The sequence below is a fragment of the Choloepus didactylus genome, chromosome 20, assembly GCF_015220235.1.
Source record: "Choloepus didactylus isolate mChoDid1 chromosome 20, mChoDid1.pri, whole genome shotgun sequence".
Taxonomy (NCBI): domain Eukaryota; kingdom Metazoa; phylum Chordata; class Mammalia; order Pilosa; family Megalonychidae; genus Choloepus; species Choloepus didactylus.
The window spans coordinates 31,260,587-31,501,886 of record NC_051326.1 but is presented as its reverse complement, the minus strand read 5'-3'; the positions used below and the strand labels follow the sequence as shown (position 1 = coordinate 31,501,886).

General features: G+C 43.0%; 2 protein-coding genes and 2 pseudogenes across 5 annotated transcripts; 1 reads left to right on the top strand and 3 right to left on the bottom strand.

Moving 5' to 3' along the window:
* Nucleotides 1-12,616: 12,616 nt before the first annotated feature.
* DPYSL2 (dihydropyrimidinase like 2) lies at nucleotides 12,617-126,058 on the bottom strand. Of its 2 annotated transcripts, none has more exons than XM_037812679.1 (14): nucleotides 125,659-126,058; nucleotides 81,173-81,261; nucleotides 79,299-79,483; nucleotides 42,274-42,438; nucleotides 40,420-40,481; nucleotides 39,841-39,921; nucleotides 39,224-39,292; nucleotides 32,695-32,815; nucleotides 24,962-25,118; nucleotides 24,343-24,484; nucleotides 22,072-22,242; nucleotides 17,310-17,489; nucleotides 16,379-16,544; nucleotides 12,617-15,122 (listed from the first exon to the last, which is right to left on the bottom strand). In XM_037812679.1, exons 1-14 carry the CDS (start codon nucleotides 126,010-126,012, stop codon nucleotides 15,031-15,033), a joined length of 2,034 nt encoding a protein of 677 aa, XP_037668607.1. In that variant the 5' UTR covers nucleotides 126,013-126,058; the 3' UTR covers nucleotides 12,617-15,030. The 2 variants fall into 2 exon arrangements, with proteins under 2 accessions (XP_037668607.1, XP_037668608.1); XM_037812680.1 differs by lacking the exon at nucleotides 125,659-126,058 and adding an exon at nucleotides 84,674-84,970.
* Nucleotides 126,059-126,394: 336 nt separating this feature from the next.
* PNMA2 (PNMA family member 2) lies at nucleotides 126,395-133,959 on the top strand. 3 transcript variants are annotated; one of them, XM_037813155.1, is made up of 3 exons: nucleotides 126,395-126,500; nucleotides 129,200-129,321; nucleotides 132,167-133,959. In XM_037813155.1, exon 3 carries the CDS (start codon nucleotides 132,659-132,661, stop codon nucleotides 133,751-133,753), a length of 1,095 nt encoding a protein of 364 aa, XP_037669083.1. In that variant the 5' UTR covers nucleotides 126,395-126,500; nucleotides 129,200-129,321; nucleotides 132,167-132,658; the 3' UTR covers nucleotides 133,754-133,959. The 3 variants fall into 3 exon arrangements, with proteins under 3 accessions (XP_037669083.1, XP_037669081.1, XP_037669082.1); XM_037813153.1 differs by having other exon boundaries at nucleotides 132,126-133,959; XM_037813154.1 differs by lacking the exon at nucleotides 126,395-126,500 and adding an exon at nucleotides 126,744-126,880 and having other exon boundaries at nucleotides 132,126-133,959.
* Nucleotides 133,960-142,467: 8,508 nt separating this feature from the next.
* LOC119516449 lies at nucleotides 142,468-162,553 on the bottom strand (annotated as a pseudogene).
* A 41,065-nt stretch (nucleotides 162,554-203,618) lies between these two features.
* On the bottom strand, nucleotides 203,619-212,103 carry LOC119516877 (annotated as a pseudogene).
* Nucleotides 212,104-241,300: the final 29,197 nt, after the last annotated feature.

Sequence of the window (241,300 nt, the reverse complement as noted above, 5' to 3'; positions counted from 1 at the left end):
GGACAAAGGTAAATCAGACTAGAAGGTAAAGGACAATATTGACAGTGTTTTAAAACTTCAACTTCTGTGTGAGACCAATGAAGGAGATGTTTTTTTGGTGCAAAATCTATTTTCTGTAGCACACTACATAATTTAACTTGTACGGGCAGTTTATTCAAACACCATAATTACAAGGAACTTTGAATAGGGAGTGAGATCTGGCTGGTTTGTACAAGTTAGTGTGAAGCCCCAATACATCCCAGAGTAATTTGGGCAGAGAATAAAAATGTATTTGCAAAGCCCCTTTGAGGGACTGAGGAAAAATGTAGAAATATTAAACTTCCCCACCTGGAGAATTACTGATACTCTCACAAGCATTGGGAAGTACCAATTTAGAAGGCCAAGCCCTTAATCTTGGTGCTTGCCCTCATGAAGCTTGTTACTGCAAAGGCTAAGGCTACTTATAATTGTGACTAAGAGTCACCCCCAGAGAACCTCTTTTGTTGCTTAGATGTGGCCTTTCTCTCCAAGCCAACTCTGCAGATAAACTCACTGCCTTCCCCACTATGTGGAACATAACTCCCAGGGGTGTAAATCTCCCTGGCTACGAGGGATGTAGCTCCCAGGTATGAGCTTGGCCCTGGCGTCATGGAATTGAGAAAGCCTTTTTGACCAAAACGGGGAAGAGAAATGAAACAAAATAGTTTCAGTGGTTGAGAGATTTGAAATGGAGTCAAGAGGTCATTCTGGAGTTTGTTCTTATGCATTATATAGACACCCTTTGTAGTTTTTACTGTATTGGCATATGTTCTAGTTTGCTAATGCTGCCGGAATGCAAAACACCAAAAATGGGTTGGCTTTTATAAAAGGGAGTTTATTTGTTACACAGTTACAGTCTTAAGGCCATAATGTGTCCAAGGTAAGTCATCAACAATTGGATACCTTCACTGGAGGACAGCCATGGTGTCCGGAAATCCTCTGTTAGCTGGGAAGGCATGGGGCTGGCATCTGCTCCAGAGTTCTGGTTTCAAAATGGCTTACTCCCAGGATGTTCTTCTCTAGGCTTCAGCTTCTCTCCAAAATGTCACTCTCATTTGCTCTTGTAGCGTTTGTCCTCTCTTAGCTTCTCTGGAGCAAAAGTCTGCTTTCAAAGGCCATCTCCAAAATTTCTCTGTAAACTACAGTTCCTTTCTCAGCTCCTGTGCATTCTTCAAAGTGTCCCTCTTGGCTGTAGCAAGCTCACTCCTTCTGTCTGAGCTTATATAGTGCTTCAGTAAACTAATCAAGGCCCATGCTGAATGGGTGGGGCCACACCTCCATGGAAATTATCCAATTAGAGTCATCAGCCACAGTTGGGTGGGGCACATCTCCATGGAAACACTCAAAGGATTACAATCTAATCAAAACTGATACGTCTGCCCACAGAAGATTAATGATGTTTTGGGGGACATAATACATTCAAACCGGCACAGCATGCTAGAAGGAAATACCTAAAACTGTTGAACTGCAACCCAGTAGCCTTGATTCTTGAAGATGATTGTATAACTATATAGCTTACACTGTGTGATTGTGTGATTGTGAAAACCCTGTGGCTCACACTTCCTTTATCCAGTGTATGGAGACATGAGTAGAAAAATGGGGACAAAAATTAAATGAATAATAGGGGGGTATGGGGGAGATGGGATGTTTTGGGTGTTCTTTAATTTTTATTCTTTGTTTTTATTTTGGAGTAATGAAAATATTCAAAAATTAATTGTGTTGAATGCACAGCTATATGATGGTACTGTGAACAACTGATTGTACACTTTGGATGACTGTACGGTATGTGAATATACCATAAATTAATATATTGTAAAATTGAATTTTTAAAAAATCTCTAGCATTTGCTTACAAGTCTGCTTTCCCCTCTAGAATTAGGCCTCATTTTATCCATATTTTTGTTGTATTGTAAGTGCTTCTGGCACTTGGGTTTGGTCACTTAGCAAGAGATTCACGGAGATGTGAGTATATACAGCTTACTGGCCTTTTTCTCCCTGCCAGGTAAGTCCCCAGTAAAGGAAATTTATGGATGTAACACTGGGGCAGTTGTGTCAAGAGCTGAGACCATAACTAAGAGCTCTGTGATACAGCTAGAATCCATGGGTTTGACATAAATAACAAGAACACTTTAAGAATCAATTTCCCACTTTTCTTAAGGTGGAAGTGATGAGATTATCATCTGGACAGGGACACTTTGGTCTTGCATATAATCTTGTTTAGTCTGAGGATAGTGGCATCAACAGTGCTTTCCTGCCCAGCACCCACCCCTCTTCTGGTTCCATCACCCCAGTTTTCCTTTGGGGAACCATGCCTTCCCCACTTTGGCAGAGACAATGCTCTGTGTTAACCAAACCATTTCATTGTCCTCCTGGGCACAGGAAAACTATATTTCCCTAGCTACTTGCATGTAGGTGGGCCATGAGATTAGTTCTGGCCAACGGAATCCAGGCAAAAATTATGACTATAATTTCCAGGCCCAGTCTATGGAAAAGATTTCCTCTCTCTCTTTCTCTTCTGGCAACAATGGAAGCCACATGTTGAGGATGGTATTTGGGGAGAATGGAAGGAACCAGGATCACTGTGTTAACACTTAGAAGGAAGACACACAAGAGAGCTTCCTGACGGGGAACAGGGTGCTGGGAAAAATGAACTGTTACTGTGTTAGACACTGAGACTAGAAGGTGGTTTGTTCCACAAAGCTTATAATCAAGCTTAGGAAATAAGACATTTGCTTTAAAAAGTGAATAATAGCAAGCACATATATAGTGCTTATGCTGTGCCCAGCACAGGTCTTAGCGCTTCACATATAATAATTTATTTAATCTTCACAATAAACCTGTGAGGTAGAAAATGTTGATTATTCACAACTTTAGGATGAGCAGGCTAGAGAACAAAAGCCTTAAGTGACTTGTTCAAGAATACACAGCTATAAGTGTGCAGGTCTGGGATTTGAACCCAAGTAGGCTCTGGAGTCTACATTCTGAAATACTGTGTGATTTTATGATAAAACTCAACTGACATTTATTCAGCACCTACTTGTGCAAGAAACTGCACTAAATTGCTATGGAAGGGAGAATAAAACATGTCCTTAAAAATCTGATAAATCACATATAAGATAAAGTTGAAGCACATCTACTGGGTAATACTGCCTACTGATGCTGTTGACTATTGAACCAGTGGATGAATGATACATAACATTTATTGAGCACTTACTGGTCCAGGCACAGGTACAAGAATGCGTTAATATACTAACTCATTTAAGTCTCACAACAACTATATAGATTGTACTATTATTTACCCCATCCTACAAAAGAGGAAACTGAGGCACAGAGAGTTTCAATAACTTGTCCATACACCCAGCTAGGAGATGGCTAAGGTAGGATTCAGGCCCATGCAGCCAGATTATAGAGTCCATATTCCTGCCCAGTGCTCTAGACTGCTTCTCACTCCTCAGTAGTGGATTTCAAACTTTGCCCTTTACCAGGAATAGATGCTTGAGCTCACTATTTAACTCAGCCTCAGATTCCTCAGCCATAAGATGGAGCTAATAATTCCTATTTTGCTCACTAAATTATATTTACTAGTATTGTTGATATTATTGTTATTATTACTATTCCCATTAGATTTTGAGGCAAAAGGAAGACTGAAAAGGGATAGTGTTCTAAGCAGACAGGCTGAGGCAAAACTGCACAAAGATATATAACCCTGCCCCAAAACATCTTAGAAGATTTCCTCTATTATAACAAACAGGTTGGTCTTACTGAGTCAACTCATTGTAAACGTATCAGGAGCAAACATTATTTTTAATTATTCTCTCAGGTGGCTTTCAATTAGTACAGGGTTCTCCTGCATGCCCCCAGGAATCCCTCTCCCTGGGTCCCTCTACCATCCTCCTTCTCCACCTGCTAATCCAAAGTAGCAACTTCATCCTCTTGCTATTTCCTGTGCTTGCACTAGCAAGTACCATTGAGCATGAGTTTTTATAATCATTTGCTGTGTATCTTTTATTCTTCAGAGAAGAGCACCCAAAAGATGGGGGGGAGAGGTGGGTACTTAACAATCTCTCTTGCTTATATGAATCACCTCTTATAGCATTAACTCCAAAGTATTTTTTTTTTTCTTTTGCCAAAGATCCCCCTTCACACCAGGGCGAGGATAAGATAGAACAGAGGGTGAAGGGGCCAGGCATTTTGGAAGACAAGGAGGAGACCAGTCTGGCTAAATTAGAGATTTCATTGAGATAACTGAAAGAATTTAATAAATGAAAACTTAAGAAATATGACATACAAATTAGCATACATGATTCAGGGAGGAGAAAAGATTCTTTACAACCAAAGCAGCCAACTTCAGTAGCTGGATCCATGCCTGATGGGACTTATAGAGGCAATTGATTGTATGGTTCCCTGCAAACACTCTCCTATATGTTATGGTTTCCAAATTAAGCGGCTGTCCCTGGTAGGAGGAAATCAGTTGAAAATGTAAAGTAAATCAGGGGAGAGGAAAATAAGAAAAAGACAGGGATTAATGGATTATCACAAAGGAAATTTGAGAAGAATAGACTCAACTTCACTTTAGTTCACCTTCTTTATTTTTTCTCCAGCATCTAAGCCCAAGTCTTGCCAACTCCTTTAAAAGGTAGCCAAGGGAATATATATACTTTTTCATCCTTGAATGAGATTGAATTTAGTTCAATTAAGTCCAGAACAATTTTTGAGTACCTATCTTGAGCCAGACCCTGTGATAAGAATGAGGAATACAGAGAAGAACAAGACATAGTCTCAAGGAGCTCAGTGAAAAATGGGCAAAAGACTTGAACAAACACTTTACAAAAGAAGACATATGAATGACCAATAAATGGAGGAAAAGGTGCCTGCATTGTCTGAAGTTGAAATGTAGACAACCGGATCAAAAATCTTTGAGAGATTGGGATGTTAGAGTGGATTTATCATGTTAGACCCACTTGCCCACCTCCAAGAATGTCCAAAGGATACTCCTTTTACCAGGACTGTGAAGAATAAGTTTGTGGGACTAATTCCATCTTCCCCAAAGAGCTCTGTCATTGTTCTTCTCTGTAGGTCAGATATTACCATGGGATCTTCTGCCACTACAGCCTCACCAACACTTGAAGTTATCAGACTTTTACGTTTTAGCTATTATAGTGGTGATGTTGTGCACCTTTTCATACATTTATTGGCCATTCATCACTAGATAATTTGAATTCTTGGTGAAGATATGAAGGAAATGGAACTCCCATCCCTTGTCAGTGAGTATGAAGATGATTCAAACATTTTGGAAAATAGTTTGGAAATTTCCTATAAAGTTAAACATACATCTAAACTATGACTCAACAATTATACTCCTAAGTATTTGCCTAAAATAGAAGGAAAATACATCCCCAAAAGGCTGATATAAAAATGCACAACAGCTTTATTCACAATAGCCAAAAACTAGAAACCATCCAATGTCCATCCACTGGTTAACAGACAAATTGTTATTTTCATACAATGGAATACCACCCACCAACACAACAAAAAAGATTTATTGATGTACTCCACAACCTGGATGGATCTCATGATCCATGAGAAAAAGCTGGATATAAAAGGGTACATACTTTGATTCAATTTATACAATATTCTAGAACAGACAGAACTAAACTATAGTGCTAGAAATCAGAGGACTGCTTGCCCCAGACTGGGGATGAGGTTATTGTGACAGAGAATGACTAGAAAGAATACAAGGGAATTTTCTGGGTAATGGGAATGTTCTATATCTTAATAGGCTACAACATTGAATCCAGAATCTCTGCTTAGTGGGACCATTTAAATAAATTCAGCCTGATCAACTTTATATTCCTTCCACCATTATCCCACACCCTCAATATCCATTCCCACACATATTCCTCTGATTTCTGCCTATATAAATTGGAAAAATCATGCCATTCTTTTGGAATGTAGTGCACCCTGTCATGGGTCACTCTTTGTATCTCACCCTTTGGGGCCTGTTGGGACTTCAGTCTGATTATAGATCTGGAAGAAAAGAGGGGTGATGGGAGTGGGTCATGAGAAGATTTAGAAGTGTCTTGCAAGCCAACTACCTCAGGGCACTCCACTGCAGTTTCATCTGGTGAAACAGGATTAATTTCTGCAGACAAAGGTGTGAGAACTGTATCCTCATGGGAAATGGTTATAGGTTTAACAGGCACAGTAGGGTTAATCTCTTCAGGTGGAGGCTGGGTGGCCTGAAGATTACTCAGTGCTGACTGGAGGTTGAGTGGCTGATTCCTCAGGGCTAACTGGAGGTAGGGTGGCTGATTCCTCAGGGCAGACTATTACAGGTTTATCTGGCAAAGACTTAGCAGAATCTAGGATTTCAGTGCCCTCAGTGTCATCATTATCAGCCCATATGTCCCCATTCCAATTTTTAGGATCCCATTCTTTTCCAATCAGCACCCTTACTTTAACAGCAGACACACTGCAAGGTTGGGAATTCAATTCATATTGTAATTCAGCCACTCACACAATGAAACTCTGGGTTTGATTTTCAGAAATCTCAAGTCTATGGCTACAAGAAATAAGTTTCTTTCAGATCACACATAGAAACTTTCATGCCCTTCATGCATCAGTTCAGCTGAGAATTTGAAGCCTTGAGCTCATCCCTCTCTTTAGAAAGTGTATCCAGCATGTTTAGGACCATCCAGTCAACATCATTATACTCTAACTCCATGAAACTCTGTTAAGGTATCAAATATACTGTCACCCAAACCCTTGCTTCTTATAATAGTATTTGAGTAGCAATATCCAATGATGATATTTTGTATGTCTCTTACCAATTCATGCAATGTACCATCAATGCCATCTTGATCACAGGAAATAAAGTCATTAGGGCCTTTGAATCTAATCAGATTAGAGAACCAATTCCATAAACCCCTGAACCAACTCAGAAATATCTTCCTTAGGATTCTGTCTTAAGAACCACTCTTGGTACCAAATCTGTATTAGTCAGGGTTCTCCAGGGAAACAGAACCAGCAAGAGATATTTATATTACGAAATTTATTATACGAATTGGCTCACATGACTGTGGAGATTGGCAAGTCCAAATTCCATATGGCAGGCTGTGAGCTGGGAACCCTGATGGATGAAGGTTTTGATGAATTCCCCAGAAGGTGGCTGGCTGAAGTAGAGATAGAAATTCTTCTGACTACTGAAATCATCAGTTCTCCCTTTAAGGCCCTGAACTGATTGGATGAGACTTCTCTCATTGCTAAATGCCACCTCTTTTATTAACTATGGATGTAATCAGCCATAGATATAATCAACTGATTGATGATTTAAATCAATGAACTATTACCTCACAGTAATAACCAGGCCAGTGCTTGCTTGACCAAATGACTAGACTCAATAACCTAGCCAAGTTGACACATGAACTTAACCATCACAGTTGGATTCTTCTAGGGTTGCAATTTTACAAAGAAAATAGTGGAAAAGATAAAAAGCCAAGGTTTTAGGGCATTGGCAAGAGAATGAATGAAATGATGTCCCAAGGAATCTAAGTAGGATAGGAGGGAAGACAGGAGGAAGCTGATAAACAAGGAGAAGACAGAAAGGACAATGGACAAGAAGGCCTGTGCTGCCAAAGGATAGGAGTAAGGGAAGTATTTGAACAAGCCAAAAAGAAGGACAGGAAGATTGGTCAGAGAGTGGGATGTCTGCATTAGTGATTTCAGCAAATAGACCATTTGGGAAAATGAAATGTCCCAGAGTGTTGCTACCTGAGGTATATTTGAGGTTATTGTAGACAAATAGATAAAAAAAAGAATTGAAAATCTAGGATACTGGACGGGTCATCCACATGGATGTTGAAGTAACTTCTATTGATGACAAGAATTGTGTTGGAGAGGAAAGCTATGCCGTGAGTTGATGCCAAAGTTGTCAATGAATGAGAAGTTGGTGTTGGTAGATAAAAGTGGCATAGTCAAATGGCAGAAGACAGAGGATTAATAGTCTGTAAGAAGTATTGAAACTTGAGTTACACACCAAACCTTCTACCACCCTGAAGAAGGTGGAGAGTTTGATAAAGAGAAATTTCCACTTGAGAGAACTAAGGAGGAAATTTTGCCTTTAGAAAAGGGGTCCCAGTTTCATTTAAGGCACAGAAGTGGAAGAGAGTGTTTAGTGAATACTGGAGTACACTGAAAAACGAGTGAGCCTATTGATCATGAAGCACACATATAGAGCTTGGGAGTGAGAGGTTTGGTCAAGGGAAAAAAGCCCAAGTAGGATAGGTGACCAAGGACAACATTTGGGTGATAACTGAAGAAAAAAAAGGAAGATGAGGTATGATGACCTGAATTTCCATAGTCCCCAGGAGCACAGGATCACTGGGCCTTGCAGAATTCAACTATGGTCTCAAGGGAGGCCATGATATGATATATGATATGGTACACAGTGTGGAATATCAGGGAGCAATCACTCAGTCGTCAGAAGGGACTTCACAGTGGTGGGGGCTGCCCCTTTCCTTTGGATTTGGTGCACTGGGTTAAGACAGAGCAGGAGCGGGGCTGCTGGCTGGCAGCGCTGTGGTGGGGGAGGGGATCCAGAGCTGTGGTTTGTTCAACAGGTACAATTGGGGGGCATGGGTTCAAAAAAATTGAGGGAGCTGGTAAGAGAGTTAACTGCTAGTCCTGGGGTCCTGGTGGGATACAGAGGAGAGTCTGGGAAAATGCTAATAGCCTGAGGGCAATGGAGAGGTCATGAGACAGCGGTTATGAAGGCAAAGAGTGGGTGTGGTGGAAGTGAGTGGATGAGACAGCCTCCCTGACGGAGCAGTGTGGATAGGACGGGGAAGACAAAGCTGAAAGCCCATCTCCCCCCATCAAGGCAGGACCCCGCAATCCATCCTGGGTAGATAGCTGGCCATTCTCCTTGTTATCTTGAGAGAACCAAGCAGTCCCAGACGACTTCCTGCTCTTTCTCATTTAACTCTTAAATATGTAAATAAAAAAGAAAAGATGTATGTCCCCAGCAGAGGGAGCTCAACACTAGGAAGAAGTTGAACGCTGCACTGCTTCCCCTTGACTTCTGTGATAGGCATTACCTGTGTACCAAGAGAGCTCTTGAAGAGCTGAGGGATACACATAGCAAACCTTTGGAGTGATAGGAAAACCAAGGGCACCAACTGTCAGAAACAGAAAGCCTCAAAATAAAAATAATCACCATACATCAGGTCTTCCTTGCAAGGGGATCAACCCTAAAGGACTGGGAACAGCAAAGGCCTTAGAAGGGCAATACACGCTCCCCTTCTTCCCTGAGAAGTCCGCAGTTGGATCCCATCAAGGCTGCCTGGTCCCCAGAGGGTCACACAATTCAAAGCTGAAAACCGCTGGTCCCAGGCAACGTCATAGCTGGAGGAGCACAGGCCACTCCTCACCGGCCTCCAGGCCATTCCCTTGCACCCTACACTGGGTTGGTGGGATGGTTCTGTGTTGTGAGATTAAGTTTATCTGGGTAAGGACCATCCGTGGAACTATGGCATGGACGAGGCCTATCACACAAATAATACCAATGTAATATATAATAATGCAACAAAGAAGTTGAACTATAAACTTTATAAGCCGTAGGGTTTGGTCTTCCTTAGCCCTCTTGGTGCTCCTTCCAAGGGCCCCGGACCTGACTGGAGGCCACAGTCCTCATGGCTTTGGCAAGGCCCTCGCTGCCAAGAGTGTTCTGTGCCTGCCCCTTCCTGACCCCTCCAGCCCTCTCTTGGTATCAAATCTTAATAAAATGAAGGTACATTCACACGTCTAGATCCCTTTGCTCCTTTTCAATGTATTTTCATAGACTTTATTTTACTTAATCTTTCAAAAGCCTTATAAATATTAATTATTACATACATTTGTGTGTATACACACATTTTTCTTTCACTAAATTCACCTGATTTCCCCAAATCTTGTATATAAAACAATGTATTCCAATTATTGTTTTCCTTTACATTTTGTACCCTCCTCTTTTTATGCGTTCCAGACAACTTTCCCCTGGCTCTTTTTATATATTTTACAGGCCTTTACATTTTTTCTTACCTAAAGCCCATACATCCTGTAATTTGTGATGCTTTGCCAGTTTTCCTGCAAAGCTCTCATTTGCCCATGTCTACTCTCTGAGCTTGCCTAACTACCTGCACAGACTTATTTGGCACTTTATATCTCTCTTTACCCGCACCCTTCTGGAAAGAGCTTTCTCATAAGAGATGGCACAATAGTAACTAACAGCATGGCCTTTGGCACCAGACTGCACGGGCTCAGCCTGGTTCTGAGCATGTTACTCAATTCTATGCTTTTCTCCTCAGCTGTATGACAGCAGAAACAAAGGTATCTTCTTCATGGGTTATTGCAAAGATTAACTGAGTTAATGCCTGTAAAACCCTTAGAAAAGTACCTGGCACCTAATAATAAATATTAGTTCATCGTCCTGACTTCAACCAACAAACTGTTTTGTTAAACAATTGACAGGTGTGATTTTTCTGATGTCTTATACTACTACTATTCTCTGCAGTCAACTAAAGACCTTTTCAGTCATCTGTCTTCGTCTTCTAATTACAAGGAGAGACAGGGCAACAGCTTCTTGTTCCTTTGCCATCTACTCTGCACCATACCCATGTATGGCTAGTCCTTTCCAATATGGTCCTAACGGGGAGTTAGGTGGAGTTGATGACATCATCTCCATCTTGTGGAGAGGGTACTAAGATGCACAGAACTTAAATAACTTTCCGAAAGACGCATACCTATTAGTAGCACAGTCAGGACTTATCCCCATCTCAGCTGATAGTTAAAAGGAATGGATCTGCTTTTTCTTACAGAAATATGTGCTACAGATATGTGTCAGATACTTGTTTCAACTCACTGCAAAACAACAAAAAAAGCAAAACAAGACCAAAAAAAAAACACCTCCTGAAGGATATGCAATTCCACTTACTTTTCCTAGATGCTCTAAAATCTGCCTTTGAATTAGATCAGAACAGCAAAGATTTATATATCTGACCCCATTGTTTAGACACATGTCACCTATGGACCCCGGCACCCAGGTTCCTCACCCTGATCCATCTTTGGACCACCCACTCTAACCTTCCTCCATGACACCTTGCAGCCCGGGGTGAGGTGCTGTGCCCCTGCAGAGCCTGTGCTATCCTCTTTCAGCTTTAGGACCTGGGTCCTCACAATTCTCTGCTCAGATGGACTGAAGCCTACTTCTAGGGTCTGCGTCGGCCTCTTCCTTGGGTCTGTCCTTCTTCGAGCAGAACTCACAGCTGGCATGGGGCTCCTTGGAGCAGCTGTCTATTTGGGATTGGACAGAGGTTGGATGTACAGGCTGGGGTATCCACAGCACGTGCACGGGGCCCTTCCTCATGTGGGAGAAAGCCAGGGTGGGAACAGGAAGGGGATGGGCTGTGGGCCTGAAGTCTGCACTTCAACTCGTCCCAGGTCCCATAAACATTAGTATGAGTCTTTTTAATCCTCCTTTCCTGGACAGATGTGACTTTATTGGACCACAGTGCACTGCCGTTGGCATACAGCAAAGGGCAGGGTCAAAGCCAGTCCCGTGACACTCAGCAATGTACTGCTGGGGGGACCTATGGAGGAGCGTTCCCTTAGGAAATGTGCCGAGGTCCTGCAATCTCATTTCTTCTGAAGGATTTGTTTATCTTTTGGTCATTATACATTTTGCAGCTGTTCATGCTCCCTTTTCTTGTATTTGTTGCTAGAACACTCGGTGCTTCCTAATAAGTTTACAACCCATGGCAGGCATTTTGCACTAATCAGGCCTTATCTTATTTTTCTACTTTCATTTTCCCTTTGTCCCCAACAGTCTTTGTAAAATCTTGGTGTAGTGACTTTCATTTCCTGTTTGGACAGGGCTGGATAGAAAACAAAAAGGGAGAGAAAAAGAAAGGAAAATGAGGGCAAGACTTCATCATCCATTTGATGGGCATGGGGAACTCAAAGCACATACCCTCTTATTGTTTCCAGAACCAATAATGCTAGTGTGAGGTTACAGGCTAGCTCTGAACACCGAGCATCCACACCTGCTGGGGTTGGCTTGGCCTTCACCCCTGACATGCATTTGTGACACTGGTTAAAGGCACAGGACCATATGGCTTATGTCCTGGTTTCCTTCAAACTCCTCGACTGAACTATGGATATGAGTTCAACATACTTTTATCTCCAGTCTCTCATGTACCTAAGTAGCCTGAGGATTTTCCAGGATAAACAAGCTGTAAGGAAGCAGGAACCCACACTAGCCTATACAGCTCCACCCAATATCCAGGTTCAAACTGAAGGTCGCAGTTTGATTCTAAAAGCTCTTGTGGCTTCCCTATGATGATTTCTGACATCCATCTCTGCCATACACCCACTAGCTGCTGTTTGCTTGGAATTAGACTTCACTTTGTGGCCTGGATATGGACTAACCCTAAAAACTCTTGAATGGAGCAGTCACCAAAACAAGCCCAAAGGCTCAAGTGGATTCTTCAGGAGGGGAAGTTCTGTTGGAGACCCAGGCCAAGAAGCCACCTCCTTCTCTGAACATCTCAACACACACACACCCCTGAAACAACCACATTTTGCTTTATTAGGCGTTCCATGGTAATATAACACAGAGTTCTTCAGGAATAATAAACACAAGACTTGTTTTTTACCATAATTATTTTGCTATTAAGACAGTGGTTACAAAAAAAAGTACTCTTCTGCTACACACATTATCAGCTTTAGCACTGTAAGTTCCTCCACTCATGAGTCACAATCACAGTTCCAAGGATTAAAAACCATCTATTATTAAATCCTACACTGTTTAGAGCATCAAGTCACTGCAGTTAATCAGTTCTGAGACACTGTCAATTTATTTTAGCATTTACATATGACATTCATTTAACAGACACAAAGCAAGCCAACAGGTACACATGCTTACACAGCCGGCAGAAATCTTCGGGTTTCAAATTGTTTTAAGAAAACAATCAAAATAACCAAAATTACCATGACCTGGTACAGGATAAAAACAGGAAGACACAAGTGAATACTAAAGAGCTGCAAATGTTTCTTAGAATTGAAACAAAAATTTTTTCCAACTTGTTCAAATTTCCTCTAAGTACAGGTGAGAAAAAAAAAAGCAAATATATTAAGTCAACCAATTATTTTTAAAAGTGCAATTTACTTTTAAAATAACAAATAAACAACAACAAAAAAGAAAACAACTAAAACCCCAAAGGCAAAATGTGTGGACAGACAAGTGTAACGATGTAATGACTACTTTTTTATGTTATACTTTACAAAAGCAGATTTGGTTTTATAAAAGCCTGTAAATGTAACATTGCTTAAGAGAATCTGTAAACACATTTGGAAAGAAATGCAACACAAATCAGCCAAGACAGGGGTGGCGCACAAAGGACTCTGCTAGTGGAAAACAGTCACTGAGACAAGGGGAGGAGGAGATGGGGACAGGAGGTGGCCTGTGGCCCACAGGTGGCAACACAGCTTGCTAATTCTTTGCCCCACGAAAGCTCCGAGTTGACATATCATTCACAAAAGAGATTATGCTGCTTGCAAAGTTATAGGATTTTAAGTCAAATTTTCCAAGGATTTTCTAAAGCATTAAGGCCTCCCTATAGTGCATTATTTCTTTCAAAATAATTAGACAAGAAAAAAATATATATGTTTTCTTCCCCAAAGTGAGAAGGCCCAATGTGTTCTGAAATCTCAAAATAGGGAAAGGGGAGGCCCTCAGGGTCAGACTCCCCCTAACTCAACACTTCTGAGCTGATGGTTGGCTTGAGCTTGGTTGGCTCACTTTGGGTTATGAGGCTCAATTTACAGACTCGCTCGTCTCTTTAGCCAGTTAGCGTTGCACAGAGGAAATGCTCTCACGGTCTGCAGCCTCAGATTTCTTCAACATCTCAGCACTGTTTGAGGTTCTACTTTGGGTCCATGTGTGACAGTGTGGGCAAGTGAACTCAGCCTGCCCCTGCAGTGGGGAAGCGTCTCCAACTCAGATGCACGTCCTTGTGATGGCGGGTGGGTAGCACCGGTGTTGCATGGACTAAGACAGCATATTACTATGGTAGAAATGGCAAAGCTCAAATTCTTCAGGACAGGTTCTTGTGACAACAGTAAAATGACGGATCAGGTGATTAGAAAAGACAATGGGGAAGGAGAGAAAAACACTGTCTCAGCAACAAGGCTGGAAGAAACACAGAGAAAGAGACATACGTTTGGAAATATTCAGGAATGAAAAAGCTAGAGAGAGAGAACACAAAAGAGGAGAAGAGAATCCTCAAAAGATTGAATCTGCAGCAAAATCTAGGCCAAAAAGAAAACATGCCTTTTATCAACAGCTGACCCAGAAGACTAGGGAATGGAGATGTGGACATTTTGGAGCCACTCAGGAGGGACATTTTGAGGCTGCCAACTGCCCTGAATCAGCCGGATGATTATGTAATTGCATCATTAGGATGTCCAGTTCAAACCCCTTGTATTAATATTGAATTAGACTTCCCAATTTAGTATTAAAAAAAAAAATCTCCCCCCAACTCCCACTCCTGCTCAACCCCAAGAAGAAAAAAAAAATTTTAATTCCAAAAGAAAAAAAAAAGCAGCTCTGGGAAATTCACTTTATCTTCCTCCATTAAAAGGAAGATGCTAACAAGAACAACAAAGTCTTGAGATGAAAAACACCCTCTTTGTGATTTGCTTTGTTTCGCATGTCTGAGTTTTGGATGCAGTTCCATTTATGGGGTTGGTGGATATACTTGGATGTGATATTCATAGGTGTGTAGGGAACTGGGTGAGCAAAATCAGTGACTTCTGGGTGAGGGACTAAGTGAGGGGCCCACGAGGGAGCCCCAGGAACTGGCTGCCCCACAGTAACTATCACAGGCTCTTAAAAAAAAAAGAGAAAGGAAGAACGTCTCAGAATGTCCTCGGGTGTCCCATCCCCCGTCCCCAAGTGGAATGCAGAGGCCCAGGCCCTCTAGCCCAGGCTGGTGATGTTGGCACGGCCACCAGGGGGAGCCACGATGCGCTGGGTGGTGCGGCGCGGGATGTTGTCATCGATCTGCGCACCTGGAGAGAGGAGGCGGGGAGAGACAGCCAGCGTCACACACAGGGTTCTGCCAGTTCCTGCTCTAAACCCCAGGAGCACAGTGTGGGACAACAAGTGCCATGTCCTCCTCCCAAAAACTCACTAGAAGGTGAAACTGCAAAAAAGGGATCAAGCTAAGGTGCCCAAAGAATCCCATACTGTATAAAGCCATCCTCATAGAGCTAGCCAGATCTATTACTTGAAAATCAAAATATATATATAATATAATACATAAAAATGTAAAATGCATAAAATGTAATAACACTACACTTCAGGCTTTTGACTGATTCAGATTACATCCTGTTCCTGTGCCCATTAGTCAAACTGGCTAACGATTTTCTGAAGATACATTCTGTTCCCCACCCCTACACATCTACTGTGTAATACAAATGGCATGGGGAGATATGAAAGCGAAGATAATATTATGCCCATTTTACTTTACTAAAAAACGAAGGTTCACTATTTTAGTATTTTTCTGAAAATTGGTACTCCACATATGACACCTATGATAATCCTCTAAAACACAGTGAATCTGACAAGAAAAAAATATATATCTGATTAACTGTTTCTTTAGCATGCTGCATAAGTTTAGATACATGTTTGCGGCTCAGGGAGGTAGCAAGGTAGAAGATTCTTCTCATGGGAGAAATGAAGGACTGGAAGGAAATTGCAAGTAAGGGAGCTCTCAAATCAGGACCCTTTCTTCTCACCTCTTTCCTGAAATCACAGATTTTATCTAAGCAAATAATTAACAGGTATCAAATGGCTCTTTTCTAAAGCACTTTACATGTATATTAACTCATTTGCTCCTCATAACAGTGCTTGGGGTATTCCCATTCTACAGATGAGGAAAGTGAGGCCCAGCTACCATCTGGGCACAGACTTAAGTGTTGAACCCCAGACTCCACAACCTTAACTACTACATATGTAGAGGAAAGAGAAGTCCTGAAATACCACAACTTCGTTTTGAACAATGGACATCATAAATTGAAACAATGTCCTCCTAATACACTGGTATTGCCTATAGTATGTGTTGTAGCATTATATGCAATATAAACTGATACCAACATTCATTTGCTATGAAAATATGTTTCTGGCAGTGTCAGGCATTTCCTGCTTTGGGGAGAGTAGGAATATCATTCACTTCTGCTTCTGCTATTACAAAAGCAGTTCCGGAACCCACAGCTCCACTGAGCATGGCTCTGAAGATCAGGGACCAACCAAACCATAAACATACCAGACAAGCTGAATCCAGACTGGTGCAGGTTCCTGACAGGGGGTGCCTGCTGCTTGGCAGGAGACGTCTTAGCCGAGGAGGCTGGAGTGACTGTCTTGGGGGTCACCGACACCTCACACACGGGTCCATCGTACAGTCCACGAGGAACCCCTCTCAGCTCTGCCAGCTGGAAGACACAAGAGCCCCTCAACTCAGGCCATGTCCAGAGGACACCTTCCGGGCTGACTGATAGCAAATGGGTTCTCCTGATGCCAGGATCAGCCAGCAAAGCTTGGGGGCAGATGGCTCTGCATACAGACGGCACAGCTCCCACCTCAACTGCCCACAGCTCCGGGCTAAAGCTATCAACAAACACTTCTTATCATTTTTTCCCCAAAGGACTTCAACTTTAAACTCTCCAGCAATACACAAACATTTTGAAGAGCATCTAATCTCATATTCAAGATGGGGCCACAAACCTTCTTCCAATTTCACTCCCCCTTTAATCCTCCTTCCAAAACCAACCATTCCCTGCCCGACACTCCCAAGCACCAGTGCTCTGGCTGTTCACCATGTTCTGAATACACTGTGCAAACGTCCATGCCCACGACATTTCCAGGCCGTACCTTGAATTCCCTTGTCTCCCTTCTCTGACTTGTCCAACCCCTACCTATCCTTCAAGACCTCACTCAAACTGTCCCCCCCGTGACACTTGCCCCTGCAACTCCACGGCAGTGGCCCCTCCCCAGGCCCTCACTGCACACACACGGGTTGACTGTGGACACAGCTGCCTCCACCACTGGTATTTTGAGCTTCAGGAATAAAAAGACCACGTTTCCCTTATCTCTGTATCCCCAATACTCACCTCGATATCCTGACTCCAAGTGCTTAATAAAGATTGTGGGACTGAACTTAATCTCTGATCACAATTCCCCAGGACGCAGCCACTCACCCTGCTCCTTGCCTTGATACGCTTGTAAACAAAATCAGGGAAGGGCTTCCGGGGAATGTAGCGCCCAGAGCCTTCTGTGACATGGAGCGTGCCGTCCTCCAGGACAATCTTCCCCTGGCTGATGACCACCAGCGGGGAGCCACGGCACTCCATGCCTTCAAAGATGTTATACTCGAGAGCCTGGAGGAAGGAAGCACAGAAACTTTAGAACAGACCCTGCTCTTTGGGCTGCACCAAGTCAGCCTGGAGGCACCTACCACCCTTACACAATGTGGACAAAAATCCCGGAGACCTGCATTCCAGTCCTGACCAGTGACCCCAGCAGGCACTTACTCTCTCTGTGTCCTAATTCTCTTGCCTGTAAACCGGAATCATCTTTTCCAACCTCTCATCATTTGGGGGAAAAAACAATTGAACAGAATAACTGTTTGGAAATCACATGAAAAGCCACATGGGTTTAAGCTGTAAATGCTTCATAAAGATAAGGAAAATGATTCCTGCTATTAGCAGCAACTTTGTTCCCACCAACTCCAACTACAGTCAGGTTGAATTCCAAAGGCCTTCTCTGACCAAGTTCTAAATTTAATCTTGAAATGGGGCATCCACAAGTGGGTTTTCCTACTTCTGGGCTTGCCTGGTTTTCCAATTGTTAGCGATGTGGTCAGACTGAAATCCCTAAATGAAAGGCTTGTGGTAACTTAAGAGACATGCCTTAGATAAAAAGTTTGAGGTCAAGTTAATTTCCAAAACAATGCAGTCATCCTTTTGGTTGCAAGCTTTTCAGGGTGAAAAAGAGATATATCTGTGTGCTCTCTTGGAAAATATGTTGGGTCTCTACATACATGTAAGTCTGTTGTTAGGAGAAGAGGCAAAATTAAAATAGAGGGCATTGTACTCTGGCATTAAAAACTATACATGTCAGAGTCCCATCTTGTGGCTTCCGCTCACCATTGCTACCTCCCCCGATTTCGGAATGCCTGCTGCTCCTTCCCACCTGCTGTGTTCACAGGCACAAATGGCTGTGGCTCAGGCCGGGGGAGGATGGTTTACAGGCAGCTCCAAACATAAAAAGCAGCTTGGGCTTCTGGGAAAACTTAAAAAGTCAAAAGTCTCAGTCCAGGATATCAGCATTTACGGAATGAGACTGTGAACAGAGTTCTGTAGGAGCACACTGCTTTCAGGATACCATTTCTGAATGTAGGGAGGGGCTTTGGGATGCCTCATCAACAGGCGTTCCGTGCCCCATACCAAATCGGTACATGTCTTACACTGTTGGGTGGAAACAGCAAAGAAGGGGCCATCGGCACTTCTCTGGCTCTCAAAAGAGCAATGTGGAAGCTGCCCAAAGGAACTGAGGCCAAGTCACCTGCGGGAGGGAAGAGGGCTCTAAGGGTGGATTCTCAGAGACCTGGGTTTCAGTCCCCAAGTCCTACTACTCTATTTTATCAATTCAAAGACACTCACTTCTGAAATCACCATGTGTCTTACAACAGATGGGGCTGTGTAACTGCTGCCAGCCTAGAGTGAAGTCGAGTTCTTCCAGAGAGGATTTGGGTTTGCTTTTCCCACTGGCCTGGGGGACTATCAAGCCGAGGCCATTTTACACTGAATTCTCAACTTGAGATTTTTCTGGACCACGCCAGCTGCGTGAACTCAGAGTACAAACCTGCATGAGCATTCGCTTTCAGTTCAAATTCTCAAGAAAGACTTTTCCCCCTCCATATGCCCAGCACTAAAGTTAAGCTATACGAGATGCTTGCCACCCATTTCTGTGTGACAGATTCATTTCTCATTTATCCTTATATTAAGGAACAAGCTGACTTCTGGTGTCCCAGCTTTTTATTGGAGTCTTCTATTAGATTCCCCACCTTGGGTAATTTTTCCTTCTTACTGGTAGATAAAATAATGGGATATGTTAAAATTGATGGCATCTGAGATTAGTGAAATCTGGGAGTTGTCTGACTTTGGGCAGATCACGTTAGGCCTGTCTTGGAGCTTCAGTTTGTTCATCTGCTACCTCCCCAAGGCTTATAGGAAGACAACATATACAAAAAGCATCTTACGTGTGTAGAGCACTGTGAAAGCATCCTGTCATCTTTGGAATAAGCTTTGAAAAAGTATGAGTGATCCTTTAAGGTCTGGGTCAAGCCCCATCTCTTCCATGTTACCTCCACAGCTGATTGTCGCTACCATGACAAACTCCTCTAGTGCCCTACCAGATACAGTGATGGAGACAACCTTGGACATGGAGCCACCTCCCCTGGGTTCAAATCCCAGGTCTGACCTTGGATAAGCCAATTCAACTTCTCTGAGTCTGTTTCCTCCTCTAAAAGGGGATAAAGGCATATTCTGCAGGACGAGTGCCAGGAGGAGCAAATGAAATAAAATGAACCAAATGATCTGGCACTACTTGCACATAGTAGTCTGGTTTTCTACTCCACTTTCCCAATGAGATTGTAAGCCCTTTGGAGTCAAAGACATCATACAATGCATATATTGAGTTTAATTGTCTATAAATGACTGATCTCAACTATCTACAAGAGCATTGCAGCTATCTCCCATTTTTAAAAGATGGAGAAACCAGTGTCATGACTCTAAATTACGTAAAATTTACAAGTCTCTAGTCAGAGTGGAGTTCAGGGTATTCAGGGCCGACACTCTGTCAAACCACGCGGCAGTAAGGCCTCACTGCTCACCAGGTATCGGCACTTTTATCCTACATCCACACAGACTCACTAAAATTACCCATTTGGCTGGATGCCTGGAAAATCCAAGCAGAGGCTGAGCAGTAGGTCTGTCCATAATAGTTAGCTAGATGTTCCAAATTAAATCTAATTAGCCCTGTGGTAGGAAATACCACATTACATGGGGAAAGCCTTCTATGTGTATTTTGCCAGGTGATTAATGCCACATAGACAGGCATAGTATTGGCTCTTTAAAGCATGTGAGGTCTAAGAGAGGCACTTTCAGAAGTCAGCATTTCTCACACAGGGTCACCTGGGGGTAAAGATAGGTGGTGTATTGCTCGGGGAAGGCTTGAGTGGAAATCTGTCTGGAGAGCAGAATCCATCTTCCCAAATGTATACTCCTTCACACTCTCCCTTCTTCCAGGCTAAGAGCTCCAAATGCAAGCCCTCCAACTATGTCATCTGCATCTTAAACAAGAAGCTCCATCACCCTGGTGGAAGGGAGAGGGAAGCATTTTCTTCATCTAACCCTGACCAAGAGGCTGCATACACAGTCTGGCAGGGAAGAGCGTCGACAATTTTGGGTTCTAATTCTGGCTCCACCGCAAAATAGCTATGTAACATTAGACTGGTCGCTTAAGCTCTCTCAGCCGCCGTTTATTTATCTTCCACGCTGGGACAATTATGCCAGCCTCTTTATTGAGAAGGTAGAATGAAAGAGCAAATGGGAATGCGATTTTAAATGCATATTAACATGTAAGTTCACTAGGCAGGACTGCACAACCTCTGCTCATAAAGAAGCCATCATGGATCCCCAAGAGTGTATGATCTAAGTTAGAAGAGGATTGACCTTAAGGCTATGCTGTGAGGTTAATCCAGCCAGTGGAGAAGGAGAAACAAGCCAGCCATAAATACTGAGAGCCGAGCAGCCTTCCCAGAAGGAGCATACCATCCCAGCAGCCACACATGCCAGAAGGAGCTGGAAGTAAGCACTGTAGCTAAAGCATCTCCAACCAACGACAGAGGATTGAGATATGACGCAGGGCCCAGGCTTGCCCTGGAGAAATGCCAAAACCTGCCGCTGAGCTGTTGTGGCATTGGGGGAGGGTCAGTACTTGCTGACCCTGGCTATCTGGGGTGGGAGGTCTGGAATCATATTCCCCGCTGAGGCACCTTTCAATTTACAAGTTCATCCAGAATATTCTCTTCATTCACGAAGAGTTCACTTCACAATTCATAGGAGCTCCTGAAACAAAATACTTCTGACTATACCCATTTCTCCTCCAAAGTTCTCCCTTTGTCAATGTCCTTTCAATTTTGTACACAATGTTTTCTTTTAGGTGTCAGTGGGTCTAACACCTCTGCTTATGGCCCAGTGATCTTATAGCATCATCGGACACTCAGAGACCTTATCCAAACCCCTCCTTTGCAGCTGAGGGCCCTGAGATGCAGAGTCACCTGCCAAGGGCTCCACTAGCAAGAGGAGGTATTCACAAGCTCTGCAGCCTAGACCGAGAGGCAAAAGAGACCCCAAACCTGCACACCCCAAAACCATGAATGGAATGGCTTGGATTGGGATATTTAGTTTATCTGGGGAGAAGTCAAAGTCAGTCAGTAAGAGCAACTGTTCCTGAATGGCACCACTGTCATGAGAAAAAAGAGGCTTAAGAGAATCAGAGTGCCCAACGGGTACCTCAGGAGTGGGCATATGGATGTTTTATTTAGGTCCCTTGCACCAAACACCCTATCATGAGAGGGGCTGCACCAAACTGTTAAAATGGAATGGTGCGCGACCTCTAGAAGTTTCTGATGTCCTGGCATGACTTTGGAGGCTCTGAAGTTCTGTGGATAGAGCAGCTGTGGCCATGGTACTCAAAATGATGATGAGTAACAATCTTACTTACAGCACTGAAGAAAGTAAAATAGCTTGTTTTTCTTAGCAAATTAATATCCTGGGGAAAAAAGTTAATTCCTATCCAGCTAGTTCTTTTAATAAATTAGGTCTCCTCACTCCTTGGTCTCTTTCTGTGCCTTTGGTGTGTTTGGATTGAGTCTGCACTGTCAGCAAGCCTTACACTGTTGTGTGTCTTGGCAGAGATGGTCTTAACGCTGTCTGGATCCCAGATGACCAGGTCAGCATCGGATCCCACAGCAATGCGGCCTTTCCGGGGGTAAAGGTTGAAGATTTTGGCTGCATTGGTGCTGGTCACAGCCACAAACTGGTTCTCATCCATCTTCCCAGTGACCTGATGAGTAGACCAACACACACAAACACACACACCAAAAGCAGGTTAAAGAGTTGAATTGTGTTAATAGTTTGTTAATAACAAACTATTAACACATGCAAAAACTTAGATGGTTCTCAAGGGCATTATGATGAGTAAACACCAATCTCAAAAGTTCAAATATCGTATGAATCCATTTATAGAACCTTCTCAAAATGACAACAGTATAGGGAGGGAGAAGAGATTAGTGGCGCCAGTGGTTAGGGATGATGGAGAAGACAGGAGAGGAGCAGGTGTGAAAGTAAAGGGGTAGCAAGAGGGAGATCCTCACGGTGACAGAACAATCCTAAGTCTTAACTACAGTGCTGGTCATGACTCACGTGTGATAAAATGACATAGAAATATACACACACATTGTACCATGTCAGTTTCCTAATTTTGATATCACAGTATAATTATATAACATGTAACCATGAGGATGAAGGGCACACAGGACCTCTCTGTGATACCTTTGCAGCTTCCTCTGAATCTACATCTATTTCTAAATAAAAAATTAAAAACAAGGTTGAAGGGGTGGCTATGCCTCTTCATGGAGTTAGCATTTGCTTGACTGGCTGCACTGTGCAACAAAATATAGGCAGAGACCTAGCCTTCCGGTCCAGTAGACCTAGAAGTTGCAACCCCACTTTGAGCTTTACACAGCATACCTTAGGAGTCAATCCCATTTCCTTAAATCCTTTACTTCCATGCAATTTCTCATCTCTACCACCTGTGCTCCACTTCCCCTTTGGAATTCAAAGAAATGACTACCTAGCTCCAAATTACAAATCTTTCTCTACATCCAGTATAAAAATGGTCAAAGGAAAAGAGTAGGCCTTTGGAGAACAGGGGAAAAAAAATGGCCAATAAGCATATGAAAAAATATTCACTCTAATTAGTAAATGAAAAAAAAAAAAAAATGAAAACACAAAATTTGCCCGTCAAATCCACAAAGTTTCTCGTTTCGTTTTTAATGACGACATCATTCTGGATCAGATGGAGGAAACAGGAATGCCACACATTGCTGGTGGCATACAAATTGGTACAGTCTTTCTGGAAAGAACTTTGGCAAGATACATCAAAAGCCTTAAAAATATACACATCCTCTGACCCAGCAATTGCCATGTCTAGAAATTTCTCCTAAAGATATAATTAAGGATGTGTCCAAAGATGTTCTACAAAAATATTCATCCCAGTAAAAAATAAGAAACACCATAAATGTTCAACTAACAAATTGCAAATCATAATTAGAGTTCAGCAGTAAAATGAATGGTCTGGATAAAAAGCAAGTTTTCAAGTATATTTAAGGACATGGAGAAGTTTTCAAGATACATAAAGTTTTTAAAAAGCAGGCTACAAAGCAGCATGTGTGATGCCAATGTAACTGACACTCACACACATCATACACACACACATGCTCTCATACATGGCAAAAAAAATGGAAAGACATGCTCTACAATGTAAATTGTAGTTATAGCTGAAACCTGGCATTATGAGTGATTTTTATCAACTTCCTTATTCTTTTTGCAATAAGGATATATTGTTTACATAATCTAAAAAGTTAACTGAGAAACATAAACCCTATTCTATTATTATATTTTAAGACATTGAAAATGAAAAAGCACCCCAAAGACCCCTTAAAGGTCAGTGTTTGTTCAAAGCAGGCATATCAGAGGCCTGTAGTGGGTTGGAAATGCTAAGTATAGAGAGCTCTAAAAGACAATTTTAAGGAAACTGGGTCAATATCCAAGAGAAGAGGATTAACTGAGAAAGTCACCAGGTAACTTAGGAAGCTTTTTCCTGACCAACCCAGAGAGTCATATTATAGTTTAAAACTCCATGTTTTTCTCAATCTCTACTGCTCCATTGATGATTATGATAGGAAATATACATATAATATTTAGGAGGAAATGACCTAGAAGGAGTGGTCATGGATTTCCAAACTTGAGAAATATTGTCAAAGGTATCAGCTTGTAGAATTTTCTCAACTGCAACTTCAAGGCTCTCAAGAGACCCGGGGCCCACAGCTGAGGCAGAAGGGGAAAGCTGAGACCACACACGAGTGAGGCCATTGCTCCTTACCACAGCCTTATCCCAGATGACGGACATCCGCTCCTCGGTGCCATTGGTGCCCTCGGGAATCAGGGTGAAGTTATCCTTCCCTACAGCTTTCTGGGCAGTGTTGAAAGTACAATGGGCACTGCCAGTGACCTGGAGATCTCCACTGGAAGGAAAACATACAACTGGCTTTTAACTCATCTTTGACTTCAAATTGCTCTTGAGCACATTATTTTAATGGACCAGCTCACTAAAACGTTTTGAAATAGCCCCTCCTCCCCTCAGGAAATAGGCAATTTGGGCAAATATTTACATGGTGCTGAAGCTTCATTGCAATGCTATGTATCTAAATCCATACTGTGAGGTATTTTATGGGTGGTACTGCTTCATAATGGAATCCTTTTGATACCTCATGAATCCTCTTTGGTTGACTTTCAAGATGGTCCAAGTTTTTATTTGGAATTCTCTCCCACAATGATGTTAGAGTGGTAATTCCCTGTTCTTATTCAGTGATCTGAGTTTGGGGAACAGGGGTCTTATCTTTTTGAAAGCCTGCTTCCAGTCACCATGTATTAACTACCAGGTCAGTTAGGTCTGAAGAAAGACTGAGAACTGAAAGTGCTAACAAGTTGCCAGTACTCACCAGGACAGCAAGGAGTTCAGGAAGTCTGGAGTGGTTGGGTCGGGGCTCAGGGGCGGAGAGGTGACGAAGGCTGCAGCCTTGGCCCAGTTCTTGCTCCAGTAGTGGGAGCCATCAGTTCCCAAGCTGGCGGTGATGGGCTCGCCATACACCACAGTTCCTGATAAGCAAAACAAACCAGGCATCAGTATGATACAATAAGGAAAGACGGAAACCTGTCTTACTGAGAAGTCACTAGCTGCCAGGCAGCATACCTAGTACGCTCACCATCCCTTCAAAGAAGACGTTAACCTTGTCTCCCAGATGAAGAAATTGTTGCTTGAGGAGATCAAACAACTCAACCAAAGTCAGCAATAGAATGTGTGTTCCCTAAGATTTTACTTTTGGCTTCTGCTCCAAACACTCTCCCTAGGTGATTCCCAAACATTCTAAAGATTTCCGTCTCCTACACTGTTGAATCCCAAATCTGTAAGCTCTGGCTTGGACCATTTTCAAGCTCCCAGGCCCAAGTGCCTTCTAGACTCTTATTTTTTGGATGATCCATGGCACCTCCAACTCCACCTTATGGCCACCAAACACTGCCCCAGCTCTCCCACATTTCCCAGCCCCCTCACAGTGTCTAGTTCTGGCTAAGGGCTGTGAGTGGAAATTAGACATGCTGCTACCAGGCTGAAGCATTTGAGAGCAAGTGCACAGCCCTCCAGATCTGTCCAAGAGACAGGCTGAATCCGAGTCACCACTGGAAGGGAGCTGCCCTTGAGAGCCACCAAGTTTGCAGCAGACTTTGTAAAAGAAAGAAAACAAACTATTTTATTAGTTAAGTGACAGAGATTTCAGATTTCAGAGCCTAGGCTGACTTAATTAAGACAATGTCCAGGAATGAACTTGCCAATGCCCTGATGCCCAAACCACATTCTCTTCTCTATCCATTCAGGTGCTCAAGCCAGAAAGTTGTGTATCGTTTATATGCAGTTAAACCCAATTCTTTAAATACGTCCTTTACTTTCCACTTACACATACTCTGCCTTAAATCAGGTCCTCATCATTTCTTCCTAGCTCATTCCAACAGAGCCTCCCACTGGATTTTAGATTATTTTTTGTTTCCTAACCACCTTCCCCACCTCTCCATTCATGGTTCATGACACTTCCAGAGTGATCTTGCTGAACCACAACTTTCCATGCCACTCCCTTCCTTATGAGCCTCCAAAGGAGCCTTTCTGTCTTCAAGGATAAAAAAGAAATTCCTCATTGAAGCAGCTAATACTGGTCCCCTCTTTGACACTGTCCCAAACACAACTCAGTCTCATCCCACGCATCTGGAAATCCCATCCTCCATACCAGCGATCACCCATTTTTGTGCTTTTTTTATACCCTGAAGATAATGAATCTGCCAGCATTACAGTAGACATTCAATAAATGTGTCAAATTGAATACATGGTCTAATGATTGATCAATTAAGGATATCAGACTGGGGATTTAAGTTCAGGTCGTCCTTACAGCCACCAGAAATTCACCTCTCTCCTCACCTATTCCCATCACACAGCCAAACTCCCAGCCCTTTCTCCCATGGTCCAGTCTGACATTCCCTTTTCTCTAAACACAGAGCCCTCAAGGCCAAACACTTCTCGTCAGGAATGCGTTTCCCTTCCTCTCCACAGCCTTCTGGAAGGCCTTATCACTTGATAAATTTATCACAACACCCTCTTTGCTGCAGTCGGACGCTCCAAGGGCTGGCTCCACAGAGCGGCCCCCTCCTGCCTCAGGAATTTCACAAAGAAGTCGCTGTTCAGCCAGGGAGTGTTGGAGGGCAGGCAGTCCACTTCAGGAGATCAGTAACAAGCCCCAAGCAAGAGGGAGGCTCCAGAACCCAGGGGAAGCCTCGCCCAGAAGGAACCCCAAGGAAAAAGAAAGGGCCAGTGCTCAGAATTGCCTGCGAAGGTTCCTGACCTACTCAAAACCTCCCGGCCAGAATTTGGTCCAAGGAGCCAGCGGGGTGGCTGCACAAACCGCTGCAGCTCACCCCAGAGTGAAACAACAGCACATAATGAGAAGGCCTTGGCGGCTGCACAAGGACATTTATGAAATGCAAATGGCCGAGCAGACCCCAGCTCCAGCCCACGGTTCCCCCAGGTCCTCCGCTCCCTGCTTTTGGTTTGAGCATCATAGGGAACTGTTAAGTCAGGTTCTGGAGGCCCCGCTGACTGTTGTCTGTTGGAGCACAAAGGTGAAGGCTGTGCGAGTCATCAGGAAAACAAAGGGCACACACCGTCAACATTTCCTGGTTTTGTCTAAATGAAAACATTCAAGAGAGCAGAATCTCTGGGAGAAAAAGAAGAGCTTGACTGTCTTGGAAAATCCTTGGACAAAGGCACCAAAATATAAACATCCAAATGATTTTCCTCTAATTTGATACCGCGCACTCTCTCCCTCTCCTTGAGTCCGCCCCCGTCCTGCCTCGGGGAACCGGAGTACAAGGAGGACAGTGGTTCTTAGGAGCGTGTCACGAATGCCTCGGAGTCTGGGTGCTGTTTACTGTGGGCTTCATCTCTCTCTGAGAAATATGACTCCGACTGGGAGCTGGGGTGCCGGGACAGTCACCCCATGGGGACCCTCACCTCATCACAAGAGAATGAACTCAGCCTTCAGCTTCTGGAAATCCCAGAACTGGGTGAGAAACTTCAAGGCCTTAGCTGACCAGAACCTGCCTCCTTAGACCCTGGAGCCCCTGGGCCCGGGGCCAAACCGAGATGGGGCAGCAGGAGGAGGGAGGCAGAACAGGGGCTCACTGCCGCACACCCCCGCTTTCCTCTGTCCAATCCCCTGTGGGATCCGTGGTCCTTGCCTGGTTTAACGTTGTCTTTTGGTTGCTTTTCTTCCTCCCCAAAAGACAGGGCAGGAGTTAAACTGTCACATATCAGGCCCCCACTTCCAGGCAGAGGGTGGGTAGATACTTTAGGGGGGGCCTGGCCTCCCATCACCAATGACCTGGCCGCCACCACCCCACTCCTCAGGGCTCCTCTCTCCATTTCATGAACACTGTACCTGCGAGGCTGTGGATGAGCTTCCAGAAATCAGTCAAGCCACAAACATTATTTAACTGCAAGCCAGAAATAATTATTACTAATAATAACAAACCATGGAATAGGCTTAATTGGCCTTCCTGCACTTCTCTAAACATACTGCTGACGCTTTCTTGGCTGCCGTTAGACCTTCATGATTTTCTTCTCTGGGGAAAGTCTAAACTGAAGGATGTGACCCTAAGCCACCCTTTGGCAGGCTCTTTAGTAAGGTCAGGGAACTGCAGGGGACTTGGGGAACGGGGCTGATTCACAACGGGCCTGGGCCTGAGTGCATTCAGGAATGCACCTTCATAAAACAGATGGCTGCGTTTAGAGATGTTTGACAGCTCCTGGGCTCTGACAGTTACTAGTGAAGTCATTTCTCATGAACAAGAAGCAGGACAATTCAAAGCAGGAAGAGTGGAAAATAACTTAAATGTGTATCAAAGTGCAGCCACAAAAGCACAGTGAAAAACCAACTGAAGCACACACAGACACCACTTTCTCTCACCTCTCAGAGAACCCACGCCAGAGCCCAATGCCTGGGACCCATCCATGGAAGACCCTCTGGTGGAGAAGTGAGAGTTTATGACATTTACAACCCAAGCCCCTCGCCACTCTCAATCACGTCTCTGGGGACAAGACTACCATGCTGTGGATTTACTTTACGGTATGGATTCATCCCCAAATTGGGTCTGTCCTCATGGCCCACAGGACCACGTGCTTCTCATTCCATTTGTGTCACTCCTACTGACCCACAGAGTGTTGTCCTGAATTTGGGTTTCTGAGGGTTTAATGTCCCTCAGCAGCCACAATTGTTCTGAACATTTCTGCCTCTGAGTTAAGGAGATGAAGGGCGAGGAAGAGGATTGGGAATCATATCCACCCGATGAGTCATCAGGCACTGCTTGTGCTACCATTCACTAGGGAAGGCACCAGCATCTATGCTGGATTCTGTATGTGGACAAATGCAGTCTGCGGGAACCCCTTCTAGAGAAATCCCTGCACTGGACATTCCGTGGGAAGTGAGCTGGCCAAGATCATGGATGGTCATGGGTAAGACATTCAGTTTCTGCATATCAGTTCCTCTTCCACGAAATGAGCCTATCAGATCTACCAATGTCCAAGTGCTTTTTCAAGAGTAACAACTTCCCTGGCTGTGTCTTCATTTCCTTCTCTGAAAATGGGACTGACAATGTGCTATCCTACTGAATGGCACAGAGTGAGAGATGCCATGTGCAACGATGTCTCTTGGGGAAGGCAGCATGCAGCTGTGTTGGGTTGAGTCGGTTTGTGAAGATAGTCCTCATTTACGCTTTATCCATATTCTCATATCCTCACTTTTCTCTCATATCCTCACTTGCATAAACACTTCCTATGTTAAGGACCATATGTCTCTGGATGGGGAGGCACATGGGAACCACTATTACTACTCCCACCACTGATATGATGGTGATTCTCAACACCCACATCTGTAGAGAACTGTGAGCCCTCTATGCAACGTGACCCCTCTGAGACAGGCGGGATGGGTATCTGTGAGCAGAGGCTCCCTCCTCTGAGCACTCACTGTGTACTCTGCTTGTACCTCTTTTACAGTATTTACCATTTACCATTGTGACTTTCTGCTCATGTGTCCTTTCTCTACTAGCGAAGGAGCTAACAAAGGCTGGGACCATCTCTTCTTCCTGGCACGCAGGCCTGAAGTGACCAGTAAACATTTGTAGAATGAATGAAGAAACTCTCCATTTGACAGATGAAGAAACTGAACAGCAGAAAGCTGGCAGTGCCTCCCACTTTCCTATAGGGGCCAAAAGAACCCTCCAGAAGGAGAAAAACAATCCTCAGCAAAAATTCTTGCCTAGGTCAGAAGGTATCTCTGCTCTGCTTTTCTAACCAGCCCTTCATTCTTTAATCATTAACACTAATAGGTAATAGTTATTGTGTACTTCTTTACCCGCATCATCTCATTTAAACATCATGATAACCCTAGGAGATGAGTAACCATTACTAGACTCACCTAGCAGATGGCAAAGAGAGACCTAAAGATGGTACGGAACCTGCCCAACATCATATGGTTAGTACATAATGGAGCTAGAATTTGTTCTAAGGCAGTTTGAAACCAGAGAGCAAACTCTTAATACAACCTTCTATTGTTTTCCTTCTTGGTTGGTTGGGAATCCCTGCTTCCATATCACCCAGGACTGCGCCAGGGTCAGGCTTGTTGAGGAACTAAATCTCAACAGATGCCGAGAAGGAGATTATCCACCAGCATTTTCCATGTTGAAATACTCTCAACCCTTGACTGTGTCAGTCAGATATTAACACGGGTAGCCATGGCGTGGGCAGGGGCCTGGGAGTTAGATGCCTGAGGATCAAGCCCAGTTCCACCATTTACTAGCTTTGAACTTCACTTTACTCAGGAAAATAAAATACAAAAATTTCTGTCCAGACTACCTCACAACATTGTTATAAAGTTCATACAAGATGTGAAAGAGCCTGAAGAGCCTAGGATATAAGGTAGGATCTCTCCTTATTGCTAATCAGCACCCGAATGCACAGGAAATTTCTTCCTGGCAGCTCAGATTCATCTCAAGCTAAGGCTTTCAAGGACTAAAGGGCAATGGTTCGAATACAAGAGCCACCCTGTGAATCCACAGTGTGGGCAGAGCTGGACTCACGCCCCAAAGAACAGGCTGAAGTTGTGCCCTCCCTGGGTGTGCCATCACTGGGGCTTGAACCCCACCCACCACCACCACCAATACACACACAGGATCAAAGGTTATGCAGACAATAGATGGGCACCCGGCACTGAGTCAGAGTGCTGCGGCAGGACTGGACTTCGTAAACAACACACTCCAGCTCCCCATCCTCAATGAGGGGACGGGGCTACAGCGTGGCTGGCACGGCTCGCACAGAGCTCAGTCCAGGGTTAGCTCTGCAGCTCCCCCTGCTATGGTGAGAGGCTGAACTCCTCCAGCCCTCAGAAAACAAGGTCTCAATCTAAAATGATGTGGAAATGCTTGGTATCTGCGTACAGAATGGTTGGTAAACATAAAATAAAATAAGCTGCTGCCTTACTTCCCCTTTTTCAGGCACTATGCCAACTTTCCTATTGCAACGAGGAGGCACTGGCAATGCTAGCAGGGTTGAGGCTAAAGCTGATTCCCACACATGACAGGACATACTGCAGATGTGTGCCTCGGGTGGAAAAAGGAGGGTCACCCACTCACTAATCATCCACAATGTCTCTTAGAAAACAAACTCAAAGCTGATTCTGAGTAGATTATGTTATTTTAGGCAAATGCTTTTTTTTTTTATTTCAGAAAGGCAATTCCTCCCAGCTGCCAGGAGAGGAAAGGTTTCCAAGAAGACAGCAATGCAGTCACAGTCTGATGCACTGGTTGAGGACAGAGGCCCCAGCAGAGCTCCAAAGACCAGGGCCAGGAATTGCTGGGTCCATCTGGAAGCCATCATCTCCTGGGACAACCTGAGTCGGTGGTCACCAAGCAATTTGTTCTAGGTCTTGCTCCAAATCACCCATCTTACCCATGGAGATCAGATCCACAGAGAACAGGAAATGGAGTCATAGAGGCCAAACTGCTCACTAACTGGCAGAGAAAGAAAGACACAGAGAGAGACAGGGATGGAGAATGCAAGAGGACAGAGAGACCAAGAAAGACAAAGAGACGGAGACCAAGAAAACTAAACAGCAGCCAAGAGAAAGAAGAGAAATGGAGAATTAGAAATGGAGAGAGAAATCAAGCAAGAAATAAAGCAAGAGAGAAAGAGAGATGGAGAAATACAAAGAGAAAAAGAGAAGAGAAAAAAATGATGGAAGGAAGGAAGGCTGGCCGGCCTTTTATAAGGCTCATGTCACGTCAGGTTAAGATCCAGCACCAAGGTCAATTATATTCGATCAGGCTTTCTGTCTGTGAAGCTACACTTCCAAACATATAATATGTTGTGTGAAAATCCAAAGTCGTATAGCAGGTTACAATGGGACTCTGCTGCATTCATAATGTATAAGGTGCTCCACGGAACATCCTCAGGAAAAAGCACCGGAAAGTGCACTCAGTAAATTAGTTTCCAATAATCTCAATGGACTCCTTGGTAATAACAGAGAACCCAGCCTCAGCCCAGAATGTACCAGCATACAGTTTTTTATTTACAGGGAGTACCTGGAGCCTAGGAAAACTGGACACGATGGGGTCCAGGGCAAACCACCCTCCACCCCACCCCACACAGGGGGCTCTCTTAATTACACTGGCAGAAATCTCTACCAGCCACAGAGAGGAAAAGCATTTTGCAATATAAAGTTCCCCAGAAGGATTGTGTGGCAGATGGAAACTGACGTAATCTGTGTATGGGCCTAGTTTATTTAGACTGCATCAAATTAAATCCAACTTCTCTATAGAAGGGGGCCAGGGGGGAAGAGCTTCTGCCCACCCACTCTTCGCCACGCGCGGCTTTAAATAGACACTAACAAGGCCGCGGCAGTGGAACAAAGGGAGGAAACTGGAGCTCTCCGCCTTGCTTCACTGTAATTAGGTTAATGCTGGAACATGATGAAAGTGGCCCACTTGGCATGTGAGTTTGCAAAAGGAACTGTCGCTGGTGAGGAGCTCCTCCTTCCCTCCCTCTCCAAACCTGTCCGTGCTCACAGTAGGTGGCACCTACCCTTCTTCCGGGCCTGGGCAATGACTTCCGCGGCACTCTTGCTCATCACCTTAGTGACATACAGCGGGCAGTTGGTCTGATTGGCAATGGTGATCGAACGGTTCACAGCTTCAGCCTCAACCTGCAAAAGAGCACCTGAGCGTGAGAACTCACCCACACCACGAGCCCCTTTCTTTATCCTCCACCCTCGGAGAGAGGCTGAGATGAGTGAGAACTTGCAGTGCACTGCTGAGTGGCACTCTGAGAGATGTGACTTGCCCGGTGTCACTCCAATTTGGCAACTGAATGATGGGGAAACTCCATCCTGACCCACTCAAGGGTAAGCGGGTACCCGAAAGCAGAGGTTCTCTAAGTGTAGTCGGCAGACCTGCAACAGCTTGCAGTCTGTTAGAAAGGCAGGTTCTCAGGCCCTGCCTCAGGCCTGTGGAATCAGTAACTCTGGAGGTGGGACCCAGCAATCTGTATTTTACTAACGCTGGAGTATTTATATGCCTGCTGATGTGTGAGAATCACTGCACATAGAAACTAACTGCTCTCAATTCAATGCACTCAGTTCCACTTACACAGCCTTGAGGCAAGGCATGCAGTGATGCTATTTGGGGGCTGGGCTCCCGTCAGATGCACACAAATGAAGCCAGCGCCAGCCACAGAACAATGAGCCCTTACAGGGCTCCGGCGAACACAGCAGACAGCATTTGTGTAAACCAAAGGCCCTCTGTGTGCAAGACATGACGGCCAGCCAGCCTGCCACTGACTGGTACGACCTCTGGCAGGAGATGAGAGAGCTGCTCTAATAATCTGGGACTGTAAACTTAAGGTCCCAACTAACTACTGTTAAATACTTAACAGGTAAGATCTTACAGAGGAACGGGCAATGTGTGTCTTTCATGGCCAACTGAAATTGCAGGTTCAACTGTGGAAATGCAGGTCTCAAAAAGTCATTTGCTATTTGCAGAGACAAAGAAAAAAAATAGATTAGAGATTATCAGGGGAGAGGGATAGGGGGAGTTTTGCTTAATAGGTACAGAATTTTTGTCTGGGGTTGTGAAAAGTTCTTGGTAATGGATGAGAGTGATAGTAGCACAACACTGAGAGTGTAATTACCACCACTGAATCATACACTTAAAAATGGTCGGAATGGGAAACTTTGTATTATATATACATTTCTACAATAAGAGGTGGGGGAGAGAGAAGTCACTTGTTCCTTCTCTCAAATCCTGGCAGAAGGCCACGGCCTGAACTTTTTGAGGGGAGGGGCTTGGTCTTTCCTGTATCCTCCAAGCCCCACCTCTGTGGTTCCCAAACAGTGCCTGGTATGTTGCAGGTGCTCAAAAATATTTATTGAGCAAATAAATGACTTCATTTTATATCAATGGTGCACAAAGCTAGGCTGCTCCGTGAAGAGCTGTTATTTTTCCTAAGAAATAACTGAGCTCCTAATTGAATTAACTTAGTGAACCAAGCTTATAGGAGCTTGGCCTAGAGCTCAAGTTCTATAATTGCATTAACTGATAATCTAATTTAATAAAACTAAGACAACTTTATTCAAATTTGGCCTTTCAGGCATAAACTATATGAAAAGAGATGTCAAGAAATCCAAAAGCAAATCAAACGGCTCTTGAAAAAGCCCATTCAACATCTAAATGTTTTTAATTCCTTGAATAACTGGACGATAAGCCCATCTCCTTCTGGCTCCGGTGACAATGGCAGTGCCTCTGGCCTGGACAGCACAGAAGAGGGAGTTCCCGCATCTCTGCAAGGCCGGTCACTCCACAGTCACCTCGGCAGAGTGAAATGGGTAAAGGATTCCAAAGTGTCACTTCCCAGTTGCGCAGGGTGACCACACAAATTGTTGTCCCAACTGGGACACTTTTGAAAGTCAAAAGAGGCACAGTTAATAATTGCATGGGAGCAAGTGGCACAAATCAGGACTGTCCAGGGCAAAATGGGATGTGCAGTTGGACTAATCAGAGGGTAAATCAAGAGACGTCCCAGTTGCACTGAAGGATTGGCTTCTACTAAGAGCAGCTTCAGTGGGAAGAATCCAGGTATCAGCCAGGGTCTGTCGGGACTCGCTCATCCAATGCGAGGTCAGCAGGAATTCCGACCCCTCCCTGTCCAGCCCTTCAAGAGGCCTCAAGTAAAAGGCAGAAGCCAAAGTGAGATGTGAGGCTCATTGAAGAGGAGAACGTTAAAGCCACAGCTCTCTACATTCCACCCAGACCTGATAAGATACACATTTTTAACCTTACGTGTTTATACGTGTAGGCCTCTGATATGAAACATACACCGCTTTACACCTACAACTCATTTAAACAATATTGCTTAAAATATTATGAAAGTATTATAGGTTAAAACTAAAATCTCTCCACCTCATTCAGTAGGGATTTGGCCATCAGCTTGTCCCACCTCCCGATGTTAAAGATGAGTCACCCTGAGGTCCAGGGAGGAAAACGACTGGTCCGAGGACCCACAGTGGGGTCGGCACACAGCACTCCCTTTACAGCCGTCTCCCACCTCTCTGTGTGCCACGGCCATGCCAGGCTTCCGGGCCCAGTTCCAAAAAGCCCTCCTCTGTGAAGTCTTCTCAGTTCCCCTCATCATCAAGCCCCCTCTCCATTTTGGATCACGGTCTTGCAGCTGTCCCTCTCTTACACCTCTTACTGCACTCCACCCCACAGGTTGACTTCCTCTTCACACCCCCCCACAACCCACTGCCCTACAAATCCCTTTCAGGAAGGATCCCTCACTAACTTTTGTTGCTATCCCCCACTGGGCCCAGCACTGCCTCAGTCATAATTTGTGCTCAGCTGTTATTTATGGACAGATGTTTTCTACATTTCTACATTCTCTACCAACCCCCTTTCAGTTTTCTCAGCTGAAAACCAAAGAAAATCCTGCCAGGCCATATCCCATAGTGAGATGGGAAGAAAAGCCTACAGTGGAGGACCATGTTTCCGTAAGGTACAATGTGCGAGCAAACCATCACAATACCGGTGATACACAGATTGTGAAACCATCACGGAATTCAGAGGTCGTGTATTTGTAAATACTATTTCGTAGGTCTTGGCCTCATCCCCCTTACTGGACTGTGATGCTCAAGTTAGCTCTGAAAGGTTTCATATTTTATTCTCCTCATCACCCACCATAGGCAGAACTACACACAACAGATTCCTCCTGATAAACGTAAAAAGAATAACCAGAATCTGAGGGTGAAAAGCGCTGGCTGGAGCCTGCAGGCTTGGGTTCTAACCCTGTCCTGCCTCCTCACCTCCCAGGGCTGTCATGGGAGGAAATTAGTCAGGAGAAGCACCAGATATGGTGCCTGGCACACAGCAGGTGCACACTCCACAGCATTTCTAAATTAGGTGAAAAACAGAGGACTCTGGAAAGAAAGTCTTCTATGCCTAACCATGTAAAAATGGTTTTAATTTTTCTGGTCAAAATAACAACCAGAACAACTTTCCTCTGATAGCTTTTTTCTTTTCAGTAAACCCAAGTGGGCTTGCTTTGTGTTTTTGTGTTAACAGGGATTTGGGGACACAGAGCAAATGGCAGGAGGAAGAGGAAAGCAAGCCCCTAGGAAGACTCTAAAAATTAAATAAGAGTGTGGCTCTCAGAAGTTGCCTCATGTAACCAGAATAAGCAGCTTTCAGCTTTTCTCAGAGGGCAACACCTCCAGTGCAATTGGAACAGGGTGGCATTGGCTACCCAGACAACAAACTGAATGAAGCCAAGAGAAAACTTTTTTGAAGTCCAGCCCCAGGTGTTACTGTCTGGTTTGATGCGCCCAGTTGGCTTTGAGCTGAGCTTGGCATCCCCAAGACTGAGTGCACGTGTCTGCCCTGCAGGGCGGCTGGGGGAGCAGGCGAGACATTGCATTTCCTAGCTCTGGGATATGGGGTTGCCACTTAATTTCATGCCACCTTAGTTTCCTCCAGTGAGAAAGACGGAGATAACCAAGGGTCCCACCAAAGCACAACTGCAGGCGGCAGCAGGCACATGGAAGGGAATGTAAATGGCATTCCCTGGATAGAGCCTTGAAGTCTTTGTGAATGGTGGCCCCAGCATTGTGCAGAGAAGGCTCTGTTATATCCACCTCCTGGGACTGTTATAAAGCTTAAATATGAAATATGAAGCACAATGTCTGTCACATGATGAGTGCTCAATAAATGTTCACTTTGAATGGGGTCTACAAGGCAAAAAAAAAAAAAAAAAAATCATCCTAAGACCCATTTCATCCTCTGTCTTTCCAGGACTCCTTTCAGCTACATGGCCTGATCCTAAAGTGTTTCCAGACTGAACCCAGGACCAACTCCCAAAGAAGTTGGGGCACAAGGGCTGTCATGGCTCACACCACTCCCCTCACCCCAACATGACTGTCCTGGGGAAATCTGGTTCAGATGATCACCAAGGCCAGCCTGGAAGGGGAAACAAAGCCACAGGAAGGAACCTTAGGATGTCTCTGGAAGTGGAATGGAGCAGCCCCACTGAGTCTAGGGGTGAACAGGGTGACTGCATGTGTTTGTGTGCTCCTCTGTGCATGTGTGAGTGTGTGTGTGTGTGTGCGCACATGTTTAAAATCAGCCTCAGGTATTGTTTGGTGTCAGTTAGTAAGACTGTCTTCTATCCTACAAGCTGCCTCTCCAAATCACTGTCCATCAGCCAAAGTCACAGCACAGGGCCCCCATCAGCTAACACAAGGGCTTAAACGAGTCACTTTCCTTGCCCTGTGCTGACTGTGGCTCACCCTTTTACCTTCTTAGCATGGTAGGAAGGCTGGATGGTTAAAAAAGGACCTATATCCTCTGGCCCGGAGATGGGCCATCAAATACTGAAAATTTAATAGCTTCTGTCCTTTTGGGGGAGAGCATATTTGCAGGGACTCAGAAGGTACTGAAGGGGTGTGTATGTGTGTGTGTCTGTGAATGTCAGGGTAATAAGAAGGATTGACCAAGGAAGTGTAAATTCTCAATGTGTGTAACACATTCCGGAGTAGCTTCTGCCTTCTCTCTTCTTCTCTTTCCTTAGATTCTTTCTCATTTTCCATTCCTTCCCCCCAAATTCTGAAGCAAAAGCCTGAAGATAGTGAGGCACCTCACTCCCACCCAACCTATGGTTCACCCAGAGTTGGCACCTTGAATTTCAAACCCTCTCAAATCCGTTTTTTTATTGGGGGGCACAAACTTCTTCCAATCATTGGTCCTAACATTTACAATTATTGTATTCACAGAGGAGATCCGAGTCCTAGGATTTGGACTTAATCCATTCCTGTGGGTGTGAACCATTGTGAACAGGACCTTTTGAGGAGGTTACTTCAGTTTAGGTGTGGCCCACCTCAATCAGGATGGATCTTAATCCTGTTGCTGGAGTCCTTTACAAACTGAGTGAAATTCAGACAGACAAAGAGAAAAGGCCACAGGAAGCAAGAAGCTGAAGGTCAGTGGAACCCGGAAGAGAATGGAGACGCCAGGAGAGGCCAGGACAGGCCGCCATTTGCATTGCCATGTGACAGAGGAGCTCAGGACCAAGGACCACAGGCAGCCAGCCCCAGAACACCAGTCTTTGGAGAGACAGCATCACCTTGAAGATGCCTTGATTTTGGACTTCTCCTAGCCTCAAAACTGTGAGCCAATAAATTCCCATCACTTAAGCCAACCCATTGCATGGTATTTGCTTTGGCAGCCAGGAAACTAAAACACACTTCAACCTGTTTCCAGAAGGAAAACTCCTAATTTTTAAGCCTACATTCAATTAAAACCTCTTTCAGTTCCTTGATGATTTTCTCTGCCCTTCTCTGCACCTCCTTCAATCATTCTCTTAGCTCAGAACACCCATACTCTTTTTTTGTCAGGTCCTCTTAAGCCTCAGCTTGGGCCTTTCATTAAGGAGCAAACTTCTAAAAAAGTATTTAAAGTCCCAATATTCTAATTTAGCAAAACAGATTCTCCACCTTCAAGATGCAAGCGGCACCCCCACTCTAACTTAGCCTCCTCACCATTCAGGACAGTGGTTCTCAACCTCTGTGCCAGCCAGGACTCCTTGCTAGCAATAATTGCCCCTCTATGATTCTCAAAGCTTTTTAGCTCCAAACAATGTTTATTACATAATAGGCCTGTGTAGATTTATTGTGGAAAAACTCACCGTACCCATTAAGCTTTTCAGATATTTAGAAGAACTTTTAGATCCCCATTACTATGTTTCAGTGACTCATAAGATTTTGGAGGCCCCAAGCTGTGAACCACTAACCTAGACAGACTGCATGTGTCTACCCAAGCAAGGGCAATGGAGACGCTGAGCCAGAAACAGGAGTCTTCAGGCTAACTGACCCAGACTGCTTTACCCTACGAACTCAGCCTAACCCTTCATTTTGCCTGTGTAGACACATACATGTAGCCTATGACTTCTCAGAGGAACCAGACTCAGCATCTGAGAAGCCTCATTTGCAACAGGCAGAACGAGGGTTCTAGGTGGTTGTCAGGGCGGGTCAGCACCCAATAGACACATGTCCCACTCAGCAGACGTTCACCTCCTCAGGCCGGCTCAGCACATGTCCCTCGGGGCCCGTGATGCCCAAGTCCAGGATCCTCTGCTGTTCCTGAAATGTTTAAAGAAAGCCAGGCTGTTAGGGAGAGCTGGACGTCAGACCCCAGTTTCTAGAGACTTGGCTAAAAGCCACCCAGGCAAGACGTAAAAATGGCATGGATGACCACATGGCCCTTGTTGCAAAATCACCATGAGGGGAAGGTTCCCTGCCCTGAATGAGCTGTGATAAATCAACCACAGCCTCCCAAAACCGTTCAGCTGATTCACCAGGAGGCTGAAAGCTCATGCATTCCTAGCCCTCGGCTACAGTGTAAAATGTTTGGATTACTAGAAAGTTCACATGCTCTGCCCCAGAGAGAGCTGCATCGGAGCATCGAGAGAAACGACTTCCCCATGGAAAGACAGCAGGCTCCTATGTTCTGCAGTCCGTGGTGAGAGGCATGTGTGCTGCAGCATTAGTGTTCTCAGAGCACAGCACCGTAACACCAACTCACTCTGGTTTCCCACCCTGCTGTTAGGCTGCAGAAGTCAGCTCACATTCTCAAGCCTGCCTCCTGCCCTAAAGGCGATGCAGAAACCATCGAGAGGAAAGCACCATACCTCTGCAATGATGTCGCCATTTTCTGCGTGAACTTGAGCAACTGCACCAATATCCCGGATCACGCTCAGTACTTCATATATCTGAGAGAGAGGAGGGAGGGAATCAGAGGTAGTGACTTGCATCTTCCTGTTCACAAGAACAATCATCTCCCTGTCGGCAGCCTTGCTGCTTCTATTAAGTCTGGCTTTTTTGACATGCCCCAAGGGCAGTGTTTCTGGCCACATCTGGCAGAGCAGGTCCTCCCAGTAATTAACAAATACAGCAAAACCTTAAAAGATGTGGGTTAGGAGTGAGAAACTCAACACCCCTGGCTTGCCAAGGAGACTCTGAGTACACTTCTCAGCCAATGGTGATCTGAGGCTCAGATTCCAGGGTCTGGTGCAGCACTGGTACTGCAGCGCCAGGGCACCAGGTTTACACCCTCTAGAAAAGCTGTCACATCAGTGACTTTACCCAACAGTCTTTTCCCTTGAACAGAGGGGAGGTACCTAAAGTGGAGGCTGCTTTCCCAGACACCAGCAGTGGCCTGAATGTACCAAATGCCAGTGAGCCTATTTAGAAAAGGTGAATTTTCTTACCTGGGAATCTGTTAGCTGGAAGCGATCTTTGAAAGCCATGTACACGAGGAAGGAATTTACCCCTAGTGGACAGACAAAATGGAGAGCTTGAGAGGTGAGTTATGATGGATAAAGCAAAACTGAATCATCCAGAGGGGGATAAGAAAGTTATAATAATATGCATATGTGTGTGGAGAGATAGATAGACAGGCAAAGACAACAGAGAATGATGAAGCAAATGGGATAAAGCAAACAATTGAAGAATATGAGAATAGGATACACAAGAGTGCTCTGTACTATTCTTACAATTTTTCTGTAAACATTTAAAACTATATCAAAATCAACAGTTGCCACACACACAAAAAAAGTCTGCTGTGACTTTAACAAAAAAAAATGAATTAGAAGTTTCTGTCAATGAGGTCTGTAATAAATGGGTTTTCTTAGGTAAACAGACTGCCCTCCACACTGATTTTTAAGAAACTTTCTTTAATAAAAGGTCCATTAAGGCAACAAGCAGATGTTGCAATTGTCATCTTGGCATTTTAAGAGTTCTTGCATCCCGAGGCACAGGACCAAACATCCATGTCCCCAACATCCATGTCCCCAACATCCATCACAACCTCAAACAATGTACTGACAATCTCCTAGCCTTGGAGCATAATTCAAGCCACACGGGGTGTGCCAGAATCTGCCTGAGCTAAATGCCTCATGACATCCTGGCCCTTCACTCCTCTCCAAGCAACAGTTGCTATGGTAACCCTCCCACCTGATTTGGAGTTGATTAATTTTAAGTATTGAAAGTTAAATCCATTTGACTCTGAGTATTCTCAAAAGTGAGAAATGTCAAAGTTATCTATTTTCTTTTATGTGGAACCTTTGTACTGGAAAGACTCTTAGAGAATATCTACTCCAATACCCTAATGTCAGAGATTTTAAAAAACTGAGACCTATATGATTTAAGTGATTTCCCCAAGGTCACACAGCTAGTCTGTGGAAGAGCAGAGAAATAAACCCAAGTCTCTACTCATTTGGGGAGGCTTTTTCCCTCCATATTGCATGGCAGAGGTGTCTAAAGATTTCCCTCCTGTCATCCTTCTCACAGCATGCGGTGCTTCTGAGCCAAGAAGTCCCAGAACCCTAAAGCAATAGGGGTGTCCCTGAAGGTAAATACAGGACCCCAGGATCTAGTCTGTGGCCAGGCTTGAGGCGACCCAGGAAGATGCTATGGTTTGGCTCCACCACCTAAACTCCCAAGGTTCCTGTTGACAAAAGGGTCCCAGAAGCACCTTGAGATAGTCAAGTTTCCTCCAGCCTCCCTGTTAATCTTTCAGAGTCCAGCCCCTGGAATACTGCTCCCCAGAACAGTTACATGGGATCTGAAAAAAACCCTCAGGTTGTCTCAGGTTTGAGAAGCCTCATCACCCTCAAATCTATCCTGGGGTCTTCCAGGTCTGCAGGAAAAGGCTGCCCTGACACCCACCTCCTCCACTCAGGACTGTCCTAAAACCATCCTTAAACTACCCAGAACACCTCACTGGGATAAGCATTTGTCATCCTTTGAGGGGAAATCACTGTGGCAGCTTCAACTCCCCAACCTGGCTGCAGAACATGATTACCTCAAACCAACAACCTACGAGTAATTACGTAAGAATAGGTTCAGGAAATTAGGCTCATGCTCTTATACCACTTCAGTTACTCCTTTGGGTTAGGCCACCTCCACCAGCATCAGCTGCAGCCCCTGGGCCTCTCTCCTTGCTAGGAGCAGGCAGGGGATGAGGCGTGATGGGATCTACAAGCATTATCATGTGCAGAGCTGGGCCGGTTTATGGACTGAAATGGGAACATCCCAAAGGGGTTTGGGTCAGCACCACCCACCGTGGTCCTTCACCAGGGCTTCCATCTCCTCCTGGATGCCCTTGTGCCACTCGGTGATGTCCACGTGCAGAGAGTAGTCACAGCAGGACTTGCTGTCGGCCCATTCCCTCCACTGATCAAAGGCGGCCAGCAGGCTTGTTCCGGGCTCGGGAACAACATGGTCAACTAGAAAAGAACAAACATTTGCTATCACCAACAAGAGCCTCAAGAGCCGCAGGTCAGCAGGTATTTTCTCATTCCAACCCGCAGTAAAGCTTCGTGGGTTCAAACTTGAGATGTGATCTCTGCCACCAGCCTCTAAGAATCCTTATAAGCCACCTGACTGCCCAAGAGTGAGAAAGCAGAAAAGGAATTTGGCATTGGAAGACAGCGCCAGTGAAATCATGCATGAACAACCCAGATCTGATTTCTCAGTTCAAAATCCCTGAAAGCAAAAACCTTAGGGACATTTAGCGGACAATGAGTCCTTATGGACAATGGAAGTGTCAGGTGGCCAGCCAAAGAAGCCAAACTCTTCTTGGCGTTGATAGCTGTTTGTGAGACGCCCCTCACCAGAGGGCAAGGAACTCTGAGGTGCTGGATCAGAGCCATACAGACACGGCCTTTTAAAAGATCCCCAGCATATCCACTCTCTCACCACTCGTATTTCAGCAGCATAATACTACTTTGTAGTTTAAGGGAGATCTTTCATCTTGAGAGTTGAAAGCGTTTTTAAACTGGGGCTATTGTTATTTTATTATTGAGGTAGGTTGGTATGGAGGACAGAAGAGAGGCTCTGAACTCAGAAAGACCTGAATGTATTTCCTGGGTCCACCACTTACCCAGCAAAGTACCTTTGAGTGAGGTATGTAATCCCAACTACCCCAAGCTTCTGTGCTGGTATAAAATGGGGGACACTATTACCTTCACATACATTTGTTATGAGGATTAAAGAGACAGCATATCTATTAGCCTGTGTCACATAGCCCCACTCCACCCCCCATTTCAATCCTCCAACAGCTTTCTTCCCCCTGCTCTTCAGATAAAGATTAAAGTCCCCAAAAAGATCTATGAGAGCCTGCCCAGCATGGCCCTGGCCTACCTCTGCATCATCACCCTGTACCATCTCCCCCTTGCACTCTGCTCTAGCCATGCGGGTTGCCTTTCAGTGCCTACAATATTAGCCTGCTCCCTGCAGCCACAGGGCCTTTGCACCTGCTATTTCCCAGGTCTTGGAGAGCTTTAGACCCCTTACCATGATGATAGGAGGTTTAACCAGAACTTATTACCTATATTCTGCCCAGAGACACTAATAAACAAACTGAAATGACTTTCCGAAGGTCAAATCAAACTTGTATAACAAAGAAGATAAAACCCAGGACTCTTGGGCACCTAAAGAACTGTATCATTCTTCCTAACAAAGTATTAGATTTCCTACACCCAGGTAAGCAGTTCTGAGCTAAGAAAATGCCAGACCAGGCATTGCTAGTGAGCTCGGATTTCTGAAATGGATCAAAATTTGCAGACGCTGCTAATTTGTAATCAACTAAGCTTGGCTTTCTATATCTCAAAATTATGGCCATCTAAGCTGAATTTTCTATTGACAAAATTTACTATTTAATAAGAGTGTTTTATAATTTTTAATGGATACATACATGTTCTGTATCTGTAACATATATAATGTTAATGAAACCAAATACAACATACAACTTTTAATGTAAGCCTGTTCCATCTGTAATATGCTAACATAGAAACTCTAAGGAAACAATTCCAATCTTTTTTCTTAAATTGTGCCCCCCCCACACACACACACACACACAAACAAAAGAAAACACAAAATCATCACTTTGCAGGAATCACTATTTGGACAGAATCTCTCTAGCTGTTCCTCTAGCTTCACCTCTTGCCCTCCTCCAAACCACTCCTCTTAGACAGCCAGAGGGATCGTCTTAAGTCCTTACTCTTTCTTGCCGCTCCCCTGAGTAAATCCTCAGTAGCTACCCACTGTCTTCAGAGTACAATTCAGACTCTGTCCCTTGGTCCTGCTGGGTGTGGTCCTGGCTGATCTCGCCAGTATCCTCTCTGCCCCTCGCCCGCTCAGCCTTTTTTCACATCTTTGACCAAAAACTCCTTCCCAACCCCAGGCCTTGGTACATGCAGTTCCTGCTCTCTGGAAATCCACCCCCTTTGCTTTTTCCTTCTCATCTGGGCTACACGTCACCATCCTAGTATCTCATCACCAGGTGCAGAAATTTATCAGTTTAACTAGTTCACTGTCTGAACACCCCCACCCTACCCCCCAGAATGTAAATTCCCTCAAAGCAGTAATAAGTGCCCAGAATACAGTAAATGCTCAATAAATATTTTAAATAAATGAGTGAATGTTCCCTTCCAGCTCTTACATTCACCACATAAGACCAGGTCAAGCATCAAAGGAGATGCACTCCTGAAAGACCCCCTAGCTTTTCCTGTTCAACCCCACGGAGCTACTAGATGCCTGAAGACAGCCGCTTAGAAAATCCCTGCAAGAGCCCCGGTTACAGCTTCCTTCCTTTAAATGGACGGCATGGGATATGAGTGAAAACTGTTTTCTCAAAAACAAAAATGACATTTTTTTCTGATGATATAAATATCTTTGCCTATAGGAGAAATTTTCAAAACTGTAGAAAAATTTAGGGAAATTAATTTCATATGTAATCCCATTACCCCAAAAATCAGTCTCAGATTTGGGTTTATTTTCTCTAATTTTTTTCATATTTGTATTGTATTTTATTCTATTTCTTTATTTATGGTCCACCTTCTTCCCCAAAAAGTTTTAAAAGGCACAGAGAATACAAGAAGATTTTATAATCCACAAACAGAACTGGAAGATGAGGTCAAAGGAAAACAATGATGGGACATGAAATGAGGCCAGGAATAAGGCTACTATGCATAAATGAACTAATAAATTAAATAACGAATTAAGTAATCAATTAGTTAGCATAAAATCTAGCACTGGTTATATTTAAGTTAGGCTCTCTAGCTATGGCAAAGAAGGAAACCTACTATGTTTGACATATCTATTTCTTTTGGGATAAAAAACAAATTATCTCCTCAGAAGAAGCACAAGTACTCCAATACTGAGCGCCACCTGCTCACAGTAACCAAGAAATGAGATCCACGGGGCCACTTTTTGTCAACATCTCTGGACACCAGCAAAAGCAGGACCCCAAGGCCACGTGGGGGGTCAACACAGCCCTGTGAGGTGAGACTCTTATTTCCAATAGAAGTGTTCCTCACTCTTCAATAAAGGGAGGAAAGCAAGAATTGCCCAAAGTAAGTTTGAATTTGTTCTAACAAAAAAAGAACAAAGAGTTGTCTGCACTTAAGTTTTTATGTTTTGCTTTTGCACTTAATATTATATTATGGGCTTCCCCTATCCCCATGTCATCAACTATTTGTGCAACCTTCTTTTAATGCCTACGTGATACTATATCACATGAACTTTGATTAGTCATTCTTCAAACATTAGATATTAAAATTATTAAGAGTTCCTTTTGCTATCATAATAATGTTGATATGAATATCTTTGTAGAGATTTCTAACTAGGTCCTTGGATCCCTCAAAGTAGATCAACTGAGTCAAAAAGCATTACTTTTTAAAGATTTGCAATGCTAAATTATTTTCTAGAAAGGTCCCACAAATGTGTACTTTCACCTATCCTAGATAAGAGAGCCCATTTCACCATATCCTCTCCAACAGGGAGTTCCTATTTTTAATCTCTTCGTATTTGGTTGGTAAAGTGATGCTCAATTATTATTTTAATTTGCAGTTCTTGCTTACTAATGTAGTTAAATTTTTTTTCATGTTTGTGGGCCATTTCTATTTCTTCCTTTTGTGAGCTATCTGCTCAAATTCTTTGCCCATTCTTCTGGAATTTTTTCCTTTTTTCTTTTTTGATTAGTATGAGAGCGCTAAATAGGTAGTATACTAACCCTTCATTCAACATTTCTGTTGAAAATATTTTACAATTTGACCTTACCCTTTAATTTCATTGGCAATGCATCTGCCATACTTTAATTTTATATTGTTCAAATGATTCTTTTTATCCTCTGTGATTTACTCTTTTATGCATTTATGATTATAAAGTCCTTCCCCGTTTTGAAATCCCTATGTCTTACTTATATTTTTTAACAATCAGTATTTACACAGGTGAAGGAATAAGCAGAGAATCTTTGTTCCCCAAATAGTTAACTAATTGTTCCAACATTACTGATTGAATAATCCTGTTTTCTCGTACTGACTGTTGACTTTTTAATAATTTTTTAATATTCTTATTAAATAGGACATTAATAATATTTTAAATTCATACACACATAACAGGGAGACAATACCAGGTTCTATTCCCTATTTTGCTCCATTTATCTCTCTGTTGGCACTAAATACATCAGCTTTTAGATATATTTTGATATCTAGTAGTATGGTTCCCCCTCCTTAGTCTTTTTTTATTACTATCATTTTCATGAGGAAAAAATTATCATTCAAAATCCTCAGGATTTTCTTACCTTTTTATTGAACTATGAAAGATGAGTCGCATGCACAGGCCCATCATTCCTTCAGGAGATTTCCTCCATCCAGCTACTTAGTGTCACTCTGCTTCCATTCACCCACCAATCAAAAGGGGAGGGGCAATTGGCAGGGACACACTCTCCCTGATGATGGGACCCACCATCAAAACCACCAAGGGCATATCAAATCATGTGGTGCTATGCTACTGAACCTTTGGAGCACATAAGAAATACCTTGAGAGACAATTAAAACTGATTCCTGGAACGCACCCCCAGAGTTTCTGATTCTATCCTGGCTGGGGCCTGAGAACTTGCATTTCTATTAAGTTTACTGAGGCTGCTTAGGCCACTCTGAGTATCAATAATCGAGTGCAAATCTTCTCCCATTTACTTCTCCTTCCCCACACTCACGCCCATTTCACCGATGAGGATCCTGTTTACTGTAGAACAGCATCATCACTTAAAAAAAATCAGGCTCCCTGGCTACAACAGTGTGGCTTCCCCCTAAATCTAAAAAAAGACTTCCTAGAGTTGTGAACCCTTGAAAACGCCCCTCCCGAGACTTAGACAAAGCTGAGTGCCCCAGGGATATGAACACGTTTCCTCCAAGAGTTAATGACATTCAGAAACGTGTCCATGAAAAGTCTCCACATGTTTTCCCACAGTTCTCTTTCCACAGAAGCTCTCCAGGGGAGAGCTGCTCCAGGGACCAGGGCAGAATGTCATCCACACTTCCGGAGGGAGCAGAGATTCCCACCGAGGACACAGCCTGAAAATGGCTTGTGTGGAACACGCGGGCCTTTTCTTTGGTGTCCTTCTTATGCTATCTCCCTCTGCAACAGCTTGGCTTTTGCCTTGCAGCCAGCTCCTCGCCGGTAGGGTCAAGGGAGAAAGCTAACAGTGGAAAGTGGGTGGACTTTGGGGTCAAAGAGACCCAAGTTCTGGTTCTTTCTGCAGTATTCACTTGCTGTGCATATTCTTTAGGGCTTCCACTTCCCCCAAACACATAAAACATGTGCATGAAATTACCTTCCTTAGAGGCTGCAAGAAGTTTAAATATGAAAGCTCATGTGAAAGCACCTGGCACAACTGAGTTGCCACCCCCACCCCCGGAACCCGAAGGCAAACCAACTTCAGGATGAGCAACTAACCATAAACACCTCGGTGGTTTTGAGTGGTAGGCGAGGGATCTGGTTCATAAGGGAACATGTCCCAGGACAGTGGCCTGCGTTTGGAAATTACAAGCAGCACCTGGAAGTGCTTTAGCCTGAAGACATTAGCCATTTCCAAAGGACTGTTACTACTTCCATTAAAACTGTCAAAAGACTCCCAATTTTTTTTTGGCCTTTTATTTTGAGATAACTGTACATTCACACGCAGTTGTAAGAAATAAGAATTATTCCCTTCACCCAGTTTCCCCCCAATGATAACATCTTGCCTGCAATATCCCAAGCAAGGAACTGGCATTGATACAATCCAAGACCCCAAGGTTTTAAAGTGAGAAGTCAGGGTTTCTTACCAGTTCTCAGGGGGCACTTCATCTTTAGAACAAATAAAGACACCAGAAAAGTCACGACTGCAGGCCCTGTTCTGGAATTGAAGTAACTAGGCTGGAACCACATTCTAAAAGTCCACCGGGGGGATAAGCAGGTGGGGCAGGAGGAAGAAAGGAGGCCGTGATCCAACCCAGCCCTGCTAGAACCCACCTCTGGCCCAGCCATCCCCACCCTTCAGACGCATGCCGATGCTCCCAGGGGCCCTGGGTCAGCCCGCACACACCTCCGGCTCCCGGGAATATTTATGCCTTCAGAGCTGCCCATCTCCAGCCTCCCATTCCTGAGGCATCACAGTCTCATTCTCCAGTCCCTGCATTTAACTGTGTGTACGTGTCGGTCTCATCCTTTATCCATCTCAGATAACCTAATCAACCTGAATTAAATGCAATCAGGAAAGCACAACACAAACCATTGCTGGTTTAATCTAGGTGCCTTTCCCCAGCCAGCATCTACTCTGCAAAATGCTGTGTGACCCGTTCAACCAGGCAGGGAATGGCTTTTGTTGGTAAAGAGATAGGAGCCTGTGTGAGCCAGGCCTGCCAGTGAAGATAACATGATTTTGCTCTGAAAAAAAAGGCAGAAAGGGAAGAGAAAGATCTGTCCTTGGGGACATAAGGGGTACCCACAGGACAGGCCATAGGGGAAAGTCTCTGGAGTCAGATACCTGAGCTCCCAGCCAGTCTGACACTTACTCACCATGTGCCTTTGGGCAAGATGTTCCATCTCTCTGGGCTTCGGATTCCTCATTTTTAAAATGGAGCTAATACTAGTACTCAACTCATAGAGTTCTAATGAGGTTTATATGGGTTAACATGGTAAATTACTCCGAAGAGTGCCTGATACACAGAAGTTCTTAAGAAACACCAGCAGGAGAGCAAAGCAATAGTCCTTCCCACCCAACATGGTCAACTACTTGCTTTGTGTAAATATTCTGTTGCTCCCACAGTGCAAAGAAGCATATTCCTGAGAGCTGGAACTACACATAATGCTTGTGCCTGAGTTTTCTCATCTACAAAATGACAACAATAGCACACTTTGCAGCATTTGGGGGAATGTTAAATAAGATGGTGTTTGTAAACTATTAAACACGGTTCAACTATGGCCTGTCATCATTAATATTCTCTTCTCTGTTTTCCCTAAAGCAACAAGCCCAGGGAGACTGGCATACAGAAGGTACTCAATAAGCCCAGAAGACACCCCATTTCCCACAAGACACCATTCCTGCTTCTGGAAAACTCGGGCAACAGAGCACTGACTCACCCCTTTCACCGAGGGGCCCAGCAAGTGACTTAGTGAATTAAACACCCAACCTAAGAACCGCCAGGCCTTGGCCAAGGTTCTAGGTGCCCGCAGCTCCCCCAGCTGCCCATGATAGAGACTCTCTGTGGCTGGTTTTTAACTGGTCTGGTTTCATCCCAGGTACCCCCAACGCTTGTGAGGGCCCCTCCTGCCTCTGGTTAGCACAGGAAAGAAAAGAAACAGTTGCCTTAACAGCAAGCTGAATACTTGGAAGACGGGAATAGTAGTAAAAATCACCAATCTTTATTAGGCACTTCCTCAGTGTCTAGTACAATTCTATGCACACGTCTAGTAGGAGTCTATGCATGTCCCACGGATTTTCTCATTTCATCCTCATGTGAGGTCAGTGGCAGTGTTGGCCCCACTTTCCAGGTGGAGAAGCAGAGGGACAGCAAGTAACCCACTATTCACTTTAAAAGCACCACGCAGAGGGTCCGACACCCCCAATACGCAAACCACCCAAGCCTCTGCCACTAGGCACTTGGCAGAGCCAGAATCTGACCCCTAGACGGTCAACTGACTCCAGAACCCCTGCTCTTAACCACCCGTGTCCAAAAGAGAGCAGGGAGGGTGGTTAATTGAGAACTGAAATGCAGTTTTCTTCCTTTATATTTTATAACTAAAGCAAGTGACCCGATTCAACAAACAGGTAAGAAAATTGGGTAATTATCCTAACAGTGTCAAGCAGATGAGCACAGGCTTCCTAAGGGCTCATCCCTGGAGACACTGGGAGCGCTTCTCTATTTGCCAAGCCTTCTTTATATTAATTTCGCATTTAAAATTTGATTTAATGTATTCACATAAATCGAGCTGAGCTGTAAGTAAGTGTTCAGCATCCAAGAAGGAATCCTAGAATTCTTGAGCCAGAATCTGGTGGGCTCAGGGTTGAGGCAAGGTTCAGTGATATGTCTTCATAAAATAAACACAAAAAAGCCCTCCTCCAGGGATGTGATGAAATGATGCTGCTTCCCCTCCAGCCTGACCCCACTCCTGCCCTGCCCTTCGCACCAACCTTCGAATACTGCTGCCGCCCCCACTCTCCCACCTCCCAGGCACTCTCAGCTCGCTGCACCTGCCTTCTACCCTGCTAGCGCTCCCGAACCTCCCAGTCACAGGCACCCTCTTCTTTTATCACCACTTGCTTCCCAGGGGCTCTTTTCCAGACCTCGTCCCATGAGCCCGCTCTGCACCTGCCGCACCTGCCACACCCACCTGCCATACCTGCCACACCCACCTGCACCTGCTCACACCACCCATAAACTCTCTCCCTCTGGGTTCTTGACAGCACTTTTGCCATGTCTTCCCCCACCCTGAATCTTGTTCCTGGCTCCTCTTTCTCCTCCCACATTTTCAATGTTGGTGTCCACTGGAGCTCTGCCCCACTTTACTGGCTTCCACTCACATTTCTGACATTTATTCACAAGGTCTTGAGCTGGGGATCATAACAGCCAAACAGAAGGTTCCTTTTTGGCCTGTGTGGGGCTTTTACTTTTTGCTTGTTTCTGTCTTTTCTGCGCTCGTTCCTCCATGCCACCTTCTCTCCTTCCTCTCTTGTGACTTCCTTCCTTCCCATTCCTTTCTCAGTCTTCCTTGGCACCAGCCTTGGCCTCAGCTCATGCCTCAATGACTCTGGGGAAGGTAGCCCTCTATGGGCTCAGGCAAATCCCTTTGACAAACAGCTGGAAGCTGATGGGACCCTCAGGCTACAGCCCCTATCGGTGTTGGCACTTGCTGCCCTCAATGGAACTGCCGAGAGCAGGCACCTGGAGCTTTCCCTACCTGCGGCCCACCCTCCCTCCCCGAACAAATTTCCCTTCCGGAGGCCTGGGCCCACTGGAATGAGGTTACCCATTCCTTCGAGGCTGCTCAAAGATGACTCCGAGTGTCATCCGGGTGTCCGGAAGTTAGAGCTGGAGACTGAGGGTAGGAAAGGATGAGTGGGGAGCAGAGCAGTGAGAGCCCAGATCCCAAACCAAGTTTTACTTCTGATTCAAAAGACAACCTTGGAAAGTCATCTTTGGCTTTTCATTACATTTTCATGGTGTTAACACTGACATATTATAATATATTGCATTTTATATAAAATAAATAAAATTATTATACTACAATAACAGCTCTCCATTTTAGGGAAATATATTCACCTCTCCTCTTCAGAAATTTAAAAAAAATGGAAATGGAACAATTGAACCATTTTATGTCATGCCACTATTTGCATTTATTTGATAGCAATATTAATAATCTCATAGTGGCAGAATTATTTAGCTATCACATACCTTATCTCATTTGATCCTCAAACTAGAGAGGCAAAGTAAGTATTATTACCCCCGTTTCAAAGATGAAGACACTGAAGGCTGATTTGCCTGCAGTTGTGCAGGGAATATCTCACAGAGCTCCAACCCAAACAAGCTGCTGAGCACCCTGCCTCATTTTAAAACCTTTACTAACAACCACCATTTCAGCATTTCTCCGAATAGCACTCACCTCAAAGTTCCAAACTTAACCCCTTTTCTATCACATGGAAAACAAGCAGGTTCACTTAAATGGGCAGCTAACGAACTTAACCCAGTGGAGGGGAAGAAGGGAGAGAATATCCAATGTGAGTTTGTGAAAGTTAATTTGGAGCATCAGGTAAAGAGCTTGTCAAAATTTCAGCACCTCATAAAACCCTTTTCTTTGAGGCTTGGTGTAGCTTGCTCATGGCCTCCTTGCATTCAAGATGAAAGGCCAGGCTAATGAAATCTGTGTGTGCGGTGATGAAGGGTCACTCATAATGTGTAAATCTTTTAAGAGTGACGAACCAAACTGTGAGCAGAAATTCTCTCCTTGACGCATCAAGAGCAGATCCAGAGGGTGGGGAGAGCCTCAAGCCCATCTGCAGGCAGCAAAGAGTCAATCTTCCCAGATCTGCACCCCGTCCCCCGCCCCGGAGTCAATCTGTGGTCACAGGGATTGCCCTAAGGGACCATTTCACCAGAAACTGCCTTATGCAATAACTAGCCTCCACGGTAGGACGCGTTAAGTTTCCTCTCCTCTCACTCAGAAGGCTGAGAACTGTCTCCATGGAAGGTTTTATCCAACCATGAACAGTGAGAACAAATCTGTGGCAACAATGTTTAATCAACAGAAACACTTAAAGGACTTTGTGTGTGTACAACGATGCTACTAATTGCTTAAGTCCTACTTATTCACAAAAGCAAATCTGACAGACCCTTCTTGGGTTTGTTGATGAGACTGTTAGCAGATGGAAATGGATTCAGGGACCCTCAGAAACTGCTCCATCATATTTTACTGGGAATCTGAGTCTCAAGGAAGTTTCAAGAATTGCTAGAAGACACATAACGAGATGTAGCAATATCAGGATTAAATTCAGGTCTGAATCCAAAATCTACTGTTTTCTTTACCTTTTTTTCAATAACAGGCAAAATATTATTTTTAATCCCACCAACCTAATAGTAACTATTAATCTCTATGCCATCTTCCAGATTTGTAATATGTGTATATTTTATGTGGGTATAATCACAGGGCATGCTCACTGTTGATTGTGGTGGGGTTTTTCCTTAATACCATATTGCCTTACAGTCTTCATAATTCAATTTTTAATGAAAGCTGTACTTATGGGGGATCTACTATAATTTTCTTAACCATGCCCCCATGATCACTGAACCTGCAGGTTGCTTCTAATTCTCCCCAATTATACACAGTGCTCTTATGAACATCGTCACACAAATAACATTTCCCCTATTTTACTTGGAAAGAAACTGGAAGCCACATTGGCTTCCAAAGCATCACCACTTCATGTTGCCACCAGCCATGCATCAGGGCATCACTTTCAGTGCACCCCACCCAGCACTGGCATTCTCACTTTATTTGCTTCCTATTTAAGAGGGCAAAAACAAAGCTCTTTTCACTATACAAGGCCATCTCTATTTCAGATAAATGGCCACTTTCCAAGACCCAACTAGAGGATGGAGTAATGAAGGAAAGATCAGATCAACCAGTTGTACAAAGAAGTTACTGACAATTCACCCTTTTGGTTCTAGGACACCCCTCAACCCTTCTCTGGGCTTTATCAACCCAACCTGAGCCCTAACATGATTCCCAGATAAAGCTGCGTCATTAGGCATCCAAGATCTAGGAAAGCCAGCAGCAGATCTGGACACAGCCCAGGCCCTTGGGCCCCAGGTGCCTGGAGCCTGTCCACCCAGGGTACAGAGAGAAGCTGTGCTTTGTCTCCATCTCCATGTTTATGTTCACTGACAGACAGACACTTAATAGAAACTGCCGTCCCCAAAGCAGGATGATGAAATCATGGCCGGGGGAGAAGGCAAGGAGAGCCAAAGGTGGAAATCCCAGCCAAACTTGCATTGTTAGAATGCAAAACTTTAAACGTTGGGTCCACAAAGAATTTCTCCAAGAGATGTTGAAATCATTGGCTAACTGTAGGAGAGATATCTGTTTCCTGTAATTAGACAAACATTCTAAATTTGAGCCCGGGAGAAAAAAAAAAAAAAGCCAAGTTTAATGCATCTCCTATACATTCACCAATGGGAGAAACACCAACTTTGCTTCAGGTTTATGTCTCCATGCTGCAATTCCTTTAAGAATTCTGAAGTCCTAGAGAGTAATTTCTCCCCCTGGCCCGACCTGTGACCTTCCCTCAGGAGACTTACAGGTTGCGAGTCCCTGGCCCAAGGGACTTCACAGACCCTCAGGGATACTGGTTCTCCAGTGCCCTGCTCCGACAACTGGGCCAAGCCACCTCACCCCACCATCTGAAAGACGGACTGGAATATTCTCTAGTTCATTAAAGAAATGTGAGAGAACCGGTAAAACAATATCACTGGCCCCCATTGATAGTGATTCCTGGCTCTGCCCCTGACTAGTTCTATGACCTTGGACAAGTTATTTAAGCCCCAACCCCAGTACCTCAGTTTCCCTATCTACAAAATAAGAATAATGCCTACTACACAGTGTAGGCATTATAGCATGAACTCTGTAGAGTCAGACTGCCTGAGTTTGCATCCCAGCTCTACCACTTACTGCTGTGTAACCTTAAGATCCTTTAAATTCTCTGGGCCTCAGTTGTCTGATCTGCAAAATGGAAATAATACCTAGCTCATAGGGATGTTATGATACAATATTTGTAAAGGGTTGTAACAGTGCCTGGCATAGTAGGCCCCATGGAAGCATCTGTTAAGTAAAAAATAAAATGGGATTGTCTTGAGGCTATAAGGCTGCTTGCCATAATTCCTGGTACACAGTAAGTATTCCACAAACATTTCATTTTACGCAAAGGGGCCAGGGCTTGAACGATCTTGAGGCACAGAACCCAGAAGGTCACTGAGCTCAGGGGGCAGAAGGGTGCCGAGGGCAACCTCCCCAACCTGCCATCTGCCAAAGGCCCCGCGGCAGCGGCCCCACCACCTGCTCAGGCAGCGGCCATACACACTCAGCACTCAGCAGCTGCTGGCTACAGGAGACGTAAGCTGCACCCCTCAGCAGGCAGGGGAAGGGCTCATCAAGTAGAGGACACCAAAGAGGAGTAAGTGGCCTATGGGAAGGAACTGTTTACTTACGTTATTGAGCAGAAGCCCCATGCCTGGGGCTCCTCCCATAAGGAAGACATGGAACTCTGAATTATCCGACTAGCATAAAACTGAATAAGATAAGACCCAAACGAACCAAACCATCTGTCTTGCTTACACAGCAAGCAGGCACTGATCATAAAATAACAGCCAGTAAATGCTGGAGCAGGAAGAGTCCCAGAGACTGTCAACAGATACAAACGTTGAGTTTTCGCCTCCCAGGGTGCCCCCTCACCCAATCACATGGATACCATGACTTAAACAACCTTCCTAACAAATGGAATATAATAGGGAATAAATTCATTTCCCATTTTGTTATTAATCAAATGCAAATAAAACTGCCAATCAGAGTTGATAACAGAAATTCATCACGATTAGCAGTGTTCATGTAATGCCAATCAAAAGTTAAAAAACTTGATCCTACAGCTACCCATAAAATACCCCTATGTATATTTTCAAAAAGCCCTGGGAATATGGGGACCCCAGGCTGTGATCAATGACCTGGTTCCCTCCTTTCCCTTTCACTGGGAGAAGAGAGGACCTGGGAGAATGGCGAGCGAGTTTCTTAGTAGTTGCTGGCATAGGCAGCCCAAGACTCTGCAGACTTCCCGAGCAGCCCTCCTTCCACCAACGCTGCTTACCGGACACAAGGCCCTGGACAACAGGGGCATGACAGAGCCTGTGTGTGTGCACGTGTGCATGCATGCCTAAGTGGGTGCAATGGGAGCTGGGGTTTGGAAGCAAGCTCCCTCCTCTACTTCCCGTGGCCTACCGGCTGCTTTAAGGAAATAGAGGAGACTTCCCAGTTTTCACCACAAAGTCTGCCATAAATAAATTCTAGACTGTGAACAATCAAAGAAAGCGTGCATGGAAGTAACAAGTAACAGGGACCCTGGGGGTGCAGGGGAACACCCTCGAGGTACTCAAATGGGGGGAAAGGTCAAGCCCCTGCCCCGGCCTGCTTACCCCAAACTTAACTGCAGAAGAGCTCCACCTCCAAAGAGGGGAGGCAGCTGGCTGTGTCGGACTAAGATGAGGTGGTCAGAGAAACATGTGAGTAATGACACTTCCTTTGTTTGTCTCAGTTTTTGGTTGCCCAGGGCTACCAGACCACAGAGTCGGTCCTGGCTTGCCAAAAATAAGAAATGACAAGGCTGTGTGGAACACATCACGAAAAAATAAGTCACACCACAATGCTTCCACGTGCAAAAGTTGGCTAGGTCTTAGTTTTCCTTCCTGTTAGTTCCTTGTTGGGAAGAGAATCCAACTATAAATTTTTTGAGGACTTGTAGCTTCCTAATTAGAAAGAGACACAAACACATGTACTTACATACACATTGTGTAAAAATATGTCTGAGTGCTCCAGCCAAAGCCCAAAGGTCATTGTCAATAATAGGAGAGAACAATGAGCAAATTAATGAAAACAGGGTCATGTTTACATTCCTATTGATATATACAATCAAGACAAACCCTATGATCTGATTACAATAATATTTCTGTGCAAATATGGGCTGAAATGAAAGACATGATATTCATGCTAACTATATTTAGGACCTCGTGTATGGACAGACACCAAACAATGGAATAAAGACAAGAGTGCCCCATTCAAATCATCACAACTGACATGTACACAGAAATCTCCTTAGCAAACGAGGAACTACTCTACCCTAGTACAGAAATCCCTGTGACACAGTCTCACCATGTATGACAAAGAATATTATGTTGGAATTAAACTCAGAAACAAGAGCATGGGGAGTCTGGTCTCTGCTCTGTTTATTCCACTGTTGCACAATTCTCCTCCATGCACCCCCTCCAAACAGAGTCCAGCAGGGAAGGAAGAGTTGCTGAGGTCATCTGTTGACTGGGGTCTATCTGGAGCCAACATAATTGATGAGGTCTTTTTTTCCTCCTAGGAACCTGGACTGAATTCAAAAGCACAGCACAGTATCTCTCCAGTCCGAAACCCAACCATTGTACCATTATGTGCTCCCTGTCCTTGGCTGAGGTCAAACTATTTAATGGGTCTTTTTTCTTCCCCAGTTGATTAATAAGCCTCTGAATCAAAGCTGATGCATCTTGACAATGGGGTTTAAGCCTGATAGGGGCCCAGTGGCTCAGGGAGCCCTTGATTACTCTTACAACCGTTTGGATTGCTGAGCAATCAGGTTCCACACAAGTGTCAGTCACACACATAAATTCAAACACTTCCACACATCAGGTTCTCTTCTGTCTCGGGAGTGTCAGCGATAAGAGACAATAACCTTGCACAATGATGTTCATAGCGGCATTACTCACAATGCCAAGAAATGGAAATAATCCAAATGTCCTTCAACAGATGAGTGGATAAACAAACTGTGGTATACACACGACTGAATACTATGCAGCAGTAAGAAGCAACGAGGTCGTGAAACATATGAAAACATGGATGAAACTTGAAGACATAATGCTGAGTGAAATAAGCCAGGCACAAAAAGAGAGATATTGTATGTTACCACTAATGTGAACTCTGTGAAAAAAGTAAAATTAAATATTTTATATTGTAGAATGTAGGGGACCTAGAGATAGACAGCAACTAGTGAAGGGGGAACAATAATCTAATAAGAACACATAAGCTATTGAGGGTAATCTCAATGTTATGGGAATGCTCAGGTATGATTACAGTTTGCAAACTTTCTTGGGTATGGTAGGATCATGTTGGAGGCAATGTAGTTATTTTAGGTTATTTGTTTTTCTTATTCCTTTGTTTTGTTAGGGTTTGTTAATTTTCTTGGGCTGCGGTAGGGACATGTTGGAGGCACTACAGTTATTTCAGGTTATTTGTTTTTCTGATTCCTTTGTTTTGTTTTGTTTGGATTGCTTTTTTTAATTTTTTGATTGAAAAAAAGCTACTGCATTAAAAAAATTAGCTTCAATGTAGTTATTTTAGGCTATTTGGTTTTTTCTTATGTCTTTGATTATGGTTTGTTAATTTTCTGGGGTATGGTAGGAACATGTTGGAAGCAATGTAGTTATTTTAGGTTATTTGTCTTCCTTATCCTTTGCTTTGTTTTGTTTGAAATGTTGTGGTTTTTTGTTGTTTGTTTGTCTTTTAATTTTTTCGATAAATAAAGTTAAAAATTAAAAAAAAAAAAAAAAGAGAGAGAGAGAGATAATAACCCAGTTCTAAAGCGTAGCTCCAAGGGGCACTTTTCTTTTTAGAAAATTGCTTCAAGTGCAAAAGTTCTTAAACACCAAAAACCTGGAACACAAGAAAGAACTGAGGGGAAAAAACAAAATCCCCCATTATTCCATCATCCAAAGAAAATCACCATTAATATGTTAATGTATGTCTAGACAATCTTTTTCTACCCACTTGTATACCCCTAAAGTAATTTACAAAAGGAGTATCATAATTTTATGGTATGTAAATTATACTTCAATAAAGCTCTTTTTATAAAAAAGTGGTATCATATTGGACATACTCATCATGAACTGCTTTTTTTCTATCAGTATATTATGAACATGGTCATATTAATATTTTCCACAATGGTTTTAATAGCTACATACTATTTTTTCCTATAGATGGTCATAATTTACTTAACTAATTGCCTGTTTTGGTCATTTAGGTTGTTTCCAATTTTTCATTAAAAATAACATTACAGTGAACTTCGTTAGAGCTAAATGTTTGCACACAGATTACACTAGAACAAGGGCTATGCATATTTTTGTTTATAAATTTTTAAGCCCTCCTTGTTAGATGTTGTCATACTACCTTCAAAAGGCTATACCACTTGAACACCTATCTACAGTTCACGTCCATTTCACTACACCTAGTCAACACCAGGTATTTAACAACTTTCTAATATTTGAAAATTTAGTATACAAAAGGTTAGTTCAGTTATTTTACTTTGTATTTCTTTTATTATTTATTCAGTTGAATATTTTTTCATAAGTACAATGGCAGATTTATTTCTTCTCGTGACTATCTCATTCATCTTTTTATTAAGCTTGCATATAATAAACACATCAATCATTTATCATACATTGCAAATATAACTTCCTACTTTTTTCTTTTAATTATATTAGTATAATGATGTTTTTAATTTCTCTATATGCAAGTGTCTATCTTTTATAATTTCTGCCTCTGATGAAATATCTAAATTATTTAACTCATCCGCTATATTTTCTTCTGGTTCTCTTCTGCCTGTTATATAAATTTAGCCTTTAAACTCTTTATTTTAAATTTAACAAAATCTGGATATTTTTTGGTATACGATATGAGGTAAGGAGCTTTTAGTTTTTCAAATAGCTAATTAACTATTCCAGCACAATTTTCTAAATATTTCATCATTTCATCATGAGTTTGAAATGTTAATTTTTTCATACACTAAATATTTACACTTGGTTCCACTTAATGGATTTTCTACTTTATCCAGTTGCTGCAGATGTCTCCTCTGGAAATAGTACCATTCTGCTTTAATTGTCATATATTTTATACTTTGTTTTACTATCTAGCCAGTAACATTCGCCTACCCTTCCTTCATTATGCTCTTTTGCAATATTTTCTTGGCTCTTATTGCCTGCTCATTCTTCTACCTGATCTTTAGTATCATTCAGCCAAGCTCCAAAAAAGGAAAAACTTGTTGGGATTTTGGTTGAAATCACACTGGATTTATAAAGTACTCCATAAAGAATATGATTCTCTACAGTGTAACATCTTTCTATCCATTAACAACATATTCTTAATTCATCTAAGTCTTCTCTTGGGTCCCAAATATAAGAATATATTCTTGAAACTTCCTTTTTGTGTTGCTCTTGTGAGTGGTATATTTAAATTATATTTTCCAATTGGTTATTGCTGACATATGGGAAAACTATTGATTTTGAATTGATATTGACATATATATAATAAACCAGGTATCTTCAACTTTCTTATTAGCTCCAATATTTCCTTCAGTCAATTTGTTTGGATATTTAAAGTAGACCATCTAAAAAGTGGCAACAATTTTTATTTTTCCTTTCCAATATTTATACTTCTTATTTTTCTTGTCTTATTAGACTGGCAAAGACTTCCAGAACAATGTTAAACAATAGTGACAATATCGAGCATTCGGATTCTCTACTCCTCCAGGAGGATTCACTGAACCATCTGCTGGGCTGGCCCTGTGGCTCCTGCCCAAATTCCATGCACCAGGGCCCTGACACAGAGTGGAAGCTCGGGATAAACAGAAGATAGAAATTTCTACATTTTCCACAATATAACACAATGCCTTTGAGAAACACATAAAATATTCAATAATAAAACAGACCAAATGACAACAATGCCAATGTTTCCTGTGGAGAACACAAGACTTGACAGGGAGAGGTCACAATGGAAATGACTTATGTCAGACTTTTCATTATCCTACAACTATGGTGCGTTCAAAGCAAGGAGGCAGTGCAGACTGAGAGGCAGCCAGCAGCTGACTTCCCTGTTCTGTGCTTCGCTCTGCCTCTCTCCAGAGGAAGGCAGCAAGTTCTCTCACGCATTCCTTCACTCCCTTTTTCCCCCTAATTAGCCTAAATCCCAACTGGCTTGATTTCCCCCTTTTCCAGGAAGCCTTCCAGGGCCATCCCAATGAAAACTGGCAAACTGCTCTTCTGGCATTGTAAAACAATCATCAGGCTTTCATATCCCCTGGCATGACTTCTAAGGACCAAATAACACCCTGCTATCCAAATATGGCCATCTGAAACTTCACAAAATTGCCAAAAAGGACCTCCATCCAGTCAAAGAAGGAGTAACCAAATTGCTCTTAGGTAATGGCTATAGATTCTCATTCAGAACCCATAGTCCTCTTACACACCCCAAGCAGAAGGAAGACTTGAAATATGAATTTAAGTGAGGGAGAGGGGCAACCATCATTAGACACGCTAACAGCAACTGAAAGTCAGAGAGGGCAGAAAGAGAGGAGGCAGGAAAGTGATGAAATGGAGACAAAACTTCCAAACAGCTGGAGTCCATTTGTTGGAGCTGTTAAAAGCCCAACACTTCGTGAAGATGTTAAGCACAGTACTATAATGATTCAAAATAACTTAGTCATTAAGAAAAGTTTAAATTATGTTGCATTCCCTTCACTTAGAAGGAACTAGCCGCTACCCTTTAAAGAGGTATTCATTATCAAAATGGTTACAAGTTAAAAGTGCTTTTGTTTTGAAGGGTTTTTCAGAAGAAGGTAGGAGAAGGTTTCAGGAAGGAAGGGACTGAACATTCACTAAGCAAAGGCTTGATACTTTATATGTTCTACCAAGCTCAATCCTCACAGGAACCCTGAAACATCAGTACTGATGTATCTATATTACAGCTGAGAAAACTGTGGGTCAGAGAACTACAACTTGCCCAGCTAGTAAGCAGTGAAGGTAGAAAGCAAATACTGTATGACCAAACCCAAGGCACAAGCCCTTATCCTACCATCCTATCTCCCAGCTCCACAGAAACTTCTTCTGCCCCTAAAGACTCACTCTCCTGAAGATCTGCATGTGCATAGCAAAGCTTTACTGCATATGCCCTGGCCCCTGTCCTCCGGAAACTTACACTCCGATAGGGGCAATTCCTCTGCCTCTTTGTTCCCAAAAGCCTCCACCACCTCTGGGATCACACTCACACTTGGAGTCCCGCAGTGTCATTTGTAGGAGGATTGGCTGGTTTCTTTATGAGTTTTATATGGGGCAACCATGCTGGCAAACAGGAGGGACTCAGGATTGGAGAGGAGCTGAGAAAAATGGGTGAGAGGGGCCTACCTCCGACTCTAGAAAACAATGAAAAAAAAAACAACATCATCTCGCGTCCCACCCACAGGACAAAATCCGTGGCTCTCAGGCCCTTGGAGCTGGCTCTGCCTGTCCCACCAGCTACATTTCCCTGCATTTCCATCCCTCCCAACTCCCCCCATGATCTACACATAAAACTTTTCTTTTTTTCACACTCTGGCACTACTGATTGGCTTGTAAATTCTAAAACACCCCAGACTCTCGTTGACCAAATTTCTCACCCCCAGTACATTCCCACAAGCCTCTCTTTTGGCTGAACAGCCCCTCCTCCTGCCAACCCCACAATCCGACCCTTAAGGCAAAATCCCAACTGTGCTTCAAGTCTCAGCTCACACAGGACCTGCTTGGTGAAGCCTCCCCTGACTTTCAGGCACATTTCAAAGATTTCTTCTCCTCTGTTCCCCATGAACTGTAGTACAGCAATTACCACATTTTATTGTAATCTTTTATTTGGAGGTCCTCCCCAAGGACTGCAAGCTTTTGGAGGATACAGACTGCATCTGTACTTCTAATGCCCAGATCAGTACCAAACACATGGCCTAATAAATGTCAGCTGAATGAATAGATAAATGAATGAACAGGGGTTTTCTGAGAAGTGGAAGTCACAGGGCTAATTAACATTGTCTAAAACAGAGAAATAGCCGTGACGGCACCGGTAAAGTGACCACATCCCTTTCTTCTTCTTATCAGACTCCATCAGCCCACATCGGTGCAGCTCTTACCGTCTAGTACAACATCCTTAATTCTGAGTTAAGGCAGGCGCCCATCGCTGATACATAAGGAGCTCCCAGAAAGCAAGGACAGATCCACCTCAAATCCAGCACACATACCAGAAGCTCAGCGTCATGCCCGATGTCCTCCTGATGACAGAGGGCTTAGCAATGTGCCCAGGGCTGGCCAGAGAGCTGGGTGACCACAGTGTGAGCCCTCATTCTGTCCCATATTAGTTGGGTGGCCTTGGGAAAGTTGCCGCACCTCTCCATTCTGCCATGCCCTAGGAGATTTCTTACCCTATTTATCTTACAGAGTGGGGCTGAAGGTCCAAGGAGAGAGCAGCTGTGAAAGGACTGTGCAAACTATAAATGCAGAAAGTAACTATTTTGATTGCTCTGGCTTATGGAGAGGGGGATTGAGATCCCTGGGAGTCTACCAAGAAGCTATAGAAAGAGTATTGTTCCAGAGGTGGGGCATGGCTGGAGGGCCTCCATGAAGCTCCCCCACTGGCATAGAACCTTTTATCTCCTTTCCCCTTTTTCCCCACCCCACCATAAAGGAGAATGAAGGACAGTCACAAAAGGCAGCACAACAGGAATTACTCTGAGTCCCATGGTGGAGTCAGGCAAATCTGGAAGGGACAGTGACCCCAGAGAGGGCTCGAGGGGCTGTGGGGTGGGAAGGCTTGAGAGACTTAATTTTTCTGGGGCATCCCTGATTACATGTATTCTGTCTCATCTCTATGAACATCCTTATACTTGTCACATTGGATATCTCAGTGCAAGGTTTAGAAACACTCAAAGCCAAGCTCTCACATCATGGACCAAGATAGATGCTTAAAATCAAAACCACAATGACATACCACTGCGCACTCACTAGGAGGGCTACAATCAAAAACATGGACAATAATAAGTATAAGCAAGGATGTGGAGAAATTGGGACCCTCACACATTGCTGGAAAGTGGTACAGCCACTTGGGCAAACAGTGTGGCAGTTTCTCAGAAAGGAAGCCACAGAGTTACCTTTTGACCTAGCATTCCGACTCCTAGGTATAAACCCGAGAACTGAAAACATGTACACGCAAAAGCTTGTACACAAACGAACGTAGAGCTAAAAAGTGGAAACAACACAAATGTCCATCAATTGGTGAATGGATAAGTAAAACGTAGTATATCCGTAGAGTAGAAGGTCATTCAGCCATAAAAAAGAATGAAATACTGACACACACTACAACATGAATGAACCTTGAAAATATTAAGCTAACAGAAAGAAGCCAGTCACAAAAGGCCACATAAGGTATGATTCAACGTACAGAAAATATCCAGAACAGGCAAATCCATGGAGACAGAAAATAGATGAGTGGTTGCCAAGGGCCACAAATGGGGGGGGGGGGGGGGGTGACTGCTGATGTGTACAGGGTTTTTTTGGGGGCAGGGGGGTGATGAAATATTCAGAAATTAGATAATAGTGATGGTTGCACAATTCTGTGAATATACTGGATACCACATAACTGTAGGCTTTCAAAGGGTGATTTTTATGGTATAGGAATTGTATTTCAATTAAAATGATTTTTTTAAAGAGAGCCAATATAATTTATGTAAGCCAATAGGAAAGAAGGAAAGCAGAGATGGAGGGAGGAAGGAGGATGGTGACAGGAAGGAAACTGACAACACTTAATCACTTAGCATTTTTTCTTTCTTTGAAAACCCTTTATGAAATTCCGAAGGACAAGCAAGAAGACCTGGCATTCCATTAGCCCAGTATTCTGTCTTTTGCCAACTGTTTTACAGAGAAAGTAATGAGAAGAAGAAGGGGCCAAAGTGATACATGAAAAAAGAAAACTACCAGGAAATACCATTTTCTGGCACAATCACTGACTGAAAATCTATCAATTGCTAGAGGCTACCTTTAGCCGGCAAGGAGACAATGAAAATAGGTGATTTGTGAAAGGAAACAGGAATGTTAGGCAGAACATGGCTTTTGGATCATCTGATTCTCTCAAAACTAAGATATAAAAGAGGCTCAAATACGGCAACTGTTGAGAGAGCTGAAAAAGAATTCAGACTTCAATTAGAGAAGAGGATCTGGTTAGAACTAAGGCAAATCAGGCCCAAGGGTAAAGGACAATACTGACTGGGTTGTAAAACTACAACTTTTGTGCGAGACCAAGGGAGGAGATGTTTATTTGGTGCAGAATCTATATGTTCTATAGCACACTAGATACTTTGACTTGTACGATCAGTTTGTTTGAACACCATAGGTGCGGGAGCGGTGAATGGGAAGTGGGATTTGGTGAGTTGCACAGGCTGGGGTGAAATTCTGATACATCCCACAGCGATATGGGAAGAGAGTAAAAGTATATTTGGGGGCCCCCTGAGGAACTAGGGAGAAATGTGGAAGTGTTGGACTTCCCCATCTGGGCTACTGCTGATGTACCTGCAAACATTGAGGACTGCCAATTTAGTAGGCAGAGCCCAACATCTGGGGGCTTTCCCTTGTGAGGCTTGTTGCTGCAAGGGAGAGGCTAAGCTCACTTATAATTGTGCCTAGGAGCCCCCCCCACCCCGCCCAGGGAGCCTCTGTTGCTCAGATGTGGCCTCTCTGTCTAAGCCCACTTGGAGGTGAACTCACTGCCCCCCCCCCCCCCCCGCACATGGGACTTGACTCCCAGGGGTATGAATACCCCTGGCAACATGGGAAATGACTCCTGGAGATGAGCCTGGACCTAGCACTGTGGGATTGAGAGGATCTTCTTGACCAAAAGGGGTAGAGAAATGAAACAAAATAAGGTTCCAGTGGCTGAGGGATTTCAAATGGAGTCGAGAGGTCACTCTGGAGAGTATTCTTATGTGCTATATGGATAATCACTTTTTAGTTTTTAGTGCATTGGAATGGCTAGAGGGAAATACCTGAAACTGTCAAACTGCAACCCAGTGACCTGGATTCTTGAAGACGATTGTATAACTATGTAGATTGCATAGTGTGACTGTATGATTGTGAAAACCTTGTGGCTTGCACTTTCTTTATCCAGTGTATGGACAGATGAGTGGAAAAATGGAGACAAAAATGAGATGAAGAATAGGGTGGGATGGAGGGGATGAAAAGTTTTGGGTGTTCTTTTTCACTTTTATTTTTATTTTGGAGTAAGGAAAAGGTTCAAAAATTAATTCTGGTGATGAACGCACAAATGTATGATGGTGCTATAAATGACTGTACACTGTGAATGACTGTAGTGTGTGTGAATATGTCTCAAACTCTTTTTAAAAAAAGTAAATGAAAATAGGGGGGAGGAGGGGAATGGGATATTTTGGGTATTCTTTTTTATTTTAATTTTCATTTTATTTTTTGGAGTAATGAAAATTCAAAGTTTGTGGTGATGAATGCACAACTACATGACAATACTGTGAACAACTGATTGCACACTTTGAATACCTGTATGTTATGTGATTATATCTCAATGAAATCGCATTTAAAAAAAGAGGCTCAAATGCCCATTCACAAAAACCGAAGGAACCCAGAAAATAAAGCTAAGTGGGAATTTGCCACAAACCTATTTCTTTTTCACATATCAACTTTTCCTATTCATCTCTTTAAATAAAGGCCTTACCTTTTAATGAAAACCAAACCCTTTGTGTTTCAATACAAAGATAGATAATAATACCTTCTTCAGCTATTTTCTGGAAAGTAAGCCCTTTTTCAGAGATGCGTTTTTGCAAAATGGAAAACATCTCTTCGTATCAGCAGCACTAGCTGTCAGCAATGAGTTTAAGTGCACGTAAGCAGTACTGCAGGATACACATGTGCTCTAAGTAGAAAGGGCTAGAGGCGATGACATTCCTGCTCAAAGGTCACTCCAACTCTCAGGGTCTTAGTTTTCCCCCTGCAAAATGAGGGGATTGCAATAAACAATTTCTACGCATTCTTCCAGCACTAACATTCTGGAATCTAAAGTATACAAGTCAGCAAAGTGGATTCTACTTTTCAAAAGGAAGATGGAAAGTATGTTTTCATAGAGGGAAAAAGGAAAAAAATACCTCTCCATAAACAGAGCAGAATGCTTTTAGCAAGAAATTCAGGTGATGGTGAGGGTGTGCTCCAGTAACATTGAAAAAAAAAAATTACCATTTCAGAACTATGCTGGCCACTTCAATTGATGCTCAGTGAAAGAAGAATAGAAGAGGTGTATGATAAAATAAGGTTGCTGAGGTCAATCACCACAAAACAAATTTAAATTCCTGTTGACAATTCAAAGACCAAGCCCTTCAAATCTCCTAGTTTCCCAGTCTCATTATAAAAAGCTTCAACTGTTCGGAGCAAAACTGGCTTGTAGGGCCTTGCTCCCCTCGTCTCCCATCGACCCACACCCTATCACATCTGCAATCTTACTGAATCCTTACAGGAACCCTATTATGCAAGAAAGGCTGATCCAAGTCCTCTGACAACTGAGAAAACCAAGACAGAGACATGGGGCAACTTGCCTGAGCTAATAAGCAGCAGAGTCGAAAGTAGAAACAAGGTCTCCTGATTCCCGGCTCTGGGAAGATGTGTTGTCAAAAAGTTTAAGCCTTAAATTCTTTCCATTACACCTCATGTTTCTCCTTGGATTATCTCCACAAAGGAGAAAAATAATGCCCACAGCGGCAAGTCCAACTCTGAAACACTGTTTGATTTTCTTTCTTGTACCTACCTGCGGGACACTGATTACGTGCTTCAACTTGGCGGGCCTGGGCTGGGGGACCTGATCAGCCCCTGGGGAGGGTGGTGGGCATGGGCGACAGCGCCCTCCACAGCCCCCCAGGCCTGGGAAAGTGAGGCCGGAGGCAGGCCCCTTTTCCTCACCCAAAATACCACTGTTAGGGGAGGCTTGCCGGAGGGAACCGCCTTTTCCCCACCCCCTTATCTTGCCCGGACACTCCCCGTTGCCAGTGCAACTCCCATCACCACCAGTGCGCATACATTGTTGCCAGACACCGTTACCGGAGCAACTCTCGCCCCTTTTCAATCAACCTCCGCGCCCTCTCAGAACCAATCCAAGCCTTTAACCTCTACAGCTACCCCGCCCTCTAAACGCCCGATATAAGCTTGTACTCTCCCCTAATAAGCCCTCTCTCTTGGCTTCTTCACCCTAAAAGAACCGTGTCCCGCCTGTTCCTTTCTCGCCGCCCTCCTTTGCACGCCTACGCCGGGGACCGGGCCCAGTCCCCCGCCTCGCCCTCGCCTCTGGGAAAGAGCCCCCGCCGCCGGCACCCTCCAAGCAATCCTGAGAGCCTAGGATTTGGTAACCGGCCGCCACCTCCCCCCCCCAGACGAGTCAACTGCGACCGCACCTACCCCTCTTCAAAAAATGCCATCTGCCTGAGCGTTCCCTAGCCAGCCTTGAGAACAGCTGTGCCCAATGAACCTCAACCTCACAGCAGGCCAAGCCCCTTGGGTGCAGGGTCCAAAGTGATTCAGAGAAATGAGGACAGATGAGGCCCGGCAAGTGCAAGAGAACTTTTTACAGCTTACATGACGGGAATCAGCACAAAGTGGCCCCCCACGGAAAAGGGGCTCCCAGAAGAGGGATTAAGTTCAGCTGATGAATGCATGGCATCAGTTACTCCCTCTGATTGCTCTTCAACTCCCCTTCTGGGATGCAGGAGCAAATCCAGGTCATCCATCCCGGAGCTTCTGCTGGGAAGCCAGGGGCATCCTCCCCACTGGGTGCAGCCACCTGCTCCGTGGGAAATTTAAGATATCTAACAACTTTCTCCCTTCCTATTATAGAAAAAGTACTTTTAAATACTGGTTGGAACAAAGGGCAGATTAAAGCTTGAACACCAAAACCTTTTTTAACTCAGGGATGGATGGTGCTCCTGCATCTGACTGTAAACTCCAGGTAAGGGCTGGTCTGGGACTTCTGCAAAGCGCCCAGCATGATGCTGAGCACAGAGCAGCATTCAATGGACACACTTCTTCACTGTTAAAAAGCAAACATTACTCCTTTATTCTGTGATCTGGAGCTCAATGGCCCAGAGCTAGGATCAGAATCCCAGCCTAACACTTGCAAGCTCCAAGGCTTTAGGCAAGCCACGTGGCTTCTCTGGGCTTCCCGTTTCTTCACATATAGCATGAGAATGAGCCCACCTATCTTCACAGCTGATGTAAAGAATTAGACATAACGTGTCTATAGTGCTTGGCATAGAGTCCCAATAAATAGTATCAATTATCTGTTCCCTCCAAATTACTTCACTTTCTTAACCTTCTCTTGTGAAAAGGACAGAGTCATCCAACTCCTCCCCAGGACTTCCAGCGGGTCTAGAGAATATGCGTCACTAGATCATTCTATTTTAAAGCTCATCAGAGGACACGAGAGTTCAATGCAAGCCCCTGAGGGGTACAGTGACGCATGTCTGGCTTTGCCTGGGACAGCCTTGTTTGACGCTGCTGTCCTGGTGGAAGCATTTGAAGCACCCCTTTCACTCTCAAGGTGTGTATGTGTCTGAGCAGTAACTTAACTGCTTATCCTTCTTATGGGGCTGAAGTCCCTGTCTAATTGTGCAGAATGACACTTAAAACACATCACCAACACTGTCCATGTCCTGCAACATCCTATCTGGTTTGCCATTTAAAACTCTGAAGCCAAAACTGCATTTCCTACAAAACACTTTAATGATGAATCTGTTCTGCCTGCTTTTTTTCTTCCTATGATTTGTGGAGCAGATGAGCTAAGGCAAAATAAATAAATAAATAAATAAATAAATACATAAAAATAATACAGACTCCCAGCTGAATGAAAGAAGCCTGAGATGTGCATGTCGAAGAAAAAGCAGCTGTCTCCTTCTGTCAGAAATGGCCAACAATGGATCAGGGACCTTCATCTCAGCGGCCCAAAGCTGCCCCCTCATTTGAAACCAGGAAGGAAGAATAAGCCCAACATGACAGCCCCGGAAGAGGAGAAAGCAATGCATTCTGCTAGCACGTTCCCAGGCTGTGCTTCCCTGAGTGTCAGCCCCTCTATGATTAAATGTTTCCTGAGCTGAAACACCCACTGGGAAAGATTTTGTCACCAGTGCTGCCAGAGGAATGGCACCCCCTCTGCAACCACCCCCAGGCCATGCTCCGGATGCTCAGCGAGCTGCAGGGCTTGTGGGCAGGAGGTTATAAGTTCTGGGTTTCATCTGGGATGCAAACCTCCAGCCCAGTCTATAATACATCCAACATGAGGCCAGGAGTGGGGCGGGGTTCAGCAACATGGCAAGGAACAATTTTAAAGCTGGACTCGTTTGGATTCTAAAAAAAAGGGGGCCAAAAATTCAAATCTCATGAGAGTTACTGACTTGATGAGCTGTTTCTTGGTAGCATCACTTTGCATGTGCAAGGCCAGATGTGCTGTCAAGAAATTCAGGCCCCAAATTCTCCAGAAAATATTTGGAGAAAAAAAAAGCGAGAAGTCAGATTTTTTTTCCAATAGAAGCAGCCCTCAAAATGCAAATCATTTTTTTTCCTGCCGTGTTCCAAACACAAACTCTACTATATATGTACTTAAAGATGAGAACAAGCCTTGAACTCTCTCCACGATCCCACCGAGTGGCAGTGAAGACATGGAATCAGCCAGCATGCAATGGACAGCTTGGTCCAGGAGAAAGACAGACAAAAGATGTGTGTACACACACACACATACACATGGGTACCAAAAGTGTCACAAGAACCACTTTTAAATAATATGGCACAAACTATTTCACTCACTTTTTACATAACGTTGAGATATAAGAATCTACTATCTCCATTTTACAGATGTGGAAATTACCATCTAGGAGAGATGAGGATTATCACTTTCAAGCAGAAAGTAGTAGGAAGGGAATTTAGCTCTTCTGATTCTTGGCACTCTCCCGTCCCTGTCCTGTGGTGTCACTTGAGATCTCACCCCTTGAAGAACAGTCCAATACATTTCACCCAGATGAGGGAGAAAGAGGCTGGGGCAGAGGATCTGAACAGTTGCCTTAAGAGTCTATGATTCTATGTTATTACCAGGCTCCTTTTATTTTGCCCTCACAGGCTCCCCACAAGGAAAGTTTCCAGTTCTGACCTATCATTAGAGGCTGATTAGGTCATAAATACTGCTGATTCAACCTAAAGACAGTAGGGTTGTTTCATGGAAACCAGCACAGCAGGTGGTCCAGGAGCTCTGGTGGGACGGCTGGGGGGCAGCAGCCTAGGCTCCCTCGCCCCTCATCCTTCAGCACCCCTCCCTTCCCATCACCAGCCCTATTCTAGCTCATCACCCTCTCCCCACTCACTCAGTGTCCTAACTGGTGCTCTATTAGGGAATTAGCCACATAGACCCTTCCAGGTCACCAAGGGCAGCATCTGAAGGAGGATCTTCCCAGTGGCCATCAGCTCAGACCCACCCTATTCATAGCTGCTGGAAGGCACCCTGGCTGTAGAATCCACCTACCTCAGATCACAACACTCTCAGTCCTCCCTCCCAAAGAGAATGGAACAGAGCAGGGTCCGGAGGGTGGAGGGCATCCCTGGCTTTCAGAAAACCCTGGCACACATTCGTTCAGTTTCAGCTGCTGGAGCAAGCCCTGGATCCATGGTTCTTAATTCCAGCCATCACCTGGAAACTTTAAACGCTGCCAATGCCCACGCCCAACCAGAACAATGAAATCAGAAGTTCCGTGGTGGGGCCCAGGTATCTGTATGTTTTTAAAGCTCCCAAGGGCAGTCAAGGCTTTTAATTACTACTCTAGTTTATTTCAAAATTCCTTTTACTGGATAATCACCCTTGGCTACCAGAACCCAATCCCAACTGCATCCTCTCTATCATTAGGGGAACATTTAGTCACATTCAAAGAGAGCTGCCTCCCAAATGGGTTAACCAGAAAGAACTCTAATTTCTACCCACTGTAATTCCCCTTTATCATTACCATGGCAGTTAAGATTGAATAAAAACAAGGAATTCGAATAAATGGTTTCATCCAATAGTGGTATCATGTTGGAGGCAGAGCCCTCTAAACCCAGAGAAATAAATTATCATTTCCTGAGTATAGGAAGTTCTGTGCAAAGAAGAAAAGGGGGAAAGAAGGGGAAAGGTCCCTAATGCAGCGATTTAGGGTCAAAGCCATGGACACTGAGTAGAGAAATGCAAATCCCCTTGCCAACCACTCCCTAGGATAGGTAATTTCCCTTTAGAAATGTTTTAAAATACTGTACACCATTCATTTTTTAAATGAGGATGGAGAATACCGCTATTATGGGCTCTTATATGAAAAGCAAAGCCAACCAACCCAAACCAAGTCAGGGAAAATGAAATGGGTGCTCTCTCCGTGTTCCTGCCTTGTACAGAATAAGGGTTGCTAAATAAAACCACCGAGAACTTTCAGTGTTAAGAGTTTTTTCAAGTGACTACGCAGTATATCCCTTTTTACTAAACACCCTACAACTAAACATGGAGGTTGTGCAAGGACCAGTCATGCTGCCCTGGAAGGATGGTGAGCAATGGGGGAAGGCAGCAGTGGGCAGTAATGGAATGTTGGAGTTTCCAAACTCTGTTTCCTTGAGTTCTAGGATTCGCCCAAAGGCAGAGGGGATTGCCAAGGGGTGGGGGGAGAAAGAGAGAAAGGAGGAGAGGATTTGGCCTCTCTCACAGCCAACCCACTATCCCCATTCCAACCAAAGCAGCTTGCTTTTATCTGTCCATTGAGACATGTCCACATGAGAAAAGGAAAACAGCTTTAAAGTTATCAACAGCAGAAAGAGCAATGGGGTCCAGACTCACTCAGCTGCTTAGGGGGCAGCTAGCATGGCCAAGTTCAGTGCAGGCTTCAGGGCATATCAAAATGTATTGGACACAGTCTCTACCCTCTAGAAGTCTTTGTCCACAAGTTCTCTTAGCTAGTAGACACAACAAGGACGCCCATGGACATGTGTGTATGTGTGTCATAAAAGCTCTTGCATAGACTGGGGAAGCTGACTGTGGAAAACCCATCCCTCAATCAAAAGGTTAGAAAGACACTGTGGCACGTAACATTTCCACTTCCCCCTCCAACATTCCTGGCTCTAGATGTCATTCTGGGCAACAGGACTGATAGGATGTTCCCATTAGTCTGAACAACCCCCTCTAGGATAAGTCAGAAAATAGGCTCTGCTAGCAGCCAAGAATCTCCAGGCTCTGTATTTAACACCCACTGGCAGTGTAAGAACTGGCATCAGGAAGGGTGAAAAGGCCTTGAGAAATGAAAGCCCATCTGCCTGGAAGGCTGGAAAGACCTCTAACGTTGTATCTACCAGCTCCCAGGGCCAGGGTGCAGGCAAAAGCCCTGTAGATTAAGAGCACCCTCACGTGTCCATGAAATAGGACCACAGTCCCACACAGCAATGCGCCCGCTTCTGGAAGGGTCTCCCAGCCTGGCTGGGTGAGTCCAACCCAAGGGTCTCCTTCATCAGAGAAGTATTTTGTAAAGTGGGTATGCTGGACACTTCAGAAAGAGCTGTTCTGTTATTTCTTATGATGCTTTATAGTTTTCACTCTCCTTCCTCAACTCAGGACCAGTTATGAGATGATCAGCCCAGAAATATCCCAGGGCGTGGCATGGCTCCTCCAGCCCAGCTTTTCAAGCACAACAACACCTGAGTGGGCCCCATCCTGAGGTGTCAGCTTGCGGAAGGCACTCATGTCTTTAGGCAGAATGCACCACCTCACCCAAGAAGGGCCTGGGGGAGAGGAAATGAGGAGCAGAGACAGAAAGGTTGCACCGACAGCCCACAGGAGACAGCACACTGGAGAACGAGCCTTTCTAATCACCGGGCCACGGGTAGGTTCTGTGGCAACAACTCTGGTCCTGGACTTGGAAACTTTAGTCTAATGTGGTCAGGCTCTTTTGTAAACACTTTCAAGTTCTAGTCAAATGAAGGCTGCAAAGGGAATAATCAAAGTATCAATTACAGACATATTCATATTATAGTGTTGTGTGTTCACACATGTGGACGCATCATATGTGGGGAGCAAACCAAATGCCACATGGATGAAAAATGACAAGCAGTGGATGTACTACAGTGACACTCCTGAGCCACGTCTCCACAGTGAGCCCGGCCAGCAGGGCCACGAGACACCACCTCGCTGTATCTCTGGCTTCCTGCCCCAAAGGGCAGAGCTCATTAGAAAGTGCTGGGATAAGCCCCAGGGGTCACAGGGAATGACCTTCAAGTTCTCCCCAGTGCTCAGGGCCACTTCTCAGACATGAGCCTTTGCACTCACAGAGCAAGCTCTCTTGCTATTCCCTGACCCCTTCAGAAAGAGCAGCCCAGACAGAGGAAGCTGTCTCCCGTTTACAACCACCAGGCTGATGCTTGGGTTCTGTGCTTTCCCTTCCTGTGTCCCTTCCCACAACTGCTACCAGAGCTGAACAGGAGGACTGGTGGGGGTGGGAGGGATGGTGCTGGGGCAGCAGGAAGTGCTGGGGCACTGCTCAGGAGACAGCTGCTGCAATCAGGGTGAATGCAACTGGCATGAGACATGCCAGCCCCCTCCTCCACCCTCCCCATCATGCTCCTCTGCCAAGCTCAGAGGAAGCAGAAAATCAAGTTCCATTAGTGTACTCATTCATTCAACGTTGAGTGTCCATGGAGTGGCTTCCTGGGAGGAAAACATAGAGGTGGCCGAGCGGGAAATACTGGAAAGAAACAGAGTGGCCTTGATAGAACTCCAACACAAGGCCATAAGGATGATGTGATAAAGACTTCATGTTTGCCAGGGTGCCAAGGTAGAAGCAACTGACTACAAGGAAGGGACTGAGAAAGGGCTTCATGAAGGAGGATGCACCTAAGCTTGGCTGCAAAGGGTAACCAAGATTCCCTCAGGAAGAGAAAAGAAGGGGAAAGCATCCCTGGTGGAGGTAACATTATGAGCAAAAGCAAGGCAGCTGAAGAGCATTTGCACAGAGAGGGTATGGAGGGAGCCTAGCTGGGGCAGCAGGGTTGAGCCCATCACAGAGAGCTCTGACACTCGGCTGCAGTCTCCATCCAAGCCAGAGGGAGCCCCTGAAGACTACAGAGAAGGGAGATGGAAGCTACACCAGAGGAAGAGCCCTGAGTACGGGATGCAACGTGTCGGGGGCAGTGACCCTGCCCAGAGGGCTGGGGCAAGAATCCAGTAAGAGATGACCAAGTTCTGAAGCAGAGGTAATAAAGGAATAGGTGCAATATGGAGACAAAATAAATTTGATTTGGCAAGAGAAAATGAAGAATCAAAGATGACTGTGTGGGTTCAAGCCAGCACAACCAGAGATGACACCCGTCTCTGGGATGAGGTGCTAGAAAAAGAGCAAGTGCACGGGAGAAGATGGTGACTCTGATTTGGGAAAGATGAATGGAGGTACCCGAGGCAGAAGACGAGTGAAAAGCCTAGAGCTCAAGAGAGAAGGCCCCTTCCCTTCCAGATCTGCAACAACACTTTCTCCACCTTCTCCGTCTCTTCTGTCGCTCATGTCCAACCTCAATTTCAGCTGGACTGTACTACCCCAAGGAAGAAGAACCAGTTGGGGTGTCTTGTGGGACGTTGCAGTCTCCAAATCTCTAGAGAAAACCTTGAGCTCAGATTAGCAGAAGTGAAATTCAGGATCTCTTCTCAGAACAGTGGCTCCCAATCCCTGGAAACTGAGTCAGTAGATCTGGCATGGACCCCTGAGATCCATTCCCCAAGTGCTTCTGACGATCATCAGATTTGGGAACCACCTGGTGGATGGTTAAAATACAGATACACAGGTCCCACCAGCAGATTCTCTGCTTCAACAGGTTGGATGGGACCCAGGAATCTGAATTTTCAGGATGCACCCCAGGTGACACTGATGCACACTGTCTGCTGACCACACTGGGACAACCCCTGCTCTCTGTGAATGTCCCAGTTAGACCCTCCTGCCACTGGGAGATCCTATCTCTGGCTCTATTGGGAATACAGAGGTGTGGAGTGTAATCGAGATGGGAGGATACTGGTACCAAATGCAGGATAGACTAATAATGACCAAGTTTGAGTGCTCACTACATGCCAGGTACTCTTCTGATGCCCTGACAGTCCATCTTCAGTGTTCCCCATTTTGCAGATGAGGCAACTGAGGCTTAAGGAAGGTAAAGCAACTAGCAAAGCTGTCACACAGCTGGTAAGTGGTAGAGCCAGAGCTGCAGTTGTGTGTTCTACACCTGCCACCTGCACTGACACATGGGACCAATGTTAGCAAGTGATGCCCTTCTCTCTGGCCTCAATTTTCCTCTCTATAAAATGGAGGTAACCATTCCCACCTTCTTCCTGGAGACTCTGGGGACTTAACATCTTGGATGATCATAAAGCCCCAGGAAACCCAGTGTTTTCCCCAAGCGGCAACCCTGGGTGAAGGCACCGAATGCCACCTCCAGGACTCCCCAGGGTAAGTCTCCAGTCTCTGCCCACCCATCACTGGATGGAAAGGGCAAAGGGCTTTCCCTTCTGTCCTGCGCTGAGTCCCCTTACAAAGATCTCATTGTGCAATTCTCAACAGAAGGCTCTATCTTACGGTACAAATATTATTTTCTGCTGCTGACATGTCATGTCCATTTTTAAACTGGGGATATTCAGCTACATTCCTCTGCGGGCAGTGCCACAGCAGACCGAAATGGAGCCTCCACTCAGAAGTTCTGCTTCTTTCCTGGATTAGATTATGACCTTTAAACATTCCTGGGCCCAACGTTACCACTTGGCCCACGGAACACACAGCATGCGGGCAAATGGAGATCATTTCCCAGGATGGGTGAAATGGTTTGGAGAAAGAGTCAGAAAGATGGGAGGAGTGGGTTTTGAACCAGTTTACTGCAACTGCTTGTTTCTGCAGTAGGCACATCAAGTTTTCACTTTAATCCATTCAAAGTGCCCTCAAGCATTTATTTCTGGTATCAATAGTCATCAAAACGTTGTCACTGAAGGAAGAGGTTTTAAGCAACAATAAAGTCACTTTAAGTTATTCCTCTTTGCAAGGCTCCCTCTCTGTAAAGCTTGCCCCAGCCACTCATTCACTTAAAGCAATCCAAAATTTACATCTAGCACAAAGGAAAACCTGATTTTATCCTTTTTTTAATATTACTACTTATCACCTGAAGAAAGGGCAGGCTAGTAAGAATTCTATACAGGTTGGCAACCATGGGTGGTTATTTGCAATAGTAGTCAATATTTTTCTCAAGTTACAAAAGCAATAGAGTGTAGAGGATGACAATTCGAACCACACTGTATTGCCACCTATGATTAGTTTTATTCTTTGAGGTTTGTTCATTAAATGCCCCTATTCTTTAATTTATTGCACAACAGATCCCACATTAAAATGCAATCACTTTCTGTCCAACTAAGCAGAGCCCACAGTCTGACTCTTCTCTTCCCCATCATGACAGAGCTGTCCATGAAGCCATTTGCTGACTACCCCACGGCCCTGGGGCCAGAGCGACGTGCTTGGCAGGGGTGCAGGACTGGTGGAGCATCCCTCACACCCTCACAGAAGGAACCCACCTAGAATGAAGGGAAAGAAGGTCACAGCCATTGAGGGAAAGGCTGCAGAGAAAGTCAGGGGGTTGGCAAGAAGCGATACGCCCAGGGGGCCAGGGTGGCTGGGAATGGAAGGCAGGGAAAAGATGGGCAGCAGAGAGAAGGGCCCAAGAGTGGGCCACGTGTGAGTAATGAAAACGCATATTGAGGAATGCAGGAAAGAAGAAAAAAGACAATGAATCTGAGAGGAAACAGGGCCTTTATGTATCTGCTGCAAGAAGAGCATTGGATTAGAGGCAAAAATCTACCTCTGTGCTCCAAGAATCACAAAATGTGGGAGCTGGAAATGACATAGGGTTATCTCGTGCAAATCCTCCACTGTGCAGATGAGGAGCTAAGGCCCAGATAATTGAGGTGCCTTGCCCAAGGTCACACAGCAAGTTAGCGTCAGCGAAGCAGGGACCAGAACTCAAGATTGCTGACTCCTGGTTGGGACACTTTCGGCAATTCCTCAAATGACAGAAGCCACTGACAACTCACCCAATAAGTACTACGTGTGGCTTATTAACCCTCCATGACCAGTTCAGGCACCTACAGAGTCCTCTGTGCTGACCTCAAGCCCAGGCAGATTTTAACCTTGACTTGGCCTTCCTGGCTCAAGCCCGGGGGAGCCCGTGCTTCTCCAAGCTCAACCATTACTCCACAGCCAGCCCTGGGAGCGGAGTGGAAATACCCACTGGCACCAAGTGACAGAATGGCAGGCTTCTGCACCAACCCGGAGTCCAAAGGTTTGTGTGAAAGGGCCCCCCTTTTCAAATGGCACCCACATTAGAACATAATGTGTGGAGCAAGACAGAAGTAGTGAGGCTTAAACAGCGAATCCCAGAGTGAAGAAAAAGCTCAAGCAGGAGAGAACAGTCCCTGATCCTTCAGACGCTGAAGAGCAGGACAGAGAAAATGCCAAAAGGTGAGTATGTGACTTTAAATGTAGGACAGGCTCAAACCAGGAGGGGATGGTAATGCAACACCCTTCTAATTCAGGTAAGATAGGAAAAAAGCTTAGAAACAGACCCCGAAGCCACAGGTAAAAAGACAATCGTTCCCCAAAATGCTGCCACTTCCTAACCATTAAGGTAGGGTTTCCTGAAGCATAAACAGCTAAGTTCTTTCTACACCTACCCTCTTCTGAACTGAACAGTAAGCTTTTAAGTGAGACTGCATTCTGACTTTCCCTCTTTGAAAAAATCTTTTATTTTAACTATGTATCTAACAGGCATTGGTGCACTGGCCTAGCTCCTCAAAAACAAGATGAGATTTGTCAAAGGGACAATTAGGCATGCTGGAAACTGACAGTTCACAAGCAAACGAATAATGTGTGTACTCTGACTCCAGTGAATACACTCTTGATTTGGCTGAACAAGAAGTACAAAGCCCCGGGAATAAGCCCAGCAGGGCATGGCCGGCTCTCAGTGCCCAGCCTTGAGAGTGGAGGCTCTGGCTAATCTCTGCCACCTCCTCACTGCCTAGCACCAAGTTACTGGTGACATGGACACCTGTGAAGAAGACTGTGACTCTCTCAATGCAAACCCAAACTTTAAAGAACAATGTAATGTGCACGCCTTCCAATGATTAGGCAATCTTCATACCTAAAGCACAATGATTATCTGTGGGTCCTCTCCAAGCAGAATTGCCCAGTTCCTTTCATATCAAATCCAAACTAGGAAATATCCCTACAGTTGATGTTCACTCACTGGAAGAGAGGTTCCTGGTTCAGTTAAGGCAAGCAAAAATTCTCAAGCAGAGAAAGCAAGAAGTTATTCCTTTTATCTTACCATAATTCCCTAGGAAGACAAACTGCATTCTCAAGTTCAACTGAAGAACTCAAAAGGTGGACAGAAAATGAGGGTAAAGAAACAAAGCAAGCGGCTAGCCCACTCCCACCCACTTATATGACAGACCAAACCAGTGGTCAGCACAGCAACTTTTGGAAGGAAATAATTGAACAACGCAGCCTCAATTTCAAACTCTAATGGTTCCGGGCACTGAGAGTACCCCTTTTCAACTGTCTTACTGATCATGGTGGTTCCCCCGGCCAGGGATGCCTTGGTCCCCTGGAAGAAGTCGTCAGCGGAGGTCATGCCCTGGTCGGGCATCTGGAAACGCGTGTGGACATCGATTCCTCCAGGAATCACCATCCTCGAATGGGCTTCGATCGTCTTCACCCCTCCTGGCACAATCAGGTTTTCTCCTATTTGCCTAGAAAAACAGGGTTGGTGATCAGGGTTACAAACGAAACACCAAATCTAGTGGCATGTGACAGAGGTTTTCACCAAGCCATAAGCAATCTTTCCCCATGTTCCGTGCACATCTTGATTATTGGCCTCATTCTTAGTAAGAGCACGCCCCGCTCTCTACCCCTAATTCAGCACACACTAGAAAACAAAATATAAATAAGGCATCAGATGCCCACAATCAAAGAAGTTTAGCTACTAGAAAACCCCTGAGATCGACTGAAAATAAGGCCTCAATATATTTACATAAAATATCGCTAAACTATCTTACACAAGACACAGTTAGCTAGTTATCCATAGCAATTGCCCCCAAACCTGGCTGACTGTACAAACATTCATTTTCACCATATCCTTTCAAATATAAAGGAAAGAGGGGTTGAGGGGTGGAGATGGACCAAAACAGAGCAAAAATAAAACAGAGCAAACACCATGATTGAAACTATTTAAAAACCTGAAAGCATGTGATTACGAATTCAGAAAATAAAAGCAGAAAATTAATAATTATGTTGGGACACATCATTCATTCACAATTTTAAAAAAAATTTTCTAAATCTTTTTACCAACTTTTAAAAAAGGAAAATTAATCAAGGAAGAGTTGATAAAGTTCTAAAAGAAATTAGTGATGACTAAAAATAGCGTCCAGGTCTGCAAACTTCTAGGCCAGTGTCTTTCTGCTAGACCAGATCATGCTGCCTTAGAATCTGGGGACAACGGAACATGAAAGTCATGGTATTTGAAAGCCTGGAGCTAAAACTGTCACAAGCAGACACACATGGAGAAAATATTAAATGTGGAAATGTTAAAACCTATTTGATGTTCATAAATCAAAATGTTAAGTTTCCAGGCAACGATCACATCCAATCCAGTTTTCCAGTTCTCGGACTTGGTTTGTTGCTAGCACTTGATGAATGCTGCTTATTTAAAAGATGTCATTTGCTGCAATGTTTGTCTTTAAACAGATGTGCTATTTCTTCAGAGCCGTGTGAGCTGTCCCAGTAGGAATGGCACGAGGATACTGGTATGTACTCAGCTCACTTAACCCTCTAGAGTCCAAAAACACCCTAAATCAGGAACTGCTCTTTCTCCTTTGTAACACAGTATCCAATAAACAGAAGATTCGTTTTACTTGTGTTAGTTGCCGCTTAATGAAACCTAAAATCCCCTCAGGATTAGGCAGTAATTTGTTTGTGTTACATGGCAATTAATTCAGTGTCCTTCTTTGGCTTCTCCAACTTGGACTCTTAATTAAGAAAGCAGATGTGCTGTCTTGATAGAAGAGCCTGTATTCCACATTTGCGTCCTTCGATTGGGCAACCCATTCCAACTATGTTCTAGGAAAAACTTTAATACATTCAATGTATCATAAGCCAAGTGTTTGAACTGGCAACAAGAAGATATTGTATCATTCCATTAAAAATAGTAAATCACATGATAACATGTAATGGATTGGATGTGCATTTATTTGTGTCTTTTGAATTCCCTAAACCCTAGTTTTCAGATTCACTAATTACCACCAGTCAAAATGGGTTTAAAACAGCTATTAAGTTGGTTCCTCTTTCAAGTCACTAAAGCTTGATACTCTGTGTGAATTGCAGGTAGTATTTTGGAACTTTGGAAGGTGTGCAAACACTTCTACACAATGAGTTACACTTACTTGATCAACCCATCTTCCATGTATATGTCAGCATAGAAGGACTGGTCATCATTAACAATTTTACCTCCTTTGATCAAGAGACGATCACTCTGAAACAAAGAAACAGTAAGGTCATAACACAGAACTGACCTATGAGAAAGGGGATCACAAGTTAACATTGGTACTAAGATGAATGAGCCAGGCACACATTTTCACTCTTCAAAATGAAGTTCAAAATGAGCCAACTTCAGAAAGGTTCAGTGACACAGGCGAATCTGCATGTGGCAACCAATTCATCTCCTGGTGAGTGAGAACATATTGGCAGAGCTTATCCTCCAAAAAATAGCCATCTCTTTTAATTAGATCTGCAAGAAGGAGAAGGAGAAGAGGGAGAAGAAGAGGAGAAAGTCTAACAGTCTCCCACTGAAGAGCAGTGAAAACATTTCAGATAAAGACAATTTTTAAATGGCTTTAGGCTAAACTTCATTTAAAAAGAAAAATATACCCACATGTACACTTCTTGGCAAGGTTTGTGTCCGGAAAATCAACCAAAAGTCTGTTGTCATAGGATACTCCACACAAACACTTAGTTCATCTGTAGCAAGGTTTCAACAGTATGTCCTTTATATTTTCATCTGTCTTTGAGGTAAATCATAGTCATTGTAGCCAAGAGGGAAAGGGGGCTTCAAAAATACACTATTTTCACTATTAAGCTGCTTTAAAAAAAAATGTAAAGTTTTATGATAAAATAGATGAGATGGTGATTCTAAAATCCAATACCACTCTGAATTGTTGATGCACTTATATTTTATTTAGTGGTATTTGTTCAAAAAAATACATAACGAGCAGCATGTGAGAGCCAGGAATGTAACAGAAATGCTACATTATGACTCACAGCCAGCCCAAACACTGCTGATGAAATGGAATGTTAAAATCCTGTGTGCAAGTCAATGTGCACCTGTGTTATTCTAGACTGGCTTTAAAGCTTACAAACTGAACCACATATTGACCTTTTAATACGCAATACATTTCAAAGGAAGGCATTTATTTTGAGAATGGACAACTCAAAATTCATTTACAAAATCATACTCCAGCAAGCCCTATTTAGCACCGACCAAGAAAAGAAAATAACAATCTTTCAAAATACACAAGTTACCAGGGAGCAAGGAAAATAGATATTTTTACACACAAATGCACACACACCTGAGTTTAGATATTAATTATTATTTCTCTAAATATTGGAAAATAATAAGATTTTAATTTTGAACACTGTAAAACCCTTTACCCTGCTGTGGACTTTAGAAAGTCAAACCAGAGTTAACATTCAACAGCAACTCCTGCACTTGTATAAGGCAGATTCAAAGACCTTCACAAAATCTTCTCAGGTAACATCATGTCATCAGAGCCTTATAACAAATCTGTGAGGTCGATGGGAGCTAGATTCTTATCCCCATGATTGATAAGGAAACTAAGGCTTGGGGAGGTTAAGCCACTTGCCCAAGGTCACCTGATCAAGGTGGCTTTCCTCCACCTACACTGATCGCCCCTTCTCTCCAAAATGGCTAGCTCTGACAGGACAAATATCACCTTGGCAGAAAGGAGGAGTCCTGCTCCTCACCACCTGCTCCCTTAGTCACTGCAGTACCTGCCCAGCCATCACTGGGAATCTCCCCAGCCAATATCAAGCCAAGAAAAAAAGGAGACATCACAGCCCTGTTGACTCTCCTACCTTCCAGAAGGCTTCTTACATAAGAGGCTGGCCATGGGGATGGAGGGAGGGAGGGAAACAAAGCTATAGGTCCTATGCCAAAGCAACCAGACTTTTGTAAAGGGTGGGGGGGGGGGAGGGTGCTCTTAAAAAATCAGCCTTGTTGCTTGTTTGTTTTAAAAAAAAATTTTTTTCTCCCCACCCCCACTGTCAAAACCAAACTACCTTGTTCATTCATGAAGACAGCACATTATTTGAGGCTTGCAACAGATCTGTTCCCCACCCCCACCCCCCTGACTCACCAGACCCCCTCCTACAGTGCACGGAGCAGATAATGTTGGATACCCCCTACCCAAGCCTTTTGGATCTTGGTTTTGCCTCCTAGAAAAAGCCAGTCCCCATCCTCCCTGTTGGACATCCATGCTCATTCTATAAAATCTTCCCCAGCACACGCCCCCCTTCCTGGTGCATTTGTTCCCACATCTCTCTCCTGCAGATAGATGGGTGTGCCCTTGTGCAAAGAGAGGAAGCCCCGGGTGCCCAAGGCTGAAAAAATCAGAGAGCAAAAGCAGGCCCTCAAAACCGGTCCTAAACACATCTTGGCTGTGTGAAAGCTTCTTTCAGTCTGCCTCAGCCCTGGGATCTACCCGGGAATCAGCTGGCTAATTGCTAATGTACATCATTATATAACAATGAATTTCCCTTGCTTTCTTCCCTTCCTGGGATTTCATTCGGGGATGTAGCGAACTAGTTCTTGTGAGATTTTTCCAGGAAAATATGGGGGCTGAGGGAGAGGGTGGAGATGGGAGCAAGAACCTGTGTTCATCTCTGCGCAGATTCATCTCATAGATGTTTTTCTCATGGTTCAAAAAATAACAATCACAGGCCTCCGAACTGCAGCCGACACCTCCCGGCCGTTAGGATCATTGTCTGGCCGGGGCCCGGGCCGAGCCATCTGCTCAGCGCGTCCGCGCAGCGCCATTACCTCCCCGAGCCCGGCTCAGGCGCTGTCCCCAGCGCCCCACTTCCAGCCTGCTTTGTATGAGCCAACACGGACGCCTCCTTGGGCGCAGAACGGGCAGCAAGAGACAAGAACACGAGCCCAGAGACCCCCAGGGTCCCAGCCCCAAACCAGAGGACTAGAAAACCGAGAGAGACACCGAAAAACGGTTCCTGGTCAACAAAAAGCCAACGCCTGGTCCCCCATCCTCCCCCTTTGCTCATCAACGCGTCCCTGTTTTTCCTTTCTGTTCCCACATCATTCCGGTACAGCCTGCCCTTTTCAGCATCCCTCCGCTGTCATGACGCCTCCAGGCTGGCACCGGCGCCTTTTTCTACCCACCCGGAGGAAGGCTCGAGAAAGCCCTTCCTTTCTCGTGGGGGTGGGAGACCCGCGGAGGGACCCACTTCCCCGTCTCCCCATCGCTGCTCCAGGAGTCTAGCCTCGCGGCAAGCAGCCCAGAGAACAATATCCGAGCTCCAGCCATGCCTATTCAATCTGGCATCCATTTGCTTACACCCCGCAGGCCAGCACTGCAGCATCTCGCTCTGACAATAAAAGGATACAGCGGGTCTGGCGCGCTACCCGATGCGACCTGAATGCACTTAACGCTCCCATTTTGATGCTTTGCAAACTGTGTGACTCATGATTGTTCATTATCGTCCCCCACCACCACCACGATCGCCTTCTTTAGCAATAGGAAAAAAAAAAGTTGTGTTCCTCTTCCAACCCCCTCTTTTTAGAAAATCCCTTACGTGTTCTGTACCACAAAAGGTTGCTGGCAGACCGCAGATTTTCCAAGTACCAAACTCACCGTGATGCGTGGAATATTTTTCTTCCCCTGGTAAGACATCTCTCTCCTGGGAAAAAAAAATAAATTTCAAGAGGGCAGCTTTCTAGCAAAAATTGCCAGGAAAGGGGCTTCGTATTTTTGCAGGATCGATAAAGGTGTAACGGCTTAGCTGGTCTTGCTGGTAACAAATTTCGGGAACGTAGGAAATAAATGCAATCCTCTGTCGGTCTCTCTTTTTTCCTCTCCTCCAACACAGCCCCAGCTAGGGCGGAAAAAAAAAAGAGAGCGAGAACCGGAGGGAAGGGGGTGGAAATAAACTACAGCAATAAAAGCCTCGGTTCAAGTCGGCCTCCGCGGCGCATGCGCCGGCAGCCACTCCCTTTCCTCTCGGCAAAAGCCATACGCTTCGAGAGACACGAGCGTTGATTGGCCAAAATCGTGGGATATGCAAAGGAGGCCGAGAGGGGAGGGGAGTGGAGAGAAAGCGCGAAATGCTGCAGTGAGAGGCTGAGGGCGGCGGTCGGTGCGTGCGCCGGAGCTGGGAGCGCGCCTTTCGCGCCCTTTCTTTGGGCCTGGGCAGAGAGAACTGCAGCTGGCAACTGCCCCAAATGCAGCATCAGCAACGTAGGGACAACGGAGGGGTGGTCATTACGAACCCTGGAAGCAAAACAACAAGACCGTATGGGTCTTTGGTGCAGCTCTTGCAGCACGCACACGTTCGCGCGCGCACAGATGGATGCCCGCTTGCGCGCCAATCCGCGGAGGCTGCGGCTGCATCCCTGCGTGGGGTGACTGTGCCGAGCCAATGGCTTCGCTGGCGGCGAGCTCGCGACTGCACCGCTGGCCCGCGCCGCGCGGCCCGGGAGGGGCGGCAAAGCCCTCCTCCCACCCGCCCTTTCCTTTCGCGAAGGCTCTCTCGGCCTCCGCCCAGGAACCGACTGGGGAATTCAAATTGCTGCAAGAAGAGGGAAGGAAAACTGGGCAGCGGGGACTCTCCGCTGAGCCGAGCCGACCACGCCCGTCGGCTGCCGAGCCCGAAAAGGGGGCGGCCTGGATCCGTGCCTGCGGGATGTGCTGCCCAAGGGAGGCGTCTGAAGCCGGGACTGTGCCTGGAAGCCGGCCGTGGCTCCCTAGAGTCGGGGAGGTGGGCGTAGGGAAGGGAAGAGGCTGGAAAAAAAGAAATCTAGCCTGAAGGCAAGCGCTGGGCTTCAGGCATCCGTTGCCTAGCAGCTGGAAATGAAAGTCGGGAGGGAGAACTCCGGGGAAGGCTGTGGTCTAGAGCTGGGTATTGGAAATCCTGCCCTGAAGTGTTCTTTTCTGCCACCAGGAACTGTGTGGGGACCAGGAAAAAAAAAAAAAAAAAGCAGCCCGTTGAGGCGAAAATGGCCCAATCTAGGGCTCTGTTCTCAACCCCAGCAAGCCAGTGTTCTAACAGTCATGCCCACCCCAACCCACTTGAGGGAGTGGGGAGCGCGTGTTGCCAGTGCCTGCAGATCTGTAGAAAGAAAAACTGTTGGGATTACCAGGCCCAATATTGTGCTATAGACAGTTCCCCACACCAGGCAATAAGGCAGAGAGCGAGGAGATGAACTGTGGAGAAGCAAGCAGGAAAGAAAAGAAAGCTCTAACATTCCAAAGGAAGGGGAAACTGAGTCATGGAGACACTCTCTGGGAAGCAGTTAAAAACAACATGGAGTTCTAAGCCCCTAGTCAAAGACTTTAATCACACTCAAAAAGGCATTCTGCCTCTCCTTGTTACTAGCAGTTGAACAGGCCTGGGACCCCTTGGCTTTGTACACCCAAGCCATGCTCTTAGTCTCTAAGTTTCAGCATCCCTATAGAGGAAAACAGCTGGTCCGGTTGATTCTCGGACAAACACTGGTCTACCTGAGATGGTCCCTCTGGAGGACTGCCCAGGCAGCTAAAATGACTGAAACATCTAGACCCACTTAGGGCTTTGGGCTACTCTGCTTAAGATCAATTAATAGAATTCCTATATTATCTAGGCTATAGGGAGGACATGGGGAAAAAAAGGATCTCTTTGATTGGCTCCCACCTGCTCAGCAAAGGTTAGCCAAATAAATACATAGTAATTCCTGGGCTTCTGGGGGTCTCTGTTCCAGGCTCTTTCTGCACCTGACCACCCTGGCCACTTTGGACAGTTACCCATCTAAGAGAAGGTGTAGAATTCACCCTTTAACTCCCACTCCTGTAAAATCTGAAGTCCTAAAAAAGGGCTCTGAGTGAGTAGCCATACAATAAGCTTCACTGCCGATTAATTCATTCAAGTTCTGTTTAGCTGTGCCTCTTGAAAATAAAATAGAAGCACTTCCCCCTCAAATATCTGATGTGCTACAGCAAAGTGAATTGATGTCAGCAAGTATTGGTGTCAGCCAGTAAAGGTTAAAGTCACAAGACTAACAAAGCATAAAACGTTCCTTCCTACCTGTGAAAGCCAACAGTAATTCCTAACTTGGGGGGTGGGAGGAGGGGGAAGGGGAGGAGGCAGGAAGAGGAGTGTCCTAATAAGGCCTAAGAAAAACACCACTTGTCAAGCAAGTAAAGGAGATCCAAATTAATTTAAAATTCCCTCTAATCATAGTGTTTGCTTATATTCTTTTTATATTTCCCTGCTCCTGGGTTTTTGCTCTTAATGAGATTTAAATATATCTTGTCATTTACCAATTTTCCCATTGACTATTCCATTTTTAACTATGAGCTCCAAAGAGGGTTAGTATTATGTCAGTTTTATTTCTATAGCCTGTAGCACTACTGATATGAGGTTCTTAGTTCATGATCATTGACATTTCTGCTCATAAATATCCAAAGATTTGTCTGTTTTGACTAGAGCCTAAGAGCATTTGACACATAGAAGATACCCAACAAATAGTTTACTTATAGCTCAATGCAATGCAGAAAACTAAAGGGGGGAGGGGATTTTCCACCCACTCTGCACTGATAGATTTGCTAGTATAAACATTTTTTCTATACTGTGTTTAGAAAAACACTCAATGAAGACCTCCTGTGAGGTTTACAAATCATTATCGTCCAAATATTTGAACCTATTCTCAGGCATGATTTTTTTTTGAATTTTTAAAAATTAAATACATGTCAAAACATGAAAAAGCCTCATAAGGTTATCTGTTTCACATTCATGTGCTTACTCGGCTACTTCTCCCCAAACCCATTTGCATTCCCACCCTCTTCCCCCAGCACCAGTGAAGAGCAAGACGCAGTAACGGAGACAGTCATTTAATGAAATGGTTATATCCGGGCATTCAAGATGGCCTGAAGCTGGGAGAACCTGCCCACGCAGATCCTTGGACGAGCAGTAAATTTTACCCAGGTGCTGTCTCAGGGTCTTACCACAGCCTCCTCTGCAGCTTCATCTCCCATCCTTCTCTCTGCCCTCTCCACTCCTGTGCTAGGTGAGTGCCCACAGGCACACACAACACCGCGCACACACCGCACACACCGTCCGAGCAAACCTTCTCACTGCTCCTCAGTGTGGCTTCTCAATTCTGTGCCTTTCCCCAGGCTATTCCCTTACCCAGGCTGATCCCTCCCTTTCTGCTCGCCACTTCCTTTAAAACTGAGCTTAATGTCACCTCCCCTGTGAACATCCCCCATCCTGCCCCATAAAGCATAAAGCACTCCCTAGTTTTTTGCCTCTACTCTAACATGCATCCCATTGCACTGTAATTATTTGTCCACTTCTATCAGATCATAAGTTTCTGGATGCTAAGAACCCTGTCTTCCTCTTACTTCAGTGACCACCACACTGCCTGTCCAGGTGCCCTAAATATTTGGTGCACCTGTACATGCTGTCATTGATATTAAAGAAGAAAAGGTTCATCCCTCACATCACCACCACCGTGAATTTGGATATTAACAAGATCCCCAACGCAGGCCTTTCTCTTAAAACTTTCACCTCGCTGGGTCTTCCTTCTTGGCAGCCAGCTCTTCTCCAAGTCCCCAAAACTGCAGGAAACCTTGTCGTGATGCAGCATATGCTTTGCGTGGGGGTAGCTGCCTAAAGTCTAAGCTATGTCTCTCCTAAACAAAACTGCCATACACCACCAAGCCTGATAAAACACACGGAGAGCGTGTCGATCCCAAAATCAACCCCAGAATTATACAAGGCATCTCGAATAATTGTTTGCTCAGAACCAATTTCTTAAATTGTTCTTTTTCTCCACCCTCCCATTACTCTTTGTACATGCCTATATTATGTCACTGATCATATACCACCTATAATACCCTAATATTATAGGTATTTAATATCCAGTATACTATCCTCACCCATTCCAAAGCACATCATTTTCCTTTCATTTAAAGCTTGAGTTCATAGAAAAGAGGAACACTTTCAAAAGTCTCACTCATCTCCTTCCCCTTATTTAGGGCCTGGTTTGGGGGAGAGGGGGTGTCAAGAAGGATTGGATGCATGGATGGACATCCGGACAATGACATCCAATCAGGATCTTTAAAGTGTTATCATCATCCTGCTTGCTGGGAAATGGGGGTCAGAGAGATGTACTGTCACTCAGACACTGCTATGTCTTGGCTGCTTTCAGTTCCTCAACATCCCACACAGTAAGTGTTCCATCCAGGGCTAGTCCTGTCATTACTCTTGGTTTCGTCTTCCCCAATTGTGAAGCTGAAGTAACCATTTCTGCTTCTGTAGCACAGTGGAGCTCTGTGAATGTGCAGTGTTCAGAGTTACAGAGCAGGAAAATGCCAAAACATAAATTGCTGACAAGAAGAAAGAAAAGAGCCTAGATGTGGCAAAGAAGCAAAATAAGCCAAATCCCCGCACTGCTGCAGTTGGACGCCAAGGGATGTGGCCTCAGAGAGAGCCTGCAAGGAAGGTTACAATTAATGCAGTGGTAAAGAGGAGGCACCGGAATTCTTCTTTGCCAAAAACTAAGGGCATTGATTAGGACACTTGAGCTGGAAGTGATGCCTCCTTTGCTGCAGAAATGATCAGGCAATAAAGGTCATTGTCCTTGTCTGTCCAACCCTGAAGGTGCAGGGACTATGGAGAGAGAGCAAGGGTCCATACATCTGTACATGCCCGCTGTTAATGCATCCTTTACTGGGGGAGATGGGTCCTTTACTGGAGGTGATACAATAGTGACCGATAAGGTTCTGGAGTGACTGGACCTCTAAGATGGATGCTGCTCGTGCTAAAATTGGGCAGACTAAAATTGGGCAGTCAACTCAACCAGGGCTATGAAAGTATCCTGAAGAACTTCTTATTGCATGAAAACTTGAGGTTTATCTGCTCAAATCCAGTCGAACGTCACGGCACAGAGGAAAGTGTGCCCTTCACATAATCTAGTGGAATTTGGCTTTCTCCTCTTACCTCCAGTTAACATAGAATTCTCCCACTCTATATCTGCATCACCTACTTTGCACATCATCCTCTGTGACTACAGATTTTCCTTGGGGTTTTTTGTCAGAGCTGGCAGACAGACGCCACCTAGCTCTGGCCGTTGTGTCTCAGGTCTGCCCTCTGGTGGCGAGTGAGGAGAGTGCACTCTGGTCCCCTTGGTCCTTGACATGGTGGACTTAGGGCTAGGAAAGGGCCTTCAAGATCTCTTGCTCCAGCATTCCCCGTCTTGCCTGTGCAATGGAATCACCTGAGACACCTCCTGATCAGAATCTCCATAGGGAAGGTTCAGAATTTTTTTTTAAACTAGTCTACCTCTAGGCACTTAGCCACAGATCTGGTCCACACACACTTTTTATTTTTTGAAAGAGGAAGTTAGGAAAACATGGACTAGAACTCAGCTCTTCACTCTGCAAATTGCATCAATGGCCCTGTTCTTCACCCAGGACAATAACATTTTATGAAAGAGTGGTAAATATCTTTATTCAGTCTCATTCTACTTGTCTGCCTCCTAGTAACAGCACAATCTACTAAAACATTGCCTTGTAGTTAGCAAGGGGGGAATTAACATTTATTGAACATCTACCATGATAAAGTTATAGCACTGGGTGCTTTAAATACATCTTATTTAATCCTTCCACAAAGTCTACTACATAAGTCTTCATATTCTTATTTTATAGATGAGGAAAGGGAAGCTTAGAGAAAACTCTTGTTCCACACCCAGTTTACACAAGAGCACAAGAGCAGTGCTATAATCCTTGTCTGTCTGACCCCAAACCCACAGGGCCAGTTCTTTAGATGATAAAGAACTACTTTGTGGAAACTGGCACCAGCCTTGTGAAAGAGGTGGGCTTAGGTGATCTGCTGTCCCTCTTTGCTTCCACTCCTTTTACTGTCCCTGGCTCCCAACTGAGGAGCCCAGAGCACTTGCGTCAGTCCACTTAGACGTGTTCCCCTTGTTCCAACATTAATTCTCCAGTTTCTCTTTCCTCATCACCCAACTCAGGTTCACTCAGTGGCCCAGCTATACCCTCCTTGTTAACGTGATAAACTAACCCCAGGGTACCATTAGTACTGAACACTTAATGCGTTACCCCTCCCAAAGGCATCTACAGCTAAATGAAGGAGATCCTGACTGGTAGAATTTCAGACAACAAGGCATTCTGCTTGCATAAATAAAATGCAGATGGTTTATCAAGACTGACTTGCCCAATCTGACCCCCTGCCTTCCTTTCCAGCCTCATCCTGTTCTACCTCCCTCCCCGGACCCCCACCTCTCACTCTGGTCCACCCTGGTCTCCTTTCATATCCTCACAGTGGGCCTTCCATTCATAAAGCTCGGATCCACCTGAAAGTCCAGTTGTGGTAACTGCAACTGGGACCCGCTTTCCAAGCCCACTCTGCACTCTTGGGCACTGTGCTCCACCATACCCAGGAAATACGGCAGATCATCATCCATCTCAACCTGCTGTCATACAGTATCTGTCTCAATTGCATAAAGGGTCAAGAAAAAGTGTTTACTGCCCACACCCAGTAAGTTAAGATAGTATTTCAGAAGCTTAAGCTCTTAAAGAAAACAGCCACATTCAAGTACTGAGAACCACTCAAAGAAAAACACTCCCTAACTAAGAAAAAGGTTCAAAAATTGATTCTGGTGATGAATGCATAACTGTATGATACTACTGTGAATAATTGATTGTACACTGTGGATGACTGTAGGGTGTGTGAATATATCTCAATTAAACTGTATTTCTAAAAAAATAAATGAACAATGGGAGGAGGGGAGTGGGATGTTTTGGATGTTAATTCTTATTTTATTTTTTGGAGTAATGAAAATGTTCAAAGTTTGATTGTGGTGATGAAAGCACAACTATAAGATGACACTGTGAAAAACTGATTGTCCACTTTGAATGATTTATGTTATGTGATTAAATCTCAATAAAACTACATTAAAAATAAAACACTTCCCAACACTTGCCCATTCCTTCAATCAGTTTCCCCAGAGACCTCTTTGGGGGCAATTGATTAACTTAGTAGTCTGTGAATTCCTTAAAGTATTGCATTTGAACTATTGTACCAATTTACCGAAACATTGGATTTTCCTTTATTCAAATTGGCTTCTCCCCACGCCACTTGTTTTCGAGCTCTCGACAGTGAGAGCTTATTACAGCTCTTGGACCAGCTGGCACAGCTCGGAGACCCAAAGGGAATCCAGTGGTGTGCTCACAAGCTCCTCATGCTCGGTCTCCTCCTTGTGGCACAAGGAGGTGTTGTGCACAGAGAGGTCACAGGCTGGCTGAAGACCAGGTTGCTGTCCCCCTGGCACAACTGTCCCTTTAGGGGATTTACGGGCTCCCGAATAGCTGTGGCCCCCTACCTTGGGCCTGGGCTCTGGGCTTACTGGTCCCCAGTGCCATCAATCTGAAGCCTGGCTCCCTCAAACTTCTAAGAACATCCTGCTTCCCTCGAGAAACAGAATGGGCCCCTGACTCTGCACAAGCAGACAAGGGAATCATTGAAAGAATAATCGTTTGAGTTGTGCTGTGAGCCAATGATCAACCACATCTGTGGGCCTTTGAAACAGATTCTTTAAACATCTATCAGGCAACATTTAATTTGTGTAGGTTTGGCAACCGGTGAAGGAATCTGAGAACCTGCACACTTCCATCAGGCTCAGGAGTTCCTCTCTGTTCCATCAGGAAGTGAGAAAAAAGTTAAATTAATAAAATAGCCACTTTAAGGTGATTGGGCTGAGAGCAAGAAAGTAATCTTGCGAGTTTGAGAGACTGAGTGGGAAGTGGCGCCATTCCTCTCTCCTCTTCCCCATCTGAGGCCACTGCCTTTAGCAGCAGCATCTTTTACATGCATAATTAACTGGGACCCTGCATTCTATGTCTCATTCCATCCTGAAGTCAGAGTATTTTTTCTAAAATGCAAGTCTGCTTGTGTTACCCTTCCCCTCATAATGCTTAAATAGCTCCACAAGACCCGTATGATGAAGTCCAAAATGGTACCCCGGCTTTTGGAATGGTCTGGCCCCTGCCTACTTCTGTCTTATTGCCCTCAGCACCTGTGCCTCCACAACCGGAAAAACCACACCTGTTACTGATTTTGATGAGACTTTGTACTTATCTATTGTTACTGAAATGATTGAAGTTTTTATGATATTGGAAGGAATGAATATATTTTGCATTTGGAAAGAATATGTCTTTCTGGGGTTCACAGAGTGGAATGTGCTGGTTTGAAACTGTTATGTACCCCAGGAAAGACTATGTTCTTTAATGCAGTCTTGTAGAGGCAGACTTATTATGGGTGGAATCTTTTGATTAGGTTGTTTCCATGGAGATGTGACTCACCCATTTAGGGGTGGGTCTTGATTAGTTTACTGGAGTCCTTTAAGAGAGTTCATGGAGAGAAGGAGCTCAGAGAAGCTGAGAGAGACATTTGGAGAGAAGCTAAGACATGTAATCCAGAGTTTGCTCCCAGGAGAAGCTAAGAGCCATCACAGACCCGGATGCTTGGAGATGCAGACAGAAAGACGTTTGGAGATGCTAAGCCCAGAGCTTGCCCAAGGGGACCCTCAGAGGTTAGAGAGAAATGCCCTGGGAAAACAAGTAAAGATGCACAGGCGCTAAGAGAGAGAAGCTAAAAGAGACAGAAGCCCAGAGACATTTTGGAGAAAGCCATTTTGAAACCAGAACCGGGGAGCAAAGGACAAGCAGAAGCCAGCCACATGCATTCTCAGCTGACAGAGGTGTTCTGGATGCCATTGGCCCTTCTTCAGTGAAGGTGTCCTCTTGTTGATGCCTTAGTTTGGACACTTTTATGACTTTAGAACTGTAAATTTGTGCTGTAATAAATCCCCTTTATAAAAGCCAATCCATTTTTGGTATTTTGCATAATAGCAGCTTTAGCAAACCAGAACAGTACCCTTATTTCACACCCCCATGCTCCAGCCACATCAATATCTTTGCATTCATTGAATATTTGGGTTGTTTGTAGCCTCCGAGTCTTTGCTTACATGCCTGTCTCTCCCCAGGCCCATCCCCTCTCTGACTCTTCACTCCGTCACTTCCTCTGGGCAGCCATTCCTGAGCCTCCAGGCAGAGCTGACCACTCCTGTTATGCCTCACTGGGCCCTGTACAGACTTCCAGCAAAGCACCTGAAACAGTGCCCTGTACCTTTTTCTTTATACATTGTCTGCATCTTCTAGAGAATAACCTTCCTGAAGGCAGAGGCCATACTCTATTTCTTCAGCATCTGTCATAGGGCCTTGCATACAATAGGCACACAACAAATTCTGAAAGAATGGATGGGCTGACGGATGGGTGAATGAATAGATGGATAGATGGACAGGTGGGTGAAGGATGGATAAATGAATAAGTTCCTTGGTCAGAAGTCACAGTTACAAAATACAGTCACACTGGGTGTGCCAGTTTGAATGTGTTATGTCCCCCAAAATGCCATTATCTTTGATGTAATCTTGTGTAGGCAGATGTGTTAGTGTTGATTAGATTGGAATCCTTTGAGTGTTTCCATGGAGATGTGACACACCTTACCGTAGGTGATAACTCTGATCAGATCATTTCCATGGAGGCGTGGCCTCACCCATTCAGCGTGGGCCTTGACTTGTTTACTAGAGCACTATATAAGCTCAGACAGAAGCAGCAAGCCTGCTACAGCCAAGAGGTACACTTTGAAGAATGCACAGAAGCTGAGAAGAGAGGAGCTGCAGATGAGAGACAGTTTGAAGACAGCCGTTGAAAGCAGACTTTTGCTCCAGAGAAGCTAAGAGAGGAAAAACGCCCCAAGAGCAACTAAGAGTGACATTTTTGAGGAACTGCAGCCTAGAGAGGAATGTCCTGGGAGAAAGCCATTTTGAAACCAGAACTCTGGAGCAGATGCCAGTCATGTGCCTTCTCAGCTAACAGAGGTTTTCCGGACACCATTGGCCATTCTCCAGTGAAGGTACCTGATTGTTGATGATTTACCTTGGACACTTTATGACCTTAAGACTGTAACTTTGTAACCAAATAATCCCCTTTTTAAAAGCAAATCCATTTATGGTGTTTTGTGAAAAGACAGCATTAGCAAACCGGAACACTGGGACTTGGGTCTAGCATGATCTTCCAAGGCACACAATTCACAGCCAGACTCTGTCTTAGGTCCCGTCCATTTAGCTGAAACTCCCAGGAGGACAAATGGGCACTCACTACAGCCTTTCTTTCCTACCAAAGGAGCCTTTGGAACTCTAAGGCCTGGGATCATTTAACTCCATCGTATTTATAGATGGATTAGGCCCTCTCTGGGAGACACTGTCCATGTCGCAGAAACCTCTATAATCTACAGCAGTATCTGCAGATCCTTTTCCTTAAATCTTTCCAGCACTGGCATCCTCCAGAATGACAAATATCTCTCCTGGTTGAATATAGGGGAAATTTGGATGGGCAAAGGCAGGATGATCAAGTTTACCTTATGAAATGTTCTTTTAATCCAATATTTGAGAAATATGCTCCTCTGCCACTTAAGTTGGGTTTTTGTTTTGTTTTGTTTTGTTTTGTGTTGTTTTGTTTTTAACTATACAAGTCCTTTGGCCCTTTTGCCTATGGAATGCCAGAAGTAGCCATATTCCTGTGAATGAGCAAAGTTCTCACAAGAACTACAGTTGTCTGAATCCTAAACTCATGACCCCCAGAAAGCCCATGGAGTTGAGCCCTTCTCTTTTGGCCAACTTTGGGGTCAGGCCCAGAGCTGAGAGCATGAGAGCCCAAAGCAGGTCCTTTCCTGAATACTCATCTGCTGGGGAGGTGAGGTGTGGGTGTTCACATGATAACCTCCAAATCAGAATGATGGAGAAGAGTATGCCAAGGCCGTTGTAATTTCAACTAGCATAAATGCAGAAAAATGTTATAAGGCTCTACAACAATAAGGAAACACACATTATATGATATCAGGAAACATGGTCATTCCTGGCTCAAGCCAGATGCTCAGTCTATGATACCCATAGCCGGTCGGCCAAAATGCAGCTTGGTTGCATCACTATTTCAACCTCGCCCAGGTCAGTCCTCAGCAGCAGCTCCTATTGGGGTGACCCTGGAACTTTGCCTCACCCGTTTTTGAAGGTGACTTTGGTTCTCAGGATGACTGCAATGAACAGGCCAGTTGGCCACAGTCAATTCCCTCCACTGCATCACCAGGAACCTTCCTAGGACGGAGGTAAGTGGCTTACCCTTTTCATGCCCTCAGGGAACAAGTACACCGAACCTACAACAACTCAAACAGCAATGCCTGCCCAGACACCTGATCATCCCTCCCAGACTGTGGTGGAGGCCAGCTGACAGCTCTCCCCAAGCTTATTTAACAGTTAAACATCACACAGCTCTCTGGGGGTGGCTGTGTCTGCCCACACCACTTTGAGAGATGGCAAAATTTGGAGCTTTAAGCCTGTGGCTCTCACAAATGCATGAAGCATAGAGGCCCAAAATGAAGTCATGCTCTGACTCCTGTAGCTACTGTGGCAGGGGGTCCAGGGGAAGAAGGCCCAGAACTGGACAGAATTTCTTGCTGATCCTTACACCATCTTAAAAGCACTTTCTTGGTCTGAGTTCCTTCTCTGTTATTCATACCTTCTTGCGTCAAACTTCCCAGAGATCATGAAAAGACAAAACAGATCTTAGTCAAGTGTGGGTGACTGATTTTCTATTCCCTATCTCTTCATCTTTTACTCCTTTCCCCTCCCCTCAAGGGATTTGCCTCATGGCCATTATTCTTATTTGCCCCACAATCTCATGAATCCACTGCCACTGTCAACCACATGGCTTATGTCCAGGGTCCAGACCAGTCCAAACTGTGATGTGTGTGTCTCAAGTCTCTGTAGTCAGAGGTTTTGAATTAGGTATTTTTCTTTGAGATGGGATTCAGCACTTTATAGCTAACATCTGGGCTCTTGCTCCACTTTCCCCAGTTACCACTCCTCTCTTTTCCTGCAGGGACCCTTAGGGGGGCTTCTGTGACTATGACTTTAAGCCCAGACCCCCTCTAAGGGCCATCAACCAGAGCCTGCCCACCCTTACTTTCTCCTATAAGGTCTGGGTCCTGCCTGGGGGATGGAAAGCCCACCCCTGAACCTCAGCCTGGAGGATTCCAGGGACTGGACCTCCCACCACTGGCTGGCAGCCTGCCTACTGGCTTGTGCCTCTCAGAATGATCTTTTCTTAAATCTCCAACATAGGGCTCTACTTAACTGATGGACCACTGGCCTCTGCATCTTGGGGTACCCTCACCCCCACCCTGGCTACCCACTTGGCCTGAAATATGACCATAAGGTGATCTGCTTGTTTGATGGACTGTGCAAGTTCAACCAAACCATCAGTCACAATCTCTGCAGCAGAGTCATCTTCCTTCAATATCCATCCTGACATAGAAGGAAGACCCAGGACAGATCATCAGTCTTCTCAAAGAAGGGAGCATCTTGTCTTGCACGCTCAGAGTACAATGGAATAAGCCAGGATGGAATGGAGTGATTGTCCATCCATCCAACACTGTCAAATCCCCATAACTTTCTGAAGCTACATCCAGAGAGGTGTCTTATGCCTGCAGGCAAGACAATATGAAACTGCCTGAGTCATTCCTCTGATCCTTATTCTGGCTAAATAAACTTTCCATTTAACAATGCAGATATAAAACAATTATATATTTAGATCTACAACAGGGAACCACTTCGACATGACAGCCTCTCTTTCATGCCCCATCCATCAACTGGAGCCGTGCTTTGTAATAGAACTTTTGTGATAATGGAAATGCTCTCTAGCTGCTCAAACACAGGTAGCCACTAGCCACATGTGGCCATGGGGCACTTGAAAAATGGCTAGTGTGACTGAGGAACTGAAGTTTTAATTTCATTTCATTTTAATTTAAGTAGCCACATGTGGCTATGGCTATTGTATTGGATAGTGCAGATGTGGAGGCCAGAGCGATAGCCAGACTTAATTGATGCAGAATAGACAAGTCACAAACTGGTGGCCCATGGGCCAGACCAGCCCAGAGACACATTTTGTTTGAACCAAACAGTGTATTTGACTTATTTTGAATTTGTAGCCAATATTAAGAAATCCAGTGACCTCTTATGAAAAAGCCACATTTCCATCTGCTTTTGGAAAATGAGAAGCTCTAAACAACTCTACTTCTTTTCCCACCTAGCACCAGTTGGCTGGAGTAGGACAGCAGGCAGCCCTGTAGAAGGGCCCTGGGCTCTCATTTGCTCTATTCTCCACAGCCCTTACTCTCTCCCTGACACTGTGGCTGAGTACTAGTTACCATCTGTCATTTACCTGGACCCTCTTCGTTCATGAATGTTCCACATCTTCCTACCTAGCTCTGGGTAGCCTTGAGGTAAGATCTGTTCTAGTCAACCACTGACCCCACCCAACACTTTGAACAATGCTTTTCTCTCTGTCTGAGACTCTGAAGATCCTTAAAGAAGCATAAGAAGAAAAAGTCCTTTTATGAAACAGCTTCTAATTACCCAGAATTTTCATATACATTATCCATTTAACACTGTGAAATCAGTGGTTGACTCAGTTCTGTTTCACAGAAGAAAAAATGGATTGAAGAGGTTAAATAATCTTCATGGCCTGAACCTTAGAGAACAACTCCTTCTGTGCTCCTCCAAGCCCTTCTCTACTTCTAGGTGACTGGGCTGATAATCCCCAGACAACCCTGGCAGCTTCATGATGAGGGTAACAGAACCATCAGCAACCTAAGTCTCCAAACAAAAACACGGAGCAGCAACCCTCCACCCATCCCTTCCTGCTGATCTGGAATACTTACCTCAGACTATTATTTGATACAGAAATAAAGTCCTCTTGTGTTTGAGCTATTATAGATGTAGACATCTATTTGTTACAGCAGCAATATTCTTTCAACCCTAGCTCCTATCATAATCGTGCTTGAATGTAAAATGTGAAAGATACAAACCCACTAACATCTCAGTTCTTTTACCTTCTGGTCTCCAGTGACCTTGGCCAGTCCTTACCTTTCACCTTTCACTCTCAGGGCTACATGAGCTCTCATCCCCACACAGCATCATCAAGGCCACATGAATCACCCTCATTCCCCAGCTGGACAACTCTCAACAGCTGCAGCCTTCCATTACTTTCCCTGCAAACGCCCAATCCTGGAGCAACCCTAAAATTCGCTTTCTTCACCAACTCTATTGAGAATAGTGAGAGAAAATTTACATTGCCTTAAAGACTGGGACAGATAATCCCAGAAGAGCCATTCTCCAGGCTTTTCACTTGTCCTTGATCTGTCAGCTGTCATAACCATTACCATTCTTGTCAGGCCATACTCAGTCCTGCCCTCGCAGAATTCAGTCTGGCTGCAAAGGGAAATGCTGTACCAGGAATTTTACAAATGTAGTGATTATTCCAAGGAGAGAATCACAAGAGGCTGCCAACTTCTCTTCATTCACACCCATCTTTTCTCCTTCTCTAGTCTCAGAAGGAGGAAAGCCGGTTCAAGGGTTATTCCTGAATCTGGCTCGGTTTCCCACCCCTCTCTCTCCTGGATCTCAACATCGTTAACTCCACTACTCTCTCTCTTCAACTTGGAGACTCCTCCAGCCTTTCCCTCCCCACCTCCCACCCCCCACCCCTTGGCCTGTATTCCTCACCAGCTACTGCTCTGGCATTCCTCTTCTGTCACGGTTCAGCTTTTGGAAAGTGTAGTCTACACTCATGATCTCCACTCCCTTGACTTCAAGTCCTATTTGCTTCTCACCCCACTACAATCTGGCTTCTCCTGACTCCAATGCAAGAGCTCTGGCAGAGAGCCCCCTAACTGGTCAAACTAACAGACACTTTGCAGCCTTTATCTTACTTGACTTACCTGTGATACTTATTTTTATTGTAAACTTTGTATTGTGGTGTTATATATACAGTTCAAAATTTCCCATTTTAATCACTTTCAAGTGTACAATTCAGTGGTACTATTTCACAACTAGTGATGGTAATCACCAATACCCACTACCCAAACCTTTTTATCACCTCAAACAGAAACTCGGCACATCCTGTGGTATTTGACATTATTGCCTCTACATTTTTCTTCAAAATTTTCCCTCTCTTGTTTCTATAGCTCCTTTCCTCTGGCTCTCCTCATGCCTTCATGACTCTTCTTTCTATATGTTCACTGCTGCTCCTCTTGCCCCATCCTAAATGTCGATATTCCTGGAGTTATCTCCCAAGGCACTTCATGTGCCATCGTTTCAACAACCACTTAAATGTTGATGATTTCCAAACCTTCATTTCTGATCCCTCCAAGGCTTCATGAATTCATTCAACAAATATATATTAAGTGCCTTTTAGGTGCCAAAGAATACAATAATGAAGGAAAAAAAACTTACAACACCCTTGCTCTTGTGGAAGTTACATTCTAGAAAGAGTAAATATTCAATAATTAGGTAAAGAAATGAATACACAAGATTGAAGATTGTGGTGCATGCTACCAAGGAAATAAGCAGTCAGAAGCTAAGAGAGTAAGGTGGAGAGGCACTTTAGATAGATGGTTTAGGAAGGCCTTCCTGGGGAGCTGACACTTAAGTGGAGATTTAGTCCCAGGAGCAAAAATCAGGACTTTGACCTGCAGGGAGAATTCTGGACTTAGTGTCTGGCTGCAGAGGTCAGAACTTCACCTCTGGAGGGAGATGGCAGTACTGTGTGCCTGGTGATTAAGTTCAGGACTTATACTCTGGAGGTACTCCTCTCCGGCAGCAAAGTTTCAGACTTAGTCTGTGGGTTTGAAAAATGAGTGCATGGTCTCTGGACTAAGAAGAGAAGGAGAAAGCCATGCAAATATCTTGGAGAAGAAAATTTCAGTGTGAAAGAACAAAAAGAGGGAAACGTCTAAGGCTGGGGTAACTTGGGGTGTTTTGGGAAAAGAAAGGAGGCTGGCATGACTGGAGAACTAAGAGCATGAGAGAAAGAGAGAAAGATGAGTGTGACAGTTTAAAAACATTGCCATGAGTTCTCTGACATCTTCCTACTGAGAGGTGGGTCTGTATCCCCTCCCCTTGAATCTGGGTGGGCTTGCAACTGCTCTGACGAAAAAAGTATGGCAGAAGAGATGCTATTTGCCTTTCAAGACTAGGTCATAAAAGGCCATGCAGTTTCCACCTTCTTCACTGGAACCCTTGTTCTCAGAACTCTGGACTGCCAAGGGACATCCAAAGACCCTGAGAACATAACACTGTAAAAACACCCAAGCTGTGGAGAGGTCAAACATAGGAATTCCAGTGACTCCCTGCCGTCACTGCCAAGGTGCCAGGCATGTGAATGAAGAAGCCTCCAGGTGATTTCAGCCACATCATCCAAATCACTCCCAGCCATTCAAGATGAGTTCCCAGACATTTGTGAGCAGAAATGATACATCCTTGCTCTACTGTATTTGAACTCCTGACCCACAGAATCCATGAGCATAATAAAGTTGCTGTTTCCTGCCACTGCACTTTGGGGTGCTTTGTTATGCAGCAATATCTACCTGATACAAGTGACGCTAAAGCATTAGACAGGGGCCAGGGATATAGGACCTTTTCAGGCCGTGGAAATGAGTGTGGGTTTTATTCTATGTTTAAAAGGAAACCACTTAGGGAAACCACTTCCTCCCTCATTGAAGCAACAAAAATTGATTCATACCTGCCTTAGATTTTCCCCATCCACCTGCACTGCCTCACCTCCCACCCTCCCGCGACCTCACAGCAGCATGGCTGCTGCCCCCCACTATCCCCAGAGGGCTCTCACAAGGGCCCAGCAACCCCAACAGCCAAACCCAGGGGCATCCTTTCAGGTTTCATCCTACTTGATTTTTTTCTGCACTTGACACTGTTGACCATCTGGTACCTTTTGAAAATATCCTTCTCTCCCCTCCCTATCTTGACTTTTATGATATTCATTAACACAAAACAGACATTTATTAAGCTACTAGTAACTTGCTCATTTCAGGCACTGTACTTTCACTAAGCCTCTGGGTTAATCTGAACAATGCTATGAAATAGGCATTATCTCTATTTTTCTTATGAGTCTCCAGAGCCCAGATTAAACTGAAGCCCAGAACTAAATAGCTGATTTATCCCAGTTCTAAATGATTCCAGAACCAGTGGTGTTTCTAACATGCCGACACTCTGCTGGTTTTGGTCCCACTCCTCTGGCTGTAGCTTCGTGTAGCTTCGTAATCTCTTTCCTCTCCTCCTGCTCCCAATCAGGGGCTGCTCATCCCTAGGACCCTATCATGGGCCATTTTCATGTGGCTCCCACACTCTCCCTGAGTGACCTCACTTACCCCACCTCCATGCTGAGGGCTCCCCATTTCTATCTCCAGCCCCAAAGTCTCTTATGGGCATAATTCCAGCCTTGTCAGAGGCTGGAAGGCGGCCGCTGTGCAGTCCAGTATTACTGCTAGACCCTGCTGGAGTCTCCGTGAACCCTCAACCTGCACTTCCAGGGGGGTTAAGCTGGAATGGCCCCGTGTTCTTTCAAATGCTTTCTCATTTGTCTCTGCTGTTTATTTTTTGTCCTTAAATCTGATTCTGATATACCCTTTACCTGTGACTTTTGAGTTGAGCAACCAGGTAGATAGGGGAAACATGCACTAGGGAAGATTGGGAGGTGAGCATATTTGGGGGAAAAAAAACTTCCTTGGACATGCTCATTTTGAGATGTCTAATAGATATATAATGAAAATGATGAGTAAGCCAATGGACATATAAGCCTGGGCTGGACATATAAATTTGAAGTCATTAGCACATGTATTTAAAGCCAAGGGGTCAGATGAACGAGAGGGTAGACAGAGAAGAGTAGAACCCTCACCAGAGTCCAAAGGTATTCGAACAATTACAGCAGCAGTTCTTAAAAGGAGATTCAGGAGATCAAAACTATTACCATATTAATACTAAAATGTAATTTGGGTCTTTCAATTTCATTCATAACTATACAGTGTAGTTTTCCAAAGGCTACACAAAATGTGACAATATCATGATTCCAACAGCTAATGGAATATGTTCTAGAGTATTAGGTTTTCTAGAATTTTCTAAAGTAGTAGGTTTAGGTTATAAATGTGCATTTTCAGTGATTTATTCTATCCTCAGGACTTCTACTCTGCTCTTAACAGCTTGCCTCAGTCATATCTGCTATAATCTCTGTAGTCTCATTATCATTCAATAAATTGTGATTTTGAAATCCCAAAATTTTCCTTGTATCTATGTCAAAAAACAACCAGAAATAAGAATATATTGTTGTCTTGTTTCACAATAATTTTTTTTAATTTTTAAAAATCTTTTCTAAATATTAAAATTTTATCTGAAGCTAGTATTATTTAGAATTTAATAACAGTTTCTTTTAAAGTAAAAGAAAATTTATTTATAATATCTTTATTATATTTAAGGATGGATCATTGGACCAAAAAAGAAGTTTCCATTTGTAAACCTACAGTTGCATTGTTAATTTAAAGATGCTGAAAAAGATGAATATATATCTTCATCAAGTCAGAAGGTTCTCTGACCCATTTTTCATTTTTAAAAATGTTACTTAATAGGTTTATTATTTTTAAATAAATTAATAAATATTTTAAATTTCCCAGTTTTAAATTCTAACACATTAAATGTAGATAGATATAATCCACATAAACAAGGCTCTTTAAGATCCTCAATTTTTAAGAATGTAAAGGGATCCTGAGACTAAAAGGTTTGAGAACCTGTAATTTAGAGGATGGATAGAAGGGCATGAGTCAGCAAAGAGAACTGAGAGAGACTGCGGCTGGTTATTAGGAGGAAAACAAAGGAAGGTGGCATCAGCGAAGTCAGAAAAAGAGAGTGTCAAAAAGGTGAAGGGGTGATATGCTGCTGACTCGTAGGGTAGCACAGGAATGGATATATTGAATCTACCTATACAGAGGCAGGTAAATTTACCTAAGCTGACCTTGACAGGGCAGTTTAGGTGGTGACAGAAGCCATTTTTGGGGTGGGGTGAAGAGTGAATTGCAGTGTCCAAAATACATCAACAACTCTTACAAATTGAAAAGAAAAAGACAAATAAGCCCTCAAGATAACGGGTAAAGACTATAAACAAGCAGTTCACAAAAGAGGCACTAAAAATGAGCAGTAACCATATGAAAAGTTGCTGCACCCCATAGCACCCAGCAAAAGGCAAATAGAAATGATGAGATATCATTTTTAACTGACATGATTGGCAAACTGTGAAAGCTTGATATCAAGTGTTGGTGAAATCATGGGAACACATGCTCCTGTACGCCTTGTGGGAGTAAAAATGCACGGTCCCTTTCAAGGGTAATTTGGCAATATCTATAATAATGTTAAATGTGCTTACCCAATGATCCAGAAATTTCTCTAGCCAGGGTCTACCATACAGAAACACTCACATGCGTGTACAAGCAAGCGTGTACAAGATGTTCCCAGAAGCTCTGTTTATTACAGAGAAAGACTGAAAACTGGCTGTATACTCCCTGGTATATGCATATTGTGGGACAAGGTGTTGATTCTGAGTATAGACCTGAAACCACTGCTGAGTTCACTTCCTAACTTAATCACTTTCTCAGCACAGACCCTCAGCAAGTTACTTAGTCTCTTAATACTTTGATTTCCTCATCAAAATGGAGAAAATAATACCAATTGCATAGGGTCACTGAAAGGCCTAAAAAAAGCAATTAGGAGACTACTTGGGACATAGCGCTCAACATATAATAGCAATTATTTGTAGTATCCACAGTTAAAATAATGAGGTAAATTTATATGTATGAATACAATTTATATTTACTAGCCTAGATAGTCCTCTGAAACACAAAGAAAGAAAAAAATGCTAAGTTGCTGATATAGAGTGATACCATTTACATAAAATGCACACACTAACAAATGATATTGCACATTTTCTCTGAGGACATACACACATGCAGACATGCAGAAAAGGGGTTGAAAGGATACAAAGGACTAGGTAAACCATGGTTCCCTCAGGTGCCAGGAGGGAACAGGGCTGGGAGGAGTTAGTCAAAGTAAGGTTTAGCCTAATCTTTTAGGTTTAATATTATAGCCCTTATCATACAGACAAAGTTAAACCAGTAAATGAGAGGGGTAGAAATGGAAGTGGCCAGTGCAGGTACATCTTTAGAAAAGCTCACTGCAAAGGAGCGAGTTGAGCAGGATTTGAAGAGGGTTGTGGGGTCACAACAGGATTTTGTGAGGTTTTAATGGAGATGTTAAAAGATGTGCATACACTGATGGAAATGATCTAGTAGCGAATGACGGTGGGGTGGAGAGTTCCAGGAGGTTAGAAGAGGTGAGAGTCAGGGTGTAAGTGAGCAGTTGGGCCTTAGACAGAGCAGGGATCTTTCCACTGGAGAAAGTAAGGGAAGGTAGAACAGTACAGAAAGATGATAAATTAGGTGGGGAAAATATAAGTGTGTTCCTCTCTGAAGATCTGTCCAACCCCTCCTTCATGCCCCAATGAATAAAGTGAAGTTATCCACTGAGAGAATGGTAAATGGAAAGAGTGTGTAAGATTTGAGGAGAAGAAAAGGTGTGAGATATATACATATCTTTATACTGGAAAGGGTGAGAATGTCCACTTGTAGTTGTGGTCATAAATTAAAAGAAACCCTTCCCACCTCAGCACCCCCACAGCAGTAGTTCCATACCTTTCTAGTGGCACACATCAAATTATCCTCTACTTATTCAGATACATTTCAATCTCCTGCTCATTTCTTAATATCAACAGCGAATGGTGTGGAGCCCCTACTCAGGCCAAGCATTCTACACACAATATGCCATTCAGTTCCCATGACAACCCCATGAGGTAATTATTTTGATGCCCATTCTTGAAATGAGGTAACAGGACTGAAAGAAATAGGTAGTTTTCTCAAGGCCACATGTGCCACATAAAAAAAGCTCTTATAGTGACCACATTAAACTTATTCTAATCTTTGGCACACTGAATTCTCCAGTGGCATTCAAGGAAACCTCAAGAATTAAGTTTTAAATACAGGAACTGGAATGATTTTCCTACAGAACAACTTACCTAACTAAATGGCCAAAAGGAAGTTTAAAAGAAAAGAGGCAACTGGTATTTAATTTAATATTATTAAAGGGTCCTAAAAATAGTCCAGAGTCCAACCTGGCCTAAGAAGTTTGTAGAATGTTGCTGCATTATACCATCTGGTTCCAAACCTGGATAATTCCATGCACAAGTGGAAGAAAATAGAATAAAACCTGCATGGTAACTTCAAAGTTAACAACTTATTAGGATATAACCAAAAATACTGCCTACCAATTAAAGGTTATCTCAAGAACTAACATTACAGAGATACACTTTGGCTGTATACTACTGTTAAGATAAGATAGCTAACACAATGCAGTGAATGCCCACAAGTCCAGTATTCACTGTTAATAGATGAATTAATGGTCAGGAAGTAAAGTTGATCCTTTTTTTTTTAATTGATTCTGTCTTTGAAGATGGAGATTTAATGAATAGAGCTGTGGATGATAGGCTTTCTCAGCTGACTTTTTTTCTAGTCATCTTTACTACCAGCTTTTGCTGGTAGTTCATTTCTCAGATTTTAAAAAGGTGGAGTTAATGGACAGGTTTTGGCTCTTGGTGTTGGTGATTGTGGCTGTTACTATGAATATGCATCAAGTTTTTAAAAGCAATATTATAGAGTTTCAGATTTAAAAATGCATTTGACCAGCAGTTCCAGATACAACATCTTTCAGCTTCCAACTTTTAAAATATTACTGAAGATCATAAAAATATAAAGGGTGCCTAATAATTCTGTAAAGCTAAGATCAACAGACACCTTGGGCTATATCTTAGAATAATCTTTGAGAATATAAAACTCTGAGACCTAGGCCTCTTATTGCCAGCTGATCTGCAAGGGGCCTTGTCTCTTTATCCAACAGAAATAACAATTCCTTGAAAGCAAAAGGGGGTAAGGGAAGACAAGGAGAGAGCATGTGGGAAATTCACCTTCTCTGACAGCTCATCGTACCCAACAGCATGCAGGAGAAATGAAAGAAGTGCCACTCAAACAAGGCAGATCTAGGCCAGCAGCTGAGGCCAGCCTAGGGCAAAGCTTTTACAAATCTGAGCCAAAATGAGAAAAATAAGGTCAATACACTCAATTTTTCATAAAGCTGAATTTATACATGTTTTTATATTCTGGAGTTATGTTCTCTATGTTTTTGATGCTAAAATGCTCATTATTTTATGAGATGACAGTAAATGATAGTTTTTTGAAATGGCCTTATTTGGCAACATAAAAAGTTAGTACCCCTTAAGTTGCTCCAAAAATTATTTTTGAAATTTTACTGGTATGTGAAAGCCAAAATCTATAAAACCCATGCACCAGAAAATGGAGATTGAACAAGGAGCCTGATTTGGTCCTCCAACTACAAAGATGATTCAAGTGACACACATGGTCAGAGAGGGGCCAAAAACAGTACACACACCCTTCTGTTGAAATAATGGATTCTGAGGCTATCTCACCTGAATTGAAGCTAAATACAAGGGGGAAAATAAGGAGCATATGAAAAATTACTACAGGACAAGGGATGGGAGACATTCTGAAAAAAAAAATACTTTCAGGAAACTAACTGGCATCTTCAATGGAGGGTAAGAAAATTTCTCTAAAACAGAAACAGAAATAAAACACTAAAGAATATGATCCATCACATAAATCCCTGATTTTAACAGCATACCAAGAAAGGCTAGTGCTGGGTGTTCTTCTGTTGAACGTGAACAATTTCACAGAACATCAACATCAGCCAAAGCCACTTTCTGAGTGTGATGGGTCAAAGCAAAAACAAGACCACACCATATTCATGTCTGAGAAAATATGAACACTGTCCAATCTAAATATCAAAAAGTCCCCACCCCCTATCTAAGAGCCTCCCAATATGCATGACCGCAGCTTCTCTACCAATTACAGCTTTAGCCTCAGTTAGTCTCTCCTCCCTACAAATAAGATTTATTGAGCCACCCAGTCATAGTGTTATGGTTAATTTTGTGTGTCTTTTGGCCAGGTTATGGTGCCCAGTGGTTTGGTTAAGCATGCACTGGCCTGATGGTTACTGTGAGGGTTTTTCATGGATTTAAATCATGAGTTAAAGGCATCTATGACTGATTACATGTACAATCAACAAAGGAGGCTGCCTTTAGCAAGGAGAGAAGTCTCATTCAATCAGCTGAGGGCCTTAAGGGAGAACTGAGGATTTCAGCAGTCAGAAAGAATTTCTATATCTACCTCAGCCAGCCACCTTCTCCTGGGGAAGTCAACATCACCACAGAGTTCCCAACTTGCGGCCTGCCCTAGAGAACACAAATTTGCCCATCCCCACAGTTGTGTGAGCCAATTCCAATAATAAATCTCTTAATATTTACATTTATATGTATGTATGTATGTATCTATCCTGTCAGTTTTGTTTCTCTGGAGAACCCTAATACACATAGAATTGTCCCCACTTTCTGACAGAGCCTCCTCAAAATCACCCATCAAAAGCCAAAATCCTGTAAGTATTTTCTAACACTCTCAGAGACATCCCATGTTTTCCCATGGTATACATTCTCCTTTCCTGCAACAAGTAATAAACCTAACTTGTTCAACTACAGAGTATTCCTGGTAGTCTTTGACTGAAAGACACTGTGCCAGTTTCAAACTGTTATGAACCCCAGAAGAGCCATGATCTTTTAACCCAATCTTGTTGGATGGAAATTTTGATCAAGTGTTTCCATGGAGATGTGACTCAATCACCCGTGGGTGAGAACTCTGATTAAATTATTTCCATGGAGTTGAGGACCCCACCCATCCCAGGGTGGGTCTCGATTAGTTCACGGGAGTACTTAGGAGAGATGCTAAAAGCCGACATAGACCCAGATGCTTGCTGACACTTGGACACACTTGGAGATGCAGACAGAAGGACTTTTGGAGATGAAGTCCAGAGTTTGCCTGGAGAAGCTAAGAGAGGATCCCCAGACACTTAGAGAGAAACACCCTGGGAGAACAAGCAAGGATGCACAGGAGCTGACAGGGAGGAGCTAAGAGAAACCCGGAGACATTTTGGAGAATACCATTTTGAAATGCAACCTGGCAGCAAAGGAACAGCAGATGCCAGCCACACGCCTTCCCAACTGACAGAGGTGCTCCAGATGCCATGGGCCGTTCTTCATTGAAGGTATCCTTTTGCTGATGCCTTAGTTTGGACACTGTTATGGCCTTAGAACTGTAAACTGGTAACTGAATAAATCCCCGTTATGAAAGCCAGTCCATTTCTGGTATTTTGCATAATGGCAGCTCTAGCAAACTGGAACAGCCACTGACAGCATGCTCAAGTAAGGAAAGAAAAATGATTCTTCAACATGATAGAGCATATCCCCCTCCAACAATAATGAAACAGTAGAGGCTTCTCATTAGGTCAGAAATCAAACAGGGAATTTCAATATCACCACCATTACCTAGTATGGTTCTGGAGTGTTCTGGTTTGCTAATGCTGACAGAATGCAAAATACGAGAGATGGACTGACTTTTCTAAAAAGGGGTTTATTTGGTTACACAGTTACAGCCTTAAGGCCATATAGTGTCCAAGGCAACACATCAACAATTGGGTACCTTCACTGGAGGATGGCCAATGGTGTCCAGAAAATCTCTATTAGCTGGGAAGGCATGGCTGGAGTCTGCTCCAAAATTCTTGTTTCAAAATGGCTTTCTCCCAGGACATTCCTCTGTAGGCTGCAGTTCCTCAAAAATGTCACTCTTAGTTGCTCTTGGGGTGTTTGTCCTCCCTTAGCATCTCCAGAGCAAGAGTCTGCTTTCAACGGCCATCTTCAAACTGTCTCTCATCTGCAGCTACTCTCAGCTTCTGTGCATTCTTCAAAGTGTCCCTCTTGGCTGTAGCAAGCTCCTTCCTTCTGTCTGAGCTTATATAGTGCTCCAGTAAGCTAATCAAGACCCATGCTGAATGGGCGTGGCCACACCACCATGGAAATTATCCAATGAAAGATCTTGCCCTCAATTGAGTGATCACATCTCCATGAAACATCCAATCAAAAGTCTCCAACCCAATTGACACCAATACGCTTCCTGCCCACACAAGAATGAATCAAAGATAACGGCCTTTTGGGGGACATAATACATCCAAACCAGCACATGGAGGTTCTAGACAACATAATCAGACCAGGAAAAGAAGTAGTATATAAAAGCATTGGAAAGGAATAAATTATGGCAATATTATTTTGAGTCGTAAATACGTTACCACAATAAAAAGATTTTTTAAAAATGTAGCATAGCCACAGATAATAAAACTGTCCAAAGACAATCTACTAGAAACTATTAGAACTGGGAGTTTGAGAAGATGACCTGTTACTAATAAATATGAAACTCAAGAGGATCCCAGTATACAAACTCCAAAATATTATGGGGAAAATTCCCATTTACAGTAGCAACAAAACATCTGGGAATAAATGTAACAGGAAATTTCAGAGGAATAGAACAGAATACCTCAATAAATGGCAAGACATACTATAAACTTAGGTAGAAAGCCTTACTAATTAATAGTAACTATTCTTTATAATTCAATATATTAATTTAATAGAATTGTGGCAAAATCATATTTTCATAATTTAAATATATTAAATGAAAAATGCAGTTGAATGGGGAGAAAAAGAGAAGAAAAGATACTATAAAGTGACAGTAATTAAAACTGTATTGATCCACCTAGAGATTAGTAAGGCAGAACAATGAAATAGTAGGAAGCAAAAAAAAAAAAAAACATTCAATTATATATGAAAAGTTGAGTATTCAAAAGGGAACATTTCAAATAAGTGGGAAAAAATCAACTATTTAATGAATGGCATTAGAACAATTGGCTATTTAAAAAATTAAGTTATACCTTACTTCAAGTATTTGATAAAAATTATTTAGCAGATTTAAACATAAATAAACAAAAAATCCAAAATAGTTTTAGGAGAAAATATAGGTAAATAGGTAATATAATCTTGAAGCTAGAATGCCAACAAAGGCAGAAACCATGTCAGGAAACATAGATTGACTTAATTATGTAAAATTTAAATTTGAAAATCAAAAAATAAAAGCCATTTAAAAATTAGAGGCAAAATAGGAAAAAAGTGTGTAAAAAATGACATCAAAATGGATATTTTTTTTGACTCAATATTTCAGTTTTATTTATGGTCAGTTACAGGTAGAGGCAAAAGTAGGATCTGCTGGCAGTAAAAAGTACAGTGAGGAGAAGGAGACTGGAATAATATTACAGTTTAGTGTTTGAGGATTTTTGACGCTACAACTCTTTAGATATGTGCCATATTTTTCATAACACTAGACATAAAAAAGGATATTGGCTCTTCATATTTATTTCTTAGGCCAATTAAATTAAGGCAAGGACTAGAGATTTTCAATCCTTCCTTTTAAGTAAGTTTTGTTACATGACTATATTTGCATATTGCCTTTTGGTCCATGACTATTTTTAAATTGGAATCAAATTTAACATTTTCCCCCTTTCAAAACGATTTCTTACAATAAAGATGGCAGGCATCTCAACTCACTGAAACTAAAGATGGACTTTTAAAAAAATTAACTTTATTGAGTTTCAATTTACATACATTAAAATGAACCTGTTTGGTTTTTTTTTTCTTATTACTTTTGATTATTCCCAAAGTGTATGCTCTTAACTAAGAGATGTCAATAAGGAAAGAAAAGAAGACAATAGATGAAGAAGACATAAAGGTTCCTTCTGTGAGCATTCAGAGGAAGTTTTTTTTTTTTTTCATTTTGTACTTTTTTAATTTACACAGCTTTTTCCTTGTTCTGCATCAGTATTTCCTCTAATATCTCTCAGAAATTCCGTGCTTACCCATTCTTTTTTTTATTCATTTTATTGAGATATATATTCACATACCATGCAGTCATACAAAACAAAGTGTACACTCAATTGTTCACAGTACCACCACACAGTTGCACATTCATCACCCAGATCAATCCCTGTCATCTTCATTACCACACACACAAAAATAACAAGAATAAAAATTAAAGTGAAAAAGAGCAATTAAAGTAAAAAAGAACATTGGGTGCCTTTTTTTGTTTGTTTGTTTATTTGTTTGTTTCCTTCCCCCATTTTTCTACTCATCCATCCATAAACTAGACAAAGGGGAGTGTGGTCCATATGGCTTTCCCAATCCCATTGTCACCCCTCATAAGCTACATTTTTATACAATCGTCTTCAAGATTCATGGATTGTGGGTTGTAGTTTGATAGTTTCAGGTATTTACTGCTACTACTCCAATTCACTAGAACCTAAAAAGGGTTGTCTACATTGTGCTCAAAGTGGATATTTTAATAGGTAATTTTCACAAATCAAAGTCTAATATTAACATACTAATATGAAAATCAGCAAAAAGTAGGATACCACTTATCAACTATAAATTTGGGAAATATCTATAGGAGCCATAATTCTCAGTGATATTGGGGATGCTGAAAAACAGTAATTCTCATTGATGTTCGGTGGGAGTACAAAGACTCAGAAAAAATAATTCAACAAAGTATTATCCACAGTTATTTCTAGGTAGTAAGATTGATGATTTCTTTCTTTTCTTTTTAATTTACTTATCAATGTTATCTACAATAAAATGTGGCAATATTTTATAAATATACATAACAATAAACATTTGTCAGGTATTTATAAAAATAGAAAAAAATAAATATTGAATTCAGTTTCCCAAAATTACTTATTTTAGATTCAACTTGTGTGCTGCAGCCCTCCTCGACACCATCTCTGCCACTACCAAATCACAGGTTTGGAAAAGAAATTTTCAACTTCACTAACTCAACAATAATATAAATGTGTATATTAACAAAGAAGGAAACATAAAATACTCAAGAATTCTGTTATTGTAAATGCTATTCTAAATGATTTTCAAAGCTCCCCATAAAACAACAGGATTTAATTTTAAAAAAAAAAACAAAACAGATTCAATTATATATGAAAAGTTGAGTATTCAAAAGGGAACATTTCAAATAAGTGGGAAAAAATCAACTATTTAATAAATGACATTAGGACAACTGGCTAACTTCTTTAAAAATTAAAGTTATACCTTACTTCAAGTAATAGATAAAAATCCAAATTCAATTCTTAGAAATGATGTCCCAGACCTCACTTGCTAAATTTCACTTGAGCCAACACTTTCAAGAACAGCCAGGGATGATATGACACCAAAAGTAAAAGCGACCAAAGAAAATACAGATCAATTGGACTAAGCCAAAATTAAAAATGTGCATGCATCAAAGAATATTATTAAGAGAATGAAAAGGCAAACCACAGAATGGAAAACAGTATTTGTAAATTATATATCGGGTAAGGATCCAGTATCTAGAATATATAAAGAACTCGTACAACTCGACAACAAAAAGACAAACAACCCAATTAAAAAATAGGCAAAGGAACATCCTCAAAAAGATAAAGGGCATATATGAGCAACCCACAGCTAACATCATACACAACAGTGAAAGACAGAAAGCTTTTCCCCTAAGACCAGGAATAAGACAAAAATGCCTGTTCCCACCAGTGCTTTTCACCACTCTAACGAAGCTCTAGCCAGAGTAATTAAGCAAGAAAAAGAAATAAAATTCATCCAAATTGGAAACAAAGAAGTACAACTATCCCCATTCGCAGATTACAAGATCCTATATATAGAAAATCCTGAAGAATCTACAAGAAAGCTAATAGAGTTAATAAATGATTTCAGAAAGTAGCAGAGTACATCAACACACAAAAACCATTGGTGTTTCTACACATCAGCAATGAGCAATCCCCCCCAAAAAACAATTCCATTTACAATAGGAACTAAAAGAATAAAATATCTAGGAATAAATTTAACCAAGAATGTAAAGGACTTGTATACGGAAAACTACAAATCATTACTAAGAGAAACTAAGACCCAAATAAATGAAAAGATACGCCATGCTTATGGATTAGAAGACGTAACGTCATTAAGATGTCAGTACTACACAAAGCAATTTACAGATTCAATGCAATCCCAATCAAACCTCCAACAATCTTCCTTTCAGAAATGGAAAAAGCTAATTATCAATTTATATGAAAGGGCAGGACCCCAAATAGCCAAAACCATCTTGAAAAAGAACAAAGTTGGAAGACTCACACTTCCCAATTTCAAAACTTATTCCAAAACTACAGCAATGAAAACAGTGTGGTACTGGCACACAGTTAGACATATAGACAAATGGAATAGAATTGAGAGTTCAGATACAAATGTATGACCAATTGATTTTTGACAAGGGCACCAAGTCCACTCAATGGGAAAAGAATACTATCTTCAACAAATGGTGTTGGGAAAACTGGATGTCTGTATCCAAAAGAAGGGAAGTAAACCCCTACCTCAACCATATACAAAAATGAACTCAAAATCAATCAATAAATTAAATACAAGAGCTAGAACTATAAAACTTCTGGAAGAAAATACAAGAAAATATCTTCAGAACCTTGTATTAGGCAATGAAGTCTTAAACTAATCCAGAAACATGAGCAACAAAATAAAAAATAAATTGGACTTCATCAACATTTAAAACTTTTGTGCATCAAATGACATTATGAAGAAAGTGAAAAGATAACCTACAGAATGGAAGAAAATATCTGGTAACCATATATCTGGTAAGGGTTTAATATCCAGAATACATAAAGAACTCTTACAACCCAACAACAAAAAGGCAAACAACCCAATTAAAAAATGGGCAAAAGACATAAATAGACATTTTTTCCAGAGATAAAATACAAATGGCTAAAAAGCACATGAAAAGATACTCATCTTCACCTGCTATTAGGGAAATGCAAATCAAAACCACAATGAGATATCATCTCACACCTATAAGAACGACCGCCATTAAACAAACAGGAAACCACAAGTGTTGGAGAGGATGTGGAGAAATAGGAACACTTATTCACTGCTGATGGGAATGTAAAATGGTACAGCTGCTGTGAAAAATGGTTTGTCAGTTCCTCAGAAAGCTAAATATAGAGCTGCCTTAGATCCGGCATCCCACTACTGGATATATGCCCAGAAGATCTGAAGGCAGGGACGTGAACAGACACTTGTACACTGATGTCCATAGCAGCATTATTCACAATTGCCAAAAGATGGAAACAACCCAAGTGTTCATCAACCAATGAATGGATAAACAAAATGTGGTGTATATATATATATGATGGAATATTATTCAGCAGTAAGAAGGAATGAAGTTCTGAAGTATGTGACAACATGGATGAACCTTGAGGACATTATGTTGAGTGAAATAAGGACAAATATTGTATGATCTCACTAATATAAACTAATTATAATATTTAGACTCATAGACATAAAATCTAGAATATAGGTTACCAGGAGATAGGATGAGCCTGGAGAATGGGGAGATATGTATAGAATTTTTAACTAGGTTGAACTTAAACATTTGGAAATGGATAAAGGTGACAGTAGCATGTTATTGTGAATATTATTAATAGTGCTGAATTTCTGTATGTGAATATTGTTGAAAGCGGTAGTTTAGAGTCATGCTTGTCACCAGAAGGAAAGCTAGAGGTTAAAACATGGGAATATACAACAGTGAATCTTGTGGTGGGCAATGACTGTGATTAACAGTACAAATATAAAAAAGTTATTTCATGAACTAGAATATATGTATGACACTATTACAAGGAGTTATTAATAGAGTGGTATATGAACAAAATGTACCTACTGCAAACTATGGACTAGAGTTAATGGTAATATCTTAATATTCTTTCATCAACACTAGCAAATGTACCACACCAATTCTAAGGGTCAACAATTTGGGGAGAAAAGGGGTATGGGATGTTTTGGGTTTTATTTTGTAATTTTATTTTTTATTTTTCTTTTTGGAGTAAGGAAAATGTTCTAAAGTTGATGGTGGTGATGAATGCAAACTACTTGATGATACTGTGAACCATGATTGTATACTTCAGATGGATTGCATGGTATGTGAATATATCTCAATAAAATAGCATTCAAAAAATGGCCCAAGGACTTGAATAGACATTTTTCCAAACAAGATATAAAAATGGCCAATAAGCACATGAAAAGATGATCACCATCATTTTGCCGGTAGGGAAATCTAAATCAAAAGCACAATGAAATACCACCTCACCCCCACAAGAATGGTTATTATTTAAAAACAGAAAATAATAAGTGCTGGTGAGGATGTGGAGAAATAAGAATGCTTGTACATTGTTGGTGGGAATGTAAAATGATGCAGCCAAGTGTAAATCGGTTTGATGGTTCCTCAAAAAATTAAACACAGAACTGTCTGGTGATCTGAAAATCACACTTCTTAGACATATATCTAAAAGATTAAAAGCAGAAACTCAATTATTTGTACACCAGTGTTCATAGAAGCATTATTCACAATAGCCAAAAGATGGAAGCAACCCAAGTGTTCACCAACTGATAAATGGATAAATAAAATATGATATATACATGCAATGGAATATTATTCAACTATAAAAAGGAATGAAGTTCTGATATGTGCTACAGCATGTATGAACCTTGAAGACATCATGTGGAGTAAAATAAGCTAGACACAACAGCACAGATGTATGACTCCACCTAAATGGAATAACTACAATATGCATTCATAAAGATAGAAAGTAGAGTACAGTTTACCTGGCCCGGGAGGCAGGAGGTATGGGGAGTTAATGTAAAATGGGTGCAGGATTTCTTTGGGGGATGATGGAAATGTGTTGGTAATACATTGTGGTGATGATGTCACAACATTGTGAATGTGATTAATCCCACTGAATTGTATGCTTTGGAGTGGTTGAGATGGGAAAGTTTATTTTGTATATATGTTATCACAATTTTTAAAAACAGAAAGAGAGACAAAATAGACAATGACAATTAAATGCAACACATTGATCTACTAATGGAAGAGAAAATGCCCAAAAGGACATTATGGGACAAGTGGAAAAATTAGAATATAGATTGTATGCTTTATATTGTCAAATTTCTTGAACTTAATTACTGTGCTTAATGTGGTCACATAAGTGAATATCTTTGTTTTTAGGAAATATACATGTATGTATTAAGTGTTACAGGAGCAAGACATACGAAATCTATTCTCAAATGTTTAAAATCTACCTGATAGATAGATAGATAGATAATAAGAAAGAATGAATGAATTATATAATAAATGTGGCAATATGTTAAAAGTTGGTAAATCTGGGTATCTGGGTATAATGGAGTTCTCTGTATTGTTTTTATATTATTTTTTCCAAGTTTTAAATCATTTCAAAATAAAGTTTTTAAAAATTAGGCAAGAACTTGAATAGACATGTCTCCAAAGAAGATATGCAAATGGCCAATAAGCACATGAAAACCTGCTCAACATCATTAGTCATTAGGGAAATGCAAAACAAAACCATAATGAAATGCCACTTCACACCCACTAGGATGGCTGTTAAAAAAACAAAATAATAAGAGTTGGGGAGGATGCTGAGAAACAGAAACCCTTGTACATTATTGGTGGAAACATAAAATGGTGCAGCATGGTGGAAAATTTTGGTTGTTCCTCAAAAAGTTAAGTATCAGCTGCCTTGCCCAGATTAAGAAGGCAGGGTGAAACACTTCAGGGCTCCAGACCCACAGAAGCTTCAATTGAGACATTCCCAGTTAAACAAAATCTGAAGGCATTCGTCACCACTAGACTGGCCTTATAAGAGATGCAAAGAGAGGTCTGCGGGTAGAAAGGAAAGGACAATAGACAATAGATTGAAGCCACATGAAGAAGTAAAGATCTCCGGTGACGGTAAATGATATGGGCAAATATAAACACCAGCTCTGTTGTATTTTTGGTTTGTTACAACACTTTTTACTTCCTACAGGATCTAAAAGGCAAACGCATAAAATATAATTATAGATCAATGGGTTTAATGCATAAAAGTAATTTATGACAAGAACTACATAAAGGTGGGGGAGCAGAGGGTTATAGGAATATACTTTGTGCATACTCTTGAAATTAAGTTGGTAGCAAAGGAAATAAGCTTGTTATAGATTTAGGATGTTAAATTTAAGCCCCATGCTAACTACAAAGAAAATATCAGAGAATATGTAAGCTCATAGAGACAGAAATTAACACGTTACCAAATGCAGAGGTGGGGTAATGCACAATTTTAAAAAAAGCAATTAAAGAGACTGACAATTTAATGCAATATGTGATCCTGGATGAGATCCTACAAGGGTGCAGAAAAGGCTCAAAGGGACATTATTAGACATATTTAAAAATTGGATTATAGACTATAAGATTTATATCACTTTTTATATTTCTTGAACTTGATAACTGCACTTAAAGCAGTTATATAAGACAATATTCTTGTTCTTAGGAAATGCACATGGCAGTATTAAGTGTTCGAGGACCACTGTGCCAGTTTGGATATATTATGTCCCCCAAAATGCCATGTTCTTTGATGCAATCTTGTGGGGGCACAGGTATTAGTGATGATTAGGTTGGAATCTTTGGATTAGTTTGTTTCCATGGAGATGCAACCCACCCAACTGTAGGTGATAACTGATTAGATAATTTCCATGGAGGTGTGGTCCTGCTCAGCATGGGCCTTGATTAGTTTACTACAGGTCAGACAGAAGGAGCTTGATGCTGCAACTTACAGAGACATTTTGAAGACAACCATTGAAAGCAGAGTTTTGCTGATGCTTTGGAGCGACTAGGCCAGAGTTTGTCCCAAGAAGCTGACATAGAGATGTTTTTGGAGAACACCATTTTGAAATGTAACCTAGGAGCAAGCAGATGCCAGCCACATGCCTCTGTTAAGAGGTTTTCCAGATGCCATCAGCCTTCGTTCAGTGTACCCTATTGTTGATGCCTTAGTTTGGACACTTTTTATGGCCTTAAGACTATAACTTTGTAACCAAATAAACCCCTTTATAAAAGCCAATCTATTTCTGGTGTTTTGCGAAACAGCAGCATTAGCAAACTGGAACAATCACCTACACTCAAGTGTTCAGAAAATAGGTTGATGAATAGATAGGCAGGCAGACAGACAGACAGATGGATAGATATGTAGATAAATGGATAAATGGATGTATAGATGGAATGATATGGTAAACATGGGAAAATGTTAAAATTGGGGATTTGAGTATCGGGGGGACTGGAATATGTTGGTGTTCTCTGGGATTTGTATTATGTTTATAACGGTCCTGTAATTTGAAAGTATTTCAAAATAATAAAATTTTTAAGATGTTAAGCATAGAATTACCATGATTCAGCAATTCCACTCCTTATCCAAGAGAATTGAAAACAGATGTTCAAACAAAAACTTGTGCAAAAAGTTTCATAGCAGCATTATTCATAATAGTCAAAAAGCGAAAACAACCCAAACGTCCATAAACTGAAGAAAGGATAAACAATGGAATATTATTCAGCCATTTAAGTCGATACATGTGACAACATAGATGAACCTTGAAAACATTATGCTAAGTGAAAGAAGCCAGTCACAAAATAGCACATACTGGAAGTTCCATTTATTACAATGCCTGGAATAGGGAAATCCATAGAGACAGAAAGTAGATGACTGGTTGGCAGGGGCTTAGGAGAGGGGGTAATAGAGAGTGGCTACTTAGTGGGTTCAGGGTTTCTTTTGAGAGGTGAAAATTTTCTGGAATTAGATAATGGCAATGGTTGCACAACATTGTGAAAGTATGAAAAGCAAATAAACTGTACACTTTAAAATGGTAAATGGTGTATTTTATGTCACGTGAATTTTTACCTCAATAAGAAAAAAAGAAAGGAAGGAATGGAGGAAGGGGAGGAGAAAGGAAGGAAACAGCCGGGGACAGTATTGGGTTTTTCGCTTTTTATTTTTTGTTTTTTCAGAGCAGTTAGTGGAAAGGGCAGAAGGAGCCTTAGAGATCCCTCGTCGAGACCCTTTAGTCCACCGATGATGGCTGATACTAGAAACTATGCAGACAGTGAATGGCAGAGCCACGACTGCCAGCCAGGCTTCCTGACACCCAGCCCACAGTTCTTTCCAGAGACAGATGCCTCTGACTCAGCGTCCACCTTCACCAGGCACTTCTTCAAGGCAGTACTGTATTTTTGCTCAGCTTAGGCCTGTGCTTCCAGGCTTTACCCCAACCTACAACCAACTAATCTCAAGGGTCCATCAGTCACACCTGCCAATGCTCTCATTGATGACTCCTCAATGCTTGTAGTTTATGATTTTCATCAAGTGGAAAAATCACACTGTTATCACATTGTTCTAATCTTAGAAAAACATGCCATTCATACTGTCAGAATTGGCCTTTGTCCCAGTGATATCTGAAGACTCTTATATTTTAAAAAATAATGGACCAAATATCAGCAGCTTAGGGCACATTCATAAAGGCAAACAAGCAGTCCTTTCTATAAATGGCTTCAAAAAGTACATTGCAAAAATAAGACCAAGAAAAGTAGGTACTCAGAACTTTTTTGCAAGAGTCAATTCTTTGGAGTTAAAATGAGGAAAAATGATTAGTATGGCCAGCAATTCAATATATCACAGAGCTTAAGAGGCTTTCTCATCACATAGGCCTGGGTTCAAATCCTGGTTCTGGTGGTTAATTAGGAAGTTACTTTACCTCTTTTACCTTCAGATTTTTCTTCAGTAAAATAAGGGTAACAGAGTTTTCTTGGGATTAATAAAATAGTGCCTACCTAATAGTATCTATGAAGTTTGAATGGGATATACACCATTCCACCTGCAAAATTAAATTGTTTATTTACATTTACTAAATATCTCTGGCAGGAGATCTGAGCCACAGCATGGAATGTTGGAATATATATTGGACTGAGTCAGAAAACCTTTGTTCAAATCTTAATTCCGGCACTTACTTAAATACCCAAGACATTTGGATACTGCTAATCGTCAGTAATTCTCAGTTTCCTTATTTAGATAAAGGAAATCATGCCTAACTCAGAGGGTGTTGGGACAAGGTTTTAAAATAATATATTATACACATTATAATACACAGATTCTAGAATCTAAAGTCATATTCAAAAGTTAAAATGCTACATAACTAATGAGGTTTTTCCAGTATAGGGCAGCAGTGGGACTGGGCAGTAAGAGACCTCAATCCTAGTCCTAGGACTGCCATCTGCATACCATGGGATGAAGCACATCACCTTCTTCACCTCTAGAATGAGGTGATTAAGCAATTGTTAGGTCCCTTTCAAGCTCTGACATTCAATGGCAGTATATGTTCCAATTCAAGATCAATGCTGGCTTTCCCTTCTTTTTCAAGAAAGTAGAGAGGGACCCTTGCACTAAGACCTGGCCTAGCATTACCAAGGCTGGGAAATTGTCCACCCCAGCACTGATTTCCATGGCACAGAGCCTTAAGTTTGTGCACTATGTAACATTCAATACCTATGGCCATATGTTGTCACTGGAGGTTCCATGACAGTAATTCTCACCATCCTTGAACTCACAAGGGAGAAAGAGGGTAGAAGTTGTTTACCTGGCGGGAAGTTTCTCCTTTCAGACCCCAGGCTGGAAAAGTCTATCTTTCATCCCAAACATTACTTCCTCCAACAATTAATTAATTGCAGACCTCTCAATTAAGCAACAATTTTTTAACATCAGCGATTTGTTAAAATTGAACAAATTATATGATTAGCTCATAATCAGTTGGGAAATCAAGAGAAATCAATATTACAGATTATCTTCACCCTTTTTCCCTCCTGCCCTACATATAGCCTCTCCTACTACCACCCTTGCCCTTCACCCTGTCTTCCTCTCTTTGAACCCCAGTAGGTCTTACATTTTTTGAAATCCTGAATACACAAATGTTCATATTTGTATCTCCCCTTTTGACCAAATCATTGAAGTACTGAATGATTGTCCTTGTTCTAGGCTTTCAGCCAAATCTCTACCACACATCCCACTAACTAGACATTCATTTTGTTTAACAGGGTTATCTTTTATTAAACAAGTATCTCTGCAGATAATTTGTGCTATCAGTTACTCACATAACATGTGGATGGCTTTAATCATTGTGAATTCTTTTAGTTAAGATTACCACAAAGAAAGTATTTTAAATCGGAGAAGGGAGAGCAAAGGGAAAGAAAATGATTTCAGAGCCTGTTGCCTTTTGAAGGAAGAGAGCTAGAAAGGGGCATCATCATGAGTCTGGGATGAGGGTGACGTTGCATGTAAGAAGGCAGCGGAGGTGCTCAACACCAGCGCTGGAAGAGAAGCAACATGGGGAGAAGAGATGAGACACAGACTGGGAGGGAATATAAGAAAACATTTTACAGACTTGGTGATTGTTCCAAGATCAGCGCCATTCTTGTTTAGTTTACTGAGTGGCACCTACCCTGGAGAAGGGAAGAATCAGTTCACTGCCATTCTAGCTATACATGTTGTTGGCTGCTAGGAGAAGGGCCTGGAAGCCCCTTTGGAAGGGATACTCATGATCCACTATCCCTGGCTGAACAGCTGATTCTGGCTAAACCATCTCCGGGATGGAATGGAGAGAATTCCTATGATAAAGAAAGGAGGCTAAGGGACCTACAGGTGCTGGCTCTCTATTCTAAGAGGCTCAGAGTCCTTCACAGATGATAATCAATTTAACCTCACTGATCCCCAAAGTGGTCTTGCCCAAGGACATATCAGAAAAAGAGAATCATGAGATTAGAAGCTTTCCTCATTCATAGCCACTACCCTGACTTTTACCCTTCAGCAAGTCCAAGCTACATCCATTGCTTTCTGGTACTGACCTGCTCACACCCTGCAACATATTACATTTACTTCCTGCAAATGCAGAGACTCATCCTGTCCTCATCTACCATGAGACTCATGGCTTCTAGGCTAAGTCTGTTCCCTCCTTTCACAAAGCCTTGCTAGAGGAATATCATAACCCCAGGTACGACATGTGGGCAAGGCCTCTTCTAAGCAAACATCAGTAACACCTGTAAACCCAGATTCAGGCTAGGAGGGATATTATCAGTCAGGAACTGCAGAATCCCCACTCTAGTTCTCCCCCATTTCTCTCTTTGCCAAACCTTCTGAAAGGAATACACTGAGATGCTGATGGTCACCTCACTTGTTAACTGAAAACTAAGTAATAATTAGTCAATTCGGTCAAGATGGTGGGCCCAACTGTGCTTCTGGAAATCATAGTTATACACATATACATAACTGCACATCAAATAACTTTCCTCTCATAAAAATTTAGTGAAACACTGTCAGCACTGGTTCAGATAAGTGCTCTTAGTTGTGAACAAAAAAATCCCATGAGAACAGTCCTCTGGTTAAAAGGCAAGACTGAAAATGAAAATTCAGGGAGGGCTGCAGAAAGGCCAAGCCAGAATCACCCTCTATTACAAGTATCAGGCAATGGAAGCAAGTATGAGTTCACAGAGGCTAAAATTGCCTTGATTTTGATTGGACATTACCTCTTCAAATCTCCCCCTCCCTGTGCCTTAGGTTTACAATTCAGAATTTCTATTAAATTTAGAGAGTGTTCAAGCAAGTAGCTCTGATGATGAAACATCTAAGCTTCTAAATGGACAGGAAAAGAGATGTTACTTAACCCAGTGAGACTTTGTCTTTCAAACTGATTTTATTTCACTGCCAACATATAGGAATGGCCACCTTCAACATACCCCCAGCTGCCATATTTTTAAATGATCTCTTTCTCATTCTCCAAGGTATTTTTCTGCTCCTTTTAGAACATTGAAAATACCAGCACAATTTGCTGTACGTGAGGCTACTCACATAACACTGATGCTATATGACCTTGGCCTGCACCCAATGCATTCACATGGGGAAGTATTTCACATTCAGCTTTCAGTATGTACTACATTATTGGAAACTTTTACTCCAATTGTATGGTTACTTGGAACAGAGTTTTTGGATTTAGGTTTATCTGGTTGATACACAGTGGGATGTGGATATGAGATGCTTCCCTATATGAATAAATCAGAGGATGGGGGGGGTTAAATTAAATGATTAATTGCTCCACCTTTTGAAAATGACATCAAACGCTTTTTCTTTCCTAGAATTGGTCCTATATAAGTCAAAAGCTTCAAAACTCTATGCTGTATTGGTAAACAGTAACATCTTCCTAGGGCCAATATCACCAACTCTTAATTGTTTTCTAATGCTTTCACTGTAAGCACACAATCTGAGTGCCAAACAAATGCTTGTGGAACCCCTCAGTGAAGCCCCTCCAGGAGAAGAAACTATCTTGAACTTTTTATAAGCTAACCTTCCCTCTGCCCCACAAGGCAAGGCACACCATAGATATTCTATAAATAATCATTCATTGATTGATTTCTCATCTTCACCAAAAGCTAGATCCAATGGGCATGGAAAAAAAAACAGTAAACAAGTGTTAAAATATTTTGAACTGTAAAGCATCTGTTGAGAAATAAAGGCTGTGAAAAAACTGCACAATTATGAAGGTCACCCGAATATAGAAAAAAACTATGGTGTGAGAAGACTGCTGCACTTACAATGCACATGTTCATATTTGTCAGACAATGACAAATATTTCCTAAAATCAAGATTTACCAAATTAGCCTTCTTTGTTTCCCCATTAACACAGTATAAGGGGGATCTGATTCTCTTCGACAATTTTTCAAAATGTGAGTCTTTCCCTCTTCTCTTCTTGTTTTTTTTTGTTGTTGTTGTTGTTTTTGTTTTTTTTTTGTTTTTTTTTTTTTTAACCCTTTGATCCTAATCCACTTAGTCCCTATCCCCAAATAGCCTCCCAAATCGCAGCGTGGGGAGAGCTCTGGGAAGCCCTTGTTGAGATACTTAGTGGAACTTGGTTCTCCACATTGGCTATTTAGAAGCGTCTCGGTATCCTCGGGTGATTCCACATCTTTCCTCGCTCTTCTTAACGCTGCGAATAGGAGTTTAGGGTGGCGAGATTCTCCCAGGCGGGCCAGGGAGGCGCTGACCGTGGTCCTGGACGCGAGCTCGGAAGGCTTCCGAGAAGGTGGGCCAAGAGAAAGACGGAAGGGGTGGGGAGCGGCTGTCTAAACCCCCACCCCTCCCGACCTCAGGGGAGCCCGCGGGCCTTCACGTGAAACCCCTTCACCGCACGCTCGCAGCTGCATCAAAAAAGGGTGGGGCACCCAGCCACAGCTGCCATCCGAAGCCGCCCGGGAGGATTTAAGAATAGAACTGCGACCCATCCCCACTCCCACCCCACACGCGATCCCACGCCGGGGATCGGCTGGTCCTTTACCCCGCAAACACCACCTCCCAGGCCCAGGTGGATGCGGGCGGCCTTTGTGGGCGTAGAGCCGCCCACCGCTGAGCCGGAGCCTCTCCGCACCCTGGGCGGAGAAGGGGCGGGGTAGGGTGGGGTGTATGTGCAGATGCGGGAGGCAATACTAAAGAGGGGGAAGGAGAGGGCACGCTGGGATTCTTGGTTCTCCACCGAGCTGGAAGGGGATGAAGGAAGGGCGGCCCCACCGCGCCCCGTCCTCCATCTCCCCCCCACCCCCACCCCACCCCATACCAACCTGGTCGTTGAGGTTCTGCAGGGCTTCCTTGCCCGTGGCCCGCCGGATCTCCACCTTCCGCCCCGATTCAACAGATGGCTCCCCGCCGGCGCGCCGGCCCTGCCGGGAGTACGGCGGCTGCGAGTCCGGGCCCAAGTGGGCGACGTCCCGCTGCTGAGCCACCACCTGCCCCGAGCCCCGGCCCACCGACAGCGAGTCGAAGTCGATGGTCTTGTTCTCCGAGGACCCTTCCACCGGGCAGAACATGCCACAGAATTTCTGCCGGGGCTTGGGGCTGCCTGACCCCAGGTTTTTAAAAAACGCAGGGACCTCTTCGTCCTCTGCCTGCTTCCCGGATTGCTTCCTCTCTGCCATGGCGCGGGGGCTCGGGGAAGGGTGCTCGCCGTCAGTCCGTCCGTCCGTCTGCCGGTCCCTAAATCTCCCTCTCTGCGCAAAAATCCCCTGGTTGCTACCGCGGCTGTCGCTTTCTGCCTACCGCAAGGTGTACAGAAAGGAAGGAGGGCTTTCGAGCGGGCGTCCCACCCCTCACAGTCCCTCCCCCTGACCGTGCTTTCTCCCCCTCCCTGCCCACGCCCCCCGCAGCCGCGCGAGCTCCGGCGAGCCGCGAAGTTCGGCCAGGGAGGCGACCGCTGCGGCAGCGGGAGCCCAGAGGCTGCTAGTTCCCAGCAGCGGCAGTGCGAGGGGAGGGGCGGGCGGGTAAGGACGCGGTGCCGGGGACGGGGGAGGTGGGGAGGTGGGGAGGGCCGCGCAGCCAAGAGCGCCGCGCTCCGGAAGTGAAGCAGCCAGACCACCGGCTAATGGATGCGGAGCTGAGGGCCTGCTGACCGCTCCCGGGCGCCGGGGTAAGTAGGGGGGCAGGGCACGCGGAGGCGAAGACCCGAGGGTGCAGCCCCTGGTCCCCCACACCCTTGTCCCCCACCTGCCGAGCCCGGGCGCCTCTTTTCCCACCACATTGCGGAGGTGGGCCTGGGACGAGTGCACACGGTGGATAGGGCTCCCTCTCTACCCAGAGCTTGAGCTAATGGATGTGGGAAGAGGAACAAACTGGGAGGCTCCAGGACAGCCGGTCCTGGGGAGGGGGCAGCACTAAGAGTGGGAAGAGATGGCGCAGGCAGCACAGAGAGGAGAGGACCATCCAAGGCACGGAAACCAAAGCCTCGGTCTACCCGTGGGCCTTGGTGGGCTGCGGAAGCAAAGACTGACGCAAGAAGGTTCTCGCTTGGTGCGTCCAGTGGTAGGGGCCGCACAACATGGCGCGGAGAAATGCGGAGGGGCGTAGCAAAGGGGGGTATAATGAGAACTACAGCTCTACTAATATAGCAGAGAGCGCAGTCTGCAAATTCGCGCGCAGCGACTTGTGAAGAAAGCGAGAGAGGGTGCGGACCCGCTATGTTGCCCGAGGGCGCCATGTACCACATCTGTGCCCTTGCACCAAGAAGGGCCAAGAAGAGTGCCTTTCTTTGGCATCTTCCATCTGTCCCCTAGCCCATAGCGGGGGAAAACGCACATTAAAGCCACTCCTTAAATCCCATCCCCTTTCCGCGCCCGGGGCGCCCCGCCTCATCTTCCCCGTCGCTGTTGCGCACTGCGCCACAACCGGGGGGTTCTCGGTTTGCCCGACGCCGCGTGCCTGGGGCGTTTTAAGTGCTTGCGCGCGTCCCCTGGGAGGTGGTGGTTCGGGTGTGGGGTGTGAGAGAGTGCCTTGAACTGTGCGCGGCCAAGAGTGGGGAGGATGTGTAGAGAAGTGGTGTGTATGTGCGGATGTTCCAGCTACGGCCACCAGGTTGGTGAGCATCCAGCGGATATTTGGATTTGTGTGGGTAGCGTGGTCTCTGCTGGCTCAGTATTGCCTACTCCCCATCAATCCCTGCCTGTGGTCGACAGCCCCGCCCCTCTTTCCACAGTGGCAAAATCTTGCAGAAATGCTACCCATCCTTTGGCGGCTTGGGAGGGAGATCCGGGCATGCTCAGTCCCCGGGATGGGTTTAGGGTAAGCGAGGCAGTTGACTGCAGGGCGTTTGAGCCAGGCAGGAGGCCAAGATTCAACCCCATTGTCACACCTTGCCCCTGGAAAGAGTAAAGATTCCCCCACCTCCATTGCGAGTGACAGTTTGGTGGATAGGATTACATTTAGGGAACAACTAGTCACAGTTTGAAGATGAGCCCAACGTGATATTTGGGAAGGAATCTCTGAATGAGAAAGGGTGTGTGAAGAAGAATATACACGTGGACCCAGGAGGTGAGAGAACCAGAGGCAGGCATTCAGGATTTAGCACCAGATATGCTTTGCATTTGAATGAAGTGCTTTCACATGAATTGCATCGTTTCCTACTCACAACACCCCTGGGAGGTGAGTGGGACAGGTTTATCCTGACCATATTCAAGGTTAGGAGACTGAAATGTAGAGAGCTTGAGGGACTTTGCCCAAGGTCACATATCTAGTTAAATGGTACAACAGTCCCACTGAGGAGTTTCCACCTGAAAGTCTAGTTCCTTTTCCATTTTATCACTCTTGCCCTGTTATGTGAGAAAATGCAAGACTTTAAAATTTTTCCCGTATCCAGATATTTCACTCCGTGACCCTATTGTGTATCAAGGGCATCTTCACTTGCCGTCTTTTCATTTGAAGGTCACATTGCAGGTAGCGATTGCCTTTGGGAGGAGGAGCCATCCCCAGAGTGATTGCTATTACATAGACCTTACAGATATTTCTTCCTGAGCATGCAATGTCTTTTTACATCCGAAGTTTTCTCTAAATATTCCAGTGGAGGAGGAAGGTCACCTCCCCCCACCCCACCCCCATATCTTTGCAGGGGAAAGTGAGGCATGGAGAGAGAGGACAGAAGGATTCAGATCCCTAAACTGCTGGGGTTGGGGTCAGGGTGTCTTCAGTACCTCCTGGAAGAACTCGAGAGATGTGCCTGGTGCAGGAACAGCTGCCACTGTAGCTACAGGTTGGCATCTGTGGCATATGGACCCTGCACATATGGATTGACGGAGATTTTCATGCCAAGGAGAAAATGGTGTTAGCATCTTAGCACATACTCCACAGTAGTAACTGGGAAGCATTAGGAACTCTTCCCTTTTTATATTCCCCACTCTCCACAGGCTTTCCAAGACAAGTTTGATTGATGTGTTTCTTCCCTTTTTTCTTATTCTTTTTTTTTATTTTTTCAAATGACCCATTTAAGTTCAAATGCTAGGAGGAAAAGCACTGTGCTAGGAACTTACCATTCATAGCAAAAAGAAACACCTAGTTAGGCATTTGCAAAGCCTGACCAGACACAACAAACGAGAATCAATTCATAATTCCAAGTTTAACTTCCTCAGCCCTGAGATTTTTTTCCAATTGTTATTTCTATATTGAATGATAGTTAAATGTTTGAACAATTCCTTACTGGATGTTTTTTAATCACAGAACTGAAGCAATTCAATAGCCGTTGCAAAGGGTTGTCATACTTTTTAGTAAGTGCATTAGCAGTCTTCATCATTGGAAATTACTGAGTCATAAAAATACATTGCTATTCTTTATATGAAACAGGCAGCTTGGCTGGAGCTAAGACTAAGACCCACCTTCCTGTGGAGTTGCGTGACACCTTCCTGTGCTAGAAGCAGAATAAATAAGCCTCTTGACTCACAGAACATTCTGGAACACATGAACAGGTATTTAGCCACATCAACTGATTTTATCTTTCATGTGGGAAAGGTCTTGAATCCTGTCCATAACTGGGGCTCAGACAATAATAGGCATGTCTGGTGAGCATATGGTAGGGAAGCCAGATTGCAGGATGGTCCCCAAGAGAAAAGGATCACTTTTTTTTTTTTATTAAATTCAGTTTTATTGAAATACATTCACATACCATACAATCATCCATGGTATACAATCCACTGTCCACAGTATGATAACATAGTTATGCGTTCATCACCACAATCTATCTCTGAACATTTTCCTTACATCAGAAAGAACCAGAACAAGAATAAAAAGTAAAAGTGAAAAAAGAACACCCAAATCATCCCCCCATCCCACTCCATTTGTCCTTTAGTTTTTATCCCCATTTTTCTACTCATCCATACAGTAGATAAAGGGGGTGTGATCCACAAGGTCTTCACAATCACTCTGTCACCCCTTGTAATCTACATTATTATATAATTGTCTTCAGGAGTCCAGACTGCTGGGTTGGAGTTTGGTAGTTTCAGGTATTTACTTCTAGCTATTCCAATACATTAAAACCTAAGATGTGTTATCTATATAGTGCATAAGAATGTCCACCAGAGTGACCTCTCGACTCCATTTGAAATCTCTCAGCCACTGAAACTATTTCGTCTCATTTTGCATCCCCCTTTTGGTCAAGAAGATACTCTCAGTCCCATGATGCTGGGTCCACATTCATCCCCGAGAGTCATATTCTGCATTGCCAGGGAGATTTACAACCCTAGGACTCGGGTCCCACGTAGGGGGGAGGGCAACGAGTTCACCTGTCGAGATGGCTCAGTTAGAGAGAGAGAGGGCCACATCTGAGCAACAAACAGGTACTCAGGGGGAGACTCTTAGGCACAATTATATACAAGTTTAGGCTCTCCTTTGCAGTAACGAGCTTCACAAGGGCAAGTCCCATGATCGAGGGCTCAGCACATCAAACCACCAGTCCCAGTGTTTGTGACAACATCAACACCAGTCCAGGTGAGGATGTCCAGCACATCCGCGCCTTCCCCCAGATCCTCGGGGCTGGGGAGGGGGAGGCTGTAAATGTATTTTTTATTATCTGCCCAAATTACTCTGGGATGTGTCACTATTTCACTCCAGTCTATACTAACCTACCTTATCTCACTTCCTATTCAAAGTTCCATGCAATTGTGGTGTTTGAACAAATCGACTGTAGAGTTGTACCGTTTAGAAAATTTAGATCCTGTATCTCTTCCCTTGGTCTCATACGGAATTTGAAGTTTTAAAACACAATCAGTTTCAACCTTTACCCTTTGGCCTGGCTTGCCCTGGTCTTAACCAGACCTGCTTCATTCATATCACTAATTGAAGTCTGGGCTCTTTTTCAGCTTTTTTTTTTTTTTTTAACAGTGACTGTATACACTAATACTGACATTCATATCTGCTGAGCTCTAGCTCTGAGTTTCAGGTGTCTCAGAGATATGCATTGTTCCAGAGACCAATCAAGTTATACGCTAGGGGATCAGCATCTCAAAGTTTAGAGATAGGCATTACAATTCAGGAATAGAGTTAACTGCTGTAAGAGCTTACAATCTAGGGACTATTACAATAATTATGTCCATGTTAGGCTATGATCTAAGATTCAATTCTGAGTTTACACATTGTAGTTAGTCCATATTGGTGAGGCATTAAAGTGTTTACCTTTATTTCTGGTGTACTTCACTCAAATACTGTGTACAGGATCCGTTCACCTTGTTGTGTGTCTCACAGCTTCATTCCTTCTTGTAGTTGCTCAGTGTTCCACTGTATGCGTACACTACAGTACACCATTCCATTCGTCAGTCAGTGTACCCTTAAGTCATCTGCACCCTTTGCAAATCATGATTACAGCCTCCATGAACACCAGTTTGCAAATGTTCATTCATGTCTCTGCTCTCAGATCTTCAAATGACATACCCCATAATGAGGTTGCAGGACCTTTTGGTCCCCACATACTTAACTTTTTGTGGAACAACCACACTGATCTTCAGAGAGGCTACACCATTCTACCTGCTCCTCAACAGGTAGATAGGTACATGCCTCTCACCATGTTTTCTCCAACACTTTTACTCCTATATATATATTTTCCTACAATTTTATAGAGTTATATTCACATACCATACATTTATCCACAGTGTACAATCAGTTGTTCATGGTATCATCATAAAGTTGTACATTTATCACCACAACAGCACTTGAACATATTGATTACAAGAAAAATTGTTTCTTTTTAGCAATAAGAAAAAAATGATAAAAAGAAAAATAACATGTCATACAATACAATATACTAGTAAGGACAGCAAATAACACCACTACCAAGAATCCCATATTCCTCCCCTATATCCCCCTCTCATATACATTTAGCATTGGCATATTGCCTTTGTTACATTTAATGGAGGTATATGACAATGTTACTGTTGACCATAGACTCCAGTTTGCTTTGATTATGTTTTTTTCTGAATACCATCCCTATTTCAACTCTCTACATGGTTGACATTCATTTGCTTTCCCACATGCAAAAACATTTTTATATTTGCATATTTAGTAACAGTCATTGGCCACTCCAGTTTTTGCCACATTATACAGTCCCAGTCTTTATCATCTATCTTTACCTCTGGTGTCATACATTCTCCTATCCCACCTGAAAAGAATGACTTTTAACAAAGAGGACGTCTGATGGAGTGGGCTAGATGGCACGATACGAGGCAGATCCCTGGTCAACCCCCACTTCCATTCTAAACTAGAGTATGTATGCTTCTTGCAGTGGAAGAGCCCGTGGAGTAAAACTGAAAATTGTTTCACTAGGAGTCTAAGTCACTCTGCTATAAGACTTCTGTCCAAGAGATCTGGGCATCCGAGTGGAAGGTGTTTCACCACTGAGTAGAAAGAGGTGAAGCATCTGAGACCTGGAGGCAGTGGGGAAAACACCCTTTCAAGTGCATCAGCGATCAAAGAAGGATCAACACCACCACATGGCTGCCAGCATCAGTGAAACCACAGCAACAGAACTGCAGAGCCACAGGAAGGTACACTTTTATAAGTGAGATACAATCCATCCGCCTTGGGTCGGCTTGAGAGACATAACAGGAAGTACTGAGTTTTTGTTTTTGTTTTTGTTTTTTGGCCACTGGGCAAGTAAGAGTTATTGGTCCACAAGACTTTGAGGCAGCTCTTAGAGTGACCTGACCTGGGATCCATTCACTGGTGAGTTATAAGTGTAGGAGTTCATTCTGGTTTTTTTAAATCCTAAAGCTGTGCATATCTGCACTACAAACTAATTGGCAAACATTTGAGGCAATGGCACTGGCACTGTTAGAGGACTGGTGCAGGATAATGAGTCTGGATGCTCAGAAATCACTGCTGGTTATGGGGATACCAGTGGACTGTGATGAGGCTGAGATTCAGGAAGTTCTTCAGGAGACTTTAAAGTCTCTGGGCAGGTATAGACTGCTTGGAAAAATATTCAGGAGGCAGGATAATGCCGATGCTGTCTTGTTAGAACTTATGGAAGATGTTGATAGCTCAGTGATCCCTCATGAGATTCAGGGTAAGGGAGGTATCTGGAAAGTGATCTTCAAGACCCCTAACCAGGACACTGAATTTCTTGAAAGACTGAAGCTCTTTCTAGAAAAAGAGGGACAGACAGTATCAGGTATGTTCCGAGCCCTTGGGCATGAGGGCGTATCTACAGCCATGGTCCCCTGCATATCACCGGAGTTATTGGCCCATTTAGTGGGACAGGCAATTGCTCACGCACCTCATCCTCTTCTACCCATGAGATACCGGAAACTGAGAGTATTCTCTGGGAACGCTGTTCCAGCCCCAGAGGAGGAGCCCTTTGAAATCTGGTTGGAACAGACCACTGAGGTTGTCAAAGAGTGGCCTGTACCAGAGGCAGAAAAGAAAAGGTGGCTGATGGAAAGTCTGCGTGGCCCTGCACTGGACCTCTTGCATGTAGTGCTGGCAGACAATCCGTCCATAAGTGTGGGAGAGTGTTTGGAGGCATTTAAACAGGTGTTTGGAAGCCTGGAGAGCCGCAGGACCTCACAGATTAAATATCTGAAGACCTATCAGGAGGAAGGGGAAAAAGTCTCAGCCTATGTGTTACGGTTAGAAACCTTGCTCCGGAGAGCTGTGGAGAAACGTGCCATTCCTAGAAATATTGCAGACCAGGTCCGTTTGGAACAAGTCATGGCCGGGGCGAGCCTTAGTGCAATCCTCTGGTGTAGGCTTAGGGAGCTGAGAGAGCAGGGACCACCTCCCAGCTTCCTTGAGTTGATAAAGGTAATACGGGAAGAAGAGGAGGAAGAGGCCTCTTTTGGAAATGAGAACCACAAGGAGCCAGTTGCAGGGGATGGCCATGGCCATTGGGATGATGAAGCAGACGACTGAGGACCAACTTGGAGCAGGACCCATGGTGGGTGGGCCTAGGGCCATCCCCTTTACTAGGCTAAGGCCTTCTCATTACTTTTTTTCTTTTAATGTAATAAATTGAAATCAAGGCATTTAAGCCAAGTCTTGATTCTTCTTTCTAAGAAAAAATATATATGTATCTGAGAGCTTCATGGACCCTATGTAAATTATTTTTTTGTTGTTTTTTTTTTGTCTTTTTTTAAATTCAGTTTTATTGAGATATATTCACATACCATGCAGTCCTACATAAATTATTAATAACAAAAGAGTAATTCCAAATATTGAATAGTAAGCCTAAAGGACTCTGAAATACCAGTACTTCAAATTTACTTTAAATACCCCAAATACACCAAAATTTACCCATACCATAGAAAAAAAATTGACTTTAGAAAATATCTCTTTTGTAAACTAGTTTAATATTTATTTATCAACTATTTTCCTTTCTCAAATCAGCGGAGGCTTTCTGAGTACCTGGCATTGTGAGATACTGTCCAAGGTTATATAGGAGTCAAACCTGCCCAACATGCCGTGCTCTCAGGGAGTTTACAGTCTAGTGGAGGAGAGGCCTAGACATGTGAAAGGTTAAATAACTATATATGTAAATAAGTTCACGGCACCATTGGAGAACAACCATCCCCGTCCTTAGGTTTCTTTCTTCTTACTTGGGAAGCATTCCTCTGTTTTGCTGCTAGGTGTCTGTATAGATGGCAGTGTGTTAGGCCATGAGGACACAAATGGTTGGTCCTAAATCCCTGCTTTAGGGCATCTGCAGTCTGAGAGGCAGCCTCAGGGAATGGGTAGAAATTAGGCAAGAACATGCACAAGAGTGAGAATGCACAAGGCGTATTTGGGTTTAGTGAGCAGTCAGTCTGGTTACAGAGGAAGGTTTTTAGTGGCAACAAAGAGCAAAGAGGAGAGGAAGAGAGCTCACATTTATTGAGGACCTATTATGTGCCAATTAATTTATGCATAGTTCAGTCAATGTGTACAGGAACTCTAATTGGTGTAATTTGCTCTTTTTGAAAAAGCAACTGAAGTTCAAATGGATATCCAAATGCTAGAAAGTGACAGAGCTTAGAGAGAAGCCCAGAACAGCCTGACTCAGGCTAATCACCTCTCCACTGTGATGGTGGTTTTCAAATTGTGCTCTGTAGAACTGTTCCACAGAGATCTTTTAGCAGTTCCATCTTTAAAATGTATTTCAAATTTTTTAAAACCATAATAAATAAATGGTAGGCTCGAATGTGTTTCTAACAAAATTTTAATGCATTTGCATTCACCAACAGGTTCACTTTTAATTTGAAATTTACTCATTTTATGCAGACCTGAGAACAAAGCTTCTCTTGCAGTACCCAAGTGCACGTACAAACTTCTTTTACTTATTCACTAAGTAAGGAAGTGGTAACACTGCATGGGTGTTTAAATCAGGCCTATGCGTGTCCTGTCATGAAAAGTGTGGAAGTACAGCATAAATGACACCATTCAGTTAAGTGCCAGGCAAAGAGCTGACACAGTTGATGCAGAGCATCATGGTAGCTTTGTGTGTGCAGTAAACAAGTTATTTAACTTCTCTAAACATCAGTTTGACCAACTGAAAAATGGAACGATTATAGTGTAGGGTTGTTGTTAGGATCAAATGACATAATGCTTTTAAGCACTTAGCGTGATGTCTGGAACATAGAAAGCCCTCAATAAATAGAGCTCTTAATGTTTCATGTTTATTGTTTGTTCAGTGCATGCTCTCTTGATTGTATAATTGTTGTGCAGTAACAAGTAAATATGTAATCTGTCAGCAGAGTTGTACTAAAATTGCATTCGAAACAATTTTAGCTCTTATTGTAAACTTGAGTGCTTGTCTTTTATATTTGTGATAAGCACTCAATTGTTGACTATTACAGTGATTTGACTTTGAAACAGCAATTTACTTCTTGATTGTGAATCATTTTTAAAGAAAATAACTTAAGATTGTAAGAAAATCCTTTTTAAAAGGTACCATTTGTGATCATTTATCTTTCTAAGTTATACATTTTCTCAATACTATTAAACCAAAGTGATAAAATGGCCATCCGTTATACCCTGATTTCATGTTTTGTTTTTTTTTTCATGAAAATGGCCTCATTGTTTTCATTTACTGACAGTAGACAATGTAAATTGTTATAAATGCGAAGCTATCAAATAAATACATGTTAATAGAAGTGTGTTTTTTCTGTTTCATTTATTGTCATTCTTTATAAACTATAGCTTGAGGAAGGGGTTTCGTTACTTAAAAAAATTTTTGAGAGAGAGCATTAGAAAGCCAAGCCAAAGCCAAAAGGTCTTTAACTCCTCTAGGCAGGAAAATCTGAGAGCCAACATGCTAGAATAAGATTACCTGGTTTGTATCTCCAAGGATGAAAGAGAGCTCAGTTCACCCATCATTGATTTCTCTTTTAAAACACACATAGAAGCAACAGATGGAGGCCAGATCCCTCCGAGACCTCCAACTCATTTGCTTGGGGAAGTAACTCTGCAGATAAATGCACCAGCCTCTACTCAGCCAAGAGCAAATGACCTAAAACATGAAAACTTATATTTTCTGGGCTGAATTCACCTTTTACTATATAGATACATAAAGAATAAAATTCCTTTTGCCTTTGGCCTTCTTGAAATTGCTGCTCCTTCTTGTTTCTGAAGTGCAGTGAGGGCCACGTACATGGCAGGTTAAAAGATGAGTGCCCTGAGAGAATCCTAACACTCTCTCCCAGTCACTGGAGCAAAAGCCTCCTAGGAGAGTTGTCTCACCTTATACTTGATGTGTCTGCAGTCCTGACACATGGGGACTGAAGCATCCAAGATTACGTGGACCATGGGTGAAGATAACCCTTCACCCAGGGTCTCTTTGAACCTTGAGTAAATAATAAAAATTGCTGGCCAGGCCATCCGCTTCCTGCCTCTTCTGACATCTCCACCTGCACCAGCCAGTTCTGCCAAACCCCTCCTCCTGTTGTCTTCTGCTGTCCACCTTAAATGCAAGCCCGTCTGCTCACTAGTTATCTTCTTTATTCTCTTTTCCATCTAATGCTGTGCTTCCTCCCCGGTGCTAATCTTCGAGACCCTCTTGACTTCCTTGATGTTATGAACAATCCAGCCTTTACCATCAGATTCTACTGACTACTCTGTCACCATATTCCCTTAATTGAAATCTGGTTCTCCTCCTGGTACTCTGCTGCCCGGAAGCCCCTTATGTGGGAAGCATTCAGTATTCCCCACATCAGGAGAGATTGGAAAGTGGGTACAGCATTTCTCTTGGCAGATAACTTCCTCTCTAACTTTAACAGGCCCACAGATGGAGGGAATTGTGCTCCAGGACAGACCACACTTACAACCAATTTTGATGAGGCTTTGTACTTAGTATTGTTACTGACATTGTGATGGGACGAATATATTGACATATGGAAAGAACGTGTCGTTTTGGGGTCCAGAGGGTGGAGTGTGGTGGTTTGAAACTATGTACCCCAGAAAGCCATGTTTTCAAAGCTAATCCATTCTTATGGGTATGCACTTCAGAAATGAGAAGGAACAGCAATTTCAAGAGGGTCAAGGGCAAGAGGAATTTTATCCTTTACTGTTCCCGTTTGCTAATGTTGCCATTATGCAAAATACCAGAAATGTATAGGCTTCTATAAAGGGGGTTTATTTGGTAACAAATTTACAGTCCTAAGGCCATAAAAGTGTCCAAACTAAGGCATCAATAAGAGAATACTTTCACTGAAGACTGGCCAATGGCATCCAGAACACCTCTGTTAGCTGGGAAGGCATGTTGCTGGTGTCTGCTGGTCCTTTGTTCCTGGGTTGCATTGCTTTCAGCTTCTGATTCCAGTGGCTTTCTCTGTAAGCATCTGGGAGTCCTTTCTTAGCTTCTCCAGGGCAAACTCTGGGCTTCATCTCTTAGCTTAGCATCTCTAAATGTCCTTCTGTCTGCATCTCCAAGCATCTCTAAACGTCCATACCTATGTTGGCTCCTGAGCTATCTTACGTACTCCAGTGAACCAATCAAGACTGAATGGGCAGGGTCCACACATCCTTGGAAATAATTTAATCAAAGATATCGCCCACAGTTGGGTGAGTCGCATCTCCATGGAAACACTCAATCAAAAGGTTCTACCCTAATGAAAAGACTAATAAATCTGCCCCCACAGGATTGCATTAAAGAACATGGCTTTTCTGGGGCACATAATATATCCAAACAGGCACATTTATATAACTAAATACAGTATAATAAAAGGTGAATTCAGCCCAGAAGCACAAGTTTCTGTTTACTCACCATCATCACTTCCCAACCTGCAAATACATTTGCTCCTTCCTGCTCTTACCCACTCTGCCCCCATCCTCATTACCCCATCCACTGTGGAGTGGTCCTGACAAGCCTGGACAGAGTAATGGTAAAGCCAATGCAGAGAGGGCACATTTAGGACTGAATCTGGCTGGTGTCATCTGAAGCAAAGAATAGGAAGAAAAAAATTAATGAATATAAGCCATGTCCAGTGGAGTCCTACAAGTCCGGACCAGGAAAGGAAAAAGTGTTCGAAGCTGGAGTTTTGAAGAAAGAGTCTGAAATGAATCATAAGTGAAGTAAGAGGAAGTATTGAATTATGGTCACAAGTGCTCAGGGTTTGTTTTATGTTGACCACCAGTATAATCTTTGGATGGTTTAAAGGCACAAGATCAGGGCAGACCTCTCTCCCATCCTTTCTGTCAAAGTGGGCCAGAAATTCTTTGAGTTTGCCCAAGGAAGGTAGACACACATTGAGAGCCTTTCTTGGGGTGAAAGGTGGTTCCCATAGAAGGCTTTTCAGAAGCTGCCTTCCTGCTGTACCAGGCTGTGGAGTTGTCCCTGGCCCATGACTCCGTGACACAATTTGCCATGCCCAAGTGCTCCTTGACATCCCAGATGGACATTTTTTTAAAACTACAGTAACTCCAGAAGTGTATGTCAAAATCAATTTTATTGTAAGAAAAAAGGTATAGGATTTCAGTCTCACTTTCAGGGCACCAGCTGTAGCTGTCCATTAATTGTCTGGTCTGATCGAAGCAGCAGCTGAGACTCTTCCCAATCTGTCCCCCCCACCCCCTTAAAGGGAAAAGTTACCAAAGGGGAGGAGCCCCTGCAGGTAGTCCCTGGGGAAGGTAGGGGACGTTAATCCCCATCCCATCCAGCCTCAGACCTGCTCCTGTTCTACATGGCATAAAACCAGCCCCAGTGAAGGCCTTTCCTGACTTGTTGGCACAATAGCTTTCCCAACAAACTCAATTACTAAAATAAAGCTTTCTTGAAAGAACAAACAGTTAATGTCACCAAAGTAAACTTTGTGTTGTAAGTGAACATAAACAGGACAATTGAAACCACATTGGTGAAAAAGGAACACTGAGTTCTGCCATTCCTGTTGCATGAGTAACAGCCCATACAAGGGTGTCCGCCTCTAGTGACAAGTCTTGAACCTGAGTACCCTGCTGTTCCAAATAGTGGCAGGTGTACATTTTAAAAGCTCAATGTAGAAAGCTTCTGTATGAGTCTAAGGCAAACCATAAATGTCTATGGTTAGGTGCCCTCAGTTGTCCAGATAACATCACAGAGTCAAGGGGATAGGGCAGAGAAAGCATAGAAAATAAGGTGGATATAGAATGAAAGCGTAGCTCAAAGTCAAATGCATTTCATGCTTTTTGATTTGCATGTACCGAGGAAATGGGATTCTGAGTTTTGTGAGAAGAGCTGGTAGGGTCTTTGTTCTAGTTTGCTAATGTTGCCGGAATGCAAAACACCAAAGATGGATTGACTTTTATAAAATGGGGTTTATTTGGTTAGACACTTACAGTCTTTACACCATAAAGTATCCAAAGTATCCAAGGTAACACATCAGCAATTGGGTACCTTCACTGAAGGATGGTCAATGGTATCCAGAAAACCTCTGTTAGCTGGGAAGGCACGTGGCTGGCATCTACTCCAAAATTCTGGTTTCAAAATGGCTTTCTCTCAGGACATTCCTTTCTAGGCTGCAGTTCCTCAAAAATGTCACTCTTAATTGCTCTTGGGGCTTTTTTCCTCCCTTGGCTTCTGTGGAGCAAAAGTCTGCTTTCAACAGCCATCTTCAAACTGTCTCTCAGCTGCAGCTACTCTCTCAGCTCCTGTGCATTCTTCAAAGTGTCCCTCTTGGCTGTAGCTCCTCTTCAAAATGTCACTCTCAGCTGCACAGAGTTCCTTCTGTTTGTCAGCTCATTTATATGGCTCCGGTGATTTAATTTACACCCACCCTGAATGGGTGGGGTAACAGCTCCACAGAAATTATCCAATCAGAGTCATCGCCCACAGTTGAGTGGGGTGCATCTCCACGGAAACACTCAAAAGAATTACAATCTAATCAACACTGATAGGTCTGCCCACACAAGATTATATCAAAGAAAATGGCATTTTGGGGGATATAATACATTCAAACCAGCACACTCTTCTGTCTCATTGATCTTCCTAAGTGTCAGTTGGCATCAGCTTTGTATTATACATCTAGGGAAGAACAGGGTGTTCAAATGACCCTCTTCAGTAACTTGTCCATCCTTCAGGTATTGACCAGTTGCCTGGAGTTTTATCACTTCATGAATGGCTTTGAAGAACTAAGATAAAAGTTGAAGTCTATGATTAGCATCTGGGTGGCTATGTAGACAACAAAGGCAGAATATTTCCCTGAGGAAAGGGGCAGTGGTGAATGGGGTAGAAAAGGCCTAGGGTTTAGAATGAATGCTGCCATTTTAGGAAAATCATCTACCCATACCAGCATTGCCAGGGCCATTTCCAAGTTTAGGGTGGTTTATGGGTCTAAACTAATGTCACAATTCTTTGGACCCCCAAGCCCTATCACTGGCCTGGGCTTATAGCTGACAAGTGGCTATGTGGGTAAGAAACAAGACTGTAGAGGTCCCACAGGCCATATTCAGAGTTTGGGGTGGGCTTTAGTAAATCACTACAGGGGCAACTTGGCAGATGCTTGGAGTCCATAGGTCTTATTTCCCCACTGGAACCACTAGGTTTTATAAGCAGCTGAGCTACTTAGGAGCTATTCTGCCTTTACTAGGGTCTGTCCACAAGTCCTCTCATGCTTCAGTGTTCATGACAGCATGGATCTGACATGTACAGCACTGGTAACCAGAACACTTTTTGGCTCAAGTTAGGAACTCCTCAAAGTTGTAGTGCATGACGCAGGGCTGGGCACATTTACCCGCTCTATTACAAGAGGCTGTGGTGTTTGCCAGGAGTGGTCAGGATATACCCAAACTGGGCATCCACTTACAAACTGGACAGTTGGCACAGGGATGGGAACTGACACAGACTGAGGAGTAAGGAGGGATCTGAGAAGTTCGTGTCTATCACCCACCTCCCTACTCCTGCCTCCAATCAAAGATGAAGCAATGGAAATTAAAGCCTAGAAATAGATCACAAGGCTTTTCTGCTTTAAATGGTCAATTTATTACATTATTAGATTTTTTTATGTTGAAACATCATTTCATTCCTGCAGAAAGTCAAAGTTGGTCATGATTTATTTTTTTAAGCACTGCTGAATTTGATTGGCTAGAATTTCTTCTGGGATGTTTGCACCTATAGTCATAAGGGAGATAAGTCTGCAAGTAAGTTTCTTATTCTTTCCCTCACTACTTGTGGTCATCTAGGTTACATTAGTTTCATAAAATAAATTGGGTATTTTTCTCTACTTTTTTATTTTTTAAACCTTTGGATAAATAGAGATTATTTGTTCAGTGAGGGTTTAGTAAAATTTATCTCTAAAATCATCTGGACCTAGAATATATTTGGAGGCTGTGGCAGTGAGGGGAACTGGGACAATTGAGAAAAAACTTGTAACCACTAATTAGATTTTTTAATGGTTATTGGACTATTCAGGTTTTCTACTTTCTTCTAGAGTTGGTTTCAATAACTCAAATTTTTCTAATTTGTTTTCATTTCATCTGTTTTCAAATGTATAATTTGTCAGTGTTCTCCTCAGATATTTTAAATTTTTGTTTCTGTAGTTACGACTTTTTTTATTCCTAATATTATTTGTGTTTTTTCTCTTTCTTTCTGGATTAATTTTCCCACATTTAGCTATTTCATTGATGTTTTTCAACGAATCAGCTTTTGATTTTGTTAATCTTCCCCATAATTTGTTCCTTCCTCCATTAATTTCAGTTCTTATCTCTATTATTTCTTTCCTCTCACTGTGTTTGGAACTATTATACCATTTAAATTCCAGCATCTTAAGGATTATTCATTGTTTTCTGTCTTTCATGATTTTTCAATAGACTTATTTAAATGTAAATTTATGTCTAAGTTTTACTTTAATTGCAGCCCGTAATTTTGATATAGAATATTCTAAATATTTTCATTATGATTTTTTTTTTTTTTTTGCTTACAATCTTTATTGAAGTTATACAAAAAGAAACCCAAAAGTGAAAAAATACATTATATACGAAATCTCTTTCCCTCAGAAGAAGGCTCTGCCCCTGACTTAACATACAGTGCTTTCTACTGCAGCTCAGGCCTCCGCTGTCCCCTCCACTGCTGCCTGGCTTTCGGCCCGATTCTCAGCCTCCTCTTCCATGTTTGTGGAAACTTCATTTCCATTAGGGACAGCATTCCCATTGCCTCCATTCACCTCCAGTTCTTGTTTGGCTTTCTTTCCATCATCTTTCTGGGGCTCTCTTCCTCTGGTTTCCTCTTCTTTCTGACAAGGTGGGAAATAACAGTCCCACAGTTTGACAAGGAAGCACCATCTGTGGGCTTTCCTCTGGTAATCATGGAGACTGAAGAGCTTCCTCCGCTAGAAGTGAAACCTGAAGTAGAGCTTTCCACCAGAGTAGCTTTCAAAGCCAGTTCAGCTACAGTGCCACTATGCTGGAACTCCTTTGCATCTTCTGTCATCTCTCTAATTTCGGGTAGCAGTTCTTCAGCTCCTCAATTTCTTTCTCATATTCAGTAGGTGATCCTTCCGCGTCCTTCATCTGCTCATTTGTACAACCATTCTCTTCTCAGTGACTTCAGTAGATTTGCTGAGTTGTGCCACTGCCTCATCTCACTGGGAGTTGATCCCATAGGCCAATCCCAGCTGGTAGTGTGTCCATGCAAGGAGACGGTCATGGGCTTCTAGGTTCTGCTCTTGCAGGTTTAAGCAAGCCTGGAACTCCTCCATATCTTGGATGTAATTCTCTGATCCAACACTAATTTCTCCAAGTTTAAGATGTGCCTGTGCAGCGCAAAGCTGAGCTTCTTTTGTTTCTTGCCTTTTAAAAATGAGCTTTGCTAAATCCAGCATATCCCAGGCAAGCTCTAGTCTCCCAATCTCCTCCTCTTCATTTTCTTCACGAGACTTATTTTCAACAACTGAATCATTTTGGTGTTTCTTCAGCCTTCATTTTCTTTATCCTCCTCTTCTGAGCCTTCAGTTTCTTCACCCTATTTCATCTGTTCTTCTTTCTCTTGTGTCTCTTGATTGGCAGCGATCTTAACTTTGTCTTCAGGTGATTTCTCAGTAGCCTCCTGCGCTACCTTGGGCTCAACCCCATCTCCAGCTGCCTCAGACTCTTCTATGGACAGCTTAGTCTCCTGGTTAGGAACAAGCGCTGCTCTGACCTCCTCTACTCCAGAGCCATCTTTTGTTTCTGTCAGTCCTTCTGCAGAAGCTGTCTGTGGTACAGCAGGAGTCTGGTCTCCTGCAGCTGTCAGTCCATTGACTGCATCATCCTTAGGGAGGACTGTGGCCTCCTGGCCAGGCTTCCCAGAGTCTCCTGATCCAGCCTTTGCAGCCAATGCCTCTGCAGCCTCTGATGTCACCTGTGATGACTCCAGCAAGTGGCACTTCTTGCTCTATCAGCTGCTCCTCAAGAAGAGCCTTCCCTGGTTCTTTTTCAGAGGTAGCTACCTGCTTGTTTGGCTCCTTCCCACCCACATCCACCGGCTTGACTGTTGGGTCTGCACTTTCTGCTTCTACCTCCACTGCAATGCCCTGCTCTTCTATAGTCACATCAGTCTGCTCTTCTGGAACTTCTTTTGGCTTTTCCTCTATGCTTTCAAATACCTCTCCCTGCTTCTCCTGACCTTTTGCTCTGTACTCTTCTTCCTGGACATCTGTTCCAGATACTGCTTTTGTTTCCTCAGTCTCTGGTACTTCCTGTTCTGGCTCTGCAGAAGTGACTTCAGCTTTATTTAGTTCTTCTGGTGCTGCTGCTCCTTTTGCCTCTTCATTGGTGTCAGTGTGCTGATCTGGGGTTGACTGAACTTTTTCCTGTTGCTCCTCTGCAGGCTCACTTATATTCATATCTTCTCCTCCACCCTTCTCCAATTCAAGCTCCTGTTCTTTATCAGTTTCAGGCTTTACAAGAGATGTGTCTTCAGTTTTTGGGGGGTTTCTTATTTTTCTCCCATGCAGTCATAAACCTGTTCTCTCAACTCTTCCCTTGCTTCCTATTCTGGTTTGCTTATGCTGCCCTTTTGCAAAACACCAGAAATGGATTGGCTTCTATAAAAAGGGGTTTATTTGATTATACAGTTACAGTCTGTTCTAGTTTGCTAATGCTGCCAGAATGCAAAACACCGGAAATGGATTGGCTTTTGTAAAGGGGGTTTATTTGGTTACAAAGTTACAGTCTTAAGGCCATAAAGTGTCCAAGGTAACGCATCAACAATTGGGTACCTTCACTGGAGGATGGCCAATGTTGTCCGGAAAACCTCTGTTAGCTGGGAAGGCATGTGGCTGGTGTTTGCTCCAAAGTTCTGGTTTCAAAATGGCTTTCTCCCAGGAAGTTCCTCAAAAATGTCACTCTTAGTTGCTCTTGGGGTGTTTCTCCTCTCTTAGCTTCTCTGGAGCAAAAGACTACTTTCAACAGCCATCTTCAAACTGTCTCTCATTTGCAGCTCCTCTCTCAGCTTCTGTGCATTCTTCAAAGTGTCCTCTTGGCTGTAGCAAGCTCGCCAAGTGCTCCAGTAAACTAATCAAGGCCCATGCTGAATGGGTGGGGCCGCACCTCCATGGAAATTATCCAGTGAAAGATCTCACCCACAGTTGAGTGATCACATCTCCACGGAAACATCCAATCAAAATTCTCCAGCCCAATTAACACCAATACGTTTCCTGCCCACACAAGATTGCATCAAAGATAATGGAGTTTTGGGGGACATAATACATCCAAACCAGCACACAGTCTTAAGGCCATAAAGTGTCCAAGGTAAGGCATCAATAACAGGGTACCTTTGCTGAAGGATGGCCATTGGTGTCCAGAAAACCTCTGTTAGCTCGGATGGCACGTGGCTGGTGTCTACACACTCCCAGGTTGTGTTTCAAAATGGCATTCTCCAGAATGTCAGTGTCAGCTTCCAATGGCCATCTTCAAAATGTCTGTAAGCTGCAGCTCCTGTCTCAGCTCCTGTGAATTCTTCCAAGTGTCCCTCTTGGCTGTAGCAAGCTCACTCCTTCTGTCTGAGCTTATATATGGCTCTAATAAACTAATCAAGGCCCATGCTGAATGCACAGGGTCAAATCTCCATGGAAACATCCAAACAAGAGGTCACACCCTAAACAAAAGGATTAATAAATCTGTCCCCACAAGATTGCATTAAAGAATATGGCTTTTGGGGGAACATAATATATCCAAACTGGCACACAATAGCTAAGGTATTTTTTTCTCTGCTGCTATGCTTCAAGATTTTTTATTGTCTTTGGTTTTCTGCAGTTTGAATATGATATGCTAGGTGCAGATTCCCTTAAAGGTCAAGCCTTTGTTATGGAGATGCTCTGAGCATATTTCAGAATGAGTAATTTTCCTTTCCCTCTACTGTGTGTTTTCTCTGATCTTTACTATGAGATCCCTCAGGGGCTCCTGGATGTAAAACCCACAGAAAGTGTGGGATCCCCCTCCTGAGACTGAGCACCCAGGATTTTTTAACTCACAGTTTATTCCACAATCAGCCTCTAGCAATTTGTCAATTACCATTTAAGTGTTCCTACCAGTTACTAGCTCCAGCAACTTCTGTTTCAGGTAAGCTGATCTGTATTCTCTGTATTTGCCTGTTACTCCTATTTTCAGAGTGGCAGTTTGTCCTATGACTTCAGTTCTCCGATGGATCTAAGAAAAGTGATTAATTTTCAGTGTGCTCAGTTTTTTCTCTTGCGAGGGAGGGAAAGATGACTTCTAAGCTCTTTACATATTGGAGGTGAAACCTATGTGTAATCTTTAAACTACTTCACCTCTCATGTTGTAATTGAGCTATGTTAAAATTTCCCACTAAGATTTTACAATTGTTCCTTTATACTTATAATTCTTGGTGTTTGCATTTTCTATTTCAAGGTATACTTATTATTTTCAGGTTCAAATGCGTATGTCAAAGAACCCAAAATAACAGTGATTTAAAAATCTGATAGTCTCTGTAATTTAATTAGTAAATTTAATCCATTAACATTTAATTTGTTACTAAATATTTGAAGTTACTTGCACCATCTTTGTGTGTGTGTGTGTGTGCATGCATGTGTTTTCTATTTACCAGTCTTTTTCTTTACCTTATTTACTCCTCACACGCACTTTCGTATCTCCTATCTTCTAATGATAATTTTTTTTCTTTTCTCTTTTCTTTCTTTCTTTTCTCCCTCTGTTTGTTTTGAAGCTATAGATTGCAATTCTAGTTTTTAATAGTTGCCCATTTTTATAAGGTATGCAGTTGTAAATTTTTCCAATGAATCTGGTATTATTCAATCTTTTATTCCCTCACCACACTTCCTCTTTTGGAGAGAACATCCTCAAAAAAGCAACCATTTCACTTGTAAAACCATTACACTTTTTTCTCTGTATTGACCTAGAGATGGTGCTGTAGTGGCTCCAGGAAACCCAATACCAAGGGCTTGTGCTAGGAAATTTCCAGAAAGAATAAAGCCATGAAACTAGATGTTTTGGGTACGTATTTATATACGGATTAATTGACAGATTAAATTTGTCTGTTTCTCCTTGTAGTCATATGCATTAATGCTCTGTGTATTTTAAAACTCTGTTATTAGGTTCATAAATGTATAGGTTTGTTACGTCCTCGTAGTGAATTGGCCCCTTTGTCATGAAATTATCCTCTTTATTTCTTGTAGTGTTTTTTGCTGTGAAATCTACTTTATCTTCAGCTTTCTTTTTATTAATGTTGGCATAGTATATCTTTTTCCATCCTTTAACTTTTAACCTATTTGCATCTTTTTAGTTAATGTATTTTACTTGCAGGCAGCACATAATTAGGTCTTACCTAATATAACCACCTCTACCTTTTAATTGGGGTGTTTGACAACTTATATTTAATGTGATTACTGGTAAGATTGGGAGTAGATCTGTCATCTTACTATTTGATTTTTATTGTCCCATTTGTTTTCTGTTCCCCTTTTCCTTTGTTTCTTTCTTCTTTTGGATTAAGTATATTTTTATGAATCCATTTTTTCTCCTTTGTTGGCTTATTAAATATAACTATTTCTTATATTATTTTAGTGGTTGCTTTAGGGTCTATAATATACATTCTTAATTTATCACAGTCTATCTTTAAGTGATATTACAATCATTTCACATGTAGTTATAAGTACCTTACAATAATAGTGCATTTCCATTTCTCTCTCCCAGCCTTTGTGCTATAATTGTCATAAATGTTATTTCAATATACATATACATTTTTATTATTTTAAGTAGTCACTTATTGTTAAAGCAACTTAAATATTTTTTAAATCTTACATATTTACTACGTAATTACTATTTTCAGTGCCCTTCATTCCTTTGCGTAGTTCCATATTTTCATGTTGTATCAGTTTTCTTCTGCTCAGAAGACCTACTAGTACAAGTCTGCTGGAAGAAATCTTTCACTTTTGTATGTCTGAAATGTCTTTAGTTCATGCTCTTTTCTGAAAGATATTTGTGCTGGATAAAACTTCTAGGGTGACAGTTTTCTTTCTTTCAGTACTTTATGTTACACCTTTGTCTTCCAGGTTGCATTGTTCCCAATTAGAAATCTGTTGTCATCTTTGTCTTTTTTCTTTCAAATGTAATGTGTCTTTATCTCTGGCTGATCTTAAGATTTTCTTTTAATCACTGATTTTAAGCAATTTTATTATATAGCTTAGTGTATATTTTTCATATCTCTCATGCTGGGGTTCATTGATGTTTCAGTGTTTAGGTGTTAAGTTTTCATCAAATTTGGTAAAATTTTGTCTATTACTTCTTCAAATATTTTTACTGTTTCTTCCCTCCTTTGGTGACTCTAATTACATGTATATTAGGCCATGAAAGTTGTCCCCAAACTCACTGTTGCTCTGTTGCTTTTCTCAGTCTTTATCTTTGGTTTCTTTTTTATTCATTTCTATTGCTTCGTTTCTGGTTCATTAATATTTTCTTCTGCAATATCTAATCTATTGATAATGTATTTTCTATTTCAAACATTATCATTTTTCATCTCTAGAAATTCAATTTGGATCTTTTCCATGTCTCTGTCATGGTTAATCTCTCTTCTATCTCCTTAGACATATGTGTTTTACTTTCCTAGGCTGCTTAAGCAAATACCATGAAATGGGGTGGGTTAAACAATGGGTATTTATCTGCTCACAGTTTTGAGGCCAAGGAAATGTCCAAATCAAGGCATTATCAAGGCAGTGCTTTCTTCCCAAAGCCCGATGTTCTGATGATCCTTGGTTCCTCTGCCACGTGGCAGGGCACATGGTGGTGTCTCCTGGTCTCTCTCTTCTCTTCCAGGTTCTATTTCAGCTTCTTGCTCGCTGTGGCTTTCTCTCTCTCTCTGTGTCTGAATTTCATTCTCTTATAAAGGACTCCAGTAATAGGATTAAGACCCATCATGATTGATTTGGGCCACACCTTAACTGAAGTACCCATCCAAAGGTCCTACTTACAATGGGTGCACACCCACAGGAATGGATTAGATTTAAGAACATGTTTTTCTGGGGTATATACAGCTTCAAACCACCACAATATGAAATAATTATTTTAATGATATATTCTTTAGTTCTGTCTTCTGTGTCATTTCTGGGTCAGTGTCAATTAATTTCTTTTTCTCATTATGGGACATATTTTTTTGTTTCTTTGTATGTCTGGTAACTTTTGCAGATATTGTTCATTTTACCTGCTGATTTTTTTTCTTAATATTTTTTTCTATGGTTAAGTGTACATAATATAAAACTTACCATCGTAACCATTTTTAAGTATACAGTTTAGTTGCAATAAGTACCTTCACAATGCTGGATAGTCTTTAAATCTTATAAATATTCTTGAGCTTTGTTCTGAGATGTGGATAAGTTACTTGGAAAGTTTAATTTTTCTGGTTCTTACTTTTAAGCATTGTTAGGCTTCACCAAAATAACATTTAATCTAGGCCTAATTTTGCCCTAACACTCAGGCAAATCCTTATGAGTTCTCTACCCACTGCTCCTGTGATCTCTGAGGTTTTCTACTCTGGCTGCTGGGAGCAGGCACGACTGCTGGACCTGAATGAGCAACAGGGGCTGTTTTCCCTAACCCTTTTTGGGTTGTTTTTGTTTGTTTGCTTTTTTTTTTTTTTTTTTAAGCTTTTTATCTTGAAGTAATTTCAAACTTATGGGAAAGTTGCAAAAATAATACAAAAACAATTCTGAGAACTCCAATATAGCCCCTACCCAGGCACCCAGATTTACTGGCTTTTAATGTTTTGCCACTTTTGTTATTTCCTTCCTTCCTTCCTTCCTTCCTTCCTTCCATCTATCATCTATCATCTCTAGCTATCTATTTTCCAAATATTTGAGAGTAGCTTACATATGCCTTGCTCCTTTATCACAATTCTTCCATGTATATTTCCTAAGAACAAGTATATTCAATCATATAACTACATTAAACCCCTCTTGTTCTTTTAAGTGGTTCTTTCCTCAGGCTCAGGTAGTTTCCTCACATGCATGAGCTGATCTGCACTTAGCTGAATCCCTGAGGGAGGCCCCTGCAGCATTCTGAGCTCCCTGCATGTAAAAGCTCTCTCATCTCCTGTAACTCCCTTGACCTCCTCATCCCACCAGCTCCTTAACTCAGGAGACCACAGTCTGTACTTGGGCTCCCTTTTCCTGTCCTGCAGTCTGGAAATTCTTTCCACACAATCAGCTGGAGGAATTATAGGGGTTACTTCATTTGTTCTCTGATTCTTGGGGATCACTGAGCTTTGATGTCTGAAGTTCAATGTGTTTTTAATTGTTGCTTCATATATTTTTCTAGTTGTTTAGTTGTTTTCAACAAAAAAAAAATGTATATCCAATCCCTGTTATTTCTTCTTGACTGGAATCAGAAGTCCTCTATGTTCAGTTTTCTTTTAAAGAAATTTAAAAATAAAGCAAATGTCATATATATATAATTGAGATTGTTCGCATACCATACAACTATCCAAAAATCCAAAGTGCACAATCAGTTGCCCATGGTACCATAATACAGCTGTGAATCCATCAACACAATTAATTTTTTTTTCAATTTTTAGAACATTTTCATTACTCCAGAAAAGAAATAAAGACAAAAAAAGGAAACTCAAATCCTCCCATACCCCTAACCATGCCCCCCTCTCCATTATTGATTCATAGTTTTGGTATAGTACATTTGTTACTGTTGATGAAAGAATGTTAAAATACTGCTAACAGAGGCGGGGCAAGATGGCAGACTGGTGAGCTGTATGTTTTAGTTACTCCTCCAGGAAAGTAGGTAAAAAGCCAGGAACTGCGTGGACTGGACACCACAGAGCAATCTGTCTTTGGGCATACTTCATACAACACTCATGAAAACGTGGAACTGCTGAGATCAGCGAAATCTGTAAGTTTTTGCGGCCAGGGGACCCGCGCCCCTCCCTGCCAGGCTCAGTCCCGGGGGAGGAGGGGCTGTCAGCTCCAGGAAGGAGAAGGGAGAATTGCAGTGGCTGCTCTTACCGGAAACTCATTCTACTGATTCAAACTCCAACCATAGATAGACTGAGGCCAGACACCAGAGACTCTGAGAGCAGCCAGCCCAGCAGAGAGGAGACAGGCATAGAAAAAAAACAACACGAAAAACTCCAAAATAAAAGCAGAGGATTCTTGGAGTTCTGGTGAACACAGAAAGGGGAAGGGCGGAGATCAGGCCTTGAGGCGCATATGCAAATCCCAAAGCAAGGCTGATCTCTCTGCCCTGGGCACTTTTCCTTAATGGCCCTGGTTGCTTTGTCTATTAGCATTTCAATAACCCATTAGATCTCTGAGGAGGGCCGTTTTTTTTTTTTTTTTTTTTTTTTTTTAAATCCTTTTTGCTTTTTCTAAAACAATTACTCTAAGAAGCTCAATACAGAAAGCTTCAAAGAATTGAAATTTGGGCACGTCAAGTCAAGAGCAGAACTAAGAGAGCTCTGAGACAAAAGGCAATAATCCAGTGGCTGAGAAAATTCACTAAACAACACAACTTCCCAAGAAAAGGGGGGTGTCCGCTCACAGCCACCATCCTGGTGGACAGGAAACACTCCTGCCCATCGCCAGCCCCATATCCCAGAGCTGCCCCAGACAACCCAGTGTGACGGAAGTGCTTCAAATAACAGGCACACACCACAAAACTGGGCGTGGACATTAGCCTTCCCTGCAACCTCAGCTGAATGTCCCAGAGCTGGGAAGGGGGAGCAGTGTGAATTAACAGAGCCCCATTCAGCCATCATTTGAGCAGACTGGGAGCCTCCCAACACAGCCCAGCAGCCCAGAACTGCCCTGGGGGGACGGCACTCACCTGCGACATAGCACAGTCATCCCTCAACAGAGGACCCGGGGTGCACAGCCTGGAAGAGGGGCCCACTTGCAAGTTTCAGGAGCCATACGCCAATACCAAAGACTTGTGGGTCAGTGGCAGAGACAAACTGTGGCAGGACTGAACTGAAGGATTAGACTATTGCAGTAGCTTTAAAACTCTAGGATCATCAGGGAGATTTGATTGTTAGGGCCACCCCCCCTCCCCGACTGCCCAGAAACACGCCCCACATACAGGGCAGGCAACACCAACTACACACGCAAGCTTGGGACACCAATTGGGCCCCACAAGACTCACTCCCCCACTCACCAAAAAGGCTGAGCAGGGGAGATCTGGCTTGTGGAGAACAGGTGTCTCGTGGACGCCACCTGCTGGTTAGCTAGAGAAAGTGTACTCCACGAAGCTGTAGATCTGATAAATTAGAGATAAGGACTTCAACTGGTCTACAAACCCTAAAAGAACCCTATCAAGGTCAGCAAATGCCACGAGGCCAAAAACAACAGAAAATTATAAAGCATATGAAAAAACCAGACGATATGGATAACCCAAGCCCAAGCACCCAAATCAAAAGACCAGAAGAGACACACCTAGAGCAGCTACTCAAAGAACTAAAGATGAACAATGAGACCCTAGTATGGGATATGAAGGAAATCAAGAAGACCCTAGAAGAGCATAAAGAAGACATTGCAAGACTAAATAAAAAAATGGATGATCTTATGGTAATTAAAGAAACTGTTGACCAAATTAAAAAGATTCTGGACACTCATAGTACAAGACTAGAGGAAGTTGAACAACGAATCAGTGACCTGGAAGATGACAGAATGGAAAATGAAAACATAAAAGAAAGAATGGGGAAAAAAATTGAAAAACTCGAAATGGACCTCAGGGATATGATAGATAATATGAAACGTCCGAATATAAGACTCATTGGTGTCCCAGAAGGGGAAGAAAAGGGTAAAGGTCTAGGAAGAGTATTCAAAGAAATTGTTGGGGAAAACTTCCCAAATCTTCTAAACAACATAAATACACAAATCATAAATGCTCAGCGAACTCCAAATAGAATAAATCCAAAAAAAACCCACTCCGAGACATATACTGATCACACTGTCAAACATAGAAGAGAAGGAGCAAGTTCTGAAAGCAGCAAGAGAAAAGCAATTCACCACATACAAAGGAAACAGCATAAGCCTAAGTAGTGACTACTCAGCAGCCACCATGGAGGCGAGAAGGCAGTGGCACGATATATTTAAAATTCTGAGTGAGAGGAATTTCCAGCCAAGAATACTTTATCCAGCAAAGCTCTCCTTCAAATTTGAGGGAGAGCTTAAATTTTTCACAGACAAACAAATGCTGAGAGAATTTGCTAACAAGAGACCTGCCCTACTGGAGATACTAAAGGGAGCCCTACAGACAGAGAAACAAAGACAGGACAGAGAGACTTGGAGAAAGGTTCAGTACTAAAGAGATTCGGTATGGGTACAATAAAGGATATTAATAGAGAGAGGGAAAAATATGGCAAACATAATCCAAAGGATAAGATGGCCGATTCAAGAAATGCCTTCACGGTTTTAACGTTGAATGTAAATGGATTAAACTCCCCAATTAAAAGATATAGATTCGCAGAATGGATCAAAAAAAATGAACCATCAATATGTTGCATACAAGAGACTCATCTTAGACACAGGGACACAAAGAAACTGAAAGTGAAAGGATGGAAAAAAATATTTCATGCAAGCTACAGCCAAAAGAAAGCAGGTGTAGCAATATTAATCTCAGATAAAATAGACTTCAAATGCAGAGATGTTTTGAGAGACAAAGAAGGCCACTACATACTAATAAAAGGGGCAATTCAGCAAGAAGAAATAACAATCGTAAATGTCTATGCACCCAATCAAGGTGCCACAAAATACATGAGAGAAACATTGGCAAAACTAAAGGAAGCAATTGATGTTTCCACAATAATTGTGGGAGACTTCAACACATCACTCTCTCCTATAGATAGATCAACCAGACAGAAGACCAATAAGGAAATTGAAAACCTAAACAATCTGATAAATGAATTAGATTTAACAGACATATACAGGACATTACATCCCAAATCAACAGGATACACATACTTTTCTAGTGCTCACGGAACTTTCTCCAGAATAGATCATATGCTGGGACATAAAACAAGCCTCAATAAATTTAAAAAGATTGAAATTATTCAAAGCACATTCTCTGACCACAATGGAATACAATTAGAAGTCAATAACCATCAGAGACTTAGAAAATTCACAAATACCTGGAGGTTAAACAACACACTCCTAAACAATCAGTGGGTTAAAGAAGAAATAGCAAGAGAAATTGCTAAATATATAGAGACGAATGAAAATGAGAACACAACATACCAAAACCTATGGGATGCAGCAAAAGCAGTGCTAAGGGGGAAATTTATAGCACTAAACGCATATATTAAAAAGGAAGAAAGAGCCAAAATCAAAGAACTAATGGATCAACTGAAGAAGCTAGAAAATGAACAGCAAACCAATCCTAAACCAAGTACAAGAAAAGAAATAACAAGGATTAAAGCAGAAATAAATGACATAGAGAACAAAAAAACAATAGAAAGGATAAATATCACCAAAAGTTGGTTCTTTGAGAAGATCAACAAGATTGACAAGCCCCTAGCTAGACTGACAAAATCAAAAAGAGAGAAGACCCATATAAACAAAATAATGAATGAAAAAGGTGACATAACTGCAGATCCTGAAGAAATTAAAAAAATAATAAGAGGATACTATGAACAACTGTATGGCAACAAACTGGATAATGTAGAAGAAATGGACAATTTCCTGGAAACATATGAACAACCTAGACTGACCAGAGAAGAAATAGAAGACCTCAACCAACCCATCACAAGCAAAGAGATCCAATCAGTCATCAAAAATCTTCCCACAAATAAATGCCCAGGGCCAGATGGCTTCACAGGGGAATTCTACCAAACTTTCCAGAAAGAACTGACACCAATCTTACTCAAACTCTTTCAAAACATTGAAAAAAATGGAACACTACCTAATTCATTTTATGAAGCTAACATCAATCTAATACCAAAACCAGGCAAAGATGCTACAAAAAAGGAAAACTACCGGCCAATCTCCCTAATGAATATAGATGCAAAAATCCTCAACAAAATACTTGCAAATCGAATCCAAAGACACATTAAAAAAATCATACACCATGACCAAGTGGGGTTCATTCCAGGCATGCAAGGATGGTTCAACATAAGAAAAACAATCAATGTATTACAACACATTAAAAACTCGAAAGGGAAAAATCAATTGATCATCTCAATAGATGCTGAAAAAGCATTTGACAAAATCCAACATCCGTTTTTGATAAAAACACTTCAAAAGGTAGGAATTGAAGGAAACTTCCTCAACATGATAAAGAGCATATATGAAAAACCCACAGCCAGCATAGTACTCAATGGTGAGAGACTGAAAGCCTTCCCTCTAAGATCAGGAACAAGACAAGGATGCCCGCTGTCACCACTGTTATTCAACATTGTGCTGGAAGTGCTAGCCAGGGCAATCCGGCAAGACAAAGAAATAAAAGGCATCCAAATTGGAAAAGAAGAAGTAAAACTGTCATTGTTTGCAGATGATATGATCTTATATCTAGAAAACCCTGAGAAATCAACGATACACCTACTAGAGCTAATAAACAAATTTAGCAAAGTAGCGGGATACAAGATTAATGCACATAAGTCAGTAATGTTTCTATATGCTAGAAATGAACAAACTGAAGAGACACTCAAGAAAAAGATACCATTTTCAATAGCAACTAAAAAAATCAAGTACCTAGGAATAAACTTAACCAAAGATGTAAAAGACCTATACAAAGAAAACTACATAACTCTACTAAAAGAAATAGAAGGGGACCTTAAAAGATGGAAAAATATTCCATGTTCATGGATAGGAAGGCTAAATGTCATTAAGATGTCAATTCTACCCAAACTCATCTACAGATTCAATGCAATCCCAATCAAAATTCCAACAACCTACTTTGCAGACTTGGAAAAGCTAGTTATCAAATTTATTTGGAAAGGGAAGATGCCTCGAATTGCCAAAGACACTCTAAAAAAGAAAAACGAAGTGGGAGGACTTACACTCCCTGACTTTGAAGCTTATTATAAAGCCACAGTTGCCAAAACAGCATGGTACTGGCACAAAGATAGACATATAGATCAATGGAATCGAATTGAGAATTCAGAGATAGACCCTCAGATCTATGGCCGACTGATCTTTGATAAGGCCCCCAAAGTCACCGAACTGAGCCATAATGGTCTTTTCAACAAATGGGGCTGGGAGAGTTGGATATCCATATCCAAAAGAATGAAAGAGGACCCCTACCTCACCCCCTACACAAAAATTAACTCAAAATGGACCAAAGATCTCAATATAAAAGAAAGTACCATTAAACTCCTAGAAGATAATGTAGGAAAACATCTTCAAGACCTTGTATTAGGAGGCCACTTCCTAGACTTTACACCCAAAGCACAAGCAACAAAAGAGAAAATAGATAAATGGGAACTCCTCAAGCTTAGAAGTTTCTGCACCTCAAAGGAATTTCTCAAAAAGGTAAAGAGGCAGCCAACTCAATGGGAAAAAATTTTTGGAAACCATGTATCTGACAAAAGACTGATATCTTGCATATACAAAGAAATCCTACAACTCAATGACAATAGTACAGACAGCCCAATTATAAAATGGGCAAAAGATATGAAAAGACAGTTCTCTGAAGAGGAAATACAAATGGCCAAGAAACACATGAAAAAATGTTCAGCTTCACTAGCTATTAGAGAGATGCAAATTAAGACCACAATGAGATACCATCTAACACCGGTTAGAATGGCTGCCATTAAACAAACAGGAAACTACAAATGCTGGAGGGGATGTGGAGAAATTGGAACTCTTATTCATTGTTGGTGGGACTGTATAATGGTTCAGCCACTCTGGAAGTCAGTCTGGCAGTTCCTTAGAAAACTAGAGATAGAGCTACCATTCGATCCAGCGATTGCACTTCTCGGGATATACCCGGAAGATCGGAAAGCAGTGACACGAACAGATATCTGCACGCCAATGTTCATAGCAGCATTATTCACAATTGCCAAGAGATGGAAACAACCCAAATGTCCATCAACAGATGAGTGGACAAATAAAATGTGGTATATACACACGATGGAATACTACGCGGCAGTAAGAAGGAACGATCTGGTGAAACATATGACAACATGGATGAACCTTGAAGACATAATGCTGAGCGAAATAAGCCAGGCACAAAAAGAGAAATATTATATGCTACCACTAATGTGAACTTTGAAAAATGTAAAACAAATGGTTTATAATGTAGAATGTAGGGGAATTAGCAGTAGAGAGCAATTAAGGAAGGGGGAACAATAATCCAAGAAGAACAGATAAGCTATTTAACGTTCTGGGGATGCCCAGAAATGACTATGGTCTGTTAATTTCTGATGGATGTAGTAGGAACAAGTTCACTGAAATGTTGCTATAGTATGTAACTTTCTTGGGGTAAAGTAGGAACATGTTGGAAGTTAAGCAGTTATCTTAGGTTAGTTGTCTTTTTCTTACTCCCTTGCTATGGTCTCTTTGAAATGTTCTTTTATTGTATGTTTGTTTTCTTTTTAACTTTTTTTTTCATACAGTTGATTTGAAAAAAGAAGGGAAAGTTAAAAAAAAAAAAAAAGAAAAAAGACAAACAAGGAAAAAAAAACAAAAAACAAAACAAAACAAAAAAATGATGTAGTGCCCCCTTGAGGAGCCTGTGGAGAATGCAGGGGTATTCGCCTACCCCACCTCCATGGTTGCTAACATGACCACAGACATAGGGGACTGGTGGTTTGATGGGTTGAGCCCTCTACCATAAGTTTTACCCTTGGGAAGACGGTTGCTGCAAAGGAGAGGCTAGGCCTCCCTGTATTTGTGCCTAAGAGTCTCCTCCTGAATGCCTCTTTGTTGCTCAGATGTGGCCCTCTCTCTCTGGCTAAGCCAACTTGAAAGGTGAAATCACTGCCCTCCCCCCTACGTGGGATCAGACACCCAGGGAAGTGAATCTCCCTGGCAACGTGGAATATGACTCCCGGGGAGGAATGTAGACCCGGCATCGTGGGATGGAGAACATCTTCTTGACCAAAAGGGGGATGTGAAAGGAAATGAAATAAGCTTCAGTGGCAGAGAGATTCCAAAATGAGCCGAGAGATCACTCTGGTGGGCACTCTTACGCACACTTTAGACAACCTTTTTTAGGTTCTAAAGAATTGGGGTAGCTGGTGGTGGATACCTGAAACTATTAAATTACAACCCAGAACCCATGAATCTCGAAGACAGTTGTATAAAAATGTAGCTTATGAGGGGTGACAGTGGGATTGGGAATGCCATAAGGACCAAACTCCACTTTGTCTAGTTTATGGATCGATGTGTAGAAAAGTAGGGGAAGCAAACAAACAGACAAAGGTACCTAGTGTTCTTCTTTACTTCAATTGCTCTTTTTCACTCTAATTATTATTCTTGTTATTTTTGTGTGTGTGCTAATGAAGGTGTCAGGGATTGATTTAGGTGATGAATGTACAACTATGTAATGGTACTGTAAACAATCGAAAGTACAATTTGTTTTGTATGACTGCGTGGTATGTGAATGTATCTCAATAAAATGATGATTAAAAAAAAAAAAAAAAATACTGCTAACAGTAGTGTATGGTTTGCAATAGGTATATATTTTTTTCCTATATGCCTTTCTATTATTAACTTCTAGTTATAGGGTCATACATTTGTTCTAATTCATGAGAGAGATTTCTAGTATTTGCATAGTTAATCATGGACATTGTCCACCACAAGATTCACTGTTTTATACATTCCCATCTTTTAACCTCCAGCTTTCCTTCTGATGACATATGTGACTCTGAGCTTACCCTTTCCACCACCTTCACACACCTTTCTGCACTTTTAGTTATTCTCACAACGTGCTACCATCACCCCTGTCCATTTCCAAATGTTTAAGTTCACCCTAGTTGAACATTCTGCTTATACTAAGCAACCACTCCCCATTCTTTAGCCTCATTCTATATCCTGGTAACTTATATTTCATGTCTATGAGTTTACATATTATAATTAGTTCATATCAGTGAGACCCTGCAATATTTGTCGTTATGTGTCTGGCTTATTTCACTCAGTATATTGCCTTCAAGATTTCTTCATCAACCCATTTCTTTTAAGTTGGTTTTGTTCACATACCATACATTCCATCCCAAGTAAACAATCGGTTCCCTGTATAGTAATGTATTTATGTATTCAGCACCATCGCCACTATCTATATAAGGACATCTCCATTTCTTCCACAAAAGGAGGAAGAGTCAAAGAAGGCAGAGAGACAAAAGAAAAAGAAAAGAGAAAGAGAGAGAGAAAACAAACAAACAAACAAAAAAACTTGACAGCTAGATGGCAACAAAAGGAAAGATAGCATTAACCTAAAGGAGAATAAGGAGTCAGACAACATCACCAATGCCAGAAGTCCCATACCCTTCCCCTATTCCCACCCCCCCCCATAAGCATTTAGCTTTGGTTATATTGCCTTTGTTATATTAAAGGAAGCATAATACAATGTTTCCATAAATTATAGTCTCCAGTTTGCATGGATTGTATTTTCCCCCCAATTCCACCCTATTTTTAACACCTTGCAATGTTGACATTCATTTGTTCTACTTCATGTAAAAACATATTTGTACCTTTTATTACAATTGTTGAGCACCCTAGGTTTCCCTGAGTTACACAGTCCCAGTCTTTATCTTTCGTCTTTTGTTCTGGTGTCCCACATGGTACCAACCTTCCTCTTTCAACCATACTCACAGTCATCTTTGTTCAGTGTACTTACATTGCTGTGCTACAATCTCCCAAAATTGTTTTCCAAACCTCTCACTCCTGTCTTTTTCTTTCTGTCTGCAGTGCTTCCTTTAATGTTTCCTGTAAAGCAGGTATCCTGTTCACAAACTCTGTCATTGACTGCTTGAGAATATTTTAAGCTCTCCGTCATATTTGAAGGACAGTTTTGCTGGATATAGGATTCTTGGTTGGTGTTTTTTCTCTTTCAGTATCTTAAATTTATCACCCCACTTCCTTCTTGCCACCATGGTTTCTATTGAGAAATCCACACATAGTCTTATCAAGCTTCCTTTGTTATGTGATGGATCGCTTTTCTCTTGCTGCTTTCAGGATTCTCTCTTTATTTTTGATGTTTGATAATCTGATTATTAAGTGTCTTGGTGTAGGCCTATTCAGATCTATTCTGTTTGGGGTACACTGTGCTTCTTGGATCCGTAATTTTATTTCTTTCTTAAGAGATGGGAAATTTTCACTGATTATTTCCTCTATTATTGCTTCTGCTCCTTTTCCCTTCTCTTCTCCTTCTGGGACACCAATGACATGTATATTCCTGATTTTCGTTTTGTCCTTAAGTTCCCAGAGATGTTGCTCATATTTTTCCATTCTTTTCTCTATCTATTCTTTTGTGTGTAGGCTTTCAGGTGCCTTGTTCTCCAGTTCCTGAGTGTTTTCTTCTGCCTCTTGAGATCTGCTGTTGTATGTCTTCATTGTGTCTTTCATCTCTTGTGCTGTGCCTTTCATTTCCATAGATTCTGCCAGTTGGTTTTTCAAACTTTCAATTTCTACCTTATGTATGCCCAGTGTTTTCATTATGTGGTTCATCTCTTTTGCCATAGTTTCCCTAAACTTTTTGAATTGACTTATTATTAGTTGCTTCAATTCCTGTATCTCAGTTGAAGTGTAAGTTTGTTCCTTTGACTGGGCCATAACTTTGTTTTTCTTAGTGTAAGTTGTAGTTTTCTGTTGTCTAGGCATGGTTACCTTGGTTACCCCAATCAGTTTTTCCCAGACCAGAATGGGCTCAGGTCCCAGAAAGAAGAAATATTCAGTATCCAGTTTCCCTGAGGTTGTGTCTTAGAAAATTAGTACATCCTGTGATGCCTCAGGTCACTGTGCTTTTCTGTCCAGCAGGTGGTGCCTGTCAGCCTGTAACTCCAGACTGTTATAAGGAGGTGTGACCTGTGGCTTTTTTCCCCCCAGGCTCTGGGGTCTGGTTCTGAATGGAAGGTGGGTAGTAGAGCTGGGCCCCACCCCTTTCCTCTTAGGGAAATTAACCTCCCTAGGGAGAGGTCATCAGTATTTGAATAGACTCTGCCTCTGCTATCTCCACCCTTGTCTGGGTCAGAGCACTGGCAACTGAAAATGGCTGAGGCTTTCTCCACTGAGCTGAAACAGGGACAGAAAGCCCCCTTCAGGGTCAGTCCGCAGCAACCCTCTGGCTCTCCAAGTTCAATCGTCACCCAAAGCCTCTGTTTGCTTGTTGGGGATTTGTAGCTTGTTGCGAGCAGTCCATGTTTGTTAATTAAAATCCCAGTTGGAGCTCAGCTGAGCTATATTCATTTATTGGGAGACAGCTTCTCTCTAGCACCACAAGGCTTTGCAGCTCGGGCCATGGTGGGAGGGGGCTTCTGTCTTGGACCTGCAGTTTTTACTTACAGATTTTATGCTGCGATCTCAGGCATTCCTCCCAATTCAGGTTGGTGTATGATAAGTGGACGGTCACATTTGTTCCCCTGAAGTTATTCTGGATTATTTACTAGTTGTTCCTGGTTGTCTATTAGTTGTTCCAGGAGACTAACTAGCTTCCACTCCTCTCTATGCCACCATCGTAGATCCTCCCAGATGTCTTCTATATTTTCTCGCATATCTAGTAGTTCTAGTGCTCTTAATTTTTTTTGTACATCTGAGTTTCTATCTGGTATCATTTTCCTTCATCCTGAGGAACTTTCTTTACCAACTTTTTTAGTACTGGCCTCTTGGACATAGAATTCTAGGGTGGCAGGTTTTGTTGTTGTTGTTGTTGTTGTTGTTAATTTCAGCATGTTAAAGACGCCATTCCATTATCTTCTATCTTACACTGTTTCTGACAAAAATCCTGTGGTCATTTATATTTTTACATAGCTCCCTCCTCCTCTATACTCTCCCTGGCAAATTCCAGCTACCCTGGGCTCCCCTCAAGTCCATGACACCAGTGGCTCTGCTTGGATTCCTTCTCCCTACACTGTAGTCAGAAAAGTGCTGCCAAGCAGCAAGACAGGGCAATGACAGGTGCATCTCATTTGTTTCCTTTCTATCAGCAATCACATTCCTGCACTGCCTATTGTCTAATGTCTGAAAGTATTTTTTTCTTTTATTTTGCCCAGTGTATTTGTTGTTTAAAGCATGAAGGTAGTAAATCTGGTACTAGTTATTCCATCAAGGACAAAGAAGAAGTCCAATTTCTTGGTTTTATGGACATAAAAGACATTCAGCATGTTAAATGCCAGTAGGAAACAATCTTTAGAGAGGAAGTTGAAGATAACAAAAGAAGGAGCCTGCCAGTCAAGGTCACTGGAGAGGAGGCTTCTGAGCACATATGACCTTAGACAGGGGTGACACCTCTTCCCTGAATCTGAAGGAAAAGAAGGAGAGTTGAGAGCTCTGCAAAAATAGACAGCAGCTTTCCACATTGGTGTGCAGTCACTAGGAACCCCGGGCACAGGGCATTAACCAAGGGCCTTGAAGAGTGCAAACAGCAGCTTGCATGACCTAGGTTAGTGAAGGTTTGAGCTATTCCCCTTGTAATATCAGGTGCTAAATGTAATCTATACCCCCAAACTACCTCTTCCTTGAGACTCCCTGGGATACTGTTATCTACAAGATAGTCTATAATCCTCCCCTCCTCCCTGTTGATTATAATCAATCCCTCCTTATGTTGCACGACCCTCCACTCCCTGCCTTATGCTTTCATACCCATTGGAATGTCGAGCCCTTATAACCAGCTTATTCAGCCCCCCAAAGTGCAGACTATTTCCACATTGTGCTCTGAACTCACCGCCATTTAGATCAGCTCCTGAATCCATTCAGAGAGGCTCCTCATTTCAGGGCAACATGACTCTACTTCCCCACCCTGTAGGTAAGCCCTATAATAAAAGCTCATGTCTCAGAATGTGTCTGGTGCTTTCTTTAGAGCTTTGGCTACAAAAGCCCTCTTGGGCTGTGTGCCAGTTTGAATGCGTTATGTCCCCCCAAACTCCATTATCTTTGATGTAATCTTGTGTGTTGCTCTATTAGTGTTGATTAGATTGTAATTCTTTGAGTGTTTCCATGGAGATGTGCCCCACCCAACTGTGGGTGGTGACTCTGATAGGATAATTTCCATGGAGGTGTTACCCCACCCATTCACAGTGGGTCTAAATTAAATTACTGGAGCCCTATAAATGAGCTGACAAACAGAAGGAACTCAGTGCAGCTGAGAGTGACATTTTGAAGAGGAGCTACAGCCAAGAGGGACACTTCGAAGAATGCACTGGAACTGAGAGAGGAGCTTCAGCTTACAGAGACATTTTGGAGACAGCCTTTGAAAGCAGACTTTCACTCCAGAGAAGCTAAGAGAGGACAAACGCCCCAAGAGCAACTGAGAGTGACATTTTTGAGGAACTGCAGCCTAGAGAGGAACATCCTGGGAGAAAGCCATTTTGAAACCAGAACTTGGAGCAGACGCCAGCCACGTGCCTTCCCAGCTAACAGAGGTTTTCTGGACACCATTGGCCATCCTCCAGTGAAGGTACCCGATTGTTGATGACTTACCTTGGACACTTTATGGCCTTAAGACTGTAACTTTGTTTTGCATTCTGGCAGCATTAGCAAACCAGAACAGGCCATGACAATCATAGAGTGTTAAGGCTGGAAGTGCCTTAGAGCTTGTCTAGTCTCAAGCCCCATTGTATAAATGAAGAAATTTTAGCTACAGAGTTTGTGACTTGCCCAAGGTTATCATTTCACAAGTGGCAAAAGCAAAGGCAACATCCCCAATGCTTTCTCGCCTCGATTTTTCCCTAACTTTCAGATCTGTTTCAGGATGCTTTGTAAACTCCTTTTCCTCCACCTACTCCTTCTAGATTCCAAATCCAGTGCTCTTTTTGTGTGCATGAGGCTGGGAGAGGGAGGGCTTCAGTTAATCTCAAGCATATGAGCAACTCTGGGATGGACAAATAGGGGAGAGAAGGCCAATTCAAGTCTGGGCACAGCATGAGCAGATCTAGAAAAGTGTACATTTTTCTGGGTGCAGAGAGGAAGCTGGTCCGGATGGAGCAAGAGGTGTGTCTGAGGGTGGTGGAACTTGAGGTGGGTGGGACTAGATTATGGAGGGCTTTAGTTCCAGGCAGACAAATTAAGAATTATTTCTGCTTTCATTAATCCATAATTAATTGAATGTTTGTTATGTGCAGGCTCTTTGCTTCGAACTGTGGACCCTGGAAGTCATTGAGATTTTTAATCAAGGAAGTAAAAAGGTAAAAGAGGTGAATACCAGTAAGAAGACTGAGTAATATAATGTCCTTTGAAACATGGTAAGTAAATCCACACTTGGTTGCTGTCCCTAAGAGAATATACTTAACTGACACAGGTTTCTGCACAGTTGGCTGTGTATTCAGCTTACCGAATGGCAGTGGAAAGAGCCCGGAGCTAGAATTCAGGAGGCCTTGATTTCACTCCTGATTTGCCTCTTTGTGACCTTGGGCAAGTCACTTCACTTCCCTGAGCCTGTCTCCTCATCTGCAAAGGGGGCTTTAAGAACAAAAGATCAGTACTTAGCTTTAGATCTTGATGCTTCCTTCTCTTGGCAAGAACAAGATTCATTACTTTACTCAGAAGCATTTATTAAGTGCCTTCATACTAAGCACTGTCCCAGTGACTAGTGTGCTGGTTTGGATGTATTATGTCCCCCAAAATGCCATGTTCTTTGGAATCTTTGGATTTGGTTGTTTCCTTGGAGATGTGACCCACCCAACTGTGGGTAATACCTTTGATTAGATTATTTCCATGGAGGCATGGCCCTGACCATTCAGCATGGGTCTTGATTAGTTTACTGGAGCCCTATTAAAGCTCAGACACAAGGAGCTCACTGCTGCAGCTTAGAAAGACACTTTGGAGAATGCCATTTTGAAATGCAACCTAGGAGCAAGCAGATGCCAGCCAAATGCCTTCCCAGCTAACAGAGATTTTCCAGATGCCATCACTGGAGGTACCCTGCTATTGATGCTTTGTTTGGACATTTGCATGGCCATAAGACTGTAACTTTGTAACCAAATAAACCTCCATTATAAAAGCCAATCCATTTCTGGTATTTTGCGTAACGGCAGTATTAGCAAACTGGAACAGCTGGGATACAAAGATGAATCAGATAGCACTCCAACCTCAAGGAATCCCATTACAGGATGATGACACATACATTAAAAATATGGTAAAGGTGGGTGGATGGAAGAAGCAAGGACACATCTGCTTCCGTCTTCCAAGTCTCATCAAGGTTAATCATGAAGATCTATCTTTGCCTCCATTTTGCCTGCTGTTAAATGTGGATGACTGGGCCCCCCCTCGATTATTTTACAGTGCTGTGAGCATCCGGTGAGAGGGCAGCCCTAAAGGTATGTTGAGGTATAACAGGACCACAATTCCACAGCAATGGCAGTGAGTTTGCCTGGCATACTCAGTGGATTCCATACTACTGAACAGAGCTACAAAGCAGAGTGATTTTAGGCTGATTTTCCTGAGTCGCAGTCTGACAAATGGTGCCTCTGCAGCCTAGCAGGAAGGCAAGCCTGGGTCTCCCACTCCTCAGTGTGGTGGGGGCAAGGGTGAGGGGCAAGGGGGCAGGGTCAGCTCTGAAGGGAAAGAACCGCCCTTGTTCTAAGGCTGACAGTGAACAAAAAAAGGCAGGCAGCAGCTTCCGGGGCACGCACTGTTGCTTAGAATGTGTGAATATGGCCCTTTTCCAAAATTAGAGAGCGCTGAGCTTTTGCATCGCTCTGAATAGCTCCTGTTGATGCCGTCAGCTTTTTTCAGGCCTCATCTTTGGCATCTTCTTAAGCTCTTGGTGGGCACCAGTGTGGCACTGAGGAGAGAGACCTTGGGTTCCGCCATGCTTGCTGGCCTGCAGCCTTCACTTGTGTCAGTGCTCTCTCCTCATCTTGTCTCACCTCATTTTCAATGCCAGCCGTTACTCCCAAGAAGAGGAAGGTGGGGTCTGGTGCACTGAACAAGACATTATTTCAAAGAAAGCCTGTTACCATGGGAACCAGTTGTCAAATGCTTTTCTGCGCGGGAGGTGTCAAAAAATGGGGTCACAGTTTTTCCCGAGCGCTGCTTGCTTTCTTCTTCAATTTGTAACAAAACAGTGAATGACTGGACAGGGGAGTGAGGAGGAAAGTACTTGTCTGAGAGGGAGCCAGGGGCTTAAGACATGGCTTGTGTAAATTGCAGAGCTTAGTGATGGGGTGGGAGACCAACTGGGACAGGATGAGGAGGCAGTGAGAAACCATTGCAGAGGAACCAGAAAGTGTTCCCCAGTTCTTACTGTGTGTTCAGCCCTGGGCTGGGCTCTGTCGGAGATGATATAGAAGTCAGGTACTGTCTGTTGCTTTAAAGAGCTCACAGTGTCACTGGGAAGTGGAACCAGAACACCCAGAATGAGAGCAATGATACAAGCCAATGTGACATTGGGATGTGCTGCTGCTGAAAAGATGCCCATCTGTGACTGCAACACTGCCCACGATGAACTCAGACGCTGAGAATCTCTTGGCTATGCATGACCCACTCCCCTGAGGGGCTGTGTTCCAGTTTGCTAATGCTGCCATTTTGCAAAATACCATAAATGGATTGGCTTTTATGAAGGGGGTTTATTTGGTTACAAAGTTACAGTCTTAAGGTCATAAAGTATCCAAGGTAAGGCATCAACAATAGGGTACCTTCACTGAAGGATGGTCACTGGTGTCCAGAAAACCTCTGTTAGCTGAGAAGGCATGTGGCTGGTGTCCACTTGCTCCCAGGTTGCATTTCAAAATGGCGTTCTCCAAAATGTTGCTCTTGGGGTGCTGTGTCCTCTCTTAGCACAGCTCTATTCAGAATGTCAGTGTCAGCTTCCAACGGCCATCTTCAAAATGTGTCTCTGTTGCAGCTCTGAGGTCCTTCTGTTTGTGAGCTCATTTATAAGACTCCAGTGAACTAATCAAGACCCATACTGAATGGGCAGGGTTGCACCTCCATGGAAACATTCAATCAGAGGTCACACCTTAACCAAAGGTGTCACTCACAGTTGGGTGGGTCACATCTCCATGGAAACAACCTAATCCCAATATCCCATGAGATTGGATTAAAAGATCATGGCTTTTTCTTTGGGGACATAATATATCCAAACTGGCACAGACTGTTTCCCTTTGCTTTGGACCAAGGCTAGTGCAGAAGCATGGCGCTGCTGCTCAGATCAGCCTTGGAGCCAAGGCCACACTCTTCCTGGAGTGGCCCCAGACAACGACTAAGCAAGATGGCAGCATGAGGGTCCAGCCATTTCCTCCCAACACCCCGTCATAGCGACATTTGCTCCTGAGCTTCCCACCGGGCTGGCAGAGACTCCGTCAAATCCACGCTGCACTCTGCCTGCTCCCCCTGCCCCATTCTGCTTCTTGCCTTTACCTTTCAAGGAAACAGCTCAGAAGACTTTTGCTCTTTTACCTCATCTCAGTGTCTGCTTCCTGGAGGACCCAACTAGCAGAGCTAAATTTTCACTAGTCACGAGGTGACTGTTGGAATCTGCAGCTAGTCATAGAATATTGGCAGCAAAGGTGGTCTTAGAAGCCTTTAGTGCAGATGTGCTTAACATTTTGGGCTCAGGGACTCCTGAGAATTTGAAATGAATGCTGTTTCTGCCCTGGCCATGGGGGGAGACAACGGTAACATCTAGATGCACTCTCCAGGGGCAGCAACCGCATCGTCTAGCATCCGGTATCGGGGCGCCAACTGAGGTGTCTGTGCCTCGTGTCAGCCACAAGGGTGGACGCTTCTGAAGGCAGCATGATTTGCATTTCTGACCGTGCAGCCCCTGAGCTCAGTTCTCCAGCCTTCCTAGAGAGTCAGTTCCTTGATCAATTCCTTTTCTTCTTAAATTTTGCACAGATGGGTTCTGTTTCCTATAACTAAGAACTTGTTATGATTGGGAAATTACAGGAGGTGGTTTTTTTCTCATGAAGCAGTAGGGAATTTTGAATCAAAAGCCTTTGGAGATGAGGCAAATCCTAAAGACAACTGTTGGTTAAGATGCAACATTAGTAATCACTTAATTACTGGTATTAATTATAAGGTGGTGTTTTGGTTTGCTAAAGCTGACAAAAGACAATATACCAGAAATGGACTGGCTTTTAACAATGGGGGGTTATTAGCTTACAAATTTACAGTTCTAAGGCTGTGGAAATGTCTCAGTTAAGGTATCAATAGGATAGTACTTTCTCTGAAGGGCAGTTACCAGAGAGCTTGGGCTCCACTGTCAGATAGCAAGACACACGGCGACGTCTGCTGGTCCTTCTCTCCCGAATTTTGTTGCTTTAGATTCTGGCTTCTATGGCTTCCTGTTTAAACTTCTCTGGGGTTTTTTCCATGAGCTGCTCTGGGCTTTTTCTATCTTTCTTCCTCTTAGAAAGGATCCCAGCAAGAGGATCAAGACTCACCCTGAATGAGGTGGGTCACATCTCAACTGAAATAACCTAATCAAAAGGTCCCATCTACAAGAGGTCTACACCTATAGGAATGGACCAAATTTAAGAAGATGCTTTTCTGGGGTCTACAAAGCTTCCAAACCATCACAGAAGGTCTGATAATTCAAGCGAAAACTTTCAAAGCCAATCCCTGCCTTGGTTCTTTGAGGATGGATGCATATGAACCAGTGAGGTGCACAAGGCTCTCCTTTGTTCCCATCCTCCCCAGCTCACTGAGCTAGAATCCCCACCTGCCCTACTGTCGGATTGCTGGGCACATGCTTACTTTATTTACAGCACCCAATGAACAAGGAAGGGTAAAAGTGGGAGAAGGGTAAAGGGTAAAGATGGGCATGTGCCCATCTAAGTAATTTAGGCTTTTTGGTTTGGGGTAGGAGTGGCCCAGAGTTTGTCCATATCCCACTTGGAATCTCAATTGAGCCATTGGACAAGACGAGGTCAGAAACTCCAAGTTGTGAGTTAATTAATACTCCATATTTTGGTGACATTGCCTCCAACCCCCCTTCCACAATTAATTTTCACACTGTTGTATTTGGAAGAGAGTTGAATTTTAAGGCAGAAGTGGGGAAACCCAGTTTTAACCCAGTTTTAACCCAGTTTTAAAATCTTTGTAAAAATCTCTCTCAGACTTGAACCAGGAGAATGCTTCACTTCCCTGGTAGACTAGACATTTGCCCACGTGCCAATAAGTACTGTGTCAAATAGTGTTTTAAAGCTACCCCCAAACACCAAAACTGCCACTATTAGGGACATATGTCCTTTTTGTCATAATGAGAATATGGGTGACATGGAGGCAACAGAGAGCCCCTGGAAGAATGAAGACATCACCAAAGCTTGTCTTTCCTTCCAGCTCCTTGTCTGTGCATCTCTGGGTGCCTGGCCCATGCTCTGTCCTAAGGCTGCTCTAGGAAACCAGCCTTGTCCCGTGAAGGGCCCTGATTTACTTATTCACTTATTTATTCATTAGGTACAGTGCCTTGGGCCCAAAGAAATGATGTAATTTTAATTTATTTTAAAATCAGAAGAAGAAAATGTACATAGGAACAATAAATACACAATAATGAATCCAGCCTATATTGTATTTGTCTTTATTACAACACAGTTATAAAATATAATTTTTAATTTTTTTAAATGGGGGAAGGGGCCCAAAATGGCAAGCATACCCAGGACCCACCATATCACAATGCAGCCACTGAGCTGCGCTCCCAGGCCTGTTGGGCCTGCCATTTTAAAGCCCCCCCACACCAGCTCTGCAAGAGGTCACAACTGCCCAAACCCCACGTTAAAACTTCACTGCCAGCTCCCCAGCACCTAGATCTGTCTCTTCCTGCTCCATGTCCGATCTCTTGCTCCATCCAGCCTTCCCTCCTCCAATGGGGCCCTTGCTTTAAGGTCCATTTGCCCCCTCTGCCCCAGCCCAGTGCTCTCAAGCCAGCTTCTCAGTATATTGACTTCCTGGCCACAAGACCCTCAGGAACTGCTCTCGTGGAATTCAGGCAGCCCTCCCCTGGGCCCCATCCCTGAGTGGACAAAGATGAGCACAGGTCTCTTTAAACAGTTTCCCCACCTCTGAAACTATTCCTGTGTCAGCATCATCCCCTTCTCCTGATCTTCGCTCCTGTTCTTGGGACCATGCGCTCAGCTGACTGTCTCAGGCAACAGGCTGGGACCAAACCAAGGGAGGGACAAAGTCAGCAAGACCTGTCCTGGCTCCCACGTGATCCCAGGGGCCGCTGGCAGCCCTACTGCCCTTCCCATCACAGCCTTATCTTATTGCATTTGCTAGGAACCTAGACATTTTAAGAAGGGGAGCAAAAGCACAATGCTCTAAGTTTGGAATTTCAGGCACTGTGACAGCTGGTGAAGGGAGATATTTGGGGGCAGAAGATGTAGCTCAAATCACACCTCCTGGGAGGGAGGCTGCTTGTGCTGCCTAATCCTGCAGCCAGCCCCGTTCCAAACAATAATAACCTTTCAGAAGCCAGATGTACTTTTCAATGCAGCTTTTGCTTTCTCTTAAAAATAATGAAACTGTAAATGTTGAGTTGAAGGCTTTGTAAGAGACTGAAACTCAAGACAGAGGACATGGAGTAGTGAGATTTCTCAGGGAATTAGAGGAACATAAATTATCAGTTCAGTTCAAACCCCACGGAGGAGAACTTCAATTTACTTTTGCCAGGTGGACGTGTCTTCTCAACATGGTTTTTCCCACATACATTTTTTTTTTCTTTATGTTCTCCCACAGGAACCACATCCACTGATCCTTTTGCAACAGAATAGAGCTGCAGGAGGCCGGGAGAAATGCAGTGTGCCTATGGGGTGGATGTGGCGCTTGGGCATCCAGCTCTGCTGGAGGTAGTTTGGCAAATAATGCTTGGTGCCAACTAACAACAATTACAGGTCTCAGGCCAAACAGCAATAAGTGGAGGGGGGTGGGAATCCAGGAAGAAGTAGAAGGGAAGGAAATGAATATTTAGTTAGCTCTTTCCATATGCTAGGAACTTTAAAGATATTATTTCGTATAACCCTCATGACAGCCCTATGGGACATTTCCATTTTACAGATGAGGAAACCAAGATTCAGAGGTCACCCAAGTGGTAAATGATAGGGATAGAATTTAACCCCAGATCTTTGACTCAAAGCTCACAGTCTTTCCCTGCATTACTAAGGCATCTGAAAACTCTGTCAGCTGGAAACATGGCCCCGGTGACCCCAAGGGCTCAATGGCAAGGATCCAAGCCTTAGGAGATGGTCTAAAAGGAGAAAAACTATTCTCCTCTAAAATATAGTTCAAAAGTACTCAGGAGTCACCAGGGCAGGAAGTAAAAGGCTGACTATTAACAAAAATGTCTTAATGGTTGAATTATAACATGTGGAGCCAGAGCTGCTTGAATTCCTCCTGCCTCAGATCTGGGTTCACCTATAATTTAGAATTTTTCCATTATGTGTCTTCCTTTCTAGGCTGTGAGTTTCTTAAGTGTTCTTTGTGCCCCCAGTTCATGGTGAAGTGCCTGGCATCGCCGTAAATGGTGGTGGAATGTATGAATGAACACCTGAATGAGGGAGTCCTTAGCTGATGAGCAAGCTGCTCCAGCTGTGGTGTGAGCCACGCTGCAGAAGCGGGTAAATCAAGCAGTGGCCGTAGAGACTAAAGTGCCAAAGAGGGGCCACAGGCCTCCCCAGCTCCTGGCGGAAACTCAGCTGCCCCTTGTTAGAATTCTCTCCTAGGACTCTTCTAAGCAGGGGTGACTGACAGGAGGTTTAGAACCCCACACGTACTTGGTTTATTAAATAAACACAAGGCTTTTTTTTTCCTACACATTAAAAGCTGAATTAATTTTTCATTTTAGGTGAGTTTTTTTGTGGCAGAAGGGCCTTGTAAACAGTGGTAGAGAAGGTAGAGAGAAGGTTCTGGGCTCCTCAGAAGCAGACAATACATTGTTATACATTGTTATGGAAAGCTAATCCTAGCACCCTGCTTCTGAGATGTTCCCATGGAAACCAGCTTGTGCTGTGCATACAGAAGGGCAACTCCTAGCTCTTTCCGGCCCTGGCCCCTGAGAGAATGTGCTGCCTGAGGTAGGATCCTGCAGACAAAGCATTAAAAGAGAAAACTAAAGACTGTAGCTCGGCGACCAGAAGATATACCTTCCTCCTCCCTCTTCTGGCCCCTGCTCTCCCAGTCACCCCGGAACTGCCTTTCAGTTCTAGTGTACACTGACCTGCTCTGGCCTGAGTGATGGGTCCACCAGGGATCTGCCTAAGAAGGTTAGAATGTTAATTGCACCCCGTCATGTCAAAGGAGGAAATGAGACAGGGCTGAGCTGCAGAAAGGGCATTTTCCACAGGGGCAATGCCTGTGTGCATTCTGTAGCATGGACAAATGATGATCAGGCTTATCCAGAAACGGAAAGACATATGCTGCTGCTTCAGCGAACAGGGGAACAATGCCCCTCCCCCATCCGTGCACCCCACTTCTGGTCGGCTTGTCAGCCTTTTAGGCAGGAGCCACTGGGGTTGCCACCTTTGCTTCTATGCCAGCCCCGTATCAGTTTCCACACCACTGCCTAGTTGTTCTGTGATTTTGGGGCCTTACCCTCTCTGAGCCTCTGTTTCTTTTATCTGTCAAATGAAAAAAATAAAATCTACTTAATTAGGTTTTTGCAATTCATAGAAGAGATGATACATATGAGGTTCCTAGCACAGTGCCAGGCATTAACAGGCATTCAGAAAATGATCGTGCCCTCTTCTCTTTCCATTTACACACGTATTTCCAATCTATCAAGAAAACAAGCATTTATTTCTTCCTTCAAAATGTCTCTGAAGGTGCCTTTTCTCCCCGCCCCACCTCTGTCCTAGTCGAGGATCTTGTGTTTACAGGGAACATGCTCAAATGAAAATGAGACTCTCTTGGAAGGATGGAGGGGAAGCTCGTGAATATGGAATGGCAAACACAGCCAGTCCTCAGGAGGGACTGGACCCAGGAACTGGGAGCTCAGGGACTAAGGTTACCGTCTCCACCTTGCTGGGACCACATGGGCCCTTCTGTCTGCTCTTCTTGCACATTAACCGCTCAGCCCCTCTCTGCATGTCAGCAACCCCCGCTTCTCTGTGCACATGGGAGAAACGATCATGCCAGGAGCCCCCAACCATGGTCCATTCAACTGTGACCGGAAAGAAGACTCAGAGAGTTAGATCCTCCCCTTCTGCAGGGCCATGGGGATGGAGGATTCTCACAGAAGGGGCCTGGAATGAGCAGGCACCCAAAAGTATTCTTAGTGAATTTATTCCAAAATCTTCAGGCAGATGACTTAGCAGAAGGTCCTCTGGACCAGGCATTCTCCTAACCATGCCCTGTCCTGGATAAGACAGGCTGTGAGTTCCTGGGAGAAATATGTGTCTCCATCTGCACCCATCATATGGCCACATTATCCATATGTAAAAGGGGGCAGGCAGAGCCTGATTCAGGAACTTCTTTCCTGCTACTCATGTGGTGGTATGTGCAAATTCAAATTTTATAAGATATGCCCAGAATTTGGCATCTGAGATACTGAAATACTGAGAGTTTCCTCTTTAACCTCCAAAGAAATGGTGATGAGGTAGAATAAAAGCTAGGATTCAGACATAGCTGTGTCATAGGAGAAAGATGTTATTTCATTGTACTGGATCCTTTCCCAGAAAGTTAAAAGCCAGTCTCCAAAGCTGAGTTTAATACAATTCTTCTGCTTTGAGTCACTGGCATTTTCAGGAGATTTTTTTTTTTTTTATTTGCATTATTTTGCCAGCCTGAGGAGCAGGCAGCCAGCAGGATCTAGTCCTGTATTGAGTCCTAGTCATCTTTTCAGGAAAGTAGAGGGACATGATTCATTTACTCATTCGCTCAACAAGTATCTGTTGAGTGCTCGTTTTGAGTCTGACCCCATAGTAAGTACCGTGGATAAAATGGTGAACAAAATCAGGCCAAGTCCCTAACTTCATAGAGCTCACAGTCTAGTGGTGAAACAGCCACGAAACAGATCACTTAAGCTGTACACAATTGCAACTGTGACAGACGCTTCACAGAAGAAATAGACTGGGCTGTAAGAGGGAGAGTTATCGCAGTCAGGGAGAGCTTCCTTACAAAGTGATGCTTGAGCTGAGATATGAATACTGAGTAGGAGTTTCCTAGGAATTGAAGCACAGAAAAAGGAGTGCAGCTGAAGGAAGCTGCATGTTCAAAAGTCCCACTGGTGTGAGAGGACCTGGAGGACAGAAGGGACTAAATAAGGCTGATGGGAGTGGAGCAGAGAGTGAGGGGGGATGTGGTGCAGGGACCATGTTAGACATTTTGCCTGTTCTGGCAGCAGGAGGCTGACATGAAGAGATCTGCATTCTAAAGGGGTCACTCTGGCTATTGTCCCATTTGCAGTAGTTCAAGTAAGAAAAGACTGAACTAGGTTGTTACTGGTTTTGGTAGTAGTGGTGGTGATGGAGAGAAGTGAATGGACTTGAGAAATATTTTGGAGCTACAGTTGATAGGACTTGGGTAAGCAGATAAAGGAGAAGAGTCGTGAAGGGTGATGCCCACATTTCTGGCTTCCCCAAGTGACTGTGACATTCACAAGATAGAGAGTGCTGTAAGAGGACCAGGATTGGGGCCAAGGCCAGGAGTTGGGTTTGGGGCATGTTAACCTTGAGGAAAACCCTGAGATGTCCATCAGCTGATACTAGTCTAGAGCTCAGAGGACAGGGTTGGGCTGGAGACAATTGAGAGTCATCTGTAGTTATGTGCTAGTGGTAGACATGGCTGAATGAGAAGGCCTGAGAGAGAGTATGGAGTGAGAGGAGAGCCTAGGAGCCCACCTTGAAAAGAAGGCAACGTGACATGGCCAGGTAGAAGTGGAGCCTGCAAGAGAGTCAAAAAAAGGAACGTCTCTAAGGCTGGCAGAATTTCAGGAATGCTGGATCACTGAAGCCAAGGGAAAGAAAATATAAAGAAGTAATGGGGGTGGCCAAAGTGTTAAGTGCTGCCGAGAAGTCAAGTTAGATGGGGACTTAAGTATCTGTTACATTTAAGAATATGGGATCTCACTGATGGATTTATCAGGAGCTATTTCAGAGGCATAATATGAGCAGAAAATTGGATTGAAGTTGATTGAGAAATGTGTGGAATATGAGAAAATGGAGACAAAAAGTGTAAATGATGCGTTCAAGAAATTCGACACTGAAGAAGGGCAGAAAGAAGGAAGATGAGGAAGTTGTGGTGGCGGCAGTGGGTTCTGTTAAATGTTAATTTTATCAAAGTTATATATGCACATATTGTAAAATATCAGTTGGTACTACAATTAGCCCAAAAGCAATCGTCTGCCCTAACCATTAACACCCCCACGTTCAAACTCTTTCAACTCTTTTAGTTTTTTTCTTGTTATATACCTCTTTATATTTACGTAAAATGCTTATACTGCTATTTCTTGATCTTTAAAATTGGAGACATTACCTATTAACTTGCTTCATCCTTGGACGGTTTACTCTTTAGAATAGCAACCCACTCACCCCATCTTAGTCTCTTAGCACTGCCATAAGAAATGTCCACAAGCTTGGTGGCTTTGAACAACAGAAGTTTATTCTCTCACTGTTCTAGAGCCTGGAAGTCTGAAATCCGGGTGTGGCAGGGATGTTTCCTTCCAGGCTCCAATGGAGAATCTGTTCTAGGCCCCTCTCCTACCTTCTGGCAGTTGCCGGCAGTCCTTGGCATTCCTAGGCTTGTAGCTGCGTCACTCCCAGCTCGGTCTCTGTCGCTGCAAGGCCACCTTCCCTGCGGGTCTGTCTATCTCCCTGTCCTTCTGCTTATAAGGCACCAGTTACTGGATTTAGACCCCACCCTAATCCAGAATGATCTGAGCTTACTTGTTTATATCTGCAAAGACCGTGTTTCCAAATAGTTCACATTGACAGGTACTGGCAGTTAGGACTTGAGCATGTCTGTTGGGGAGACACAATTCAACCCACTATAACCCCTCAATCCTCCCAATTAGTTTTATCACAATTTAATTAATTTTAATTGTAAATTAAATAAATATTTAATTAAATTTTAATTAAATATTCAATAGGTACTGTGTAAATATTGCTCATATCCAAATAAAAAATGTGTTTATATTTCCTTTCTTTTACAAATTTTTTCCCTGAAGTTAAGTGCCTCTTTTTTGTTTGCTTTAAAAAAAAAAAAAAAAATCTTTTGCTTCATTTTCTGTGTACTTCTCACTAATTTTAGACTTTTTTTTTCATGTGTGGAAGCATATATACAGCCTAAATCTTCCCATACCAGCCCCTCCCTAGCATTCCATTAGTGGGATTAATCACATTTAGAATGCTGTAATGCTATCACCTTCCCACCATCCATTACTAGAAATTTCCCTTCACCCCAAACAGAAACCCTGCACTCATTTCTTAACTCCCCATTGCCCCTTCCCCCACTTCTCATAACCCATACTCCACTTTTCATCTCTATGGTCATATTCTCTGATACTTTCTTTGTGTTTACTGTGGGGCTTAAATTTAACCTCTTAAATCTATAACAATCTTGTTTTTCTTTGATACCAACTTAACTTCAATAGGACACATAAACTATGTTCCTATACTCCTCCATTCCCCACCTTTATGTAGTTCTTGTCAAAAGTTACATATTTTACATTGAGTCCAAAACCACTGATTTATCATTACAGTTTATGTATTTTAGATCCTGTAGAAAGTAAATAGTGGAGTTACAAATCAAAAATACAGTAGTATTGATATTTATATTTACCATGTGATCTTTACTGGAAATCTTTATTTCTTCATGTGGTTTCAGTCAATTGTTTAGTGTCCCTTCCTTTCAGCCTGCTCAATTCCCTTTAGCATTTCTTATAGGACTGATCTACTGGTGATAAAGTCCCTCAGCTTTTGATTATCCAAGAATGTTTTCATCTCCCCCTCATTTTTACCCTCCAGTTGTTTGTGAATTTCCTGTCTCTGATGGTTATTGACTTCTGTCTGTAGTCCATTGTGGTCAGAGAATGTGCTTTGAATAAATTCAATTTTTTTTAAATTTATTGAGGCTTGTTTTATGTCCCAGCATATGGTCTATTCTGGAGTAAGATCTGTGATCACTAGAGAATAATGTGTGTCTGGGTGATTTGGGATGTAATGTTCTATATATGTCAGTTAAATTTCTCTATATCTCTCTCTCCTTTCTTTGTTTCTCTGTTGGTAGGGCTCCCTTTAGTATCTGAAGTAGGGCAGGTCTTTTATTAGCAAAATCTCTCAGCATTTATTTGTTAAAAATTTAACCTCTCCCTCAAATTTGAAGAAGAGTTTTGCTGGATAAACTATTCTTGGTTGGAAATGTTTCTCTCTCAGAATTTTAAATATGTCATGCCACTGCTTTTTGCCTCCATGGTGGCTGCTGAGTAGTCACTACTTAGTCTTATGTTGTTTCCTTTGTATGTGGTGAATTGCTTTTCTCTTGCTGCTTTCAGAACTTGCTCCTTCTCTTCAGTATTTGACAGTCTGATCAGAACACGTCTTGGAGTGGGTTTATTTGGATTTATTCTATTTGGAGTTCGCTGGGCATTTATGCTTTGTGTATTTGTATTGTGAAGAAGGTTTGGGAAGTTTTCCCCAACAATTTCTTTGAATACTCTTTCTAGAACTTTACCCTTCTCTTCCCCTTCTGGGACACCAATGAGTCTTAAATTTAGACATTTTATTTTATCTATCATATCCCTGAGATCCATTTTGATTTTTTCGATTTTTTTCCCCATTCTTTCTTTTGTTCTTTCATTTTCCTTTCTGTGGTCCTCGAGGATGCTGAGTCATTGTTCAACTTCCTCTAATCTTATATTATGAGTATCCAGTGTCTTTTTAATTTGGCCAACAATTTCATTTATTTCCATAAGATTTTCTATTTTTTTATTTACTCTTACGATTTCTTCTTTATGCTCTCCTAGGGTCTTCTTCATGCCCTTTGTATCCTGTGCCATGCTCTCGTTGTTTATCTTCAGTTCTTTGATTAATTGCACCAAGTACTGTGTCTCTTCTGATCTTTTGATTTGGGTGTTAGGGTTTAGGTTCTCCATATCGTCTGGTTTTATCATATGCTTTAAGATTTTCTGTTGTTTTTGGCCTCTTGGCATTTGCTTTACTTGATAGGGTTCTTTCAGGGTCTAAAAAATACCAGTCTCTAATTTTTCAGATCTACAGCTTGGTGGCGTACACTTTCTCTAACTAACCAGCAGAAACATCCATGAGTCACCTATTCCCCTCAAGTCAGTTCTCCCCAGCTTTGTCTTTGTGGTGTGTGGGGATCTGATTCTTGTGGGGTTCAATTGGTGCACTAAGTTTGGGTGTGTTGTTGGTGCTGTCTGTCCTGAATGTGGGGCATGTGTCTGAGCAGTTAGGGAGGCAGGGCAGCTTTAATAATCAAACCTCCTAGGTGTTCCCGGAGATTTAAGGCTATTGCAAGAGTCCAAGCCTTCACCTCAGTCCCACCACAGATCATCTCTGCCACTGACCCACAAGTCCCTGGCGCTGGCGTAGGGTCCCTGGGATTTCCAAGTGCTCTTCCAGGATCTCTGCCGAGGGAAGGCTGCACCACATCACAAGTGCACGCCAGCCCTCCAGGGAAGCCCTGAGTCACTGGGCCATGCAGGGGCATTCCCATCCTGCTGTAAGGATGGTTGAATGGGGCGTGTTAATTTCCCCCTCTTCGCACAGCTCCGCCTTCCCAGCTCCAGGACAATTAGCTGCAGGTGCACTAAAGGCCACTGTCCACAGGCAATATTGTGGCATGTGCACGGTGCTGTGGGAAACACTCCCCATCACACTGGGACCCTTGGCACAGCTCTGGACTATGGGTATGGCTCCCGGCAGTAGCGTCCCCAGCCCACTGGGGAGATGGTTGCAAGGGGCGCGGTTTCTTTCTCCTTTTGGCTCCCCTCTGCCCCCTGGCCCCAAGACAATCAGCAGCAGGTGTGGGAAGGGCTATCCTCCATGCCAGACACCGAGGCGTTGGGACAGCCCACTCCTGCTGTGCTTCACTGTGCGGTTCTCACCATTGTATCTGCAGTTGGTCCCAGGTTTGTTTTTTTTAAAAAGAACTAGTCCATCTCCAAATGCCAACCTATGGTTTCCCCACACTGCAGCGCAGCCACCGGACTTTCAGCCAGCTCACTCACTCGTTTCAGAATGCAGACTCCTGGTTTCACCAAATGCACGGTCCCTGTGGATTTAGCAGACCTTGTCCGGCTGGTGCATCACTGGAACTGATGTTCTGGGTCACTTTCTGCCTTTTAGCTAGTATTTTTCATGCAGGTGTTTTTTTGCCCTGTCTTACCTAGCCACCATCTTGGGTTCCTCATTTCTCACTAATTTTAGCCTCACTCTTGCCAACAAAACTAAAACTCTTCTCATTATGGCCAAACATATTTAGAAATATTTCAGATCCTTTTTTTTCTCCCCTTATAGACATACCTTCTGCAGTCCTCCAATCTCTTACTGCTATCTGGTTGCTCCAGTCCTCCAATCTCTTACTGCTATCTGGTTGCTCCTAGGAATTCCCTTTGCCTCTTTCACATGTCACATTCCCTATTTCTCGATTCTGTATCTTTCTCTCATTTTGGTTGAACAAAGCCTCCATTAGCTTTCTGGGGAAAGGTGATGACAAATCCATTATTTGAGAATTTTGCATGCATGAAAATTTTTTAATTTTCCCCTTATTTGTGATTGATAGTTTGCCAGAGTTAGAATTCTGGATTGGAAATCATTTTCCTTCAAATTTTGAAGGCATCACTACTTGCCAGTGTTGCTGCTGAAAAGTCTATTGCATTTCTGATTCTCAATCTTTTGCTATATGATCTGGATTTTTTTTTTTTCACGAAGTGTTTGGGATCTTTTCTTTACTGTAATGTTATGAAATCTCATGAGAAAGTGCGTTGGTATGGGTCTCTTAATTCATTATGCTAGACCAAGAGTGGCTCCTTTTATTCTGGACACATGACCTTCAGTTCTAGATTTGTTTGTTTTTGTGCTTTTTTTTTTTTTTTTTGACAATTTTCACCATTATTTTTCTTTCTTTCCTTTTCTTTTTTCTTCTTTTTTTTTTTTAAGAAACCTGATTCCCATTAGCCTCAATACATTTACTTATTGCTCAAACCCCTGTATGTAATGAATCTTTTGACCCCACTGGCCGCCATTTCACTTGGCCACCTCTTCATTGCACCCCAAATCCCCATTGTCACCTGTAACAGTATTAGGCAAGGTAAAAGTGTCCTAGTGGCTTTTTTTTTTTTTTTTGAGCTGTTTTAATATTTACTTTTCAATGGAATGATAAATTTACATAATTTAAAGAGCTAAATCATTCCAAAATCCTGATTTAAAAGACAGCATATTTATACCATTTATTCCATTTCTCTTTCCCAAAAAGCATTTTTATCATTTGCCCATTTCTTGTTCTCTTTTTCTGGAATTTCTGTGAAACATAAATTATTCTCCAGGACTGATCCTCTCATCTTTTAAATCTTTCCTCTCCCATTTTCATCTCTTTCATTTTGCTTTCTAGAAACTTCCTTAACTTTATCTTCTAACTTTTATTTACATTTTTATTCCTATTGTCATATTTTTACTTTTTAAAAGCTCTGTCTCATTCAATAAATGCTCCTTTTAAGACCTCCTGGTTTTCTTCCATGAGTGCAATGATTTATTTTGTCTATCTAAGGAGATTGGTGATTTTTCTGTTGTGTTTTTCTCCCAATATTGTTTCTTTTTTTCTGTGGTTACTATTCCCTGTTTGTTTCATGCTAGAGGCATTCCACAAATGTCTAGTACCCTTGGCTGACTGCTATTTAAGAATGAGGCACTAAAATCCTTGTTCTGGGTGCATAGGCAAGGCTTGTTGACTGATGGCCTTCACCATGTGGGATAGACACAGAACCTAGCCAAATGTCAGTGTTTCAAGGTCTTTTTCCTCCAGAGAGGAAACCTTTACTCTCTCACCTTGGAGTGGAGCCAGGACAGGGAAGGGGGTGTGGTGGATTGGGTTATGTACCCCAACAAAAGATACATTCTTGATCTTGGTCCATGACCCTGTAGGTATGAACCCATAGTGAATGGGACCTTTTGAAGATATTATTTTTAGTTAAGGTGTGGCCCAACTGAATCAGGCTGGACCTTGATCTGTATCACTGGAGGCCATATAAAGAGAAGAAACTGGAAGCCAGAAGTTGGAGAAGGCCACAGGAGAAGCCAGAAGTCAGGGGAAACCAGAAGAGTAGATGCAAGGAGAAGATGTCACCATGGGCTGGAAGACAGAGATACAAGCCAAGGAACCCCAAGGATTGCAGCAAGCCAGAACCAGAATGCTACAGACTTTGGGGAGAAAGCAAAGCCTCCCTGATGCCTTGATTTTTGGACTTCTAACCTCTGAAATCATGAGCCAGTAAATCCTTGTTGTTAAACCAGCCTGTGTGTGGCCTTTGCCTTAGCAGTATGGCAAACTAAGACAGGGCTTTCTGCAAACCCAGGGTATACTCAGATTTCATTTCTCCTAGTACTGCTGGGTATCTCTCTGAAATGCCTGCATGTCCGCACTCCCACAGTCATCCTTCCTACAACCCCATTTCTCCACGTTCCCTCCTACGCTTGACATTATCCATTTCCTGTTTTTGCCAGTCTGCTGGATGTAAATAGGCATTTATTTGTTGTTTTAATTTGTATTTCTGATTACTAATGAGATCAGACAAATCTTGTTAGTTATTCCATTTTCTCTTTCTGTGATTTTCCCTCTTCATAACCTTTGCCCATTTTTCTATTTGATTTCTTGTCACTGTGTTTTGTTGACTTGCAGATTTTCTCATATACTCTGGATGTTAGCCTCTTATATGTTTTAAATACTGGAGATGTCTTTCCCAGATGCTCATACTACTAATACCTATCTATGAGATTCTTTGTTTAAAACTTAAAAAAAAAAAATCTCCATTTTCAATGTGCATAAATTAATCAGTTTTTCCCTTTTAGCTTGTGCTTTGGGAGTTCTTTTAAGACATTATTTCCCTCCCACTGGGACACAAAGATATTTTCTTATATTTTCTTCTACCAGCTTTATATTAGCTTTACGGTTTTACCTTTCACATTTAGAACTTTAATCGAATTAAATATGATATAATACAGGGATCTGGATTTATTTTTTACCAAATGCTGAGCCAGTGTTCCTAACACCATCTTTCTATCTTTGCCTCATTGATTGGTTGTACCAGCTTTATCCCATATTCTCTATAAAATATATATAGTCCCTTGTATACCTGGGCCTCCTTTTGAGTTCTTTTTGCTCTTTGTTCTTCTCTTTCTAAGTTGATATAGCTGTTCATAGACTTTCATTCTTCCAAGTAAATTTCAGAATAACTTTGTGGAATTCCTCAAAATACCTGGCTGGAATTTTTATTGGGATTGCATTGAATTTATACATCAATTTAGAGGGAGTGTTATCTTTATGTTAAATTGTCCCATCCATGAGCAGGAATTACCTCTCAATATATTGAGATCTTTTTTGTCTCCTTTCACAGTGTTTTAAATTATTCTCCATAGGGGGCTTGTGTATTCTTTATTAAATTCATTTCTATAAATAGTCTTATTGCTATTGTGAGTCACGATCATTTTTTATTACATTTTCTAGCTGATTTTTACCCTTGACTCTTTCTTTCATACCCCATATCCAATCTCTCAGGATATCCTGTTGTTTCTACCTTCAAAACATATCCAGAATCTGATAATTTCTTGCCACCTCCTCAGAGTCATACAGTCCAGGCCATGTTATCTCTCACCTATATTATTTCACAGTCTTCTAAAGAGTCTCCTTTTTCCCCCAGTACCACCTACATTTTCTTCTCAGATACTTTGACACATAAATCTGCTTCATGTCACTCCTCTGCTCAGTGGCTACCATTTCACTGAGACCAGAACTGTGGGATCTGCTCTCCCCACCCCTCACCACTGCCCTCCTTGCCATTCCTTGGAGCCCTTGCACTAGCTGTTTGTTCTCTCTGCCCAGAACACTCTCTCCAGAGATCCCATGACTTGTCCTATCAACTCCAACTCCTTCACGTCTATCTTTGCCTTAGGTTGGGGCCCTTAGAAGAAAAATCTTAGACAAGGATTTGTGTGGATGTGGATGATGAACTGTTCCCAGGAAAACTAGCAGGGGGCGTTGCATGTGAAAACCTGGGATTGGAAGGGGAAGGAGGCCAAAAAGTGCCTATAAGCAAAGCCCAGAGGAGGGTAACTTGGACTTAACCATGCAGAGGAGTTGTAGAAGCAGAGTAACACCTCGAAGTTGTCCTGAGCAAGGGCACAGGAGCTGGAGTATTTGTAACTACCTAGTCAGTCTTTGATCAATTTATGTGCCTTCCCCTCCCCCATTTCCAAGGAGATATAAATTTCCAGGCACATGGGGTAGCCAAATGTACCTAAAAACCATAAGGGGTTCTTAGGAGAAATGAGTGCGTGCCACATTGTTCAAATGTCACCTTCTCATCGAAGACTTCCATGATTTCACCAGGTAGAGTTGCAACCTCTCCAACTACCTCACACTTCCCAGTCCCATGTTGAGTGTTCTCCATTGCAATTACCATCTTCTAATGTACTATCTCATTTATGTATTTATTTGCTTATTGTCTCTCTCTTTCCCAGTTAGAATTTAAGCTCCATCAGGGAAGGAATTTTGTCCATTTGGTTCAATACATTACCCCAGCACCTAGAAGAGCATCTGACACACAGCAGGTGCTCAGTAAATAGTCACTGAGTATATTACTATGTTTCAGTGTGTTTAAAGGCCTAAGGGAAGTTTCCAGTAGGAAGCAGAATTCCTCAGTTCCACCTCCCCTCTTGCCTGGGCCTGCCAACTCTGTCCTAGGCCACTCCCAGGTTTGCAGCCTCCAACTGAGGCAGTTAAGGGGGGTGGAATTCAAAGCACAGGTGAGAGATGGCTTTAGGTGAGGAGGCAATCAAAGGAAAAGGGATAGAGTAGTGCAAATCAAGGTAGGTTTACATTTGTAGAATTGAGGCGATAAGGGAATTCCTGAGTAGTGGAGGAGAGACCGTTGGCTAGGAATGAGGCAAGGAGGCCCAAGGAAAGTCTAGAACAGGGTGAAATAGTCATTGTGGAGAGTAAGGAACAAGTTGACCGAGGAACACAGCAAGGCAAACAGCAAGATTAAGAGCCCCACTGAGTTTGGTGATCAGGAATTCTGTGGTGGAGCCCATATGCGCTGCTGTGTGGCTTTCTCTTATGTGCTCCGCTGCTGGGTGTAGGTTGGAGAAAGAGAGATTCCCCAGGGTTGGTTATTTCCAGATAGTTGTGACAATAAAACAGAGGGGAAGGGAGTGTGGAAAAGAATGGTATTAAAATGATGTAACAGAAGACAAGTGAATTAAGGAGAGGCCAAGTGGATGTGAGAAAGTTATGGATCAGCGGTCTAGTGAGCAAACTACAGCCCTGGGGCCAAATCCAACCTGCCGACCAAGGCCTGCTGCCTATTTTGAACCACCCATGGGCTAAAAATGGTTTCTATGTTTTTAAAATGGTTGCACAAATATCAAGAGAAGAATATTTTGTGATATGTAAAATTTTAGTCTGATTGGGACCTGGTCACTCTCATTGTGATGTATGGTCTATGTTCACTTTCCCACTACAAGGGGACAGAAACTGGGTGCCCACAAAGCCTAAAGTAGTGACTATCTGGCCTCTTAGAGAAAAGGTTTGCCAAACCCTTGGTCTAGAAATTCCAAGGAAGGCACAACACAGTTACATGAGGAGTATGAAAGCCAGCGGCTGCATGAAAAGGGGTCTTCACAGGAGAGTGGCAGGTATGAATTGATTGAGGAGGTGGAGGTGTTATTTAGAAAAAAATGGATGGATGGATGGATAGATAGACAGATATATAGATAGACAGATAGATAGATAGATAGATAGATAGATAGATAGATAGATAGATAGATTTGAGCCTTGGAAAAGGTCTGTAAACTTGGAGAATCTTAATGGGAGGCTAAGAGAAGTCATGGAGGAAGGGGACTCGCTGGGCTGCGTTAGCACGGAACGAGACAGCGGGGTCCGGGCTTGGGCTTTTACCTTCTCAGTCTGCACCCACACGGTACTCCCGCCCTGGCCCTGGGAATAATCTTTCAGGGCGGGAGAGGACCCGCAGGCCCGAAACTGGCAGCCCCCCGGCCCCGGCTCCTGGGCTTGCGGCTCTGGTTCAGAATCACGGCTCTCACTCTGTGTCTACTTTTAAGTCGACTTCTGGGATGTCTCCACTTCCTCCAGGCACAGCGCTAAACCACCTGTGTACTATTTGTGAAATTTTAGAAATCAGAAAAAGGGAACCGTTTATTAAAAATAGAAGCTATCTTGGAGAAGTACTGGTTTCCGCCATTCTACCTCCCTGCCCGCTGACACTGGGTTGGCAACCTCCACTAGAGTTCCACGCTTGAGCTCCTGGGGCTGGGTCTACCTGACTGACGCCCCTCGCCCAAACCAGGCTCCAGATGTCCACCTTCCTGAACCCACGGGAGCTGGGTGTGACCAAGTTCTGCAAGGAGGGATTAGGAAGACAAAACCATCTCCATCACCACCACCCCCCACCCTCCACCCCCACCCACCCACCAACTCAAGCTTCTGGACTCAGGTGTCCGGAACTCGGACTTCCATCACTTCCTTCCTGGCTGTGCAGACTCGGACAAGTTAGTGAACCCTACTGAGACCTCCATTCTAAGCAGGAGATGATACCACAGACCTCACAGGGTTTTTAGGAGAATAGGTGATTTTGTCCTCCCTTACAGCACCTTAGGGGCATACTGGAACGAGCTCCAGCCTCAGACTATGAAATACTGTGTTCATTTCCCAATTCTGGCACTTCAGAGTTTTGTGAGCTGGGACAATTCATCAAACCACTCTCATTTTTACTTGCCCTGCATACTTGAGGCAGGGTTGTTGCCAAGTTCAAATGAGCCCTTGGATGGGAGGGTATTTTATAAATTCTTCCACTTCCATGGATCTTTCCCTGTCTAATCTATTTTAGATTGACCTTGAAGAGGGATTAGCCCTTTCACAGGGCTTGGAATAAGGGGTTTAATAAATCTTCTCTGACTTGTTAGAGACCAGAAGATCCCAGCTGTTACCTGGATTACACATTTCACGAGAAAAGAAGGATAGATGGCAAATAGGCATGTGAAAAGATGCTCAGCATCAAACATCGTAAGGGAGTTGCAGATTTAAAAACCAAATACACCAAATGTTGATGGGAATGTGGAGCAACAGGAATGCTCATTTATTGCTGGTGGGAATGCAAAATGGCACAACCATTTTGGAAGACAGGCTGACAGTTTCTTACAAAGCTAAACATAGTCTTACAAAATGCTCCAGCAGTAGCACACCTAGGTATTTACCTAAATGAGTTGAAAACTTATGTCTACATAAAAACCTCCTCACAAATGTTTGTAGCAGCTTTATTTGTAATTGTCAAAAACTGGAGGTAAACAAGACCTCCTTCAATTAGTGAATGAATAAAGAAACTGCAGTATATCCTTACAGTGGAATATTAGTCATTGATGAAATGAGCTATCATACCACATGGAGAAACTTTAAATGCATGTTGCTGAGTGAAAGATGCTGGTCTGAAAAGGCTACATACTATATGATTCCAACTCTATGATATTTTAGGGAAAAGGAAAAACTAGAGAGACAATAAAAAGATCAGTGGTTGGCAGTTCAGGGGAAACTATTAATGAATAAAGAAGCTGTTTTGCATAATACTGTAATGGTGAATACATGACATTATACATTTGTCAAAACCCATAGACCTGTACAACACAAAAAGTGATGCTTAATGTACTCTATGGACTCTAGTTAATAACATATCAGCATTGGTTTTGTTAACTGTAACGAATATTCCACACTAATGCAAGATGTTAATAGGGAAACTGGGCAAGAGGATTATATGGGAACCCTCTGTACTGTCTGCTTAATTTTTCTGTACTTCTAAATGTTCTAAAAAATAAAGTCTATTAATTTTGAAAATAGAAATTGAATTGGCGACAGTTATCTGTGCTTTGGACTATGGGTGACTCCTTTTCTTGTTCATATTTGGTTGAATATCAATGTTTCAACACTGGGAAGGTTTTATTTTTATGTATCTTAAAATTTCCATTTTTTAAATTACATAAGTGATACCCAAATACATTCTTATGGAAAAGATTTGAAACACTACAAAAATATTTAGAGTAAACAGTTCATCCCATTCCATTCTCAAATGGGTAGCCATATGTAAAATTTGATGTGACTCTTGGATCTTCTCTACGCATTTACATGGATGTACATATACCAATATGGGGCTGTTCCAGTTAGGAACGTGTTCATCCAGAAACCTTTACTGATCATTACATAAACAAATGAGGTCTTTATAAAATAAAGACTCACAATACAAGAATTCTGAAGATAAGTAGGTCCTAGAGTTAGCTTGGTAGATCAGTGACATTGGGTGGGAACCCAGTCTGGTTGATTCTCTGGGCCTTTCACTCATGTTTGTGACCTTGTGGCTGCAGGGTGACTGCTACACCCCCAGCAGCATCCCTACTATATCTCTGTGCTCAAGGTAGGAAAAAGAGGAAAGGGCTGCTTGGATCTGACCCTTTTATCAGGAAAGCAAAAGATTTCCCAGAAACCTATTGTATTAATTTCCCAAGGCTGCTGTAAAATATCACCACAAACTGGGTGGCTTAAAGCAACAGAGTGATTCTCTTTCACACCTGTGGAGACCAGAAGCTGGATAAAGGTGTCTATAGCCTTGGTTCCTTCTGAGGTTCTGAAGGAGAACCCCGGCCGATCTCCTAGTTTTTGGTGGTTGCTGGCAGTCCTTGGCACTCCTTGGCTTGCAAACGCTTCACTCCAATTTCTGCCTCTGTCTTCACATCACCACACCCCCAGGGTCTTCTCCCCTTCTCTTCTCTTCTAAGGACACTTGTCATTGGGATTTAGAGCCCACCCTAATCCAGGATGAGCTCATCATCTTGAGATCCTTAACTTAATTCCCTTTATCCAAATAAGGTCACATTTGTAGATTCCAGGGAACATATCTTTTTTGGGGGGGAGGGGGGCATTCGATGCCTAAACTTGCCAGCACACTTCCGTATATGCTTCACTACCAAATATGTCACATGGCCACCTCTAGATGCAGTGCAAATTCTAGAAACCTCTAGAAAAGCAAGTGTTGAATTCTTTCAACCACTATAGAGGAAGGCATAAAAAAGACAGTTGGTAATTGCTTTTGAGTCAGCCCATAAGCTGTTGTCTGACAGAATAGCTAATTTTTCATTTGAATATGTTTTTAATTAACAATATGTCTTAGAGGTTCTCTGTCAGTACATCTATATCATTCTTTTAAATTCTGCATGATATTTCATGGTATAAACAGACCATAATATGTTATGATAAATATTTAAATTGTTCCTAATTTCCTCTTATTTCAAACAATGCTGCAGTGAACTCCTTGTACAAGCTCAAACAAAAGTACTGCTCTGGAACAGCTACAAGTGCAATTGTTTGTCAAAAGATACATGCATTTGAAATTTTGATAGATTCTGCTGAATGCCCTCCAAAATGCACCGGATTTGCATTCCCAGCAACATTGGATGCTAGTGCTCATTTCCCACATCACTGTCAACAGTGAAAATTCTAAATTGTGTCCAAATAAGGGACAAAAATGATATATTCTTTTATTCTTGTTTACCAGATTACTAGTTTTTTAAATTGAGTCTTTAAAGATGTTTTTAGTACACAATCACAGTAACTGCAATTAACAGTCTTGTCTCTTTTCAATGTTCGTACCTTTTATTTGTATTATCCTTCCTTTTACTTTTTTCAGGGTGTTCCAGTTGGTTAATGCTGCCCTTCTGAAAAACACCAGAAATGGATTGGCTTTTATAAAAGGGGTTTATTTGGTTACACAGTTACTGTCTTAAGGCCATAAAGTGCCCAAAGTAATGCATCAACAAAGGGTGCCTTCACTGAGGGATGGCCGATGGCGTCCGGAAAACCTCTGTTAGCTGGGAAGACACGTGGCTGGTGTCTGCTCCGGAGTACTGGTTTCAAAATAGTTTTCTCCCAGGACATTCCTCCCCAGGCTTCAGCTTCTCTCCAAAATGTCACTCTCAGTTGCTCTTGGGGTGTTTGTCCTCTCTTAGCTTCTCTGGAGCAAAAGTCTGCATTCAAAGGCCATCTCCAAAATGTCTCTGTAAGCTGAAGCTCCTCTCTCAGTTTCCATGCATTCTTCAAAGTGTCCCTCTTGGCTGTAGCAAGTCCGTTCCTTGTGTCTGAGCTTATACAGTGCTCCAGTAAACTAATTAAGGCCCATGCTGAATGGGCTGGGCCACACCTCCATGGAAATTATCCAGTCAGAGTTATCACTCACAGTTGGGTGGGGCACATTTCCATGGAAACAACCTAATCCAAATGTTACAACTTAACCCCCACTAATATGTCTGCCTGGACAAGATTGCATCAAAGAACATGGCTTTTTCTGGGGGACATAATATTTACAAACTGGAACACAGGGCTTAAAAAAAAATGCTTTGAGTTGAAAGCTTAGTTCATTTATGTTCTATGTTTATTATTTTCTAACATGTGCATTTGAAGTTACACATTTACTCTGGTTTCTGCTTTGTCTTCACCCACACATTATAATATATAACGCTTTTGGTGATTTCATTGCTAAATAACTTATTTTTTCAGATTTTTTTGTGTTTGATCATTGGAAGAAGGGAGATTTCATTTGTTATTATCTATCTAATTATTTGTTACTTTATATACTTGTTACTTTAGACACTTCATAATTACACATTTGTGTTAGTCAGGGTTCTCCAGGGAAACAGAACGCACAGGAGCTATAATATGTTATGTAAATATTATATTTATTGTAGGAATTGACTCACACAACTGTGGGGATGTGCAAATCAGCATTCCTTGGGAAGGCCACAAGCTGGAAACTCTGATGAAATTTTTTCTGTCTTTACTGATAAAGCCAGAGAAGCTGGCTGGCTGAAGTAGAAATGGAAATCCTTCTGACTGCTGAAATCATCAGTTTTCCCTTTAAAACCTTCAAATGATTGGATGAGATTTCTCTTTTTGTTGAAGGCAATCCCTTTAGTTGATTATAGATATAATCAGCCATAGATGCAATAAACCTACTGATGATTTAAATTCACAAAATATCCTCACAGTAACAATCAGGCCAGTGCTTGCTTGACCAAACAACTGAACACCATAACCTGGCCAAGTTGACACATGAACTTAACCATCACATTCCACCCCTTGTCTACTTGGCAACAATACACATCTTCTTAAGCCATACCTCATCTCTAAATTAAAACAATAACAGTGATATTTTTACCTAGTAATACTCAACTGTCCTGCGTACTACCAGAGACACACTTTTTTCCTGAGAAAAGGGTGCAAATCCTTGGGTAATATTCACTCTTAAACTTGAAAACCTATAACTTAAATACTATGAGATAAAATTAATACAACTTAGGTTATATGATAAGGGAACAAGACAAGGAAGAAAACAAAGATATTTGCTTTATGTATATATACAAACATATTCATAACAAAACAAGGAAGAAATATTCATAACCATTACAGTCCTCATTTCTGTAACTGGTCACATCACGTGGTCATAGCTCATGTTGATCATCTACCTCCTTCCACTACTCATTCTGTATTTCTACCAAAAGTCTCTTCAAAGAAATCTAGCACCTCATAATTCTTCCAGCGTCTACCTGTTACCCAATTCCAAAGTCATTTCCACATTTTTTGGTATTTGCAATAGGAGAACCCCACATTCTGGTTCCAAAAACTGTTTAGTTTCCTTGTTGCTGAAGCAAATTCCATGCAATGGGTTGGCTTAACCAATGGGAATTTATTGGTTCAGGTTTTGAGGTTAGGAGAATTCCAAATCAAGTTGTCATCAGGACAATGCTTTCTTCCCAAGACTTGTGATCTGGGGTTGGTGGCCATGATCCTTGGTTCTTGGCTCCTCTGTCACATGTCAATGCACATGGCGGCCTCTCCTGGCCTCCCCCTTGTCTTCAGGGTTCCACTGACTTTCAGCTTCTGGCTCCTCCCTGTGGCTTTCTCTCTGTGTGTGACCTTCCCTATCAGGCCTTCAGTAACAGAATTAATTCTCATCCCGATTCAGTTGGCCACACCTTAACTGAGGTAACCTCATCAAAAGGTCTTAAAAGCTTTAATATCCACAGGAATGGATTAAGTTTAAGGACATATTTTTTGAGGGGTACAGAACTCCAAACTAATACAACATTCAATTACAAAAAATTCAAGCAGATACTTCATACATAAGGCTAAAAGTAAAAATTCCCATACCCACCTCCAACTCTCTTCCACAGAGGGGAAAACCAGGAACAGTTTGGGATTCCTTTGTAAATTATCATATTAATAGTGTTGTTTTATTCATTTTTCATTTTAGAATCATTTTTGTTGTCAATTTCTAGTTTTTTGAAATTGTGGACATTGCATTTTTGGAACTGAGATTTTCTTTGTGACCTGGGGTCCAATTTTTATTAATATTCCTTAACCCAAGTGCTTAAAATAGTGCAATCTCTCTTCATTAGGCATAAAATTCTATATGTAGCTATTTCTGAAACACTTAAATTTAAACTCTGTACCTTCACTTAATTTTTGTTTACTTTATCTGTCAATATCTTAGGTGAGGTTTTTAAATCTCCCACTATGATTATGTATTTATCCATTTCTTTTTGTACTTCTGTTTATACATTATGTTTTTTTTTTAGTTTCTTTTTTGAATTAGAGAAGTTGTAGTTCTACAGAAAAATCATGCAGAAAATACAGAGTTCTCATCTACCCCCCCCACCCCCAAACACACACACATACAGTTTTCCCTATTATTAACACTTGCATTAGTGTGGTATCTTTGCTACAACTGATGAAACAGTATCACTATAATTATACTATTAACTATAGTCCATAGTTTACATATGTGTTATATGTTTTGAAACTGTTATTAGTTGTGTGAATATTCATGACTAATATAACTCCTTGGTAAATTGTCATTTTATAAATAAAAAACAAAACTCTTCTCATAATAATTCCCACTTCAAATCTATTTTTGTCTGATATGAATATTTCTCTACATTTTTATTGACATTTGCATAAAATATCCTTTTTCATGTTTGTTTTTCAGCTCTCCTATGATATTTCATTTTAGGAGGGTCTCCTATAAATTGCATATTCCTGGATTTGAGGCTTTGTAACTGAATTTGAGAGACTTTAAATAGAGGATTTGAACCTATTTTCATTTATTGTGATTACTGATATACTTAGATTTATTCCTGCATACCTTTTATGTTTTATACTGGCCATGTATTCTTGTTCTTTATTTCTTTTCTCATTTTTATTGGATTGAATTTTCTTTTAATGATTTCAAAATTCTACAATATGATTCAATTTTTCTATTGGTATACTCTAACTTTAAACTCAGATTTATCTATTAAAATCTAGTGTTAATCAGAATATACCTCACTTCACTGAATGGTCTAAGTATGGAGGAGACTGATGACTTTGAACTTGAAAGGCTTCCTTTTTAAAGACATATTATCTGGCCTTTCATAGGATTTGAAATGAGAGTGGGAATAGATATATGCACTTGGCAAGCCATCTTGATCTAATCTCTATTATTTTATCATAAGGGGAAAAGCAATTGAGAAAGGTTATTTCGAAACTAAAAGAAGTCAAGACCAAGACCAGCCTATCCCCACCCTTACTAGAATAAAGAAAGAGTTTTGCACTCTGGCAGGCAGGGTCTACCATCCTTAAAATGGCAGGAAGGATTTTCAGAGAATGGATCTTCATTCTTCAACACCCCCTTAAGGTTAAGAGTGTTCAACTCTCTCAGGGGGAAGTTGAGGCAGGATAGAATAGGGCATCAAGGCTGTGGTCCCTGGTCTTCTATTCAGCTTCGAAAGTGTTAATGCAGACCCGCAAACTTCAACTGTAAACCTCATGGGACAAAAATTTCCCCTGAAGCTCTGAAACCTCCCCAAACCATAAATGTTTGTAAAATCATGAGCCCATAGCAAATTCTTGGTTAATGGCACAAAGCATGGCGTCATAAAGGTTGTTAAACGTCTGCCCAAAGACAGATTTTAGATACTTGAGGACAGGTCAGAAGTTCCAATAAGCTATCTCCTCGTAAAACAAAGAAGACACCTGGTGTTCAAAGGCCAAGGTAAGAAAATCACTGTAAAACTTTCCTACATTACAGGCTAGCCCACTGCCACTCAGTGCGTGCCTCTCCTTTGAACACATCCATGTTTTCTCCTTAATGTGTTTTCTTTCTCTCTTTCTTTAATAAACTTTACTACTTATTCCTAAAAACAATAACAACAACAAAGAAACCCTAAAAAAAAGACTAAGAAGGGAAGAAAGGAGAGGATGATGCTCAAGGAAAAAGCAAGATTTGGTGATGGGAAAATTTCGGGCATCAGAGTGCAGTTTACTTGGTGGCAGGGGTGGGGGGTTGGTTTGGAGCCACTCTAGAATGGCAACTCGAATTGTATTATAAAGATAAACTAATATCCCAAGCATAAGTCCGGGATTTGACACTCGATAGGAGAAAAATAGCCTGAAGGCTCAGATGACAGGACCATGGACAAGGAACTGAGTCCCATTCTGAGAGTCATCAGGAATTACCAATATTTGAGCAGAAGAGATGCCAAAAGTCTCAGCTCAAAATAGGAACTGAGGATCAGGAATCAGGAACAGAGTCAAGATGCTGGCAATTTGGAAGGTAAGAAATAGTTTTGTAGAGACCTATGAGTTCTCCAAAGAGGATCTTTGGATGCTTTCAAAAGGCTGCCCACAATGGGTTAACTGTAGTCTAATAGTGTTTTAAAGTCTACACTGCTATTGCTCTGAAATAGAAAGTTGAGTTCCTAGCTAGAAGGCCTTGCCTCTCAGTTTCCCCATAGCTCACAACACAGAAATAGGACAAGTTACTGTACAAAGGATTTTTTAAATTAGTGAATTTACATAAAAAACTTTACAAAGACATAAAATTTAAGTCACATTTAATTTCTACATTTAACAAATCATCTCCATTCCAAAGAATAAAATAATGATAATCTGAACTAGTCCAGGAAAACCCAGACCTAAGTCAGCCTGCTCTTTAGAGTGCCTGTATGTCCAGCTTCTGTTAGGTAGTGGGTGGATCCAGCTCCCACCACCAGCGAGCTTCCCAGGAGAAGGCAGACGAGGAGGGAAACTGCCAGCCTCCCAGATGCACACACACATACTCACACACACACACACACACACACACAGGATGGTAATGTGCAAATCCTCCAAGGCAAGACCACTTCGTGAACCAGCCATATTCCCTGGAATCTCCAACTCAGCCAAATCCAGCTGAGATGATAAACAGAGAGCCCCTTGGTGACCGGAAGCTCGGCCAGCCCAGAGCCAACAAGTCTCTAATGGAAAGGCCTGTTGGCTGGCAGCACCAGAGGCAAGCACAGTGCTCTGAGACGGCTGGGCTCATTCCTCATTCCCTTCCTCTGCAGCCTTGGCAGTGGCATTTGCACCAACACAAAGAAGTGCTGAGGCAGCGGGACAGCCGTGACCCAACATTTACAAATCATAGAGGGCAGGCAAAAGAAGAGCTTTGTCAGTTCTTTCTCAGCTTCCCATCAAGAGGAAGTGAAGCCAGTGGCTGTGGATTCTCACCCATTTTTATAACTATCAAACATTTGTACACCCACTACAAGCCAAGCACTGTGGAACATGCAAAGACTAAAGCCCAGGCTCTGTCCTTTGGTAAGCTTGAATACTGCGATGGTTAATTTCATGTGTCAGCTCGGCCAGGTTATGGTGTCCAGTTGTTCAGTCAAGCAAGCTCTGGCCTAATTGTTACTATGAGGCTATTTTGTAGATGGATTTGCATCCATAGTCACTTGATTGATTGCATCTATGCCTGACTGCATCTACAATCAACAAAGGAGATTGTCCTCAGCAATTTGGGAAGTCTCCTCATCTAATCAGTTGTAGGTCTTAGAAGCCAGAATTGAGGATTTTAGGGATCAGGAAGAGGAACTTCTGCCTCAACTTCAGTCAGCCAGCTTCCCCTGGAGAATATGGACTTGCCATACTTCAGAATCACCTTTATCAGAGTTCCCAGCTTGCAGCTTGCCCTACGGGATTCAGACTTCCCAGCCCCCACAGTTGTATGAGCCAATTCCTCATAGTAAATATATAGAGAGAGATATCTTCTGTTGGCTCTGTTTCTCTGGAGAACCCTGACTAATACAAAGACCATAAAGGGTATAAAGTAAGCACACAGATTTGACAAGAAGGAAAGGAGAGTCAGAAAAGGCCTCACGGGAGAATAAGGAACCCAGCAAAGCCAGAGCATCTGCTCCTGGCCAGATGGTACTGGGAGTGGGAACAAGAAGCATAATCTCTACCCTCAAGGAATTCAGTCTAGTGGGGAAAGGCTACTATGTAAACAAATACTTCCGAGCCAATGCTGCATATACAGTAACGGGAGTATGTATTAACTATGGAAATAGCACAGGGGAGCATTTTAAAGCATGGGAAGAATTTCAAAAGAGCAGGGTAATGGAAGTGGGGAGCTGTGAAGCTGATGTTCCAGCCAGAGTGTGTGCAGAGGCACAGAGGCAGTGATTTTCAGGGCAGGTTCCTGTGAGATAAGCAGTTGCCTATAGCTGGAAGGGGGACAGGTAGAGGCCAGTGGACAGTCTTAGGTCAAAGAGCCTGTAAAGAAGGCTATAAAAACCAGGGGGAAGAGTTCAGATTTTGTTGGGTCACGCATCAGTCATTTTTGTGTAGAGATGTGATGAGACTGAGCCTTGGAAGATCTCTCTGGCAACAGTGGTAAGATGGGGTAGAAAAGTCAGGAGGCAGGAGATGGCCCAAGGCTTTGGCAAGGGTCGGATAGGGGGTCCTGACCCAGAGTGGTGTGAGGCCCAAAAGGAAAGAAGCAGGAAAGAAAGGGGAGGCCAAGAAGAGAGGAGACCTAGAGATGACTCAAGTTTCATGCATAAGAGATTGAGAAAATAGTGATGCAATGAGAAGAATAGGAGGTCAGGGAGCAGGGTTGCTTGCCAGGAGGTGATGAGTTGCCCCAGGCCCCAGCAGGTGGAAGGTGAGCTGGAAATGCAGGGCTGGGGCCCCAAAGAGAGGCCAGGGTTAAGGGCAATGATGACATCCATTTGTAGAACCCTTGCTTAGCAGGTGTCATTTCCACCAGCTGAGAGATGAGGACACAGGAAGTAAAAATGGCAGGCCCCGGTCACACCCCATGTTAGAATCAGAGTCTGGGTAGGGTTCCATGTCTGATTCTAGCCTGGAGGCCTCTTCTTGCCCTAACTGAGATAAGGAGGTGTGTCTAGGACCACATGCTAGGTTTAGTCAGTGAAAGAGTCATCCATTCATTCAAGAAATATGTTTGGAGCTCCAGGCAGTGTTCCAGGTGCTGGGAATCGACTAGTTAATAAAATAGACCGAAGTCCCTGCTGTCAGAGCGCCTACCTTCCTGTTGGTGGGAGAACAGACTGGATGGCCTTTTGGCAGTCGGTTGTCTCTAGAAGCCCAGATAATTCCCTGGAGAAATAACCTAAGGCCAATTTGTGCTTCACAGATGGAAGCTGTTCTGCTGCACCTGTCGTGCTAACTGGATTTGGAAGCAAGCACAGACTTAGCAGATCACATTCAGCACCAGAGCAAGGGAGGGCCTTGCCTGGAATGAGTCCTGAGAGCATTCCGATACGAATCGTCCCTCTGGTTGACTTTTAGGGAGAAATTTCATCATTCCCTCTGTTCTCCTTTTATTCAAGGCTCATCAGCAGGGCCGTCTTCTTCACTAGTATCAAAGCCTACAAAGGATTTTTCAGGCTGTCAGTGGGAAAAAAGCAAACCTCTTCCCCTGCCTGGTCCTTAGTCTCATCTTTAATAAGAGGGGCTGGACTAGATGTTTCTGGGTTTACGGTCTAATGTTTCCATGGTAACCACAATAAGCAGATGCCTGAAGGGCAGGATTTCAAAATCAAATCAACAGGGGTCACCCTCCTGGTCTCCCTCACATCTCCTATTCTCTGTGCTACCACAGAGATCTCAAAAGCAGTGTCTGTCTATCGGACACATTAATAAAACAAATCTTGCACCTCACTCCTCAGCTCATGCCATGACTGAGCCACTGAACCTCACCCCCTCAAACGTGCCAAGCTCTATTTTGTTTTCAGCCAGTCACACCTGCTCTTCTCTCTGCTCTAGAACACCTTCTCCCTCTTCTCATGCCCACCCCCTTGCTCCTTGACTAGCTCTTCCCCTTCCTTTGCATTTTTCTGGGCTTGGCTGAAATGTCCCTTCATCCAGGAAGCATTCCGTTCCTGACTGCCCGGATGAAGTTACCATCCTGTTATAAGCTCCCACGGCACCTCATATCCCCCCAAAGGACGAAGGTCATAGAAGAAAGCACTATGCAGATGAGGAATCTCAGGCAGTGGGAAAGGGTCTTCCCCAACCTTTTATTGAAATTAGAGAGACGCTTTGAACATGGCCTTTAGACTCAGGACCGATCCGGCTGGAAACCCAGCTCTTCTGCTCACTAGCTGTGTGACCACAAGGAATTTACTTCGCTGCTCCAAGTCCCTGCCTTCCCTTCTGTAAAGCTGGAATAAAATGTCCTCACTCTCCAGTTGATTGTCAAGATGAAGGGCAGTGGCATGCGAAACGACCATATCCGGGCAGCTCTTGACTTGGACCTGTTCCCTGCCATCCCCCACCAGTTCCTGTCCTCACCTCTTCTTACCCAGAGTCCTAGGTGCCTGCCTGCACGCGCCTTCCTCTCCAGTTTGTTTCACAGCTTGCAACCAGAGCACCTTTCTAAAATGCTCATGTAATAACTCCCTGAACTCATTCTCCATTGACTTCAGGATAAAATCCTTACTCATGATCTGTGCCCCCTTACCTCTCCAGCCTCGTGTCTCTCCACTCTCCCCTGTGCCTTAAATTCCAGCCCTACCAAGTCCCAACCCCAAGCTCTCCCTTGCTGTTGTTCTTATTTCTTCCTCACTATGAAATACCATCCCCTATCCCATCCTCCTTTTTAAAATTTTGTTTTTATTTTACTATGGTAACATATATAACATACAATTTGCCATTTTAACCTTTTTTAAGTATATGATTCGGTAACATTAATTACATTCACAATGTTATACAACCATCACCACTATCTGTTGCCAAAACTTTTTCATGACCTAAAACAAACTCTGAACTCATTAAATGATAGCTCTCCAATCTGCTCTCTCCCCAACCTGCGTACCCTCTGATCTTTCTGTCTCCGTGAATCTGCTTATTCTAGGTATTTCATATAAGTGCACACCTATAAAATTTGTCCTTTTGTATCCGGCTTACCTCCCATAGCATAATGTTTTCAAGGTTCATCCATGTTGTAGCATGTATCAGAGCTTCATCCATTTTTATGGCTGAATAATATTCTATTGTGTGTATATGCCACACTTTGTTTATCCACTCATCAGTCGATAGACACTTGGGTTGCTTTCATCTTTTGAATATTGTGTAGAACACTGTTATCTATGATCATAGGTGTACAAATATCTATTCAAGTCCCTGTTTTCAGTTCTTTTGTGTAAATACCTAGAAGTGGAATTACTGGGTCATATGGTAATTCTATGTTTAAATTTTTGAGGAGCCACCAAACTGTTGTTCACAGCAGCTGCACCACTTTACATTCCCAGCAACAACGAATGAGGATTACTATTTCTCCACATCCTCTTCAACACTTGCTATTTTCCGCTTTTTTAATAATAGCCATCCTAATGGTGTGAAGTGAGATTATCTCATTGTGGGCCCTCCTTCCTTGCCTGGAATACTTACTTGTCTTCCAAGACAACCCAATTCACTTCCTCTGTGAAGCCCACCTGACCACTGCCACCACCAGGCTAGGTTATGTGCCCACCTTGTGCTTCCATAGAACCCATCTTCCTATCCCTTATTAATTGCATTTTCTTTCTTTTTTTTTTTTTTTTTGTTAGAGCAGTTGTAATTTTACAGAACAATCATGCAAAAAGTACAGAGGTCCCATAAACGACCCCCCCCACACATGCAATTTTCCCTATTATTAGCATTTTGCATTAGTGTGGTACCTATGTTACAATTGCTGTAACAATATTATAATTATACTATTAACTATTGTCATAGTTTGCATTAGGGTTACTCATTGTGCTAATTCCATTTTAATGATTGCATCCCTTTGCCTATGACAGTGCATGACAGGCATTTAACAACCAAATGAATGACGGAGTGTGTCCTAAATTGGAAAACAACTCAGAGATAGAGCTCTATCTTTTGTCCTCTGGGTGCCCATCAAGGTCTCCTAATGCCAGGCTGCTGAGTCAGTTAAGAAATTAATCATTGGATCCCTTCCAAGAAGTGAGGAAAATATTTCCTCCCACCTGGGTTTGTCACCCTCACCTCAGATTTTTGCCCATGGGAAGCCCAGCTGCCTTCAGTATCACAAGATACTAACCCATGGGAGGCATAGCTGAGGCCACCCAGAGAAGGAATTCCTTCCTCAGAGATACCTGAGGAACTACTCATTGCATTCCAGATCGTCTCATAAAATAACAACATTAATAGTTAACATTTTTTGTGTGCTCACTTTGTGCCAGGCACTGTGCCAGGTGCTTTATAAGCAGTATCTCTTTTACTTGCTAAATAACCCTATTAGCTAGGCACTGTACGATTCCCCTTTTACAGAATGAAAAACAAAGGCAGAGACACATTAATTAGCTGGCCCATGGTCACCCAGCTGGTGCACGGCAGAGATCAGATTTGAATCCAGGCACTCTCGACTCCAGAACCTACTAGAACAGAAGAAAAAGCATACCCAACTACTTAGGCTGGCAGCAGTTTTCAATTAGTTAGGCTGAAGTTAACGTGGGTCTTTTCAAAATAATTTTTTTCTAAGTTTGGATAATAGTTCAAACTATTATCCAAACTTAGTTGGATTAACTTTTGGAAAATGCATAACAATTTCTTAAAAATCAAAATAATCCCACAAAAATCAGATACCCACTGTTAACATATCAGAATGTTTCCTTCCAGTCTTTTTTATATGCTTATATATGTCAGCTTAGGCAATGTGATAATCAGTGTCTTTATTCTCTTAAGAAAGAGGCATCAGTCCTCCCTTCTTCACACATTTGCCTCTCTCACCCACCCCTCCTGTGTCACTTCTCTTTTCTTGGTCTCCAATATATTCTTGTCAATTGATGCAATAAAAATGGGGATGTTGATTAGTAATAATCATGAGGAAAGCTGACATTTGAGTGTCCAACCATGTGCCAGAAACTATGCTGAGGAAGTGCTTCACATGCATTACCTGTCTTAGTTCTCATGGCAACTGTATTAGGTGGGAACCGTGATTATGGTCATTTTACTGATGAGAAACTGAGACTTAAGATTTACCATGCTGCTCTTCCTCTTTCCCTTCCTTTGCCACACAGCTCAGTCCGAAAGCCGTTTGGTAAGGCCGACCAAGGTAGGGGTCCACATGGGGCGGAGGGAGAGGGGGCTAGGGTGGGATGTCAGAGGCCGAGCAGGGTGAAGAGGATGCTTGCATGGGAGGGTAAAAGGAGTGCTGGGTTCAGGGATGGCCCAGTGTCGGGTGTCAGACATTGAGCAGGGTGAGGAAGACCCACGGCGATATGTGGTGTGCCCCAAGCCAAGAAGAGCGGGGCAGCAAGGGGTACCAGGTCCTGAGAGGGGCAAGGAGGGTGATGGTGCCAGTGGGGCACTGGAGCCCAAGTGCTGTGAGGATGGCATCCGTATGGGAGAGGGGAGCACTGGCAATGGGAGACTGCACACACCCAGAGGGACTGGTCAGATAACTAGTCATACTACTCATAGATTGGAATCAGAGGTATTACTGTGAACTCATTGTTTTCAGCAGTATCGAGTTGGGAAGTAAATATATTTGAAGGGATGTAGATGTATGAATGTATCTTCATCTGTTCACTGAGAGGACCTGGAGGCAGCAACACCCCAATTGTAATAAGCACACCTCCCACTCACATCTTGGTTTCTAAATCTATTCTCTGCTAAAAGGAACCAGACCTCCTAGGACAAATAGCTGGAGCAGGGAAAGGACAAGATGAGCCTATAATAAGTAAGAAAGTGCTCAATGGTGGGGACATGTCAGAAGGACATAGAAGCCAGTTTAAAGGGACTCCCACTGGCCAGATCAAGGACAGTTTGGGTTATCAAAATAAATAATGGAAGAAATGGATTATAATCTATCAAATAAAATAGGAATCCATTATTTCACACTGATATAAATAAATGAGTAAATTGAAAGTATGATGAGGAATAAGATATTTATGTAGTTTAAAAAAGCTTAATTACAAAGGAAAGAGAGTGACTTTACAGTGCATACACCTGGCAGACATGAACTGTGGTAGATCGAATTACCCCAATTTTGACATATTCTTAATCTTAATCCTTATTCCTGTGGATGTGAACCCATTGTAAATAGGACCTCTTGGAGATGTTGTTTTTAGTATGGTGTGGCCAACTGAAGCAGGGTGGGCCTTAGTCCAGATTACTGGAGGCCTTATAAAGAGAAGAAACCTGAAGCCAAGCTCAGAGAAGGCCCAGGGAGAAGCAGGAAGCAACAGGAACCTGAAAGAGAAAGGAGAGGACATTGTCATGTGACAGGAGAGCCAAGGAACCTGAAGGAACGCCACAGTCTTCAGGGAGAAAGCAAGCCTTGCTTTTATCTATATTTCAGACTTCTGGCTTCTGAACCTGTGAGCCAATCAGTTCCCATTGTTTAAGCCAACCTATTGTGTGGCATTTGTGACAGCAGCCTGGCGAGCTGAGAAATCACTTTAATCAAAAGATGAGCATGAACATCTTAATGATGGGACAAACTGAAATCACAAGATGTGTATTAGGATACAATGAAAACAACACAGCATCGCTTCTGTGATGTTCCTGCCAGAGATACATAACCTGAATCTAATCATGAAGGGACATTAAATAAACCCAAACTGAGGGACATTCTGCACAGCAACTGACCTGTAATTCTCAAGTGCCAAGGTTATGAAAGTCAAAGAATGACTGAAGAACGGTTCCAACTTGAAGGAGATATGAGAACTAAATGCAACGTGTGATCCTGGATTGGATCTTTTGCTATAAAGGATGTTATTGGAATAATTGGAAGATCTTGAAAAGGGCCTGAAGATTAGATGGTAGTAAGATAACGATATTAATTTCTTGATTTTGCTGACTGTGTTGTGCATATATAGGAGAATGTCTTTTGTGGAATATACGTGCTAATGCATTGGAGCATGGTACGGCATCGGGTCAGCAACTTACTCTCAAATGGTTCAGGGAAGAAATATATCTTTATTGTACTTGCATCTTTTCTGTAAGTTTAAAAATGTTTTTTAAAAAGAAGAAGAAAGAAAGGAGAAAATATAATTAATGCTTCCAAATGTTTTTTAAAAAGAAGAAAAAGAATTAACATGTCCAAGGTCACCTAACTATTTAGAGGCAGGATTCAAACCCAGGTCTAGAAACCAAACTCTCCACCCTTTCTCTATACTGTTAATTCACTCTTCTCTAAGACAATTTACTCTGTTGTGGGGGGGGGGGCGTGAGGAGAGGGAGGGGTGAATCACAAAATACTGTAGCAACAATAACAAAAGTGAACCCTATAGAGTAAGAAAACGTTGGAAGTAAAGCAGTTATCTTAGGTTAGCTGTCTTTTTCTTACTCCTTTGTTATGGTCTCTTTGAAATGTTCTTTTATTGTATGTTTTTGTTTTTTTTTTCATACAGTTGATTTAGGAAAAAAAAAGTTAAAAAAAAAAACAAAACAAAACAAGGAAAAAAATATGTAGTGCCCCCTTGAGGAGCCTGTGGAGAATGCAGGGGTATTCGCCTACCCCACCTCGATGGTTGCTAACATGCCCACAGACATAGGGGACTGGTGGTTTGATGGGTTGAGCCCTCTACCATGGAATTTGCCCTTGGGAAGACGGTTGCTGCAAAGGAGAGGCTAGGCCTCCCTATAATTGTGCCTAAGAGCCTCCTCCTGAATGCCTCTTTGTTGCTCAGATGTGGCCCTGTCTCTCTAGCTAAGCCAACTTGAAAGGTGAAATCACTGCCCTCCCCCCTACGTGGGATCAGACACCCAGGGAAGTGAATCTCCCTGGCAACGTGGAATATGACTCCCGGGGAGGAATGTAGACCCGGCATCGTGGGATGGAGAACATCTTCGTGACCAAAAGGGGGATGTGAAAGGAAATGAAATAAGCTTCAGTGGCAGAGAGATTCCAAAAGGAGCCGAGAGGTCACTCTGGTGGGCACTCTTACGCACACTTTAGACAACCCTTTTTAGGTTCTAAAGAATTGGGGTAGCTGGTGGTGGATACCTGAAACTATCAAACTACAACCCAGAACCCATGAATCTCAAAGACAATTGTATAAAAATGTGGCTTATGAAGGGGGACAATGGGATTGGGGGGGGGCCATAGGGATCACACTCCCGTTTGTCTAGTTTGTGGATGGATGAGTGGAAAGGTGGGGGAAGGAAACAAACAAACAAACAGACAAGGGCACCCAGTGTTCTTTTTTACTTTAGTTGCTCCTTTTCACTTTAATTATTATTCTGGTTACTTTTGTGTGTGTGGTAATGAGGGTGTTGGGGATTGATTTGGGTAATGAATGTACAACTACGTAATGGTACTGTGAACTATCAAATGTACGATTTGTTTTGTATGACTGCGTGGTATGTGAATATATCTCAATAAAATGAATAATTAAAAAAAAAATGAACCTAGATATGACATACCATGCCCCAAATCAGCAGTGCCTCAATTTATTAGTCTCTGGGGTTAGTGCAAAGCCTGGCTTTCCCATTTGCCTTCATTCGTCATGTGTGCAGCCCTGGTCTCGATACTGCTCAGAGTGAGCACATATTGTAGTGTCCGTGTGGTGGCAGATGGGTAGCATGTAAAATACATGAGGCACATTCATAATGGAGAGTATTCGGGTCCACCTATAAATGGCACTCTAGGGTGCCCCTCAGAACAAGAAAACTACCTTGTCCTGGCTTTGGGGGGCCACGGGAGAGGAGAGTGAGGTCCCGCTGCAAAGTGGCAGGAGAATCCACAAAGACCACACCATATGGAGCCTGTTAGCAATAAACAGGAGCCAACTGGCAAATCTGGCTGCCCTGAGCCTCCCCAGGAATGAGGGACGAGGAAAGAAGTGTGGGCCCTTTCCCACAGCAGCTGGCAGGGCCCCAGTAACTCGGCACAGGGCCCCATGTCTAGTAAGTGGTCAATATTTGTTGATTTGTGTTTTCACCTTGTGACTCCCCTAATGCTCACATGCTATGCCTAACTGCTGAAAGTGAGAAGATAGTGTGCCCTCTGATTTCTAAGCTAGGGAGAGAAAAAGTTCTGGCACTCTATAGTTCTACAGCTTCCTGAGGTTCTCCAGAGCCAGTTAAGAATTTTTTTTTTTTTTTTTTGGAAAGCAGATAAAGGCTTGATTTATTGAATGACTGCTCTATATAATTGCTGAGACCATTGTGTACAGAGGAGAAGGGGAGCTTTATTTCTTGGTCTCTTCCTCCTTTGACAGAGTCTTGATAATCTCCTCCTTCTTGGCCTGGAGTGGCTCCCCACAGTGCTTGCACCCCTTCTTGGCCTTGGACCTGCCAGCCTCAGCCTGGTCAGCCAAGAGCTTCTTGCAGGCCGTGTCTATCTTCAGCTTGTGGATGTGTTCCATGAGAATCTGCTTGGTCTTGGACACATTCCCTTTCACCTTCAGGTACAAGCTGTGATACATATGGCGGTCAGTCTTCTTAGATTTGTGGTATCTTCTGAGCAGACAGCACAGAATTCTCATCCTCCTCATCTGGGTTACCTTCTCAGGCATTTGAGCACTGGCAGTGCCCTTTCGCTCACCTATGCCCATATGCCTGCCCTTCCGGTGGGCCAAGGTGTTTTTCCAGCATCGAGCCTAGGAACGGACAGTCACTGGCTCGGGGATGATCAGCCCATTTTTGGTCAGCTTCCAAATCTGCTGACGGGAGTTGGCATTGGCGATTTCATTGGTCTTGTTGGGGTCCAACCAAACCTTCTTGCCACAGCGGAGGATGCTGGAGGTAAGCCTCTTCTGAAGCCTGAGCATACTGATGGCTGCAAGAGCAGCGCCGAAAGGCCAATTGAGCTTGGTTAGTGAGCTTCACTCCAGGATTTGGTCTCTTCCCATGAGAGGGGCTAAGGACAGAGAGCCAGGGCTCAGAAGGCTGCAGAGAAAAGAGAAGGGCTGAGCCTGGTGACAGGACGCCTGAAGGCACAGTTAGGCTGGTGGACTGCCTCACTCAGGGGGCCTCTTCCCACCACAACTGGGGGGTTTTGAATCTACACAGACTTCTGTTGGAAAGTGGCTCCTATTTAAACAATTTAACTTTCCAATTCTGAGGTTATTACTACTACTACTATTACTACCATTGTTATTCTGAAAATGAGAGATAATGCTGTTTTTCTTCCATAAGAGTCTCTAGTAACCATTTAAATACAGATCTTGTGACACAAGATTTTCAATTAAGGTGAAATCCACTTTTTATAATGGTCTTGTGGTAACATATGAGTAACATAACACAAAATTTGTCATTTTAACCATTTTTAAGTTTACAATTCACTGGCATTAATGACATTCGCACTATTGTGCAGCCATCACCACCATCCATTACCAAAACTTTTCATCACCCCAAACAGAAATTCTGTACCCATTAAGCAATAACTCCCCATTTCCTATTTCCTCCTCCCCCAGCCCCTGGTAACTTCTGATCTACTTTCTGTCTCTATGAATTTACCTACTGTAGGTATTTCATATAAGTGGAATCATACAATTTTTGCCCTTATGTGTTTGGCTTATTTCATAAAGCATCATGTTGTCAAGGTCCATCCATGTTGTAGCATGCATCAGAACTTCATTCCCTTTTATGGCTATATAATATTCCTTTGTATGTATAGACCATATTTTGTCTATCCAGTCATCTATGGATGGACTCTTGGGTTGTTTCCATCTTTGGGCTATTGTGAATACTACTACTATGAACACTGATGTACAAATATCAGTTTGAATCTCTGTTTTCAGTTTTGGGGGGTATATAAACAGGAGTGGAGTTGCTGGGTCATATGGTAATTCCATGTTTGACTTCTCTGAGGAATCAGAGTGAAATTCTTAACATCTATCAGGCTTGTTTAATGTGGCAGATATACCCCTAAATGATGGAAAGGCAAGAAGGTGAACTTTCTTTTCAGAAAGAAAATCATTCTAACCTAACACAGAGACCAGAAAATGATGCCAAAAAGTTTTTTGCTTTTCCTTTGGAGTCACCTATCAGCCCACACCAAACCACCTCGAGTGGGCACCAGGCAGGGTCCCCTCTTCACCTCCTCCCTTCCTCCTCTCGCCCTCCCATGGACCCTCCTCCCTCTGTCCACACCTTTGTCTTCTCTGCAGAGCCAGCCAGCGGCCGAGCCCCTGGTGGTCCATCAGTTCCATCTGGTGTTCAGGCTGCGGAGCTGATGGAGATGCAGGTCTGGCAGCTCAGGGGCCGGGGTGTTAGGTGAAGGAAAAACGGACCCTCCTGGGCTATTTCAAAGTGAAACTTCAAAGTGACAAACAAATCTTTCTCTACATGAGGTAGACAGGCTCCAAAAAACAGCCACAATCCCTACCATCTCACACACCTTTTGGCAATGTGACTTTTGCCACTCCTCTCATCAAGAGAAGGGGCCATGTCCCTCCATCCCTTGATCTTGGCTGGCTCTGTGACTTACTCAATAAATAGAATGCAGTAGATGTGGCCTCGTGTAACTTGTAGGCTTCGGCAATAAAAGGCCTTGTAGTTTCCGTATTTGCCCTCTTGGAGCCTGGCTGCCATACTGTTAGACGCTGTCTAGCCTACAAAAAGGATGAGAGGCTCTGGGAGGAGAACTGAGATGCTCCAGCTGACAGCCAGCTCCAGCTGCCACCTGTGAGTGAGGCCCTTTTGGTCCTTCCAACCCCAGTTGAGCACCCATCTGATGACTACAGTCACACAGGTGACCCCAAGAAAGAATGAGCAGAAAAACTGTCCACCTGTGCCCAACACAGATTGCAGATTCATGAGCAAATAAGTCACTAAACTTTGCAGGGAGGGGGGCTGTTAAACTGCAAAGAGAACTAACACACTTGCTACTACAGCTGACTCTTTTATTTGTAGGTGATCCAGTGTGTTATTATACTAATACTTTCTATTCCTTTTCTATATCTTAACAAGAATCTGTCTTATTATCCTAATTTGGCATGAGCCAGGGCTCCAGAAAGGGTTTGAGATAAATGTCCTATCTGAGGAAGAGTGTGAGGGGGGGAAGAAGATGAATGCAACCTACCACCACTACACCCTTAGTTACTTGGTGAGGGTCTGAAATATGCTCTGGATTGTCCTGGGTGCTGTAGCATCTGGTAGCATCTTTGCCATCAGGAAACTTACATTCCAGGTGAGTTAAGAGTCATAAAGTCATAAAAATAAAACAATATCAGGAAACTCGTGATCACATATAAGCACATGAAAAGACTCTGGATGTTACAGATTTCATAGAACAAGGCAGGAGTATCAGGGGAGGACTTAAGATAGAGGTGGACCTTGAGCTCTACCTTGAGGGTGGGAAGGATTTATTGAGGTGAAACAATATTTCTAGGTGTACATATGGTTGGGGGGTGGGGGAAGATGTATCCTGAGTTTAATTATAGAGATATAAATCAGCCTATTGGGGAGGGAGGCAGTGGTAGTGCTAAGAGTACAAAGAGGCAGCAAAAGCAATAGCCGGATGTGGTGGCTTACAGCTATGTACCCCAGAAAAACTTGTTAGTGGTATGAACCCGCTGTAAATAGGACCTTTCGAAGATGCTATTTTTAGTTAAGGTGTAGCCAACTGAATCAGGATGGGTCTTAATCCAATATAGCTGAAATCCTTATAAGCAAAGGCAATCGGACATGGAAAGAGAGCCATGGGAAGAAACCATGGGAAGCAGCCAGAAGCTGGAAGTCAATGGAATGCAGAAGCGAAAGGAGAAGACAATGCCATGTGCATGCCATGTGACAGAAAAGTCAAGAGACCCCTACGATTGCTGGCCAGCCAGAAGATACCGACTCCAGGAGGAAGCAAGCCTTCTAGTCTCTGAAACCATGAGCCAATAAATCCCTGTTGTTAAGCCAACCCACTGTATGGTATTTTTTTTGCAGCTAGGAAACTAAGATGGTTTTCGGTAATGGAAAGTGGAATGCTGCTATGACAAATACTTAAAAATGTGGAAACAGCTTTGGAATTGATAATGGATAGAGGCTGGAAGAACTGTGAGGTGCTTGATAGAGAAGGCGTAGATTGCTTTGAAGAGACAGTTGGTAGAAACATGGATGTTTAAGGTATTCCAACAAGGCCCTAGAAGGAAATGGTAAATGTGTTATTAGAAGCTGAGAGAAAAGCGATCTTTGTTATAAGGTGGCAGAGAACTTGGAGAAATTGCATTCTGTTGTTGGATGAAAGGCAGGACTTGAAAACGATCAGTTTGGTTATTTAGCTGAGGAGACTGCCAAGCCAAGTGTGGAAGGTGCAGTCTGGTTTCTCCTTACAGCTTATAGTCAAACTGTGAGAGGAAAGGGATATGCTGAGAATTAAAGTCTTAAAGCACAAAAGAACCAGAATGGAAGATTTTGAAAATTCTGAGCCTAAAATTCTGAGCCTATCCGGACGGTGTGCTCTGAGACTGGGGCCAGAAGCAGCTGTCTCAGGGGCCTCCCTGTGCTTTCAGGGAGTGAGCCCCCAAGGACCGGGCTCCACAGGCGGGATTAACTGAACACACTGAAGAGTGTGCCTGAACATGGATCTAGCCAGCCGTTTCAGCAGAAGTCAGAATTGGAAATGCAGTCATCCATGAAGGATCTGTGGAATGTTCTTTTGTCTGATGGCTCGGACCCCCTTGAACCACCCACAAAGCCAACAAGATATTTTTGCAAAATTTATATGATCAGAATCGCTGCCCGAAAAGGACGGAGAAGGGACAAATTGAAGGAAGAATTGACTCCAAGGGCAGAAAGAATCATGGAAGCCGAGCTCTAGATCAAAGGGAGCTCTAGGCCCAGAGAGTGGGTCCACTCCCTGCTCGGAGGGGGCAGGCTACCTGCACTGGAATGGGAGGGGGTGGGTCTTGTGCCTAATGAGAGTACCACCCACCCAATGCTCCGAGATGGTGGGGCCTGTGCCCCATCATTCACAGAGAGCCTGGCTGCCACTTCATTGCTTGTAGAAAAGGGGCCTTGCCCCCTGGTGTTCAGGAGTGCATGGCCACTGCACAAGTGCTTAGGAGGGGTGGGGCTGCTGCTCTGCCAGGCCCGGAGGACAAAACATTGATCCACAGATGACCCTCAGACCTTGAAATCAAATGGAGTTTGCCCTGCTTGGTTTTGGACTTGTTTGGGACTCAGGACTCCTGTTTTCCTTTTAGTTTCTTCCTTCTGGAATGGGAATGTCTTACCCTATGCCTGTCCCTCCATTGTACACTGGAAACAGACAACTTGCTTTTTAGGTTCCACAGGTTCATCAGAGAGGAATTTTGCCCCACGAGGGACCAGACCACACCCATAAATGATTTTGATGAGAGCATTGTTCTAAAATGGCTTAACGCTTTGGGGATGTTGTGATGGAATGAATGCATTTTGCATGTGAGAATATGTCTTTGGGGATCCAGAGGGCGGACTGGAAAAACATGCTCTTAACTTTATTCAGCCTTGTGTCTGTGAACCCAACAAGAAGATGCCACCATGTGCACTGGCATGTGACCGAAAGCCAAGCACCAGTGAGTGAGTGCTGGCAGCCAGCCCAGAACACTAGTCTTCTGAGTGAAAGCTTTGCTTTGCTGATGTCTGGATTTTGGACTTCTCCTAGTCTCAAAACCATGAGTCAATAAATTCCTATGAAGCCAACCCACTGTATGACATTTGTTTTGGCAGCTAGGAAACTAAGACACCTGACTAGAATGGAGAACAGGTCTCACAAGTCATTTTGCTCATTCACTGCTGCCTCTAGAGTTCACTGAGATATTTCAACAATGTAAGAATTGAAACAACCTAAGAATTCAGCGCTTGCCCAGAATCACCTTATGCAACGCTCTGTGAAAAGACAATACCTCCAAGAATGTGCCTGTCATCAAAACAGGGCCCACCTGATATAGAAACAAGGCCAGGGCCAGGTTCAAGAGAGTCTGGCTTCCTACGGCCCGTGGGAAGGAGGAAGGTGTGCACTCGTTGGCATTTAAGGTCACACTATGTGGCTCAGCCCCAACTACGTCATGAATCAAGCGACTTCCTAAATCATGGGCCCACATTTGGCACAAAGAAGGGTTCGCCTGCCCTGACCAGTGTCTGGGGCATTCACACACCCACACTCTGCCTCTGGAAAACCCCAGTGCCATGACGGCTCTCCCTGGAAAGGGTCAGCCACACCTTCTCCAGCCTTCCTCCTCCTGCCTCAGCTCAGGCTGCTGCCCTCCCCACAGGCTGCCTCTTGGCTCCCTGTTGCTTCAGCTGTGCCAGGCAGTGACCTCACTGGGAGGCTGCACCCACTTCATCCCACAAAAATGGCAGTCTCACCCACAAACTGCCTCAACTTGGGAGGAGCTACTTAAGACAGCATCTATATGACAGGGAAGTTAGCCAGTATCCCTGTTCCCCGTTTACATATGAAGAAACTGAGTCCTGGAAATGGCTTACCAGGGCATTCTCAGCACCCCAGTGACTCAGGGGGGTCAATCCCCCACAGCACACTACACCAGCCTGTGACTTCAGGCATGTCATTCGGGTCTGTGCTGAATCACTGACCCGAGAACTGGCTGGTGCCAGCAGTTTTGCCTAGGGCTCTGCTATGGCAGTTTTGGATCTGGCCTCTTAGACCCAGTTCTGTTCCGGCCATTAAAACTGGTATCCTGAACCCAACGCAGACTTGCAAATCAAGGAATTCTGATTGAGGAAAATCTGAATGTTTATATTTACCTGTCAGAGAGACAGACATCAAATGTGTACCTCCTCACGTGCCAGCCATTCTGATATAATCAACACTAGTAAATGCCCTCTATTTTGACAATACAAATCCCTAAGAACAGACAAGTTGAGTCCATAAATCTTAATGCTGACCCAATCTGGAAGGAGGTGGGCATCCCAGAAGCAGACGGCCCCCGACGTTGGACACTTATCTCTTGTCCTCTTAGCTCCGCGTGGAAGAGCCCAGCAATGCCAAGTCTCAAAGTTAACTTCCTTCCCCTTCCAGGAAGGAAAAGGACTGACTTTATAAAGCAGTGTCATGCTGGGAACGGTGCTAGTTTCACATGTTACACATCTTCACAAGAGTGAAATACTGCCACCCTCACAGGTGAGGACGCGGAGGCTGGGGGGACACCTTGGTCCAGGTCCGCGGCAGGTGAGCGTAGGACCCACGCCTCGCGCCCGGCAGCCCCCGCGGGACCCGCGCCCCTGCAGCAATGGCCGACAAACTCGAACCCCTAAGGGACCTTTCCGGCTCCCCACCGCTCCTTCAGTCCTCGATCTCCGCAAGCCCGTGCCCCCTGCCTCCATCACCTTACTTCCTCTGGGGCGCACCCACATCCTCATGTCCCCTTCTTTCCAGGCCCGCGCCTCCTCCGCCCTGACGCTCCAAAACCTTGCGGACCCCCTACCAGCACTAGAGTTGCCCCTTTCTCAGGGTCCTTCTGTTTACCTTGTATTCCAGTTTCACATCCCACTCCCCAGGTACAGTACAGCGCACCCAGCAGGTCCTCGCCATGGGTTACCGAGTGCGCCCCACCCCACCCCGCCAGCACGCAGAGGCAGGCAAGAGCGGCTGCTGGGAGAGCCGCCCAGGGAGAGCTGCAAAGCCCAGAATCGTGCTGTGACCGGAAACTCCCTGTGCAGGGCGACGGCACCGCTCCAAAAGCTCTGGGGGCGGCTGTGAAACCTCCGTCCCGGCTCGCGCCCTCCCTGCGCAGACACGCACACGCGTGCGCCCCCACTCCTCTCACCCGCACGCCCGCTTGCTCGCAGCCTTTTCCGGGAACCCTGCCGCCACCCAGCCCCCGAGGTCCAGGCTCCTTTTCACCTAATGGAGCCGTAATGGTTCACCAGGGACCGTCTGCGGGGGCAGGAGGCACGCGGCTGCGCTCCGCCAGCACCAGGCCTCCGCCCCGGGGGCAAGGAGGCGCTGACGCCCCAATCCTCAACCCTCCCCGCTCTTCGCTGCTCTCCTCCTTCCCTCCCCTCCGCCCTTCCTGATGCCATCTCACTCCGCTTTCCATTCCGCCTCTCTCCCCCTTCCCCCCCATCCGGCCCCTTTCCACCCCTCTCGTCTCCACTCTCTTCCCCTATGCACCCCAGCTCTCTTTCCCTCCTCTCCCTCTCGCCCCCTCCCCTCTTCCATCCTCTCTCTCCGTCCCTCTTAGCGCCCACCAACTCTCTCTCCCATACCGCCCCTTTCCCACTCCCCACCCCACCGCGCCCTACCCTGCCCTACCCCGCCCTTGCCGCTGCACCCTGCGCACCCCGCCGCACGTCACCGCTCATCCCACCTTCTTCCCAGCCAATCAGTCCTCTCCTTCCCCACTCGCCTTCCTCCCCTGGGGAAATCTGTGGCGGGAGAGGCATCCTTGAGTGCTGGGTACAGTTACTGTGGAGGAAGGCAACTTCGGGTGCAGAAGAAACCAGATGTGAGGAGGGAAAAAATGGGTTCCAGACTCAGTCAATTAGCTGAAACCACCGAGTTGTGCTCAACACATAAAATCACCTGTATTTGGCACTTTATGATTTATAAAATGCTTTCCTATAAATGGTCTCATTTGGGTCTCAAAACAAGCCAGTGAGTCCAGTGTTATTATCTCTTTTTTACAGATGAGAAAATTAAAGCTTAGAGAGATGCAGTAACTTGCCCAAGGTTCCTGGCCAAGTGGTAGAGGCAGGGGCAGTCAGTCAAATCCAGGCTTTAGATCCACTTGCATGCACTACCTTTTAAAGAGTTTCGATGGTGCAGGAAAGGAAAAACAGAAGACAGCTTTGAATGAGAAGTGGAGTTTAGGGAAGGATATTTAGGTTGAGGGAGCCAGGGACAGGAGTAAATCCAAAGAGTCACCTTGGGCCTTCTGTTAGAAACCTGGCTGATGAAAGAGGGATTTGCAAAAAATAAATAAAAAGAAAGCCAAGGAGCCCTCGATCTTGGGGCTTGCCCTTATGAAGCTTGTTAATACAAAGGAGAGGCTAAGCCTACTTATAATCATGCCTGAGAATCACCCCCAGAGAACCTCTTTTGTTGCTCAGATGTGGCCTCTCTAAACCCACTCAGCAGGTGAACTCACTGCCCTCCCCCCTACATTGGACATGACTCCCAGGGGTGTAAATCTCTCTGGCAACACCGAACATGACTCCCAGGGATGAGCCTGGACCCAGCATCGTGGGATTGAGAAAATCTTCTTGACCAAAAGGGGGAAGCGAAATGAAACAAAATAAATTTTCAGTGGCTGAGAGATTTCAAATGGAGTCGAGGGGTCACTCTGGAGGTTATTCTTATGCAATATATAGATACCCCTTTTTTGTTTTTAGTGTATTGGAATAGCTAGAAGGAAATACCTGAAGCTGTTTAACTGCAACCCAGTAGCCTTGATTCTTGAAGATGGTGGTGTAACAATGGAGCTTACACGGTGTGATCATGAGATTGTGAAAACCTTGTGGCTCACAATCCCTTTATTCAGTGTATGGACAGATGAGTAGAAAAATGGGTACAGAAGTTAAATGAAAAATAGTATGAGATGGGGTGGATGGGATGCTTTAGGTACTCCTTTTTACTTTTATTTTTATTCTTATTTTTATTTGTTTTTGGAGTAAAGAAAATGTTCAAAAGTTGACTGGTGACAGATTCACAACTAAGCACCCCCAACAAGCTTTCCTGGGTCTCACCATCTTGCACTGCCCCTCAAATTACAGTGCTCACTAACTGTGCTGCAAGGACACACCCAAAACAAAAGGTCTAAAATAGAGATGAGTTAGGAAGAGTCCAATTCGGCAGCTTCCACTCCGCACCCCTTCATTAACTCTCTCTGCTCCCGTCTCCCCATCCTCCTGGCTACGGCTGGAACTGACAGCTCTGGCCTCTGTGCCAGGGGCCTTCACCATTGCTGCTTTTTCATTCCGCAGGTATTAGCACAGCTCACATCCCCTGCAGGTCTCTACTCAGAGGCCTCCTTCCCAGTGAGCCCTTCCATTGCTACTCCATTTAAAACCTCAGCCACCCCCTCCTCCCCAGTTCAACACCTCCCTGCCCTTCACTGCCTAGTTTTTCCTGAGGGGCATCTCAAACCTAAAGTTGTAGGTGAATCACCTGGGCTTCTGGTTACAACGCATATGCTGAGTCAGCTGGTCGAGGGTGGGGCCCCGAGTTCCTAACAAGTTTCCAGGTTCTGCTGAAACTGCCCCCCTGTCCAAGGTCTGTGAAGGGCACTTCAAGTGGAAAGGATCTAATATACTATGCAGTGTTTTTCGTATTTATCATGTTTGATTTTCTTGCTTCCTGCCCTAGAATGTAGCAGGCTTCACAATGGGTAGAGACTTGGTCTATTTCATCTCCTCCTATATCCTCAGCATCTAGAAGGGTACCTGGCACACAGCAGGTTACTTAGCAAATAAATGAAGGAAGGAGTAAATTAAATAAACCAAAAAAAGAAAAAAGAGGTGATAAATTCAATATTATGCAAAATGGCATTCAAGGTAAAAACTGCAAATGAAACAAAGGTTTATTCTGTATTTTTTAAAAAGGCTGAAATACTAGCCACAGACCTTTAGGTCCTGCCTAGTATGATATCAAATTACTTAAATTAAAAGTGTTCAAAATTACAAAGTAAATTTATAAACATCACATTGATTTTAGGAACTTGACCTCCTCTCTCGGCCACATTTCATAGCCAAAGAGTGGCATAGAAGGCTTGAATAAAGAAGGTAAAGAACTCAATTTAGGATTTCTGTATTTACTTTTACAGAGACAATATATTCTTCTCAAATGTTCATAAAACTTTTTCCTAAAAATCTTGATACAATTAAAAAAGTACAAACTGTACAAGTAAAAAAATAAAACCTGGAATGACAACAGTTTAACCACTTGGAAATTATAAAACATTCTCTTTAGCTTTGGGTCAAAGAGAGACTCAAAACTGAAATGATAAATTTAGACAATAATGAAAACCTTTAAATATTAAAAAGAAACTTAAGGGATATGGGAGGATGTGAGTTTTCTTTTTCATTTTTATTTCTTTTCTGGAGTAATGAAAATATTCTAAAATTGATCAGGGAGTTGTATGCACAACTATGTGATGATACTGTGAGCCAGTGATTACATACTTCGGATGGTTTGTATGGCGTGTGACTATATCTCAGTAAGATTGCATTAAAAAAAAAAAACCTGAACACAAGAAAAATAAATAAATAAGTAAACTAACTTAAGGAAATCAAGAGAAGGAATTAATGAATATAAAGCAAAAATTCATTATTTAGAAAATAAAAAAATGTGGAGAACAAATAAAAATAAAGTTTTTTTTTTTTTAATTAAGAAAAATGGATGTAAGTGATGGTCAGGAATTGGGGGAGAGGTTCAAATGATGTAAAGAAGAGAGAAAAGAAACCAAAGCGATATTCATCTATTTGCCTGCTGCCTCCCACCTCCTGAGGCTGCCCTGCTCTAGCTCAAATCAGAATGTTCAAGTCTGACAGTCCCACCACATACTAGGTTTGTGAACATAGAGAAGTTATTCAACCTCTCCCTGAACTTCAGTATGTTTGTCTATACAGCAGAAATAAAAGCTAATTTTTAGGGTTGTTGGGAGGAGTAAATGAGCTCCTGATGAGAAAGAGGACTTGGCACATAGTAAGCACTCAATAAGGGATAGGTATTATATTTTGTTGTTGATGGTATTATTAATGAAAATATTAATAACAGTCTTCACCCCATGGGAGGCCCTAAAAGAGGAGAAAGTGGGTAGGAAACCCAGGGCCAACCTGGAGCCCTGCTTCACCTGTGATGGTGGCAAAGGGGGTCCAACTGGGCAGCAGGTCAGTCGAGTCCAGGGAGAACCTGGCTGCTCGAAGTAGAACATGTGCTCCCTTCCTCCAGCAGCGCCTCACAGGGGGACTAGGGTTGAAATGAATGTCTCACCATCGACAAAGGGAGGGGAGCCTGGTTCAGTGGTATCTGAGGTTTTTGCTAACTCTGATGGGTCTCTGGTCAGGGAAATCTCAGGGTGAGCAGCACAAAAGGGAAGAGGGATGGAGAGGGTCAGTCTTCCAGCAAGAAGCCATGAGTGGTGGGAGAGGGGTGGTGATTATAAAGTCACATCTAGGTTTGAACTTCAAGATGCTTTTAGCTTCTTACTTGCCTGTGCTGGGAGAGGTAGGAGTTGGCCAGCTTGGAGCATGAGGCAAGCCAGGGATTCCCTGTACCTCAGGGAGGCAAGCAAAGACAGAACCTGGCTTGTGGGGCAGGGAGTCCCAAAGGGAAGGATGCAAGGAGCAGTGCCCAGTCACCAGCTGTCCTCAAAGTCATGGCCTCGGAGGCACAGAACGGTGAAGAAATTTTAGGTGCTGAGCACTGCTCACTCACTTGGCCAGTCTTGCTCACTGGCTTTTACCTCCCATGGTGAGATACTTGGGCAAACGCCTGATTCCTGAACAGAATAAAGTAAGGGTTTGACAGATACACATCTATCAAAACCACCTGAACAGTAAGTCAAAAGGAACAGTGCCTGTACATTGTATAAGTAGTCCACAAAATCAAGATAGCCAGGAAGAAGCTGGTATTTCCAGCTGGGGCTTCCTCTCCTTGCCCTCATTTGGGCAGAGGTAGAGAAAGAATATTGTTTGTAATTTGCCCAGCATCACTTTGGGGAATCGTTCCCCATTTCCATGATAATCCTGTTCAGTTCTTATAATTTGGCTGTGGTTGACCCCAGGCCGCAAAGGATAGGCCCGTGATCCCCGCTGGCCAATCAGATCACCCTAAGGCCCTGACACGGTGATGGGTTCAGGCTTGGGGTGTGACCCTCCCATAGGTCGGATGGAGCACAATCCTAGGGCAGGGGTGGCTATGGACTTTGGGGGAAGTTTTTTTTCCAGAATTGACTTTGGCCCGAATGTGGGGGTGAGGGGTGGGGCGTGGCTTGTAGCATTTCTTTGCCACCATGTGGGGAGATCCTTCCTGAGCACAAACCAACAGTGAGGACAGTAGGGTCACCTCTTTGTACTTCAAACAACGCAAGTCAGTGAGTTCCCTTTTTCCCTCTTAAACTAGAGTGTTTCGGACACTTTCAACTCGAACAGCCTAATACCTCTAACAGTGCTGCTGAGTGCAACGGCACCTCCCACAGGCCTTTATCAAGTGGTATCAGTGGTGTACCATATTTTACCTGAAGATGAAGTTTTGGCAGCTGTTTTAATCAGATGCCTGGCCACTTAAACCCTCTAACTTGACTCCTCAACTAGGCTAAAACAAATATATGGTCTGCCTTCTTTTTATCTCTTGATCCATTCTCCATTCTGCTATAGTTGCCCAAAAAATCCGATTTTGTCATTCTTCAGGTTAAAAATTTTCATTGGTTCCCAAGGGCCTTCAGAAAAATTCCAAGCTTTTTAATGTGTCATTCGAGGATCTAAAAAATCTCATTTCTACTTATCTCTCTTATCTGCCCTCATTCCCTTGCCGGGTATTTTGGTGATACTTAATTATTTGATCCCAAATATTCCACACACTTCACACCTCCATGGTTTCGTAAATGCGTGTCTGCCTAAACTGTATTACCTGTTAGTTGGCTCTCACGACAGCCAGTCCCAATCCTCTTTTCTTACCAGCCTTCCTATAAGCTGGAAAAGTTAAGTCCCCTCTTTTCCAGGCTTTCTTACCACTAAGGACAGCCATCTGACAAAGTTCTGGCCAATGAGATTTAAGGAGAAATCTGCAGGAAGGTTTCTGGGGAAATTTTTGCTTTCTTGATGAAAGGGGAAAACAGAATTGGCACTACTCTTCCCCCTCATCTTTCTCCTTTGAGTGTGGCACTCTGCCTGGAGCTGTGCAGCCATCCTGTGACCATGAGTAAAAGGACAAGGGAATTCCAGAAACATCAGACCTGACAGTGTTGAGCTAATGTACCACCCTGATGCCTACCTCTAAACCTGTAAACATTTGAGAAAATAATCTTTTATTTCATTAAACCTTGTTAAATGAAGCATCTGTTACTTGCAACTGAACACATTTCTAAGCAATACACTGATAAACTGTTCATCTTTCTAGATTTATCCAGTTAGATTGCTGCTTCCTATGAGAAGTATTCCCAAGCTTCTGGTTAGACTATGACTTCCTCCTGTAATCATCCACGATATTGTACACTTACCGTGGTTTTAGTACACATCAAATTATAATTAGTGTGCTTACTTCCTGCAGTAGGATCTGAGTTTGATCTTATTCATCCATTTATCTGCCCAGGCACCTAGCAGAGGGACTTACACAAAAGTAGGGACTCTAAAAATGCATTGCAAGTGGAGAATTTCATTCCCAGGAGGACGTCATGCTATATTGTAACCTCTGGCTAGGTTTCTCACCCTTTTAGGTTTAGAAGCCAAAGATTGGCTCACCTCACTAGATTATTTCTATAGGCAGAATGTGCTCTGCAAGTCAGTTCATCTGCCATATGTACTGTGCCCTCAGGTCCACAGAAGAAGCTGTGGATTGCTCTGGGCAGGATAAAAAAAAAGGCATACCTTGTGCCTTAAGGGAATACATTAAATATAATACGTTGCACATGCCTTAAATGACAATACAGCCAAAGGGATGGAAGCAACCCATTTTTGTTTAGAACAGTGATTTTCAGCCCCAGCTACCCATTAGGGTCACCTGGGGAGCTTTTTAAATATACCAATGTCCAGCCATATCCCTGGCAATTCTGATTATAAACTGGTTATTTTTTCAGAGCTCCTTAGATGATTCTAATATGCAACCAACAATGAGAATTGCTGATTTAAAAGAGGGAGCAGTGTGGCCTGGAGGCTGTGAACCATGGGTTCAGCCTTGAAGCATAGAGAAAATTTCAGTGACTTGGGGAGGTGTTTCGGTAGTGAAGAAAGTGAGGGCAGCGGCAGGAACGATAAGTCATATCTGCCTGACAGTCAACCCATCAGTTTGGTTGGAGAAGAAGGTTCTCATACGTCAGTACTAGGAGATGCTGTGAGAAGTATAGGCTGAGCCTGTCTGCGAAGGCCCTTGAATGCCAGGCCAACAAGTTCAGACCATCCTGAAGCAAGGGTAAGTCACTGGCAATTTTTAAGAAAGCAGCATGATCAAAGAGAAATTTGAGAGGAGAACTCTGTAATCACTGTGCAGGATGAATATAGACCATAATAGCTGAATATTAAATAATTCATTCTTTAAAGATATTTACACTCAAGCAAAACCAGCCACTAATGAGGTTCCCCGTGTACCTGGGTGCATCTTCCTTCCCACACCCTCGACTTACAGCTCTTGCCAAGCTCAGACGTGTTCAGGCATAAATGTTTCTAACAGAATCCCTGGTTCCTTTGAGTTCCTTGATACAAGCAATCATGACTCTTTCATCCTTTTATCTCTAATGCATAGTGTCTGGCACCTTCCAGGTATTCAAGAAAGGTTTAGAAAAAAGAAGGAAGAAAAGAAGAATGCTACAACAAGGTAAGGTCTTGTCCATATAACTCAGGTAGGCTCAGCTGCAAGGCAGGCTGGGACCTCAGGCACATGTGATGGTAGAGAAATAGAAGAAGCCAAGACAAGGCCAGACCCAATCAGGGCTGAAAGTGTAGGTGAATGGTGGTACAGCACATAACAATCCAAGGGATGTGGTGAGTTTCCAGGAACTGATTTAGGTAGGTAACCAAGGTCTAAACTCGTGAAGGTGGGGATGAAGCACTGCAGCAGGAGGTTCTAGGTGACAGATGTGATAGGTGATAGGTGGACATTAGAACCACATTCCAGCCTATTAGTTGAATAGGGGGTCCTGGCCAGGGGGCACAGCCCAGGAGATGAAGCTGGCAAGGGCTCAGCAGGGCTCAGCCCCCAAGCAGACTTCAAGTGCCAAATAGAACATTGGGCCAGAACCCCAGTGGGATGGCTGGACAATCGTAGGAGGCATTAGGGCCAGCTTTTGGCTCTGAGGCAGACAGGTTCCTGGGGCTCATCTGAGCCCTGGGCTCACGGCAGCAGGAATAGGTTTGGATCCCACCATGTGGTGGGTCTTGGGCTGCTAATACAACCAGCATCCTCTCCAGGATTGACTCAGTTGCCACAGGGGCATCCCGCCCACCATGGCTGCAGTGGACTGAAAGGGGGAGGTGGGTCCAGGGGCATCTACTGAAAGACGTTCCCTGTTTAGGCCATGAGAAAACAGGGGTTGTAGGTTTATTTTTAAGGCTTAGCATGGGTTCCAAATAAATGGAATGGAAATACAATTTTCTGGCTTCCTTTCTCTTTTCTCTCTGAAAGAGTCTACACCTCAGCCTTAAGTTGTGACCAATACCCATTTCCTTGGCTTCACCACTGCAGGATCACCAGATATCCTATCCTTCTCTTGCTCATCCCAGCCTCTCTGAGGCGACACTAATGTGCTCTCCCCAGGAGCTCAGCAAAAGTAAGTTCCAGGCAGCAGACACCATGAGGAGACTGTCTCAGGAGGCAGCCGACTGTTAGGAAAAGAGCCCTGGCCTGGAGTCAGGAGGCTGACTTCTAGCCCCGACGTCCTCACTAGTTCACCGTGCACCCTTCTGCATGGCACCGACAGGCTCTAGCAGTTTCCCCATCTATCAGTGAGATGTTTTCCAAGGTCCCTTCCTGTTTCCATTTTGATTTTTTTACATTAGGGTGCCAAATACTGGGCCAGGAGCACAGTGTGTTACGACAAAAGTACAATGGCCACTTGGAGTGTTTCCAGTGATCACCGCCTCTCCTGTCCTGCCCCTCCGCCACCCTGCTACTTAGTAACTGCATCCTGTCACGCAGGGGAGAAGGAAGAGGAGGGAAGCTGTTGGGAAACACGGTGAAAGATACTGGGAGACAAAACTGCCTTGCGTGACGTAAATGCCGGGCTGCCCTGCCCAGAAGCCCGTCCAGGCCCCTGTGGTGAGGGGGCCGAGGGCTCCTCTGAGAAGTGCTCTTCCCGGCTGCAGACGCCTGGCCGTCCACAGCCGCAGACTGACTGACGGACACAGCAGAGAAGGCCTCAGGGCGGGTCAGCTCCCAGGCTGATTGACATTCCAGAGCCTTCCCCCTAGGGATTAAGCCGGGCTAAACTGTACTTGAGACCACATCCTTGCCCGGCCCCATCTCTTCCCCGCTTCCCTCTCCCCTTTACAGCTTCTTCCCGAAGAGCACCCTCTCTTAATAAATCACTTCCACAAGAATCTCCCTCTCGGACTCTGCTTCCAGGGACTTGATCAGAGACTGTGTGCTTTCCATAAATACAAGTAAAATGCCAGTAAGAGGCAAACATACATGGGAAGCCACCATAAAATGGTAACAAGAGTAAACTGCCAGAATAGTTTAAAAAAAGGAAAAGAAAGGCTGCAAAAGGAAAAGATAAGCTGCAGGGCAGGGAAGCAGAGAAAGACCAGCTTCCTGCATGTCCCTGGAGAGCAGTGAACTGAGTCGTGTTGGAACCGCATTTCGCCTGATTCATTTCCTAAGCATCACAGGGCCGCTGAGAGCCTACAAAATAGGGAGGGTCCCATTTTCGGGAATGGCACAATTAGTTCCCTGCCCTGACTAATTCAAGTAAGTAGATCCTCTTGTTAATGTACCTCTCTTAAAAGCTGCATTAAAAGGGGCAGGAGCCTCGGGAAGGCTGAAACTCCAGTTATGGCCTTTTCTTTTTAGGATTAGACTGATCTGATCATAGTCCAATACAAAGAAGGCTACTGCGGCCCAAACCAGCTACCTCCCCTGCCCCACAGTGGCCACTAGACTGCCAACTGAAACGACCTGGTGAAGGTCGTGCTTTTCAAAAGTCCTCACAGACCTGTGTACTGCTCTTGGACACATCAGTCAGCTTTGCCAGCACTGGTGCTAATGGCCAAGCTCTGGAACCACCAGGCCTGAGTCTGGTTTCTCAGCATCTTCATCGCATCTAGGGGGCTCGTGTGTAATAAATGCATCACTACAGGGAATGAACTTAGAACTGTTGGCACATAGAAAGGGCCAAGACAGTTCACCCTTTATTATCATAATAAGTAATTGCTCATTCCCTTTAGGTCACTTGGGTCTCTACCCACGAAATTGTTATATGAATCTGCGCAAAACACTTACGCACGTCAAGCACTGAAATACAAGATTTGGTAGAATGCTCTCTGAAGTCCTTTCTGGGTCTAAAATTGAGTGGGGAAATGACCTACTATTGTCAACTTTGAACTCAGCACTGTGCCAAGTTCTGAATGGTAATCATAATCAGGATATTTTTTTCAGTTAGACAATGGAACAGGGATTCAATTAAACAAATAAACAAATAGAAAAGGGCATTGTTCACTTAAAAAAATATATCCTGGTTACAAAAAGGCAATAAGGAGAAAACTTTGAACAGCTCAAGCCAATCTGTCTTGTAGTTTTATGGTCTATCTCTCCTTCCAGAGTTTATGTCCTCCCCAGGGATGACTTCTTGCCACGTATCTAGCACCCTGGCAGCCAAGCATACACTGGTGAAATTCACCTTCATTTCTGAAGAGGGAGCACTGGGTGACAGAGCAACCAGACAGTCCATGGCTGAGGCCAGCCTGCTCTTCCTTCAAATCCTAGTTCCATTACTTGCTACCACCACGACCTGGGCCACATTATTCAACCTGATTGAACCCCACTTTCCTCCTGCAGAACAGGATCACCATACTACCTTTCAGGGATGTTATGAGGTTTAAATGGGAGAATGTATATGTATTCATTTCCTATTGCTGCTGTGAGAAATTACCACAGACTTGGCACAAACAACACAAATTTGTTACCTTATAGTTCTGAAGATCAAGTCTACAGTGGGTTGGCAGGCTGCGTCCTTTCTGGAGGCCCTGGAGGAGAACCCATTTTCTTGCTTTCCTGGCTGCCTGCCTGTCTTGGCTTTGGTCCCGCATCACTCTGACCTCTGCTTCCGTGGTCATGTCTCCTCTTCTGATTCTCCTGCTTCCCTCTTTCCTTAATAAGGACCCTTGTGATTAAACTGGATCCACCCAGATAATCTGGGACAATCTCCCCATCTCAAGATCCTTAATTTTGCATGCTCCACGGGTTCCCAGGAGTAGGGCACAGACGTCTTTGAGGGGCCATTATTCTGCCACATAAAATAACTGGGACAACACCTGGCACCGAGTAGGTGCTTCCTAAATAGCATTTACCTGGCAGGGAAAAGGGGAAGGCAATGGTACTGTAGCTATTATTAACGTGCTAATGCACAATTGCCAGACACTGAAATAGGCGTGGGAATTTAAAGATGAGTGGTACATTGTCTAGGCTGATGTAGACACTAACAGCAACACACAACATATGTCACCACTGGGGCATTTACAAGAGGATCTGAGAGCAATGAGGGGTTGCCGTACAGACCCAGCACGCGTTGCTTCTGGCACTAACACGGCAGCTTGAATGCACCATCCCAGACTCTGCCCAGGCTCTCCTGCCTCCCAAGGCCAGCTGGGCATCTTAGAATTTGTTTCTTGACAGGAGTTCCAGATTAACCCACTGTCCTCAGACCAGAGAATAAATGAGTGGCTGAGTATCAACAGCTGAGTCCTGCCTCAAATTTTGTAAACAAAATTGATTAATTCATAACTAAGGGTAAAAACTGCTAACATCAAGTTAACAATCCTGCCTATTTTCCTTTTTTCTGACCAAACCTAAGATTTAGGAGAATGAGAGACACGTCAGAAGTAAATATAGTGGCTACTGGAGGGCCAAATGGTGGTGGTGGGAAAGGGTGGGGATAGGGTGGTTGCCAGCCCACTCAGGCTGTAAGCTCTCAAGGACCACTGTCCAGAAAATAAGGCGAATATGTTCAGAAAAATAGAAATAACATTTATTTATTGAGCACCTGCCATTGCTCTATACTCTGCATGCACTAACTCAATTAATCCTTACAGTAAACCTATGAAGTAGATCCTATTATTATCCTTTTTAAAAGAAGAAATCAAGGCATCGAGATATTACTGCCTAAGGCAATGCAGCCAACAAGTGCCAGAACCAGGATGTTCCCCATGAAGGCAAGCTCTGACCGCAGTGCTACCCAGCTCCTCACCTGCACCCACTATATTCTAATATAGCCCACCTGGAAGCGTTACAAAGCATGACTGTGCTGGCTAGAGGGCAGCATGCCTGGGGCCCCCATAAGCACCCCCTTATTCTCTGACTTCCTAGCTCTGTAGCGCCTCTCGTGTCAGAGGCTTGCGGAGACCCTGAACTGACATGATGAGCTCTCCTCCAGAGGCTGAATGGGTCAAGTTCCCTCTCTACCCATATCCGAAGTCAAGTTAAACTATTCACTTAGACTAATACTTGAGTGAGATCATTTCCCAGGGTCAGTCCATCAAATGGACAGAAGCCTGTTGACCGCAGTGGCCGTCTCCCTGGCCGGCTCCCTCGGCTGTCTTGCCAAGTGTTGAGACATCCAAGGGCCCCGCCCTAGGCTCTCTTCTCTTACTCCACAATCTCTCCCAGGTCACCTCATCCAGTCCCACAGCTGTACATCCATCTCTAGCCCTGACCTCTCCTCTGAGTTCCAAACTTGTATTTCCACTTCCCATTTGGGTGTCTATTAGGCATTTTGAACTGCAAATAGTCAGAAAAGAACTTTTGCCTTCCCCCCACCTGTTCTTTGCCCAGCCTTCCTCCCTCAGTTAAGGAAACCATCATTCCTTCAGGTGTTCAAGCTGAAAACCTAGTCATCTTTGATTTCTCCTCTTTGACACCCACATTAAATCCATCAGCATGTCCTGCTGGCTTCATCTCCAAAATGGATCGCAAAGGCCTCTCCTTCTCTCCGCCTCCATCACCGCCACCCTAGAGCAAGCCGCCGTCATCTTCTGCCAGCACCACTGCAGTAACCTCCTAACTCATCTCTCCCTGCTTCAACTCTTTTGCTTTTAACAGTTCATTCTTCCCACTGTAGCCAAACTGATGGTTTTAAGAATTTCATCAGTTCATTCCCTCACCTGCTTCGAGTCCGTCATTGGGTCTCCAGGGCTCTTGAATAAAGATCAGAACTCTTATTATGGCCAAGCAGGCCTGGTGTGATCTGGTTTCTGCTTCTCTACCCCATCTTTTCCTTCTCCCTGACACTCACTAGGCTGTGATCAGAGTGGACCTTCTTCTTGTTTCTCGGTCAACGCGCAGAAGGTTGAATAATGGTCCTCAGTGATACCACATGCCAATCCCTGGAGCCAGTAAGTGTTGCCTTGTATTTGCAGATGTGATTAAATTAAGGATCGTGAAATGAGATGATTCTGAATTACCCACAAGTATCTTTATAAGAGAAAGGCTGGGGGAGATCAGACTCTCATGCGCAGAAGGAAAGGTGACGGAAGGTTAGGTAAAGACAGAGGCAGAGCTGGGAGTTACGCAGCCACAACCAAGGAATGGCGGCAGCCACCAGCAGCTGGAAGGAACAGGGAAGCGTGTGCCATGAGTGCTTCTGAAGGCAGTAAAGGCCGACAAAAAAAACACACATTGATTTCAGACTTCTGACTCCAGAACTGTGAGAAAATACATTTGTCGTTTTAAGCCACCCAGATTGTGTTGATTTTTTTTATAGAAACCATAGGAAGCTAGTACAGAAGTCAAACTCACTGCTGCCTCAGGCCCTTTGCCCTGATTCTCTATTGGTCTCTGACCCCTGCATGTCCCTAGATAAACCTGAGAGAACCCTAGATAAACCTGATTCTGAGAGAGTGCCTTTCCGAAAGACTTTATAAGCTCCCCAAAGTGTAATCTGGTATCTTCAGGCCCTTCCCCAATTCCATCCTCCTCCCTAACCAATACTGTAACCACATACATACAACTCGCGCCGGAGAGGGGTGGGCTGTGCCTTAAAAGAAGAGGCCATTTCCCTCTTCGTCATATGTGTTTATCATTTATCTTTTGACTTTGTTTATGGTATTCTTCATGCAGATGTTTCAATTTTTCTAGGTAATCAAATTTAAGTCATCAGATAATTTCTTTAGGATTTTTGAGGTTAAACATGGGGCTTCAATTGTTCAATGAAATCCTTTTTCATCTTCAGGCCTCAGCACAAGATTAGGTTTTCCCTCCTCAGTGAGACATTCTCTCCTAGCACAGCCTCATCACTCTATCACATCACCTTATTCCATACCATTTATCACTATTATTATTATCTTATTTTCTTCATAGCACTTATCATTATTGTTATCTTATGTATCTTTATAATACATATCTTTCATAAAATATATACCATCTTATTTATATTTTATTATATATTTTATTTATTTCCTCCTGCTCAAATCCATAAAAGCAGGGACTTTATCTGTCTTGCTCAAAGCTGAAAGCCCCATGCTCAAAATAGTGCCTGTAGTATAGTAAGCATGCAACAAATATGATGCTGAATAAATGATAAAAATATGAGCATCCAACAAAAAACAAAAAATGATATATTGAAAAAATCACAAAAGAAACACTTAAGTCAACAGTAAACATAGGAAAATATATCCAATCTCATTGGAATCAAAGAAATGCAATGAGATACTGTTGCTTGCCTATCAAAATGGCCAACATGAAACAGAGTGAACCATACCTACCTGTAGGAAACAGATATGGGGAAAGCAGCACTTTGATTTCTTGCTTGTGAGATCCTACTTGGATCCTACTTGGAACAAACTTTCTGCTAGGCAACTTGGCATTGCATCCTTTTTCAAAGTACAGTGTTCCATGGGGCGGGCAGGTTTCCTTAAAGAAGTGACCTCAAGAGTATTGACCTTTGTCAAGTGAAGAGGGAGAGAGAAGCGGTTGAGGCAGAGCGAATGGTTTGTTTGCAAGCCTGGAAGCCACAAAGCATGGGGCCTTCCAAAAAGTGAGAGAGTGAGGAGGAGGATGTTAAGAGGTGCGGTTGCAGAAGGATGCGGTGCCCAATCACACTGTCACCTTCCTCCCCAAACCCCAACCAGATTAACATCTATGTTCACAGCATCACCTGTTTTATTTTAATTGCACCTATCTAAAATGAACTTTGTTTATAAAATTTACTTAAATATCTGTTTCTATATTTATTTCTTCCCCCACTGCATGAGAACAGGAGTTTGGCCTTTATCCTAATGGCAGGAGTAAACTATTGAAGGGACGTAAGCAGAAGGTGACGTGGTTATTGCAGTTTAGAAAGATCACTCTTGCTGCTGTGTGAAGAGTTGTCCAAAGGGTTGTGGCACCGAGGCAGGGAGGCCCATCAGAAGGCTGCTACATAACCCAGACCAAAATGACAGTGACCAACCCAGGGTAGGAACAGCAGGAAGAGAGGAAGTAGAAGGACACTGGAGAGAAATCAGAGTCAATGGCCTTGATATGTTAGATCTATGGAGAAAGGGGAAGAGAAGGCAATTTGGGGGACATCCAGTTTTGGGCATGAACAGATGAATGGTAGTAAGGCTTTTCAGGGGAGATAAGGAACAGGAAGAGGAATTTGAGAAGAGGTTGAGTTCCATCTTAGATATGCTGAGTTTGTGGTATTATGAGATATTCTTGGGGAGAAGTCCCAGGAGGCACTGTGTGTGTGTGTATCTCACATCACCCTATTTCATACCATTTATCACTACCATTATTATCTCCTTATTTTATATATATATTATTTATATATATATATAATACATGGCCATAAAGGTAGTAAACTCAAAAGACCCATCTAGGCTGGAGACTAAAAACAGGAAGGCAAAACCCATGGATGGGATGAGATTGCCCAAGGACAGTGTTGAGGCTGACCGGGACCCTCTACCCAGCCCAGATTCTGGCTGTGACCACCGGGGTCCTCAAGCGACAGACCTCAGGGCAGAGATCCTGCTGCTGCCAGAACATGGGAGACATGTCAGACATCATGGTGACCCCACTCCATGGAAGTTGAGCAACGTCTCTAGATAAGCCTGATTCCAAGAGAAAGTCTTTCACAACAATTTTTATAAACTCAGAAAATATATTACAGTATCTTCCATAGAGGCCATTCCCTTATTCCATTCTCCTCCTGACCCAACTCTGTAACTACTTACACACAAACTGGGCCGGGACAGGGTGCCTTAAAAGAAGAGACAGTTTTTCTCTTTGTCATATGTGTTGGAAAACCTTTTCCCAGTTTATAATTTATCTTTTCACTTTGTTTATGGCATTTTTTTGTACACAAGTTCAAATTTTTCTAGGTAAACAAATATTTTCCCTAAGATTTTTGAAGTTAAGCTTTGGGCTCCAAATATTCAATAAAGTCCTTTTTTTCCTTTTTTTTTTTTTTTTGTGATTCAATACTGAAGATTATAAAAGATCAAGCACTCACAAGGACAAGATAGGATTAGCAGTGTCTCAGGAGAGAGGCAAAGGATTCTATTTTCTGCACAACCCAGGCTATGGTTTGCTGCCTCCATTGTTGCTGCTGTTTTATTATTATTTTTTTTTAATTCAGTATTGTATTTATGCTAGAGATATTGTTGAGGATGCAAGTCTCTCTAAGACACTGTGCCCTTTTTAAAACACCCCTTGGGGGAAAAAAGTCTTTCAGGTATCACTAATCAGAAAAATTACGCAAATGCTCTTTTATTTTTGGATTGTGTGAATGATGCATTGGTTTATATTCCCCCCTTTGCTTTGCATTCTAGGATGCTCAGATCCATTTTTTTTTTAACCCTTCCTTTAACAAAAGTCTATCTTCACAAAACTTGTGTCTGATAGATGTAAATTAATGTCATAGTCACTTTAATCAGAATTTCCCTGATTGCTTATAAATTTGAGCTTTTATTTTTATCAATGTTATACATCCATATAGTTTAGCAAAGACAAATAGGGACTTCTGAGTGAAGAGGGCAGATCAAATACTCACATATGTTTTGGCTCCCTCCTGAGATTCTATTAAAATGATAGTGAAGATGTATTTTATAAAGGCATAAAGTAATGTACAAATTGTGCTTTATCCTTAAGTGGACTTGTGGCATTCATTCTATTATTTTGAATATTATTTTATATGTCTAAAATATTTCATTTTAAAAGTCTGAGGAGATGAAGAGTGAAGGAAATTTATTTAGGAAAAAAAAAAAAAAAAAGCGGGGTCATCAGGAGTGTAGAGCTGGTGCTGAGGGGGTTTTGTCCCGGCAAGGGAAGGGGCTTCAGGACAACAGTCAACCCTGGGCTGGCTGCAAGCAGAGGGGTCATGCAGACTCTCCAGCTGGCAGTCTGCTGAAGCCGCCAAGGCAGGCTGCAGAGTGGAAAGGAGAGGGGGAGGGAGTTTCAGGGAGATGCTGATATTTGCCCGCTGGAGTTTGGAAAAGCCAATGAATACTGAAATTGATGCCTGCTGAACACCACCCCAAGTGGTCCCCAACAGTGATATGTGCTGTGAGAAATAATAAAGCAGGGGATAAGAAATGGCAGAAAGGAGGACTCAGTATTTTAGATGGTCTGCTGTGACCACACTCTCTGAGAAGATGTTTAAAACAGACCTAAATAATTTAAGAAACTAAGATATTCTGTGGCTCAAGTGATCCAGAGAACAGCAAATGAGAAGGTCCTGAGGTGGGAGCCAGCTTAGCATGAAGCGTGAAGCATCAAAGAGACCAGCTAGACTGTGGAGAGCAGCTACTGGGGAAGAGTCACGGCAAGATTATGTAGGGCCTCCTACGCCGTGGGAAAGACCTGAGTTTTCTCTGGAAGGGAATAAAGCATGGGCGGGTTTTGAGCAGAACAGTGACAACTGGCTGGAGCGGTGAACTAGGATGATAGTGGTGGAGATAATGGATGTGGTTAGATTTGGGATATATTTTGAAGGCAGAGTCTAAGATTTGCTGAAGGATTGAATATAGGGTGTGACACACATGCACACACACAAAGAGGATTCAAGGATTACTCCAAAATTTAGCTCAAGCCACTGGATGAATGCAGCTGCCATTCAATGAGATGAAAGAAAGGCAGGAGGAGTGAGCGGTTTGTGTGTGTATTGGGACCTGGGGGAAGGGCGTGGGGAAGGGAAGAGGAGGGTTTTGTGGACATAAGTTTGAAATGCTTACTGGATGTCCAAATGGAGGGGTGAAGTAGACAGACATATCACCCGCAGGAGCTGAATTTTCAGCTTCACTGCCTGCTTCTGAACTAGAGTCCAGAATGCCCTCAGTTTTAACCTCTGCTCACATTTTTGTTTTTGCCGTTTCTGCTTGTTGAAGCAGTTTATCGTGTTTTGCATGTGGCTATGGCTTTCCCCTCTTAAATTTTTTTTTAAATCTATCATTGCTTTGCTTAGAACAGATTGAGAGTGCTTATTTAATCACCATTTAAACCAACAAATATTGCTTGTAAAGTGATTCTTAAAGGCATATTTGCCAGTACATTCAACACTTGCAATTATGACACCACACTCCCAGGTATAATTACTAAATATATGCTAAGTTTCTTTACCAGCCGTCTCTCTCTCTCTTTCTTTTACTTTCTTTCTCCTTTCCTTCCTTCCTTCCATAATTTTGTCAGGTGACAGCTATAAATACCCCAAACTACCATCAGTATACTCTTTAAAATACTCCAATCAGTACATTGTTATTTAAAATAATGAAGACAGGAATTTTGGGTGGCAATGAAACTGTTCTATATCTTGATTATCATGGTGGTTATACAACTATATACATTTGTCAAAACTTGCAGAAGTATACACTAAAAAAGTAAATTTTACATTATGTAAATTAAACCTAAACATTAAAAAATTGGGGAAAAAATGAGTTATTTGGTAAAAACAGCTGTCTCGTGCTGTTGCTGAGTTACAATTTTGGCCCAGTTGTGAAATTCAATGCCTTTGAGCGCCCCCCAAATAATCCATTCAGTCTCTGCAATAAGCAAGGCAGACAAAAATCTGTCACTGCAGATTTTATAAGAGATAAAGAGGAGGAGAGATTGACATTCCAAAGTCCTTCTTAGCTACAGAATGTTAATTACTTCTTGCCCTATGAAACTTCATGGGTCCTTTCCTGTCCCCTAGGAACCTGATCTCTAAACTCAACCTCAACTTCCTCTCCCTTGATTAGTTAACTCCCCCTTTGCTTTATACTCTCAAATTTACATACACTTCACCATGCTCAGAAAAACAGTGGCCCCCCCAGGGGACACTATTTATTTGCTCATGGAGCCTTCAGTTACTCACACTTGTTCTTTCCACCCTAACAGCATATGGTATTCCTTCTGCTTAGAATGCTCTTTCCCACCTTTTCCCCTAGCAGCTAACTACAGGCTCTTTTCTTTACATCCTCTTTGCTTTACATCTTCTTAACGCATAGTAATAATAATTTGTGTAATTGTTTATCTATTTACTTTCCCCGCTAGACTGAAAGTTTTATGTCAGTTTTGTTCACAATCATTTGTCTTTCCCAGCCTCTCTTGCAGCTAGGAAACAAGCAATCCTTCACTCAGGCACATCCATAGGGGACTGTGGCTCAATAACTGGTAACACAGGAGGAAAGGGTTTGGAAACACTCCTCTCCTTCGGGTGGTAGTAGTGGTGGTGGTTGCTCAAAGGGTGAATTTCTACAGAAGCTTTGGTGCTGGCAGTGCGGTGGCTGCCAAGTGAGGTCCTGAGGGATTAAGTGGCAGGTAGTGAAAAGGGAGTGGCTGGGATTCAGCACTTTCAATCAGTTTTCTTGTAGAGTGGTTCTCCAGCCCACTCAATTATTCTGTTGGCTTTTAATAAACTTGTTCATAAGGCTGTATCTGCATTAGGATCAGACTATATCATTGCTGACTAACACAACAATCAAAAGTCAGGGTCCCAGCAGAGTACCTGGTAGGTATGCAATTAATATTTGCTTGTTAAAAGAATGAATGATGAGAAACTAAGATGGCGGCTAGGTGAGACAGGGCAAAAAAACACCTCCGTGAAAAACACTAGATAAAAACCAGAAAGTGACCCAGAATACCGGTTACAGCAATGCACTAGCTGGATGAGGTCTGCTAGTTCCACAGGGGCTGTATACTTGGTGAAACCAGGAGTCCGCATTCTGAAACGAGTGAGTAAGCTGGCTGGAAGACCCACAGCCATGCGGTGGTCTGGGGAAGCCAGGGCTTGGCATTTAGAGACTGACTGGCTCTTTTAAAAAAGAGAAAAAAAGGGAAAAACCCAGGGGCAGTTGCAGTTGGGATAGTGAGAACCACACAGTAAAACACAGCAAGAGGGGGCTGGGCCGGCCTCTCGGTGTCTGCCCTGGAAGATAGCCCGCTGCAGATACCCTCGGGGCCGGGGGTAATGGAGGGGAGAGGCAGAAACAGAAAGAAACCCCGCGGCTAGCAGCTGGCTCCCCGGAGGGCTGGATAAACTCCTGCCCTGGGCCGTGCCCACAGCCCAGAGCCCCGCTAGTTCTCCCAGAGCTGGGAAGGAGGAACTGTGCAGGGAGGGGGGGTTGAGATGCCCCGTTTGGCCATCTTTGCATCAAGCTGAGAGTGCCCCTGCACGGCCTGGCAGCCCAGGGCTTCCCTTGAGGGACGGCGCACACTGGTGACATAGCAGGCATTCCCTGGGCAGAGGTCCTGGAGGATCGGGGCTGGCGGGGGGGGACCCGCTCGAAGAACCCAGGGACGCTACACCAAGTCCGGTGGTTTGTGGGACAGCGAGAGAGAGGGTCTGGGGCTGAAATGAAATGAAGGCTTAGACTCTTGCGGCGGCCTTGAATCTCCGGGAACCTGGGGGATTTGAATATTAAAGCTGCCCTTCCTCCCTGGCCACCCGTACACAAGCCCCACATTCAGGGCGGACGACTCCAGCAACACACCCAAACTGAGTTCTCCAACTGAACCCCACAAGAATCATTTACCCACACACCATGGGGACAAGGTGGAGAACTGACTTGAGGGGTATAGGTGACTCACAGATGCCATCTGCTAGTTAGTTAGACAAAGTGTACGCCACCAAACTGTGTTTCTGAAAAATTAGATTAGCATTTTTTTTTACAACTTGAAAGAACCCTATCAAGCAAAGCAAATGCCAAGAGACCAAAAACAACAGAAAATCTTAATGCATATGATAAAACCAGACAATATGGAGAATCCGACTCCAAACACACAAATCAAGATATCAGAAGAGACACAGTACCTGGCACAGTTAATCAAAGAACTACAATCGAGGAATGAAAACATGGCAAAGGATTTAAAGGACATCAAGAAGACCATGGCCCAGGATGTAAGCAACATAAAGAAGACCCTAGAAGAGCGTAAAGAAGACATTGCTAGAGTAAATAAAAAAATAGAAGATATTATGGAAATAAAAGAAACTGTTGGCCAAATTAAAAAGACTCTGGATATTCACAATACAAGATTAGAGGAAGCTGAACAATGTCTCAGTGTCCTAGAAGTCCACAGAACAGAAAATGAAAGAACAAAAGAAAGAATGGAGAAAAAAATTGAAAAAATTGAAATGGATCTCAGGGATACGATAGATAAAATAAAACGTCCAAACTTAAGACTCATTGGTGTCCCAGAAGGGGAAGAGAAGGGTAAAGGTCTAGAAAGAGTATTCTAAGAAATTTTTGGGGAAAACTTCCCCAACCTTATACACAATATAAATACACAAAGCATAAATGCCCAGCGAACTCCAAATAGAATCAATCCAAATAAACACACTCCAAGACATATTCTGATCAGACTCTCAAATACTGAAGAGAAGGAGCAAGTTCTGAAAGCAGCAAGAGAAAAACTATTCACCACATACAAAGGAAACAACATAAGACTAAGTTGTGACTACTCAGCAGCCACCATGGAGGAGAGAAGGCAGTGGCATGACATATTTAAAATTCTGAAAGAGAAAATTTTCCAACCAAGAATACTTTATCCAGCAAAACTCTCCTTCAAATTTGAGGGAAAGCTTAAATTTTTCACAGACAAACAAATGCTGAGAGAGTTTGCCAATAAAAGACCTGCCCTACTTCAAATACTAAAGGGAGCTCTACCAACAGAGAAGCAAAGAAAGGAGAAAGAGATAGAGAGAATTTTAACGGACATATATAGTACCTTACATCCCAAATCACCAGGACACTCATTTTTCTCTAGTGATCACAGATCTTTCTCCAGAAGGGACCATAAGCTGGGACATAAAACAAGCCTCAAGAAATTAAAAAAAAAAAAAAAATTGAATATACTCAAAGCACATTCTCCAACCACAATGGAATACAAATAGAAGTCAATAATTTTTGAAGTGTAACACCACTATTTACTTCCTACATGATATAAAATACACAAACTCTAATGACAAATCAGTGGTTTTGAACTCAATGTAAAATAAGTAATTTTAGACAACTATATAAAGGCGAGGGAATGGAGGAGTATAGGAACATAGTTTATGTGTCCTATTGAAGTGAAGGTGGTATCAAAGAAAAACAAGATTGTTATGGATTTAAGAGGTTAATTTTAAGCCCACAGTAAACACAAAGGAATTACCAGAGAATATAACCATAGAGATGAAAAGTAGAGTATGGGTAAAGAGAAATGGGGGAAGGGGCAATGGGGAGTTAAAAAATGAGTGTAGGGTTGCTGTTTGAGGTGAAGGGAAATTTCTAGTAATGGATGATGGGAAAGAGCATTACAACATTCTAAACATGATTAATCCCACTAATGGAAGGCTAGGGAGGGGGTGGAATGGGAAGATTTAGGCTGTATATATGTTTCCACAATGGAAAAAAAAAAAAAAAAGTCTAAATAGATGACAATTGAATGCCAAGGATGAACTTGAATGGGATTGGAGGATGGAGGACAGGAGGCTCAAAGGGACACAGTTGAGACATAAAGAAAAGGAGATATAGAATATAAGCTTTGTATCATTGTTGTAATGGGATTGCATAAAAGAATGTTCTTGTCCATGGGAAGTGTATACGTGAATTATAGTGTATGTTCAAGGATGTGTGTAGCTAGGTCTCATATGTTCAGAAGACAGCAATAGATGATGGATGATAGCTAGGGAGGGAAAGAAATAGCGATGTGACAGCATGTTAAAGTTGGTGGATTGGGCTATCAGGGGAGCGGGGTCAGGGTATGATGGAATTCTGTGTATGGGGTTAGTAGTTTTTGCAACTGTTCCTATAACTTTGAATTTATTTCAAAAAAAAAAAGAATGAATGCAACAAAGGAGTCAAATACGCCTTTGTGGACTGAAGAAGACCTCTTATTCTTAAACAGAATTTTTTTTAAAGCACACATTCACTTTACATTTAAATGGCAAAAATCATGAATGTTATATCAAAGTTTGGAAATTACTGTATGAATTGATATTGGAAATTTCTTAAGATTGTGCTCACTGCCTTAATAAATGATTTCTTTTCCCAATAGAAAAAAAATCATATCCACTAAAGAATAAAAAGTTGGCCCACCAACAATGACTGTGATTAACTACAAATATTAAAAAGTTCTTTCATGAACTAGAATGAAATGTATGACACTATTACAAGTAGTTAACAATAAAGGGGTACGGGATGCTTTGAGTTTTCTTTTCTCTTTTTATTTCTTTTTTTCTGGAGCAATGAAAAGGTTCTAAAATTGATCATGATGAATTCACAACTATGTGATGATACTGTGAGCCACTGACTGTATACTTTGGAGGGACTGTATGGTGTGTGAATATATCTCAATAAAATTGCATCATAAAAAAAAATTGGCCCACAGTTAAGGAGAGTGCACTCTGCAAAGGGGCTGGGTTACCTTGCTACAGACTAAACCTCAAAGGAACTCAAGCTGTTCTACAGGAAAGAACATGGCAGAGACCTGGTTCACTTATTGAACCAACATTTTCTCTTCTGAAAAACATAAATAGCACCTACCTCAGATGAATTGTTGTAAGCCTTAAATTGGCTAAAGAATTTGAGTGCTGAAAGTTCAGTGTCTGGGCCACAGTAAATGCTCCCTCTTGACATTTCCATATTTCCTTCCTCCCTCCCTTCCTTCTCACACCTCACCCCACACACTGATTTGTCTATTAAGTCATATGGCTAACAAAGCAATGGTTAAGAAACAATTAATGGTTACAGATTTCATCATGCGAGTCTCAAGATGACTTACACCCCAAAATCTGAACTCTCAGACTAGAACGTTATAGCACATATAAAAGCACAGATGATATGAAAATTAACTTCCAGAACAGTTTAAATGAGCATGGATTTTCTTTTTCAGATCTATTCATAATGCTGTAATCTAGAGATGTCCAAATGCATAGCCTGAAGCTCAAAATCTACCTTCATGTAAGGATTATTAATGTTGCCATATATACATAGAACAAAATATACCATGCTGACAACACAGCCTAGTGTTTGATTTGAGTCTGTTATGTCCTAGTTCTACCATTAGAAGTGTAGACAAGTACTTTCAAGATGTATTAATTATTGCAAAAGTATAATGCTTTGGTTAGAAGCTGTTTTTCAGGATACAAATTGAGACCTCAAAATTATTTCAGAAAAATTAAGAAAGCACAGATGCTTGATTTAAAAAAAGAGACTGGTGCCCTGGAAAGTATTTTTGCTTTCAGTTGGCATCCCAACTCTGCAATTAATTATTGTGTGATGTGGGTGAACTATTTAACACCTCTGAGCCCTGGTTCCTGCATCTATAAAATTATCTATTAGAATTGCTATTAATTAACAGTCACTACATTGCTCAGCAGACAGAAAGCTATCAACAAATGCAGTTTCCATATACGGGCAGTGGAGGTAACTATTTGATGGAAACATTAATAAACAAAAGGTGTCAGAATCACCAGACCTTCCTCCGTGGGCTGTATTTTAGCCCAAAAACCTCCGATGTCCAGCTATCTGATGTCAAGCCATTGAATCCAATCCTAGCCCGTAAACAATGTTATATAGCTAAAAATAATTCATTCCATCTTTAATCCCACCCAAGTCAAGCCTGTCACCCTCTAATCCCATTATTAAAACAAAATCACCAAACAGCACTGTTTTGCATGTTATGATTCTAATATTAAGCTTAGTAGCAGATGAGACAACTATTTGTAAACCAGGCACCTAGCTAGGATAGGAAGAGAAAATTCTGGGTTTAAATAGAATTTGAAACAATCATTTTGATCCATATCACTTCAAGAGATTTCAGAAGGTTTCCATGGGCCCTATTCTTTTCCTTAAACGTTTCTCAAACATTTTCCTCTTCTCGTTCAAAAGTGAAAATTTTCAAAAATCCAATACGATTCTGGGCAAATTGTTTTAGAATTCAATCATTCCTGATTCCTAGGTTATCTCAAAATACTGCATCTTGCTATTCCACCTCAGATAAATCCAATAAAATTAGCTCAAAACTAGCTTTTTGTTGTTACAAATGCAATTCAATAATTTTTCAACAAATATTTTTAGCATGCATATGTTACAAGCACTGTGTCAATTCCCGAATGAAGTGGGAAACAAGATTAATGCTTACCTGAAGTAGCTGTCTTACTGAGGAGCCAGACAAGTAAAAGACAATTATATGAAGGGGGAACGATAACCCAATAAAAACAGATAAGCTATTGTGGGTAAATTTAACGTTCTGAGAATGCCCAGGAATTACTATGGTTTGTTAATTTCTAGTGGGTATGGTAGGAACAAGTTCACAGAAATGTTGCTATATTAGGTTATTTTCTTGGGGTAGAGTAGGAACATGTTGGAAATAAAGTAGTTAATTTTAGATTAGTTGTCTTTTTGTTACTCCCTTGTTATGGTTTCTTTGAAATGTTTTTTTATTGTATGTTTTTTTTTTAATTTTTTTTGATATAGTTAATAGTTAATTAAAAAAAATTTTAAAAAAAAGCAATGAAAAGACAATTATAATTCAGGGTGAATAGTGCTACAATGCTGAGCCCTGAAAACTGAAGAGGGTGAGGGGTCGGGGCATTGGGAGGGATGTCCCTGACAGGGGAAACATTTAAGAGCATTAAACGGTCAGTAAGACTGAAAGAGGGTGGGGTGGGGGGAGAGCCCTGGGAAAGAAGACTGGGGACAATGACCAAGGCCTGGATGACAAAGGGCCCTGGCAGCTCCTTTAGTGAGCTTTAAATTTATTCCAAAGACAGTGGGGAGCTATTTCAGTTTCAAGTGTCACAGTGATATGATTCAGGTTTATATTTTAGAACAATTACCAAGGCCTCTGAGAGAAGTGTACAGAGCCCTGGAGACTACTTAGGAAGTGCAACCAGTGATCCAGAATTAAGACAGTGGAAGGTAAAAAAGAAACAGGTGAAGTGGGATTATTTTGAAGGTGGAATTAATAGGTCACAGGATGTATGTGTACAGGAAAAGTTAAGAATGATTGGCAAGTTTCTGGTTAGGCAATTAAAGGGTACTTGTGCTATTTATTCACAGGCAACTTAAGAAAAGGGGCATCTGGAAAGAAAAAAGGGAGAGGTGGGGAAGATGATTTCAGGACATGGGAAGTTTGAAATGTCCATGGACATTCAAATGGCGATGTCTAATAAGTAAGTGGATATAAGGGTCTGGAGCTCAATAAGGATCTGGGCTGACTCCAGTTACAGCCAGCACTAGCACATGTATCTGTGCATCAGTGAGTCACAACCTTTGCTGTGCATGAGAATCACTTTTGGAGCTCTGTTTTTTTAAAAAAAAAAATTTACTATTAAATTATGTATGTCAAGAACTTTCCCCTGCTTTTATTAGGAGTAGGAGTGGAGAACAGGACATTAAGTGGAGTAGAGGTTAAATTCATTGTGGCTGAGGAGATAAAAGGTTGGGCTTTGTTTTGTGTTTTCGTAAAGCATTTCAAAGAATGGCAAAAGCTGTAGAGGAGGGATCCTTTACTAAGTGGCAACCAAGTAATTTCTGATATGATTTGTAGTTCCTCTTCCCTCACTCCAAATTTCCAAGCCCATTTCACTGAGGCAAACTTCAAATTTGCATTTCAAAGTCTGAGAAACAGATTAGCAATTTACCCATCCTTTAGCACTTTTCAAAACCCTTTGAATCACAGCTCAAATGTTCTTTACGATTATTTATAACTATTGTCCATTAACTTCTGATGAGCTGTTTTTTCAGTTTTCTCATGTGGGGAAATGAGATCCTTGACCAAACGTTTTTTTGCCCTTGATTCTAATTTATAAACTAATTAAACTGATTTCATGATCTTTGTATTTTTACCACTGTAGATAAGAAGCAACAATCAAGGAAGTAAAGGACATAGTTTTTCTGTACAGTCTTCTCTCCTGTCCACCCCCAAATAAAGATTTAACTAAATCCCGTAATCTGTCTACAAAAAGTGGTAATAGCTTCAACTTCAAGAGCTAAAACATACAAATGTCAAAATGTGGGGCCTATGACTTATTAAAAGTTAGGCATTTGTGACTTAAAATCTAACTCACCTAAACTCAGAATTTATATATTTTTAAAAGTACATTCTGTTCCATCATCTTGGTACCTTTTAAAGAGGCATAAAGTGGACATTTAAAATAAACATATATTCTTGTTCCACTACCAAATGTAAATATTTAGAAAATATACATGTCTATATTCCTATTTCCACCATTCCCAATCTTGCTTTTGGACTGAACCATAATTTAGTACAAGAAATTACAGAATTTAAAGGTCCTAAGAGATCATTTCATCCAACCCCTTGGCCTTGAGGCAGCTAAAGCTCAAAAAGCATCATCAATCACGTTGACTAGGCTGATAGGTGGCAGAGCCCAGCCATGGCTCTTTCAGCCTAGTCGTCTTGACTGATGCTTTTGGTTGCCCTGGAGAATTATGGCAGGAGCCATTTATAATGCTTAGAGAAGTTCAGCTTTCACTGCAGTTTCCTTTTAAATCAAGAGGTTTTGATGGAAAACAGTCTCATCCTCCTCCAGGATCTACCACCTTTGTCATCTTCAAAGACCCAGTCTTCATGGAGAATACAGAGCCCATGAGATGTGGATTTCCTCAACTTTTCACTCCTTCTCTGATAGCTCTCTCTTCACCTGTTCTCACCTTTTCCATTACCTATCATGAATGTTCAGGTCTGTGACTTTTAATGACTCCAAATTTCTTTTCCCCCTTTCCAATGTTAATTTCCCATCTAAGTTCCTTAATACATCCTATCTCCTTCCTTTCAGGATCTTAGTCCATTATTTATTTGCTTCCTTGTATCTTTCTCTGCTCTCTCTCCTTAACCTGCAAAGATATTCCTATCGCTATATCCTAACCTTACTGAACAATCCTACCATCCTTTCGTCTTCAGGATCTTCCCACCTCCTTTTCTTCATCACCAAATTTACTGAGAAAACCCTACATTTTCTTACTATTTATTCATTGACCTAATGCAATCTTATCCAGGACTCTTTTTTTTTTTTTTAACCCCAACAGAGAATGCTCTTGCAAAGATCGGCAGTGATACAATTGCCAAATTCAAATCTTCTCTTCAATTCATATTATTTAACCACTAAATGTGACAGGATTGGCCACTTCCTCCTTTTTTGAGGTTCTCCTACCATACTATTTACATCACTCACCTTCTTGAGCTCTTCTGCTCAGTCTTCAAATGTGGGGCCTCTCTGCTATTCTAACTTGTTTCTTCTTTCCCCATGGTTAAATCTTTAAATATCATGTAATATATGAAGAATGTGTGTCTGAGTGTGTGCTTTATCTCCACTCCACACTTTTCTCTTGAGTTCTAGCTCTATATAGTAAGTGCCTACTGGTTATGTTCAACCAGATGACCCACAGATACTTCATATTCAAGGTACTCAAAATTGAAATCGCCTTTCCTTTCCTCTGCCAACCCATTCCTCCTTCTGTACTCTTTCTCAGTCAATGGCACCAATAAATATTCAGGCCAAAAAAAATGAAAGAAAACATAGGCCCTCCCTTTCTCATGAACTTACTTCAGCTTTGTTTCTCATAAATTTCTCATAAATTTACCTTGGTTGTTCGTTCCCATCTCCATGGTTACAGCCTAGAGCAGGCCCTTATTGTCCACCTAGAGGACTGACTGATCTCTCTACATCTAGTTTACCTTCTTCATTATATGGTATAACTCTCTGAAATATAAGTCTTAAATCATTTCCCTGATGTAAAAAAAAATCCTCAATGGCTATATGATTAAGTT

Coding starts and splice junctions, on each gene's coding strand:
- DPYSL2 (XM_037812679.1), bottom strand. CDS start 126,012: ATGGCAGAGAGGAAGCAATCCGGGAAGCAGGCAGAGGACGAAGAGGTC. Junction 40,482..42,273: donor AGCCCTGGTGAAGGACCACG/GTGGGTGGTGCT, acceptor TCTGTCCACTAG/GGGTAAATTCCTTCCTCGTG. Junction 15,123..16,378: donor GTCTGGATTCAGCTTGTCTG/GTATGTTTATGG, acceptor TCCTCTCTCCAG/GTGCGCAGATCGATGACAAC.
- PNMA2 (XM_037813155.1), top strand. CDS start 132,659: ATGGCACTGGCACTGTTAGAGGACTGGTGCAGGATAATGAGTCTGGAT.